At 40.2% G+C, this 266,644-nt stretch overlaps 5 protein-coding genes and 1 long non-coding RNA gene across 11 annotated transcripts; 3 read left to right on the forward strand and 3 right to left on the reverse strand.

Annotated features, from left to right (window-relative positions):
* Positions 1–50,801: 50,801 nt before the first annotated feature.
* On the reverse strand, positions 50,802–62,063 carry TMEM64 (transmembrane protein 64; the record flags this gene model as incomplete). Its single annotated transcript, XM_010405195.4, is given in 6 exon segments — positions 50,802–52,752; positions 55,075–55,230; positions 60,754–61,663; positions 61,665–61,881; positions 61,884–61,919; positions 61,922–62,063. Coding segments are annotated over 6 exon segments (1,656 nt in total), but the record flags the coding sequence as incomplete, so codon positions are not given.
* Positions 62,064–96,777: 34,714 nt separating this feature from the next.
* On the forward strand, positions 96,778–154,587 carry NECAB1 (N-terminal EF-hand calcium binding protein 1). Of its 3 annotated transcripts, XM_010404996.3 has the most exons (13): positions 96,778–96,863; positions 100,141–100,165; positions 109,169–109,277; positions 121,978–122,003; positions 124,331–124,428; positions 136,954–137,090; positions 138,998–139,110; positions 142,448–142,524; positions 146,681–146,734; positions 148,153–148,265; positions 150,103–150,180; positions 151,244–151,335; positions 154,219–154,587. In XM_010404996.3, exons 1-13 carry the CDS (start codon positions 96,822–96,824, stop codon positions 154,245–154,247), a joined length of 993 nt encoding a protein of 330 aa, XP_010403298.1. In that variant the 5' UTR covers positions 96,778–96,821; the 3' UTR covers positions 154,248–154,587. The 3 variants fall into 3 exon arrangements, with proteins under 3 accessions (XP_010403298.1, XP_010403302.1, XP_010403301.1); XM_010405000.3 differs by lacking the exons at positions 100,141–100,165; positions 121,978–122,003 and having other exon boundaries at positions 96,803–96,863; XM_010404999.2 differs by lacking the exons at positions 96,778–96,863; positions 121,978–122,003.
* Positions 154,588–160,279: 5,692 nt separating this feature from the next.
* On the reverse strand, positions 160,280–170,568 carry C2H8orf88 (chromosome 2 C8orf88 homolog). 2 transcript variants are annotated; one of them, XM_039568887.1, is made up of 6 exons: positions 170,487–170,568; positions 168,362–168,467; positions 167,474–167,550; positions 165,767–165,851; positions 162,209–162,315; positions 160,280–160,544 (listed from the first exon to the last, which is right to left on the reverse strand). In XM_039568887.1, exons 2-6 carry the CDS (start codon positions 168,447–168,449, stop codon positions 160,506–160,508), a joined length of 396 nt encoding a protein of 131 aa, XP_039424821.1. In that variant the 5' UTR covers positions 168,450–168,467; positions 170,487–170,568; the 3' UTR covers positions 160,280–160,505. The 2 variants fall into 2 exon arrangements, with proteins under 2 accessions (XP_039424821.1, XP_039424826.1); XM_039568892.1 differs by having other exon boundaries at positions 168,362–168,453; positions 170,487–170,543.
* A 14,684-nt stretch (positions 170,569–185,252) lies between these two features.
* On the reverse strand, positions 185,253–209,352 carry PIP4P2 (phosphatidylinositol-4,5-bisphosphate 4-phosphatase 2). Of its 2 annotated transcripts, none has more exons than XM_039549206.1 (7): positions 209,134–209,352; positions 203,101–203,249; positions 201,585–201,691; positions 199,746–199,869; positions 193,933–193,985; positions 187,954–188,044; positions 185,253–186,854 (listed from the first exon to the last, which is right to left on the reverse strand). In XM_039549206.1, exons 1-7 carry the CDS (start codon positions 209,237–209,239, stop codon positions 186,711–186,713), a joined length of 774 nt encoding a protein of 257 aa, XP_039405140.1. In that variant the 5' UTR covers positions 209,240–209,352; the 3' UTR covers positions 185,253–186,710. The 2 variants fall into 2 exon arrangements, with proteins under 2 accessions (XP_039405140.1, XP_010403297.3); XM_010404995.3 differs by lacking the exon at positions 209,134–209,352 and adding an exon at positions 206,395–206,540.
* A 163-nt stretch (positions 209,353–209,515) lies between these two features.
* Positions 209,516–214,543, forward strand: LOC109145335. Its single transcript, XR_002046666.2, has 3 exons — positions 209,516–209,729; positions 209,976–210,131; positions 212,408–214,543. It is a non-coding gene; the product is annotated as an uncharacterized LOC109145335 (long non-coding RNA).
* A 20,078-nt stretch (positions 214,544–234,621) lies between these two features.
* OTUD6B (OTU deubiquitinase 6B) lies at positions 234,622–244,782 on the forward strand. 2 transcript variants are annotated; one of them, XM_039549665.1, is made up of 7 exons: positions 234,622–234,795; positions 236,895–237,049; positions 238,132–238,227; positions 239,608–239,920; positions 241,389–241,450; positions 242,088–242,194; positions 242,690–244,782. In XM_039549665.1, exons 1-7 carry the CDS (start codon positions 234,705–234,707, stop codon positions 242,772–242,774), a joined length of 909 nt encoding a protein of 302 aa, XP_039405599.1. In that variant the 5' UTR covers positions 234,622–234,704; the 3' UTR covers positions 242,775–244,782. The 2 variants fall into 2 exon arrangements, with proteins under 2 accessions (XP_039405599.1, XP_039405600.1); XM_039549666.1 differs by lacking the exon at positions 234,622–234,795 and adding an exon at positions 234,856–235,019 and having other exon boundaries at positions 242,690–242,861.
* Positions 244,783–266,644: the final 21,862 nt, after the last annotated feature.

Consider the following 266,644-nt stretch of genomic DNA (forward strand, 5'->3'; position numbering starts at 1 on the left):
CAACTTGTTATCACTACTGTCAGCCCTCACAAAAATCTTGACCCTTTTTTCCTATGTCCCCTACCACCCTAAATAGAGTTCAGCTTAGGTGTTCAGTGACATGATAGCTTTGTTCTTTAAGGAAAACCTAAAAGATAAACATCTCTGATCAGCTTGCTAGCATTGTACTTCTAGAGTCTCATGACACGGGACTTTCACATGGTTTTGTTAAATTATGTGACTCAGCATGAATAAAGCAAGCTACAGACACTCCCATTTTGAAGTCCAGAGCTATTTGGAGCATCAACAAGTTCTCACTCACTTTACACCATTTCAAGAAGTCATTGCAATATCTTCCATCCTGGACCCTGTCTCTTTTGAGCAGGGGCATAAACTATATTGAGGCTGAGGAACCAGGGCTATAAAATACTTCTCTTTTTTTAAAGAACCTCTTAGAACCAAGGCAAATTTCACCTAGATTAAAGGTTTAAAATTGCCATAGGGCCAAGGGCACTTCATGGGGCTGGCTGGCAGGACCAAGGGAGGGAACCTTCTAGGGTAGCAGTAGGGGCATCTGGGACACTTCACATCACTCACTGATTCAGTGCAGGGAAACTAATTGAGCTCCAAATGTCTAAGTGTCTGAGTTAGTCACTCTAGGATTGTCCTTATCATCAAACAGGCAGCTTCAGGTGGAAATACAACTGACCTATTCTAGAATTAGAAAATCTGAACTCAGGATATCTCAATTTCTCCCCGAAGGGACCCTAAGACCAACGATGTCAGACTGAGACATCTAACTCCTAGGTATCAAAACAATCTCAGCAGTGCTCTCTACAAGCCCATTTGACATTACCAGCTACACCATTTGGCTTCCAGCTACCCCCTCACCAGTGTGGAGACCTACTGTAAATCCTGCATAACATTTCCAAAGCTGTGTAGGTGTCCTGGGGATGCCAAGGTGTGCAATGGCATTGGGTGGCTCTGTTTGCATTCCCCTTGAGTTAAGTAACACAATCCCCGTTCTAAATTTACAGCTTTTAATTTTAATATATTTTTGCCTTTTCCTATAAATTCATTTAAACTAATATTTTATGCCTTGCAGTTTTTTCTTCTTTAAATCTTGGAGAGGTCACCAAAATAATTTTACATCAATAATAAAATCTAGTTCTATGCAGCTTATGCAGTCCCCATTTTTGTCTGACCATATGAAAACAGAAGTCAAATGTTCATAGACACCTCTTGTTACCATGCAACTATGTCTAAGCTCAATGTTATTCTGTTGCCTGAAGTGCCCCAGAAATGACTTTGTAAGTTATTCCTTCTATTCTGAGAGGATTTTCAACTTTTTTATTATTTGGTTAAGAAACACAGATGCTCATCACACATACGGAATGCTGAAAACTGCCCTTGATGAGATGACCCAAATTGAAGCTCTTCTATCAATCAAACCCAAATCCCTACCTGAAATTTTTCTCAGTCTTTTTTGAAGCATCTTTTTTCCTTTTTTTCTTTATTAATCTCCCACTTGTACCAAACTCAGTTAATTATCTGCCTAACTGACAAAAAAGGTGGAACCTAATATCCTTCTCATGAGCTAACACTTTCCAGGTTTTCTGTTAACTGTGCACTGCTTTTAAAATATTGAGTGGGATATGAATGGGACAAGATCTACAGCAACATGGAAAATTTGGTATGCAGTACACCAATAGTTTACAAATATTTTAGTCCACTCATAAAACAGATGAAATTGCAACATTAACTTGGTACTCCTTTAAAGGTAATAACCTTCTGAGGGCAGGATTTTACAAAGCTAAAAAGTTTTCTGGACATCTGGAACTGCACAAATAGCACCAATGTTTTACACCTCATACACATTCCTGAATTCTGAATAAAGTTATACAGGTGTTTCTACTCACTGAAGAAACGTGCAATAGTGATTTCATAAAGTTGACTTGAGGGTGATTTTGAAACTTCTGCCTCAAATTATTATCAAAGTACAGAAACTGAGTTTGCAATACCACAGCATGGAAGCAATGAAATATAGTGTATGATATATAAAAATATGAAACTTAAATTTAGAATTAATAGACTGGGATATTTGGATGATAATTGGAAACTAGAACCATGCTGCTAGATTCCAACACTGGGGTAAATCAGCATAATTCATTTTATATCATATGGTAAGTATTCTTAAATATTGATTTAAGTCAAGGAGTGAACTTCTTCAGGTGCCAGAATTACCCCAGTGGCTTTATTAAAAACAAATAACTATAAGGACCTGGGATTGTTCAATCTAGAGAAGAATAGGCTCTGGGAAGACCTTATAGCAGACTTACAGTACTTAAAGGGAGCCTACAAGAAGTCTGGACATGGACATTTAATAGGGGCATGTAGTGGCAGGATGAGGGGGAATGGCTTCAAACTGAAGGAGGGTAGGCTCAGAATAGATATTGGGAAGACATTCTTTGCTGTGAGGGTGGTGAGGCACTGGAACACATTGTCCATAGAACCTGTGGATGCACCAAGCCTGTGAATTTTCAAGGCCAGGTTGGATGGGACTTTAAACAACCTGGTATAGTGGAAGTGTCCCTGCAGGACAAGCAGCATGGTGCTCCAGTGGCTGTGGTGACTGCCTGCCTCTGAGCAGGCAGCAGCAGCCCAGGGGCTTCCTTGGGCTTTGCTGGGGGTTAATGAGCAACACTTCAGCTAGCAGCTGAGAGAAAATATGCTGACCAGTAACAATTGTTAACAGACTGGCTTCCTTAAACCACTTTGGCTGCTTATACTCACTTCTTTTATCACAAAATGGGATCCCAGTTCCCAGAAAGGAAACATAAAACTGGAAATGCTTGCCTTCTCTTTGTGCCTTCCAATGTGACATTAAAACTCATCAACATTGGGAACTGGAATTACAGTAACATGGAAAACAAAGTTCTATCTATATACAGAGTCTGTTCTGTGTAGATTCAATAAGGCAAACATAGGAACACAAGTGTTCCTGTGAGCAGCATATATTGCTTTCCAATCCAGACACAGGCAGCTTTCAGTGGAAGTTTCAATGGAAACTGCCTAAATGTATGTAAGTCTTTGAGAAATACCTTCAATTCACAGTAGAAATTCTGATGTCTGTAATGAATCCAGCCCAGGAACTGCTATGATCTGCCCAATTAATATTGTTCATATCCCTAATAATCCTTCAATTTCTAAATTTCATAGCTTTATGACATTCTCTTTAGGAGGCTGACCTCTTTCAAGCTTTAATTTTGTCCAGAGTGATCTGCTATTTTATTTGATAAGTAGATAAAAACCAGCCACAGAACAACAGGATGAAAATGAAATTACAATTCTTAGTTTAGGAATATGGATCTGACCACTTTTTTATCCCCATAACCTCACAGATTGAAGTTTAAAGATTAAATTGATCTTGAAATATGCACTCTGAAGGACTTTCTTTTGAAGAAATGTTCTTTCAGTTAAAAATATTACAAAGAACATGTATGTCATATATGCATTTTAGCTAAGCTTACATGAGCCTATGTAGCTTAGTTGAACAATAAAATCAACATCCTCAAGGGTACTTAGGCATCTAACTCCACATCTTTGAGCATTTGTAACTCAGCTTTTTAAATATTTAAGTCACTGGCCTATAAATACAATAACTTTCAAAACATGTCAGGTTAAATTTCTATTACTGGTACTTGGTTCATGATAAACATTAAGGAAGGCCCCAAATTTTTTTCCCATGCCTTAGAGAAAATATCTTTCAAAATTATCTCTCTTGTCATAACTTTAGTAGTAGCCTGTATCCTAAAAGAGTACAATCACAGTCTCTAAGCACACTCTGCAGATCTATATTTTCTTTATTGATCTAGATTGGCAACTATTTGTTACTATACCTCTGCAGAATAGCTGGGGTCAGTGTCTCTGAATAATTCCCAGTTCCTCACTGAGCCTGTGGTGTAGCTTCTCTTACAGGCTATTTACTGATGAGTTCTTTCCCCATTATCATCTAAGCATGCACAAGTTTCTTTTCACAAGATACTGGATGCTTGCAATAATTTAAATTTAGCACACTGAAAATTTAAGGTGTTTCTTTGATTGTATAAGCCAGGAATTCCTTCCATTCTGCATATCTATTAGTCACTTGATCACACCTTATCTACTCTCTCATGGTTTATCCATTGAGAACAATGGATGAAAAGGAATTCTTTATCATGTTTTTTTTTGGCAGGGTTCCTCAAAAGTTTACACAGATTCTTAGTTACCAGTATGGTTTTCAAGAACAAAGAAAGGATCAGCTCTTGCTGATACAGATCTGCTTTCCAGCTAATTTCTTACATAATCACCCATTTCAGGCATTGTTATATTAACACTCATTGCAACTAGTTCAAAAGACTATTTCCCTCAGGTATAATATTCACTGTGATATTGCTCTTCAGAAATTTTGCTCACAAGAAGATTCTGAAATGTTATCAAACATTCCTGAAGTAAATATTTCTCAGTTCTCTCAAACTAGATTCATTCTTTTGCGGCTGCTTCCACTGCTACAAGTTTTAAGGGAAATATGTGAGGAAAGAAGGTTTGGTTTGGTTTGTTTATGAAGGGGAAATAATTATGTCTGACAATTGCAAAAAAAACCCAAACTCCCAAAAATGTGCGCATGTTATGTGCACCTGACATTTAAGAACCAGCATGGATCAAGAGACAATGAGAAAAGAAACTCCCTTTTACTAAGTTACTTCTCTTAATGCTAAATGCTGAGAAAATGTTGTTTGCTAGAAAGGGAGGAAAGAAAAGTGGAAACATATATCCTCCAAATATTCCTGTTATCCCCCCACAAGGGCTACTACGTTCAGAGTCTTCTCACAACAACTCATTGTGCTAGTTTGAAAACAAACCAGTGGGAGGCACCAAGTCAGAATAACAATTTAATGGAAATTAAAGAAAAGGGGAAAAAAAGGTAAAAGAAAACACTGTCAAACTGACAGAGTCAAGGTACAACCTGACACCCTGTTAGGCATGGTGGTGGTAGCAGTCTGGTAGAATGGTGGCTGCAGTCCTCTGAAGCAGTGATCCTGTAGTAAAACAGTCTGCTCTTCCTCAGGAAGTCCAGTGGTGGCTGTGTAGCTCCTGTCCTCTGGAAATCCAGTGGGAAGCCCATGTCTCTGGTGTTCAGCCTCAGATTATATCCACGATGGGATGCTTGGTTCCTCCCTCTGGGTGGAGCATCTCACAATGGGGTAATGAGTCATGAGGCAAAGTGTTGATTAGGTTCATTAACAGAAGATGGTCCAGAGGGAGTTATCTCTGAGTCAGGCGGCAGGACAATGATGGGCAATTAACAGAAAGATAGTCTGGGGGGAGGAGGCAAGGAAACACTGCCCCACCTGATTTCAACGGCTGATGGGGATGGTAATAGAATACACTGCAACCCAGGACACTCATTATCACAGATAAGCATTTGGGTCATTCCTGTGATAGGCCGCTTTCTGAAGAATGTCTGAAGGAGGCATGCCACACACCCCAAAAGCAGAGTACTGGGTCTTGCTCCTACCCATCCCACTGACCAGACCAGAGCAGTTGTTATTTCCCTTCTGCTGCTCCTCCCACTATGAAAAGCCATTGCTAAACTAGGACAGAATATTTTCTAGGATGAACTGACCCACATGAATTTGCAAAGGACCCTTTGCCTAACATAGAGAAGGGAAGTCACATTTCTAAACATGTTATCACACCACAGACAATCCTAAGGATCTGAAGAAGGGTATGGAAATAGATTCCAGGAACAATAAGATAGCAGTAAGAGACAATCAGCCTACTTCTGAAATAATTTACATTAAATATGTCAAATTAGGCAATGGCAGCACAGGATGATGGCACGCTTGCAGCCATTTATGACATTTTTTGCCTTTAATAGAAGAAAGAACCTGCAGTGAACCCAGGACCTTGCTTTTAGTTTGAAAGAGAATAGCTATCTTGCTGCTGTTGGGTTAGTTTAGAGCAAGTGAGGCATTGCTCAGCCAAAGATAATAGTTGAATTTAGAGGATATTTCCTACGGACTCTTTTGCACGGAATTCAGAGGACCCAGTACGAAAAAACCCCACATCTAGCACATCCCCCCTGACTTGATGGAAGATTATGTTAATCTTCAATAGTAACATATAACAGATTATCTTTTCCACTGAGATTAAGTGAATCGCCAACTGATAACACCTAGCATCACTAAGCTTTGAAGGGTGACAAAAATTTAGGTTCTGGTCTTCTTTTCTCTTAAACTTCTTGTATCATCATCCATGAGGAGTGCTCCTTCTTGTACACCTACTAGCCTGATGGACTGGCATCTGGATATGACTGCTTCAGGTCTCCTTTTACACTCAGGAAGGTTGCACATGCACCCAAAACCACAAAAAGACCAGAGAACTTTTCCCACTGGTATCTCCTCAGTCTCCCAGTTCACCCTCTCTCTCCCTTACCAAAGGAGTACCAATTATACAGAACCCTCCACTTCCTCCAGCTTTGTCTGTGGGAGTCTGTGGAATCTGCTTTACTGTCTACAAGTTATCCTAGTTACCTACTGTTTTAGTTGCAGTATCCAGGGTTCATGGACTTTCTTTAAGCTGGTGTATCAGAATAAATCAGTCACAGCACAGTTCAGCAGACAGTCAGAAATGTAGCTGCTTGTCTCCTTTTGCTTCTTCTCTCCTTTGCAGTGGGAAAGATTATTATTTGACCTAACCTAGCTTTGGAGGAAGTTCATCTTATGTGCCAAGGAGTAAATATGCATACTGGCTCACTTGTTATCTCTCCAGAACCACAAGTGAAAACATGCTTGCATTTCTCAGTTCTTGGCTTGTGAGTAGGACATACTTTTTCTCAGTCACTACACTTTCACAGGGCTTTTTTTTTTATTTAGAGATAGATTTATTTTTTTTTTTTGCCATTGCATACTAATATTTGGAGCTTTCCTGTCTGCTGTCCTGGCGGCCTCCCTCAGCATTATTTAATCTTTGTTATCATTGCAGAGCAGTGGAGAAGAGAGAAGGTCTATGTGGATGCCAATGCTTTTGATTTTTGAAAGACTGATGCTTTTGCGTCTCATGTAAGAGATATTAAACATGGCTTAGTCAATGAAACTGCACAGTGTACCAGAAAGTTTGTTCACCCTTTCTTTTTCAACTTATTTTACCACGAGAAATACAAGACCTTCAGATACAGTCAGCCCAATAATGAGGAACCTTCTCTGTTAACAAGTACTACTTTACCAACTAAGTTAAAGAAAAGGATAGAACTGGGTTTTTTACAGGAATGTACCAATGAAGAGACAACCTTGACCTACATCCACTACCCCTAAGAAAGGTCAAGAGGATCTGTGAATGATAACTCAATAATCATCTCAAAGTCTTCAGCTGGAAGAGGTGGCCCATGGTTACCCCATTGCTGCTCTGCACCTATAGAGACACAAGGGGTTTTTTTCTACTGCATTTATAGAAAGTAAGCAAAGACTGTGTGCTTCTCCAGTTACAATTTGCACCTGACACAGCATCACATAAACATCTGCCCACTTACTCTGGTTCATCTCAGCTGCAGTGATTTATACTTTACAGTATGGAGCTCAGACTGCTTCATGGTTGCCCCTAGACAACCATGTGTTGGTGTAAGTGTTGCTTTGGAATTGAAGCTAGAAACCAAAGGCTTTTAGTGTGACTTTTAGACTTATCCCCACATCAGCTGATTCTTCAGGCAGTAAACTTCCTTTGCTTCACCAAAATACTTCTGCCAATGAACAGGTCCTCCAGGACAAAGCTTGAAGCTGTCACAATCAGCACAATAGATATAATTTCACTCATTTAGTCTTCTGTTTTAAACTTTATTTTATATTAATTTTATTTTATAATAGCTTGTATTTCTCTAAGCCTCCATAACTTCTACCTTCAGAAGTAGTTCTTGACTCTGCCCTTTCAAAATATGTGGTTCTCTATTACAACTACCCATGATTACCTGACAAAAACTTACAATTATGTGGCACATCACAGCCATATTTTTTCATTAAAGGACTTGAAGAAACAGAGTGTTCAAAAAATTATTCAAGTGAGCCATGATCTTCTCTTGTTTTCAGGGTATGTTTCTAGAAGCAGCAGAAAGGAAGCTCTGAAAACTTTTCCATTAAGAAAAAAAACTGAAACCAAAACAAAAAACACCTCAGTCCTTTCTACATACCTAAAGGCTAATTACTGCAACTGTGATATTAAAGCATTCTCAAAATAATTTCTTTCTGACACACACTCTGCTGACGTACAATAAAAGCTTTTAAAAATATCTCACTTCACCTTTCATACTCATTCACATAGAAACCTCAGCTTTGTTGAGTTTCTAAATGTTAATTCACAGCTCTTCATTCATCATAGCTATAATCTTTTTTTTTATATTAGTAGCTGTTATGTAATTTGCAGTACTTTAAATGTCAGCTTCACTCAGCTATCTGCATACACAGCTGCTGATATTTCTTGAATATCCTTATGAACATGTAGAAAAAAGACTTGTTTAGATTATTCAGAGTGTAGAGGCATACTTCAGTAACTATGACATCCTGAAAGTATAAGAAAAGGAAGACGGTTTTGCTAATGGACACACAAACAAATTCACACAGTTTTATATTGGTTATCTCAAAAACATATACAGATTACAATTAATTTCCAATTTTCCGTATGTTTGTTAGACACTCAGGTACTTCAAGTTTATTCAGAAAAGATAAAAGCAGGAAACTTCAGGAGCAGTATGTACCTGGTTCTGAAATTAGGGTTTCCTTAACATGTCCTTATAAATGGAAGTATCTGTTAATCTGTATCTAATCTCAACTGATTTAGGGGGATGTGTTTATACACTAGCTGTTAGGGGATTTTATAGCAGCAAGATTCAACAGTTTAAAGATGTCCAGAGTTTGTGAGCAGTAAGTATCCATTCTTAGGAAATGGCATTGGTGCCCTGGGGACAAAACATTCACTGGTATTACAATTAGAAACCATTTGAATGAGAGTGCCATACAGAGGTCCATGCACAGCTGGATCCCCATTATTGAAGCCCCAGGTAAGCAAACAAAATGAAAATTGTCTAAAGAAGCCTATGTACAGGAACTGAATCAGTATCACCCACTTATAGCAGAGGGGAAAAAAAAAAGAAAACTCACATGCAATGGGGAGAAGAGTAAAATAAACAGCAGTGTGTCTTCTATTTCCCTTCCTAAAACCTGCCAGACTTCAGGAATTTTGTATGAACTTTTGTACCTTCAACATTTTTAGCCTCTCTCTTCTTTCTCTCCAGATGACTTTCATACTTTGAGTCAAAACATGGGAATCAAACTGAACTTTAGGAACTCAGAGGTAGATATATGGTCTGTGGACTTGAAACTGGAATAATGGAAGGGTCAGGCTCCCTGACTGCCACTCTATGCCCAGGGCCAGACAGTTCATACCTAACTGAATAGCCTGAGGCCAACAGTAACCTCAGTTTCTATGCAGATAGCCCCAAAGTGATCACAATCCTAGATTTGGCAGAGCTGCCAGCCTTTGGAGGAGTGATTCTACAGTACACATACTCTAGAAGGACCTGCCACTTTCACTGTACCAGCCACACTCGGGGGCAGGACCTCTGTTTCCTGACTTTCTTCACCGTAACTGTTCCACATAAGCAGACCCCTTTCATATGGGTGATGCCTGCAGAACTGAAGACCATTACTGAGCAATAATTCACTTCCACAGAAAGTTCTGCCAATCCAGGAAATATTTATTTGGAAGTGAGTATTATATAAACAGATATTTCTGTGTTGACCTGTTTGCATCTTTTATGTGCCATGCCTAACTGATAGACAGAGCACTCCCCTTTCTGTTCCCACCCACAGATGATGTCAAGACCCAACTCTTCTACAACCTCAAACTGCTGCTCCTTAGACAAAGGGCTTTAGGAAGGTTTAGGCCAGATAATTTACTAGTGCTTATGACAGCACTGTCCATATCAGTTTTCATTTGTTTGCCAAGTTGGACACCACTCCACTGAAGCATTATAAAACACGCAAAATCATCCAGTAAAAATGCAGCATGGTCTGAAAAAGGCTCTGATGGAGAGCTTCTTAGGCTGCAGCCTCTACAAAGGCTCACAGACACCCATAACCTTGGACCTCCTCTGATCTTCCATTTGTCCCTCCTCCCATTGTTTTAGCTGAAATGACTCCATGCCTCACTATGCAGTCATCTTTCTATAGTCACATCCTCCAGTTTTGCCTTTTGACAACAGCACCTGTCCTGTCCTTTGAGTGCACTCCAAAGTCTTTCCTGCTACTCTCGCTAATTAAGAGGTTTCTAAATTGGGGTGCTGGAAGGGGGTGGAACTGTCATGGTTTAACTCCAGCGGGCAACTAAGCACCACCCAGCCACTCACTCACTTTCACCCAGTGGGATGGAGGAGAGAATTGGAAGAGTAATAGTGAGGAATGACAGTTTAATAGGTAAATATTTAATAATGACAGTTTAATAGGTAAAACAAAATTCGTGCACACAAGTCAAGCAAAACAAGGAATTCATTCATTGCTTTTCCATCAGCAGGCAGGCATTCAGCCATCTCCAGGAAAGCAGGGTTCCATTACATGTACGTGTGACTTGGCAAGGCAAAATGCTGCTAACTCTGAATGTCCCCTCTTCTTCTTTCCCCAGCTTTTATTTCTGAGCATGACATATGTGGTCTGGGATATCTCTTTGGTCAGTTGGGGTCAGCTGTCCCAGCTGTGCTGTCTCAAGCTCCATGTGCACCCCCAGCCTCCTCACTGGCAGAACAGTGTAAGAAGGAGAAAAGGCCTTGATTCTGTGTAAACACTCATCAACCATAGCTAACACATCCCTGCATGATCAACACTGTTTCCAGTAAAAATCCAAAACATTGCTCCATACAAGCTACTATGGAAACAATAAACTCTGTCCCACTCAAAACCAGCACATTCTCCATCCCTTATTCCATAACATTTACATCATGTGCAGGTCCCACATATCCTCATCCACCACCACTTTCCTTGCCATCCTTTTATACAATATGCAGACATCATTGCCTCAATCTGTGGGCCACCTGCAAAATGTCCACTAATATCCACAAAATGCCCATTGAGTTAATTCAGTCCATGACTTCGGGCTCCACTGTATTATGGGGGCACTCAGGGCAGGAGAGGTGGTGTGTTACATGGAGTTACTGAGCAGCAAAGCAGCTCAGGTCAGGTCACTGCTGCACTTGCACCTTCTTGTAAGACTTGTGATGCATTGCTTCAGGTGGTTCCTGCCACTGCAAATTCTGTAACATGCAACCCAGATGTTTTGAGGTGTTCCAGCCCGGCTTCCTGCACAGGCACTGATGCTTCAAAGTGTGGATAAATCCATGATGCAGCAGGGTGCTTCAAGGTGTGCCTTCCTCAGCATAGACTTATCCTTGTGCCCCAATCCCTTCAGACGTACACCTGCTGTGACACAAATGTAACCACGGCCACAGGTGCTTTGAGATGTACCTGCTCTGGTGTGGCCTCATCCATGACCCCAGATGTAGCCTCTATCCCAGTCACAACCAGCATCAGGAGCCAGAATATTGTAAGCTACATAGGGAAAAAAGCATGAAAACAAACATAGACATACATTAATAATATGCTGCAGCTACAATATTTCATCAATGCTATGTTCACCACTAAAAAGAAAAATTTAATTCTGTTGACTCAAAACCAAAAAAACAAAGAGGAGATTTTCCCACTTCTCTGTTTATAAGCGTTGCCCCCATTACACTGGGATACTGTCCTCTTCCTTCTGTCTTTCTACGACACCAATTTCCCTTAGTCCCAACCAGTCATGGGCAGAACACTCCCAGATCTGTGGCAGTGCAAGTAGCTCCAGCCACTCTGTTTCCGGAGCAGAAGTCCCACAAGCAGCTGCGCGGGTCAGCAACCCAAGTTTAGCATGTAACTGCAGTCATGGTGAGAACCCATAAGTCCTTTGTTCTGCTATTTGCATGTTTTCTCCTGATAGGTTAATGTTTTCCCCGCCCTGTTTATGTATGAAGTTATGTATATTAATTTCCCTTGTTTAATATGTATCAGTTCTAGAAAGTTCTTTGTTCCTCAACGCCCCATTGGATCCTTCCCTAAGTCCCTATCCCATTGGCTGTGATCCCTTTCCCCACCTATTCTATACCCAGTATAAAATCCCTGGACCCTGTTAAAAATTCAGCTCTTTGTCCTTGTCATTTCATGGGACTAAGCCTGCGTGGAACACATACGGAGAGTCCCCTCTCTTTACTTCTTTGCCTGTGTGCCTGCTTAACAGTGGCAGAAGGATACAGCCCCTTTTGGGTGAGAAGCTCTACCCCTTTTTCATTGTGTGTTGGGCACTGAGTGCCGCCTTCCAGAGGGGTTTCAGCATTGACCTCCGGGCTTGTGTCGGCGCACGAGGGGTAAAAACCCCTTCTGCCAGCTCCCAGTAGCTGCAAAACCCCTCACAGATCTATGAGAAATTCTGAGCAAAAAGAGGAACAAGAACTTCACCAATGTTCCTTAACAACAGCAAAGCAGAAATATAAAAGACATTTGCTCCTTTTAAGAGGGCTAGGGCTGCTGTGGAATGTAGGCCAATTAGATGTGCTAATCTGTACTAATGTCTTCTCCAAGTGCTTTATCTGGCGATTCTACCTTGCAAGGATAGTGGGGCCAGAGGGTCTGAACGTGCACTACTACAGTTTCCTGCCGTTACTTTACCTGCCACAGTGTTGGCAGTGTTATTTCTCCTCATTCAGCTTCAATAACAATCACAGATAACTGTACGTGCTTGGGGTGTGGGTTCGGACGGTCGGGACAGATGGAGACGAGAGATCTCTATAGGCAGATCTTGGAACATGCGGTTTATTGCAAAGGGCGTGGGTATAGGGGCACTGCTCAGAGCTGCAGCTGGCAGCTCTGAGCAGGCCCAAGAGAGCAAGAGAGTAAGCGGGTAAGTAACGAGAGAGAGAGAGAGAGAGTGTAAGAGTGTGCGAAGAGTAAGAGAGGAATGGAATGGAATGGTGAAGTCTTGGTTACAATACAATAAATCATCTTCTGTACTGAATATTCTAATTGTCACTAACCAATCTAATACAAGATACAAATCCTATGGCATTTACATACAGCCTATAAGAGTTCTTATATTACCATAGAGTGTTACATCTTAACTTCTGAAAACTACTCTTTGGACCCCTTCTGCTGAGCTAGTAGGGTCTGCTCTGACCCTTGGACCTCCCTGCAAGCAGAGGGTATTGTTCCATCAAGAGGGGATTACTTCAGTGGCCATACCATTGTTTTCCAGTTGTTCAGTAACTAAGACTTGGTATTTCAAAAGTGGCTTTCATTTCGATGTCGCTTATAGTTTTCATATTCCCAAAATCTTTTGTCAGGCAATCATATTTATAAGGCTTTCCTGTTTCATCTTCCCCAACAATAACAAACCAGTTGGATTATCTATTTTATTCTTTGCTGGGTTTGTGGATTTGGGTTTTTTGGGGGTTGTTTGTTTGTGGGGCTTTTTTTTTTTGGTTTGGGTGGGTTTTTTTAGTTGGTTGGTGGTTGTTTCCGTTGTTGTTTTGCGAGTTTTTCTGTTTTGTTGTTTTGTTTTAATCTGACTAGGTTACACTGCCCTACAAAATCTCTAAATTTTTTAGGCACTTAAGTGCTATTCTCTCTTCCTTTAAAATTAGTTTTGGAGGAGCAAAAGGTAATAAGTGATTTTATATTTGCTATATTACAAGTTTTGATTTGGGTTTTTTTGGTTTTGTTTTGGTTTTTTTTTTTTGGTTTTTTTTGAGAAAGGATTATTTTGGCATGTCAAACTGAAAGAGAAATGAAAAATTGCCTGTAAAGGACAGCTGAAGAATTAAAGTTCAACCTGTTAGAAATATATTCTGACACACATTTTCTGGCTGTTAATACTGACTTGATTTAATAACAATACTCTGTGGGGACCTGACAAAACTGTTGATGGAAAGCAGGCAGGGAGGCTGGTGTGACCTGTCTTGCCTTCCAGGCTCCTTAGCTCTAAGGATGGACAGCTTTTTGGTTACCAGCCTTGTTGGGAAGGGAGCAGTCAAAAGTGCTGACGAGCTGTCTGGCTTCTTGGGCTCCTTCTTTGGCCAAGAGTCAGTTCCCTGCTCACAGAAGTTTCCAAAAATGTTGTTTTACGTTAGTTCTCCTAAGGAAAAATGCTAAAACCTTTCTATTCCATATAATATTTATAATTTTCAAGGTGTCGTTCCAAATCAAAATGTAAATAAATTGAAAATAGAAAAGTTCTTTGTGTATCTAAATATACACAGTTCCTCAGACTGGTAATCTAATAAAACTATGGTTCAACCACTGAAGTCTGAAAGACACATTGTTTCCTGTTCACTGTTTGTGATATCTTGGGTGGTTAAATTGGGCCATGCTGCAGGTAGTAAGAATGTAGGGATTGGCTTTTAATGGAGCTGAGACTTCACTTCCTTATGTAGCCAAAACATTATCTTCATAGCATAGCTCCAGCCACACACAGGCCACTGAAGATACCATCTGTGTAAGACTTGCCAGTGATTACCATGCTCAGCCAGTGCCAGTTTTTCTAATGACTTCAGTAAGTGTTGAGGATTTCACAAAAAAGAGGAAAAAAATGGTTAAATGTCTGAAAAGATTTACATGGGAAAAGAAGGAAGCTCAAAATGCATACAGCTTAGCTAAGCAGTGACTCAGAGGGATCTGATTGCTATCCTCAAATATTTCGGAGAGGTTAAACACGTGGGTGGGGAGGAATTACTCAAGATAACACGGGAAAGGAAGCAATATGATTGCAGACAATTTGGATTGAGCTGGAGGCATATCTTGTCAATAGTATGACTGGTTAAACTGTGAAACAATTTGCAAGTGAGACGGTGGTGGTCTCAGTGTTTTGGCCACTTTCTGCCAGATGGGGAATCCACGTGGTGATGAATAATCCTATTGTAGAAGTAGATAGACTTGACAGTTTTTTCATGAGCTGTTTCTATTATGGAGCACCTCTGCTATGAGGAAAGACTGAGACAATTAAGTTTTTTCAGCCTGGAAAAGAGAAGTCTTCAGGGAGACCTAATTGCAGCCTTCCAGTACCTGAAGGGAGCCTGCAAGAAAAATGGAGAGGGACATTTTTACAAGGGCATGTGGTGACAGGACAAGGGGGAATGGTTTCAAACTAAAAGAGATTAGGTTTAGATTAGGCATTGGGAAAAAAAATCTTTACCATGAGGGTGTTGAGGCAATGGAATTGCTTTCCCAGAGAAGCTGTGAACATCCCATCCCTAAAAATAGAATAATAAAATCATAGAACTATAGAATATACTGAGTTGGAAGGCACCCATCAGGATTACCGTATCTAACTCCTGGCCCTGTGCAGGGCACCCCAAGAGTCACACCATGTGCCTGAGAGCATTGTCCAAATGCTTCTTAAACTCTGTCAGGCTTGGTGCTGTGACCACTTTTTCCAGTGGGACCACTGGTGATTTGTTCCAGTGCTCAACCACCCTATGGGTGATAACCCGCCTCCTGATATTCAATCTACACCTCCCCTGACTCAGTTTCATACCATTCCTTTAAGTCCTGTCTCTTGTCACAAGAGAGAAGAGATCAGTGCCTATCCCTCCACTTCCCCTCATGAGGATGGATGTTTAAGACCAGATTGGATGGAGCTCTGAACAACTTGTTCTAGTGAAAGGTGTCCCTGTCCATGGCAGGATGGCTGGAACTAGATGATCCTTAAGGTCCTTTCCAATCTAGGCCATTCTATGATTTAATTTTTTACTCTATGTCATTGTTCTTTTTAAAATCAACCTGTTATTTCACTCCCTCCAATCTAAAATTTCCTTAAGTTTAATAGCACTCTCAAATTGGAACTATGTGTATAACTGTGTATATAAGAAGCATAAACTATGTGTATCTGTTCTTGCTTAAAACTAAGTAACCACCATTATGCCAAACTGATAATATTTAAATAGGCTTACAGAATGGTGTAGTTACACCAGCACTAAAAAATACATATGCACATTTTCATCCTTTTCTGTCCTTGGATAATGACAACATTAATGACTACATTTGTATAGTATTCTTCTGAAAGGAAGAGTAATTTCTGCACAAACTGCTTTCATAGACAACATAAGAAACATATCAGTCATAAGGGTTAGGCAGTGGCTAAAGGCTGAAGAGAGCAATAGCATTAGAAGTCTGCATTTATATGGCTTGGAGAGAAAGATGCCTCCAGATGAAACAGCAACATCATATAGACCAGGACTGAGCACATTTCTTACATCAGTAATGGCTTTTGGGACCAGGAACAGCATCAGTATCTCAGCTTTGCAGGAAAAAATGGGAGATTTTGAATGGCAATATGTGTTCTATTAAGTGTGTACTCCTTAAAGAAAGAAAGGAAAATACTGCCCCATCTTAGGATTTGAAAACGTGTGCTTGAAAATGAATTTCAAATGCTGTAGTGAAGCTGCTTAAAGAGAGTTTTCTAGGGTATGTGGTAATGCACAGTAAAGGAAGCCATGCTAAGACAGAGGCATGATTTCTAACTCAGACAAGATACATGTCCTGATACATTTACATTACCTTAAAGTTATTCTGACTAATGCAAGCAGAAAGAAAAATCACAATTGCACTGGGGTTTCAACTTTGTGAACCAGCATGTTCCATATGCTCTTCTTCAACTACCTACACCTTTTCTAGCCCCTCATCAACCCACATCTAAGCCACAGCAGAACACAGAAATGTCCATGAAGTCAGGGCTAGATTTTAAGAAACTGTAAATTTTACTCATGCACTGTCATGTCTCTCCAAAAGTCTGGTGTCCTTAGTCATCAAAAGCTTTCAAAAGCACCTAGTCAAGTTTGGAAAAAGTTTATAAGACAAAATGTGCTTACAGCTCAGCACTTATGTAAATGTGAGAAAATCAGGGCAAAACCTGTCATTTTTATAATTCATGTTAATTGCAGTTCACACTGTTGGATAAGTGCTTGATATTAAACAACACAACAAAGATAGGTGAGACTAATAGAACAGATTTCCTGGAATAAATAATTCCCCGGCAAGAGAGTGAAGGAGACGTGCTCTGTTCCAGCCTTTTTGTCTCAGCCATCCTGCAGTACAGAGCAACACAAAAGAGGTCACAAAACAGAATGAGGACAGAGAACGAAAAAAGTATTGACCATCCCTGCAAATGTGCAAAAAACACAGGGACTGAGTAGTCAGGGGAGAGACAGAAGAGCAGAAATGAGGTAAAGGTGAAGTACAACTCAGTCAAGTTTCATCTGATTGTGCAGATTGCTAGTGGAAGTGCTAAGTTAGCAGCCACATAAAAGAGAGGGTTACAATAACTGAACTGAGAGGATGAAAAGTGGGACAAAGATTTTAGAAGTAAACTCAGAAAGGTTGTAACTATATTGGCCAAGACTCCAGGCTTCCTACAACATAAAAGGACTTTAGAATCACAGAATGTCTTGGTTGGAAAAGACCTTAAAGATCATCTAGTTCAAACCCCTCTGTCGTGGGCATGGACACTTTGCACTACATCAGGTTGCTCAGCGCCCCATCCAGCCTGGCCTTGAATACTTCCAGGGATGGGACACGACTTCTTTGGGCAGCCTGTTCCAGTGCCTCACCACTCTCACAGTAAAGAATTTCTTTCTAATATCTAATCTAAACCTACCCTCTTTTAAGTTTAAAATCATTCCCCCTTGTCCTTGTAGAAAGTCCCCCCTACAGATTTCTTGTAAACTCCCTGTTGGAACTGGAAGGCTGTTCTAAGGTGTGTCTGGACTCTTCTCAAGGCTGAACAACCCCAGTTCTCTCAGTCTTCTTCAGAGGAAAAGTGCTCCAGCCCTCTGAGCATCTCTGTGGCCTTCCTCTGTACCTGTTCCAACAGATCAATGTCCTTGTTATATTGGGATCCCCAGTGCTGGATGCAGCACTCCAGGTGGGGTCTCACAAAAGCAGAGAGGAGGGGCAGAATCCCCTCCCTCCACCTGCTGGCAACACTGCTTTGGATGCAGCCCAGGATACGGTTGGCTTTTTGGGATATGAGTGCATATTGCCAGGTTGTGTTGACTTCACTTTTTGTAGTATGGGTTAAAAAAGCAAAAGATCTTTCTATTTTGCTAGCCATACTGCTCTCACCCCAGCAGAGCCCTTAAAAATAAACTTCTGAGTGCTGGATCCACCAGCCACTGCATGAAGTTGGCTCCTGATACAGGGAAACTCTTGTTAGGGAAACAATTTACAACCTCATGTTATTGGCAAAAGTGATTTGGAATAGCTTATTTATTTCTTTCAGGCCTTGGCCATGGCTCAGGCTCTCCCTGTGATGTCTTTTCCGCTGCAGCCACAGCACATTGCTGCCCACATCAGGTAGCATCCTCTGAGGATCCAAATGGTGGGGGGGGAACCAGCCATGTCAGGTTGCCCAACAGGCTTGGCTTTCTGGAGGGCTGTGACACAACTGTGCCTGGAGCATCACTTAGATGTAATGCTTTTCATATTTCAACCTTTCAAAAGATCAGGTCCAGTGATGTTGTAGAAATGTGGAGAGGGAAAAGCTGAAGTTTGCCATAGAAAATCACAAACTAACAGGAAAGAGGAGCATCAGCACTGCATCAGATTTTATATCGGCTAAAATCTGCAGTATAACTCCAGGGTGTATTTGGCCCACTGGATAGAAAGTGGTCTACACTCTGACTTTGTATTTCTACCATGTACTTGGATAAAAGGACTCTCTATAGCTTTCTGCCTACTCTTCCCAAGAGAAAGGTGTTTTATTATAACATGCAATGGGATCTGTTCTGTACCTCTTACCAACAAAAGCGAAAGATGACTGTGACCCTCTGAGATTTCACACTTTGCAATCAACCAAATGTGAAAAGGGCTGGAAGCCTTCAGCCATGGAAAGAATAAGGAGAAACCTATCTGACGGATGTCTTTGTTGCATATAGCTTTTCATTTTAGGCTTCCTTTAATCCAATATACCATCCTATAAAATATATCTCCATTCTACTGTCTCTTTTAAGGGAAGTCTCTTGATGATTTTTTGTTCTCTATTTCTGCTCAATTGGATTGTATCATATTTTTGCACTTCAAATTTTCTCTCCTCCTCAGGCTTTCAAGCTCATATCTGCTTTATCTATACCCATCAGTCTCCTTTCTTTTACCTACCCAATGTCTCAAGTTATGTCTTTGAAACAAAGACAGGAATTCAGTCTTTTCAAGTCCTCAGGTCTATAAAAATCTGTACAAATTCACTCCCTAACTCTGGGTGCCTTTTCTGTTATCATTAAATTTGCAAAAGATTTCAAGATGTATAAAAATTAGTTCTAATGGTAAATATTACTGCATATTTTTGGAAGGTCTAAAGCAAAGCAAAATCTGAATGCTAAGAACCCTGAGAAAAATTATAGAATTATCTTTGAGAGCAGCCCTGTCTGGGATATTGTTGGATGAAAGATTAGACTTAAGTTAGTAATGTGTGATTGCAGTCCAGAAAGTAAATCATACCCTGAGCTGCAATCAAAATAAGCAGCGATTTTCCTCCTCTACTTCTCTCTCATGAAAACTTATTCTATGATTCTATGATTCAAAGTAAAGTATCTGCTGATGGTAGAGTGAACATTATTAAATATCTTAAGGAATAGGGTTTCTGCTACTCTTCTTCTTAAACTGGGTAGCTGTCTTGTCTTACAAGGTCTAGCTTAGCTCCTTTCAAGGAGTCTCATGATTTATGGAAGATGTGTGTGAGACTATGTGGACCATTAGTGTATATGTAGAAACAACAGCATAGAATAAAAGCATCTCTACTGTTGTTAAGCTGCATCCACATTTATCAGCTCTGATTTATACAGAACTGTTAGACATTTAAGGATTCCTGGCTGATATCAGTTTCAAATGCCTGGGCCAACTGCTACCTGATTTTCATATAGTTTTCCAGATGAATTCCTATAGTAGTACAAATAAAGTCAGAAAGTGGCCACTCTAGGGCTTCGCCTTCAGTTAGCAGAACCAAAGAGGCAACCAGAAAGCGGATCACAAGTAACAACCCCCCCCCCAAAACATATAAAAAACAAATAAACAAAAACCAAAATTTTCTCAATTCTTACTGACTCTCATATGAAAAATGTATTTTTTTTTCTTATCTGAAGTATAACAGGCATTAACAGTCAAACAGACTCTTTAATTAATGTCCTATAGTAAAGGAGAATAACTTCCAGTTGACCCAACATAAGAACAGCCTTCTTCATGAGCATTTGAGATAAAGCCTTGGTGTTCATGCAAATTACTATCTGAAAAACAAAAATGTTTTATGCATATGTAATAGCATATGGTATATGCAAATAGTAATAACAAACTTCAAATCAAAACCTCAAAACAACTTTACTGTGAAGCTGTTACAGCTTGTTTTGAATACACATAGTTGAAGATTTCCATTAAAAAGCAAGATGCTTCATTCTGCTCCAGCTATTCTGTACACACTGGCTGGTTTTTTTTTTCGTTTGCTTTTCTTCCTTTTGCTAGAGTTAGACCCAAAATCATAACATTTTCATCTCGAAATAAATCTTCAGAAAATGTGTGGGTTTGTTAAAAAGAGTGTCAATGTGACCATGTGGGGAAGGATAATCTGTCTCTGCATAAATATTTGGCATAATACTCCTACATGGTGAAGGCTACTGCAACTGGGCAAAGGGAGATGGAGCAGAGGATATAAGTAAGAACTTCACTCAGAATCTTCCTTTTTTTCCCTTTCAAATTGAATGTGAGCCAAAGCACTCTGAATGTACTGAGATCTGTAGATATTTTCAGGTTACTGAAAGAGCAGAATCAGCAGTGTCAGATGATGAGGGGCAGCTCTTAAATGATTTCCAGTCATCTCAAGTGAGAACATTAGAAGTGTGTGCTTTGGAGCAATCTGACATCACAAGATGTTTCAACACCATTAAGTGTCTGAATTTACCACAATCAAATATTTTTAAGCTTGCTCAAAACTTTTTTCCCTTGCATTGATGAATGTATCTTGTGACATGGAATCCTTCCTCAATAGCTTCAGCCTCTGCAGAGTGACATCTCAGTCCTATACCATTCTCCAAGAATAAATGCAGATGAACAGCTGGGCTCCACTGAAGAACCTGCCACTGGTTTTGAGCCAAAGTATAATTGATTGGTGTTCTTTCTTCACTCTGGGCTGTGATAATAGAGTATCTGGATGATTTTTCTGCCAGATAGATGTGTGAATGGAAGAAAATCAAATAATATAAAGGCTTTCACTAACTCCTTGGACTGTTTCAAGAACCCATTTCTGAAAGTAATTTGCCACTATCTGGATACTCAGAAACATCAAAGACTCTGAATAATAATTTCAGCATTTTTGGAAGCATAAGACAGTTTCAGCAGGAGCAAATAAAAAATACTTCTCACCACTACTCCCAACTCCTCTTCACTGACGAGGAACTCAGGCTCTCTGGTTTCATGTGAAGAAGCAAAGATCCGCTGCAATATAATGAGGCTTCCTGGAAAGAAGGACCTGAAAAAAAAGCCCCAAGAAACAAAAAAACAAACAACACCCCCCAAAATCAAAACCCCAAACAAAGAAACAAAAAACTACCCACAAAAAAGTATTCAGTTATTTCCTCTGAATGTTTTGAAGGGCTTGTGACAAGAACTCCATATATCATGTTCTTAACTGCTTGGTTTTTTTCAATCAAATAGAATGTCAGACCTGGAAGATGTATCTGATTTCAAGACTAACAGAAAAACCCAAACCAAACCAAAAGAAAAAAAAAAAAGGAAAAAAGTAATACCACATGCACCTCAAAATGCAAAATGAAAAATATTTGCCTGTGCAGAACATACTTAAAGGCATTTCAGACTAGTTTCTATGACTACCAACAATGTGCTCCAGGATATTTGCTTTAAAATGTCATCATCCTGCCATCGTGTGCCAGTTTGAGGTACTGCCCACTAAGTCTGTAATTTTGAAATCATTACTCAGTTTTAAAACTTGGACAGTCTATCACTAGAAAGATGCATGTTGCAATATAAAAATCAGGTTTCAAGCACTTGGAATTACTAAATTGCTATTATGCTGAATGAGAATGATTAATACATATATAAAAAGTGATACAATGACTGGTTTTGCTTCTTTTACTTCGGAGCCAATACTCTATATATAAATATAACACAGCTGGGAAACCAACAGTTAAATTGATGACATTGGTAACATTAACATTTTAATTAATTAAAAAGAACAATTTCAGTGTTGGACTTTTCCTCCTTTGTCCCAGTCTCATTCAATTCCAAACTGTGCAGAAAGTGGCTCACCTTGCCCCCCAGAGCTATACTAAGTCAACTGTATCTGCTATGCCACATCTGATTACCCAGTCTTTGAGCAGTACATACAGCACAAGATAGGAAGAGAAGGGAAATCTGCTCTTATTTCTGCTTAGGCCACAGAGCCCAAAATCTCTTTCAGTGTCTGGGTGCATAACCAGCCAGCTCCCAGCTCTGTATCAGAGGTGGGAGACTGGTGTGTGGTGGGCATGCATCAGCCTCTCTCTCCTCTTCCACAGGGAAATATCTGAGCACACACCGTTAAATCCCAGTAAGTAAGCAGAGACACAATGGACTTTTTTCCCCTTTTGTACCGCTGAACAGCCATACCACTTCATTTGTTTGAGGTAACAACCCCTCAGCTTCTATTCTACCTTGAAGCTGAAACATTTCATGCCACATAAAAAAAGAGGTAGCAACCTCTTTTCTCATCTACTCCTTTAGTGCTAGACTATGTAGAGTTTGCATCTCCCTCCTAATTCCCCATACTGACAGAGGCAAGTGTGCTGTGTAAATGCATTTGCCAACAGGAAAGGGAATTCACACAGCACTGATCTGTTCTCCTGAGGGTGCTGGTTTTGACTAAGACAGAGTTAATTTTATTCACAGTAACAACTACAGAGCTGTGTTTTGGGTTTGTGGTGAATAGAGTTGATAATGCAAAGATGTTTTTGTTATTGCTGAGAAGTGCTTACACAGCAAATGGAATTTTCTGCTTCTCACAGTGCCTGGCCAGTGAGGAGGCTGGAGGTGCACCAAGAGTTGGGAGGGGACACAGCTGAGACAGCTGACCCCAACTGACCAAACCTATTTCTCTTTCCAATTCACTGTTATGTGCAATGGAACCCTGCTCTCCTGGAAATTGCTGAGTACACCTGCCTGCCCATGGAAAGTGGTGAATGAATTCCCTGTTTTGCTTTGCTTCTGTGTATGGCTTTTACTTTACCTGTTAGACTGCTTTTATCTCAACCTAGAAGTTTTCTCACTTTTACTCATGGGATTCTTTCCTCCATCCCACCAGGGGAAAGGCAGGGAGCTTAGTTGCCGGTTGGGGTTAAACCACGACACCAAGCCACTAAATATATCACTTTAATGAACAATGTAGATTTAAAAAACCAAAACCAAAACCAAAACAAACAAAAACCCAAAAAACCAACCAACCAAACAAACAAAACCCCACAAAAACCAAACCAAACAAAACAAAAAACCACAAAGCATACAAACAAGCAAACAAAAAAGGCCAAAATCGCTTAGGACCCTTAGGAAAAAGCACTCATAACTTTCATAAAACCTCAAATTCAGAAAGTGTGATTGAAAATAAGTCACAGAAACTCTCCAGCCAGCTGTTACAGATGAAATAAAACATTCCCTAAAAAGTTATTTAAAATCTCCACGAGGAATCTGAACTGTGCCTTCTCTAGCTGAGGCAGGTTATAACTGCTACATATCCATGTATAACCTTGTCCAGTTAAATAAATATCTCATTTATTATAAATGGGGAGCTCTGCAGGCTCCAGAGCAGAGCAACTCAATACTACTCAGCCTGGTAAAATATTTTACATCTGTTGCCATCCTACCATTGTCCACATTTAGGTCCTTTCAGTGGCAGTCAGCCACTGGCAAACTCAGTACAAAGTTTTCTCACCAAAAGCAGTTGTTTCTTCATGTAGTCTTTTACCCTTATTCCCTTTATGATGAGAAATGAGTTACCACTAAGAACAAAGCTGTCAGAAGCAATGAGCACATCTAGCCCTCCCCTTCTCTTCAGCAAACTGATGGATTTTGGTGTCTCTGCTCTGATACTGAAGATCTAATCCTGCAGAGAGTTAGTCACACAGAGTCCCACTGACTGCAGTGGAAGTAACTTCTCCAGGTTTGCAGAACACCATCCTTCTGCTGTGCACATGCTACAGCCATTACTCAGCTGCTCCAGCAGCTGATGAGAAATGAACGTAATTAGACTCCCACAGAAAAAGTGCAATGGATTCACAAGGGTACTAGCTGTACATCTCCACTGTAAGGTCTAACAACTCACTCTTTAAAACCATTTCATCTTAGCCATTTTATCTGTGTATGTTTTACTTCAAGCAAATCTAAATTTGTGAAATGCTCAAAACCAAAGTCTGTTCTAAGGACTGTTCTGTTGGGCCCAAGCTAGCAGGAGCTGGCAGGCCAGTTTAACCCTCTTGTTTAATTTGTAGCAGCAGAGATACCTAAATCTTCTAAACTTGGAACAGCACCAAGCACATTTAATTATCTCAGCACTGCTTCCTGCCACAGGTTATTGCATTTGGATGCTGCAAAATTTCCTCCGCATACTGATGTGTATTTTACACAGGAGCTGTCATCTGTGATGAGCGTTTCCACTGCCTTGTGGCACAGCAGGGCTCTCTTCTACCTTGGGCCTTCGGATTCATTCAATAAAAATAAATAATGATACGGTTTCCTGCATTCACACTGTGTCATAGCATAGAATAATTTGAGACAATAGCAAGGGCATAATAGGATTTTTACAGGACAGAGGAAAAAAAACGACCTGACACTCACATCTGATCCACTCCACAGACCTGTGCTGCTCGCACAGCAAGCCCAGAGCAGGGGAGTGACCACCTCCTCTCTACAGCAGTGTGTTAGGGTCCATTTAGGTAAAAAATCTGTGCTAAACAAAAACAGTTCAATGGGCTGTTACACAGCCAGATAGCTTTGTTCACAGATGTTAATTATACCAATAAATCTGAGTCGTGACTTGATTATAGTGCTGACAGGGTGGGTGGTAAAAAGAGCACTCTCATAGGCTTGAAAAATAGGGCTGGTAGAACTCTCACAGGTAATCTAGACTAATCTCCTCCTCTGCCCAGAGCAGGAAGAGTTACATGAATATAGTTTCAGACATCATCCACTCTACCAGTTGTTTGTTGAGCTTGTTCTCAGAAACTTACTAGTGATGGGAACTATGTATTTTCCCAGAGAAATTTATTTAGTGCTTCCCAGCTCTTACTTCCTTACTTTTTGTTTATTTTGTCTGAAGAATCTCTGCAACCTTGTGTTGTTATCTCTTCCCTGTGTTTTTCTTTGGTATATTACCATTTAATTCATAAAATGTGTAGTGTTGCTCTTTATCTGAAAGAATTTTGTGGGTATGTTTCTACTCTCAGCAATTCAAATCCATTGCATGTGCCAGAATGGCCTTGCTGTTGCAGCACATATCATGTGTTGTTTCCGTTTTGATCTTTAGAACTAGTATTGCCCAAAAGCCTACATTAAGCATTCACATGTGCATTTTCTGATGTGCACCCATGTGTAAAATGTCATGTTACTGAAGATCAGGCATCTGCAAATATTTGTCTGCTTGTGCAAAGTGGGAGGTATGGAATTTCCTCCATAGGTCTGCAAATAAACTTTGCAAGCTGCAGACTGAGTGGGCCTTTACACTTTTTAACATGTCCTATATCCTTCATACCTTGATGTGAAATGCTTTTATGAGCCAAAGAACAGCTCACTTTACCAGTCCTGTGTCTCACAAGGGGTCTGGCACTTACAAGATGTCCTTGTGCACTGTTTGTGCAGAGGCTCCCTAGGTCCAAGCTGAAGCATCAGAGTTTATCTGTTAGCCCAGTCTCTGGCCCTGTATTGGGAGGATTTAACAAACTTCCTTCAAGATATCAGCAGGCCTTGGACTAATGACCCTAACTTGTTCAGCAGAATTCCCTCATCCTCTCTGAAACTTCCAGTCAAACAACTAAAGAGAAAATATTACATATCTGGACACATAGAGCTAACACTGTCCTCAAACAGATCCCAAACTGATGCAGTCAGCACAAGCCACTCACAAACACTCTGGTCTAGAGCCAGTGTTCTGGACTGAACACAGCCTGGCTTTAGGCCAAGGCATGGTAGAATATCCATCCTCAACCCCAGCCTTCTCTGAGAGCATTTAGTACTGCTCACTGTAGGTATTATGGATCAAGAGTGGGGGAAGGAGACTCAGGAAATTCTTTAAAATGAATTCAGGGTAGGAATGGAAGGAGAGGAATCCCTCCTCAAAGAGGTCCTGGAGAACTGTGCTGGGAAGGCACAGCTTCACCAACTGAGCCATGTCATTCTCATGCAGAATCTAAACAGAGGCATCAGAAGGCATCAGGGATACAAACAGCAACATTTCCAAACTTCTCCTTGTCCTCCACCACATACAACAATGCCATTCATTGAGTTGATTGGATTAATTCATAGATGATTAACAGCTGCCTAAATCTGAGGAAGAGTATTATCTGAGCCAGTAGAGGGAAGCAAGCATAATGGGAAGTTTGTAGCTACTGAGTGAAAAAAACAGTTTTGCTGAAGGTGGAAGCTGACTTTTAGTGTACAGGCCTTTTCTAAGAAAATACACACCTGAAAAGACAGTGTAAGGTTTCCACTGCAGCATCCAGGAGCAACATTTATGGTCAAATCTCCAGAGCAAGAACAGCTAATCCTCTGCATCAGTAGATGCTGACCCAGCCTCAAGGCCTGCCTTCAGCACCTACTGCCCAAAATGCAGCAGGGCACTATTACTGAACTTTTCTGACCTCATATCTCTTAGGATACTCCAAAGTATTCAGAATGGTGTAGATTTACATTTCCATGGCATTCAGTAGCCCAGGCCCCGGGACAGTAAAATATCCTGCACAATTCTCAGCATGATAACATACTGCACAATCACGGTGCAACTGGCTGTGAATGATGGGGTGAACTATATTTGGGAAATACATTCTTACAAATAATGTAAGAAAAAAAAAAACAAAAAAAAAAATTCCCAAGTTAGTCTGGAGTCTTTGGAGAGCAATAAAAATGTCTACAGCTTTGACATTTCTCTAAACTTCTTCTAAACAACAGGAAAACTATTTCCTATAGGTATGCTCCATGATTGAGAAAATAGTTTGACGGGAATTTTTGTGTCTATTTTACTGGAAATTTTCAAGTATCTGTCAGGAAACCAGCCTCAGCTCGGTGGCATCAGTGAGCTGCTTCAACCCCCTGCAGTCCAAGCCCTCCTGGTGAGCCTAGCAAGCAACATGAGCACCTTTTCTTTTATCTACACAAGCACGTCCTTACTGCTGGAACTACAAAATACTTCCAAGCTTCAGCCAAATCAAAAACATCCAGATATTTGGATTTTTATCTTGAGTGATAACACAGACAAAAATTCACCTGAACATTCTGAATTTAAGCTGAAATGTGAAGGTTCTATTTCACATGCAATTAGTGCTCTCTGAAATACACATTAGCTTTTTTTTTGCTTTTGGAGGTCACAGATTATCTTTGTTGCAATTTATCCTTTGCTCCAGAGATATGCCATTCTGTGAGATAATACACATAAACTTTATTTAATCAGCTGCACAACTTCCCCTGTAGCTCAAATTCCATAGAGAAAAACAAAACCAAATCAAATCAAAAATCCAAAATAAAACTGCCTTAGTTCTACAGAAGTCAATACTTCCCAGTAAAGTGATCAAGGAACAAAAATCATTTGACTTTTGTGGACAAAAATACCAAATTTTTGATACTGGCATCACACTCTGTTTCTCTGCAACTGCTTGAACAATGGTATCCCTACTCTCTGACCTGCTGTCCAAATCTTACTTGATTTTCTGCTGGCTCTGTGTTGTTTTTCCCTTCTACATTAATAGGAAGTTTAGGGTGTTTGTTTCTGGAATCATATTTAAATGTGGTTTTGTTGGCACTCTTGCTGACTGATACTATTTGTTGTTTCAATCCCACAGTAGTTCATATGGCTTTGGTCTGTGTGGTGGTTTGACCCTGGCTGCATTGCCAGGTGCCCACCAAGCTGCTCTATCACTCCCCTCCTCAGATGGACAGGAAAGAGAAAACATAACAAAAGGTTCATGAGTTGACAAAAGGGCAGGGAGAGATCACTCACCAGTTATCATCATGGGCAGAACAGACTTGACTTAGGGAAATCGGTTGAATTTACTTCTAATGAAGATTAAAATAGGATAATCAAAAGTAAAACAGATCTTTAAAGCACCTACCCCCATCTCTCCCTCTTTCCTGGGCTAAACTTCATTCCTGATTCTCTACCTGCTCCCTGCCAACAGTGCAGGGAGACAGGGAATGGAGTTTACAGTCAGTTCATCACATTTTGTTTGTGCCACTGCTTCCTCCTCAGGGAGAGGACTCCTTCCCCTGCTCCAGCAGGAGGTCCCTCCCACGGGAGACAGTCCTCCACAAACTTCTCCAATGTGAGTCCTTCCTACAGGCTACAGCCCCCATGTGGGTCCCTTTCCACGGGGTGCAGCCCTTCAAGAACATCCTGCTCCAAGCATGGGTCCTGTGGGACCACAAGTCCTGCCAGCAAACCTGCTCCTCATGGGCTCTTCTCTCAAGGGGTCCACAGGTCCTGCCAGGAGCCTGCTCCAGCATGGGTTTCCCACAGGGTCACAGCCACCTTCACAGGCCTCCACCTGCTGTAGCATGGGGTACTCCACAGTCTGCAGGTGCATCTTTGCTCCACTGTGGACCCCCTTGTTTTGAGTACAACCCACATTTGAGACTTAGCACATTGGAAGGCAGAGAGGGAGGGCAATACTTGCACAGTCTGAAATTTGGAGAACCAAAGAGAGTTGTACCAGACGCCCACAAGCTGTAAAGCCAGAAGACTTCTTGGTGACAAAGTGATTACTCCCTGCAGCTATGGACTGTGTTCACTTGAAGCTCAAAAAGAAGAGAAGATGTACATTTGAAGGAATACTATGATATATCATTTTTTATTCATATTCACTGAGACAAGATGAATTTAAAGGGAACTCGGAACTCCCTTTGGAGGCCACAAATCATGGGCAAACAATAAAAACTGCTGAAGTCCTTGGCTTATGTAGGTCAGGTAAAACTACATGGTAAAGCTGGTCTACCATTGCACATACATATCTGCAAGAAACAAGGGAAACCAAGTCTTCTGATTTACTCAGATTTTTTTTTTTTTTTTTTTTTTTTTTGCCTGAAAGACTGGATAATGTACTTACATACAAATAATTCAAAATCAAACCCAGTGAATGAGCCCACTACATTGCACACTTGAATTCACTGTGCAGAACACGCACAGCAGTACGGAGGAAAACAGTCTGGAGCACCACCAGCATCTTACTAACCTTTACTACCCTAGCATCTCTGGTACTTGGACTATAACACAGATAAAGTGCAAAAACTCTCACGTACATTAAAAAAATAAGGATGGAAATTATTGATTTAGGGAAAACACCATTTCCCAGACACTCTACAAGAATTACTGCAAGTGTAGCTTCTCTTGTTGCTGGGATCATTTCTGTTATAGTATTTGACATAAAGAATAATTTATGAGAGTTATAATATGCATACATGAGCTCAGTCGTATAACTCAGCATTCGCTGAGCATTATCCTTTGTTGTGCTAATGGAGTTTTTGGCTTTCTTCTATTTTCATTATCAAGTCACTCAGCTAAGACAGTCACAGCAGTCATTTACAGGGACTGACGAAGTTTACAAAGCAGTACGTGTCATGATGCAAAGGATCCTATCTAGTGACAGCTGCAAGGGGAATTTCTGTAAGCAGAATGCAATCAGTGAATAGAAATATACCCAGCAATTCGAGCAATAACGGTTACAGTTTCTCTGTGATTTACAGTGACCTATTTTATTTCTGATTATACTTGCTTAGAGCAGGAGTTTCAGTGATATGATGGCACTGATGCTGTCACCTGGTTCTTCCCAGCCTCAGGGTGCTCCCAGAGCACTCCTCACACCAGCGCAGAACAAGTCTGCAGATTTCTGTGTCGGTTTGGTGCACATCTCTTCCGTTATCCTTTGTGCCAATAAGCCAGTTTCAACACTAATGGTTCCAGGATAAGCTATGCAAAGGTTTGGTGACCATCATAAGCAGCAGTCTATTTGTGCCTGTCTGAGAGGCGACGACCAGGACATGCTGTCCTGGATGACCAGTGATGCTCAGTACCTCCTGGCTTCTCTCTCCAAAGTTATTTTGCACTAGACCTTCAAACTCTGCCATCAGTGGTTGAGTTTCTTTCTGCCAGCAGGATAATTACTGCACAGTACTTAGACTGCTGCACAGTCCCAGCGGTGCCAAGGGCCCTACAGTCTTTCTGCCAGGTTGATGGATAATGACAATGCAAGTGAGAGGGAGCCTTGCCACTGTCCAGCTTTAGGTAACTCAAAACCTACTACCTGCTCTAGGAGGCCGGTCTTCTCCTGATGTTAATAAAGAGAGGAGCAAACCTTTCCAAAATGCAACCCAGAAGAAGAGCCAAAATTAAATACATAGAAGTGCTTATGTCCCTGCCAGCTGTTCACTTTGTCGAGAAGTCTACAGTATTTTACCTTCACCAGCATCTTTGTCTCTGAGGTAACACCGAGTCATTCTGAGGGAATGCTGGCCTTTTATGGGAGTGAAACAAGGCCCTTGTTCTAGCAAGCCTTGTTATAACAGCATCATGCACTTGCATATTTCCCCCAAAACCAGCCTTGCATCCTTCTGTACAAGTCTCCAGATGTAATGCTTCCACTCATATTCTCCAGTACTCATAACTATAGGTATGTATGTGGGATGAATATTCAACACTGTAATCTTGGCATTCCCCAGACTAGTTTAGGGATGACAAATATAACTTTTGATCATACTCTGTTCATGTGGAAAAGTTAGAATAGCTGCTGCTATTTCAGTTCTGACAGGCATGGAGTTAAATTACCTACAAATAGACACAGCAAGTATAACCCAGAAGGCAGAGAGCCCTGGGAGGTGTGCTGTGCCACCTGCCTCCCCACAGACACAGGGGCTTGCAAGGCGATACCTGGAAGACAAAGCTGCCCTGTGTAGCACTTGCATTAGGGGAAACACCTCCCTCTCACCCCTTTAGAGTTGGAACAAAGGTTTCTGGAGTACCTTCATGCTTTTTGTTTGTTTGTTTTGTTTTACGCATCTTTAAGGACTAAAGAAGTAGAGATGAAAATCTTATCCAAGAAGATTATTTGACCATAAAAAGAACTCAAGGTCAAAATGGGGTGAAATAGATAAACCTTGCTGTAACAATTTTGGAATATGACTCATATGGGTTAAAGAATAGGAAAGCAAAACACATTCATCTTGGCATTTAGAGTTTTATTCTGTTCCTCCAATTTCCTTGACAAATCTCCTGGTCCTACCTCATCAACTGTAAATATGTATCTGCATAACAATAGTAGCTAAATTCCAGCAGCTGGGCAAAGAAGTAAATATTCTTCCACAGAGTCAGCAAGCTCATTTTTAATGGTGTGTGGGATATTTTTTTTCTGAAAAAGTAATTTCTTTTGTTAGCAGAAATATGAAGATAAGGTCTTAGAAATACCTGCACAAACTTACCTTCTCACATCTGCCTTTTTCCATTTTCCTACTAGCTTCTGTCCTGGCAGTCAGAAAAAACATCACAGATTTATACAGCCAGCAGCACTATAGGCAATGCAAAATGAATTGGAATAGAGGAACAGGAGAAAAACCTCACAAAGGAAATAGATAGGACCCTTTGGGGAAAAAAATTAGACAACAGTTTTAGAAAAGAGAAAATAATAAACCAAATAATACCATTCTGTAAGACAGAAAAAGAACAAGGCTTTTTGTAGAATGGAAAGAAAAATTATTTGCTCAAAAATAATTTGAGTCTTGAAGAAATTATTAACCATTAATTGAGAGTTGGTAAGTAAAAATGAAAGAAACCTAGGAAGTCATCTAGCCTATTTCCTTGATTCCCTGGTATTTTAAACTGTCTGAGCTCTTTCAGCACAAGAACCACCTCTGAGATGTAATTCTAAGATTTTCTCTGCTAGAGATGTTCATGCAACACATCGGAACAGAATTAAAGAGATATCCTAAACTAAGCTGAAGGTTTCACCCCAGGTGAGATTTAATTTTGTGTTGCATATGTTCCATCAGGCAGGTCAGAATAAATATAGCAATTAAGCAAAACAATATTTAGTCCAGTTTTACATCCCAATTGTAATATTATTGTTCTGATTACTGTCAGTTTGTATCATCCTACATGGACTGCTAAACAGTGACCTTCAGCTTGTCATTTTTGCAGATCACTGAAAGAGCTTGATTGCAAAGGTAAGAAGAAGTGTTTCTCACTACACAGCTCCCATTTCTCCATATTTCTTTGAGATGACAGCAGGTAACTCAACCTGGAAAAATGAACAGGAATACAATTCATACAGATGTCAACCAGGCATTGCTTCAGCGCATTTCTGTACCGTCAATGTTAAGAGCCGTGCATTGTAAGTGTTCTGCAACTCACTGGACTGTGAAACTACTTGGAAAGCAAACCTTGAAATTTTGCTTATGAAACATTTACACTGATAAATTTAATTTACTATGTCTTTCAGGTAACAAGAAATCTACATTGAAGTTTTGAAACAATGGCAAGTGCAGAGGAAATGACAAAATCAACAAAATAATTCTTATTGACAGCTTCCTATCTGTCCTAATTCTCTGCTCATTTTAGGTCTGTTTTCCCATTTTGTGGAGATTGATATTTAGAAAATAACTTTAAGCTTTAATTCCACAGAATATATCGGCACCACAAACTGTTCTCAAGGATGCAGTTATTCTGTCAGGGAAGATATCAATGGTTGGTTTAAAGTGCTTAAACATTGCTCATATTTATTCATGCAGCACAGAAGAGAATGCAGCAACATAAATACTTGCATAAACATAAATCAGTGGAGACATGATTTTTTTTTAAAAAAAGCAGTCTTAAGAGGCAGGTAGTCTTTTGTTTTACTTGTTTTTTACTCTTTAATCAAATAATGCATTCCGGAGATCTATGTTAGATTCTGATCCTGCAAATACTTGCAATATGTTTAAGGTCAAGCACCTTGTCCCACTGATTAGTAAATTTAGTACTGTGTAGAATGAGATTGCACAATGGGAATACTTCCCAGTGCTCATCTTAGTGTTCTCTCAGGCTTTGATACTGAGATGGGACAAAACCAAGTGCAAGACAGCTCTAAGTCAGCATGTTCCCACTGGAGGTCAAGAAAGAAATGAAATTTTGTTCCTATGAGTAAAAGCTAAATTACTTTAAAAGTACTCTTAAATCATACTCCTATTTTAGACCCCCAAAAGACTTATTACAGAAGATGAGAAAAGAAGCTTTTGGGTCTCCTGTTTCTCTTGATATCTTAAATTGATCCCTATCCCAAAAACCATGGGGAAAATGTATAAGAACCTAAGAACTTCTCTTATAGACTAGAACTGTTTTTACAATTTGCATAATCTGTAGTTTAAAGAAACTGGACCAGACTGATCAGATAAAAAAACATCTGTACTAACACCCTGATTCCAGAGGCACCAAGAGGCAATGAGCTGGAACAATGTTTTTGACTCTGTGACATCCAAGTACCATTCTAAAAAAAATACATGACCTTTAATTAAGAGAAGGCAAATGTGTTTAAATTTACTACATAATGATCCAAAAGTTCTCAGTCTGAAAATCAAAAAACTGAAGATCACTACTCTGAAAATATCCAGGCAAAAATATATCAATAATAGATTCCAAGTTTGACAGAAACAGTGGATCTCTGCACCACTACATGAAAAAAGTTTACGTTTTGACTTAAACCTCACTCCAAAAGTCAAACCAGTGTCCATATATGAAAACCTTTTTCTCCTAACTTGCCTGACTTACATAGATACAAATATATTTGTCACTGAGCTGCCTAATCCCCTGCCTGCTTAAATCTATCATGGTTTTCTCTTGAGCCTCCTTGATTCACACTTCCAAAGGATTATTCTAAAGGTAATAAAAGCAGATGTCATAAGGAAGTTGTCATAAAGAAGATGTTATACTCCCTATCCTTATTTGTTCCCTAGATGATGACCATACATCATGGCATTGAGAAAACTGTGTAACACGAGAATGCCTTGATCCATAGGTAGAGCTAAAAACTCAGTTGAACAAGATTTGTGACAGCTTTTGTCCATGCATTACTGCTAATTCATAGAATACATCATGAGCATTCATGCTATTATTTATGCAGAATATTAAGAAAGATTTTACTGGGTTTTCCTGGGATGGAGTTAATTTTCTTCCTAGCAGCTGACATGGGGCTGTGTTTTGGATTTGTGATAAAAGCAGTGTTGACAGTACACCAATGCTTTGGCTGTGGCTGAGCGGTGCTTACACAGCATTAAGGTTCTTCTGCTTCTCATGCTGCCCCAACAGTGAGTAGGTTGGTGGTGGGCACGAGTTTGAGAGAGGACACCAACAGGACAACTGCCCCTGACTGACCAAAGAGATATCCCATACCATATATGATGTTGTGCATTTGTCTTCCCAAGTCACTGTTAGACATGATGGAGCCCTGCTTTCATGAAGATGGCTGAACATCTGAGGCCCCATGGGAAGTGGGGAAAGAATTCCTTGTTTTGCTTTGCTTTTGTGCATAACTTTGACCTATGCCACTTTGAATCAGAAGTGCTAAAAATGACCTTAAAAAAGAAGCAAACAAACAACAACAAAACAGACCACAAGTAAAACAAAAAAACCCACCACCAACAACAAAACAAACCAAAAAACCCTACTCAAACAAAAAAAACAAACCCAAACCAAACCAAACCAACTTCCTCCCACTCCAAAAAGAACCCCAAAACCAAAAAAACAAACAAAAAACCAAGCCAACAAAAAAACAAACACCAAAAACTAAAACCAACCCAGAGCCAGAAATATTCCCAGTTGAGAGCTGGGAAAGGCTCTCACAATACTATCCAAAATAGTATCCAATGTACAGTTAAGTTTAAAAAAATCCAGGACAAACGTAGACACCACCTTGTTAGTGGAAAGAAAAAGTGGTGTAGTTTGAAAAGAACTAGCAAAACTGACAGTAACAAAAGTTATATGCCTACTGGCAATTATTAAACAGCACCAAGAAAGATTTCCGGGCAGTAGAATTCAATTTTCTGAATGTTTAACCATTAGAGAAGTCACAAGCACTATTTTGACTTGGACCAACTAGCACCTTCACAAACAATTTACAGCCACATCTCAGATGTTAGTTCCTATCATGACGCTGCAGGCAACTTGGATGTAATCATCCTTTTTTTGTAGGTTAAACGAGTCTAACAGTTGGACATGGGGTATTTTGTGCCGGTCCCAGTGTTGGAGAACATTCCCAGCATTCCCAGATATATTTATTTTATGAATACCAACATAGCTAAACATTACAGGTTATGGGTACCTGAAGCTAAAATTATTACAAGAATGTCACCTGCAGAGATTTAAAAGCAGTTGGTAACAGGAGCATACGAACTGATAAGCTGTCCAAGCAATGGAAGAGACCTGAGAGGCTCTACAAAATGTTTTCTCCTGCAAGAACAACTTCCTGGCAAACCATACATTTAGCTACAATATTTATTTTGTCACTGCAGCTAAAAGGCAACAGAATAAGGCTGTATTTATGGAAATAGAAGGGGAAAATTAAAAGTCTCATAATGACCAAAAAAGAAATTTAGCACTTATCACATGGAAGAAAGGCATTACGATCCTCTTGAAAATACTTAGAGAAAATACTTTTTTTATTGTTAAATTATTATTGTATTATTCATACTCTCCTTTTTACATCTGAGAGCTTTTTTTTCATATGTGCTTAATTCCTGGGTAATTTCTATCCTGAGTGACTAGGAAGTCTGTGTGTATGAGAGTGCACAAATTTCCAAGCAATATGTCTGCATTAGCAAAGTTTCAGGACAGCTTGCTGTGTTAGAGCAAATAGACATGGGTCTATTTAGAGTAGACTAGTGAAACATAAACAGCACAATGTCTTTACTTAGAACATCAAAGAGCTCCTGCTTGTGATGATGGCAGAGTCTAACCTTGTCTTTCAGATTGCTGAAGGCTATTGGCAGAAAAGACAGGGTTCGGGAACATAGGTAGAAATTAGGTTGAATCAGTCAGATTAAAGAGGAAACAGGACTGGTTCCATTTCCAGTGGCACATTTACTCTCTGTTGTCAGCAGGTGAGCCCACAAACAAGATCTCATGTCTTTGATGTTGATTAAAAAGTTTACAGATCTCAAAGCTCCAGACAGCAAATGATGGGATTCACTGAATCAGGTGTGAGTTATGTCTAGCACACATCTGGGCCAAGTCACCATAGGATCCTTCCACAGTCCTGCAGAGAGCAGGGAGCTAGGCAAGAACAGCAAGAACAGTTCAGGGACTGCCTCATTACGTTCCGGAGGAGACACCTTTTATAAGATCAGATGAACTGTACTTTAATTTGCACTGCTGGGACTTTGCTGGGAACCAAACCAACCAGACAATTAAAGTTAGGTGAGCTCAACCAGAGTAATGGTTTGGAGGGTCACTGCAGTGCATGCTTACAGAAGGCACACACACAGATGCACACATGAGCCTGGCTGAGCCCAGGGCAACAAGTCAGACCCTAGAACATGCTACGTACTGCCCAGAAACAACATAAGGGTCAGGCACACCCCTTCTTAGCACAGGCTTAGTTTAACCAGTATGAACCTAAAGCCCTCAACCTGCAGCCAGAAAAGTAGACAGGTAGACTGATAATCCTGAGGATTTCAGAGGCACCCTATAGATCAGTGTGGGCACTGGAAGTTGCAGGAACCTCAGGCAGTTTCAGACATTTGGAAGACAAAAATATTTGTGGCTTTCTGAAAGGCATGTGTTTTACATAAGAAATTTCTCACATATAAGCACAAAGACATCCTGTTTCTTCAGGCACTGGAGTTTGCAGTGTATGTACACAACATGCCCAAGTAATACTATAACTGTGGATCTGACCTCCAAAAGTGGTTGCTTCACCTCCATGAAGTCTACAGATATTTGAAACCAACAGGAGCAATTAGTACCATGGCATGTACAGAAAGGTCAGAAAAGGGCCAGAGAGATAATACAGAACTAGGCCTGCAGATAGTACCACATGCACCTTGTGCCACAGAGTGCACACTGTGAGTTTTGACAGCAGGAAATCAGGCAGGCTGGGGCAGTTGTTTGCATCCTTCTAGTCTTCCTGTGACTATTTCAAACAGTAGCACAATGTGAGAGGTGTTAGTACCATCGATATGCATTCTGCTGTACACATGGCTGACACTGTTCCTTACGTGCTTCTTGTGTCACAGCCAAAACTCAAAATACTTTTGTTTGTAAAAAGTTAACAAAACGTAGAACTGTGAAGCTTCATCATCTGAAATACACAGCACTTATTCAATCTGTTTGTGGGTTGTCACACAGGAAGACTGCACAATACTGCAAGGAAAAACAAGCTAGAGAAAGCAGATGCCTTAACAGCTACTAATTAGAATCTAATTACTCTTTCAATTACTTTTACTCAGCACTCTAGGTCCCCAAGCCACTACTGACAGACATCAGCTGTCCATGTGGCATCCTCATCTGGCATAAACCGTATTGAGTGTGAAATCAAACGAGACACTGTTACCCCAGCGCTAGCAGCACGCCTTTCAAACTCCCTGCAGTAGCAAGGCATGCTGAATATTTCATAGCATGCATTTAGAGCTGGCATCTCCTTCTTGAGGCAGTACAAATACCGTATTTCTGCAGGATTGCAGTGCTGCAGAGCTGTAGGCCAGTGATTAAATTCTATGTACAAACACAGACAGCCAAATCATAGTCATGCTGGACTAAAGATGGACTCCCCTATCCTTTTCCATGAGTTTAGACCTCTGCTGTTACAAGCAATTTTGTCACAGATTAACATCTAGCATCAATCCCTTCCTTACTTAAAACCAGAGAAGGTTCCTTGCACACTGAAGGAGTGAAACATAAATACAATCCCTATTCCTCCAGAGAGAGTGTTCTTCTCTATATTCTAAGGAATTGAAAACCACCAAATCCCCATCATCTAGAGATCTCTGTATACCTGTTACTACTTTTTATAATTCTTACAGCACCTGGAGTCCTCCCACAGCTACAGAATCCCTCCAGAGTGGGTCTGTAGATGCTTATGCTGTGAGCAAGAGCACATAAGAAAACAGAAATAATCTCTATTTACAGATGAGGAACAAAAGCTGAGAGACACCTCCCCCAAAACAAAACTCAGATTTCCTGCTTTCAGGACAGCATTTACTCTGGGTCTGCCCTTCTTTGCCCAGAAGGATAGGTCTCCCTCTAGTAAATAAACCCATCTTTGTTTTGTGGGAATGTGAATTTTTGAAGCACCCTGAACAGTAAGACCTTTTAAGACATAAGAGTATCCAAGCGTGGCTTTATCATGAGAGTTTTCGTGGGAGTCTGTCAGAGATTAAATGTTAAAATCTATGTCTTAAACATCTTCATGAAGGACTTTCACTTATTATAGCAAAACTGCATAAAAGCTGCAGAGAAGATCACCACACCCTGAGTAGGCCTTTCGACTGAGGCCCTGAACTATGAAGATAAGACAGTGACTCGGGTCTAGGCTGGGGTAAAGGAATACATGCACAGAGGGCTCAAGCTTAGCACCTTTGGGGTGGAGACTGCAGCCCCAGGGCTACCAGCTGCCAGTGTCAAACAGACCAAAGGGTGGGAGAGAGGCTTTGGGTGTGTGGTGAAAAACCCTCTGGTCCAAGGCGGGTAACACCCACCCTCTGCTGTGCAGAGGAGCCCAGCTGAGGGGCCCCTTCACCCGGGAGAAGCTGCATCCACATGAAGGACAGAGGGGGTGTCATGGCCCATCAAAGACCCCCAAAGGGGTCCCCAGACCCTGCACCAGAGCACTGCAACATGATGCAACAGATCCACAGTGTTGCAAGGGACAGTGTCAAAATTGCCCTCCCCAGGGGAGGCCTGTGGGCATTTCCACCTGGCCCAAACGTATATTAATCCATGGGATTCTATACTCTTCGGTGCGGGACTCTCACCACCAAGAAGACCAGATGGAGGGAAGCCACGAGGTGTCGTTGGGACCCCCGGAAAGGTGCTGTGTTTCCACCTAACCCCTGTCACTCTCTCCCTGTCCCCCCACCACACAACTCTCTTTTTTTTTCTTTCTTTCTTTCTTTCTTTCTTTCTTTCTTTCTTTCTTTCTTTCTTTCTTTCTTTCTTTCTTTCTTTCTTTCTTTCTTTCTTTCTTTCTTTTCTTTCTTTCTTTCTTTCTTTCTTTCTCTTTCTTTCTTTCTTTCTTTCATTCTCTTTCTTTCTTTCTCGTTCTTTCTTTTTCTTTCTTTCTTTCTCTTTCTTTCTTTCTTTCTTTTTCTTTCTTTCTTTCTTTCTTTTGTTTCTCTTTCTCTCTTTCTCTCTTTCTCTTTCTCTGTCTCTCTTTCTCTCTCTCTCTTTCTTCCTCTTTCTTTCTTTCTTTCTTTCTTTCTTTCTTTCTTTCTTTCTCTTTCTTTCTTTCTTTCTCTTTCTTTCTTTCTTTCTTTCTTTCTTTTTCTTTCTTTCTTTTCCTTCCTTCCTTCTTCTTTCTTTCTTTTCCTTCCTTCCTTCTTCTTTCTTTCTTTCTTTTTGCTTTTTCTTTCTTTCTCTCTTTCTTTGTTCCTCTCTTTCTCTCTTTCTTCTCTTTCTCTATTTCTTTTTTTTCTTTCTCTTTCTTTCTCATTGCCTCTTTTACTATTAAATAAAATATATCAAATTTTTAGGCACCAACATCTAACCTCATTTGGTTTTAATCACGTTTTTTGGGTATATTTTGAGCCTTTCTGGGTCTGATCCATTTTATTCACAGAAGCTTAGTTTCCCTTGTTCTTCTGTGTTTAAACCGGTTCATAACAGAGTGGTGGTACCACTCACCTGTGAGTGCAGTGCTACTGCTGTGGCCCACAACTCCCATGGAAGGAAATTTTACTTGTTTTTCATGTATCCTGCTCTACCAGGCAGCACACACATGCTACAAGCTCTTTTGTAGGCAATTTGACCAGGCTTCACTTTGGATCTGGCTTTTTCTCATCAGTTTGTCAGAGCCTTCCTCTTTGTCCCCAGAGGAGAGAGTCTATATTCCAGCAGGACACCTGTGGGCACTCGAGAGGGCTAACTAGGCATTGAGATGTTCAGCCTGAAGGGAGAAGGAACTGAAATACGTGGTGACAAAAAAACAAATAATGCTCCAGAGAGCAGGAAAGTTTTCCCTCAACCACTCCACAGCTGGAGTGGGTCTGCAGGTTCATGCGCCACAAAGTAATGGAAACGGTCCTTTTATGAATACCCCATCACTTCTGTAAAGCCAGCAATACACTTGTTTCCAAATTATAAAGGTTAAGAAGCGACAGGGAGTTGCTCAACCTTCACTCTTTTCAGCTACATCGCTGAATTACTAAAACAGTCCCAAGCTAACTGGCACTCTCCAGAAAAGCTTTCAAGTTGGGTTTGGGAGCTAGTATGGCTGGGGAACTCATCCATTGTGGGTATCTCCACGCTGTCAGAGGAAAAGAGATTTTAGCTGTATGGACATGGACTGTTCATGACACTCTGTCTCAGTGCCAACGAACAGTCCCAGTCACAATTTATTAGTACAGTTGCAGCTTAATTCTCTGCTACCTATGACCTATCAGCCTACTTGCCAAACTGTACAGCTCTTCTTCAGATAGCTGTGGTGGAAATAAATCATTACTGGAAAAGATCAAAGAGCAGAAAATAAAGTTTTGCTGTGATTCCCCTTACTTCTTGTATCTGCTACAGACCACAAGGTCAATAATCATTTGTTTTCCTCCACAAATCCCTGTTTGGGAAGAGGTAGTCAGGGAGACTACAAACTGTGGCCTATAACTCCCCATTCTGAGCACACTAATCAATCTCTCCTGTTAATTAGCCAAACTTGGTTATCAATATGAGGAAGTTCCTAACAAGACACAGAGTTATTTTTTTTAATTCTAAAGAGAGATGATTACTGATGTGCACACAAATAGGTCAAGCTAATATAAAGGATACAGATAGAATATAGAGCAGTTTTCTATCCCAAAGCATCCCCTTTAAAAAAACCCCACTGTCAGTGTTGAATCAGGTAGTTTTCTTGTTCCAGGAAAATGTGCATGTGGCAGCAGACCAGATCTTTGCCTTTTCTCCTGCTGAAAGTGAAAAGCCAGGCAAACAGCATTAAAAAAGCAACACAAACCGCCAGAGGAGAAGCAGCTCCACTAAAGAGATCGGAACAAGTCCTGCTGTCATGGGAGTTTAAAAGATTCCTAATCCTCAGAAATCACTGTCCCTTTCAAAAAAAACCCACCAAGAAACAGATATTGACCTTGTCAATGTGAAGAATCCATTTTGAAAATAGGAAAGGGGGAAAGTGAAAGATGCTCAAAATGAGTGCAGTATGAAAAGCTGCCTGTCTGCTTCCATGCCACCTAAAAACTTCCTTATATTTTCAGTGAACATTTTTCTTTAATTTATTCTGATCTAGACTGCAACATACCGTTCTTCAAGAGGTGGACAGAGGGATTCATTTTCTGCAACCTGCAGTGTAACACCATCTATTTTTATAATTTTGTAAGCAGTTTTCTCCACTGAATACTATTCTGATAGTAAAATGAGTAAAAATATTTAATTTAATGTACCATTTAAGACAAGACTTTTCTTAGGGGGATACTGCACTACTTTATTAAGCCATTGTTCTGTGAAGATGTAGGAACTTACCTTGCTATACAGACCTCTCCGCTGAGTTCAGACCTCAATTATGTTTAATCAAAACATTGAAATTTTCCAGAAATGCTACATGGAATTTCTTCCATGTATTCAAAGGAGAGGATAGATGAAGAAAGAGACAGAGGATTATTTTCTATTATTCTTTTTTATTAATTATTAATATCGACTAAGTATGTGTTGATTTTATTTGCCATCTATGAAGATGATTGTAAAGGGAAACTTTTAAGCAGTTTTCCTGCATTCTATTAGTTTTGTAAGATCTAAAACCCTTGAGCACATGAATACACTTGGAAAATGAGGGGTTTTTTTGGTTAGCCAGAGCAAGGGGAGGATGTCAGATACAGTGGGGGAGTTCTCTCTCATCCCTCCAGTTTGAAATATTTAGCATACTGATTTTTTCATCTAACCATATTCTTAAACCTTTAAGAAAGTTGGAGATTACTTAAGTAAGAGCTAGAGATTTAATGCATCTACATATGAACATACTGATATAACCTTAAATTTATATAAGATTAAATTATACTGAAATTACAAAATACAACTGGTTTTTCTTTTATCTTCTTGAGTGCCCGCATCTTACAATGAGATAATCCATCTAGTTCCAGAGTGGGTGCCATCTGTATTTTAATTTATTATTAAATCTCCAAACTGTTAAGCATACATCAGAGGACACAAATCTAAATATAACAGAGTTCTTGGAATCCATGTGAAGTTAAAATTGTAATAATATTGACACAAGATAATAAACCTTTCTTATTGCTACTAAGTTTTTATTGCAAAATTTCAGCCTTTCCAAATGGCATCTGAAGAATGATCGTGCACGCTGCAGACTTCTGAATTAGCAGCATGGCTTCTTGGTGTTCCTCCCTGCAATGAACTAGTGCAGCATCTCAGAGCGAGTTTCACAAAATTGCTTTCAGGGACCAGACTTTCAGGCTGCTTTTGCAAGGACAAGACTTTGAGGAGTGGTTTTTGACCTGTAATCACACAGACACAGCGTCCCTCAAAACCCGTGTGCAGAATTGTCTTATAGATTAAAATTCCACTGTGGCTGAGGTTCAGATTAAGAAGAAATGTACTCTGAAGTCCAAAATTCCTGTGTGCCTAAGATCACAAAGCTGTGAGCCTATTTAATCTGCAGTCTCATATATATATATATATATATATACAAACACACACACATATATATATATATATATATGAGCAGCCAGTTTCCTGACCTCTTTGTTCCACACCTCCTCTCTCTTCCTGTACATAGTACAAAGAGTACGAGCAAAATGTGTCAGCACTGCTTTCTTCAGGATCATCTCAGACATATGCTGAGTGATCTCTAGAGCAAAGTGAAACCATATATAGCAAGCAGCACTTTTGCTTTGAATTACATTGCAGCTCCAGTTAACAATCTCCACATGATTTAGGTTGAGTAATTGAGGATGATGGTAGGGAGCAGGTCTGGTTCACTGTCCAATGTTTCAATACAGTCAGAGCCTTCACTTGTGATTTATTTTAGGGTACTTCTGAGCTTGTTCTGCAGTCTTCATTTAAATGACAACATCTAGGTAGACTAGGGTTCAGCAAGATTTCAAGAAAAGTATATAAAATTCTAATTATTTTGTTCCGAACTAGAGGGAAGCATGTCTGAGACAATTCAGCAAGTGACAGTACCCCTCCAAGAGGCGTGACACATTTATCACAGTATCTTGGTTCATCACGAGTGAAGATCCCCTAAAGCTGACAAGTTCAGAAATCAGGATTAGGGAATTGCTGCTTTACAGAAGATACCAGGGCACTCGCATTCTCATCCTCTTGTGCCTCTCCAAACACTGGATGGAGTGATACAAATGCAATAGGTCACAAGGCAAAGACACAAATCGCCTCTTAGAAGCACTGGAAAACATCAGAAGTCTTCAGTGGAATTGGGTGCTGAAATACTTTGGAGACCCTTAGTACATCACTTCAAACATCTTTTAGGCACAAAACTGCTTTAGAGAAACTGCTTTCTGGGTATCTAATACTCATTATGCATAACAGGACTTCTTTGAGAAGTTCAGACAAATTATTTCCTTCTCTTGTGGTGGCAGCATTTACTGTTGCCCTGATACTGGTAAATACCCCCTACCATTACAAAATAGGAAAAATAAAATGGTTGCCAGGACAGCATAAATCTGAAAATGACTCCCAGTGATTTCACAGTACTTAAAACATTTATTTGCAAGTGTTTGGACATTTGTCTTAATTGCCATTATTGTAGATACCTCTAGGAAGAAAAACACTCTGCTCTGAATAGCTGATATTCTGGTATCATTTTTACCAATATTACTTTAAGCTGACACTTTGAAAAGAACACTTTAATAATTACCATGGCATTTAAGAGAAAATCTTGGAATCAAATAATATATGATATAGATACTTAATTTAAGCATTTAAATACAAGGATTTAAAAATTTAAGTTTTGGGGACGTCTAAGAAGCTACTGCATGAAATGGCAAAAATGCATATTCAGCAGCAGAATAAAACCAAAATTAGTCTGAGATGTCACTTGGGATTTCATATTCTTCTTTGTTCTCTAGCTGTAACTTAGCCAGGTCAGCATTTGGAGATGCCTTTCTCCTCATCCGTGATCTTCATGCACAAATAACTTTTGCAATATAAATATGCATACTGCATGTATTTCATTGCAACCACAGAGAAACAATAAATCCAAGGAATTGTGCATTTCTTCAACCTGCAGGGCTGAATGTAAGAACATGGCCTTTTGCACTGCTGCTCTCTGCCCAGTCAAATTTCCTCATCACCATACCAACCTCCCAGCACCAGCCTCCCACCAGCATCTCCTGTTCATTCCTCCTGGCCTCTTGCATAACAGAAGTGCCTCTGAGGGAGTTGTAGCCCCCAGCTTCCATTCAACTGCTGTCTTTGACTACCTAATGGGCAGGAAGAGAAAACAGAGCCAGGATCTTCCCAGAGGTGTTCAGTGACAGAAGCAATGGACACAACTGCAACACGTGATATTCCAACCAAGTATGAGAAAAAATTCTTTCACCATAAGGTTGGTCAAAGACTGGACCAGGTCACCCAGGTCTGTGGATCCTCCACCCTTGGACATATTTAAGCCTCAACCAGATATTGCCCTCAGGAGAGCTGATCTAACTGGATATGACCTCAGCAAGGGCTAGGCTAGATGACATCCTTTCCAATCTTCATTATTCTATAATGCAGCAACCTGGAGACAAACTGCTTTTCTGGAGCTTCAGCTGGTCAAAATGATCTCATTTGTTCAAGGCAGAAGTTCCCAACTTGCATATGATAATCCTTAAGTGGGAGAAATAGAGGGGTTTTTTTAGGAGAAAACTCATCTCTTACTTAGGCAAATGTAATCACACATTACACCTGTACAGGGCTTCCATCAGAGGTAACTCATTGTAAATATCATTAGGGACAATGATATCCATTATCAGAAAGCGCAAGGGAATCTCCCAGCTTTCCTTTATCAAGTTCCAAGCTGGTTAGAACTGCTGCTAAAAGGGAAAGATTATATGCTCAGGCTTATGCCATGTTACTGCAGCTACACATTTGGCCAGTTCTGAGACACTGAAGTGGCTCATACACAGCATGGAGCATAGAACACCAGATACTTCTGTGCGACACATAACTCCAAAAACTGAATACTCAAGGACTTTCCCCCAAGAGAATCCATATGATACAAATCTACCCATGCTTCACTACATGGCTACCTTACCTTTACCTTTACTGTTTAACAGAGCAGATACAATGAAGAAAAGTAGATTTGTACCAACACACCTGCCACTTACAAAAGCAAATTTCTGCCTTGTCTCAAGGTTAGTATTCAGTAATCCTTATGAGTCTGCATTTTCTGCATTGTTAATACATTCTTCTGTGACTCCCTTTCCTTTTCCTACTCGGGTTTTAACAAGTAAAAAGGATTTAAAAAAATACATTTAATCCATTCTTTATGGAATGACTCACTGAAAAGGAGAGAATAACATCCTCTAATTATATCTGCCTGGGTTTTTACCTCCTGCTAAGTATAGTAATACTCTTTTCACTAATTGCAACTTTCCCCTTCCTCCTCTAAATTTTCAATTCTCAAAGTGCTTCTTTATGGAAACATTTTTAAACCTCATTACCACAGGACTATTCTCCATTGCAAATGCCAGGGCTCTGAGGAGTCCAGAGTTATTTCTCCAGACCCTGCCATTTTCCTAACTCCAAGCTTGTTTGAAAGAACACTACCATACCCAACTCAAGGAAGCATCCATTGCAAGAAGAGAGAATGTCTGTCATTAGACTGAATGATGTAGGTGGGAAAAAGACAGACAGATTCCTCAGCTGAAAGGAGACAGACACAAAAGAAATCAATGATGGGCCAGCACATGTATACATAGCAGAGTCCTCTATTTGCCTGCAAACCAAACAATAACTATACAACATCTGATAAACTGCTGTGGCTGCCATGGGGGCAGGGGGAAAGAGGCATGCTGAAGTCAGAGAAATACATTTCAACTCACTGCACAAAAATCAACTGTGCTCTGGCTAAAACCTGGAAAAACACACATATATTACAACCAATGCAACCTTCCCACAAAACACAACAAAAAATGCTTGTAAAGCACCAATTTATATGACCTTGGAAATGTGCATGTGCATATGGCTATGGTTTCCAGAGCAGTGAAACCCTAAAATTCAGCATCACATGAGAATAGTTGGAAATCAGTGATTCAGTCCAATGTCAGCTGCAAGGAAATCCCTGCAAGGCTACCACAGCACTGGTCCCTCATAAGCTCACTGACTGGAGAACCTCATCTCAAGCAGGAGTTGCTGAGAGTGGAAGAGATTACTACAGCTAACTAACTAACAGTAAAAACATTTTGTACCTCAATTTACATCCATGGGATAATATATAGAATATTAATTTACTGGTATGAATTTTACCAGTTCTGAAGCTTTCTTGGGTGGCAGTGTTTGGGAGCTTTTAAAATTATCATTTATTTTGGTTTGGTTTTGTCTTTTTTTTTTTTTTTTAAGCTCACAGGAAAGGGAAGCTACTGATAGTGGTTTGGGGAAGAAAGACACAGAGCAACCTCTGGCTTCAGCTCAGCAATCTCTGCTTCCCCAGCTGGTGAAAAAGCAAATGGCAAGTGCACAGCTCTTCCTCCCCCAGCCACCACCTGTGCCAGGCAAAGCAGAGCAAGGCAAAAAGGAAGCCTTTCAGGCAGGCAAGCCATCTGCCATATGCTGCTGCTGCATAAGATATGAAAAGGACAGCAATAAATGTTCCACTTTTGATAACATCTAGCCACTGCTTCTGGTTTGGACTTCTCTAGCTCAAGTTAAAAAAGCAGGCCCTGGAGGCAGAGGTGTGCATCCAGCAGCTCTGCAGAATCTGAGAAACACTCTTTCTTTGAGTGTTTACTCCAGCTGCTTCTGAGGCACTATCCCCCCATAGCTGTAAAAGACATCTGAAATAGTCATAAAAAGTCCAAGTTTAAAGCTTCATGCTGTCGCCATTTCAGCGTTATTTGCTTCCGGTAATACCACCCCCCACCCCTCTCCACCCCCAAAAATCCAAGCAAAAAAACAACCCTCTATCATCTGGGTACTTCATCATCTATTCAAGAAAATTGTTACTCCCTCACAAAAATCAGAGAATTCATTAGTCTATTCCCCTCACCACCTACCATTTCTCACATTAAATGAAGAATATTTGTGCTCTTAAGCAATCAAGTTTCGAAAGCACAGTAAAAATTTGTTATTAGAATAGTTCATCGCCACAGGCCTTTCCATCCTTCCTCCCACCCACCAACCCACAGACTTTAAGGGAAACAGTTGTAGCTCACTGGGAACAGAGGGAAACACCTCACATTCAGCAAAGTGAGCTCACGCACATGCACAAACATCACTTGGTTCACAGATTTGTATCCCAGGTGATCTTACCCTGTTATTGGGACAAACTAAACCATTCTACTTTACAGAAAAGTCAGCAGAAGATTATTTCAGAAGTTAAGAGGTCTAAAAGTCAAAGCATGCTAGAATTCTCTAGAAGAGAAAATGCTGACCTGCCTCTAGCTGAGGCTATCCAGCTGCCCTGCCCTGGAAAGAAGTAGAAGTCAAAGGATTTGGAAATTACAAAACCAAGTCACTTAGGTATATTCGAAGTCCTAGCAGTGTTACAGTTCATTTAACCCCTCAAACTGTGTCTGCTGTGCTCAGGCAATTATTTTTTTCCCTTCGGCTTGAACAACATGCAGCTCTCTAAATTCCTCCTCCTGCAGAGGAGGGATGGGAAGCAATGCACTGCAGTCACCAATGCCAAACTGTGCTGGTCTGGAGATTGTATAATAAAAAAGACTTGTCACGCTGACTGGATGATCCCAGTTTTACATCCTCTTCACCAAAGCCAGGACTTAATTACCTTGACTGACATAAGCTTATGCGTGCTACATCTTGGAAACACTGTCTCCCGAAAGGGATGAAACCCAATATTCATGTCTCAGGATCAGGCAGAACAAACACTACAGCTATCTTGTTAGTTACTTTCGTTCTAAAACGAAGCAAAACCCCCAGTATATTAAGCCTGTTCTGCTAATTTCTTTAGCAATGCATCAGAAGTTCTAAATAATTAGAAGTTAGAGGACTTTTCACTCTCACAACTGCAAATTTGGCCCCACTGATTTTCCAAATGAATCAAGAATATGGAGCCAACCACCTACACATTAGTCACTTGTCCGGCAAGGAGGACTTAAGTTACGCTGATGAACTTAGGACTTCATTAAAACGTGATTTAAAGTTTAGCAATACACCAGGATGATCTATCGTAGTAGGAGGGGGACGGGATTGACAACGCAGACTCAGCTTCTTGCTACTTATCACTAATACATTAATATAAATTAAAAATCAATACAGCAGGGTAGTGGAAGACAAATGCTAATGTCCATGAAGAGAGAATTTGTTAGATTCATCACCACTGTGCTGCCAGGCACATCACTAATTCTCCAGGACTGGAGAGGACAGAGACAAGCTGCTTTGTGCAGCAGAGCCAGAATTTGCATCAGCTCCCCCTCTGCGCTTGATTCCTATGCCCTCATGCCCAAACCATCATCTTAGAGAGACAGGACTTTGAATTATTGTGAGGAAGCCTGTCACAGAGCTACCCAAGTTCTTTACTTCTGTCATTAAGAATGACCAGTGTGAATGGGAACACTTTTATATTTCATCTGATACACCATATCCTTGATTATTTGCAAGATAACCGATGACTCCTGTTATCTCAGTCAGTCAAAATCCACATTGTATCAGCCTCAGGTGGAAAGCTGAAAATGCACGCAGAGAGTCTGGTATGGGATAAAAGCCAAACACCATCTAACAGCAGCTTCTCCATTCATCAAACTTGGCCTCAGCAATGCTTGCTCAAGTTATTGTGCAAAAATCAGTATGAAAAAAGTAACATAAAGCTCTTGGACAAAAATGTTTTTCTCACAGATGCTTAGTCTAAAGTTAAATTTTGACAAATTTACTGCATGGTTGCACTTACCACAAGGAGGAAGGAAAACTGGTGCCATGCAGTTGAGATTCCTTCTATATGACCTGCCTTTTAGGTATCTTTCATATGCAAAATGCAGAAATGTCACTATCATGACAACTCACAAAATATTCTTGAAGGTAACTTGCCACATTGTTTAAACTAGATTCATAGCTTTGTGGGTTTTAACTGCATTAGGTAGGGAGCCTATCTTTAAAAATAACAATCACATCATTTTTAGTTCAGAAATATCAATCCTCTTGCAGCTTAGTAGCATGTTTCTCATAAGCACATGTATGCTTATTCTTCTATCAAAAAGGCAGCTGCAAATACCAAATCTTTAAAGAATTTAATAGAATTAAGCATGTATTGAATTAAACAAAAGTAAAAACCAAGTCTTTTTCCCTTGTCAGTAACTCCCCACCCATGGAATTCATCCTAAAATTCTAACTTGTTTCTCCTTCAATGCAGACAATTATCTTTGTATGCATAAAGATAAGACTCCACTGCACCTTCTTTCCAACTACGTCACAGCAACTTAAACATTTAATACATATTCCTTTAAAGAAATTTGAGTGAATTTATTGTATAAAATTATGATTGGCATGGTACAGAAAAGTTCCTTTTAATGCACGTTTCCCATTAACTTGTACACAAATATTACAAGTATCAAGCAAAATGCAAAAGTCTTAAGAACTAATTCCATACTACAAAAGTGTTCACATAGTGAAGTTACTCTGGTTACAAAATGTCATGGAAATAAAAGCACTTCAAAATACGTATTTGGGAAATGTCTCAAATAATCAACGCAACCTTAAGTTAGTTTAAAAATGCAAAGAGATACCCTCTTCAAAACACTATTGTTCATTTGGCAAGATGGAGCAAAGTTCAGATCAGTTCACTGAAGAACTGTTCTTTCGAAGAAACAAAAAAAACAAAAAAAACCCTTTAGTTAAGAAAGGACTCAATTATACTGTGATGACAAATAACGCCATCAAAGCTTTATCAGGCTCTCTTGCTTTCACACAGAGCTGTCAGAGGCAGAGATGTGTAAATGAACACTTCCAGGTATATACAGATTGACTTTTCAAAAACCAACCAACCAATCAAAACTAAACCCAAAACCAAATGAAATCAAAACCAACCAACCAACCAAAAACCAAACAAAAAAAACCCCAAAACAAACAAAAACCCCCCTTGAAAAACAAAAAAAAAACCCAAGCCCCAAAACAACAGAAAGGAGACAATCTGAGCTTTGTTGTTTTCATTGAACTAGTTCAGCTCTTTAGGTCGCAGGACCCAAGAACATCAATCTGCAAAGGATACGTATTTAAGGAACAAAATGGAACCCCCGCACAAAGGAGCGCGCAGACGTTCGGTTACGTGAGTGCCGCACATCCTCTCAGTAAGGCTGTTAGAGGCTCTCAGATCTCTGCTTCCCAATGGCCTTGAAGACCCACTATTCTCAAGAAGACAAAAATGCCTGGACCCTACAAACAACCTTACAAAAAGGAAGCACAGTCGTACTGTTAGAAAATAACACAAAATTTTGAAGACTGAAAGCATCCTTAAAAACTCACACAAAGTAACTACAAAATAAGCAATACTTTACATTATTTTTGTATCAGATGACTTGCGTGTGTTTGAGCCATTGAACATTGGTATGTATATCTACATGAAACTCACACATACAGAACATCGTGTTCAGGCATTATTGTTGTTTTTCTTTTGGACACACACACAAGTAACTGTCAGGTTATCCAGTCTATTTAAATGCGGTGAAAAACAGTCCACAGCAGGCGTAAAAGGAGCAATATCCAATACAGTGTTGTCTTGCAAAAATGGAGTCAGAATTCCTGAGTCTCAGAGACATTGCTCTCCTCTCCAATACTGGATTATTTCTTTTCCAAGGAGAACTTCTCGTTTTCATTTCTTCACTCTGATGAAATTTGTAATAGATTGTGTCTTTTAAAAAATGTAAAACTAGTATAAAAGATGTGCCAACCAAAGTGAATTTTTAAAGCTCTTAAAAGGGAGAGGGGATTCACTTACAAAATAAAGGCCACCTTCTTGTAAAATTAGTACTGCTAATATCCCATCATTCTGTTTAGAGCAGAGATTTAGCTCCCTGTTCTAGAAGCCTTACCACATGCAGTCATGTGAGCTGAAAAACTTCATCCTTTTAACAATTAAAAATATCATCTATAGGACTAATGTGGAACAGCCCTTTGTTACAATCACCAAGGTGGCAAAACCAATTAAGTGTCATTCAAATAGTCATAGCAATCTAACTTCTGCATTTTCCCTTGTACTTTGCATATTACACAGTGTAACTTAAAATGTAATTTAAGAGCACTTCAGTCCCACAATGTAGGATTTAAGCTTGTGTGAATACATTTGCATGGCTCTGCAACATTTGTAATGGTTTAGAAAAATACATTCAACCAAAACTTTATATAGGGTTCTATTTTTTTTAAATCAAAAATGAAGAAAAAGCCAAATGGTCCCATCATTAGCTAAATAATACACTCCAAGTTCTGGAAGCAATTCCAAAGCAAAAGCACATTCAAGAATAACATATATAGAATTGCATACTTTCTCATTCACCTTTATCAGTAATAAAATTCTACTGTATATAATTATTCAGCCTTATAAATAATGCTAAGCAGAAAAATATTTACCTCTGTGCTACTTTTTTGTTTATAGAAGCATTTTTCAGTTTATAGGAGCAAAGGAAAAAAAAAACTAAAGTGCAGACTACAGGCCATGACAGGCATAATAAATGACCAAAGGTGCAGCCAAATTTGCATTTACATCTTAAGTTACTTTGCCATCTTCCTCATCTTACTAGAAGTCACCCCATGTGCAATTAAAGAGGTTGGTTTGTGCCACAGTACAACCTGTAATCACTTGTAATTTTTTAAAAATCTATTTCAATTGTCCATAGATATTTCTAGGCAATAGCTCAGGTTCACAAAACCTTACTTAGTTATTAACACTTGAAATCACACAATATTGACACCCCCTCCAGAGAATGCCACTGTCCTCTTGTTGCAGTATGTGGTTGAGCCATTGATGCTTGGCTGACTGGCTTTAACAAGTGATGTCTTCATTTCCATCTCACACGCTACAATAGCTGCATTGAGTTCCACTTGAGCCCGGTGAACAACATAAAACGAGAGTCCTATGCTTATGACAATCTGCAAATAAAACAAGAGTGTTGTGGGCTGCATAGGCTGTGGGAATCAATGCAAAGCAACTGACCTGAATGAAACAAGAAGTTGTCAATGCAAAGATTCATGAAGGCATCTGTTGACTCAAGGCTTCACAGGCAAGACACTGGAAGGGAGACGAACTTAGCCAGTGAGGAGCTCTAAACCTACATATCCTAACAATGTAACCAGCATATCAGAACACAGACATTACATGGAACTTAAAATATTTATATAAATTGAAAAGATAACTTTCTTTCTGTTGAAATCCATATACTTGTTAAAAAGCAATCCTTTCAATAAAACACAAGTCAAGGTTTTAGCTGAGATCCTTCTTAGAAGAAAAAAAAAAAAGATAAAATCTTTAAAACAAAAATCAAGATATCTCATAGTAAGAGTCCCTTTGAAAGACTCAAGTTCTTCTGCCTTATTTTAAGAATGTTAACTAGCTGGAATCTGCAGCTTCCTTTCAAAAAGCCAACACAACCTAGAGTTCTGAGCCCAAAACCTGAACTTCGTTACTAACTGGTAGGGCTATGTTTTCTTCAACAAGGAGGACTGCATGGCAGACGGTGCTGGAATATCACTGAGTAAGACAACTGACAAGTATGAGCACAGGACAATTGCAGCTGGAAGGCACCCTGGCAGTCTCTAGCCCAACCAGCTGCTCATAGCAGGGCTGGCTGTAAGATCAAGACAGGTTGCTCAAAACTTTTGTCCAGTCAGGTCTTGAAAATTGTAAAAGAATAGAAATTTCACCACTTCTCTGGGCATTCTGCTCCAGTGCTTGACTACCCTTGTGGTGAAAAAGACGTTCCTCACCAATTTAAGTTACACATTTCAAAAGCTGGCCAAGAGTCACAATGATACTATAGACACTAAGTTTTGAATAGATAGGAAAAATTGTACTCTAGAAGCTTACTCAAATATTTAAATTTGATTTGGTTTAGAAATATTACTACCAGTAACCTGGTAGTTTTTATCTACTTCCTAGATAAATAATATAAAAATATATATATACATAGACAACCATGAAATGTGATGGATTTTCAGAGCTATTTACTAAATCAAAGTCCCATCAAAGCTCAGCCAGGTGAAACACTCGGCAGATGCCTGAGAGACAGTGGGAGAAGGCAAATACTTCCTCCACTAAAGGCTTCCCCTTCAGTTATTCAGTCACATCCCAAGGACTGGTCTCAAGGAGGTTAGTATTCCTTTTACAACATTCAGGTTATCCAGCTACCACTTACCTGAGAAACAGTTATGTTACAATCTATATAATCTGCAAAGGAGAGTCAATGTCAATTCAAAAAAAACCAAAAATATATAAATGGGAGGGAAAAAAGGAAAAGACCACTAAAAACTACTACCCTGGAAATAACATTTCATGACTAAAATAATAGCTGATCAAGAAACCATTGATCTTCTCTTTTACCTATCAAGACTATCTGCCCCACACTTACAAAGGCATTTTCAATACTCATAATCCTGTTTCATGAAAGCTATAAATTATAGGTTCTATTTAAGAGCACACAAATTTCAGGGCAAGGGGGGGAAGGTATGTTTAAAATGGTCCAAGACTTAGTTTTCTATGTTAGCATTGTTAAACATGATTTTTATGACTGTAAAAACTGAGGAACAGAAATTACTGCAGTACCTACTGAAAGTCTGCAAACCATGGTAACTGCTAGTCAAGCACAGCCTGAAGCACTGCCACTGTCAGAGAAGGTTTTAATATATAATATAATTCTGAAATACCCATAACCTCTATGCTCATAATGGTCTCACACCTAAGTCTTACACCCAAGATTATTTGATTAATATGATAAGTTATTTCAAGAGGTAAGGTCATGTAAAGGTATTTGATACACTTCTCATTAATTTACTCACTTGTAAAATTAGGCTATTCTGATTTAGGCATTAGGAAAATGTTACCCTACAGCATTTTTAATCCTGAATACCTATGCAAAATGGGGATGCTGAGTACTAACAGTGAACACTGCACAGGTGCTGGGTCTACATACACATAAGCTTTTGTGTAGGGGTGGTTTGACAAGTCTAAAATTCAGCAGATTACCCTACAAGGTAAGAGAAGAAAACTTACCAAAAACTGTGTCAGAAAAAGAGAACACCGAGTAAGTTCTGCTTTGTGTTATGCTGAGGTGTGAGAGAATTTTCTAACAGCATAAAACAAAATCTAAAGAAATCAGTATACTGCAAACCCATTTTTCTGGGTATCTAGCAGTCAACAGGAATCACAGACAGACAGTACTGTTACCAAGGTCTATGAAAGCAATTATTTTAACTGACCTGTAAACCAAATACAAAATAGCCACTAACACTTTGTTCTGCAATCACATCCTCCATGGTGCGCAAGGTAGTGCCCAAGTATGAGTTCAGGAGCTGAGTAGGAAGCAGCCCAAGTGAAGAAGCCATCAGGTAGTTGGGTAGTGACAAATCTGTAATCTGAGTAAAAAGAATAAGAAATCAAACGCAGCTCCGACACAATCTATGTGTGCAAACAACCAGACTACCACTTCCCACAATCATCCCTGCAAAATCATGAAATATTCTACATTCCTTCACTGAAACTTTGATTCACATATGGGGGAAGAAAATACAACAAATTAGTATGTATCTAGTTTTCATCTGGCCTTAAAAGGTTTAAGGTTTGATTTCATTTCACCTCACGTTACGCAACATCTCTGTGCAAAAGTCATTAACTGACTAAAATGCAATTACACTGCTCACAAAAGATATTTATTTTTACCTGGTGAACAGAGCCCTTGGATTTATGAGAATTTACTTGTGAGAAGAAATTACTTTATCAAATGTGAAGGTCTAATGCAAAAATCTGTTTTTCATTTTACACGTATGGCAAATAATACAAGAGGTAATTGCTCAAAATGTCACTGTATTAAATATGATCCAGGTAAACAGAATGGCAGATACAATTTGTGCTGGGTAAGTTATGAGCTCATTAAGATACACGTTCAGTGTATCAGTGATCCCTATGAGCAATATCCATCTGTAGCTATACATATATATGAGTATTAAGATTGTCTACCAAAGGTATTTTGCAACACACTTCAATTAGGGAACAAAATAGTACACACAGATATAGGTTTTATTCATGTCTCTGGAAAAAACACTAATACTACTTCGGTATTTTCTTCTCTTTGCTGTGAAATTTCTGTTCTGTGTCAATAGGTAGATATATGAGTTTACATGGGAACAAAGTACAGAGTACCAGCTAAATTAGGATCAGCAGCCATTGGGAAATATTAAAGGCAAGTGTCATGAGGTCAAAAGATATTTACACAAGAAGAAAGAAAACAGGAGGAAACTGGGTTAAAAATGAGTATGAAAATGATGATTTTGAAAACAAGCAGTCCAACAAATTTTCCACACAATTCAGCTAATAATAACAGAGATCTAATTAAGAACAGCCCTAACACTGAGAGCCTACATGGAAATTATAGACCTTGCCAGTTTTGTAAAATATTGAATACCAAGGAATAGCAGCAATGTTACTCATTTCATCATCCTATTCTTAAAATAAACTTTAGTTACTGTGAAAGTCAGAGTGCTGAATTCTAAGAGCTCTAAGCACCATCAGTGGAAAGTTTTTGGGAGGAAGGGCAATGGAGCAGCAGAATGCAATGAAGCATAAAGATTAAGAATAATTCACTGGAACAAGATCCAGTAAGCCATTTCCAAACTTCACACTGCATATTATACTTCCCACAGACTGAAATACATACCAGCACCACGAATATTATATTTCCTTCTCTATACAAGATTAATTTAGATTTATAATGAAAAAGGATTGCATAATTATGTCAGAACTTAACATTTGACCAATACTTTCAAAAGACTTTTTTAAACATTGTTGTAATCTGGGCCACGTAATAAGAATGCACAGTCCAAACTTCCCGTATTGCCAGGGGAATGAAGGAGCTGCTATTAAAAAGTTTCTGAAATACTAACGCAGAGGCAAGATTTGCTAAGTAGGACACTATCATTACATCAAATGGAGCTGGGAAACTTCCCAAAGATTCCTTTGACACTCCTGGCACCTCTCTCATTTCTGTAGATGTATTAAGGTCACTTCAGTTGCACACCTGGATGTGTCCTGAAACAACTGCACCTCCTGTGTCATGAGAGAGATTGTTTCCAAATGAAGGGGAGACTGCCAGTGGATACACCGAATTACAGCTTATGCTTCCCACTGCAATGAAAGCTAAGGAGAGGGTGGAAAAGATTTTGAGATGCTCTTTTAACTAAACTGTAGGTTTAGAGCTACAATTGTATCCCTTTCCCCAGAGTGCACAGGAAGTGCACAGCATCCCTGCCTAAGGAACTAGAGAAATTGTCAATAAAACTTACACTTTCCATAATTTTCTTTCTAGGAACTTTACCTGTTCTATGAACCTGCCAGACTGGCATCTGTATGGCCAGGATGCCTAACAGAGTCTACCAGGGCTCTGTTTCTGGTGAAAGCAAAATTAACCCTGAAATCCCAAACCAAGCATGGATACAATTGTGTTATGGGCCACAACAGAAATGCATTTAAACTGTATTTAAATACAATTAGGAACTACCTAATTGCACTGATAACAACAGCCATGAACTCCCGCACTAAGCCTTGGACAGGCTTTGTCCTGTGGAACCTTTGTGTGTTCTTTGCAGCTGACACCTTTGGTTCAGCACTGTCAAAGAATAAATGCATCTGTCAGGACTTTGCTGGGTGCTCCCATGGCTTTAGGGATTGCAGCACAATTTCTCTTCCCTCAATTTACAAAGCCCTGTGTTTCAGATCAGGTAGGCTTAATGACCAACAGCAAAGCTTAACTCTGGTGCACCTTTTTTTTCTCCAAAAAAAAGCCCAAAACAACCCCCCCTGCCCCAAAACCCAACACCTCAAAAAAACCCCAGTAAATAAAAAAAAACAAACCAGCTGTCAACTTTCCAACAAGCAGAGCAAGCAGAGTGCATGTTCTTGGAAAGCAGGTACCATTTCTTCAACTCTGACTTCATTGTATGCATTTCTGAACCCAGAGATGCACACTTGAACGCTCAGATTTTTTAATCAGATTATTTCTTTCACGTAATATTCCTCTTAATGAGGGGGGAAAAGTATGAACTCTCATCTAACCTACATCTGGCACTACAAATAACCAGTTTGCACAAATCTCACTCCAAGAACACACTCGTGGGAAGGAGATGATAACCTGCATACCAGGCCTCCTTACAGACCTGCCTCCAAAACACTCAGGAGTTGCCAAGGTGAGAGAGCTGAGTGTGGGCAAACTCGTCAGTAAGAGCTATCAACCCAGCCCAGCCGCCCAGGCCGCCCTGGCATCAGGAGTGACAATTAAGCAGAACTCACTCAAAAGCAATACAAACATGCTTTCAGTTAGCAAGTGCTAAGTCTTCCAGACAGGCAAGTAAATACATTACTTTGCCCCTCTACTATCAGCAGAACAACCTTTTAAGAAGCAAGATCTTCATGTCAGGTAAGACACTAAGGAATTTGTATGAATTTTCTTCTTGTGCTACTTCAATTAGTATGATTTCCTCACTTATCAAATCCTAAGAACCTCTTCCATCTTTCTCTATATCCCTTACAAGTCAGCCTCCCGAAAACCCTCAGCAGATGGTACATGCCACTGAACAAGTGCTTGTAGAAATCATTTAATCCCAGCCCTGCAGATGACCCTGCTCACATCAAGGTTATGCCTTTCCCTGAAGCTCATGTGTCACTTCCTTCCTTCTCTCTCATTTAAGTATTCTCAGTACCTCCAGTTTACTTAAAAACATCCACACGGAAAGCATTCTTAGACCAAACCACTGGAAAATTAAAGATGTGTACTCTTTCTTAAGTTCACTGTTCTTTAAAAATTAATCCTTTTCAAATTCATTGTTGAAGTTGCTAGCATGGGGAAATGCATTTCAAACCTAAAAAGAGTGTTAAGTTTTCAGGTAAGTCAGATTTCAGGGAAATGACAGCTTGGTCTGTGTAGGTAGAAAACTGTATTTTTTAAGTAACTTAAACTTGACTCAAAGTGAGAAACTGTCTTGAATTCCTAGATTTGTATGCAACACTTTTCAGTGATCTAGTAGCTCACATCAAATGTTCTCAGTGAAAAATTGAGTACGCACTGTGTTTTGACTATGCTGCAAAGCAGTAAATCAGGAGTAATAAATGTAACCACCAAACTAAAATTAGCAAAAAGAATCCAAGTTACTTGGCATAACTCAAGCATCTGGCTTCATCTCATTTCCTATCTACTATTTTAACACTGAAACCATCCACTTGGAAAGAAAATTATTTAGCCTGCAGAACATGAATACAAACCACAGTGATTTACAGCATCATTTTAATATTGAACTGGCCCAAATACTCTGCTGAACAGTGTTTCCAACAGAATGGTTATGCCAGGAAGGAAATAATTTTAACTTGGTAATTCTCTGGTCTGTTCTTCAGATCCAATACTACTCTGTATCATCTGCTGACTACTTCAAGTGACACCCCGGAAGCTGTGAACAACCAGAGTACAACAGCTCTCCCCAGTTCAGGAGGGTCACAGCACAGCAGAAGCTTCATCTGCTACACTGCACCTCGGGCTCCAGGAGGGACTCTGCTCCCAGCTGGGCAGGTCTGAGCCTCTTCAGTCCTGCAGTAACATATGTTAACAAATAAAACAGCAGAGGTTCAGCTGTTCAGTTTCTCATTCTTAACAAGGAAATGGTTAAAGGATCTGCTTAAAAAGAAATTATACGTTGCTACAGCTCTTATGGACAGAGATTACAGCTCTGGAGATGAATGCTCCAGTACACATAGTTTTATATACAGCAATTTAAAATACTTGGTGTGAATGTTACACCCCAAAATTGTATGGATTAAATTTTACTTAAAAGACAAATTTGGTATTCAGTGACCTACTAATTGCAGACAGATGATTCTGTCAAAATTAAGTAAGTGCTTCAGAAGGGTACAGGATCAGGACTGCAGACAGGGAAAGGAAGGTGGGCTATAATAAAGTGGCAGGCCAAAACACTTGTTTAGACAGTCACTTATGTTAAAGAACATACATGTTACTGATAACATTTTAAGTATTTCACAGTCCAGTTTGCTTTGGTTTGACTTCTCCAAGTTAGTAGATACAACTGAGGCTAACACAGCCAAAACCAGATCCTTCAGACAAAGAACTTGGGAAGCAACGAGGGTCCGAAATTGTCAGCAAAACAGCAAAAAGAACACCCTCCATGTTCTTCTTTACTTGTTTCTTTAAGATGATCAAATAGACCAAATGAATGTACCAATCTTCACCCGAAAGTAGAAAGAAAAGCAAGACTAATGCTTTTCCACACTCAAGTTTAAACTAACTCTCAGTGCTACTCTAGTGTACAGTCCCTTTTCAGGTCTGAGGCTACATCATCCTGCTCTGCCCAAAACCTGCAACCTCTCTTGTAGCATGGACTTAACACCCTGTATGGATTTGCCAGATGCATACTACAAACACCAACCACATCGAGAAAGAATTTTAATCTGTCCACTGCTTTCTTTCCAATATGATTACTTATATTAAGTAGTTTAGGAAGATCTGGCAAGACTTCTCAACTCTTGCCAGCTTTTAAAGCGGATCATTTTAAAAGCACAGACATCTCATAACTGTTGAGTTCTCCCCAGATTTTGCTATGCAGCACCTTGGTGATTCTAACACCAGAATACAGTCTTGAAAAACAAGAGAGCAACTCGAACACAATGCCAGTGAGCAAGACATCTCAAAAATCTGCCTGCTGTTCCTGTACATGCACAGAAGAGCACGCGGAGAAGGTTGTTTTTACTGTTCTTAAGAGAGAGAAACCACGGCTTGTTCCCAGGAAAGGAGGCGACCTCCACCAATAACAGCAGCCACTATGCCGAAAGACGTCCTTCCCACACTTCTCTTTCTTGGCCGCACAGCCCAGGCAGGGACTCACCGCGAAGACGGCATTCTGCAGCCCGAAGGGGATCAGCGTCAGCCGCGACAGAACCACCACCTTGAGGCCGCTGCCGCCCTCCACGACACGGACGATGGCACTGAGCGTCCCGCTGCCCTGGATCCTGGTCCGTGCCCAGCGGGCCAGCAGCCGCTTGCAGGCCACGTGGGCGACAAAGGTGCCGACGAGGACGCCGAACACCATCAGCCCCATGCCCAGCACGAAGCCGTAGAGGTAGCCGGCAGCCACGTTGAGCAGGATATAGCCCCAGCCGCAGGGGAAGGACACGACGATGAAGCCCACGGTGAAGAGCAGCACGCCGGCCAGGCTGTCCAGGCTCTCGGCCCAGAGCAGCAGGTCCCGCAGGTACTGGCGCACCAGGGCCAGCGAGGCGAAGCAGACGGCGGCCAGGACGCTCAGGCTGAGGCAGCTCTTGCACCAGCAGGTGCCCAGTAGGCAGCAGGAGCAGCGCCAGCCCCGGGCCTCGGCCAGCCCGTGCCCGCCGCCGCCCGGCTCGGGCAGCTGGCAGAGCAGCAGCTCCGCGGGCGGCAGCCCGTCCTGCTCCGCGCAGGGCCCCAGCAGCAGCCCGCCGGCCCCCGCAGCCTCTGCCGGGACGAAGCCGACGGTGTTCCCGCTGCTGCCGCCTCCCGCCGCCGTCCCGGCGGCTCGGGACAGCCAGCGGCCCAGGTCCTGCCGGGAGCCCTGCACCGCCGCCTGCTTCACGGCCCGGGAGAGGAGCTGCAGCGCCGCGGCCCCCGCACCCCACATCCCCCACCCCGCCGCCCGGCTCCAGGCACCGCCGAGCCGCGCAGCCCCTTCGCTCCCCGCCTCTCCACGCAGCCTGCGGGCAGGGGCGGCCGTTCCCTCATCGCCCCGCCATGGCCCGGCTGCCGAGCCCGGCCGAGGGCCGGGCGGGGCGGGGAAGCGGCGGCGGGAGGGCGGGGAGGAGGGGCCACGCTTCACCGCCGCCCGGCGGGCGGAGGGACCGCGGCGGCCTCCGCGCCGCCTCCCGCCTCGGCCGCGCCGCCGGGGCTGCGGCGTTAGACGGCGGCGGGGCCGCTCTCTCCGTCCCGGCAGTGGCAGCGGCGGCCCTGGCGGAGCGCGAGTCCCGGGGGGCGGCGGCAGCGGGGCGGCGGCAGCACCGGGGCTCCATCTCCCTGCGCGCTGGGCTCCCGCTCCGCTCCGGAAAGCGCCTTCTCGGAAGCAGCGGTGCCGATGTGGCAACCCCGGGAGGGAGGAGGCGAGGCTCCGGCGGCAGCAGCACCCGGCCCCGCTGCGGGGCTCGGCGGCGGCGCCAAGGCTCCGCCTCCTGCCCCGCCCCGGGAGCGCCGCGCCGGCCGGGTGTGCCCCAGCGGGGTCCCGCCGCCCGCCTCGCCCAAGCCTGCCCGTGCTGCGCGCCCCGCTCGGCCCCGGTGCCAGCAGCCCGCATTCCTGGCAGAGCTGTAACCCGCAGGGTTTGGAGGAGCCGTGCTGGAAAGCGGGTTGTTTTCCGTCAGAGGAGCGCGGGGCTCAAGCATCGCTGTCTGTACTGCTACTCTTGCGCTCCCTTGTTATGTCGGCGACTCTCCCTCTCTTACGTGAAGGCTTTGTATCGCGAACACCCCGGCTTTCCGCTGTCCAGGAACGAGCAGCGAGACGAGCCTGTCCCGGCCAGCGGCCGGGGTTTGAGCCGAGGGGCGGCAGCCGATGCGCCCGGGCTGCGCGGTGCCTCCACGTCAGGTCAGCTTGGCTCACATGCCTGAAGGCTCGGACCCACTTTGGGATGGTTTGAGCGTGAATTTTGAGCCATTGCTAGAAAGAAAGAAACAGCCTGGATATGCAGTGAGGGCTCCATTTAGAGGGGTGTTTTCTCGGGAGCCTCGCCGAGGCTCGATAGCTCCGTAGGTCGCTTTTGCTCTGGCGTTACTAATGGCAAGGTGCAGAAAAGGGTTTGTTTTCTTTACAACGCTTAAACATAAAACGTGCTCCAGTGGAGTTATATTCCCCTGCTGGGAAATTTGCAAGCGTATATAAAACAAGAACGCATGTAGGTTGTAAAGGTTAAAGGATGATTGGAAACAAACAAACAAATCTCAAAATGAAGAGCATATCTTTAAGTACTGCAATTACGTACTTGCAAAATACACCATTAGAAAGAATATAATCTGGGCAATCCAAGAAATCAGCTTAAGAAAATGACAGATGTCTTTGAGAGCCAACAGCAGAAAAAAAAATCCTAGGGGACCCTGTACAGGAGGAAAATTGCAGATAAATGTCTCCCGCATAATCTGCTTTATTGGTGTTACCTGTATCTGAATCTGAATTTGAGCATTTGATTTTGTATGTGCTCTTTGCTTACAATGCAAACACAGGCGGGACATACATCCAGAATTATAATAATGTCAAGAAAGCCCTGCATTGTAAAGGATGATGGGCATGCTTGCACATTCAATAAGGCATTTCAGCAAACCAGGGTCAGCTGGAAGTTCAGTAGAAGAACAAGAAGACAAAATGTTAATTTCTGGTTTTATACTAAGAGCACATATGTCTTGATGTGGTTTCAGCTTGTGTATATTTTTGTTCAATGCAGTTACTTTCATAAAACAGGAAATGGGTGGAAATGTCTGACAGAGACTTTACACTTTACAGCCTGTCCATTGCCGTATTAAAGTGTAGAACCTTGTACTCTGAGCTGGAATGAATCTCCAGCTGTCACTCTAAACACGACAGGTTTCTGTATTTATAATCACAGAAAACGTACTTGAAAAGTGACAACAAAAGAGTATGAAGAACACAATGGTCTATCTAAGTGACAGTTTTGATATTACACTCTAACCTATTAAAAAATGTAACTAGTTAGTGGAGATGGTTTTCCAGTCCCTAGCAATATACAGGCTGAAACTCCTTGACCTTATCCATCAGCTGGGCTCCCTAAAATAGCTAATCCTGGCATTCTTCTGTCCCCTGGAGCAATAGCTCAGGAAGGAAAGGCAACAAACACTCAGATTTTGAGTGACACAAAGCATGGTCATAGAGCATCTTTGGATAAACATCCAAGCAAGGCCACAGGAATTCAGCGGGACTTGGGTGGAGCTGGTAGCCACTCCCACACGCACAGCGGATACAGCTACAGAGATGAGAAGCAGTGTCAGCTGGCTCCTGCGAGCCTTCCCAGCACGATCTTACCATCTGAAGGGACAAAAAGCAACCTCACACACCCTTGAAAACGTGCCAGATTGGCACATTGCTAGACAAAATGCCAGACAAAATGGTCTGCCTTTCAGACTTACTAGTCAGTGTATCATAGGATATTCCTGTACCATGGATGATGCAGTTGCAATGATGATATAAGCAAGACAAGATCTGTAAGGAAAAGCAGTTATCTTTCCAATCACTGCACTTAAAAAACTAGGCAAGCTCTTGAGCACACAAGAGCTGGACACATGGACAAACACTTTGTGCTCCAAAAAAGATAGCATTTTTTGTTTGTTTTTTCTTTTCCCCCAGGTAGATTAGTTGATCTAGTGAATAATTTGCAGCAAATGCTGTCTAACCTGTTCTTTTAAAAAGCACAACTGGCCTCATTACTTTTGGAAATTAATTGAAGTAATAGGTATAAAAATTACGCGTTTAGTTCATATGGTTTAAATTCCTGCATTACATCAACTAATAATGCTTGTATAATTCCTCAGACTGATCTAGTTACTTAGATTCTCATTAGCTCATCTATCATGTGAGCTGATTTCTTACCTTTCTTTATGTTTAATTTTGGTATTTCTCAATGAATACATGTAAAACCTGAGCGGCACAGGGTAACAGCTGGAGTACTGTTCTGCTTCAAGAAAAGGTGTTTCTGTAGAAAGATGCTCTCACAATTATGTAGATGGCAGTGGATATTGAAGAATTTTTGACAGGCAGGTGGTTTTTTCCAAGCCTTCAATGTAGGCCAAGGATATTTCCTTGTCCTGGCACAAGCAACTGAGAAATGCCATTTTGTGTTTCGAAACTATGATTCTTCTGTCTCATTTTTTATTTGAAGGACTATTAGCATGCAAACACACCCAACTAAGCCTGTGAGTCATCTTACTGAAATGAAAGACATGACTCATTTAGGTCCATGGAACAGGTCCGCACTGAATAGGGACCCTGAAGATGGGGAGTAGGTTACATTAAGCCACAAATCAGCAACTAAGATAATTCTGAAACTCCTGAAAACTTGCCATAGTTATTTCTGAATTGTTCCTTGGGAGGCAGAAGCAGGACTTTTTTGAGAAAATGGTATTAAGAACCATAACGCCAAGGTACTTCTAAACGTCTGTTAGGTCTTCCAGCATTACTGTGAAGATTCCTTGGTGGGAAGTGCAGTATTGACTAATTTATGTCAGGAGTAGCCATTCTTAGGCCACAGCCGACTCACTGGCAGTGGCCATCTGGCCTGCGGTCTCCCTTGCCACAGATTCCTTTACATCCACTTGAAGGAAGGGGGATGTAAACTGCTCATGCAGGGAATACACTTTTTGCTGTTAAATAGAGTATGAGCTGCAAAGATGTGGGGAAAGGTATTAGCAAGGAGCAAGTCATGATCAGAGAAATTATTCAACCAAGTTAGTTCTGCAAGCCATAGCTTGGGCCTCACTGATTTGGATTATTCTATTTCAAATACATGTGCATTCACAGTTTTGTCAAAATGTGCTGAAGGGAAACAAGCTATCATGTAGCATTATATGACATTTATTGAATTCCCTGTGAAAGGTGATAGTTCTGAAGTTACTGCATCAGGAACAGGAGGTGTAAGAGGACAAATGGCACTATTAGCAACTTGGGATCTTCCAATGTTTTAATTTTTGGACCAATAGCTATCAAGATGTAACAAATTCTGTGTTACTTTCATCAGGAGCTACCTAGTTCAGAAAAGGTCTTTAAATAAAAGTCACAAACATAAAAAATGAAATACCCGTAAACTTCATTTAATGTATCTCTGAAAGAGTTTTTTGGTCTTGGGGTGAGAATCTAGATTGTGTTATTTTGCAGCTTGATTTATTAGGTGTCTACAGAAACTTTGTTGCTTTATATACAATCCCAGCCTCCCAGATAAGTGTCATGTAATCATGTTAAAAACACTGAAGGATTTGATATGCTATCATAAACTCATATAATTCAGAAAATGAATGTGTTTGTTTTCATACATGCTTCTACTTAAGAAATATGGTTTATACAACAATTTTACAAGAAACATTCAAACCAATTTGATTACAGTTCTATGTAAGGCATGAATAAAAATTAAATACAGTAAGCAATGTGCTGAAATATTTACAGGCAAGAGAAAATTCTGAGACATGACTCTGGTATTATTTATTATGTAAATAGTGACACATCTAAAACAAGTCCATTTCAGTAGAATTGAGGATTTTTGATATTCCTTAGAGTGTCCTGGCCCAGAAAGAGGAAATGAGAAACCTTAAACGTCCTTATATGTTAGGCAAAAGTACAGCTGTATATTTGGTATTTATATAGCTGCCTTCACCTGTTGCAGCAATAGAAAACTTAAGCTAATTAATCTTAAAGACTTACATGGAATTCTTCCTTGGAAAACGATACCCTTAGGTTGGCAGAAGAAACTTCTGCCAATTTTTCATTCCCTGAAATGACTGCTTTGTTGCCAAAAAAATGCATTACTCAGGGGCTATTGGTGTAATGCAGAACAGCCTAAAGTTTGGAAGTTGCAGAATTTCTCCTGAGGACTAGACTAACACTGGCAGCCCTAGGAAATGGCAAGCTGTGGAAAAAGTATTAAATTAATTGTGTCCTTCTGAATTGCACAGTGCAACCATTAGATGTGCCTCAAAATGCTAGCTGAATAATTACTTCCTTGTACCAGGACCACAAACTAGGAATCTACATTTTCATGCAACAGAATACTTGAAGCAATTCTTGGGAGCACTAAGATCTAGAAAGTGTGTTTTCAAAATGAATTTTGGCTATCATGAAATAAAATACAGTGAGAAATGCATATCTGAGGAGCAGAAAACTCTCTTGGTGAAGTCATTTATTGAGGCTGTTTAGACCCAGATTCTCCTCCACTTTGAAGAGACTAAAAGAAGAATAGTGGCTAAATATACTCCATGCTCAGAGCACTTTTAATGAGAGAGGTGTAAGTTAATGGAATGCTAGCATATCCTAATGTCATGTTTTCATCAGTTCCCACACATCTGTGTCTTCTTAGCAATATAGTTTGATATTCTTCAGCAAGTTATCATATTTTCTTTGATACATCTGCAACCGCATATGTAAAAGCTGTATCTATCTCTTTCATATATTTACTTTTAAAGTATATTACAGTAAGTTGCAAAGCAGAGAAAAGTAGCCTACATTTTCAGTTTTTCCATGGCAAGGGTACAGTCCTAGCAGGTTTATGGATTGGAGGTCAGTTTCTCCTAATATTTTTGGTTCAATGATTTTGTTAAAATATTTAGCATGAAAGGTTAACCCAAGATCCAAAGAGTTTTTTTTAACAGCACAGTAACATTTACTGAGTTTTACTATTAAGCTTTATTAAGCAGCTTTAAGGTTAGCTTCAGGTCAGCACTGAAGCAGACAATAGAGTTTGTGGGTTGGATAAACAAACGTATTTAAGTTTGAGGGTATAAAGCAGGCCATCAGTTACAGCAGTCTTAGATCAGAGAAAAAAAAGCTTGCGGATTTATTTCTTCACGTTTTCTTGGTTTATAATTGGTTTTTACTCATCAAAGTTTAGCAGTCCTTGTTCATCTTTGTTGTTATTTCTTTATTTGAGAAACCACAATATGGTAAGTGCTGGCAGGCATTGAACATAGCAGCGGTTTATGCATCTGTAGAAGCATAAAGATTGAAAAAAGTCTCAGCTTCCAGAATCAAAGGCAGAGCTCATCTGAGTGTTACCCTGTATCAGGCACTGTTTATATCTGTCTGCATGTTTATAATCCTTGTTGTAGCACATCTACTAAATTATTTATTTTTCATAGTTTCCAGCTAGCCTAACTGATGAGTTACAAACCTCCTCTGAGAGAACATTCACATTTTACATTAAACACAGATGCAAACAGGATTTTAAGCCTAATTTGCCTCCCATTCTGACTCTTATGACCCTAGCCCCAGGCAAAAAAGCATTTTAACTAGAAGCCCCAAAAATCAGAGTTCAGTAGACAGCCTGGCTCTTCTGTACTGTGTAGTTTAAAGGAGAGCTAGATTATGACTGGGCTTGTTAAAGTATCTTCTTAATGGTCTCACCTGCTACGTGCCAAGACTGCAAAGTGGAAATTCCACTTCTTGCCTGCTTTTTCTAAGCACTGGTGTCTGCACCTCTACTCCAGCAGCTGGGACTGGGGACACAATGTAGTTGCAAGAACAGCAATCTATTAAATTTGCAGCAAAGATTTTGCTAAAGTCTTGGAGTGTCCTGTCTTTCTTTTGAAGAATTCAGTAGTCCTCAGCAGGCTTTGCGGGCACTCAGGAACTTATAAGAGGTGCTCAATATCAAGCATCTTGGGAGAGAGACATAGAATACAAATAAATGAATGATCAGACGAGATAGAGAGGGCTGACAGGACTTAAAGAAGGTTAGTGCTGATGGGAAACTACATGAAAAAGGGCTGTGTACTTTTTGGTCCTGTTCCCCCTCTCCTCAAGTCACAAGAGATGCTGTAAACATAGAAATGCCTTCTAGTGCTACCTGAGTGGAGTTACATAGAAGAAAGAATGAGAAACAGGGTAGAGGGACTGGCTCTGTGCATGAAAGAGCCTGCTCCCTCTGGCCCCAAACCTACTCCATCCAGAGCAACCTCCATGCACCCTTTTCTGCACCTGAGGGCAGCTTTTCCATAAAAGGAAGAAGGAGCCTGTGATGCTGGAAGGGACAACCTTGCACACAGTAATTAAGATTAGTGTATTTGTTAAATACAAAGCCCGGGTAGAGAGCAGATGTCTATTAAAGGGCACACAGCTTAGGCAAGTAGAAGTCCAGGTGCATAGTGTTTTGGACTTTTGAAAACAAACATTTCCAAATGGTACCTCTTACCAGGTTCAACAGAGACAAAATAGCTGTGTTTAAAAGTATTTAGATATGTTGAAACTATTTATTGACTTTGAGACTGATTTAAAATGCTCATATATTGATACTCAAAAGCATGTGTTTAAACTAAAGTTATTTAGTAAACCTGGTTCAAATGACATCTTAGATAAAATCTGAAAGAGGTTTCCAAACCTGATCTTTCAAAGACTTAGCAACACACAGGTTTTAGTTATGTAACTAGGTACATTGGTCTGCCCTCTTTGACTGTACTGTGGTCAAAACTGTTCTCTCTACAGCCAATAAATCCCAAAGGAATATTGTAAACAGTTGCACACGACATTATTCAACACACAGAAAAGGTAGACGTGTCACTGGTAGACATTTTCAGGCAAAGATATCCATAAAACCTGAAAGCATACCAAGATTTCCATGGATATGCTCTACAACTTATTTCTTCTTCAGTTCTTTACCTGGATTTAGAGTTTGTTTCTGAAGGTGTTTGGACGTTTGAGCCATCTGTACCATTGCTTCTTAGTCTTTATTATAACAGTTTCAATTTTACCAGTTTTCACTGGGCACAATATTTTTTTCAACTGTCTGGCTCTTGTGTACTTTGCATTCTCAAAACACTATAAGCATTTTGTGTTGGATATATTGCCTCCATCTGTCCCTTGAAGCACTTAAAATTGTCTTTATAAAACATGTATACATTAAATCAAGCATATAGTCCCTTTGAATGAGTCTGTTCTAAAGTGTTTTCCAAGTCATCAGGCAAAACAGGCAGTCTGCAAACTCAGGTGTCGCCTTAGAAAATAAACACATCGGCAGCATATCAAAGATAGCCCAGGAAGATGTTCTCAGCCTCAATATGGAGTCTTTCCCCATTATTGCTCCCAAAATAACAGAAATGATGATGTGAACCATTGTGTTTTGCTGCTTGTTCCCTGATGTGCAGCACTAATTCACAGACCAAGGTGAAGTATTTCAATTTTTTATTGTAGTTTGTACAAAGTAGGGAGATAACCCACAAAAGACTGGCTCCCTGATCATCAAGACTATGCATTTTAACAAACAAAGGCATCAGCACTCTCTAGTTACAGATTACATAACTTTTTTTATTAATTAGTACTCAAATTCCTATTAGTTGTATCCCTTGCTCCTCATGACAATAGTCTGCATGTGCAGTTCTTCCCTTCATTTGAGTCTAGGGTCTGCTTTAAGCAGGTGGTCAATGAGTCGATGATCACAATCTCCCACAGCCAGCATTGCCTTTCCCCCAGTTACTGCTCAGTTCTGCTGACTTCACTCCTGGTGGCTCTCATCCAGACAGCCCATTCATCTTGGCGTTGTCTTCCTTTTTTCTTAAAACAAAATTCGCCAAGCATACAACATTCACAATGCAATAGCTTAATCATAACTGCCTAGCTAGAGCTACTGAGTAACAACTAAAAAACAAATTGCTAAGTTTGATTCATATCTTGAGTGACTCAAATGCTGGGGGACTTGATATAATTTGTAGAAGTCCTGACTTAAGCAGAGAATTTCTTCTTCATTGGAAGAGCACCTTAAAATCTTTGTACAACATTGAACCAGCTATCTTTATAAACCTTTGAACAGAGTTTGCTTTCTCCACAATTCTTGTGATCTGAAGTAAAACAAAAGGGTTTAATACAGGGAATTAGTACCAAACCTGGGATTTAAATCAGTTATTTTCTCCTATTATAAAAATTTCTGGTTTTGTGAGTCCTCTTTTTCTCTTAAAACATGTAAAGAGGATTTTTTTAAGTAAGTTTATGCAACAGGAATAGTTCCCAAAATTTTTCTTCATGTTTTTCACGGTTTTATTAACATATTCTGAAATCACTCTTTCAGTGTTGTTTGTATTCCTTAATGAAACATTTTTGAATATATAGACACCTTATATTGCTGCATGTTTAGGAAACTGTTAGCTTTGTCATCTGTATGGTCCCAGTGATAACATCATCCTTTATTCTCTGTTTCCAATCAATAACAGTGGGAGGTTCACCCCCATTTCCCTTCCTCCTCTGTCTCCTTCCTGGCATTCTGCCTATGGCCATGGGGTAGCAGGCGTATATTATCAAGCAGTTACACCAGTTGCTTCAGGCATGCAGATCTCTTCAAATTAACTTCATGCCCCTCAGCAGCTGTTGCTGCTTTATCACTTTACTGTCAGATGGGCAGCAGGCACCAGTCCTAATCCAGGACCAGCTGAGATGCCATTCCATCCTTACAGCAGCACCACTGTAAATATTCCTTACTGGAAACTGGATAACCTAATCAGCTACCTTTTTTTTTCAACAAAATTTAGTTTAATTCTTCTCTATGGGTTTTATTAATATTTGTCAAATAAGACAGGAATCATTTAATAACAAAGGAAATATTGAAGAGCTATTATGTAGATATGTATGCACAATTTTTAATGAGTTTTGAATGAAACTCCACACCACTCCAGCAAAAATTTGCCTTAATGTGAAGTATTCCTAATTTTCGTCTTTATGCATCAAGACCTTCCAGATTAGTCTGACATCTAACTAGACATACAAAAATATTGAAAAATTTTGCTATTAAATACATACATTTTAAAGTGTAAATTCTACCTCACCCCCTCTACAGTGCACAACAATTTCCATAAAGTAATTATTTGACAAGGAAAAAAAAAGACAAAAATAATTTGGAGTTGACTGGGTGTGATACTTAATAACTTGAGCAAATAGTTACAGTGTGTGATGCTAATGTTATCTTTAAGTACAAAGAGCAACCAAGTACCCCCAATATTTGCATTTTGATGGTAGTCTCAAACACACTATATGCTCTGTAGGAGTTAATATGGCTGGAGTAAGACTCTGGCATGACCGTGGCACCTCTGTGATGAGCTTTTCCATTCCACAATGACTTATTGCAATCATGAGAAAAAGGCTATCGTGCCTTTTTTCTTGACCTGTGAAGTTACAGACTTTTTCTGTATCACATACCTTGATATAAGGTGCCAAAAGAGAACTGCTGGATTCCTGGAGAAGCTTTTATGTCCCCACAAAATCAGATGTTAGGAATTTCTTTCTAGATCTCCTTCAAGGATAGACATGCACACCAGTAATGACAGAGACATAAATTACCTCTAGTCTGAATCCATGGACAAACTGCACCTGCTGTACCTCAGGACCCGTACTGCCTGGAGGAGGACTGACATCAAATGTGCAGAGATCCCAAACTGTGAAGACTCAATTCAATGTAGGTAATTGTCGTGATCTTACCTGGGATAGAGTTAATTTCTTCTCAGAAGCTGTTACAGTGCTGTGTTTTAGATTTGGAATGAGAATGGTGTTGATAACATACTGATGTTTTGGTCCTTGCTAAATTGTGTTTACCTAAGTTAAGGACTTTGATTTTGTAATTGAGTTTTTGGTTTTGGGTTTGGTTTTAATTTGGGGAGGGGGGATTAGTGTTGTTTTGTGGGGGTTTTTTTGGCTTGTTGGGTTGGGTTTATTTGTTTTTTGGTTTTTTTTCCTCATGCGCTGCCAGAGAGGAGGTACGCAAAAGGAAATGGGAAGGAGCATAGCCAGGTGACCCAAACTGGCCAAAGGGATATTCCACACCACAGAGCATTATGCCCAGTATATAAACTGGAAGAGTTACCCAGAAGCGGGGACAGTCGGGGTTTGGGAAGGGGGATCTGGGATCTGTCAGTGAATGGTGAGCAATTGTATTGTGCATCATTTGTTCTTCCCTTTTTATTGTCATTATTATTATCATTTACCATTATTACTGTATTTTACTTTGGGTTTGATTATTAAACTGTTCTTATCGCAACCTGCAAGTTTTACTTTGATTCTCCTCCCCATTCCACTGGACTGGAAGGAGAGAAGGGGCTTTGAGTGAGCAGCTGCATGGTGCTTAATTTCCAGATGGGCTTAAACTATGACAGTAATGTAATTTAATTTACTAATCCAGGGAAAATTGTGTTATGAATACAAACTACTTGTCTGGCTTATGCATGGTTAATATGCTAACGGAGGTTGACAAGTGTAAAGGAGGATCACATCTTTCTTATTTGAATCCATAGCATTAAAAAGTTGTTTAGAGTTTTCATGTTTTTGTGTTTGGTTTGTTTTGCAGTGGCTAATGTTATTTTTCCTGGATTGATTCTTTCTTTCTTTCTTTCTTTCTTTCTTTCTTTCTTTCTTTCTTTCTTTCTTTCTTTCTCTTTCTCTTTCTTTCTTTCTTACTTTCTTTCTTACTTTCTTTCTTTCTTTTTCTTTCTTTCTTTTCTTTCTTTCTTTCTTTTTCTTTCTTTCTTTTCTTTCTTTCTTTCTTTCTTTCTTTCTTTCTTTCTTCTCTTTCTTCTCTTTCTTCTCTTTCTTTCTCTCTTTCTTTCCTTTTCTTTCTCACAGGTAGAAATGTCTCATGAAGAGTCTCATGAAGCAGTTCCTTAAAGAAATAAGAAAAAGGGATGTGAGGTGTTGAGATTCTATTGAAAGCAAAGATCTTGTATCTTGAGTCTCTGTACCACCTTTAGTCTTTTTGATTTCACCCTGTTGTTTCCTAGTTGCCCCTTTCTTTAAAATTAGTCATGCACTTTAAACTTTCAACCCTTCAGATGCTTCATGTTACTTCATTGGTCCACTTGTCCATTTGACCAAAACTTGCTGGTCAGAAGGCAGATTGCATTTCTCAGGCAATACCTTTGGAGATTGCTTCAGAATTGAGACAACTGATGATAAACCTAGTTTATAATGATAAAGTCAATCCCAGTAGCTTCCCAAGAGATATAGGAAGCTTTTTGCAAACTTACCCTTTAGAGACATACCAAATTGAGGAACAATTCATTGCACTGGCATTTGGAATCCACAAAGCATTTATTCTTTAATGCTTTGATTTTTAATTAGTGTTTTACTTATTTAAGTTTGAGCAGCCCTTTCCCATCTTTGTTGTTATTCCTTTATCTCAGAAATTACAAACTGAGTCTATTCAAGGTAATAGAGTTGCTCAGGTAGGATTTTCCTTTGGCAAATCCATGACTACTCCCATATATTTTCTTCTTCATGTTCTCAGAAGACTTTATTTGAACTCTGTACCTTTCAGATAACATACAGAAATTATTTATTCAGAATATATTTTTACTCTGAATACATTTTTCACTCATTTACCTGCTACATATTTTTCACAGTTTATTTTCTGGTACAGTACATCTACCATGATCACAGCATATCACACAAACAGTGCTGGATCCAACTGATCTAGATCTGAGGACTGTGCTGTGTGTGGGGCTTCACACAATGTATCTGAATCCATGTGCACACTGCCAGAGGCTGAAAAAGGATGAACCGGAGGAAGGAGAAGGTTAAGGGCCATGTTTCCTGTCTCCCCTCCCTGTCTCTTGCAGTAAACCCTTCCTGCAGGGTACCGTCCTCTCATTAGGAACTATTTCTGTAAACAGGTAACAAACTGGAGGAGGGAGATTAATAAAATTCTATATAACAAGTACATAGCTGAAGACTTGATCTGATTCAATAGGGCATTACAGTAGCTATAGAAGAAATTATCCTCCTTGTCATCAGAGATTTTCCATGAGCAGAATAGGGAGACAGAAGCAGTCAGGCCTACTTAGCCTTCAGTGTAACAGGAGGCTGCTTCAACAACAGAGGTGATAAGGTGGTTGTAACTCTGTTGCATCCAATTACAAAGTTTCTAATTATGAAGAATTACTTAGGATTTCCACAAGGAGATAATTTTAGAGAGTACTGGACCTCTTCTAACCTGTCACTCTTAAAAGCATTCCAGCTTCTTACATGTGCTGCTCAAGGGAGCTCTTTCTATTTTATTGGTATCCACTACAGAAAAATATGCAACAGCCAAGTCATAACAATGTTGGGGTTTATTGCTTAACATTACAGCAATTTGCTGTTTCTAACCTCCTTGGGAAATTGCAGGGAGGTGAAGATGAGTGGATGAGCTGATTCACTGAGGAGAGGAGAGGAGGAGAGGAGAGGAGAGGAGAGGAGAGGAGAGGAGAGGAGAGGAGAGAGAGGAGAGAGAGGAGAGGAGAGGAGAGGAGAGGAGAGGAGAGGAGAGGAGAGAGAGGAGAGGAGAGGAGAGGAGAGGAGAGGAGAGGAGAGGAGAGGAGAGGAGAGGAAGGAGGAGAGGAGGGAGAGGAGAGAGAAGGAGAGGAAGGAGAGAGAGGAGAGGAGAGGAGAGGAGAGGAGGAGAGGAGAGGAGAGGAGAGAAGGAGAGGAGAGGAGAGGAAGGAGAGGAGAGGAGAGGAGAGGAGAGGAAGAGGAGAGGAGGAGAGAGAGAGGAGGAGAGGAGAGGAGAGAAGGAGAGGAGAGGAGAGGAGAGAGAGGAGAGGAGAGGAGAGGAGAGGAGAGGAGAGGAGAGGAGAGGAGAGGAGAGGAGAGGAGAGGCATGAGCGTCAGGAGAAAGCCACATTGAGGGAAGCCAACCAGCCTGTTTCTAGCAGACCTTTGCTTTTAGAGGAACTCAGGACACGGGTAGACTTTCTGACTCTTCCTCATTGCTGACATATATGGCCAGTACTGCATTAAGTCCTATCCTTTAAGATACAGATTATCACATAAACATGATTCTCCATTTTCATATTTTTTTGAATTAAATTTAAACATACACTGTACTAGCACAGCTAGTGTTGCTACCACAGTGGTTATCTTTTATTTCCTATATTTCTGCAGCAACACAAATCAAAATTAAAAGAATGAACATGACTCTAAGACAGAAGAGCCCCCTATAAAGGAAATAATCTCATCAGGCTTCTGAACTGAACTAAACAGTCCTGTTTAAGTGCAGAGGAGACCAAAATTAGTATGTGCGAGAGAGCCTGCTTATGCAGCCTCAGAAAAGGGGAGCTGCAGCAAAGGGATTATTCCTGGTGCTTACTTCAGGCATCACTTTTCAGCCTATGTAACCAAAAAATAAAATAAAAAAGAAAAAATAAAGAAAATAAGGACTGTATCATCATTTAGGTTTTATTTAAGGAATGAGAAGGGTTAAAAATAAAACAGGAAATTCTTCTTCTCTTTTTTTTTATTTCCTGAGCATTTATTAGGTAGCCAACACAGGCCAGCTCCTGGAAGAACACTTGTTTAACAATTGGACAAAAATCAAAAGATACATTTGAAGGCCATCTCTTTGGCAGCTCTCTTCAGCATGCAGTAAGGCTCCTTTAAAAATGTTACAGGGCAGTGAATCTAAAGATGCCATGTATCTTTTAGAAGAGATTTAAAGTGAAACTAATCTGCTTAGGGCCATCATGACCCCACAATAATGTATATTGTCTGTCCTCATCTCATGTTCAGAATACCAGCATGACAATCAGATTTTCCCAGAAAGCATATTATTAATCTTTGCCCTTTAGGATAAACTGTTGGTTTTAGCTGTATTGTATACAATATGAGCCCAGGATCCTGTCAAATACTCATCCTTTATGGAACTCCTACAGCCCAGCAACGTGGGAGTGGGAGTCTCTTCTGAGACTGAAAAGATGTCCATTGTGATTTCCTTTCGCTCAGGAGAAGGAAAATGCTAATAACTCCAGAGAAAGAAGTGTAAATTGAACAGATTACAGGACCCTGCACTGCAGGACCCGGCAGGGACCAGCTCTGTGCTGGTTTCAGTCATGCTGTTGGATGGATGCACACACTGCAGCAGGTGAGACTCCCTCCCACTTGGCTCTGCGGGTGGAGCTCCATCAGTTCCTGAATTAGGCCACATTCCCTCTTGGGAAAAACGTCAGGAATTAGCAACTCTAATTGCATTATCCAGAGAGATTTTGGCCATGGTGAGCAGACATAGTCATGAGCGAGACCTTGATAAAAACTATCAGTCTTTTGCCCCTCTCCAGATACTTCTTAGAAAGTTTACCCACTCTAAGTAGCTGTAATTTAGCAGAATTATAGCTTTGTATAGGCTGTGTAGCCTTACACAGCCAGCTTTAGGGCCAGGGACTGAAGGGAAAGGCAACAGGAATACTTAGAGCTGGAGAGCCTAAGAGAAAGAGCAGTGCAAATACAGCCATCCAATAAAAGAAGTGCTTGTGTTTATCTAGATTCTCTTGCCATTTATATTTAAAATAATCTGATTAGTTCAGGTTATTCAGCACCTGGAATGTTCCCTTTGCTGCTAGCCAAAAATAAATTATTAAGCTTTATTCTTTGTGCTAGAGAGCATTGGAAAGGGAAGCCACGGAGAAAAAGACAAGAGAGTAGGCTTTTCTCTATCGGGAAATACTCAGAATACTCAGCAATGTGTTTATAATTTCTAAGTACACCTGAAGTCTACAAGAGATCAGAATTTCTGGCCCACAAACATGAGAGACTTCAGGAGCTGCTCAGTCAAAAATGATGGGAAGAACAGGTCTCACAGAAGTGCCAAAAGGTGAGGATGGCTGCACCCTGGTCATATCCTTAGCAAGGGAGAAAATGAATATTTCTGTAATTTTGCCCCTGATTAAGTATGTAGTCCTAAGGGAAATCGAGTGTCTTAATGATGTTTCCCTGCTCACAGAAGATGTTTCCATGCATAGTTCTGTTCATATTCACTGCTATGCTAGCAAATGTGCATCAAATGCCTTTCCACTCATGCTTTTTTTTTCAAAACCTCTGCCAAACCATCCAATCCATGGGTTTTTTCAGTGTTGATGGACAGTTTAAGAGACTATAAACTGTAGTTCCTGCAAGATACACACAAAAGCAAAGTGAAGAGAGGAATAAAAATCTCTTGCCTGCTTTGATGGCGAAATTGTCTGTACAACAAGGAAGTATAAATTCTTTTGTTATTTTCTTTTAAGTTTCTACAGCTGCCAAATTCATCCTCTGCTAAATTTCAGTATTTCAAAAATGCAATGACTAAACTCCAAGGGGTTTTGCTGATGAATTGAAATTCCATCCCTCTAGTTCTGAAGCTAACTTTTCCAAACCAGCATATGCAGCCCTTTTTGTATCTGGGTGTAGAAGTTCTCCCAGTCTCAACCTCAGACTTGTCTTCTGTATGTAATGATCTTTCTTCATGTTCCCTTGTCCAATCAAGAACCACTTTCATCCTTCAAACTAAAGATGGACATGTTAATCAGTACTAGTTAGATTAATATGTATCTTATAGTTAGACAAAGGACTTGTCAGTGGAACCTGGGAAGGAAGGGGGAAGGAAGAAAAGGAAAGGAGAAGAAAGAGTTTATTTATGGAAACCATTTCATAGGCACCAAGGATACCTCTGATTGCTATTTCTGAAGTACAAAACCAAAGCAAAGACTTGCATTTAGACCTATAAGTCTGACTGAAACCAGTGCAGCTGCCAAATCATTCAGCCATCTTAGGAAAATTTCACTAGGCAGTACTCTCTATTATACTGTTGTTTCCTCATGGGAGTTACATTACTCAGGAAAGTGAGCAAAAGGAAAGGGTCACTGAGTTAAGGAGAGAGAAAATCTCCAGTAAGAGGGAGAACTCAGTTCCCACTAATACAATTAACTGATATATAATGATAATGAATAGTTACCATCTTGATAATTAGGTGATTGTCTAAACCTATGGCTGTAGTGTAAATGGAGATGTGCTAACCCAACTGAATTTTGTGCAAGTATCATCAGCAACTAATCATACCCTTCTTCTCTATAGGTTTGCTTGAATTTGCTTATTTTGGAAACAAAGCAGAGCTTTAACCTCATTTGTTAAAACTGTATAGGCAGCAGAACTAGCCAGTGTTTTACTCTGTCCCATGACCTACTAGTAAAGTTCCCAGAATCAGCAGATTGCCAGGTGCAGAAGTTTTGACTGGTGGCAGTATACATGACAGAAGTGACTCGTGGGTTGTAAGATTAATAATGAACCAACTAGCCCTGATGTATGTCCCAGTAATGTCTTCCAGTGGTACATATTTACCATTTTACACCAGCACATTTCTGTGAGGTGTCCTGAAGGTCACCAACATTAAACATAAGACAACACAGTCAGGTTCAGTCATCGTTTACAACACTATGGATCTAGACTGACATCAGTGTTAAGACATCAGCAAGAGAGAGAGAGATCAAGAGCACTTGGTTTTCTTCCAGAAAGACACAGAACAAAAAACATATTACCTTTCCCACAAAATTTTACTTAGGCAGAAGTGATGGAAGTATGTAGGTACTAATTCATAATCCTTGGAATTAATTTCTAAATATTACTATTGTATCCACTGAGACTCTCAAATTACCTTTGTTATAACATCATTCCAATTAGAATTTGTAGGGAAGTTCTGACTCCTTGAAAGTTTTGCTCGTTCTGAATGGGAACAAAATCAACATTTTATAGTTTCTTAAGAGACAGTTTCTAGAGGAGATGCTGTTTCAGGAAATTTGAAATGCATTACCCTAAGATAATTAACTAGTAAAGAGGTTTGAGTTTCAATCATGAAACAATTTATTCTGAAAAGGATCCAAATTAATCACACTGACATTGTTAAAATGCTTTTCAATTATTTTCATCCTAGAATTTCATGAAAAGCAATGCATTTTTCAGATAGTTCAGTTTTTAATGAAGCTTCATTTCCCAAATGAGAAATTTTCCTACAGGAAATTTCTTACCTTTTTAACTTTATCCTTTGTTTTCTATACTCTGTTCATCTGACACAGTTATACAAATGCTGGACAGACACTTGTACCACTACCACTACCACAGTTTCTAGGTGTGAGTCTCTTACTCCATCTTTCAGAACAAAAATGTATTACAAGACAGACATTACAGCTGCATGTATATGGCATTTTATAGATGGAAGATTGTCAAACTGTTAAATATTGATACCAAACTATACTGGTAAATGCTATAAATTTACAGCACACCCCAGCTTTAATCTAGTTTTTCATGTTAGAAGTGAATGCTGGCTAAATGAGGCCCTTCTGCTTTTAAAGAGGTGATCAGAGAGAAATGAGTAGATTAGGAAAAGAAGCTTATCTAAAAAATTAGGAGGGAGGAGTAAGGCCTGAAGTTGAAAAATACATAGACAGCATCTCAATTAACAAGAAAAAGCTTTCCAAAGAATGAATGTACTTGAAGCATGGTAAAAATATTAATGGTTCTCTTGAGGTTAATAGGGAATTAGAGAGAGGATGGAATCGCATTGCAGACCTGTTGTGTAATTTCCCGGCCTGCTCTTGCAATTGAAGTGGATGGAGATTTGCTTCAGCTGGAAGCCCATTTTCACAAACACAAGGAAAAGAACTAAGAAATAATGCTCAGCTTTCAGGACAGGCAGGACACAGCAGGGCCAAAGGGAGTTGAAGCAAAAGATTTGTGGGTGGGAAACTGTCAGAGGTAACCACTGACAAATATTTGTCAGGCTGGTTTTGGTTCATTCTAAAGCAACAAATGTTCTGAAGGACAGGGAAAAAAATTGTAAAACAAATACCAATACAAGAATCAAGGCTTATTGCCAGAGATTACCGACTTTTATTACTGAGCACACCTATGAAAATCTGACCTTTGGCAAGGAGACGTAATTAGGCAGTGTGCACACTACAGGCAGTGTGGCTTTCCCCCTGAAGGACAGCATGAGAAGCAGCAGCAGCTGAAGTGCTCTGGGGTTATAATGGAAAGACCAGCACATTCTGGGCATGTGTCACCTGTGTAGCAAAAAATGCCCTTTGTCCTGGAGAGAAGAAGAGGGTGCATACCCTCTGTGCAGCTCGGGAACCTCAGCAGGTCGGTGAGGCATGTAAGATCTGGCTACAGCCTCTCCAGTAGGTCCTGGGGCTTCTGCAGGTGCACCTTTGCCCTTACTCTAGACAGTCCAGAGCTGGCAGAGGAGTTATTCCCAGGCTGCAACGGGCAGTGGTAATGCTCCTTTACTAAGGGCTGCTTTAGTGTCTTTGAATTGTCTTACACATAACTTGCTTCCTTTTCAAGTGAGATCCACCTGATAAATATTTTTGTTTACCGTTCAGCTGCCTTATGTTCCTCATTGTTGGCAACACAAAGCAAGAAAGGATGGTAAATCTTAGCTGTTAATTAAGGGTATGCTGAGAGTCAAGGACTCTGCCATAAATACACATTTTATTGCCACATGCAAGAAGCAGGGAGCGCAGTGCAGACTGTTTGAGTGTGAGCTACAAAACAGGAAGGGAGAATTTATATGTCATTCACCAGCTATCCTTAAATTCAGCACAGATTTTCCTCTAGTGCATGCCACCTCCCAGGCAAACTCCTGTTTTCCATTTCTGTCTGCTGAGCAGATAGGCAGGACAGCCACAACCAGGATGGACCATCCAATGCTTTGCAAAGTGCAAATCTAGAAGGTTTGTGGGAAGGAAGCTGGCATGGCAATAACATGACTGCAGAGGCAACTGAAGGGAGAGACTCCTGTGGACCAAGACCCTGGGGCTACGAGGATCTTGTCTGTTATAGATAAAAGAGACATCAGCTGGGCTCCTGTGAGTATTTACAAGAATAATAATAGAAGGGGAAAAATACATCTGCTACATATCTTTGTAAACTTTTTTATCTCTACAAAGGTTTCAGACATTAAAACCTCGCTCAGTCAAGAAACTGGAATTGCCTAAGAATAATCATATTGCCAAATCAAAGATCTGAGAAAAGACAAATGGGGAGATTATTAAATCTGCCATATTTGTAATTTTTTATGCATGGTATCCATCACAGGATTTCATCTTATATTCATCAAAATTAAAGCTCCCTCCTTGTAATCGCTTCTGAAAATAAATCACTTTCAACCGGAAAAAATGAAATCAGGAGCTAACAGCTTTGAGCTATTAAAGATGCTGCAGTTAAACACAGAGTGCTATTCAGCAGACAGGAGTGTTCAACAGACTGTGCCAGCTTCTGCAAACACTGCCCATGTCTCTCTCTCTGTAAGCACTTTTCCCGCTTTAATTTGTGGTTTGTAGAAATTGATAGCCCATTAGTAGGTATCTTAAGTCATCGTCCTGTTAATAGCTTCCATGGTTTAATCAAATATACAGCAAACACTACTAACCCTTGTTAATTCCCAAGTTCTTATCCATGAGAAAGGCTTAGTGTGAGCAATGCTCTTTGTGCAGATGGAGTTTGTACATGTTTGCATTTTATTTCTGCCGCGCTCATTTAACCTGTTCACGCCCTTTGAATTGTAGGAATTGAAATACAAAATGGAGGGAAAGAAAATAAGATGAACCTGATGTGGCTGGTAAACGTCTTTCCATGCACCACAGCTTTCTAAAGACTAAACAAAATTGCTGAATGTCATCAGAGGGAAATAGGAGACTAGCTTTGCACAGCTTTAAATTTCTTGTTTTAATGACTTGTTAGGCAAGATTCAGAATTTCTGATGTGTTCCATGTCAGAAACTCAGCGGCAACTTCAAAGCAAATAAAACAAAAAAGTTATGTTATTCAAACCACCTTCATGCTGTTTCATCATATGACAATTTTTATTTTTATTTAAATATGATAAGTTCAAAATGAGTTAAAATTAATATAAGCATCATGTTTATTCTCCAAAATATAAATAAAAGATGTACAAACTCTGTTTTCTAAAAAAGTAACATACATTTTCTGTCCCTTTTACATGTTAAAGTAGAGTATTTGTCAATGTCATCTTAATGTTTTACAACTTTTGTCAAGTCATTATTCACAAACATATTTGATGGTTTACTTGTTTAGTTCTGAGCAAACACTTTTATGTGGGAAGTTGGAAAGATTATTCAAACATTATTATTCTATTCAACTAATTCTGGTTGAGAGCCAGCAGAAGGCACATTTGCTGAAAATATACTGTTCTAGCACTTTAATTCAGAGAGGCTGGAGAAAATACCTAGAGCTTTGGCTAGATAGTATTAGGCCATAATGTGAAAAATAAAATCTAAAATAAAGGAGGAGTATTTGTCTCATGGCAGCTTTTTGTTCAAAGGGGAGACCAGAGCATGCCTGCAGCCTGGGTCATTTAGCTAAAAGGTGAAAACCTTTTGGATTTTGTATTCTTTTTACAGCAAAATTGCACCAGATGAGAAGTGAAAAATAGCAGATCCGTGAAAGTTAAGACAAAAGTCAGCTACTGAAAATAAAAACCTTAGAGCCATGTGCTATTCAGAGACTCCATAGAAGGGCCCACTGCAGGCAGAGCACTTGCCCCTATGGCCGGAGGGCAGCCCGTGGCTGTGCCCAAGCTGCCCAGCTGGGCAGGGGAGAGCCCTAGTTCTAGACCCTCTGCATGAGCTATTCCTGTCCTGACTTCTCCAGAGCAGCAGCATTTCCTAAGGCTGTAGCTTGTGCTGTACCTGATCTGTAGATTAATGGAGTTCAGCAACCTCAGCTGTTAATCTCCCGCTTTTCAGGAACATGATATGTATACTTATTTACACTTGCATTGCCACTCATGAATACATAAGCAACTGTGAAGGGAACAAAAATAAAAATAAAAAATGAGACTCATGGGAACTCTGATTTCTAATTAGAAACACTGCACATCTCTTATAATTTTGGCTCACAGAAGTTAATAGAAAATGAGATCAAAGGCAGCATATGTTTACCAATAGTAGATCATGCCAGACCAAGCTTCTTTGATGTGCTGAGAGATTTGAATAGGAAATGCAGATCTCATCCATCTGAACTTCAGGAAAACATTTAATGTGCTGTCACTTGGGACCATATCTGCTAGATAAATGGTAAAGGAACTCATAAGAGAAATGGAAAAATGCATGAAGTTTGGAACAAGACAGATGACAAACTGATTCTGTTGAAAAGAAAATTGCTATACTGGAAGGAAATTAGTAGTAGAGATTCTTGTGGGTTTGTGGTGGGTTAGTCATCTTCTGTAACAGCACTTACACCGTTCCTTCCCCTTCAACTCCATAGATTCCTGAGGGATTTTCTGACCAGGTGCTCCAGGGCTGCACAGCAAATGAATGCCATACTGCCTTGGACTCTGAGCTGTGTTACCCAGCCCGTGGGAGGGCTGTGTTACCCAGCCAGTGCTGCAGGGCAGTTCCCTTCCTCCTGGGGAAATCCTCCCCTGGCCTGCAACTGTATGCTCCAGGGAGGGCTTCAGTACCTAGCAAGTGCAGGGAAGGGGGTGACTCCTACTTTCCTTGAGCATGGACACTTTCAGAAGAATTTTCAGGGCTGCACTAACACCACAAAACCTTCCGGACTCAAGTCCAATTGACAGCACTGCCAGGTCATCTTTCAACTCATTAAGAAAATAGGTTACTGTGCTGGGCAGAAACAATCAACACAGAGCTTTCATCCCTACTTTAAAATGTTATTTTTAATTGATATTGGCATGATGTGACAAAGCAGAAGGCTGTGGTATCATTCAGGAGGATCTAGGGAACTTTAGGGCATGGAGTCAAAGCAGTGTAATGATCTTTCATCAAATATGTTGTAAGATCCTTCCCCTTGGACTTGCAATGAGATTTGTGTTACAGACTGAGAGTGTATCATCTGGGGAGATGATAAACCAGGGATTTATTTTCAAAGAAACAAAAGCACCTAGAAAGTATTGTCTGAGCTCCTGGAGCAGGTCCAGCGGAGGATGAAGATGATGAGGGGATGGGAGCACCTCACTTAGGAGGAAAGGCCTGTTCAGCCTTGAGAAGAGACGACTGAGAGGGGACCTCATCAATGTCTAACAGTCTCTGAAGGGAGGCTGTCAAGAGGATGGAGCCAGGCTCTTCTCAGTGGTGCCAAGCAATTGGACAAGAAGCAAAAGGCAGAAACTGATGCACAGGAAATTCCACTTGAGTATGAAGAAGAAATTCTTTACTGTGCAGGTGACCTTTCACTGGAATAGATCGTCCAGGGAGGTTGTGAATCTCCCTAATGGAGATATTCAAGAACCATCTGGACACAATCTGGTGCCATGTGCTTGAGCAGGGAGGTTGGACCAGGTGACCTGTTACAGTGGGGATTCTGTAACACGATGTATCAAACAAGGAGACCCGTGGAAAAGAAATATCTATGGACCGATTCTTGATAGAGGTTTCAGAGATGTTTATTTCTCCAGCCGCGTGGCTGGGGTCTGCCGAGGAACTGCTGCAATCACAGGACCTGAGGGTCCTTGCCCGCGCAGGGGAACACAAAACAACCAATGGGAACGAGGCTGAGCAGGGGCAGGGAGACCCCGTGTCTCCCCCCCAGGGCCCCTCTCCCAGGGCTACATGGCAGGGGGGAAGGGACCCCGACATTTCACCCGTTTATTTTTAACAAAAGAGATTTAAAACTTAACATTGAAAACAACTGGATAAACATAACAAGAACAGTTTCAAAACAAAACAAGCCACCCTCCTGAGTCTTTAAATGTCCAAACAGATTCTCTGGAACATCTTAAGGCTGACAGAAGGGAGACAGGACTCTCCGGGCATGCTTTGTGGTGAAACTGATGCAGGAAAGGGTTTAATTTCTTCCCTCCCCCTTTTCATCTCCCCCTCAGCATCGGAGAGGAATTGTAGGGAAAGGGAATTGTATAGGGAAGCCATGGGGTGAAAAATGGATTAGGAATAAACTGGGGGTAATAGGACACAGTGCAAAAGGGAAAGGTGGGACCAGGAAAGGGAGACTGTAGGGGGGGCCTACAATGGAGACTTTGTCTAACATGACTACGATTTTTAGCATATATACTGCCTTTTACAGGAACACCACCAGGCCCAGTGACCTCCGCTGCCTGCAACCCTTTTCTACCTTGTACAATTTTGAATTCCACCACCTCTCCATCTCCCAAGCTTGGGATGCATTTTTCAGGGTTATTCTTTTTAATAGCAGTTCTAAGAACGAATATGTCTTACTGGTTGTCACATCTTGTTGTAAAACCATAATTTTATTTAACATTATACCATTTTACTATTCCTAAAACCTTAGCTACGGTGATCTTTCCCTTTTTCCGAATGGCTGCTGTTTTCTGTCTCGCTCTGCTTTTGCTTTCTCTTTCGCTTTTGCTCTCTCCCGTGTTGGAATTGTCGGGGCTGCTCGTGGCTGCGTGCTCTTCCCGGGATTGCATTCGGGGCCACGTGGGGCCAGGCCGGGCTGCTCAGCTCTCTGCGCTCCACTGCTTCTGCTCTCAGCTGCGCTGCCACTTCTCTCGGCCGGGTGTTCATGGGGCTCTCTCCACCATGCACTGCATAGGGCCGGGCGGGCTCCCACCACGCCTCGCTCTGCTGCCGACGCTGCGGCTCGCGTGGCTCTGCCCCGTGCATGGGAACTGCCTCGCTGCTTCTCGCAGAGCACCCGGTGCACGTGGCTGAGGCTGCACAGTCCCTGAGGCAGGCTTCCCTTCACCAAGACACAGCTGACGTTGCTCAACAGTCTCGGTAATTAAATAATATTCACGAAAATATTCTTCCATCGGCATGTATTTTGACTCAGAAATTAACTGTGTCCAAACAGTGTTCCAAAAGTCTTTGGTAAGAATCAAATCCCAAGAAACATAGAAAAAGTTCTTAAACAACCATGCCAGGAAGTGTTTCAGTTTCTTTTGAGCTTGAATTAAGCTAAAATTTACAAATTGTTGTTCGAGAATCTTTTCAAGTTTAAGATAAATGTCCATATGCAGCTCTGAGAGCCAAGAGTCTTTCCAAGGTTCCTCCATAGTTTAGATATGGAATAGCAAAACAAAAACAAGAAGAGGAATCCAAAGTTTCTAGGGTTTACTCACACATCAGTTGCTATGGGATCGGGGATCATTCTGCTCACAAGTCCACCATTTGTTACAGTGGGGATTCTGTAACATGATGTATCAAACCAGGAGTCCCATGGAAAAGAAATAGATATGGACCGATTCTTGATAGATGTTTCAGAGATGTTTATTTCTCCAGCCGCATGGCTGGGGCTATGCTGAGGAACTGCTCAATCACGGGACCCGAGGGTCCTTGCCCGCACAGGGGAACACAAAACAACCAATGGGGAACGAGGCTGACCAGGGGCAGGGAGACCCCGTGCCTCCCCTCAGAGCCCCTCTCCCAGGGCTACATGGCAGGGGGGAAGGGACCCCGACAGCGACCCACTGTAGTACCTTCCCACCTGACACATTCTGTGATTCTGCACTAATTTTAGAAAAGAGGACGGATATGTAATGACGTTTTCCTTGTGAGCCCTTTCTGAAAGGTGGCATAAAACCCTTGTTCCTTGCTTTGAAAAAGAGGAGCAAATGAGTATCAGTGCACAGAAGCAGACATGATGAGGGAACTAACTGACACCTTCTTTTAATGAGAGAAACGCTAAAAAGTTTAACTTAATTAGCTCAGCAGAATCAAAGCTGAAGGAAGAAACAATTATTCTCTGTAAAGCTATCAAGACAAAACCTCTGGGAAGGAAAAGGACTTTTAGCTGACACAGCAAGACATGAAAATAACCTGGCCATGAATATGTTTGGGCTGGAAAACGGGGGGAAATAACTACCAGGAAGCAGGGTTGTCTCCCAGTAAAGGCAAGAAAAAGCATATGCAATTTTAGGACAGCAGCTACTAAGAATGTGGAAGGACCACCTTGAACACCACCATTCTGCAGCATGAAAAACAAAACGTGTAGTCAAAAGGCATTTCTAGTTTGCAGCTGGACATATAGAAGCCAAAGGGATACCAAACTGCATGGCAGTTAAGTAAAACCACTTCTTCTCTCAATGGGATACACTGCTTTCAAAGCAGTATGTTAATGCTGGGATTAAAAGGGCAGTCCTACATCAGAACAAGCAATTCCTTGGCTCTGGGGTTATAAGTGAACTTGGAATCATACCTATCTGGCCCTTTTTGGATCCATCTGCTCCTGCTCCTAAAAGCAAAGAACAAAAAGAATGGCAAGAAGAGCACCAAGCCCACAATGAGGAACTTCAGCCAACATTCAAATCCACAGGTGAATCTGATTGCAATGGCGGAGGGTTGGTTATAAATTCTCTGTGTTGGAAAAAATGCAGGACCTTAGAGAAAAGCTTACATATAGTTTTTCTATGAATTATTGAAACTCCAGGTAGGAAATGATTGCAATTTGAAGACAAAAAGATCACTGGACATTAACACAATGGCATCCTGACATGCTTTGCTCTCTGTGCCTGCCGAACCAGTAGCCTGCAGACTTGAAGCTTTGCTTTGGGCATGTGTCTGTCTGTGAGACATCCTCTCCTTAACAGAGCAATTGGACCACTGCTTAGGGGGGTGCCACTTGAGCCATCCCCCCTTGGCTGTGGCTGATGACAAGCTGTTGCACTTCTGATTAATTTCCAAAGTAGAAAACATTACAAGCTTTGTGCAGACCACAAGATGGCACAGATGTAGTAGCTATATAGGACGGCATAAGGCAGCCCAGCATGAACAGATTAGAAATAAAAATCAACGTAGAGTATAAAATCAATGTGGCATTGGAGGGGAGTGAAAAATATCTTATTTTGGTGAAAAAACTCTAATTTCTACTTGAAGGACAGTGTTCTCTGAGCCTATAAACAACAACAATGCCGAAATCTTTTATTTACAGTTAACAACTGCTTATATATTTAGAATGAAATAACTGAAAGCAGAAATTACTTTTGAACAAGGTAATCAGTTTTTTCTGAGATCTAACAGAGTCCTGTGATTTTAGATTCTTTTCAGTCAAATGGTACAATCATTATGGAACAGCTTTCTAGTGCATATTTTTTTTAAGCTGGAAAATTCTTTAATTCCAACAAACACTGTCTATCCTACAGACAATTCCATTTGCAACAATTTTCAATCTTTGAAGAGCAAAAGAGTTTGAGAACAATCCCTAATTAGATGTCAGATACCAATGACCTTTTGAAAATAGCCTTTTTATGAACCAACCACAAGGCAATGAATGCACTCCATGATACAATAAAGTTAGTGATATGGATTTATAGGTTTCAGATTCACTGAAAGGATGTCACAAGGGACTGGATGGTGCAGCTATACTGTCTCCAGGATATTTGCTTTTATTATCCCTTAACTACTGAGGACATTATTTGAGGTAAAGAGAAGCAGTCATATATCAAGAACTATGCAGGGAGGAGGAATTTCATTATATCTCTATTATGTATTTTTTAAACAGAAATTAGAAGATTTATATAATTCACCAGTGAGTTTTGCCATTTGTCTTGCAGCTGTTAAGCATCTAGCAAAACAGACTGATATTCCATGATTAATATTTCTAGGAATGTCTGCAATAAAAATATTTACTTTCTATCTACTTATGTGCTGCCATGTTTGTCAATAATTGTCACAGATGTCAGGGATTTGGGGAGGCCACTTAATGGCATAATAATCAAAATATAAACATAAAGTCATCTAAATACTGATATATGTCCACCAGAAATATCTAGATCTAGTCATCTAATCTATATCCAAAAAGAAGGAAAATAATAACTTCATTATTCAGGTCTGTAGAAAATCAAAATTATTCCTGATTAGCATTCAAATGAAAAACTGACTTTTCCAAATTTGCTACACTTCATCTAGGAAAACTGTTCTCTGACTTGGACAGTGAGGAGACTCACAGAACTGTATTTTTTTTAATGAGATCTGAAACTTTAATTAACAATTTTTTATTTGAGTTGACAGCCTTCCTTACGTAAGTAACTAGGAAATGCCTGTGACTATCCTTGCTATGCCTGGGGTAATATTTATAAGGACTATCCTAGTAAGTAAGAATTTAAGTCACTGACATTCACTAATAATCATGGATACAATTTTCAAAGCAGCCTGAGGGATTTGAATACATAATGTTCTTCCTCCTCTAATTCTTTCCATACTTCTCTCATTATCACCCACTGTAGTATAGTACCTGCTTCAGGACTCAATTCTTCAAATGTAGAATGCAGTTTCAGGAAGCCTGTAATCATGGGGGGACTCATTCTTCAGATTAAAATCTTTCCCAGAGAAGGAGTCCACACTTAGAGCTCTGTAGGAAAAAGAAGAAAAGGAAGTGGAAGAGGACAAGGAAATGGAAAAAGGAAAAGAAAAATGAAAAGAAACTGAAAAAGAAATGGGAAAGGGAAAGGGAAAAAAGGAGAGAAGAAATGGTGATTCATTCCCACAGCTCTCATGGTAACTGAAATGAAAAGAGTAAACTTCTTATCTCATACTGTTAGATCCTGTACTCACACCAAGTAGCATTGCTCCAGAGCTCAACAGATTGGCACCAAAGAATACAATCATTCTTTTGCTTTTATTGATATAACTCAGCATGGAAACAGATCAAGAAAATGTATAAACTGTCTGTTTATTTTTTAAATTGAGGGTAATAAAGAGTCTTTAAATTTTCTGAGAGTATACATACCCCATGTAGAAAACTCAATCTTGCAATTCCCATTGATTTTAAAGTGATTTGTACAATCAGTCTCTGAAGGCAAAACCTCTCACAGTAAAATACATAAAATGTCCCTTTGTTTTATTGCATCCTTTGATGATTGTGTTTTGGCTTTTGTAGAGCATACACATCCTAAAATCTTGTTTTCAGTTCCCTGTTTGTGTTGCAGTGAGTGACCATATTCAGAAATCATATGCATATCTGTAGAATTTCGTTTTCCTGTCCCTATCTTTATAGGAAAATGCACTGATGAGCCTTCTCTTCTCCAGGCTGGACAGTCACAGCTCTTTCAGCCTCTCCAGGCCAGCTGGAGGCCAGTCACTAAGTGGTGCAGCACAGGGACCGATACTGGGACCAGTACTGCATAACGTCTTCATTAATGACAAGGATGATGGGACAGGGTGCACTTAGCAAGTTTGCAGATAATTTGTGGATCCAGGGGCTTCTAGGCATACCAGTGCTACTAAGTTCTTTGTCTAGGACCCTACAGAATATGGCCAGGAATTTAAACTGGTTGTCTTCGGGTTGGAGTAGCACTGGGGCATTGAACCAGCCCCCACAGGTCTGGCACCAGGATAACAGCAGCATTAGTGGGATATATCTGTCCAAATCACTTACTGCTAGTCTCAATCTCAAATCCCATCTGTAAGCAGAAGTTCTCTGGGAGTATTTTAGGCAGAATTTCTCCAAAGAAGCACAATGTTCAGAAGCAGGCCAAAACTTTGACATTCGTTCCCAGAAATTATTTTAGTTTCTCGTACAGGGTTGGATAGAAATTTGGATAGAAATTTCTCCAAAGCTATGCTCTGTTTGGATTGAGGCTTTTAGTTCTGTCAATTAGCAGAAATGATTCTTTATTTCAAGTAGGCATCTATTAATTCTTATATTAAATATTGAATTATTAATTGTATTAATTATTGTTAAAATCAATAACAGATAAAATCACATCTGTCCCTCCTTTTTTTTACATTCCTTTGCATTATTCTCCTTAGCCTAGGGCTGGACATGATAACAGCTGGAGAGCAGACAGTGCTTGGCACTGAATTCTCTGGCCATATAAAATTGCTACAGACTTTTTTAAAATAGATGGTGCCCTAATTTGCTCTTTCTGCAAGAATTCAGTTCCCCCCAAAGATCTGCAGAAAGCAAAACAGAGTCTCATCTACAGTTGTAGCAATATGATGAAAACATCAGCCAAAAAGGCCTTGAAGAGCCCTTGGCTTTCCTTGAGGTAAGAAGTACCAGGAGATGTTCCATGAGGCTGTGAGCATTGCCCAACTGGGGAGAGGGTTTTGTCTGCAGATTCTGAGCCATCAACAAGGCTGCAAGAGATGAAATCACTGAATTGGTGTAAGCCAGGAGGTCGTTTCAGACAGCAGAATTTCAACAACTGCCAGGGACTTTCAAACTGAAAAGCAAAGAAAAGAGCTGGAATAATCCCATGAGGTACTGTTTCATGGGAGATGTATATCTGAGAATCAGCCTGGGAAAGGTGGAGAGAAAATTCTTCATTTCACTAACCCATTGGAATAATACAATTTTTCTTTTAAAAAAATTCTCAAATCCAGCTACAGAAATGAGTTTGAGATACTCTTCCCAGTTCCATGATCTTTTTATTGGATTCATGTAATTAAATCCCAGATGAATAGAAAGGACAATGGCCTACACCTAGAAAAATATTTGGCCACCTAAAGCAGAGCCAAGGCGCTGAAGCTTTGCCAAAGTCAAACCCCTGACTCCATGTCACAGGTCTCAGACACTGTCCCAGATTGTACTGTCTATTATATGTGTCTGTGTGCTCATTTCTGGCCCAGGTGTGAGGCACAAGGCCTTTGGCCTTTTTCTTAGTGGCAGTCACAGTAACAAAATATGTTATGTATAGGTTGCCATTGGCAGCAGGGCACATAGTCATGGAAGAAACTGTAGTTATTTACACACTCCAACAAGCCTCAAGCCTTTGAATAAATAAACCAAACTCCTAAAAGTACTCTGTGGCTAATAGCCCCTTCTGAGCCCTTATAGACAGAGCCCTTAATTCCCTTAAGACTGGAATTAACTCTTTGGGGGAGAGTCTTCCCCATCTTCAGCTGTGTGGGAAACTCTTCTCCCAGGTTTGATAAACAGTTGGTGACTAAAGCTTTGCAGTACAAATGATCCCCCCTCTTAGGGGGAACGGAGCAGGGGTATATGGACTGCTCAGGACCATTGCTTGTATCTGAGCCTCACAGGCACTGTGAACTGAAACTCTCTGGGTTTAATCCAAATTAAATATGTGTCATGGTTTAGGAATGGTACTTTGCAGTTTAGTGACCCCTCCGAGACTCTCCAAAACTCCACACCTGCTCCCCTTTCCCCTTCCTGATTCAGTGGGATGACATTGAGAATTGGAGGCCCAAAAGGCAAAAATCACGGGTTAAGAAGTTGTTACTGGAAAAAGAAATAAGAAAAATGAACGGTAACAGCAACAATACTAATGACAGAGGGTATAAGAAAAGAAGTGATTCACATGGGGAAAAAAAACCCCAATAATAGAAAACACCGTGTTTTCTCGGAAGGAATCCCTTCTCCCTGGATGAGTGTCCCTTTCTCCTGCCCCCAGCAATGACATGAGGTGGTTTAGAATAACTTCCGTGCCCTAGCCATGTCCCCCTCCCAGCGACTGCAAAAAATTAACCCTGTCCTGGCCAGAACAAGGACATTATGAAATCATTTTAGCTGTAGACAAACAATAGCAGTTTTCTTCTACCTTTTTTCCTGGGAATGTTGCAAATACAAAGACTAAAAGTACAAAATTTTCACTGTGCTTTCACATTGTTTTGCTTCTGACCCTTATGCTTTGATCTTTTCCTTTATTCTTTTTCTTAGACCTTATAAATAGATATCTGCCTTATCCATCCAGTCTCACAGCAGGCTTTCTCTCAACATGAGCCATAGTCTCTGCTGGATGCCTCTTTACACTCCCTCCTCCTCCTCGGCCAGGGGGTGCAAACCCGGCCTCAATAAAGCACCCTGCTGCCTCCACAAATGGCCAATTGTTTTGAGTCATTAACCACTAACATTTCAGTCTCTCACAACTGCTTTGCACTTATTTTCCTAGTGATTTAGGAAAAATGTCCAACACATGCAGACTGCATTCAGGCTCACCTTGTCAAATTTCCCGCGCTTTCACGTGTCGGAGGAAATCACTTTCAGGGATGGGACTATGCAACTACACGAATTTATTGTTTAAAATAACAAACGCATCAGTCGAGGCATGAGATTTCACAACACCTCTGAGTAATGGCGACTAGTCACAAGATTTAGGGTTACATCGTAATTTATAACTTTCTAATCCAATAGATACTTAAAACAACACTTTGTTTTAGATTAATGACCTATCACCTGTGGCACTTCTCACTGCAATGCAGCCGTGTCTTGACCAATAACTTCTCATGTCATGTACACACAGATGTCTCTCTTATACCATCTACATTCTTAACTTAAACTATATAAAATCACACTACTATAATTTAAAACCCTCCACCAGAACACCCAGTGTACAATTTTACTTATAATTATAGGAACACAACCTTGTAATCCTTTTGCTTAAGATCTATAAATCTCTGTCAATTAAGCCAGACCTAGTCTCTTCCAGGGTTGTAAATCAAAGCCTCCTTTAATTGCAGGAGTTTCTACTCCTCTGTCTCCCACACACCTGCTGTTGTTCATCCCTGTTGTCTACACTGGCTTGCCATTGAACTGCCCTGTGGCTCCAGTATGGCCTGTGTCTTGCTTTCCTTTCCACCACCAAGTGGATATGGGACCAGAGGGAAAGGAGGAGGGCAGGAAAGGCATGGGAGCAGACTCAGGCCTTGTCCCAGGAGGGATCACAATGAGGGTAAAGTGAACTCCCAGAGCTGGGAACCTTGAGGTGATTTTCATCTGATGAACTATACGTAGCCACACACTCTGGTACAGGTGGATGGCCTAATGGTTTTCCAGGAACATCAACATTCCTTTTGGGATTTTTACATCTACCCTTGCTGTCACTGGCACAGTTACCGTATGGTTATAGAGGAGGACTCACTTTTTCATCATCAGAGTCCAATTCCTAGAAACACAAAGCTGTAAAGATACTGGGTCGTCACTTGGGTCAGATTAGTCCATGTGTGAGACACAAAGTGATGGGAAAATAAAGGTGGCCTCTTGCTTCCTCTGTTACTGCTCATATTACAAGCCATGGCCACAAACATACTAAATCTGAATTTTCTCTGTTTTTACTTTATGACCAAGAAAAGTTATGAGGGAGCTACTACAGGGGCAGCATTTGAGTACCCAAACCAGGGGCTGGTTTGGGGTTGGCCTACAGAGCTCCAGACCAGATGCTCAAACCATGACAAAACAACAGGTTTTGAAAGCTTCATGGAGAGGGACTGTATAATGCTAACTCAGCCCTTTGGATACGTACCAGTCAGCTCCTGCAGTGAAGAAAAAAAAAGACCATAAAGCAGATCCATTCCCTTAGCCAAGTGCAAATAGTACTGCTCTTCTGCTGGAAAGGTTATATTGTGGCATAAGCACTACAAAGTGTTTTTCCTGTCAGTTAGAGGCCACACACGTAGAGTGTGGAATCATGGAGTGGTTTAGTAACTTGATTAGACAGCTTGCATTTCCTTGGTAAAAAGGAACTTTTGCTGTTTGTCTATCTCTGCATCGATGGCTCTTGTAGCACATCACAGTCCATTGCACAGTAAGTGGAAGGTAGCTCTTGCTGCCAGCTTTCATTTGTTTTTCCTAGATCAAAGGGCAAAATCATTACACACTGGCTGACCACTTCACTTCACATGAGCCAAGATGCTGGTAAAGTTGCTGATTTCTAAATAAAAGTTTAAAGATTTGACACACGGAAGGAAAAAAGCAGGCTCTTTTAGGTTTTATCCTCAGACACACACAGAACAACTTTTATTTCTTGTGGCAGATGGTGAGCAGCACAGGTCTGTGGCTGCAGAGGGGAGCATGTCACTGAGTGCTGACCTTTGCTAACCTCACCTGGGCGGGTCACAAAGCCATCATCCTCCCATTGAGGCAGAACCTGTACTCCCACACCACAGGGCACTCCTCCCCTCACACACAGCTGCATTCCCCTCTCCTCACATCTTCTTGCTCAGAGACAGAGGGAGATCATTGGATGAATATGGGACCTAGTAAGATTCAGAGCTCTGGTCCTGCTTGTGGTGTTAAAATTGAGATATTACTTCAGGTAGTATTAAAGTGGTATAAAAATCAGTAAGTTTCACATATACTCTACTCACAATTCCTAATATAATAAACGTTCTATGAGACATTTTTGATTCTTATGTTTAATTTTTACCCTAAAAATACCAAGATGGCACAGTTTTTTTTCTTACAATTTTGAAGGAAGATTTCTCTAGCCAAACAAAATATTCTTAGTGAATGTTAAGGCCAATCAAAAGGGAAAGGTACTGGTTCTTCATCAAAAGTCGTTTTATTTTGAGATAGAAATTAGTCAAAAAAGATCAACATGTAAATGATTCATGTTGTTGTTATAAAAGTTAACAAAAATAAGCCCCTCTATAGTCTAAAGAAACTTTTTCTTATTTCCACTCACCCTCCTGGCTCTTGAGACAATCTTTGAAATTTTTTCTTCTTTTGTCTCTCTGTAAAAAAATATATTCCCATAGTTCCATCATAAAAATCAGATTAAATAAAAGCCGTTCAGTATTATTAAAAAGCAAAAATAGCCTGAGATGATCTTTCCATCTCTTTTTCAAGCCATCTTTATGACTTGACATAAAAATTGCTCACCCTGTGAAATGCCTTGTCTTTGCAATTGGGCAATTCTCTCCCCCCTCTCTCAGGTTTCCCTCTGAAATGTGGAAAGGGAGGTGAGAGAAGCAGAACTCCCAAGTCACACCACGGCTGAGGCTTTTCATCCATGAAGGTGTTTTAAAACAAAAACTTCACTCTAATATTTGTTAAGAGGCATAGTATCATACACAGTAGTCAATAAATGTAGTATGTAATATATAACACCATTGTATTATATGATGCATAATTGCAATGCCACCTGCTTGGAGTGTGTGGTGGGAGCACAAAGTAAAAGCCCCTGTTACACCATGTCCGTGCAATAACTTCTTGGCACGGGTCTGAAATAACATGGAGTGGGTTCCCCCCAGAACTGCTTTCCCTCTCCCTCACCCCAAAACCCTTTTCCTCTCCTGCCCTCACCCCGCCGAGCCCGGTCCTGCCCCATCCCACAGCTTGCTCCCTTGCAGGAACACCAGTTCTGCCCTCGATTTTTGGCCGGGCCACTTGGAGGGATATGTTATATTCAAGCATCTTACTCTCCAGCCCGATGGCTTTTGCAGAGCGCAGCTGCCGGCGGTCCCCGCACCGCAGCGTGGAAGCGCAGAGCCGCCCCATCAGCCCTTCGCTCTGGGGTCGTGTGGCTTTCTTGAGAAAGACCTCCCCAAACGTGACCGTGCCGAAGGGGAAGGCAGACAAACCGACGGTGCAAACGTGGCCTGACAGCCTGCGAGACCCAAGTTTCTTTCACGGAGAGAAAGCGAGTGTCGCCACGAGCACGCTTTAGGGATGCAACAGGGTGTGTGTCCCTGCCGCCCCCGCGCAGGGAGCAGCAGCCGCGGCCGCCCCTGCTCCTGCCCTTCCTGGGGCGGGTTCCCGGGGGCAGGCGGGGCGGCTCGGCCCCCGGAGGAGCCCCGGCCCCGGGCAGGCGCTGCGGGCGGTGCTTCAGGCGGGCGGATGGCGGCGGAACCGGGAGCGGGGCTGCGCATCTTCCGCGATGTGAGTACGCGGCACCCCGGCACGGAACGCGTGCTTCCGCACAGGGCACCTGCGAGCGTCCGGGGAGGGGGCACGTGGTTTGTTATGTTTTGCCTTTTTCTCTTGTCTTTTTTTCTCTCCATCCTTCTTTTTTTCCCCTTTTATTTCCTCTTTTCTTCTTCCTTTATTTTTTTTCTTGAGCTGTTATCTCCTCCCTCTGTGGAAGGGGCTGAAGCCCAGTGAGACTGTGGCTCTTTCCCCTTTCCCCGTCCTTATCCCTTCCTTTTCCCCTTTCCCTTTTCCTTTCCCCTTCCCCTTTTGCTTCTAATGGCTGCTTGTTTGAGGGAAGCAGGTTAGTGTTTGGGGGTGGCTAGGAGAAGTTCTGGGTGAAAAGTCACCTTTCCAAATAAGTTGCTTCAAATTGTATCGTTTTAATTGGGATGGGGGAGGGGAGGCGCTTTTCACTGCAATTTCTCACCCTATAAAAGTTGTGGGGTTTTTTCACAAACCGTGCAGGCTCTTCCGATCCCATTAGACCCTGATGAATTTGAGGTGCCCGAGATCAATGTGCAGAGAATCCTGAGCCCCTCGGCCCTTTGAGGGTGAGCCCAGGGATGTGCCTTGATGTGCATCTGGTCATGCAACTCCCCAGGGGTGCTGTGCTGGACTCTCACCAAGGGCTCAGCATCTCGCAGGATGCAGCTGTAAAGTTTTTTTGTCTAAACTTGCACAGCACAGAGCATTTCTTTATTCCAAGGCAAATCCTGGTAAAAGCCAAACTCCCACCCAAAGATTTTCAAAGAATCCCCTGACCTTGGTGAGACCTACAAATCTTGAGACCAGCTCTACTACCAACTCTGATCTGCTTCAGAGCAGCTCCTGTATTGGCATTATTCCACAATATCAGCTGGAAATGGTATATTCTGTGTTAAAGGACTCTTTATCTAGATGTTTTCTCTAATGTACCCACTTTAACTAACCCAACCTGCCCCAAATTATTTCGAGCAACCCTCATCTGCTCATCTCCTGATTGCTCTAGCTTCCATAAGAAATCATTTAAATAAGAATTTTTGTTGAATTCTATTCTATTTCAATTCAAGTGTATACTGAAAATGCAGATTTTTTTTTTTTTTTGTCTCAGAGATACCACTTATAAGAGAAACAGGAGAATTACAGTCATAGATCACAAAAACAGAAGAGAACTCTAAGTTGCCAGGAAAGAGCTAAAAAACATTAAATGGAGCCAACTCCCCAGTTTAACTCAGCACACTGGGTTAGGAAACTGCACATGGTCAGATTATCTGATAAACTGAAAATTTTTTATTTTACTAGAGTAAAAAAAAAAATTCAAAATAAAATTGTTTCATTTTCAGCATTTTCTTAAACCAGCATCAGGTTCATATTTATAGGAACAAACCTGTGAATAGGAGGGAGGGAGGCTGTTTCTGTGTTTCTCCTCTTATATCTGGAGGAAAACCTTAGATTCAAACCATGTCTGCCTGCTTCAAAGCAGGGGACTGGACCCTGGGGCCCTGCCTGCAGTGAGTACGTTCATCTCACAGATATTTTAGATATTTGGGGGTTGTAGGTGTGTGATTACCCCTCAGTGAAGTACCCCCACCTATATAAAAACTTCCCTTTAAATTACCAGGCAGCAAGAGGTTTGTTGTAAGGCTGCACAGAAAGGGCAGGCACTGAGGTCCTGATCCCACTGGGGAATAGAATTTTAGAATAATAAAATGGCTTGGGTTGGACAGGACCTTAAAGATCATCTAGTTCAAACACCCTGCCATGGGCAGGGACACCTTCCACTAGAACATGTTGCTCAGAGCTTCCTCCAACCTGGCCTTGAACACTGCCATCCACAGCCTCCCTGGGCCACCTGTACCAGTGCCTCAGCACCCATACAGTAAAGATTTTTTTCCTAACATCTAATCTAAACCTACTCTCTTTCAGTTTGAAGCCATTCCCCATTGTCCTGTCACTACACGCTCTTACAAATAATCTCTCTCCAGAGAGGGAGACCTAATGAGAGTGATATATGATTGCTAAAGCAACCTCCTCCCTGGTCTTTTGTCAGAGTCCCTCTCAAGTGTCTAAAGGATTTTAATATTTCCTGGTTTGGGGGGTGGTGATGGTGTAATGAATTAAAACAAAGTAATACAAACTTTAAATAATAAATAATAAAAATAATAAATACATAAAATAATTTTAAAATCAAAATTTTAAAACTACTTATGCAGAAACTTTTGCCACTCTTGACCCATATTTATGGGACATTTCAATTTGATTGAAACTCCACTGCCACAGCCCTTCAAAAATCCAATCCTTATACTGAAAATTTGGAGTATGATTTATTTAAATAGGGAGGGAAATTGTCATCTTGTTAAGTATATTTCATGCTTCATGTGCTGTAAACTTGGTCCAATGCAAAGTTCTGCTTAGAGACCATCTGTGAAGTCCTGGATGTGGGTCACAACTCTGTTGGTTCCCTGCCAACCCCACCCTACAGAAAAGTCATGAAGATGCTCCAACAGAGCTTGGCACTTGGATCCATCTTATCTGGTTTCACCCCTAGGAGCAGAGCAGTTGTGGCATGTGCTGGAGAAGCTGTTTAAATGCTACTAACATTTTAATAAACCAGAGAATGTTTCCATTGCTGTCAGATCTCAAAAATATATGTGCCCATTTCGAAACACTTTACTGGATATTCACAGCAGCAATAGAAACTGTATTTGGAAGATTTGCTTTCTTCCCTTTCCTACATTTGTTGCAGCATTGCCTGGATGACTCCCCATTGCTGAAGCAGCCTGTGACACCAAGTCTGATCCCTTCATGCCACCCAGCTCCTCTCCTGACTTACCCTTTGCTTCCTCCACCTACATAAACCACGAGTCTTTCTCACCATCTCAGGTGCTCAGCACATCCTCCCAGCCATCACTCTTGCTCTGCTTCTCTAGGCCCCTTCTCTCAACCCTGAATCCAGTACCATAGAAGCCATACAGTCTCAGGCTTTGGGCCTGAACATCATCCTTATAATCCATAAAAAAATCTAGAAAATAAAGCTGGTTCTTGTTATGGTCTTGGGTTTTAGTGCACACAGCAAAGGAGGAGCTCAAAAAAGCTCTGAGGGAAGGATGGAGACACATTAAGAACTTTAAAATTTTATGCAGCTTTGTGAAAATGTGATGTAAAGCGCAAACTATAAATGTGCACTATAAAGAGCATTGTTTGTTTTTAACCCATACAAGAAAAAATAAAAATTGATTATGTTCTCTCTGTCTCGCTTTTTATTTAGATATTAAGAAGAGCAGACAAGAATGGTAAGATTGCTCTTATGTCTTGTCCCCTCCCTTTGGAAAAAAGAATGCATCATTGATTCAGAATTTTAAGTCATGCTTTAAACATCCTGACAGAAAAACCAGCCATCCCTCATTTAATGTTTTCTGCAGGTTCAGTGCCATGTATTATGTTGTGCTCTGATCCTCCCTTCTTTAAGTACAGATCTTATGCTTTCAAAATTTGACGTGTGTGTTTGATTTGCACTTTGGGTGCCTGTGGGTGTTTTCTTAGTGACACTGACTCAAGAAGGTTTGAAATACTTGTTAGTAGCTCCATCTTACTACTTTTTAAAAACACCTTAGACTACATCCAGAAATCAGACTTGTTTTTGTATTTGTTCAATGTCAATGGGAATAATTAACCCTTGAATTCAACTCATATATTTATAGCACAGAAGTCATAAGTTTTTTATTAACAAGAGAAGCATTGAACAGGGTCAAACACCCAGATCAGACAGGTTTAACCCTGACAAGTGATTCCCAGTCCAGTAAATCCTCAGAAAATAGATATCGTGTGCATTCAATAAAGAGAAGGCAAATGGATACCACTGAGAAAATCAGCGATAATAGCTTACAAGAGAAGAACTCTTGGACAGCAAGTGGTTACTGCACAGTTTGGGGGTGTAACTGAGCACATTGAATAACTGTTTACTGTGGCTAAGAGAGAAATCTCACCTCCACAGTCCACTTCTGGTTGCTACTGCTGCCCCAGCTCACGTGCAGCAACTGGCACTTCCCACAAGACCATGGTAGGCTCCTTCTGAGAGCTCAGCAGCCACAGAATCCATCACTGTGAAAGTGTTCTGTTAGTGTTTTCTTTGTTATCTCACTCAGTCAGCTTGCCAGTGGTTTGTACTGGCAGTGATGGTGCAAGCTGAATTCCAAGGTGGCATGGGGAGGAGAAGGACCTCCCCTTCAGTGGTGCATCTCTAGCTTAGTTAGCTGCCAACCACAGCCAAGCTCTGCTGGCATCCCTCTCAGAGCTTCTCATGGTGTTTGGGATAATGTGTGTATCTGCCCTGAAGACTGATGAGGGTCAGGGTGCAGGGTACCGAGCAGGACTCACCATCCCCCTAGAGTCTAAAAGGGACTCTACAGCTCTGTGTCCCTGCCCTGGACTTTGGGCTCAGGCTGTCCCTGGCCTGGTGGATCCACAGCACTTCAGTGGTTAGGAACACTTCCAGTCCTCATTTGGGTTTTCCCACAGCTCATGACTACACTGCTATGAAAATAGGGGGAACAGCTCACACAATCAGTGACAAACTTGCTTGTTCCAGAACAATCCAAAACCGTATCTGCCCCAGAGACTTTGGTCACTGGTATTCTTACCTGTATATGGTTTCTTTACAACATATTATTGGCAGAAAAGTGGCTAAGTTCAGTCACTTCAGTTCTATTAATTTAAGTCCATGAACTTGAATTATTTCAGCTCTTAGGCCTTAATTGTGTTTGCTCAACCATCAATTGCCTATGGGACTTCTACTTTGCTAATCTAGCACTGCACAGGCTTGTGCCACATTGATAGGGAGATTTGTTTCAAGGCTGTAAAGTTAAGCACATTTTCAGAAAGGTTATTGGATATGTGAACACTTACTGAACATGTTTACACTGTTGTCAACATAGATTATTAGCTTTGGTTAATGACTGGTCTACTTACACTTTCAGTGTCACCTTTCTGTGCTACAGGAAACCAAGTATTGGCTTTCAATAACAAATAGTACACTACTGTCCATGACATAGCCCTGTTAAATTCTCAAATATACTTTTAATAGAACTTTCTCTGCTGTGTTCATTCCTTTTGTGAGATTAAAATACCTTCACAGAAAACGTCATCAAAAACTTTACCAGATTCTTGCTAGACAGCAAGGAAAAATTATATTAAAAAAAATGGATCAAGCAGATAAATAGGAGTATTGTATAAGGTAGCATTTTTACTATGAATTAGTGGACTGTGGGACTTCAGGTAAGCCTTCCACAGCAGCGGAAGACCACTATTCTTGCAAAGGTAATATAAAATGAGAGATCAAAAGAGCCAAGAAAAGCCACTGAACTGCTTGTACTAAAAGATGCTACAATAATTTATGACATCTGCGTTTAATTAAGACAGTTCTTTAGCAAACAGTCATGTGAAAGAAGTCATACAAATGGCTTCTTTCTTTGCCAGCCCAGGTATACAATTTGCCAGCCCACATACATCATTCTCTTACTGTCCTGTTTCTGGAAATATCAGCTGTGCAGAGATTCCATGAGAGGATCTGCTTCATAAACTCTAATTCTTATTTCATGGCTGTGCAGCTCTGCTTTTGGTGGAGCAGATCCATACTCCTCCCATAACTGAAAAGGTCATTTGATTTTTTTAAAGGGAGAACAAGGCATAGGGAAGGATTTTTAAGAACTATATGGTTCATAATATTGAAAAAAACGAAAGAAAATCCTGAGGGGAAAAAAGCAATTTCATAAAGGTGAGATGCTGCACATTGGCATTTTTGGAAAGGAGAAGTTTCAGGTCTGTATGTCAAAATGAAATTTTGGTCAGGTTTATTTGATAAAGCTCCATGTTCTCAAAGGAAAGCATGTGGATTTCACACAGAAGTAATTTGGAAAAGCTCCAGCTAAAAAGAAAAATCATTTGTTTAATTTCTGTTGCTATTTAAAACAAAATGAAATTCATTAAATTCCTCTTGAAAAGTAAAATCTTGTGCCTAGCCTGCAAGGGAGGGAGTGAAGAAAAATGGGAAACTGGAACTGCCAAATGAAGTCTTTCCTAACCAAAAAAAATTGTTACTTCCCTCATCTCACAGGCAACAGTGGTTGCCTCACATATGTGCGAATGCAGCACCTGTATGTGCTTGTCTGCATGAGGTGTATCTTTTATCTCCTGATATGCCAGGAGGGACGTGGGGCACCCCATTAGCCTTGCAGTGGCCTGCAGTCAGGTGAAATGACATCAGTTGTTGGTGAATATCACCCAGGGGCCTCTTCTGACCATGCAGCTGTGACATGTGCCCAGTTAGAATTGCCTCCTGCCAGAATCCCCTCCTCTTAGCACAGAAATGGAATTTCAAATACAAACTGCATTGCAGAAACCCAATCACAAAGAGTCTGACTGTCAAAATGGATGGGAAAAAAAAGTAATAATCTGAGAATGCAGCTGTTGATCTTGCAAGAGTAACAGTCTTCCTTCAGCAGGGTGCCTCAACACCGATGGTTCAACACAGACAAAGACAAGGAGCACCACAATATAACTAGAGAACAGTGCCCTGCCTTTGCTGGCATTATGGTAGGGATCATTTCTCTTCCCATCCCTCTGGGGAAGACCACTGCCTTTGCCTTTTACCAGAGTCTGTCTATCATCTCCAGCTCTGGAAACATGGCATTTGAGACTCCCCTTGGCACTTTTCAGTGTGGAAACATCCATCCAGTCAGACCCGGAGGGAGTGACTCCTAGCCTTGTCCCCCAGGAGGAGGACCTCTCAGCTGTCTCTCTCCTCCACAGAATTCAAACTGGTATTTGATTATGGCCCTGTTCCAAACTTAACAGCTCCTGCCCCCAAGATCTTGGATACCTCTAAGCCCTGAGGAGGGCAACTCTAATATGACAGGTTTAGAAAAGATGGTTTGTATATAGATGCTGTCATTGATTTGCAAATACAAGTCAGCTGTTGTGATAAAGCACTGATTATAACATATGTCTTAAACATTCTTAAAGCTCCTAAGAGAAAGATATTTGAAAACATCATTGGTAATATCTGCTACAGAAGCAGACATTTTCAAAAAAACCTGAAAAGCCTGAACTGTAAGGAACACTGTAAACAGTATGCTGCAGGCAGTCAGGAATGACTGCAAACAAATGAGGGAAAATTTTAAAAACTGACTAAACAAAAGAAGACTAAAGCTCCATAGATTGACAAACCTGACTATCAAACAAGCAGCTGACTTGCAACAGAATCTTATTAATGTCAGAATCACTGCATTTATGTCTGGTTTAATTTTTTTTCTCTGGCATTTCAAACAAGCTCTCAGTGAAATCTTCCCCCCCCCCCCCCCCCCCCGCCACCCCCTCCCCATATATCTTTTTTTAAATGTATTTGAACAAGAATCTGTAAAATGAAAAATAGTCAGATGAGACTAATTTTGCATTCTGTCATATGCCTTCATGTACTACCCCTGATGTCCATGATACAGAGCAGGGACACCAGACTTTTAAATGTAGAATTCTGAAACTGTATAAAATACTGTGAAAATACATCCAGTATGTTGATTACAATAATCTGAGGATTTCAGCCCAGCTCTAAAACCGTGCTAACATTGGCCCAACAAAAAACTGTGGGTCATAAATAAAGGATTCTTTAAAATAAGGCAAGTGCAGCAGTAGCACCCTGTCCCTTTAACTGGTGTCAGTGACCAAAGGGATTGATTCACAGATCATATGCTTTTGAGTGGCCCGACAAGATTTCCACAGAATAACCAAAAAAGCCACTAAACTGCACCTATATGGTCATCAGGAGGAAATCTTGCAATTCCTACTCCAGAGTCAGTTTTGCAGAGATCAGAACAGGTGTTTTCCTATTCATTATTTATTGTCAGTGCCATTGCAGGATAAACACTGACTTTGCAGGCAAGTTTTCTACCATCTGTGTCAGCTCCTGAGTCTGTAGGTGAGCTCTGGAAGGTTGACAGCTGCTTCACTGCAGCAGTCCTCAGACTGTGACTTCTTAGTGGCTCTAGCTTGGATACCAGAGTGCTAGTTCATACCATGCCAGAGGACTAAGGGAATATGCCTCTGAGATGCAGGGAAAGCACCTTGGGAAAGGGAGCTCTTGAATCTTCCCTAAAGAGAGCCATCAGAGTTGGCCTGCAGGCTCTCAAGATTGCCACGTAGTGATTAATTTTTTTTTCCATGAAAGATTCTGGAGTTGTGCCAAAGCAAGGAATGCCAAGTCCCTGATTTCAGCATTTTTTATCTAGGCCAGTATCTCCTAACCTGGGGCTATAACATCCTGACATCTCATGAGGTCTTCATCTAGCCCAGAGACTGCCCCAGAAGCTCCGCTCAGTGGCAGCTGCATCAATGCACGGGCTCTCCCCGCCATAGGGACTGGCCAGACAGGTCACAGCATGACAGGGTGACCTGGCTCTTGGGTGGCCTTCTGGAGAAAAACAGCAATGTGCAGGAATCCCTTGGAGAAGCTCTATGCACTGTGATACCCAGGTCTGAGTGGTCCAAAGTGAGCATGTTTGAGCTGTAGATTTACTGAATGACTTTGCATAACATATTTTCTGAACAGAAGCCAGAGGACAGAAATTCTCTGAACTGTAGCATCCCTGATTTAAGCTCCCAAGTTCCTCAATAAATGGATTAGTAAGGCAAAACCCTTGCAGTGCATCCCATGAACTCTTACCACACTGCTGTTTGCTTCCTGACCATCTGGATCCACTGCAGACACCACCCTGACTCCTGTTGCAGAGCCCAGGCTCTGCCTGGGGTGGGATTCCCCATCCCACCCCCCTGGGTCCTTCAAGCACTGCAGTGCTGGACCCTGTACTCCAGATCCCCAAAAATATTTCTATAGAGATAACATAAACCCTTTCCCTGTTAGCCTTGGAATCACTTGGTTACTCGTGTGAAGCTTTTCCAGCATAACAGATGGAATAATGGCTCAAAATCCTTATTTCTGATTATATCAACATGCAGGACATATCAGAGTCAATAAAAGCTTAGTGCATTTGCCCGCACTCTAAATCTTCACCTATGTCTGTACTTTTTCTGATGCAGCCCCTTACGACTGGGACCTAGAGGATATTATTAGCATGCTTGCTTTGGCACACTGAAATTTGTTATTTTGGCAGATCTTTCTTGATCTGATTCCAGCCTATGTGCCATGTGCCAATAAGTCATGTGGGTTTCATTTTTTTGCATCTGGTTCAGTCCACCTATGTCTGTTGTGATGTGTCTATCCATTTTCTCTGTGTATGTGGCAGTATCTTACAGCACTCAAGTAATCTGATCCAAACCTTTTACAGCAAGGGTGGACTGTCAGTTCCTTCCAAAGGACAAGTCCCACAGCAGGCCCCCAGGAGCTGGTGGGCTGGGAGGAGGACCCACGTTTGCACTGCCTTCCCACTGTCTTTGCTTCAGCCACGCAGGCGGCTGTGGCTCAAGTGAGGCACTTGAAGGCTTTAAGATCTTCAAAGGCAGATGGTTCTCAAAAAGCCATAAAGGGCTGTCACAACACCCATGAGAGATTTAGAAACTGAGCTCCCATCAAGAGTTGTGAGGGCCTGGATGGGTCTGTGTTTTGGCCCTTGGCTTTCCCATGGCTGTGGGCTTGGCTTTCCAAATCACATCCTTCTAAGGTGAAGCTCAGGATGAGCTTTAGCCAAGTGTGGTTTTCTCCTCTGATTGCCATAAACTCTTGCATGTGGCTCTTCCAAGTGCCCTAGGGCTGCCATATGAGCTCCATCTGCTGTGGCTCCTGCTATGAAAAGACTGCTTTTTAACTGCTAAGAATGGCTCACAATCCTAACAGGATTCCCAAAATAGGGGTCAGTGGAAGTTGTCCTCTAGCATTTGCTGGGATCTCTGTGAGACATCCTTCTTCTCTACATCGCTCTGACTTCCTTCACTGGCTGTAGTCTCACCATTTGCCATTGTCTTTGTGCATGCAGACTCCAAGTACATCTGTGCCCTTGTCCATTATTCTCTTGATACCTTTTGAAACCACCTTTCGACTCAGAGAGTGTGGGCTACTTTCCTCTGTCTGATATGCTGTTCTCTACTGAAGTAATCAGCTATCCAAAGCATGTCCTGGAGATTACTAGTGCTTCTGCAGCAGTCTGGCTGGGAGATATCACTTGGGCATTTTTTACACAGAAAAACATCTATTCAATAGACAGGTGAATTTTACTGAAATAAATGTGAGAATGCAATTGTAAACTGAAAGAAGACTCCTGTAAACCACTGTGTGAATCTATTTCTAAATTTGCAAGTGCAACGTGGGGAGATTAATTTTATTGTTTATATTTTTGTCTGCCAGCTGGGAGACAAAGGAGAACAGCGCCTGTTTATGAAGCAACCCTTCTTTTGAAAAATGTCAGAGAAAATAGACAAAAGCAAGCAAGTCTTGCAAAACAGCTTCTTAAATAAAATTGCCAAGGCAGATACAGCTGAAGGCTCATTTCTCTGATGGACGCATAGCTTCAGAGAAGTTTGCCTTTCATGACTCATCCTTCCCCTGTCACTTTGCCAGTGGAAGGATCTCTAATAGAGGTTTCTGCTCAGCTACTCTGTAGCACTTAAGCCAGATGGTGTTTATCTGGGCACTCCAAGGGCCTGAAAGTGTGCCCAGGGCAGTGGTGTAGAGGATACATGACACATCCTTTAAAATTCTATTCTTGACACTTGGGGAAAAAAGAACTGGCTAGGCAAATGTGTCTTCAAGCTAACAGCACCGGGACCACTTGTTCAGTGTTGGGTCTGAGCTTCATCTGAGCACTGAGGAAGCACAAGGGTGGCCACCAGCGGCTGAGCCCTCGCCAGCTGCTGTGGCAAAACAGTTACACTCACACAAAATCAGATAAATGCCTTGGATAATCAGAGGTTTTCTTAGTAAAGGTAACTGTATGAAGTCTGTAAGTACCAAATGGATTCAAAAGTCCTTGTGTCTTGCCAGCAACAAGCTCAGTGATTCGTCACTCAATGTCAATAACATTCAGAATGTTACTGAGAATAAATAGCAATGAACCAAAAGGCAGTGTCTTCTCTTGGATAATAAAAATTTAAAGAAAATAGCTAAAGTACCCAATCTGTTGTTGGATCAGGGATTTTCTGGATTGAGGGAAAGCCAATGATCCTGAAGGACCGAAAAAGACTTGTTTCAGATTTTGTGTCATATTCCAGGCTGTTCTGTGGGTAAACTCATATGTTTATCTCAGGAAAGTTGCCAAAAGTCACTAGTTTCTTTAGTATGTGTATAACTTGCATGCAAGTCACCCTTCCCAGCAAATGATAAAGCTGCAGAGGTGGTTTGATTAAGCAATTGATTGTATCTGTAAGAGGCAAAGGAAGCATAGCTGTGAGAACACACACCTCAGCACACTCAGTATTTGATATTCCTTCTCTGTAACCACAGCCAAATGGCAAATGTATTTAGACCCTCAGCTAGGTAATCATTGCAGTTTTGTGCCATCTTGGTTTCTGGCTCTTGTAGATCTTGACATTTTATTTTGATTGTAATGATTATCATCTCCAGATACAATCTGTCTTTTCATATTAAACATTTCAAATTTGTTTTGTTGAAGCAGACATTTAATTTGTACAATTTTGAAACCTCTTCAAGATATCTGAGCCATATATTCAAATCAAAAAATTATGAAATAGTAACAAATAAAAGAAGAAGGAAACTTCTCAGCTCTACTCTTCAAATCTGCCTGCTGTAGTACAGCATGTAGTCACAGGATTTAGATACTGTGTTTATAATAGATTCTTCACCACTTTGAAATTAAGCCATAATACACTGTAGATTAGTCTGATGCTTAGGACATATTAGTCTTATCCTCTACAGTTGTTTAGTGCCCTATGAGGCATTCAGTACGTTACTGACGGAAGAGAAAGGAACATGTGAACTGAAATCAGTGCTACCCAAAAAAGAGTTATGAAGTGTTAGGCTATAAAAATATTCTTTATGCTTCATGCAAAGGCTCAATCAATTTAGATAAATTATACTTAAATGTACTTAAATATACTTAAATATACTTAAATACACTTAAATATACTTAAATACAATTTAATCTTTCAAATTTCTTCTAAATAACAGGAAAATGTGAATATTTGAATTTTGTTTCCTGATTATCACGCTTGCATTTAAAATGTAAAGTTTCTACATTTAAGCTGAAGACCTAGAGGTTTTTAATACTTTCCTCTGCTACTGCATGAAGTAAACAAGAAAAAACATGAATGACATTAAGGCAATTTCATTGTTTCAGATGATGGAAAACTGTCCTTTGATGAATTCAAAGCTTACTTTGCTGACGGAGTTCTGAGTGGAGAAGAACTGCATGACCTTTTTCACACCATTGATACACACAATACTGAGTAAGTGCCCCCTTCTAACAACTCCAGTGCCTCTCTCTGTATCTGAGAATGGAAAACAGACATCAGGCTGATTTTAGGAAACAAGTTTATGTAGGAAGCTGCTTGAGGGAAGCCAGGCTGTGTCATATGGCTATAAACTGTACAAGTGAAGTGTTTTGAAAGCTCATTGAAATATTTGCATGTTCCAATAAACGTGATTTGGGTACTGAGAACAAGGGGTGGAAATTGGATGCCTTCTGTATTCCCCCACCATGGAAAGAAAAGGAGCTGGGGCCTCCTTCAGGCTTAAAGATGAATTTCTCAATTCTCAATCCCACCGAGTCATACTGAGATGAATACTTGGAGCAGATGTTGAAAAGGAAATAAAATAAATGAAGCAACTATATATAGTAAAGAGCTGAAAAAGCCATCCTCTCTGGTGGCATGGTACTTGTGCTGGGTGCTGTCCCTTGGGATATTCCTGTTATGGTTGGGTTTAACAATGCCACGGGGAAAATAAGCTGACATGATGTTCAGCAAGGAGAAGTGCAGAGTCCTGCTTCTGGGGAGGAACAACCCCAAACTTTTGTGGAAAATGGAATCAAGTTAAATGTAGTTTCATAGTAGAATTCACAAGATTTTAGAGTTTGTGCCAAAATAATGTCCTGAAGTAAGCAGAAGAAATGGTACTTAATCTATTGGACTTGTGGGGAATGAAAAATATTACAGTCTTCATAAGACGATCACAGGATGGGGTGATGGAGATGGGGAGGTGGTGGAGTCACCACCCTGGAGGTATTTGGGGGATTTGGTAGTTTCGGATTAACAGTTGGACTTGATGGTTTTAGAGGTCTTTTCTAGCCCAAAAAATTGCATGATTCTATGGTTCCATGCACTAATATATCCTGGGGCCCACCCAGCTAGAAAGCAGCTTGGCAGAAAAAGATATTGGGTGAACACCAACTTGAACATGAGCTAACAATGTGCCCCAGTCGCCACGAAGGTCAATGAATGGTATGAATGACCCAGAGTAAAAAACCTCATTTGAGCCAGACTCATTTGAACAGCTTTGGACTTCCTCCTATGTACCACATATCTGCATAAGTGGTTTTATTTTACCATAATTCCATTTGGTCTGCAAGCATCCTGAGAAAGGCAGAAATTCTTGATACTAAGCAAGATTTCTAAGAAAAAAGTCAGATGGTCTACATCTATTTTTCCTTTCTTTTTATTTGTAAAGCTTTTTCATTTGTAAAATATTTTGCTTTTTATTATTAGTATTTGTATACCATTTTCTCTTGAACAGAGACTATATAGATCTGAAAAATATGTAGAAAAGTGAAGATAACATGTTTTTCCTCCTGGTAGAAAGGCACACCTGAAAAATTGGTGTAATTGTTGAAGGCTTCTGCTATTAACTGAAAATAGGCAATTAAACTGTCCTAGCAGACATCTGAGAGATCATTCTCACTGTCCAGAAAAAGCCTGGCAAAAACCTGGGCACAAAATGCGCAGAATACATACCAAAGGGTCCAGTTTTCATGTATTTCAAGGAATGGAGCAAGTGGAAAATTAAGACAAGCTACTAAATGACCTTTTTCAACCAGAAGAAAGGGTGTTGATGGATTAGCATTTATTACAGGAGGAGGACCTAGATACAGACAAGAAAATGTACTTGAAACTTGGATTTAAAACAGCAAGAAAAAGCTTTTTGAGTGTTTTTTCATGAAGTCTTTAACTGATAAAATGCTTTAGGGTGACTTCGCAGCTGAAAAGTATTCTACAAGGCTTGATCTTTAGCAGAGGCGAATACATTTTAAAGGCTTTCCCTTAGCCCCTCTGTAAGCTTTTGAGGAACCTGTCAGCAAGATGTCACATGCCAAATATCAGATGGATATAGCAAAGAAAGACAGCTTGGACAGTATAATATGATTTCCTTGTTAGCATAGCTTTCAGAAAAAAATCACATGGAGCAGATATAATGAGGCAAAACCTTTACTCACTGGCATTTCCTGAAAAGGGCAGGTTATGTAAAATGTCTCAAATTAATGAGCTAGCTAAGAAAAATAGCAAAATGTTCATTGAACCTTGGGAAGTGTTTTAATGTAAGCATTAGGAGAATCATGTATGTATCAAACAACCCCCGAACCATCTATTCTGAGATTTTTCACTTCCAAATTATCCGAGGGAATTAATGAAAATTATGCAAGTCAGAAGTAGTTTATGGCTGGTTTTTAGGAGGGGAGGGTGAAGAATTCTGCTCACTTTTGTAGCTAGTAGGAGGAGACTTGCACAGGTTGTCTCTCTTACCCAATTAAAATGTAGACACTGTCAAACTCTGGGCAAATCTTTTATCTTCTCTCTGCTTCACTTCAATATTTACAAATTGCAGACTGTAATTCCCTATCCCAGAAATATTTTGTAAGCATTGAGATTATGCAGTGATTTACACCACACGTAAATGCCTAGGACAGATGTCTAGAGAAGCATGTCATGATGCCTTAGTTCATTTCTTGGAGTATCTCAAGATTTCATAACCAGCTTGTCACAAGAGCAGACTTTGGGTTGTTTCCACCTGCATTAAATCTCTGCCAGCATTCAAAACCTCACTGTCTGTGTGCACAAGTCTTTGTACTTTAAAGCCTGAAGATAAAAAAGGAGATGTGGCCTTGGGGTGATAGCCATGGACCACAAACTCAGGCGATTTGAATTCCCTTCTCAGCTATGCTGCAGCAATCTTTCAATAAAATATTAAAAGCATGAAAGACTTACTCTGGTTAAACACTTTTAAGGGAACTAAATTAAACAGGTATTAAACTCTGCTATTACACAGGCCCTAATGTCAGTCATGTTGAAGAGAGATTTACATTATTAACTTTTAAAAGACCAATCCAAGCTAACGCAACGTGCTTGTCACAAAGCAGACAGGCTGTGGAAGGTTGCTAAAATGAGTAATTACCATTTCCAATGTGATAACAGGGAAAATAACAGAGGGTTTCACTTCCCGGTAATTCAGGTTGTGTCTGCCTGACTATGATCTGCACCCTGGTATTTGAAGCAGTCAGGTGTTCTCTTTTTACGAAGTAAAAGAAGAGTCCATTAGTGCATAATCAGCAGGAAAAACAGATGAGTAAGAATCAGTTACTGCCACATAAAGTTTCCAAAACATAGGTTGAAGAGTTTGTTATGGCAGGATGTATTTAAATGCACAACTTGTCTAGACCCTAAAGAACATGTTATTCGTTCAGGGCAGATCATTGCTTTTACTGAAAATTTGCATTGCTAAGGGTATTTCCTCAGGACATAATTTGGACATATATTTTGCAGTTCATGAAGGTACTTACATGTATACTATTTTTTCATTCTATTTTAAAAAAATCTACATTTCCTTTTTGTATCATTTGAAATATTTATATTAGATATTAATTTTCTCTGTTTCTGAATTTTGAGTTCTTTTACTCAGAGTTTGGATTACAATGCAGGAGACGCCAGGCTTTTCTTTACTGATGTTTGTTATTTCTTATCTTTAGCACAGCTGCACAGGGTGTGCTTTCTAGTTGGCAGGGTGGAAAATGGCCCAAGTTCTAATGTCCAAGGCCATTTAAAGTCCAAATCAAGCAATTATGAAATACCAAGTAATACGTTTTTACTTATAATCCAATAACTAACCTTTCATGATCTGCACTGTGGGTTTTTTTGACCCAATACAAGAACACTCAGATTTGTGAAGAAGAAGGAGAAAAGATGAAGTACAAATCCACACCCAAAATCCTCCATATTGTTACACTTATATATATAATTATATCCCAGAAACCTAAATTCTCTAAACCCAGGGTTCCAACAATTAAATAAATACCACTAAAGACACAGTGTACAAATGGATTGCCTAAATTTTTTAACTTATTTTCCCTTTTCCTTTGGGTACAGCGAGAAACAAATGCATAAGACAACCAAATTAGGTGAAGTAGTGTATCCATGCAAAAAGTAATTTATTTTTCCATCTTTTAGTAGTGCTGTGATGTTTTACCTTTCTCGAAGGTAAGCTTTGATTAGGCCATACAATGAGCATTCCTGACATGTTATTAGTATAAGGTGACTGCTTCAGGGGGGTAGCAGTTAACCATTCTTCTCTAAGTGAAGTTTCCAGTATCATCATTACTTCAGAGTGAAACTGAAAGCCAATTAGGCATTTGACTGCCACTGAGAGTCGCTTCTATTTGTGCTTTCCAGGATCTTGTGAAAAATTTGAGCAATCCTTATTCAAACACATACCATTAAATGGTATAAAGAAGTAGTTGTGGGGGGCCCACACTCAGATGCCCTCACTCTGCCAGTGTAAGGAAAGGCTTTGCGTTGATGCAGCAATAATCAGGTCTGGGCTGTTAGAGCCACATCTCCAGGTTCTTGTTTCCTAGCATACATTTGCTTCTATTGCAAAGCAGTGTGTTGCATTTAAAGACTCTTAAAAAAACCCCAACCAAACAAGGGTAAGCAAGAAATCAAGAGCAGTGACTTAAGCTTCAGCCTGGAGTTTGTACAGTGATTCTCCTCCCCTTATTCATAATAGTTTAAATGTTTTGCAGATAGCCCCAATGTAAACACACTATAAGCATCTGAGAAACATCTTAAGCTCTTTTTAAGTTATCAGGAGGCCAAGGTAGATGCCCACAGTTTCTTGAGTAGGAGCCAGGCCTCCAGAGTTAGAGTTAGACCAACGTATGTGCATGTCTGTGAGCAGGGGAGGGGCAAGGGGAAGAGCTTATCTTTGTGGGCTGATTTGACATGTGTTTGACATGACATCCATGTTATACTTCTGTACTGTCAGTTTGGACCTGGTCAGTACTTGTCCTAACACTTCAAAAACTCTCAAAGCACTCTATTTGAAATCTGAGTTAACCTTTTTGGAGGTTTGTGAGGGTGAAGGAAAGCTAGTGTGGTTCCTCACCCCTCTCTCCTCCCCCAGTCTCAGCTCCAAGCTATACAGTGCTCAGTAAAGCTCTGCAGGGCTGATGGGCACAATGGGAAGGGTGTTGGAGCAAATGCGAGTGCTGCAAAGGCACCAGAAGTCTTTCTTTGTGCTGACAAGGAGAATCATGGAGGACGTGGTCTGCAGGTTGCAGTAATTTTGGAGCTGAAGTAATTTTAGAGCTGAAGACCCACATACTCTGCTGTCTCAGAGCATTCTCTTCATTAACTGATAGCAAAACATCTCGCATGCAAAACAGTGTTGAAGCACAGTTGAGGTAGCTCTGCAGAAATACAGCTGTTTTGTTTACATGTGTTATTGCCTGAATAATTGTAATGAAAGTAGAGAAAGGTATAAGAAGCACAGCTCTTTTTATACATGAAGAGAAATATGCAGGAAAAGTTTGAAATTAGTGGTTTAACAGGTGATGGCTGTTGCAACTCATTTCTTTGGTAAATTGTCTCCTATTTAATTTTAATGTCAGCTCTGATGAGCTCGTGTTTCAGCAGAGCAAGAATCCTTGGCATGGTTAATGGTTTAGTGAATAAGTCTTAGCAAAAGTCATTGCAAATATAATAAACCTCCTTTTTACTCTTATCCTTTACCCTTCCCCCCCCAGTCATGACTTCCATAGAAATTGTTTTAGCATAATGGCATCCTCCGGGAAAAGGTGTCAGAAGATAATGAGAATATTTGGCAAAGTTACAACTAGGAGATATACAGAAGGTCTCAAGGGGATTTAGTCTGCAGCACTGCTGGAGAGTCTGCGATAAATGCTTCACTGATTACTGACTCACAGGAGTCTGTGGGGAATCAGACTTGTTTTTCTCACTTTATTCATTGGCAAAATGAAGTCCTCAGTCAGGACCCTTGTTATAAGGTAGGAGGGGTGCTAGAACTATTGAGGACCTGGGGCACAAGCAACCTCCCAAAGGTAGGGAGATCCCATTCAACCTTTGTGTGTGGCATAAGTTGAACTGAGCACAAGCCAGAGATGAGCTTGGTGAGGAGCTGAGAGCCTCAGCCACCTGCAGCACTGAGCTTGTGCTGGGCATTTGGGAGAGTGTGTCATGCTGCATGCACAGCAGATGTAGGGGTGGGATGTGACACTATGGAGACACATCTACACTTGCAAACGTGTGTGTCAGCAGGGTGTCTAAGGCTCCCTCATGGCCAGGGAAGTCACTGGCACCTAAGACATGATACTGTTCGCATGGGCTTCAGCTCAGTTGCCCAGGCATTAGGCATTTAAGATGCTCACACTTGAAAATCAGCCCAAGGTGGAAAGGAGAAGTAGTTGGGACATGGGTAGTGGAAGAAATGCTAGAGCATTTGAACCAACACTCGATGCCTGTGTTATATCAAATTCCTTCTCAGTCTCCTAGCTGGTCCATTAAGCCCTCTGAGTTCCACTGAAAACACTGGGACTCCTTTGCCTGGCATGGGAGGTTGGACACCCGGCGCACACATGGACATCTACATTTAGGACTCACCCCAAAGCAAATAAACCTTCCTCCCACCTGCCCAGGTCTTCATTAGCAGAGCCCTAGTTCCTCCCATGGATCAAAAGAGAAGTGGTGAGATCATCTGCCCTAGCAGCAAACTCCAAAAGGTGACAGTTGGATGTTGAGAGTAAGAGGCTGGTTAGCAATCCTTGCAGTTGTGAGAACCCTTGAGCCTGGAGCCCAGTACAGTGCACTGAAACTAAAATGAAAGGCATGTTTATATGGACCACAATGCTTCCTTCAAGGTTCTGCTTGTAAACATAATAATAAGTCCTCAGTAGTTTAAGGGTACTCTAAATGTACTAATTATCTCTGCCTTGGATGGTTTCCTTTTGTTTTAGTTGGAAGGCATGTTTCAGTCTCATGCTATTGCTGATCTTTCACAGTTCAATACAAGTACACAGAAAAAACTAATTAACTTCTAAGTACAACAAGAAAAATAAAAAAAATATTAAGAACAATATGAGATACAGACAGGATCTTTAGTTAGGTGAACTGCAGGTGAGTAAATTTTCTTTTTAAAAGGAATTTTTGAATGCAAAAATTGCAAGAGTAAAATAATATATTGGGGTTTGACCATTTTAAAAAAACTGGTTCTTTTAGATAAAATGAGAAGTTCAGCCACATGGTGCAGCATTGGCATCAGAAAGGTGTGCTTGCTAATATTTAAACATGCAATTGCAGCTATTGGCTTTAACTCTCAGATTTTTCAAGACCATAGCTATGGAAATCAGCTTGGAAATGAAGCACAGAGACAAAGGCAAGATACTGGTCAGAGTGAGATGATTACACATTTTAGTATTTCACGACTGATCAAAACGAATTCACAAAGAATGATTTACAAAATCCTGATGCTATCAGATCCTCTGGTCAGACAGACAAGCTGAAAATAGAATTTTTCTTGGAAATTTTCCATATGAGTGGTTCTTTTTAATGGGAAATTCAGCTTTTTGCAGAAAAAAATGACAATCCCTCTCAGCAAAAAGATCAAACGGTAATGACTATTTTCATTTACACTTAACTAAATGGAGCTGATTTAAAGTGCTTCATTTCAGTTCTGCCGTAGATAACGTCAGCTCCCCTGCGGTAAGCTCGTTGCTTAATGGTAGGTGTAGTTTGGAGGTCTAGTCACTTCCATAAGGTGAGTTTCCCAGAGAACCACAAGAGTTTTAGTACCACTCAAAAACCGTCTAGAGAGGTTTTACCATGACATCAGATAGCTCTGAGAGTTCTCAGATGAATCCCATCAGGCCCCACAGATTTGTAGGGATCCAGCTGAAGCAGCAGATCATGCACAATTTCAGGGTCGACCGGGAGTCAAATGTTCTTGCAGCCATGGTCCTCCAGCTCAGGACACTGGGACCTTCTTAGTCCATCATCCATGTTGAAGACAGAGGCAAAGAAAGCCTTAAATACCTCTGCCTTGTCCATGTCCCTGTCTGTGAAGTGCCCATCCTCATCCTGTAACAGGCTGTTGTTATTTCTGTGCTGCCTTTTGCCAATAATACATTTAAAGTACCTTTTAATTTTTCCACACATTTCTGGGCAGCTTCAACTCCAGTTAATCTTTGGCTGCATGAGTTCTCTCCCTACACTGGCAAGCTGCATCTCTCTATTCTTCCCATGTCCCTTGACCTTGCTAACACTAGGCATACATCTTCCTTTTCCGAAAGAAGATGCCTGCTCAGCAAAGCCAACCTTCTCCCTCATTTGCTTGATTTCTGACATTTTGGAATTGCCTGCTCCTGTGCATTTCCAAGGAGTGTAAGAAACCAAAGTAAACATTTTATTTTGTCTAAGAATAAATAATTTAATATCAGGTTTAAAAAAACCCCAACATTTTGTGACAAAACCAGAAATTGAAACATTATTGTCTCCTACGTGGTGAAAACTCTGAAATTTGCTCCCTGTGGCAGAAGAGCCACCATGATGCTGCATCTCATCACCTCATTTGGGTTTATGTCATTCAGACTCTGTGAAAAATCATAGCTCTGCAGCCCTTGTATATTGCTCTACAAATTTTAGCGTACACAACAAGTTTTAATAGAATTATTAAGCCTCTTTTAGAAACACAAAGGCTGTTATAGCTGGGATGATTAAAGTGACTTGTCAGCTATGTAGTCATCACATCCCTGTGAATCACTGCTGAATGCAAAGGACTAGAGAGTTGTTTTTACAGATGAGTTCTTAGTCAGGAAAAAAAACCTTTTAGTCTCTCCTTCAGTCCTGCCACAGGCAGAGCAGTAAGTTGTGATTCTGAAGTTATCATTTAGCCTGGAACTAACTAGATAATTATTTAGTGAAGCAAAATATGGGATATTAAAAGATCTGTAACCCCGCTGCCCAAGTCAGAGCCCAGAGAGCCAAGCTGGCTGCTGCCTTTGAGAGCCTAGAGGGTGCACAGTCTAGGTGGATCTGGGATTGAAGAGCAGCAGTGTCCTTGGGGCAGCAGGAAGTTTGCCTCCCCAGGGACAGAAGCTTTGTCCCACTTCTTCCGCCTCTTCCTCCTCTCCCTGTTCTGTGACAAGAGGCCAACATCTGGGCCTCTTGCAGCACTGCATCCTAGTGGAAGAAGTTTTGCCTCCACTGGTAAGCAACCTTGAACAAACCTAAACAAAAAGGTGTTGTTTGCTGTTGCAAAGGAGCTGTGAGGCAGAAAATCCTTGAAATGGAAGTGCGCACATAGGACTCCTTTGCAAAACAGCCTCTGTACTGTTGGAGCACTTATCTTATTTTGGTGACTTACAGTGAGATGGTACACAGGCTTTCTTGTTGCAAAGAGCTTACAGCTTTTTGGCTGAGATTGTCCATGCATGCCTATTCAGTTACTCTTGCATAGTTTAAGTAACATCTAATTCCTTTTAGTCACAAATTATATGCTTCTACTTAATAGTAGGAGATATTAGCTTCAGACTTCCACCCCTAAAACCAATTTTAGCAAAAAGACATGCAAATGGGACTGAAAAGAGAGTTAGATCAAGCTTCTAAAATAAATCCTTCTCATATCTGAGAATGAAGAAAGATCTGAAGAAGAAAATGTTATCCTTGTCCAGCTGTAAGTCATGGCAATGATTTTCCTAAATTCAGTTAGTTCATAAAGTCTTTCTTATAGTATTGGATTCTTCAATAAAGTAACTGCTTTATATTCCAGATTTCATACTCTGTAAGATCTCATTTCCTCTTCTTATGGTCCAGGGAAAATACATAGATCATCTGCTGGTTCCTTTGCCTAGAGGTGCCTTTTGTACTGTGGAACAGTATGTGCCAGTCAGTGGATGGATCCATGGATCCACAGCAGTGGATGAGTGGAATGGCTTTAACCTTCCCTCCTCCCTGGCTGCCCCCAGCCCACGGCTAACTGTAGTGGGTAGAACAAGAGCACAGCTGCTTTGTAATTCTACATTTTGGACCACTTCCAGAGGTACCACAAATAAGCACTTTTGCCACAGTTCATTCAAGTGAATATGCTTATTTTCCTGTCACTGACCAATGCTTATGATCAACTTTTCAGTGATCAGGACTGCTCAGTGTAATAATCCTTTAAAAATAGCTCATGTTTTTAGGTAGAGAACATTTTAGACAAAGACAGGTAGAAGAACTGCATCTAGCAGTCAGAAAGCAAATTGAGAATTATCACGCTGACATGATGTGAATGCATTTGCCTCACCCTACGCTTTGGTTGCTTATAGTTAGTGGAGGGCTGGTGCCTGGATGTGAGTCATCCAGCAAATATTGTTAATAACATGTTCAGTGTTGCCAGATTATGGGTCTAAGCAGAAGCATCCTTGGCATATGTACCCACTGAAATGGTGAACAGGTGCCTGCTGTAAACCTGAGTACTGAGTTACGGATACAGCCCTCTGGTGTGCACCTCACTCCTGTACCAATAAATTCTTGCCAAACTTCTTTAATTATTTCTGTAGCATCTTGCAGGGAGCTCAGAATTGTTTGTATGCAGCAAAAGAATTCCTAGGTTTATTCACAACTGTGTTTGAAGCCGCATGTCATTATTTCCGGGAGAATGAAATAATCACTGACACAAAATTATAGCTTCCCTGCCTAGAACAGCATCCCCTTCAAACAGGATGCCAAGAACAATGAGACCTCCAAGGGTATTTATAACAGAAGGAAATACTGAGTATGCTGCACAGAAATCCATGTTCTTTATGTCTTTATGTTCTTTATGTCTTTTCTGTGTTTTTTCACAGGCTTGCTGCACAAAATGTTTTGGATAATATTTCTGGTTATTCAGGTGTCCAATTCTAACTGAAAATGAATTCAGCAGCTGAATACTTTTCCATTTTCACTGGTAGTCCATTTTCAGCTGTGTCACTCCTGTCAATAGGACAAACAGCATGCTGAAAACAGGGATGCTGAAAGCCTCTGAGCCCCTCCCTATGTCACTAACATGGTGTTTAGGATGTTGCAAAAGAACAGGGACCAGAAGGGATTGAAATATAAAATTTGAAAAGAGAGCATGAATTTGACTGGTTAACAGTGTGAAAGGCTGTTTTAAACACAGTTATCAAGCTGTGCATTAAATAATGCAGAAATGTATTTTACATTAAGTCATTAGGGCAGATGATGTGAAGGAGCAGAAAATGTAGGGATGATGAAAAAAGAGTAGGCATTATAACAGCAAACTCCTGTCATTTAACCTCATCATATTCTGTCAAGGCTCTTTGACTCAGGCAATTTTCCAGCTTTCAGGGTTTCAGATTGCATTTAAGAGATGAACATCTGGACTGTTCCAAAATTGACTGCTGAACGGCAGAAGTGTTGGTCAGACACACTTGACCATAGATGCCGTAGTGATCTGTGGTAAACAGCCTTAAGGAGCTGCAGACACTTTTTCCCACCACACACTTTGTTTACCTAAGAGTTAAGTTTCACAGCTTCAGCACCAGTTCATACAGACTCTGAATTCCTTTATACCTGCCACCAAGGTCATTGGAAAAGTCAGGTGCAAGTCTCATTTGCAGCCATCTAACTTGGCCTGTTTGAATGCAGGTAAGATCACCTTCAATTAATAAATGTTGTGTGAAAATCTCATTTACATTATCAATTAAAAGTGTTCAGAAGTTCTTATAGCCCTGAGTATGCAAGTCTGTGATACTCCAAGATCCTGCAATTTCTATCAGGTTCTCTCCCTTGTGAAATAAAAGCCAGATGTATGGAAGTTAGCAGTGAAGAAAGCGATTTTAAGATAGTACTGTGTCATCATTTTATTAAAAGGTCAATTAAAAAATCCCTTTAAAAAGATAAGTGAAAAAATACTCAGTGCAATCAGCCGTTCAATATTCACCCCTCAGCAAGATTCAAAGAGGACATTCATGCTTTTAAGTTTCTTTAATAATCTGTTTCTTTTCCTTCTCATAAGAAAGGCAGTATGCTAACTTTCAGTAAAGAGCTGTAGGTCAAATTTTTTCCTCTTTTAACTATTAAGGCCTTACTTATGAGAGAAAATATCACTCCAAAGTTGATCAAGATGAAATCTGCTTCCAGTGAACAGGTTTGACTGAATAGAGTACTTCCCTGCATTTATGAATTTTTATAATGTTGACATGGGAATATGACAGTACATCTATACTTTTCACATCACTAATTTTGCCAAAGTTAGTAGTGGTGAAATGGTCTTACATGGCCAGAAAGTCTTAGGAATTATGTGTGCTGACAGGCTATGTCTGGTTCTATCCTCCTTCTGTGTTCTTTCCCATAGAACACTATGGCACAGCAAAGATTGCAGACAGGAGAAAGTTATTGGGTTTCTTCTTCTTTAGCAAGGAAGGTCAAGATCTCTGAGCCTTGCTGTCCAGCATGACAGCCACAGAAGAGGAATACAGGCAGAAAGGTGGAGAAAAAAACCCCAAACCAAACATTTCTGGTGTTTAGATGGATTCCTGCCAGAACTGGGGCCAAATGTGTAAGGCCTGAGGAACAGTGACTGCATCATGATGCACAAAGGCTGAATTTCAAAGTGGGTTTGCAGTGAGTAGGAAGGTGCCAGTGGCAACGTGACCAGGAAGGGAGGCTGCACCTGCAGCCAGCTTTGGAAAGGCTGCAGCCTTCTGCCCCAAGGCAGCATAGCAAGGCCAGCAAGAGCCAGGCACTTGCATCTCCTGCTGCAGCCCAGGCAGGGGGGCTTCATATCCCAGTCAGGCTAATATTTGAGTTGCACTATTTACCAATGCAACAACAACAAAAAAACCATTACTAACCTCACTAACCTTCTATACTCTTATCTTTCCAGCAATCTTGACACAGAAGAGCTCTGTGGTAAGTTCTTTTTTGGGAAAGAACATAATCTATGCCTGCAGCAGCCCTGTACAAATAAACATGCCATGTGATTATTTTTTTCTGTTTAATCTTTGTAGCTCAAACAGAAAATAATTTCCACTCAGAGAACTCCTGGGAAAATGCAGATGGCTCATAATCTTTTCAGACTCTGTCATCCCCTATGTGCAGAATTTATTTCAAAAATATTTTTCCTAGTCAGTATTTCACACTCTCTGAGATTCAAGATCTGTTCTGACATAAAGATAGATAGATAGATAGATAGATAGATAGATGCTTGTATTTTATTTCCCTTTTGTGTGAGATATTTTTTCTAGTTAGTTTCTCCCTTTAACGCTTGTCATATACCCCACTAAAAGAAAATTCATTACTTTCCTCCTACTTGAGCCAGGGAGAACAGCAAGTTTGACAAGTTCTATGATCCTTTGTCACAATAAAACTCCTGCAAGGCCTAGATTTTGGCCCAATTACCTATTTCTGGACCTCATTCCAGGCTGTGAGTCATTTCCCCAACACCCTGTTTGCTCTCCAGCTTATCTTACAGCACCTAATTTAGGAGTGCTTCTTGCACCAGAAAACAATTTACAAAGAAAGGTTTCTGCAGGTTCTCACAAAAATGTCAGAAAAAAAAATCCTACTTGTCAGCACCAGCCAGTTTCTGAGGGAAAGATGGTAGACTGATAAGTTTTCCAGTGGTCAAGACTGTTGAAGAACTTTAAAAGCTGAAAATACCGTCAAGTTGAATACCTGCTCAATTTCTCACCCACAGGGTGACATGGCCAAGAACCCACTAAAATACACCTCACCCTGTGGCTTATAAATATATGACAAGAGACTCATCTGAAGTGAACTGGGCTGTGACAACTTCTGCTGGTTGAGCATCTGGCCAAAATTGTATAAACCTGGCTGAGGAAGAGAGGTGGTTTTGTTCCACAAGGGATTTACTGCAGTTGATGTTGCACTGGAGGCATACAGGCTTGCTGGGCTGAGGGGGGTGTCCATCTGTTTACTGACTCTGTTTACTGCCTGTTTTGATTGAATACAGGCTGTTTCAAGTGCCTTTTAAATCTTTTAAATGTTGCCACTAGGGTGTTTCTCATCTGTGAATCTGATACTGAGTCTACTCAACGTATGTTTAAGCTTGTGATTATACAGCTCTTTCTGAGTTATATCAGTTCATCTCAGAAATTAAGCTACAAACCATCCAGGGTACTAATTCACAATACGTTTTAATTCTAAATAATTTCATTCAACCTCTCAGCAATATCAGGTCAAGTTGCAGTGTTCCTGGTAACTTACATTTTCATGATTCCCCTGAGAAGCTCATGCTGACCTTTTAAAAGCCCCAAAGTGTTGCTATTCATTATTTCAGAAAGCTCCTATGTAATCTTGTTCTTCCTGTCTGCCGTTTAGATGTTGATTTTCGTGCTCTTCCAGGTGATCTGATGTCTAAATGCCTTGTTTAACACAGTGTCTAAGCTTTACCATAATTTTATTTAGTTATTTTTCACACTTTTTCCTTCCTGTGCTTCCCTCTACTGTACTTCACCACATCAACCAAATGGGAACTCGGGTCATGATTTCCCAGGTTTGCTTCCTCCTCTTGCTGTAATCCCTTGGCCTTTACATCAGTTCTTTCTGTTAAAAAGTCCTCTGCTTTGAGAAGCTACACAAGGACATCCTGCAATTTGTTATCACCACTATTTTCATTAAAATTTCATTTGCATGCATCATATTTGTTGAAAATATCACAGCTCCTGGGACTAGAAGCTTGTCTGGCCAACTCATGGTCTCTTCATTTTTCAGAAACAACTGGCCTCAACCAACCCCACCTCACAACAGCCCCCACTTGCTATTATCTCCTCTAAGGGCTTTACCAGAATTATTAATTTTCATATCAATATAATCAAATTCACCACACACGTATGAAAACTTCATTTCCTGATTATAATTGTAGACTATTAGACTGAAAATTTAGTTTACAAAGAAGATGTAGATATTTTGGAAATAAGTTTGCATCAGCTGTCAAATTGATATTTCACATTTTTTGTGAATTTGGCAGCTCATTTATTGAAAGAAAATGTTTTGAAATACTGATTTTGGTATTTTAAGTATGCCAGGAATTATTTTGCGGAGAAAGAATACAAAATTTAAAAAGAAAATGATCCTTTTCATTGTAACTCCTTTTCATTTTGTATTTAGATACCTAATAATGCCGTAACTTAGTTCAGACTTGATAAAGCTGATATTTGATGAAATATTGATTTTCAGGTCATTTGTAGGTGATGTGGGGTTTTGTCTTCTTTTAGATTATTTTTCAAAGCACCTAGGAGAATATGAAAATGTTCTAGCTGTCTTGGAAGACTTAAACATAACCATACTGAAGGCAATGGACAAAACAAAAAAAGTAAGTAAAAACTGTGAAATTTTCTTTACATTGTATATTTTGTTTGTTTGGAGTATTTCCAGTAGTTTTCTTATCTGAATTTACTAATTCATATTTAAGTTCTTCCAAATATACATGTTTGTAGCAAAATCCAGTAAGAAAAAGCTTGTCAAAATGATTGTATATGAAATCTTTAAAGACCTATCTGCAAACTATTACAGTTTGGATATAGCCAAATTTGTCTTTGTGAATGGTCTGAAGAATGTTCTTTGCATTGTTGTACAAAGAGGGTTCTACGTCCCCTGCCAAGTCTGGGTAAGTATTAGCACCAACATTTGGAAATAGACCAAATTTGAAAAATTAATGTTGTGGGTTGAGTGAAACCTCCTGACCAAAGAAGAAGATTTCATTTCCCATTGAGGCATTTTAAACAAAAGCAGTGGTCACACAGCCTGCCAAGAGGAAGGGTTGGGGCTGTTTTCCACCAGCACAGCTAGGGGACCTTTACCTGGAGGGAAAGAAGATCAGTTTCTCCATCACATATCTGACTGGGAATGTGGCCATGCTGCAGGACATGCTAGGCAGCTGATTCACCTGGCTCTCCATTCATTGTGGTCATAGCTGCTCCTGTGGTCAGACCACACCCCAGCTACCTGTCTGACTAAAAGTGTATCAATACATTGGGTGATTCGCTCCTCTTCCTTGGGTGAACAGTTAAATATCCTGTGCAAGGTGGAACAGCTTCAAAAGGTGAGGGAAAGCACAAACCAGGGAAGCGAACCCAGATCCTCCAAACCCAGCCACAGATCCACACCAGGCTAGTCATCAAGCACAGAAATTTCAGCCAAAATTATTCTGTGAGATCCCGTGGGGTCAAAAAACCCTGGGTGGTTTTTTCAGTTGATCAATGGAGAGATCAATGTGGAGAAAGCTGTGCTTCTTTAGTGAAGCTGTTATCTTTGGTATTTGTGTGTTTGCAGGAGTAAAGCACTCATACATCTTACATAAACTGCCAAAATAAAAACTCAAAAGTGTAGCTTATTTATTTAGAGCTTGAGCCAGGAAGCTGAATGTCTCTTCATTAATGCTGTGCATCTTCCACTCCTAATGAAGTGAATGGGCACCGACTCACTGTCTTCTTGAGCTGGATATTAAAAAGCAACAGATTGGTTAATTTTAGCTATGCATAATTTTAAAAAATAGCCATGTGTATAAAATACTGCTGGTAAAGGGCAGGTCATCTCATAACAACTGGAAGTAAATAAACCTCATAACAACTGGAAGTAAATAAAAGACAGCATTTAAGAATTACTTCAGAAGTTAATTACAAGGAGGAGTCCCAGCAGACTAATGAGATTATAAAATGTGTATTCTGGCCTGCCACAATTTCTTTGAATTTTGTTTTCTTAACTGAAGATTCAAGCCTAAAGGGTTTTCTGTCTTTCAGGGATACTTCAGCTGACTATTTGTTAGAGATGGCAGAAATAGAGCAAGGCTAACACTGGAAAAACTCTTTTAATTCCATTTGGTAGAAACTGTGTGTGAACACAGTCAAACAAAAAAATGTGTAATCAAATATTCTAAAATAGAGATTTCTGCCAAGGATATGCTCAACCACTACATCTTTGTATGGAAACTAAATTTTCAATTCAAAATTTGGATTATGTTCAACAGGAATTCAGTTCTCAGGAAATAGATAGGTTATGTGAACTCACTACCTGATAAATCATTGGAGTGTAAATCTTAAAATTTCTATGTTAAATAGTTCAAGTTTACTGAAGTTCTTGTCTAAAATCTGGGCTGCAGCCATCTAAAATCAGAGCTGGAGGTGCAGCAAAAGTTAGTTAGCACATTGAGATAGCATAGATAACTGATGTTCATCACCAGTGACACACAAGATGTGAGGCAGCTCCAAGCTCGAGTTGACTCATGCAGACAGGTGCTCAGAAACGGTTGGTCTGGTTTTAAATGGCCATTGACATGCATCCCAGGCAAGACTTGGGTTTCCTCTCCTAGTGCAGCATAAAACTTTGTCACCATTCTGCCACTGCAGCCACTGAGTCCCTTGAACAGTCACTGAGTAGTAACAGCATTTATTACTCTCTTCTAAGTGATGACCTAGTTGGAAAATTCACATATAGGAAAAGGGTCTGGAATTGAAGACCTACACTGTGAGACCCACCAGGAAATGGTGTATCTGCAGTGGCTGAGTCAGTTTCCAATGACCTGGACCACATTTCCAAGGACTAAATTGTCCTATTAAAAACCAAGAGTAGACTGCTGAGATTGAATCTGAACTCCACCCTGCAAAGCATGGGACTGATTACAGTCCCAGTCCTCAGAGTTGCCATGAGATTTCCATCCCCTCTGACTTTATGGATTGAAGAAAACTTGGCACCTCTATCAGTCTCTGCTAAACCTTTCCAGAGTGTGTGCCGCTTCAGATGGAGAGATCGTTCATTCTTAAATATTTAGTGGGGAAAGGAGCAACTTGGTACTTTATTGATTTATTGACATTAGAATCAGACAAAAAACCACCACTCAGTCCTTCCTATAGAAACTTCCTATCAGTTAAGGCTGCCCATACTCAGTAGTACTTTGCTCAAAAGGCAGCTGCAGAACTGGAGGCCTAGAAAAATTCTTCAGGTCCAGTTTCCAAGGAAACCCTTGAGAAGGAAGATGTGTCAGTCTTCAATGAAAAGCATGGATTGGTATGTCTGAAAAATATAAATCCCTAATCTAATCCCAGGATGCAATCCTTCAGGAATAGGCTACTTCAGCATGGGTCCGCTTCAGGGTCATAAGTCCTGCCAGCAAACCTGCTCCAGCATGGGCTGCTCTCTCCAGGGGGCCACAGGTCTGCCCTGTGCAGACTTCCCACAGGATCACAGCATCCTTTGGGCATCCCCCTGCTCTGGTGTGAGTCTCCTCTAGGGGCTGCAGGTGAATCTCTGCTCCATTGTGGACCTCCATGGACTGCAGGGGCACAGCTGCCTCACCATGCTCTGCACCAGGGGTTTCAGGGGAATTCAGCTCCAGTGCCTGGAGCACCCTTGCCCCTCCTTCTGCACTGACCCTGGTGTCTGCATAGTTCTTTCTCTCACATATTCACACTCCTCTCTTCTCTGGCTGCAATTCACTTCTCTGCAGTAACTTTTTCCCGCTTCTTATATCTGTTATCCCAGAGGCAATACCAGCAGCCCTGATGGGCTCAGCCTTGGTCAGTGGCAGGTCCGACTTGGAACTGGCTGGCATTGTCTCTATCAATCATGGGGGAAGCTTCTGGCAGCTCCTCACAGAAAACATCCCTGTAGTCACTCCCTTCCCCCCTCCCCAAACCTTGCCAAACAAACTGAATACAATATCCCACCAAGAGCGACTGGAACTTGGCTTGGCTACGGACTCCTGGATATCAATCAAGATCAACCAAATTGTCCCCATCACTGCGAATGATTTCCATATGTAGATATTTTTCTCCAACAGATTAGCAGGAGCCTTGCCCCTGCAAGGCAATTTCAGCATGATTTCTCTGTACTTCATTGCCCTCTGTAGTTTGAAAGAGCTGTCAGCACAGCTTTCTTGAATTGAGGTTTTCTCCAGTCTTCCAGTCCTCTGCTATCTGAAAGTAAAACCATCATCATCTGTGGCAGAAAACGTTCCAGTGTGTTAGCAGGTTCAAGAAGCTTTGAGTTCCTTTCACTGGTCTGGGGCCAGATCCCTCCCACCAAAGCAAATTAAACAGCACCTGGGAAGAAAGACAGGAAGCCCTCGGGAGCGTAGGAACTGTTCATGCTCCATTGCTTGATGGGAGGGTGCTCAGCTAAAAATGCAGAGAAATGGATTTCTGCAGGAACATCTTTCAGCAGGGAAAAGACTGAGTTGTATTTGCAAGCAGTATATTTCAATACAAACCCCATCTAACCACAAGATGGTAGGGGAGCTACAGTCTTTCTGGTTTTGTACTGCTCCCTGTATTTTATCCTTACAGCAGGAAGCAAAAACCCCTGAGGAGTTTTAGAGGGATTTGTGGCATTTGATATTTGATCATTTCTCCCCTTAGGCTGGAGAGTCTGCCTGAGTTGCTTATACTGGAGTGGTGAGGACAGATTGATCTGTGGTGCCCCTTGGTTTTCTTGCACTTGCCAAGTTAATATTTTCTGGATCAAAGTACTATCTGGATAGTTCTGTTTATTGCATTTCTTCTTCATCTTACATACAGGAAGCATTAAAAATTAAACACTCAGCAAAACTTTACAAATGCATTCTTTAGGCCTTTTTTTCTGACATTTTTATAAAGAATATTTAGTTAAATACTTAATCTTTTTTATTACCCACATGAACATAACACGTTCAGCAAGCTGCATTTTTATTACATTCTCTAGCTTGCAGTCACATATAAATACAATTAAGAAATATTTTGCAACCCACAGCTCTGAAAATAAAATCTGTCACTGAGTAATAATGTAGACAGGCAAAAATAGACCATTTGTTTAATGTGCTCAACAGCTCAGTTCTATTGCCTTGTGAATATTGAAAATCAGAAATTTAGAGATTAAAGAACATGTCTTCCCTAAGTTACCAAGCTGTAAGATTGTTGTTGTTTGTCAGCTATTTGGTAAGAACAAGTTTTGCTCTATCATTTTGATTTCTGGTATTGCTATAGTTTGTTGCAAATGCAACCTTCTGCTGGTGGTGAGCTATTCTGTACTCAATAACCTCAATAACCTCTCATTTAATCACCAAAAATCTGATTTCCATATGAAATTAAAATGGCAATATAAAAGTATTCAGGGATTTAAACAGTTATCTAAAGATATTTTAGAAGATCTGGGATAGTCAAGAATGTCCGAGGTGTCTCCACAGGCCTGACAAATAGCACTCAGGACTCTAGGAGAGCCAGGGGCAAGATGGGACCTCCTCCTGGGGCAGCAGCTGGAAAGCAGGTGGGTCTCCATAGGGCACCAACTCCAGTTTAGATACTTGAATAGCTCTGAGGTCTCTGAAGGGCTTTTTTCCCAGAGGAACTGTCTCTCTGGGGAAGAGCTAGCTGGTGATGCTTACCTTGATCCGACAGTATCTTTTATCACTCATCACACCCATTTGAAGTTCAGTTTTTCATTGGCTGAAGAGAACCCCCCTCTCTTCCTGACTCCTGCCTTCAATTTCAGTGTTGGTAAAAGTCTAACCACAGCCGGCTGGTGGCCAAGTGACTGTGCCAGGGGGATTTCAGGATGGGACACACTTCCTGCTCCATGATTTCAGTGCCTGTTGGCTTTAGCCTAACCTACTAGTCTGTTGTGGAATTGACAATGGTCTTGACATAGAGAGTATCAGCTCTTAACTTACTGGAGCAACGACTGGAATTGAGACTGTTTGCAGTGGCACAATGGCAAAGTGGTGGGGACTGGGAATCATTGAGAGTAACTGTGGTAGAGCTGCTTCCTCAGGAGAGCAGCACTAAGTGCCCTTGCACTTCTTTTCCTTGCAAGTGCAGGGTCTGTTTAGCACTCACACTCACTCAGCCTGTGAGCTGTCTCAAAAGTTCCTTAAGGCCACCACAGCTGTTGTAAATGTGATCCAGTCTCCAGCAACAAAAAGCTTCATATCTGAGCTGCTACTTAGATTATATTGGTTATACTTATTGGATAGTGTATTCTCATTTCAAAAGGAAATAGTGCTATAGATTCTAAGAAAAGAAACCAAACAAACCTGAAACTGGTTTTTACAGTTAACAGTGCTAATAAAAGTGAAACTTTGATCCAGTAAGAGTGTAGCTTGACCTGATATAAAGTTGTATCTGAAGTGCAAATCCAGTGACTACAATGCAGCAACAATCTCCTGGATAGACTTGGGCAGGACTTTTGAACAGCCAATGGAAAACATTTCTTTCTTCCACAGATGAAAGCCAGAAAGTGCTTTGGCTACAGCAGTTAACACACACTTTTTCAAAGTGATGACCTCTGAGTGCACACTACTCCTGTAAATACTGAGGTACAGTTCTTCTTTTGGAGACAAAAGCACTGCAGGCTTCCATGGAAAGAAATGGCAGACAACGCAGGAAAAGAGGGATGGGACACTGCAAATTTTCTCCTTTTCAGACTCCGTAGAAGTCTGATTGTTTGCTTTGGAGGGACTTTCTTCCCTCCTTTGCAGCTCTTTTATGAAAGACACCTAATGATCTATCTGTGACAGCAGGGGACCAGACTCAGTGAACTAGCAAAATGCATTTGAGCAGTAGTTATCAAAACTGGTTTATTTAAGACAGGTTTCCACCCAGGATTTACATACACAAAACAGAAACATTAATTTTAGGATGACAACAAGACAATTTTTCAGTGGAGCTACTAAGTTCTTGAAAAGCCTCCAAGTATTTTGGGGGAAAAAAAACCCTAACTGCTTTTTACACGTTGTTTGCAAAAACATAGAAAGGGAGGTGTGTGGTGTGCAACAGCAAGATGCTGGATTCAGTGACCAACACAGTATGGCTAATTATCTGCTTCTGTGAAATAATTAATCTTTCTGCTTTGCTCAAAAAACCCCAAAGCTAAGCAAAGTCAGTGCAGCCTTATTATTACTTGAAAATTTCTTGAATAGTCTAAAAATAGGAGCCAGTAAAGTAAAAGAGAAGATTATAGGAGCTGAGAGAGTAACACAAGGCTTGAAATTTAGTTACTGATGGTGCATTTATGGTAATTATGTAAATCACTGAACTCTTGAGGGTTGATACCTATTATAAACCAGAATACTTAGATTTTTTTTTTTAATTGCGTATTTGAGTAACAGTAACAGTAGCATTTATGTAAATTATATCTCAAAACAAATTAACTGGGAAGAAAGGTAAGGATATGTTGACAATAATGTTCCACAACTAACATTCTGTTTGATCAAAAATGAAGTTTCAAATTGTTTTTTGTTTTCACAAAAACTGTGTTAAATTAGCTGGCACCTATTTTTACGTGCGGTCAGAATTTATTAACATTTTTCACAGAATCTAGTCTTGTTCTCTATGAAATCACACTTTTTACAAGTGCACCTTTCACAGAATTAATGCAATGAATAGCTGCTGCACAAGAATAACAAGTATTTCTCAGTTTATCCTGAGTACTAATTTTCATGCACTGGCTTTGAAAATAGTTCATTTGTTCCTTTAGATTTATCGCTAATTTTTTTTTTCATGTCAATCAAAAATCACAGAATCATTAAGGTTTAGAATCAATCAAATTGGAAAAAATCCTTAAATTCATCAAGTCCAACCATTAACCTCCTGACACTGCCAAATCCACTACTAAACCATGTCCCCAGGTGCCACATCTACATATCTTTTAAATACCTCCAAGGATGATGACTCCACCACTTCCCTGAGAAGCCTGTTCCAGTCAGTAACTGAATTGACTGTCTCTCAGCTGAAGAGAGGAATGCTGGTGATAATGCTAAATATATCACCAGTTCCACCAGTTCTGCTACAAGGCAGAGAGGAACCTACAAATAAAAGCTATTTTCATCTGGGGACATTCTTAAATTATGTTTTGGAATTTTTATTTTCATTTAATTTTAAGATTGTGACTATTAGTGCAAGTCAAAACAAACTAAGATAAATTCAAAAAGCTGCAAGCAATTAATTCTGAGCAGTCATGCAAGGACTTTCCAGAGATTCACACTTTTCCTCTTCTAGCTCCTTATCAGAGTAATGAAAACTCTTGGGAACTTCTTTGATCTTTTTTGTGGAATATTTATACCTATTGGGTCAGGAAGAGACAATGCTTAAATTTTTGCCAGTAGCAGAGAAGATGTGTTTAGTCAGAAATAAAGATAAAACAAAATGAAAACCCCCTTAATTTAGTATTCATACCTCTAAATAGAAATTACTTCCCAGCAGAAAAATAAACATTTAACTAGCCATTCTCCTCTTGATACCTATCAAAACCACCAGCAGCTTTGATGTTTTATATGTATTGTTGCAACCTTCTCCCTGGAGCAATGGCATTACACATTTCCCTGCTACCTGCTAAAATCAAACACATCCAAAACAGTTTATTGTCTCTAAGCTATGTGATGCACCTAATAGCAGTTAAATAGGAGTTATTTTTTATCCATGCATGGATTCTGTGCATACTATTATTGCAATGCCAGTGTATTACTCCTTCAGTGGTCCCAGTACAGGAGAGTGATAGACTGTTCTGACACTATTACAAATGTGTGATGGTATTCTTTCTAATCAGCCATGGCTGCCTATTTTATTTCATTGCTGTTACATCAGCACTGCAGACGGTTAGTAGAAATTGTCACTGTTCCAATTCTCTAGGTAGAATTTAAACACATAATTTATGCTAAATGTAATACTTGGATAAAACTGTAAAACTTGTTCCATATTGGAAGTTGAATCTAATAATTGGGCACATCCTGCCTTTGATCGCTCTTAAGGTGAGGATTTTGTAAAGGTTAAATTTGTGTGGAGTCAGTACACTGAGCATGTCTCCATATGGCTTCTGGTGAAATTATGATTTTATTCTGATGCTGTTTTGATTTCTTCCAAAGTCTAAAGAATTAGATCTTAAGGATTTCATTTTAGTGAAGTTATTCTGACTAATTTTATATCCTCAATTTAAAGTTGTAACACAGGGCATTGTCCCACTAATTTGGGATCTGAACATACAGGGCAGGAGACATTCCATGATAAAGGGAAATTTAAATCGATTATTCCTTACTGAGTTCTACTCAGTGATAAATGTTTTTCAGTTGACTTGAAGGTATTTTCTGTAAAAAGAAGCATAAATATTTTTATGAAATTATGTTTAATATGACATATAAATAGGAAACAGAAAATTGCTAAGTAATACATCAGTAAGAAGTGTCCCACTCCTTCTGCATCTCAAGGAGCTGCTATTCTGATAAATGGAGCAGCATGGTCAAGTCACCCAGGGAAGAGGGATGAGGCTGGCACCAGAGACTGAGAGGATCAAGAGTTGCTGAACCTGTGGTAACCTTGTGATGGAGACTGCACTAGGAGATTCCTAAACCCTGCCTCCTCTGCCTTTATTAAAGGAGAACCTCTTCTGCACTTTTTAAGATAGCCTTTAGACACCTTTAAAGACCACAGTGACCTTTTCCACAGTGAAATCACTAATTATGTGTATTTTCAGTTATATTAAATGAAATGCAAATCTTTGCTGCTCACAAAGGTCACAGTTGCCTCTTGATGAGGAAGATGTGGAAAATTACCCTCATTTATTCACAATCAGTAAAACTAACAAGCAGAACAATATGTTAACACAGACTTATTTCATCTGGACTGCCCAAACTGTGGTGCAGTGTAATGTGTACGCTAATGAACAGTAACTTACAGCTGATGAAATTCAAGAAATGGGCCATTCTTCTAGTTTATGTACAGACACCATCCATTACTGATTGATGGCATGATACACTGACAATACAAATGCTGGGCATGCCAGTCAAGCTGATTCTGTCATAATATAAACTTAATAAATTGATACAGGAGTGTTTTACCAGTGTGCCTTTAGTAAAATGCAAAATAAGGTACTTTTCGAAGGAAATACCATGGTGAAACAATACCAAAGCATGGCTACTAATTCCTCAGTGCTGAGAGCTGGGCTTGAGGTATAAATTGAATTGTAATGCACAATCTTTTTTCCTCCATGACTTAAATTATAATTATTCAGATCATTTGTATATGCTGAATACCTTCTTCCATGATCTTTGAAGAACTTTAGAAGGACAGGTAGGATTAGTTATCTTTCACTAGGCAGGAGTTGAAGCTGCTCAACATTGCTGTGAGCTCAGAATTGCTGGACTCAGCAATTTTTTAAAGGAAAGAGTAATAATTCTTAATTATTTGCTCAACTACGTGCATTAAGAGAGTTAAGTAATTGCACATAGAATAGTTGTAAGCACTAATATTTGGGTAAAATATCCATAAGGAAAGATCTCTGATAACTCTAGACTCCCACAGATTATGTTAGCATCCTGCCTACCTTTCCCATCTTTACAAAAGTAGCTCTGTATATTCTGATAATGTAACTCCAAGACATATCTAAATATCACAAGGATCTTTTCTGTAGAGAAGCCTTTAAATATAGAAGTTATGGGACAGAAATATAAAGAAAAAAAGACTAAATCCCAGTGCAATGCACAAACTTGGAGTAGTTCTAATGAAAAAATCTTACTTTCAGATGCAGGAAAGCTTTTCTAGGTAACTTCTTTTCTGAAGGAGTTGGACAGCAGCAGCCTCAGACAGCAGCAAGTATTACACATAAAGCTAATGTTTATATGATCCCCCTATCTGTGAGAGCCCACCTGAAGAGTTTTCAAAATGAAACAATGTTGATGTACATTTAAGTTGTAATTCAGCATGCCTGTATCAGATTTACCATGTGTATCAGCAGGAAGCTATATGGAGATATCTGCAATATTTTCTTTCTGGATGCTCAGAATTTTAAAACACAATTCAAAAACTTACAAGAAATGGTCAGTTCTGCAATGATTTGTTTACTTATTTCCAAGAGCAATGTCAAAATCTGAAAAAAAAATGAAAATATACCATGATTTTTTACTGAAGGGTTTCATTTACCTGTCCATGCTGCACAGATTCATACATGTTGTTCTAACATGCTAGAGAATAAAAATTTTTGGTAGTGAAATGATCTCTGTCAGGTCCACTGAAGTTTTAAATAAATTACACTGGAGACAGTTTAGAAGAAGAATAAAAAATCAGCTTTCCTGTTGACAAAAAGATTAAATAATCATAAAAAGGTTGCCATAAACATTATTTATAGACTGGTGTGAGTCCCTCAGGTACGCAGACAATCTCTCATGAGCATCTATTTTTAAATTGTATCAATGAAAAATTTTTTGTTGGAAAGTGACTCACAGCTGATTAATCTGAAGATAGAAGAAGTAAATGTAGAAGACACGAAGCTTCTGGCTACGTAAGTAACTTCTGATGATTCATGAGTGGTTTAACACCTGAAATTTCTGTAGCAGAAGTCTTCTAACAAGACTCAATAACATATATTGTGAAAAGATTCCGCTTATTTAAGAGCAAAATGCTTTTAAAGCTATTATCTGACAATCTTTCATTTTACATTCAAATTTCGAAACATCTTGTATTTGTGGTCTGATTGCAAACACATACATGGAGAAATTCTAAGAGAAGTCTAGAAATCAGAAAGGTATTTCAGCAGCAATTCACATTGGAAAGAACATGGAAGAGCTTAAAAATGCCAAAACTACTCACATGGGTTCTCAGATAGTGTAGGAGGCAATGCCATTGAAGTGACAGGTCTTTTTTAAAGCTTGGACATAGGGGACTATCATCCCTCTTCAGGTGTGGAGATTAAAGAAATCTTTCATTGAAGGCACCTTATATTTATGAAACTATTTCAGATGGAATTGTACCCAAACGTTTTCAAGATCAGCTGAGTGAGGAGCCAACAAATTCATTGTTTAAGAGATGTAAATCTGTTTTCTTTCTCTGTTCCTGATGTGACCTCAACACAGTAAGCAGAGGCTCTAGGGGTCTGCTCTATCCTCCCTATTACATTTATTAATGAGAAGACAAGAAAGAAGGTGTTTATATTATTGTAAAGGTCACCCCCTCACAAAGCATTACCTACTGCAGAACCACTGAATCACAGAATCACATAATGGGTGTGGAAGGGACCACAGTGGGTTTTTTGCAGATCTGGCCTTGCCAGAAACATCAAATTTGACTCCAGCCATGGAAATATGATTTATTTGGCCAGGGAGACAACAGGCATAAAAATTTATTCCTGAAATTATCTACACAAAAAAAGCATAAATATTTTTGGATACATACAATACATTGGGAATGTCATTATTCAAAGAACCACTACAGATTGCTAAGTATAGGTGCAAACTTTTATAATAACCAAACTTCTAGCTCAAATAACATTTAGATGCATTTCATGAAATTGTGAAATAGACAGAAATATGGTTTCAAAAATAATTGAACAAATTAAAGGAACAAAAATCAGTAAGAGATCAGTAAGACTGTTAAATTCAGAAGGCAACCTCTCTTGCACAAACATCCCTCCAGCCAACTGCTAGTGGGGTTTTTCAGGGAAGTATCCTGAGCATGTGCCCTGCTCAAAGACTATTCCCATAATCACTGTCTGAGACAGGCCAGTGGGCTTGATAAACATCTTTTCACAAGAGTGCATCTGAATTAAAACTTTAAATTCAATTCTGCAGCTGTCAATCTTATTTTGGCTTTTCCACACTTCAGAAGTAATGTGGTGCTGCCATCAACTGGACTTAAAGATGTAAAGAAAAGGGTCTTTTTGAGTAGAAACTGTGTTGTGTCAGTGTGTACTTGGGAGTTGTGTCTACACCTGGAAATTCAGAGGTCTTTTTGTCCATAAACAAAGGTTTCTTGTGTGGTTTACATGTGTAAACATGGAGACATCCAACCTGCTTCCTTTCTGAACGAAGTCTGAGCCTTCCCTTGCGTATTTCTAACCTAGTAAGCAAAGCCTGACATTTTGGGGTTTTTTTTCATGTAATTCTTAGGACTATCAGGAAGCTTCCAATTTGGAGCAGTTTGTGACTCGCTTTCTTTTGAAGGAGACACTGAACCAGTTGCAATCCCTCCAGAGCTCCCTGGAATGTGCCATGGAAACCACAGAGGAGCAGACCCGGCAGGAGAGGTGAGCAAACCCCTCTTCAGATGCAGGGAAGGGAGTGAGGAGTGAGGTCACTGAGAACCTCCAAGACCACTTTACATTTCACCCAGAAATCTGATATAGGGAATAACAGGAGAAATAAGGCTACACTTTTTATTCCATATAGGAACCCACTAATAGGAATTTTCCTGAAATTTAATGCATATGATCCTGTGGTGGGCTGTATGTAGGACAATCATTTTGGTACACACTAGGCTCTGCTGACTTCCTTTTAAATCCCTGGAGAGTTTAATATCAAATGTAGAAACCAGACCACTGCAATATAAAGAGCTCTGAAATTACTATAATGACTGTCTGTTTTGTTTGGTTTTTCCAGCTTTATGGTTTTGTTTTCATTCCTGGTTGCACAATGGTCTTCATGTTAAAAGAAGAAATAGCCAGGCTTTTATTTGTCACAGCTTCTTCCTAGAATATTGGGCCATAGTCTTGGTTAACAGCTAGCTCTATAAACTCTCAGTCACCTGGGTAGCCTTTATCCATCCAAGGGGTTTAGCTGAATTTAGTACAATGATCTCAGTGATGAGGATTTGTAGATTCAAGGATCAAAATATTTTTGAAAAGTAACTTGTCTATATGTATTTTTTTTCCTCAGTATGCTATTGTTAAAGATTATAGGGTAAGCAAAATACAAACTGTTGTGTTTCATGGACAAAGAAGATCTTAAGACCTTTCTGTTGGAAATGCCATTTTCTTGTTTTTCTGTTGGAAATGTCATTTTCTTGTTTGTTTTGCTGTTGGGTTTGAGATCTCTGAAGTACAGGAGTAATACCCTGTGGTTTTGTGCCAGCACCTTGACTGTAGGAATCAAGCAGGTTTTGAAAGTCTGAGGGTGCACCGACCATGCACAGTATTTTTGTACCTCTTGACAGTTCCTTTGCAGTCATGCTACGAAACTCCTGTGAATGAAGAAACTGTGAATGAAGAATGGTTACTTAGGTCGGATCACAACCATATCATGGACACTGATCTTGAGATTTGTCTCCCTAAAAGATTTACGTTTTTGCCAGCTTAAGCCTCTTCTTTTTTTCTATTAACTTCTTTAATGACCTAACCAAATGTTCTGGTTTGGTCAAATTTAGAAATATATCCTCTGAGAGAAGGCACAACCACCGCCCACCCCCCTTACCCCCCCACCAGGTTTGGGAAAAATAAATTTTCCTCGAAGGAAATTGAAAGATATAAAAACTATTTATTTAACAAACACACGGGAAAAGAATAATAATGCTAAATAATAAAATCTCTCTCTGTGGAGAAAAAGCCTGGGAAAGTGTTAGAGTCCTCCCTTTGGTCTCCTCAGAGCTGGGGCTTGGCCCAGAGCCCGGCCCTCTGTACCCAGTGGAAAGTTCTCCTGATGTGCTCTGATATTGAAGCAGTCCTGTAGAAAAGGGAGAAAATCCGAAATTCCCATGAAGGAAAAAAGTTCAACTCTCAGTCTGTCTCTGGAGAAAAAGAAACTGAAAAACTGCCCAAAATCTGACTGGAAAAAAAAACCTGCAAGCTGGGTGCTTCCTCACTCCCCTGCTGCATCTGGAAAAAAAAGTCGCTATCTCTGTGTGACCTTGAACAAGCTGCAAACTGCTTTGAATAAGTTTTGCTCAGTTTTTCCTTCCTCCTCTCAGGCTCAGTTTAAAGGCATAGAAAGGCACCAGAATTAATTTCTGGGCATAGGGCAGCGATATGGGATACACATCATAAAGTCACCCCAAGACACCAAATAAGAGTGAAAATCCAGAAAATAATTCAGTGCTCTCAATAGGTATTTCTTTTTTATTGAATTCAAAAGGGAACATAGAAGCACATTTTTTGAGAACAGAGAGAGAAGAGCTCTCCTACATATTTTTCCTTAAGAAGTCTCCTGTGTTTCTGTGCAGAAAAGATCCAACAAAACCAGAAGTGCTCTCAATTCAGTGGCCAGGAAAACGCTTAGCTCGAAGGCTTCAGAGGAACAACAGCCTGTCATCAAATAATCCTCATTCTAGCACAGGTATGGTATTTCACATTTTAAAGATATTTAAAATGTGCTTACACTCATGCACAGAAAAAGATGCACATGTCTTACTCACAAAAATTTAATTTTAACATCTAACTAAATCAGATACTTTACTGGCAGAAGACAATTTCAATTTAATACAGAAGATGTTAACTCAAAACTGAGGAAACTGAGGAAAATCAATGCATACCCATAGATCTGAAATTATAAAATATAAAAACATAATTGTAGGCCAAACTGTGTATTTTGTATTGGTCCAACACTTTTTAGGCAATCTTTATTGCCTGCAGATTTGAATGAAAAGGTGAAGGCTATAACTTATATACAACCCTGAGTCTCTGCCATGACTCACATCCCAGCTGAGGGGAATAAATAAGAAACAGAAAGAGAAAATACAAAACCTGAAAGAAAAGAATATTTCATTTAAGATAACACAAAAAAAGTCTGAAGCAGAATTGTGCTTTGGAAAATGATAGAAAATTATTTGCTTTGGTAAATGGGATTCTTTGGAAGGAGTGACATTAAGCATGAGGCTGCAGTGAAGACATCTCCATGCTTAGTGCTGTGTCCCAGAATCAAGGCATGAAGATGACTGAAATAACAAAACGTGATGGGTCTAGCTTACTTCTTGACTAGTCACTTCTTGCAGCCACGTGCTGACCTCTTCCTTTTAAACCCTCTCCTGAGGACCTTTCTGTCACTCACATTCATGACTCACTCCCTTTCATTCACCAAATGATGCTGCTCATTGAGAGCAGTGATGCAGGATGATGGTCAGTCTCTTGTGAGTTGATGTTGTTCCTAACAAGGAAGGTCACAGAGCCTTGTAGCTGCACTCCTAATTCAGAAGGAACCCAAGCAAATGCAAGCTCTACCAAATCCATTCACTGCATTGGTGTAATCTCAAAGAGCTAACATTTACTTCCACAGCTCTACTAATAGCTGACAGCTGTCCACTTTCCTGCACAAGATTTGTGTTTGTCTTGGCACTTGGTCTTCCTGCTTACCCCCTGCTGCCCACATACATAGTAACACTGTGGTGTGTGTATGCACTCGAGGCTCAGGCCAGCATTTCTTCAGCCTGTGTACTTGTTCAGGTATAACCACACCCTGCCTCCTCTAGAGATCACAGCTGTGGAATGTTCTCAGCATTAGGATTTCTTTGTTTGGTCAAAACACATGCAAGTGCCACAAGAACTCTCAGCTGGAAAATGAGCAGGTTAATGAATGTGCATAACAAGAGCATTTATTGAAAAATCTCCAGTTTCTGATAAACAACCCTTCTCTCTCCTTTGAGCTATCACTTATGTACACATTTACATGGTGGGTGATGTCAGGAACTGCTTTATTAGTGCACGTTTTTTTCCTAGAGTATTGTGCTTTTCATTTGGCAGACAATTTTCAGGACACTTTAGCAAAGCAAAACTTTCCAGAGACTTTAGAGGGACTCACAGAATCACAGAACATCCTGAGTTGGAAGGCACTCATAAGGATCATCAAAGTCCAGCTCCTGGCCCTGTACAGCACCGTTCCCAAGACTTACACCATGTGCCTGAGAGCATTGTCCAAATGCTTCTTGAAATCCTGGTGCTGTGACCACTTCCCTGGGGAGCCTGTTTCAGTGCCCAACCACCCTCCAGGTGAAGAATTTTTTCCTAATATCCAACTTAATCCTCCCCTGACACAGCTTGATGCCATTCCCTTGGGTCCTGTCACTCGTCACTCTCACTGGAGAGAAGAGACGAATTCCTGTCCCTCCTCTTCCCCTTGATGCCTTAAGAGGCCTCCTAGACACAGAGACTAGACAGGAGTAAGGGAATAAAAGTAGGTATTTATTTGAAAGGCCTTCAAAGGTACCCCCTGGGGGCCAGAGGCTATTGCCAAGATAGATAACAGGTCAGGAGTTCTTCACACTTTTATAGGTTTGGTTCATTTGCATATCAGGGTTAATTCTCCAATTAAAGCTTTAGTTTAATGATGTAATTCCCCTCAGCTTGCCCCCCTTTAGAGGCTCTTTGGTTTATACTTTTTGGGCCTAGGACGGTCTGGGTGTCCTTGAAGAGCAGGACCAGAGAGGCTTTATTATGTCTACCTAGCATGAGAGAGCAGAAGTTAACAGGCTACAGGAAACTTCAGAATTACACACTAAGAAGTACAGGATTTGAAAAATATAAAAGTTAAAACCTAAGGCATCACCCTCACGAGGAAGTTGCAGACTACAATGAGGTCTCCCCTCAGTTTCCTCTTCTCCAGGCTGAACAAACCAAGTGACCTCAGCCACTCCTCATACGGCTTCCCCTCAAGGCCCTTCACCATCTTCATAGCCCAGATGCTTGTGCCTTTCTAGTGATGTCTTATCCTTGGTCCTAAAATTAAGAGCCAGACGTGGTTAAGGGATAAAGGGTTTTTACCTTGGGATTTAATAAGAATCCTTATGGTGCAACAATTCATCAAGATGGAATGCACACACACGGTGGATTGCGTGTACAATTTTATAGACCTTGTGAATTAGCATATATAACAGAGATGCCCCCCAGTGAGAGGCTTGAATGGAGTGACATCTCACTATGCTAAATTATTCCCCCCCAGATGGGCCTAATTCTAGTTTACAGGATATCTTCTAGAGGGGCCTTAGTTTCTTAAGATAGCGTAAGGCTTTCCAGCCTCCAACTGTGAGGCCTTTAGGATGTTTGGTCTTCTGCTCTAGAAGAATACCGGGACTATGCTAAGATGTCAGACCTAAAGAATTACAAGTATGCATGCTAAGGGTACTGAGAATACATAAAAGGTATATAAAAAGAAAAGGCAAAAAATCATCATGGCATCACTGGAACACGATCTTCTAGCTCCACCCTTGCTATATGACATCAGATCAGGTTGGATGGGGCCTGAGCAATCTGATCTAGTGGAAGGTTCCCTGCCCATGGCAGGGGAGTTGAAACTAGATAATCTTTATGGTCCCTTCCAACCCAAACCATTCTAAGATTCTATGATCTGGTCACTACACAGGCAGGAATATACCTGCAGTAGAGATGAAGATTTTTCTTCGGTTATCAGTATGATTTCAAAAGCACTGGCATTAATCTAGAATGTAGTTTTCATTCTGTATGAATTTCTATTGTATCTTAAACAGAAGGAAAATCATTCATAGAGTCAGATCATGCTTTCCTTTAGTTTCACCTAAATGAACATTGAACTAGTTGCAGCACAATCTTTGAGAAGCAAAATAAATTGCATGCTAAACCTTTTTTTAATATAAAATACAGGATTACACTATGGATGAGCAATTTAGTAACATTTTATAAATGTTTATCATTTATCTTTTCCAAAGGTTGGATTGAGGAAGACAGCCAGTGGGTGATCCAGATAAACAGACTCCAGAAGCTAATTGATAGACTGGAAAAGAAGGTGTGTGGGCTTTTTCACGTGTTTCTTCTTTCACTTTCAGTAAAGCAATCCTTAAAACACAAATGTTTTCAATGCCCCAGCTGCAACATTACCTAAGAGAGCTAACACTCATTAAATTACTACATTTTTCTTCCACCTTCCTTTTTCCTATTCATGACATGGCTTTTCCATGCTTCCTTTCCCTCTCCCATCACCACAGATTAAACTTTTCATAAAGACATGAAGAGTTGCATTGTTCTATGACTGGAGGATGTTAATGTATTTAATTATGCTTGTTCAGGGGAACATGCTACAACCTTCCCCTTTTAGCATCTGATATTTTCCTCTTCCTCTCCAAACATTCCCGTGAAAGCTTGACAGAAAGTTTTGTTTCCTCCTTTCCCATCAGAGAATACTCATTTATAAAGATTAAACCACTTTCCTTGTCAGTACAGTTCAATCAAAATCTGATGCAAATCCTGCCTGGGAGCTGGCTGTACCACCTCCCAGAACCCAGAAACCACCCGTGGTTTCCACACCAAAGCAGAGCCCTCCAGGAGTCTGACATATGACCCATCTGATGCAACAATGCCAGGGCTTCCCAGTACTTGTAAAATCCTGAGCCACATCTGTCAGTACAGAAAATATCTATTCCTCTTAATTGTTATTGAGACCTGATTGCTACCCTGGTGTTCAAAAGTTGTCTTATAATCTGTGTGTGATGACTTCGTTTTTTTTGGAGAAGAAAGAACAGGAGGGGAAAAAGCAAGGTTATAAATTCCTGGGCTGTTCTCTGCATTAAGTTTCCCTATTGAAGGACAGACAGACAATTTCAGGTAGGCGCTAAGGGAGTGGCTGAATTCAGTGGATTTTGTGACCCAGGGTATTTCTTCCTCCTTGTCTACTAGAGGTGAGGTTTTAGGCTGAAGTGCTCTCAGACTCAGGAGTAGCTCCCATCCCAGTGCAGCTGATGTTGTTCCTCCCCACAGGTCAGTGCTCACCAGCAGCGAGACTGTACCTGTACTCCAAAGACACTGGCATGGGTCTCTTCACCAGCACTCACAGGGACATGAAACAGCCTGATCCCGTTCTTTCTTTCTAGCTGATTGGGATATTCCCCCATGAATATTATCATCTAGTATTTGTGGCTGGACCCATACCCTTTACCCAGGCACTGGCTCAAACCTTGGCTCATGGCAGAAAAATGTCTTCTGTTACTCCACCACTAGTCCAGCTTGAGTTCAGTAGCAAGTTACACATATAGAAAATAGTCAAGTAAGGGATTTAACAAAAAAAAACCAAACCAATAAATGGTGGTGACTTGGCACAGCGGTCAGCAAGAGAAGCATACTGACCTTTCCCTGCTGTTGCTCCCTCCCAAATGAAAAAACTGCCCTTAATTACTTTTCCCGTTTGGTCTCAGTTTGGTATTTCTGTTATCTCAGCTTTATTACTGATTAGCTGCGTATGGTCACGTGACCCCAGCACGATTGGCTTTGCTCCAAAAGGAGCCCAGTATTCCCTTAGGTTATCCCTGCAGCCTGACAGTCTCTTGCATCTCACTTCTCCTTCACCAGCTGTGAAATTCAGCCATTCCTTGTGGCACTGTCCATGACTTCTGTCAGCTTCTTACTCTGTTCCTTGCCATGCTCTGCAGCTCTTCATGCTCTGCTCGGTCCAGCAAGCTCTGGCCAGGGAATACCCATGAGCCTCTATCCACCTGCTTCCTCCCAGAGGTCATTTCTTCATGGGAAAGGCAATTACACAGCAGTTGCCACATTAATGACATTTTAGTAGCAGATTGATTTTTTCTAAATAGATATAAATTGGATTTTGAAATGTCAAAGTCTATCACAAATGATTAGTCTGGCTTTACTCCCCACCCTGCTTTGGAAACAGCAGCTCACTGTCCTGCCACAGTTGCCACCTGACATGGACTGATGTCAAAAGAAAACATTTAAAAGAATGTTACTTAAAAAAGAAATATACCTGGCATACAGCAATAATGCAGTGTAAATGTTACAGAAAGCAGCCAAACATTTTGTGGTAAATAAACTAACAACAAGGATGTTATAAAATGATCAAATCTTCTACAGATAAACAACAGAGAACCTCAGCCTGAAAAGTGCCAAAGGGATACAGTGGCAGGGCATATACCTCCCATAATTACCTCCTTGTCAATATAAAACTTGATTAATAAACCATAGCAATTAGATAAGTCCAATTTTTCCAGTAGGCAACCTATTTATATCCACCTTTGCCTAACTTTGCAGCTGCTTGATTTTGTATCTCACAGCCACATCTGACTGTGAGAGGCATTAAATACCAGCTGCCTTTCAGCAGCTACGAACAGCCCCTCTTTCTGACTTTGCCCTGAAACAGATTAGAAAGGATTGCATAATCATGCTAAAGGGAAATTTCCAGAATCCACCCCTTCTCAGCTGAGGTGGGGTAGGATTGCAGAGGCATTTTAAAGCCCCAGCTCTGAGCTGCATAAGTTTTTATTTCCAGGCTGCACGGTACTGGGCTGGCAGCACTTCTGTTCTGCACACCAGGCTACTTCCATCAGGCTCAAAAGCCAAGCCACCCAGTGCAGGAGCCCTCTTTCCTCACAGATGGGGACCATGTGCCAGTGCTCACATGCTCCAAGGCCACACAGGCTGGCTGTGCAGACTCACCCCATCTGTGCAGGCACGCTCTGCCTAATGACATAACACTACTGAAGAACTACTAGAGATTATTTTTAACTCCTAGAGGGGGCTAGCAAGTTATGAGTCAGTGTTCCTACTGGAATACTACCTGGTGAAGGGTAGGTTTAGCGTTGTCTAAGTCTTCTGCTGTGTTCTGTCAAAGGGAAATTTGACCATGAATCAGTCCTGTAATTTGTCTATTTTCACTCAAATTCTAAATTTACATATACTGGCAAAGAAAAGAATTATTCTCTTGTTACCTGTAGAGAAACTTTGCAGTACAACTTGAGTCATTACTTTCCTCTCTTTTTCCGTATGTTTCCCAAGAAAAAAATAGCAGGGAAAGTATAGAACTACAGGAATACACATTTTTCCCTCAGTTTTTTTATCTGAAGTGTCTGCACTGACCATAAAGCTGGCTGCCTTTCCCTTCATACACACCTTTCATGCCTTTCTATCCACATTCTGCAGAAGATGTACAACTACACAGCAGTTTCTGAATACTTCACTCCTGCCTTGCTCTGCCACCTGCTGCTGGTGGAGGTCCTCTGTTCATTTGAACTCTACCTGCACATCTCTTGCTGGCTTTTCAGCGAGTACAGCATCTGTGCTGGCAGAACAGCTGCTACCTGAGGTTAATCAATCCCTACCCATGCTGGGAGCGGAAGAAAATTTTTCTCTTTGCTACACAAGAGCTGTGTTCAGTGAGAAGCGAAGCACCACTAACAAAGAGTGTGTTTTGCTTCAGCTGCTTGTTGCAAATCAATCTGCTTTTCTTTTCAGGCATATGGGTGTTTTTCAGAATATCATAATGACACTGGGTTAGGAAGTACTGCATGTGCCTGGAGAGTAAAGAATAATTTTTTGCGCTCTGCTGGTTGGTGTTTGAGTGAATCACTGATTCCTGATGTGCACATCCAGTTTGTGTACCAGGTGTACTCACAGACACATCTCTTTGCTGCTGCCCAGCCTGTCCTCACAGCAAGGGCAGCAGTTCAGAAACCTGACTTGGACCATCATGCACATCTCTTTCAGTGCTAGAAAACAGCCCCCTGCAACCATAGAGTCCCTGTAGGGGAATTTCTTCTGTGTAAAGTTTTATGATTGCACAATAGTGGCTGATAGCTCATTTCAAATTACCCTTCTTGCTCTCCACAGTCTGTGTGACAATTTGAGAGGATGTCTGTCTTTTCTCAATTAAATCCAACATACATTTGGGAACAAGCAGATTTGTTAAAATGAAAAATCACCTGCCAAGCACTATAAATAAAACTTTACAAGTCAGCCTGGGCTGGAATTAACCACTGAGGCATGCAAGATCTTGTAAGCAACATTTCTGTTTGACTTAGAACTAATAAAGAAGGGATTTAACTTCTTGAGGTAGAGCAGAATCTAGTTATTGGAATAGTTTGTTAAAAATGTAAGAGCAGAACACAGCTGTAGTATTGACTCCTACAATTTCTATTTTCTTTTTAATTGCCTCACAGGATCTAAAGCTTGAGCCACTTGAAGAGGAAGTTTTGGAAGAAAATGCAAGATCTGTAAGTACTTTTCAAGATAATGATTTTGACATTGGATTTGAAACACTAGGCATTGAGACCGCACCTGGTCTCTTCTGTTAAAAAATAATTTTAAAAATCTTTATCCTCACTTTTTCCAGTAATCACAGTTAGCAGAATACACTGTGCAAAAGGCAACAGAACAAAACTTAGAATATGTGGGCAAAACTTTTATACTAATTTTTTGCATTGCTTTCAAAGGATAGAGTGAGCCAAAACTTTAACACACGTAAGGAGAAAAATGTGTCATTAATAAGATTTATCCAATGTTTATGGGGTGGTGGCTTCTCTGCTCCAAATGCTGCATGCATACTTTAAACCCTTGTTTTACAGCCTCCTTCCCTCCAAAAACTGCTGTAGGAAATCTTATGAGGAAAAATGAAAGAGTATCTAGTGCTAACCAGTAATCAACATTACAACCTACAAAACCAAAACTGTGACCAGAAATAAACTTACTGTTAAACAAGTTTATGTCCCAAGACTGATACACTAGCATTCCTAAATTCACGGCTTTGAACCTAAAAAATGCAAATCAAATGCAAGTGAAAAGATTATTTCATAACAGGAGTTGCATTAGATTTTTTTAAAATGAGATTATGCATTATTGCTACACAGACTGCTTATAATCCATGATATAACAGTATTCATAATCAAAGCAGAAACAAGTCAAAAACCTGTATAAGACATTAAGTTGTACTCATTAAGAAGAACATAGTGTTCCTTTAAATATTCCATTAGTGAAGTTGACAAGCTTCAGTAGATGAATCAATAAATTAACTATTTGAAAGAGCTAAATGATAATTATATTAATTCAGGATAAATAGGTCTTCTGTACTACTGACTGTTTCCATAGTCCTGTTTAAAAAGACTTTTCATTTCCTGCAGAATTGTGGAGGGAAGACCCCCTCTCTATCCATCACTTAACATGGGCTATCTTAGGCCTCTCACTCACCTGAGGTTCAGGGCTCTAAAAGGTAAAAAACTATGAAAGCACCTCAATTAAAGCAACAATGCATCCAGTGCAGATTGTGGGGATATGCTCTTATCCCAAACCTCACACCTGCTGGCATACATTCATCCAAGAAAACTCACTGACTTTATTACTGAACATCTTAAAGATCAGCCTTTGTTTTGCCCTCTTCTGAAAAGACTCTCATCCCGAGTTTGGACAACTCTTCTTCTCTGAAGTGGACACTCATGCCTAGACATAAAAACCATGCTTTCTAACAATGCATTTCTAATTCTCCACTCCAGACAGGGACTTCAAACTTCAAGGGAACTTTTGTGCGTTTTCTTTGATGATTGTGGTTTGTATTGTTTCATGATAGACTTTTCTAAGTTTAAAGTACAAGGAATTCAGAGGAAGATATGGCAGTAATAGTGTAATGGTTTTGTATCAGCACATAATGATCGTTCAGCATCAAATGTCTGTGATAGAAGAAAAAGTGGAGGAATTCCGTCTTGCCCTGAAGCAGTATGTGGAATCTGCTTCTGCTCAAGGTGGCTGCTTGCAGTAAGTACAATGTTATTGTCCCTGGGCTGAAGGAAGGAATGCAGTCTTTTTTCTTTAATAAGATAATAATAATAATTCTTGGATTATTTATGAAGAGAACCTATAACTCCTTTCTTGGTGGGTTATGTGTGTGTGTAAGAGCTTTTCAAAGACAGCTAGAACTAGAAAGAGATGTCAGAATGTGCAGATTTTAGGTACTATCACAAAATGACAGTACAGGCTATCCCAAAGATGCTAAACAATCTTTTCAGGCTTGTTAGCTCTGCAGGTCATCAAGTCATGACTTCTGGAAGCTCCTAGGCTGAGACTCTTTGTTGGAAAACTCATTTGCCATCCTTCATTTGTGCTCACCTGGCAATGGAGCAACTTATCAACTTGTTTGCCAGTTGTCTGCTTGGAAGCTTTCAGAATCTTCCCTTTAGGCTGTCATTGTAGCATTTTAATTCATAAGAAAGAATTGGAAAAATTAAAAAGCAAATTTGTCAATGAAACTGTGTTTCTACTTTGCTCCTTTTAGAATTAAATAAAACATTAGAGCTGGGTTAAGAATAAATTTTAGCGGCTTACCACTGTACTTAATTTCTGAATTTAACATAGTGGAGAGATCTACTATCATACATCCTACAGACCATTATGAAAAACATATTTGTGTAATGATATTGCAAATATCATTGATATTTGTAATGATTTTGCATAATACTGCATCTTTCTTTATATTCAAGGGCTTCAAAGACTGCCTATCACATCTCTAATTTATGAGTCTTGTTACTATGAGATTATCACATTTAGGATTTTATCAGTAGTGTTCACATAGACCAGAAAAATTAAGTTAAGCTGGAAGAAGAGTGATCTTTCTGCAGTGGTAAAGGCAGACTGATGAGGAAAATAAAATTTTCTTGTTGGCCAAGAGATGGGAAAAAAACCCCATGAGAAGCCCTCCCAGCCCCCTCCCAGAAATGAACATCCAGCAAAACACTGTAGTGACTGCAGACTTGTCAGGGAAGAGAGATTACATGACTTCAGAATGCAACTCAACAAATGGTGGCACAAAGTTCCTTTCTCGCCCAAGTTTACAGGCGTTTGGTAAGTCTGTAATGCCACCTAACGGATGGGTTTTGCTGTAGCTATAATTGACAGTGACTTGTTTATTCCAACAGCTTTTGGTATTTTTGCTATTTTACCGTGCACTTTCACATACAGCAGGAGAAAACCAATAAATCATAAAACATTCCTGACCACATTATGAAGCATAAGCTGAGACCAGTTTTCAAGCACATCCTTAGTGAGATCAGCAATCTCACATGTGGGCACACTGACAAATCTGTATATATACTTTCTGTGCCATTTATTGAAACACCAATTTGAGTACCCAAGTGCATAAGTGCCCTACATGCTATAAAGCTTTTATGCTCAGGATAATAAGCAGGATGATTCTGTGTAGAGGATCAAGAGATATTCTGTGGGTCATTTTTCACCCTTGAGAAACTGTTCCTTGAATAACTTATGAAAAGTAACTAGTACCCAAAATATTATTTTAAAGGTGTATCTGCAGCAGATATCAGCCTATCTGGCAATACTAACTAATAAAAATAAATACACAAGGATTTATTTTCTAAAAGCTCACATAATTTGCAGTATATGATCACTATGATAATATAACTTTGTTAAGTTTATTACTTGGGTTGTTTTTTGGGTTTGGTTTTGTTGTTTTGTTCTGTGGGGTTTTTTTTCAAAAATCACTGCATTTATTCCTAATCATAAGCAGTTAGGAATAAAATGTATATGTCAAATAACTTTATTGCGTTTCATTAAATTAGTTCTACTGTGAAATTTTTAGTGTTTCCATACAGAAGTTTCCAACTAATTTCCGCTTCATTGTTTATGAGTTCTGGGAAAACAGCAATGCCTGGAATAGGTAAGTTTTGGTGGCATTTTCAGGGTTTTGGTGGCGAGTATTTTTTTTGGGGTTGTTTTTTGTTTTTTTTTTTTTTTTTGGTAATACATAAAGTTTTGAAGTTTAGAAATCAATTGTGTAGAAAGACTGAGTACAAATTACTTTAAATACTGCTAACTGATCTTTTGATAAATATATCACAATTAATACTTCAGAACAATACTTCAGTTGCTAAAGACTTGAATATACTGAAACATAAATAAAAATGCCAGAAAGAAAAAGGTGATTCAAAACAGAAAAAGTCTGAAAGTGAGTAGATAAAGATATAGCATCAGACAGATGTTAGTTCATCGCCGACAGAAAACCAGGAAGACAGCAATATTAACAGAGCTTCACAGTAAAGAAGAAAAAGAGACCCAATTATTGAAACAGGAGATGTGCCACCCCACAGCACACTTCAGCATGCAAGTAGTTATGGGGAACTCTCCCAAAACTTCCCAATCCACATCACAGGAACTCATCTGACAGACTCCCAGTGTCTCTTTTTGGGCCCAAAATAGAAGTTATAGTGACTAAATATCCTACCAGATGAATTTTAGTCTCTGGCAGGCAGATGACTAAGAAATTGAGACAAAAAGATAATCTACATTTAGTTAAAAAAAACTCAGACAAACCAACCCTATGATCCTAAATCTGTAGACAGAACTCGTTCTTAGGGAGATGGACAAGTCTCTTGAAGCTTTGTTGCTTTCCTTTCAAACCAAAGCCCAGTTTTACTGGGTTTCCTATCACAAAGACTCAAGAACACTGGTAACACACGTCAGCATCGTACTGGGTCACAACCAAGAGATGAGCATCAGAGTGACAGCGAGCTGCACAGAGAAAAACTGTGTTTAATATAACATGCAAGAACTTCATAGCTTATCTGGTCTCCTCTCCCACAATAACGTAGGTTTTGAAGCACAGAATCTCTGTTACAGCATTAACTGTAATTAATTAACTTAGCAGTAACTTCTAATGCTCGTTTAAAAAATTGAGCTCCTTTAAAAAACCTGTTACATTTTTATTTTTTACAATTATTTAGCCACCTTCAAATGAATTACAGCAAGGCATTCCAAAGAAGTAATGTGGATTTCTTGGAAGCTCCAGAGCTCATCACAACAATGCTAGTCCCTGGTAAATATCAACTTTTCACATTTTTTTGTTTGTTCCTTATGAAAGGTTTTATTATATTAGTGTGTTCCATATGCAAGACCATTGCATAATACCACCCTTAGTCAGATCTGCTTTGGTAAAGTATAGAGGAGAAAGGGACTCAAAATGTTTTTATTTTAACTACAGAAATATAAAATGCATCAGCAAGGAGAAGACCCACAGTGCTTTATTTTACATACTGTGAAGTTACACTAACATACACTATTTGAGAAAATATCTAGAATAAACAATACTATTTGTGAATGGTAAAATAGACCCTGTTTAAGCTTTTCAAGGAAAAAAAATGCTTTCTGATTAAGACTTCAACTTATTCCTACTTACATTGACTGAAGGGAGCCTTAATTACCAATAACTGATATTTACTAACCAACTTGTTGTACATACTTCCTGCTATGTTAAAAAAAGCAAGGTGGTAAAGATTCAGATTATTATTCCTAATACAAACCAATGAGCATGTAACATCTTTCTCCCAGAAAAAAGAGTTAAAAGGCACAGTGCAGGATGAAGCAAAGAAAGCATCAGTCCCATATTTACAGAGAGAGGAGAGCAATTTTGGTGGTTTTTTTTATTTTAAGGAACACAAATCTATTACAATGAAGCCCTAATTTCCTGTATGTCTGGGTACAGACTATATTTAAAATAATAAAACCCCACTTAGTAGAAAAATAAATGTAGTCCTGTACCCAGGGTTTCTCCTTAAAAGAAACTGGCCAAGACATCTTCAGACCTCATGAGGCTGATCTGGACACAAAATTACATGCCAGGGATCCCTGCAGAATCAGAAGATTGCAGTTAATGAACCAAGAATCTCTGTAAATCTTGTATCTTACTGGGATATTGCTGGATTTAAGACAAACTTGACTGTAGCAAACAATGAAGCCTTTCCCCAAAATTCTTTGTGTCCAAGAGACTGCACATGATCCACCAGTGTTCCAGGGTAGTTTTCTCACGGGTAAAGTACAATTAACATAAAATAAAATGTAAACGTAACTTTTAAATGCCTAAATATGGAAGTGTCTGAAATTGGATTCCAGCTACACATTAAAGCATTTACTCTGCCTGCTAAGAAAGATTTCAGTCTGCAGCACTCTATCTGGCAGACAGTTGCCATAGAAACAGCATTTCTCACTGTGTACTTCTTGCTGGGGTGGGGGGACCAATGGGAATTAATGCACTCACAGCTCTTCGTACAATTTTATACATTACCTGTAATTTAGAAATCTGTGCACTGATTTGAACTCTGTTTCATGGAAATATGATTTGTATAGATCATCCCACAACTGATCTATATAAATCATCTATGTCTTTGAAAGACAGTAAATGTTCTTGAAGTATAAAATGATGGCTGCAATACACTGCAGTACACTTTAGAAAAGAATTTTAGACACCGTAAAGTGACACCACTGTAAAATCAGAAGAAAAAACCCCCAAACCTGTCTGCAATTAGAACACAAGATAGGCTCTATTTTAAGAGCAAATTTACCTTGGATGAGAAACTTCCAAACTTCCTCTACACATCTGGGTAGCTAAGAACTGAATCAATTGCAAATTGTAATCTGAATCTGATTCGATCAAAGTTTACAACCCAAAAGTCTTTACCAATTAAGTAAAATTAATAAGGATACACTTATGTGGCCAAGAATGATTCAGGAAGACAAGTTTTCAAGACTGTTTGGTCCAGTATTATCCTAAAGAGAATTAATTTCCCGTCGGTTAATAAGAACCACAACCTATTACAACCACTCATACACCTGTTAACTCACCCAGTTGCTTCAGCCAATCTACCAGGGTGGCACGAATCACTCAGTTCACCTTCAGTGAATATCTCATTTTTACACAAGATCTGGACTTGAGGACTCCTGAGAACCTTTGAGCGAAGAAAACATAAGCTAAGGGGAAACCATTGAACAATTATAACACTATAACCCATGAGAAATAAATAGTTAAATTTGCATTTTTGGGGGCTGAAATTCATTAATCCACTGATGTTTCAGAGACTACTAGGCTCATAGCCTGAATTCAGGTAAGACTCTTGAGTATTTTCTCATCACGTTTCTTCATGAATAACAATTTACATTAAAATAGCATTAATGGCAGCATTTAGGGATACATACACAAGAAACAAGTTCTGTAATGAATTTCTGTAGTGTGAAACCTATGGAGCCGAGAGCACCTATCTCCCATCTCTGGCATCTCAGATCCAGTCACAATTCCTTTCCTTCCTTCCCATCTCTCTCCATAAATCTTGTGGCTTCTCTCTGCATAAGGCTCCATTTCAAAAGGCCAAAGGCGAACAAACACAAATTGGTTTCACCCCAGCACTGTCTATAATCTGGTGATTACAGAACTTTTTATGGGAATGACATTTTACAAGTTCATCAATTCTCTTACTTTCGAGGACAAAATGCTATTAATTCCTAGAGCTGTGTTAAAAAACCACCAGATCAGAATAATGTCACAAGGAAAGCAAGTCATTAAAGGTAACACAACCAGGGAACATAGTGCTCAGCTTAAAAACTGACACAGCAGCACAGGATTGAGGATTTATGTGGTTTGCACTTGGGTATCTGGGTGCTTAATTCTATGCAACCGCACCTATGACACGTTAATGCTTCTTTTGATGTTATCAAAAGGAGATATAATGCTTGTGATAAAGCCACCTTCCCACCACTTATACTCATCTCTCCCTGTATTCTGAGCACTTTTTCTCACCAGTATTTGCTGCATATATTAAACTAATCTTTCTTTATATATGTTGTAGGTATTTTATTTAGGATTTTTACCAGAGGTCAAAGAAGAAATGCCCTTTATGTTAACAAATAAATAAATTCTGCTCTCTTTCAGCATCGTGGTGGGTCCTCAATAACGACTAGAAGCTGTGGTTCCAAGTAATGTTAATGTATTGTCTTTTGTTACACTATCATTCATATTGCAGTGTACAGGTGCATTTATGATGTGATAATGTTCGTTATTATGGATGGGATCTTTTCCACTCGATCCATTTTAAAATCTGGAAAACTGCATATTCATTACCTTCTCCTCTTGTGACTAGTTCAGTGAAATGAAGCATTCTAAAAACTGAAATAAGACAACATGATAAACTATTTATTTTGTATATACAGTCCAAACTGTCACAGAAAAGTATGTCTTGAATGTATGACTAAATATTTGTGAAAAGTTTTATTATTGCATTAATAAATAATCATTACTTAATGCTGCTGTGGTCTCCTTTTACAAAACTAGTATGAATCTGAACACACATTTTCATACATGTCTGCAGAGAAGCTAAGTCCTTAATGAAAAGAATAAACATAGGGACAACTCTTTGTGCTAATACAGAACTTTGCCCAGGATATTTTCTGCTCAAAACAAGACAAGGCAGTACTATCTTCTCTTAATGGACTCTAGCCTTTACCCTCACAAGAGGAAACATATCTGCCTATCTGTTGTCATTATAGATCCCCAGACTTGACATTTCACAACCTCTATGGCCTGACCACTCAGAAAATACTTTCTTTACATCTCTGGCAGGTTCCTGTAGAGAAACTGCTGTTACAGCATAAATAGCCATAAACCTTGAGCTTGTTTGGAGGTTCTAGCAGGGGAGCAGGGCTACTGTATACCCTTGACTGATGAACAACACCATCTCTGTGGGGGAGATCACCCTCTTCTACCAGTGTGCAGCTTTGGTAGGGACGTGCATGGTGCCTTGAGGGAGGAAGGGGACACCCACCTAGCCAGCCAGGTCAGCTCAATCAATCTGGCCATTATAGGGTGACAGATGTTGTGGCCAGACTGCCCTCATGTCCAGGGGCCTGCGGGTCCTGGTCCATGGCAAGATGAATATGAGTCAGCAGTGCCCTGGCAGCCAGGAGGGCCAACCATGTCCTGGGGTACATCAGGCACAGCATCGCCAGCTGGGCAAGGGAGGGGATTGTCCTGCTCTGCTCTGCACTGGGGCAGCCTCACCTCAAGTGCTGGGGACAGTTTGGGGCACAACAATATAAAAGAGATATAAAGCTATTAGAGAGTGTCCCAAAGGAGGGCCATGAGGATGATGAAGGGCCTACAGGGGAAGCTGTACAAGGAGTGGCTGAGGTGACTTGGTCTGTTCAGCCTGGAGGAGACTGAGGGGAGACCTCATTGCAGTCTGCAACTTCCTCATGAGGGTTAGAGGAGATGCAGACGCTGATCTCTTCTGTCTGGTGACAAGACCCAAGGGAATGGCATCAAGCTGTATGAGGGGAGATTGAGGTTAGGCATTAAGAAAAGGTTCTTCACCTGGAGGGTGGTTGAACACTGGAACAGGGAAATGGTCATAGCACCAGCCTGACAGAGTTCAAGCAGTGTTTGGACAATGGTCTCAGGCACATGGTGTTAGTCTTAGCATATCCTGTGCAGGGCCAGGAGTTGGACATTGATGACCTTTGTGGGTCCCTTCTAACTCAGGATATCCTATGATTCTGTAGACCTGGAAGTAGCAATACTTGCTTCCCCAAAAAGTCATGATGCTCCCCCCGGCATCTGAGGTGTGTACTCCAGCCCAAGAATGGGCAAGCAACCACTGTAACCTCACACCTTCATAGCAGGTTGACAAGCTCTACATGCTACATGACCACTCTCTCCATTCACTTATGTAGTGGTTTGGTCCAAAATACTCATTACTGTTTATCTGCTGTGAGATAAGAATTAGGAGAAATGCAAAGCAGGCACCAAACTTGAAAGAATATAAAGAAGTTTATTAATAGACCTAAAAGAAGAAAAAAAAAATTATACCACCTTCAGAACTCTCCTCCTCCCCCCACCTTCCTCCCTTCTCCCACTGACAATGTGAAAAGACAACCCTTAAGATGTTCAGTCTGTTTACCACTTCCATAATAACCTTGTTCAGTCCATTTAGAAAGAGAAGTCTCTTCTTGCTCATGCTATGAAAACATTATCACAACGAGACAGCCGCCCACTTCCAAATATTGTTCAGTCCATTCAGGAAGAGGAGTCTCTCTGCCTGTGTGTGAGTCCTTTCCCCCGACTTGCAGCTTTTCCCACAACTGCTTTCGAGGGTCCACTCTTGAAGTTTTTTGGGGTACAATTTTAAGGTTGAGCCGTTCAGAAACAAAAACAGAGGCCCTTCTCCTTCCCTGGGAGCAAAGGGTCTTCATCATCTTCATCTTTAGGACTATCTCTGGGAGCATCTCTAGGAACTGAGGTTTTCTCCTTTCCCGTTTGGAGCAAAAGTCCTCATCTGGTCCATCTCTCCCTGTCCAAACTTCTCATGAAATTACAGCTGCGTCAGCATCTGCCTATCTCAACGCAGGTGCTTCTGCTCACGAGTTGAACACTCCACCCCCCATATCTTCATGAAATTACAACAGGATACTCTGATATATCATAGCTTCACAACAGAATTTCAGCTTTAAGCATCTCCTCTCTCTCTTCCCTCAGGTTTTCAGCTCTTCACAGCAATAAAAAGGGTTAATCTCACCTCGGCCTTGCAGCTTTGCAGCTGGAATGTTGAATTTTTCTTATCGCAGTGGAGAGGGGGGAGAGCCGAGCCGCTCCGGCTGCCCACGGCAAGGCAGTGGGGGGGGGTTCCATGGCTGGAACAGGTCCATGGCTTCAGGATGGCCGTGGCCCGGCCCGGCCTGGCCCAAGCAGGGCCTGGCCGGGCCCGCTGGCCCCCACACGGGCCCTGCAGCCACCTGTCCCAGCGCCGGAAACGAGAGAGAGCCTGGAGGGGGAGTTTGCCTATTCTTAAATGTGGATCACAGAGGTGATCACAACTTTAAGTGGCTTAGAGAATTGTCCATATTCAAACTGGCCAGCTGATAGGTTCTATCAGTTCCCAGAGGAAACTGTAAGCACCCCTTAGCAAGGACGTCCCTTCCGGGACTATGCTTGCTAACCTATGACAACTTAGCAGTCTAAGGTTACAAACAGTACCCAAAAGTAACTTAAAAGTCATGTTCAATGAAACACCTTCTTGTAGTATTATTTCTAGTATTATGTCTTCTCAAAAAAATTACCATATGTAATTGAAAGGGGGCAGTTTAGACTACAAACAAGCAGAATTCACTGCAGTTAAGGTCCTGTATTCCAGAAATCATGACAAGATCTGAATTCAAGATTAAGAAAGGCATCACATTTATGTTCCTGCATGCAACCAAGGCAATTCGGCTCTTATTTATCAGTAGAGTCCTGAGGCAAGTTAGTTGCCTAAACAAAGGCACCTAGCACATGAGATACTGTAGAGGACACCAACTGGTCTCCAGCTCCCGGCTGAGGATGACATGTGTTACAGGTAGTTTGTCATTTATGCCAGGCCCATGCAGCATGTGGACTGGAATTCCAGATGAGCCCCGGATGAGACAGGTGCCTACCTTTAAGCAACTGAATCAAGCCCTTTGCCAATAAAGTTCATGAGGCCTCACTTCTCCACACAAATGTGGATGTCAGAGAGGGATACATGCCCATCTTAATTTATGTGCCCACATTAGAGACAAATCTCACGTTTATATCTCTCACAGTAACTCAGTGAAAGTGAATGCTTTTAATACTGAAGTCCACGGCTTTCCTGTATTGACATGATCCAGCTACCAATCTGTCCATTTTTAAAAGGACACTGAAATTACCCTCACAAATGACATCAGTATAAGTTTAAAGGTTTCTTTTCTTTATCAAAGTAAATCTACTTATACTCCTGAACAACTGGCTGCTGTTTTTCCTATGCCAAGATGTCAGTCTAGTGTAAAGCATGAGGGTTTTTTGTCACTACTGACCTACCAACAAAGGAAATCCAGCGACATGTGACAAGATTCAGGGAAAATCCTTAAGCGAAAAATGACACACTCACTAAGGTTTGTAACACTTTTCCTTTTCACAAAAAAAAAAAAAATTCTTAAAATAACCTGCTTTAGAACTTCATGTCAATTAGGTGCTGGAAGGGTGAAAAAAGTTGTAGCAGGTCATATGTCCTTATAAGAGTTACTAATCTTTGTATATTTACCAGTTTACTGGTTTATTTATAAACGCTTTTATGAATCATACACAAAAAGAAGTTTGAGAAGTTTCACTTAGGAGTTTTGAGAGCTACACACAGAAACTGTCTTGGACACATACTGGGAAAAAAGATCCATATGACCCACTCTAAGAAACTCCCACTGATTAAAACCTAACTAACGAAAAGATTTATTTGCATCATTCAGGAAAAGAAACCTAGCGCCTATCAAATGCAACTTGACAGATGTTTGCATCACTGCAAACATGTCATTTAGCACATTCCCATTTAGCTTTCATTACCATTTGTGACAGAGGGTAAAAATTGCCCGCAGTACCCAAATTATATTATTATAGGTCTAAATACACATTTAAAAGCTAATTATATTCATACAAAATACTTATTATTGATGCCTGTCAACTGACAGATGGTTGCAGGAAATGAACATGTCTTGGTTTGAAAGACAGGTGTCTGCTAAGGAAGGCAGGAGCCCCCCTTGGAATGGCAGATGCAACCCCCTTCCCTCCGAGTTATAATTTTGAAATCAAGGGGCTTTTAGGCAAAGACGTGGGAAAATAGGAATAACAGTTCTTTACTATTATATATCTATATGTGTATAACCAGTCAAACAAACAACAATAACTATGGCAGTAACAGCAAACACAAACCCAGTCCCAGCCTTCTCGGCTGTCGGGCCCTTTCCCCTCGGGTGCAGTTCCGCTCGCAGCCGGCAGGGGCGCTGGCGGCTCCTGGTGAGCAGGGCAGGTGCGATGGTTCCCCCGCGGCTGCAGGGGGCGCTCCGGAGCGAGCTCGGGGAGCACGCGGCACCGGTGCCCCGGGATCCCAGGAAGGGATGGGACAAAGGCTTCACAAACCCCTGGGCAGCCGATCCCGGTGTCCAGCCGGACCGTCTGGAACAGCAGGCTGGAACAGCAGGGACGAGCACAAATCCTGGGTGGCAGACGAGATGTATCCACACGGGGAACCCTCGGAGGCCTGGGCAGGCAAGTCGAGCAGGGCTACAACGCAGCAAAGGCTCAAAGCAACGGCGGGGGCAGGGCGGCCACAGCCCAGCTCCCAGCGGGGCGGGGAAGATGGGCTGGGGATCTCAGGGTTTCTCTGGCAGAAGGAAAAGCAGCCGAAGAAAGCAGCCTCCCTCTCTGTCCAAATGCCGGAGACCACTGCTCACACACCCAGGTGAAACAAAGAGTAGCCAGCTCTTTTGTTTTTCTTAAGTACCCAGCCATTTGTCCCCCTAGCAACATGTATGGGCAAAATTCCTTTAACAAAAAAAAACCCAGAAGAGCTCCTAAAACCCCAACAGAACCACTACTTTCCACTTCCCTATTGGATACCATACTCATTTAAGGGAAAAAGAGAATTAACTGCGCATTGGTACACCCATTTACCTGTATAAGACATATGATTGAAATCTGTCTTGTTCCTCAGTTTTTTCCCATTACTTTCACTTTTCACATTCAAGAACACAAGACAATTATTTACAAAGAACTTTAAGGAATGCAATGCATAGGCAGGTCTCCTGTTTTGATCCGTGATGAGAAAAGATTTCTCATGTTAGTGGAACTATTACTAACAAGAGACTTCATACCTTTAAAGAAGGTATGTGTATCCACAAAACATTAAGGAATATCTTGTGTCAAGATGAAGATTTCAAATTAAGAAGAAACAAGTCAAGTTTTGCCAAAAAAACCTCAAAAACTAGAAGAGTAGATACCCTAAGACATCTGTCATTTGACACAGCCAGTATTTGTTGTTCCATCTTTACTTCTAATGAAGGGAGTTGAGAAAAAGCAAGAAGTCCCAGTCAAGTATTTTTTTAGAATTTATGGTCAGGCAAAATATATGGCTACATAACACAAATAATTCAATGACAAAAATCTGCCACACCAATATGTGAAATTTATTTATTTTCACGTCAATCATATTACCATTTCAGGCTTTACAAATGAAAGGTTTGTCTCTTAAAGCATTTAGGCAATTACAGCAAGAAACAGGCATTTTCATAGGTTTCCCAGGGTCGTCCTTCCATCTGCAGGCACCCAAGTACCCAAATCTTGAAGACCTACATCAAATGTAGCTCTCTCATTGATGGATTTCTGATCTTCCAAACAACATGTCACTTCTTGCAGATGTCAATGAAAGGTTTATTCTTCACCTGTAAGAGAAACCAAACCTCAAATTACTTCAGTTATAACAGAGCACCTAAAGTTTTCATTTGGGTCTGCTTGCAACTCTTTTCTACTCCATGTACATTTCACAATTTGTTTTGGGATTTTTTTAATGGCAAACAGTGCTATTTTCATTAATCATAGAGACTTAATCTAAAATTTTCCTAGAAGACTGTGTCAACACAGTAACTGTTCAAATGCTGAGCTATGTATTGGTAGCCCTGATCCCCACATCTAAAAAAAAACCCCCAGTATCCTTCAGGACAAATGCAGTCCACAGTCCACCAACTGTAACAACTGCATCTGCCTTGTACAAGTCCCTCTAGGAAGTTTTCTTCATCTGAAAATACAACTTTTACTCATAAATGGGCACATAGTTCAGCAGCGGCTTCAAATATTCAGAACTTGGAAAGTCTTAAGATAGGCATGAACTGTCTGAATACTCAATTCAGCGGCAAACTGTTGAAAACCACCTGCTCCAAAATACAATACTGTAGGATTGTCTGTTTGTCATTAGAAATTTATTCGCAGGCCACCTTCTGCCACTTTTAAGCATCATTCATTTAATTTACACATGCATCTCATCAATCCCTCTGGTTTCTGTGCAGTAAAATGGATGATGAGATGAGTCAACACACTGGAATTTTGGCTGAATTAGCCAAAATTCAGCAGGGATTTCTGCAGGGACCCTCCTTTTTCCTAGGAATGTAAACATGTGAAAGCATACAGATTATCAAAATCTGTCCCCCTTAGAAACACAGGTGGTGGGAGAGGGGGGTAAATTAGGAAATTAAGGAGCTGAAACTTCCCAATCTGAAAGCAGGTTTTCAAATAAATAAAGCTTTCATCTTGAGGACAAATAGACATAAAATGTCAGAACCAGGGAAAGCTGATTATGGTCACGTACTACTTAATTTTTGTTTTTTCGAAGGACAGAAATTCTAAAAGCTTAAAAATGCCTCCAAATGTGGCCAACACAGTAATCATGTGGACATACTTTTCCATAAGAGGAATCCTATTTCTAGCAGAACTATATCCCCATGGTCTCAAAAGCAACCTAGTATGTAGCCTAACTTAATAAGATAATGTTTACACGGAAGATTTTCCCACACTTGGGGTTTGGAATGTGATCCAGTAGATGTTTTCTCCTAGCATGTGAAATATTTGAGGATTATTTCATCACAAACATTAAGGTAGTAAACATGGATATCCTTCACATTCATCATTCATTTCTATTAATTTCTCCCCAAAATCAAAGATAATGATATTACAAACTGCATTGAGCTCATTAATGGCTTTGTAGTGGACACTGATGCATGGACAACTAAAACACTGGATTAAGACTTTTACCAAGATGTAAATGTATCAAGATTGTTCTCTTTTATTTTGAAAACATGGAAAGATAACTGATATTTTTCCTGAAAACAAATTAAAACCCCTTTCCCTTTAAGTGGTACTAACCAGGGTAAGATGTCAAATACCAAGTGGAGAAGTTACATACAGAAGTTGTGCTGAACTGCACAATCTGTTCTTTGAAATTTTTACCAAGTTGGCAGGCTAGTTTGAAGGAAAATGTTCCCTCTCAAGTGGCTTATCAAAACCTCCATGGATGATTTTATAACTTCACTTAATACAAAAAAATTGTACTTACTGGTTTTTCAAGTACGATTGGATGATCAGGAAGAAACTCTGGCTTCTTCTGAGAGAGAGAAACATTTGAAAGCTTCAGAAGGAAATCTCTGCTGTATTGGATTCTTTCTGTGAATATACAAAATCACTAAGTTCAACATCTTGTTTAAGGGATTAAGATTGGGAATTCAGAAAAATTATTTGGTTACTTATAGAATAGTAGAAATGCTACATGTGGTATATAAAAATCAGTTTTAAAAACAGGAGTAATTTAAGTCTTATCTTGCATCAGGAAAATTTGAAGTAAATTACAGAGCATTTCACTTTGTTTCAAACCGACACAGTAAATCAAGAGAAAAGAAGAAAAAAAGTGAATCCAACCTTACACAAGACAGACTCCCATATCTTGTTCTAATTAACAGAAACACCACAAACTAGTCTTGAAACCCACAAGAAAATCTGTTTATAACTCACTCCAAAGTGGCATGTATTTCTAGGGGAGAGATAACAAAAACCATGTGTCTCTTTTCTTGGAGGTAATAAGTTAAATGTCTTTTAACACCTAAAAGTAATTACGAGATCTGCTGCATGTAAAATGGCAAACATACTAATAGCAGTGAAATAGTTATGAGGGGTTATGCTGAACCAACAAGAGCCAGGGCTTTTGCTCAGAACATGCAGGCTTCTCATTCAAGTTCACAGCACTATCTCTACTGTGGCATAGCTTTGGATACAGTATCTCTAGCAATGCCTGTATTTTAAAGTATTTAAAATATTGATATTCTCAAACAAGAGCAGAAACAAGAAGAAAGGAATTAGGCAAAGAAAGAACAAACTTCATCTCTGGTCCTTGATGACAAAGAAGTTTATTCCTTTAGGAATTACAGGCTTCCTGCAAGATTGTTACAGTCACCTGATGGACAACAGTTTTTGTTTCTCAGACTGTAGGATGTTGACAAGAAAGAAGCTGATGTCAACTATGACACTAATTTTTTCCTGCCTTTGAACACAAACGACTGCAGTAACTGGTGAACCTATGGCAGGGCTTGTGGGTAACTTTGAAAAGAACAAAGAATATGAGCATACTTGAAAACTTAATGGCTTGTTTTTTCCTCCCCTTGATTAAAAACCTATGGAGATGATGACTTCTGTAAGGCCTTTGACACGGTCCCCCACAAAAGCCTTCTCTCCAAATTGGAGAGATATGGATTAGATGTTCATTGGATGAGGAACGGGTTGGACAGTTGCATCTGATCTCATGTTGGAACAAGTCCAGAGGAGAGTCCCTAAGTTGATCACAGGGTTGGAACACTACTCCTATGAAGACAGGCTTAGATAGTTGGGGTTGTTCAGCCTGGAGAAGAAAAGGCTCTTGGGAGACTTTTGGGTAGCCTTCCAGTACTTAGTGGTGGCCTACAAGAAGGCTAGAGAGGGATTTTTCAGAGGCATGTAGTGATGGGAAAAGGGGGAATGGCCTTAAGCTGAGGGACAGTAGGCTTAGGTTAGATATGAAGAAAAAATTCTTTACTATGAGGATGCTGAGGCACTGGAAAAAGCTGCACAGAGAAGCTATGGATGCCCCCTCCCTGGGAGTGTTCATCATCATGCTGGGTGGGGCTTTGAGTAACATGGTCTAGTGGCAGGTATCCCCATGGCAGGGGGTTAGAACGTGATGACCTTTTAATCCTCTACTACCCAAACCATCCTAAGATCCAAAGAGTAGTGGTCGTGTCTGGATGTAGATAAGTGAGTGATGAGTCGTGTCCCTCAGCATTTCATATTTGGACCAGTACTGTTGAATATCTTTATCAATGACAGACAGTAGGATCAACGGCACCCTCAGCAAATTTACAGATGACACCAACCTGAGTGGTGCAGTTGACACACCTGAAGGACAGGATGCCATCCAGAGACACCTGGAAAAGCTCAAGAAGTGGGGCCATGGGAACCCCATGCTGCACTTAAGAACTGCTGAGACAGATAACTGAAAGCACAGTATGACTGAAGAGATATCAAATGGAAATTATTATCTAGAGCTTTAAGTACAGCTGAACATAAAGAGAGTTCTAGAAGAATTTTTACCATGCAAGGAAAAAAAAGAAAACAAAAGACTTATTTATAAGCAGTAGCTGAATAGAAGGACCTCTAAAGTTGTGTTACGGTGAAGGAAAAGATTACAACAATCAGCAAACCAACAAAAGCCCTTTGAAAACAAATGTGAGAAAAAGTTTGACATTGTGGAGAATTGTGGAGTAGACTCAGGGAGGCATCACAGAGAAATTAACCACTGAAAAAGATCCAAAGTGATGGCTTATACAAGAGATGAGGATCTGATGAGAAGCCATTTAAGGTCTTGTAGAAGAAAACAATCTCTACCCACCACACGCAGAAACAATAAGAAAGTATCAGAAAGCCACCACCAAACACATAGAACTTGACATGTCTGACATCTAACGAGATCCAAAGAACAGAACTCTATTATATTTATCAAGATAAAGAAGAAATGAACCTGAACCTGAACCTGAAAGGGAATACATAAAAGACTTATTTTCAAGTCAGTAACACATGACAGAACAGAACTACCGCTCAAGAACCTGAGAGATGGCAACCTCAGACTGACAAAAATACAAAAAACTCAATAAAACTTAGTAGAATTCTTTCAATTTTTGAGTACTAAGAGCAACAGAACAAAGCACATCTTCAGAGACTACTTAAGGATTGGAGATTACAGATGGATGCCACAGACAAAAGATGGAAGACACAGACAAAAGAAATTGTCTCAATAACCTGCGTCACTGATGCAGTTTCTGGGACATGTTTAAGAATGAAGAATCAGGTAGGAAGCAGGGCAGAGAAGTACCGTGAGAATTCGTTTGAAATCTGAGATTATCCCTTAATGAAAAAAAAAAGGAGTAAAAGTTGGACTTGGTTAAACTAGCAATACTCTATGAGTACAGTGGCAGTCAGTACAAAGAAAAAAGCATAAGGAGCAAACCTTAAGGACAGTACTGACACAAAAATAAACCAGGATTAATCATAAAAAAAATTAATTCATATCTAACCACCCAAATACTGTTATTTCAGAACCACCATAGAAGAGCAGGACAAGGAAGCCAGAATGCTGAGCTCTTAACCTGATTACATTCAATAGTCTGTATGCCACAACTAAGCCCTGCAGCAGGCTAAGGGACGCAACTCAAATCTGTACTTCTACACACAAAGGCATCTATACAAACCCAGGATTTTGTGTGAAAAATTTTTTATGTTTGGGGTCTTTTTTTTGGGGGGGGTTGGTTGGGTTTTTTTGTTTGTTTTGTTGGGTTTCTTTGGGTTTTTTTAAGACAGTTACATCCCTATATGCAAGCAATTCTACCAGTGGAAATTTTCCACCTCAGTTATAGTCAACTTTTACATCTTCTCTAGAGTGTTATGTGAAAACCAGAAAAATTTCATATTGCTCTGCAAACTCAATGCACTGGCTGATAAGAAAAAATAAAATACATCCCACATCGCTTCGAAGTTCAGGTGTCCTCCATCTAGAAAGTACAAACCTGACACAGCTCCCCATGCAATATTTTACCTTTTTTTGCTCCTGATTCATGTTGTTTTGGTTGACAGAGCATCACAGTTTGAGTTAAGATCTTCACTTCTGTCATTTCAGATGACTACAATAGGAAGGAAAGTTATGAAGCTAATCACCTTTAAGTGTATTAAAAAAAGGATACATGTTTCTTAGTTAAAAGTAACAGTTGTAGCACAGTTTAATTTGAACCTGTAGAATGTTACTCTTGATTACATACAGTAAAGGAATAGTTCAATAAAACAATACAGGTGAACATATTTGAGAGACATTTTTTACACAGAATTTTACAGTGCTATTGCTAGTTTTTAGAAAGAACACAGTTATCCCCTTCTTTTCCATTATCCCACCTAGAACACAGCCATAAGCTGCTACATTCAGGAATACCAAAAGCAGGAAGGACTCTCCTTAAGACCAAAGGATGGACTTGGATTCTCCCACTTAGCGAAAACATTTGCTTCATAAGCATCAAGACCCAATATCCAGAGTATAATGCCAAGTTTTTTCCAGCTGCCAAAACCTTGAAGAGTGTTTTGGAAAGTCGGAAAGCAGTTTATCCCCATCAGTTTGTCTTAGCTCTGAAAAAGCTCTACAGGTTTAGTTGAGGTATCTTAACATCACTCTGAGTCAGATGGGAAGGGGGCAAGAACTGAAAACTGCTCATCAAGCAGGGGTGGATAGGGCACTACTCAGATGGCATTTGGGGTACCCATGAAACAGTTCATGGTCAAAAGTATTATTAAAAAGTCTTTTCCGTATACTATGTTAAAGAAAAAGTTTTAAAAAATATAAAAAATACAGCTATACCTCAAACAAATGCAATATGCAGCTACATGTAGCTAAATACTGATGAAACTGAGTATTACAACACTGATGACGAGAGGCTTATTTAAAAGGAAGTAGTTTGTTCTTCTGAGTAATTACTGCTCAAGAGACAAGTGTAAGTGTTAATTTCCCTATGATGGATCAAAGATAGGCTCCCAGGAACTTGAGTTGTTTTGGTTTTTTTTTAAAGTCAAAGGCATCTTGCAGAAGCTTAACACAATAAAGAAGGACTACAGGATTACTAAAACTCTTAAAAAAAAAAAAAAAGTAAAAATTTAGGAGCCAGCATTTGTTCTAACAAAACCTCTATCAACGCTCTGAAAAAACATTCAAATCCGAATCAACAGAAAATCAAGCTCAGGCTATGCAACATGAAGCATTCCAATTAGAAGACTTCATTTTCCAGCAAACAGCTACAACCAATTTCAAGTCTGAAGGACATATCCATACCATGTACAAACCCAAGCACTTCTAGCAATAAAGTTTTATGTTTGCTGTCTGAAATGAATTTGTGCATGTGGTAGCAACAAAAGAATCCTGATGTTATTATTTACACATAATAAGCAAAGACAGAATAAATGCATTCTAAGTTTAAAAGAGCTGACTTAAATTCAGTGAAGACTAAAGAAATGCCACATAGACTTTCGTAAGAATCGTAAATTCCTAAGCTGCATTTTTCAGCTATTAGTGAATGCAAATACCAGGGAAAGGCATTCCTGAAACTCCCTGAAACTCATCACTCTTTTCAACAGTTCTGACACTGCTGGTTTAAAACATTCAGAGTCATGGACACTCCCTAGCTGGAAATAGTTTTAATTAGGTTACATAGCAGATCAGCTGACCTCCAATTTATAAATAATTATATATTCACTCAATACTCACCCAGTTAACCTTACTCTGCAAACATACTTCAGTGCTGCTGGGTAATTCAGTCCGAATGTTTAATGCAATGGGTGATGCTGGTGAACATAAAACATTAAGAAAAAAATAATTTCAATAGACTCCACAGTATTATTTTGTGATACTTGCCCCAAGAACATCCCTTGGTGCACAGAGATTTTATGGGCATTTATTCACAACTTAAAAGCTCTACATCACCACATGACCCCTTTTCCATTTTTCCATAAATTTTATACAAAGTAAAAACTTATGATGTCACTTAGCTTCAGTCCACATCAGCACAGCTGATGATTCTCTGGTCACCAGAAATTTCTAACTTAACCATAAGAACAACTATAATACTGCAATATCTAGGATTTTAATCAATAGGGATTTAAAATTAAAACCAAAATATTCACACCTGACATAAATACTGAATGATTTTTTTTATAAAAGTTTTTTGGGTTTTTTGTTTTGAACTTGTATGAAAGCTAGATAAGAACAATGCAGTGTAGTGTACTGTACTTGCAATAAAACCTAAATAATCTATTTGTTAAATTATGTATATTTTATGTTTTCAATAGAGTTAACTACCCCAAGAAACCCAAATTTAACAGAGAAGCCTGATCCAGCTTTCTGAAGCCAGATTTCAGATGCCAAGCTAGAAGAGCAGTACCCAAGAGTTCTGCACAAACCTAATATAGTTTAAATTCAGATTTTATCACAGAGATGATGTACTAAGTTCAACACACAGCAAGATATTTATCCACTGTAGTATAACAAAGTAACTTCAAAACAAAACAAAACAAAACAAGACACGCATCCTTGTTACTTCCCTAAAAATAACCCAAACTTTGGTAAAGTGAATTGCACCTTAGCCATGCTACTCACCTTGTTTAGAAGACAGTTGATGCACAGGTCGTGCTGGCTGAAGGGATTTACCAATAAACTTTTTTGCTTCTGTAACATTTTGAAACATCGCACTTCAAAAAAGCAGCTGAAATCATTAGCATTCAGTTTCACATATGGATGTTAAGCAGGAACAATCTACCTACTCCCTGTTAGTTGCATTTGACAAGGCAATATTATGTCTGGGCAGGAAAAAGCAGAAAGGTCTGATGCATACTTTTTTTTTAGATGATTGAATATGCTGGATAAAATTTGCATGAAGACAGAATCAGACACCTCTCTCATTTTTTCCTTCCAATTGAGCTACCCTAGCTTCTTCTCAAGATTTTTTCCCTGTATGTCTATGTATATATTTGGAGAAAGGAGATGGGGACGTGACGAAAACAAGGGGGTTTCTAACATTTTGGTTCAATGGGTTTTTATTTAATTAACATCAGCATACCCCTTATCAGTCTGTTGTCTGCACAGGAGTTCCTTACATATCTACATAAACTTACAGGACTGTTTTTTAATACCTACTTTAGTTAAATTTAAACATTTTTGTATCTTCCCACTCAGTTTAGCCACTATAGAAGCAACAAAAACTGCTAAGGTCGTGCTGTGCTGGAAAATCTCACACTTTAAGTAAGCAATCAGTTTGAAAATGTTGATTTGTAATATTTGTATCTTAATGTATCCCCTTCCATTCCCATCTCTTTTGTAAACTGGGAGATTTTATGATTTGAAGGAATTTCAGCTTCTTTCATAGAAAAAGAATACCAGAAAGAACAACCAACACAATAAAAATTATACTGATTTTTTTTTCTCTAAGAAAGTTTACAAGAAAATAATTGTTATAGCAAAAAAATTCAAGAAATAATCATGACTGTAAGAGTTACAATTACATTGTCCATTTTCAGCATGAAACAGGAAAAGAGAAGCTAGGCTATTAGACCCAGTATCACACCTCACTTTAGTTGGCCTTTGTGTCATAGTAAGAAAACTTACAATCATCTGAGAATTTACTACACTATAATTTTTTGAACACTTGGTCAAGTAACAATTTTCCAACATACGAAGTCTGAGCCCACTCAGGTCTAGAAACCAACTGTTTAATGGTCTGAATTAGAACAACTTAACTAAGCTAGGAAAAAAAAATCTGGTTTGATTCTTTGATTTTCCTACCCGCTTATCTTAAAAAAAGGAAGACTTCAAAGCTGTAGTCAAAAGCAGCAATGAAAATTCCTGTAGCTGAATTAAGTAAGACTACAGATGTGGATGACGTATTTCATTTTACCCAGATTAGGAATGCTTGTATAAATCACACATCCTAGATACTGAATATCCACAGAAAGCAATGCAGTAATAATACATATTTGCATCAGAAGAGTGAAAAAAAACGCCAACAAACAGTCAAGTTTTCTTTCATGCCCTGACTAGAAATGATATGCATGCTTTTTAAAGGCTGGCTAGCTTCCAGAATGCAGCACACCTGTATTTTTTTGTACTGTTCTGACAATAAAAACAAGTTGTGTGGTGACAGCAAAACAACACATTTTGCCCCTCTTCCCTCGCCCTCCCTCAGGAAGAGCTAGAAAAGATCTCAACAAGTTGTCTAGCCCAACCTCCTCAATTAATAGAGTATTCTTTCTGATCAGTATCAAGGAAAGTGGAGAAAGATTAGTTTTAATACCTAAGAAATAAACTGCTTCCATGAGAGACTACTGCAGTAGGGGAATTCCCCCTTACAAGGCCACACTTCTTCTTTGGGGTCATTCCCGTGGGAGACCTGCCCAGCAGAACGGAAGCTTTCTGGCTCCAGCTAACAGGCCTAGCAGCAGTTCTGTAGCTTTCGTGTCTTAACAAGCTGGACATTGACAGCAACCATCTTACGAGAGCCCATCTGAAGTGTTTGGAAGGCTTTTTCCTAAATGTGTGAAGGGGATTTGATGCTATTTTCGTGAAAAATCCCCACGAGTAACGGGAAACTGACCGGCCTCTCGCCCGAAATAGCCCCGCACTCGGAACCCCACAGCCCCCAGGGAACAAAACCTCCCTCCGCTGCCCTGCCCCTCGCCCTCTCCACAGCCTCCGTGCCCTCCTTTGGGCCGGGGGATGCCCAGCCCACCTCCAGCCGCCGGCAGCGCCCCTGCCCCGCGATCCCGCTGCCCGTGGGTCCCGGTCCGTCCCTCAGCGCCGGTCGGGCGGGGCGGTCTTCGCGCGGCGGCTCGGCCGCGGCCGCGTGCCGGGCGGGGCCGTTCAACGTCGCGCCGCGGGCCGGGCACGGCCGGGCGGCTCCGCGGGGCTGCCCCGCCGCTTCCCGCCGCTTCCCGCGGTCCCTTGGGATTCAGGGAAGCGGTGCACGCCTGAGAGGTGCCCTACGAGGCCCTGCCAAGGAGCAGGAGAGGCGAGATGAGGTGCTGCGGCCCAGCTCCCTCTCGGGTTAGACCTGAGAGGGACTGGAAACAGATGAAGATGGTGTCCTCTGTCCCACAAGGGGAGTCATGTTCCGTCAGGGCCTTACAGTGGAAACTGGGAGAAATAAGCGACTTTTGAACACAACTGTGAGGCCTCTACAGCTAACCTCATCCAGAAAGAAAAGGGCAATCCACAGGCCTTGGAAAGCTGTCAGTGAATTGGAAAACTGCCCTTGCCAATCTGCCCCATGGCACCAGGCAGGAGGGACCAGAGAACAGCCTCTGGCTTCTCAGTTACAGAAGTGATGGCATCCTTCATGGTTTGGAAATACAAATTTTTTCTCATTTTTTCTCACAACATGTAATCAACAAAAACAATGGGCATGCCCTGCTAACTCCCAGAGGAGCAGACTAAAGTTCCCTCATGTTAGTTTGCTGGACTTCACCTTACTTAAAAGTATACAACATTAATTAAAAGTCCTTAAGTTTTTGTTGATTTTTTTTTAACATATATATTTCATATCACCTACTAAGAACTCCAGAGGTTCAGAATAGGAAGGTAACACTAAGTACATAATTACATAAATCTCAAGTACTGAATTATTAATATCCACTGTTAGGATTTATACTCCTGGCTAGATGATAAAGACTGTTTTATTTTTTCCATCATGCAGCTTGGCTCTTCTTTGCTGCAGTCTCTGATTTTTATTAACTTAGGTATTTAGAGAAGAATACTGTCCCAGAAATAGCAGCTATTATATACAGATGTCACCCTCCTACAGTCTTCTCTCCTAACTCATCATGTTCCACTTGGTTTCCTGAACTGTTCACGCATGATGCGCTATCAACCTTCTCTTTGCAGGCACTGATGCAGCACATCTGCATACTCACTAACCCATTTGCTGCTGTTTAAGGTCTGATTTAAAGTAATTTCTCCCACGTGAATTAGTTTATACTCAGACATGTCCTGTTTCTTCTGACCCACCATCTATTCTCACGAGATTGTCATGTGAAACAGTTGCTCTCCTATTCTTACCAACCATTCCCTTAGCTACATCACAACTAATTATCAATTATTAATATGTAAGTGCACATAAATATTAAATGTCTCTGGCTGTTACTCCAGAACTGTTACTGATGGGAAAGTCAATGGGGCAACTAAGATAAGGGTATGGTTTTTCATGGAGCTGTTGTGCTTTTTGAAAGAAGTGTGCCAGGTGCAAACCAGATTCACACAAGATCAACACTACCCTTCTTGACATATTTAAATGGTATCACATACAGATGTAGAAGTACATGTTCTTCCAGTATTCTTACAGATTTAAATATGCTAAGGATGAACTAAACAGTAAAACCCTCACTTGTGTTTTCACAGGTGCTGTAAACTGGGCTGCTGCTTTTGATCTGTAAGGCAAGGAGAAGGGGCAAGAACAGAAATAGGGCAAAAAAAAAGAGAGTGTGCCAGGTATTTTGAAAGCTTGTTGCTTCTGGGCCTGCTGGGAAGATGGGAATATTTGGGCTGGTAATGGCTGTTTTCCAAGGCGCTGACCATCCCAGCAGGAACAGTTATCACCTCACACGCTGCTGCCCATGAGTTGGCAATGCCAGCATAGCACGAGGCCACTGTCCAGTGCCTGGCGTAAGGAGCGCTGGACTGCAGCCATTTCACAGATCCCAGCAACCTGCTCTCCTAAGCAACTTCGCCTGTGCCTACAGAGAATTGTGCTCCTGACTGGAAAATGAAAACATAAAGCAGAAAAAACAGTTCACTTATCAATTGTCTCCCAGTTTTCTGGTGCTGGCAATTACACTGCTGGAAATTTCTACTTCATTTGGTGGGTATTGTTTATGTTCTTACATTAAATGATGATAATCTAGTGTTCTCTCAAATACCTGATATATACAATAATTAATTTGAAGGGCCAATGACAGGTCTAGCCAAGAGAGATTTACTATATGTTGCCAAATATAAATATTAAAGGATTTTGTAGCTGTGTGAACAAAATGCTTATATGTAGGAAAAAAAACATCCCAAAACCGACTGGTTTTTCTATTGGGTGAACTAATCAGGGAAATTATTTCTTTTTAACATACTGATTGTGCTCCACAAGGCTGTAGATTGCAGGAAGTGACACAGTCGCACTTGCTCCCTGTACTAGATACGATTCAGGAAAGCAGAAGACATTTAATAAAGACAGTATCAACATTGCACGTGTAAAAATGAGCAATTGCACATCTAAATGAGCGTGTAATTGTAATTGCACGTGCTTTTAGTTTTGTAATGGATGGCACTTAACAGCAAAGTAATGACTTTGTGCTGAAATGAAGGGACTTTTGGGTCAGCCTGAGGGCAGACTTGTAGCTGCAAGTTTAAAAAGCCATTTTCAGTGTAATTTGATATTCAGTTGTGCAGCCAAATGTAAGCTGTCTGTTTGCATATATAATTGTGGTTTATTTAGCAGTACTTTTTTGGGAGACACTTTTTTTTTTCTTAAAGCCACATTCAAAGTAATTTAATCACAAAGCAATTTTAAAAAAAAAGGCATTATTTCCAATGTCGTGTCCCTTATTAAGTCAGTCAACAGAAAAAACACCGTAAATGTACATGTAAATATATTGTGCACACACAGAATGTTATAGTTTTATTTTTGTGACGTGGCTACTTTCAGCTGAACAAGTAACTTGCCCTGGGGGGGCAGCCTAGGGAAAGAACATAAAAGCTCTTTCACCTGCTGACTGTTCCTGAAATTGTGCTACTTAATATATTGAGGTTCATTTTTCAATAGAGTTAAGAATTCAGAATATTAATCATGAGTATTAATCTTGTTCTTTCTGACTACAGAAATTGTTGAATTAGAAGTGGGAAGCTATTGCTGTATTTAGTGCTTACCATCTGTAACCAGAGGAATGTTTATGATCAGCATATAATACTATATAAAATAATACATCAAATATATTTTCTCCACATACAAAAATTCTTTCAAGTCTGTCAACTGTCACACTTCTCAAATTAGGATTTTGTATTTTCCTTTAAAATTAATTTTCTGGTAACATTAATTGTAACAGATTCTCAATATTTTTCTTTAAATTTCTGATTTATTTAAATGTGGAGAAAAAAATCTCAACAACATGGATCAAAAGCACTGTGTAAGTATGAAAAAATCCCTAAATGACAGATAAAATTATTTTATAAATAAAATGTATATCAAAACTAAACATTCATTATTTTGGGGGAGGTCTGCCTTGTTCATCTCTATCGCTGAGGGATGGCAGTACTGAATTGCAGAGGTTAATTACTGCACCTGAACTGAAGGTGCATTCCGGAGGCACTGAATATTCTCAGTAAGTGCAGACACTGAACATCAGCATTTCAAGTGACCTTATTTTGCAGGCTCTGAAACAACAGCTGCATATCCTGCTTCTTGACAGGGATCCCAGAAGCCACAGGCAGGAGGATTAAAAGGCAGAAAGGCCCATGAAACCTGTGGGCTCTGCTGTGTAGAGTCCAGAGTAGCAGGGCAGCAGGGTGTGTGCTTACTGCCTGGTCCAGCACTGGCACTGCACATTTCTCAGTGTTGCTCTTTTGTTTTGATACACAAAATGATGTCTCTGTTGAAGAATTAGCCTGTGGGGAGCACAGCTCAGATGCAGAGCTTGAGTTTGCTACATGATTCATTGGATACTGGAAGAAGATGCCATGGGACAGTTGATGCCTAAAGACTGAAAACTGATAGACTGCAGCTAATAGCTTGATGAACTAACTTTGTATCTAAAGGAGGGTATCAGAAAGTATAAAGGTATCTGCTGTTTGCTTTTTTTTTTTTTTTTTTTACATTAAAAAAAGCATAAGGTAAAGAAGTTAGGAAAGATTTGTGGTTCTGCTTAGAATCAATCAATAAAAATTCATCTATCATTATTTGTGACAAACTCATAATCTGTACACACACACTTAGTAGTAGATAGATTAAACAACAAAACAAAAGATAAAAAAAACCCCCACACATACAGTTCTCTTGTGTGGTTTTAGATATTCACAAGGAAAGAGACTCACACATTTAATAAGTAATAACAGTCCCGTAAGAGTTCATTTTGCTTTGGGAGAACTGAAATTCTCAAATCAAGGCTTAATAGATTTAATGAAAGTTTGCACTTCTTTTTTTCTGGGCCAGAATTTCACCTGTTATTTGTATAGATTCCTTTACTCTGAATTCTTACATCTGATGCATCTATCATACATGAATTACAAGACCTTTATATATGCTGGAGTTAGTTTCTGAATCTGAAAAAAAAACTTCAAGAGAAATCAGTTCATGCTTCAATGCAATGAAGAATTCTGCCTTCCAGTATTTCAGTCATGAGAGTTGGGTTTAGTTCTTAGGCTGATTGAGATTGTTGTCATAGCTTTTAATACCATGAGTATATATAGAGTTGTATTACTAAGACACTGCTACCTTTAGACTCAGACTCAATCAGCATGATTCAGCAAATGGCACCAAAACCTGTACTGATAAATAAAGATGCAGTAGAATGTGGACAGAATAGTCAGGACCAAGAGCATTAACAGCCATAAAAAAGAGATCAAAGTTTGGAATGTGAGATAAGAAAACATGTATCAACTGTGCAAAAGAATAGTGATTATAAAAAATACACACATTAAAACTATGCATTCATGCTTCTTTGGATTGAGATAATTGTTTGTGTCATAGCTGTGACACGGTCATCCAAATTGTTGACAATTTTAGTTTACATGCCAAATAGGAAATATAATTTTAAGCTAATACAGCTGTAGTGTGTTCAGATGTATATATATGCATGAGATTAAGAATGACCTAATTGAAAATCAATCCTTCGTAAATTAATCCATTTTTATGCACCCTGGGAAATAAGATTTGCTTTTCACCTTGAAATATATTGTAAAATTACTAAATGCATATTGCTAACTATTGGAATGGAATAATTATGACCTTATTTAGCTTTTGCTAGATGTGAGGTATGGCTGATTTATAAGGAATCAGAATAAAGTTCCTTACTTATATTGGTATTTAAATTTTTATTTATTTACATGAGAGAGATTAATATTTCTATAGCTTTTAAGTTAGTACCTGTCTTACATCAATTCACTGTTCTTCTAGGTAGTGAATACCTAGTAGGTTGCAAAGATGAACTAAGAAGATAGCAATCAGTGTAACTTTAGTGCCTATTTGATCTTTCTGCATTACAAAATACATCATCTCCATTTCAGAAGAGGCAGGGGATAAGCCTTAGTCTTGTCCTAAAACAGTTTGGAGCATACACCTACCCCCTGTACAGAGATAATCTGGCTGCTGTGTGTGCTGCCGAAGACAGTGAGAATGTAAGAAAGAACAAAATTCTGTGCTTCACTTCACTGTGTGGAACTGATCTCTTGCCATGTGAGCTAGCATGAGAGGACCAAGATAGTGCATTGAAGCAATCTGAGAAATAGCAGTTCAGAGGAGCGCAGAACAAAGGCAGCAAGTTTTGTCTGTCTGCTTAGCAGCTGCTTTTTCTCTGCCAGAAACAGCAGTTTCATAGACTTAGGGAAGTAACTCCTGCCTGTGCAGAGACTCCTTGTGATAGAAACTAATTGCCAGAAGCAGGAGAGCTGTGGCAGGAGAACACTTGCACTGGGGTGCACTAAGGGAAAATGAATGCATTGTATGCCTTGGCTTGGCATTGCCTACTGCGGATCATCCTGCTAAAAGAAGCCAGAAACTGTACAGTTTATGCTCCAATTCACCCATTGTTTACTTACTCTCAGCTATCTAAGCTTGCCACTTCATTGTGGCAGTGGACCCATCAAATTTTGGCTGGTTTGTATCTCAGGTTGTTCTGGCCAGGAAGGCTTTTTCTCACCCAAATGCTCTTGATCAGTTACTGTGTGTCTCATAAAGGCAGGGAAAAAGCAAAGGTCATCAAACAGCAAATGAAAAGAAGTAACAGCAGCAAGTCAGAAACGAAAGAATTGTTGCTGTCATTAACCAAACATAGGAATAATTAAAAAACCCCAAGCACCCAAACAAAAATACACACAAAAAAGCAAAAATAATACCTAAAAATTCTATTTTGGAACTGAACCCCTATAACTACACCAGGAATAAACATTAATTTGATTTTCTGAATATGCAAAAGTTTTTTTTTTCTTGTAAGAATTGAGAAAAGTAATTCACGGCTTGTAAAATGAACAGTTGAAGTGTTTGATGTTTGTGAGAAAAAGTACACATCATGGCCCCCTAAATGCCAAAAAACTAAAGGCTTTAACCTTCATCTTACTAAAAATAAAAAAGAAACATCAAAAAATCAGATCAAGTTCTCCTTTCCTTGTAGGAAATACTGTTTGTTGGTTTGTCTCTGAGCATAAGGTTGCAGAGACATTTCGCCCCATAAGGCAGGTACAGGTGTTCCTTTGTTTTAATTAATAAATCTTACTTTCTGGGGCTTTACAAATATTACATTAATAATATGTCTTGGTCTGGATTAAATTTATACCAGTACATCATATTTATCTATTTTTTATACCACAGCTTTTACTAGAAGTTTTTTTAGAATGTATTTTTATGGAGCTTTAATCTGGATTTAGTGTTTATCATATGAGTGTAGTGAAAGAAATGTGCAAAAAAATTGTCTGTTTATATAAACTGTGTAATAAAAAGACATTTTCCCTCAAAGTTTGTAAATATAAAAAAATATTTTTAAACAAGTATTTAACTTTTCATGCTTTTAACTGCCACTGCCAATCAAACTCAGCATTTATGAAAAAACTGTACTTTTCTGGAGTAATCTTTTAAATAACATATTAATTGCAGTTTAATCAACAAATTTAACCCATTTTGAGATTTATTTAGTTTTTAATCCAAAGGTTTTAATTAAGCACAAGAGCATTGAGGAAGTTGAGATTTTGAGGGAGTCTTCTCAGTCATTCTTCAGACAAGTCTATCACTAGGATACCAGTTTCAACGAGGAATCATCATGTGAGCTGCTGTGACCCTCTCCACCTGTCCCACCTTCTCCACCCAGGAAGGTTAAACAGGGCTGTCAGTATCCCACTGAACACTAGGCATGTGCTGCCCTGGATCAGGAATTTGTTCACTGTTACCTCACCCCTGGAAAGTGACTTCAGGGACTCCACAGTGGTATCCATCACTTTATCAGCAATACCATTTTTAGCAGGAGAAGTAATCTGAACTTGATGTCCTGAATCCAAGCAAGGTTAGCATTGTTGAAACTACATTATATAGTTGTACTAAACAGAAAATGTTCTATCACTCTAGTCAGAGTGTCAGAAAAAGAAATTGTTATATTCATTGAAGCATATATTCCTCATCAATTTAGAAAATATTGTAAACTTAAAGAATGACAGAGATTCCATAAATAATAATGGAATAGGAAACTTAGGGTTCAGTCTGCTCACATAAATATCTCATTAAATCAACTCATGCCAAGGGTTTCCTTCAAGCCAAGATTAGGATCTCCTGTTACTTGAAAATTCCATTCAAGTTTTCCAGCTCAGCCAGCCTGTGTGCTTACAGGTGTGAGACCAAAAGCAGTTAATCCTAGTAGGGAAGTAAATTAAATTTCACAAATAAAAACATAGGAATTGTAAAATTTCTCATTATCTTCTTTCTCTGCCTACTCTCAGAAATCAAATCAGTATTACCAACACTTAATGCTGTATTAAAATACATGAGCTGCCGTGGGCATAACAACATTCTGCATTGTGTGATGGTACTGCTGTCCTGCTCCTGTCACTGTAGTAAGGGCTGGCTGCTGTGACAGCCAGGCTGCCTCTCTCCAGTAGGGAAGGGCAGTGTCCCACCCCAGCAGTGCCTCGCCGCCTGTGTGTGACAAACACTGCTGTCCCCATGTGCAGCCACGCATCACAGTGAGCTCTCCACACTCTTGCCCTTCTCTGTCTTCTTAATGCTAAAGCATGGGAAAAATCAATAGTTTTCAAGCTTTCACTTTGGATTTCAAAAAAATAAATAATTTTTGTTTTCAATTCAATTGCACTAGTTTTTTTAAACTAAATTGAAACAGAAGGGCTGCAGAGTGGTTGTGTTCTGTATTAATGACAGTTTAAAATCACTATGTTTAACAGATTTCATTTTCTGCTTTCTACTTTAAAAGAAAGATGAAGAAGAAAGGTTTATTCTCACTAATTATTACTTTGTTAAACTGGAAAAAAGCATTCTTGTTAAGCTTTCTGCTACAGATTTAATATCAGATCTAGATAGTATCTTATTGATACTATCTAGAAGGCTGATATGATACTATCTAGAAATGGCCATTTCTGCCTTTGTAAAATAAATTATGTTTGTACATCAGGGGTCTTATTATCAATAATAGCTGCTACATTATGTTTTCCAGATTTGGAAAGAAAAACACATATTTAAGGTTGTGTCTTCTTTTCACTGTTAACACAAACAAAAGGTGTTATTTGCTGCAAGCCTCCCAGTCCATGGAGTCCATTCCCTCTGATACTGGTGACAGGACATTTTAAACAAAACTGGATGAGGACTAGAAATGCGGATTTGAATGATTTTTCAGGAAACCTACAGCCTCTGTCCAGTTCAGCAATATGCAAATGAGACTACTGTAGTGTTTTTCTAATCAGCATAAAATCTGTGAATTTGGGGCCAATTTGGTTTTCCTGTTAACACTGTATAAGACAGTAGATGCTTACAGTGACAAGTGTCCCATCACCTTTTTGGGGATTGTAAAGAAAGCTGACTGCAAACCAGCTTAGAAAGAGATTAATGCATAACAATGATGAGAAACTTTTGTGTGTGTGCGCATCTGTATGAGAGCTGCATCTCTGGGGAAAAACTAAGCCATTTTGTAGCAGGCTCTGATTTGGTTTTTTGACCTTTTTTTTTGTACTGTGCATGCATTTTAACCATTCCTCTTAGCTCCTTTAGCTCCCTAGTGTCCAGTTTAGACAATCTAAATTTAGCATTAAATACAGCAGCTTTGTGACATTTACTCATTTATTTAAAAACCTACAAAAAATAAGATCGCCCTTGTAGTTCTTGTTTTAGTCCACATGGGGTGATTTAACCCACATATGGTTTATGTGGGCTCCCCCTTTTCCTGGAACACAGAGGCTCTCTCTGGATGCTGTCAAGCTCATGACATTTCTGCCAGAGTCCCTCAGTCACACAGGACAGTGCTGATGGAGGGAACTTGTGGGGAAGTGTGCTCTTAACCACAAAGAGGAATAATGTCTTAATCACAAAAAGGAATGCTTTGCTCTACAGGTCGTCCAGCTTCCATGATCTGATACAAGGTAGGCTGAAGCAGGCAGCATTGGTGTCAAAGAGGAAGACCAGAAGACCAGCTCATAACCCAGGTTCTCTCCATCCTCACCCTATTGCTGCCAAGTCAGGTGGATAATGATCCATAGACAATGGAGTACTGAAAGCATCTTCACAAGGGTGCTGCAATCCTTCATGGACTAGATACTGTGCCAAAAGGCATACCATGCCACACACACACAGACAAACGTAGCAGTCTGCATAAAGGTTGGTTTAAGCAGAATTTAGTGTCATTAATAAATTATTAGGTGTTTCCTAATAGTGTTTTCCTCTGTGTGATTCCATAGTGTGATTTCCTCTGTTTCAATTCCTTGGTTTGATTCTCATGGATTGTGTTTCCTGCTTCAGTTTTGTTATCACTCACTATTCCCCTCTATGCTCCTTCTTCATCCTGACACTCCCTGTTACTTTATTTTCCTCCTTCATGTTGCCCAATTGCCAACAAAATAGCCTGCAATACTGGGGGAGGTGGTCCTTTCTTCTTTCAGATATGATAGAAGGAGGAATTACAGGAAAGTCATGTGTATTTCCTGTACCTCCAGAATAAAGGCACCAATTTAACCAGTTCAGAGGAAACAGATATACAGTACAAAACAGATATTCTGAAGTTTTTAGCTGACTACTTCTAACAAATGTCTACTGAGAGCACACATTTTTCCTAAGTCTTGTAACTCAGCCATATTTCAGATCACTTTGCAGGGGAGTTAAAAACAGCAGCTTGATCCTACCAAACTGCTCCAAAGCAGAGTGCAGGGATAGCTGAAATTGTATAGAGCTATATGGTTTTATATAAGCATAAACAGTTTTTCTCTGTTCTCATTCCTGGCAGAACAGTACTATTTGAACTGGAACTGCACAGAAAATACACATGAGACTTTTGGGATGGAAAATTTTGATCTAAAAGATTAATATCTAGCATTATAAGCATCAAAGAGACAACTAAAGCTCAGAGAATGGAAATATTAGGCAAGTTAAATATTTTTTAAAGCATGCTTTCTAGTTCATTGACCTGTCCATCAAAATAACAATAGTGTGCATTTATGTTGAAAGGAATGCAAAGTATTGTTTTCTTACTCCTAAATAAGAAAGGTGCACAAACTACAAACAGCACTAGACTTTTTTAGCCCTTTTCCACACTGATTAGAGACAAGTATTTTTGATGGGGGAGAAAAACCCAAAACCCAGCGAATGCCAGTTTGTCAGACAGATTTCTGAAGGAAGACTCCTTGGGTGACTACATTTTCACTGAAGAAGAACTGAAGCCAGAGAACTCTTGTGAAAATTTTTTGTGTCTGCTGGTTCATCTGGCTGGTGGCTGTTTGGGGTTCCTTGCCATACAACCTGCTCAGGGCATAGGCTCCAAGCTTGTAGAGCTTCTTGGGAGATGTGTTACACCTTTTAAATTACTGGTGAACAGAAATTTTGTATTAAAGATTCATATCTTGAAGACACTCTATGTTTTATCTCTCTGATATAGTTAGAAATTATGTTCAGTATGTTGTAAAAGCACTCCTTAAATAGGCAAGGATTTGGTATACTTCATAAGTTTAACTTGAGAAACTGGCAGATACAACACACAGTGGTATCAGTTACAGATATAAAATTTAAAAATATGCAAAGAAAAATATGAGAATCACATTACAAAATTAAAGAAGACCCAATATACTTCAATAACGCTACACAGACAAGCCATATTAAAATAAAATTCTCTACCTATTTCCTATCTAGGCAACTTTGCTAATTTTTTAACAAATTGAAAGCAAGACAAGAAAGATATTATACATGCGTAAGAGACTTCATTAATGGACAATGAAGATTTAAAGATTGCTTTGGAAATACTAAAAATTGACTCTGATCCTTCTATGAGGGTAAAGTGCTGTATGTTATTCAGCCTGTCAGCAAATCCTTACACAATTTAACTCAAATCAGTCCTGAAATTCCGTCAGCCAAATCATTTTCCCGAGGAAATATTGCAAAAAAAAATAAGCAGCATGCCCTCAGAGGTGTTTTCTAACCTCAGTCTCTTATTCCCTTCCAATTGTTTGGGGTGGTTTTAGACATTAAGTAATGCACATAAATCTAAGTAAGCTGGAACTATAACCATGTCATTACAAGTTCATATAAATTCATGCCAAAGAGCTACTTGCTCATTATTTACTTTGAAATTGTTGTTTCTCCATTACATGATATGCTGTAATTGGATAAAATGCTAATATGCAACTGTCCATATGACCCTATGCATCTCATCAAGCTTTATTGTTTAGCCAAGTGTTCCTTGACCCACTCATTTTACTAAGTCATTGCAATGACATACATCTTGTCATCTAGATTAATTTCCAGTCCATAGTCCTATCTGTTACTTTTGTTCACAAGATTTAGCTGAACACACTTCTTTCAAATGAACTCTTAAGAAGAACCATAAAACCCAGGTTTTAAACAGGTTATACAGGTCCAGATCCAAAGTCTGTTACAGTCACGTCCTTTTTTTTTTTTTTTTCCCCCCAAAACCAGACAACATTAATGCCTATAACTGAATATAAAAGCAGAGAAAGTGGTACAAGGATACCTTCCTGGTAGACTCCCCCAGATTCCAGTGAAGTGTAACATGATGAGCTGCTAGCTAATCAGGCTAACAAGTAGCTTTATTGTTCTAAAATAGAAGCCCTTTTGTGGTTAAAGTTGTAGTAAACTGAGCCTAGATATTCTTTTCTTGTTGGCTTAAATATCCATAACAAAAATCTTGCAAATAACTTAAATCGGATTAAGTTCCTCTCTCCCCTCTCTTTCATGACCTCCATCCAGCCTTTTGCTCCTTCACATTCATGCAATCTGCTGCAGGTCACCAGTACCCATAAAATCACGGAAAGAAATCTGAATTAAGGAGGCACTTTCAAAGTTATTTTCAAGCAGGGTATTGTCCTGCAGTGATGTGTGTACAGTGCAGTTGCTCACACTCCTTCAGTATAACTCTGCTGCTGAGTCCTGGGATAGGCACAGTTGGAAGGTTGAGGAAGGGGGACAATTTAATCTGGCTACTGAGACAAACATGGTTTGTAACACCCCTGTAAAGCAACTAATTTTTAGTATGAAGGGGGATTTAATATAACAAGAGCCCAGCTTTCAAATACTACACATTATACTAAATATTACAGATAGAATTTTCTATTCCAAGTAATTTAGTGATACTCATTTCTCCAACACTGATCTATTTTTCCACAACAGATTTTTTGAAAGGTAAAGCTCAGTCCCTGGTACTGTTAATCCAAATGACACATAAGGAATTAAGTAGGAAAACAGGATGAATCAAATTAATGCAGTCACCCAACTTGCTTTCAGTTTTTAACAGCTGGAATTATAATAGATAAACAGCATACTAACTTGACAAACATTAAGTATTTCCAAAAAGCTGGTATGCATGGCTTGCCACATCTTCCCAGTTTGATAATCAGTATATTTGAATAATTTTACTGATGTGTTTCTCAAGCTTGCTTAGAAGGACATTTCAAAGATATTTTTGGAGTGCATACTTCATTCAGTATGGAATTTTTGCTGTTGGAAAAGGCAGTGGGATAGATCTAACATGGCAAATAGTCTTGCTGCTTTTCACCTATTTATTATTCAAGTCCTTAAAGTTAGTTACAAAGATTTTCTAGCACTTCATCTGAAGCTGCTGCTCCAGCATTCCCTCTGTTTATAAAAGCATACACTGAAAGACAACATCCATTTCTCAGCAATAACCACTAATGACTCTACAGCTGCTCCAGCATCTTCTCCAAGCACTTCATGCTGAATTTCTTATCAGGCTGATTTGAAAGATCTAGCTTCTTTCAACATGCTGCTTGTGACTAAGATCTTCTGATAACCTAATATTCAGAAACACTACCCTCTTGGCCCCATAAGACAACATATCAACAAATAAAATCAGTAAATGACTTCTTCATCAGTAGGTTTACACTTAAAAAATTAAACACAGTTTAAGGTCTGAAGTGTTTCCTAGTCAAGGACACACAGTTTGCATAAAAGCTCTTTGGTGGAATGGAGTGGAAGGAGAGCAGGGAAGGGGGGAACTAAAACCTCAAAGTGCAAAGGTCCTTAATCGTGAATTTGAATAACTCCTTCCCATACCGAACACAAAAATAATACCTTAAGGAAAAAGGGCCATGAAAGTCACCAAAAACAATGGGTGATTATAAAACCTGAAAGTTGTTCTAGTGGTCCATATGCACAGGACAGGATTTTTTTTTTTAAAAGTTAAAGTTCAGAGAAGTTTATTGGATTGATATGGAGTTCAGAAGAGAGTATGTCGACTGTCTGCAAACAAGCCTGCTTCATAAATGGCCCCATCCATTTGAGTCTCTTGTAAAGACCCATCAGATTCTACCATTCAATTTCTTAGCTGGGGAAAAGATCACAATTCTATGTACCCAGCAATGGTTGAAATGTAGTAACATTTTACAGAAATAACTACCGTGTTTTACTTTGCAAAAGGAAGTAGTAGCAAACATTGTGCTAGTACTCTGTTCCAGAAGAAATAAGTTACTTTGTCCATGTATCATCCTTTCTGCTGGACACGATTGAGATGAAAAAGGAGAAACACAAGACAGGAAATAAAGTACACTTTAATGCAGGGGAGAAAAGTACTAATTCCTTTGATTCATTAAAATAACATTATACCCAGCCCCCTCCCACTGACACCCTCACTAAAGTTACAAAAGCAGTGGATGATTTTCTGTACAGCCCCAGCCTACTTCATTTCACAATGTGGAGCGCAGGCAATACTTTGAAACACAAAGTAGCAGAAAGAGTATTCATAGGTTCAAATGAAAAGTGAGTACAGCAAATTCCAACAGTGAAGGAATGTAAAAAGCACTAGGAAAAGAAGGGAGTATATTAATCCATCAATAAGCCATTGACTAAAGAATATATAATCCCAACAGTGATTTCATCCCTTATTTACTTCCTCATTCTTCCTAAAACATCAAGCTAATAGCAACTTATTATTGCCCTCTTATATTCCTGAGGCTGCCATTTGGTAGAAATGCAGAGCTCACCTTTGGTGTACAATACCTTTGTGGTTGCTGTATCATACTAGGAAATTCATCCACTTATGCTTTTTTTTTTTTTACATATAAATAACAAAATATATTTAAGTTTGAATAATAATCTTTATTTCTTTATTAGTTTATTTGTAAAAGGTACATTGTAATCCTGAGCTACTGCTTTTATACATTTAGCATCATACAAAGACAGATCATTTACAGTTTGATCATTTACATTTATTGTGCTCCAAAATCCTTATCCGAATATCATTTTGACTTAGCAGGAACATAGATAATTTAAATTACATGTATCCCTGAAACATCCATATTAATTTACCCATCTGACCCCAATATCTAAATTACTACAGTTGTCTAAATCACTCAGGACATTCCTTCTGAATTTAGCAAAAACTTGTTTAAAATTATAAAGATGGGCAGTGCAAGAACTGGTCCCTCAATCCTTTGTGAATACATCATTAGAAAAAACTTTCTGTTTCCGTATTCTCTTGGCAAGTCAGTGCTAAATTGACAAGATGTACTTTGATGGAATGGTCCAAGTAATAGTTGACTCATTTCCTTATTACAGCAGTTAATGAGAATTTACAGTGTCTCCCTTTGCAGTGACCAGTGTCATAACTCTCCCAAGCAGGGAAAATCTGATGCCATCAGAGGAAAGTAAGAGGCAACCCATCACCATCTTATTGTCATCTACATGACACTGAAGTATTACAAACCAAGTCATATGAAATGCTTCCCTTAGACCCTGTAAAGGAACTTGTAAGAATAACCAGAGTTAAGTTCCATAATCCGAGCATGGCTTTTAGGATTTGCCAGTTTAAAAAAAAAAAAAAAACCGAAACAACAAAAAAACAGAACAAACCAAAACCTCAGTCCCAGGATCCTTGAGGAGAAAGCATTTATCCTAACTGAAATCCAATCCTGGATAAATGGAAATTTAACTAGACTATCAAAATAGCATCTCTCTACCTGAAAATCTCCAAGCATACAGTGTTTACAAATGTCTCTCTAGCAACAGTGTCAGTCTTTTAAACACGCACGACTTTCATTTCCTGAATAAGGTCACTATGATCTTAGGCAAAAGATGCAGTAAAGCAGTTCAAGCAAAATGCTTATTGCTTAGGTTTTAAAGCAAGCCACTTGAATATAGTTTTAGTTAAAATGTTAAGTACAAATGTGAAGCTACTGTAGAAACACTTATAAACACTCTTGCTTTTGAATTCTTACGATCATCTAGAAAAATGGCAGACAGATTTTAACATGACAAAGGAAATGTAAAACTTAATACTGTCTGTTGAAATAAAATTCAACGCCTATAAAGACAGAGTTATGAACATGTAAACACAGCTTTAGTATTCAGAGCTAGGGAATCTAGCAGCAAAACAAACTATTTGCATATTATGTAGTGCAATGAACATTTGTTCTTAGAGACCCCCAGTCTTTAAACTACTTTGAACAGAATGGAATCCTTACAGGAAAGGTTTAAAAGTGTCCAAGATGTAATATCCAGAACTACTAGATGTTCATCTATAATCTAACAATTTCTCTATGCAAAACTGTGCTCTGGATAGCTGACTTTAATGGCTCCCCAGTAGCAGGCTCGAATGAGGCAGATTAAACCTAAGAGATAAGCAACAGCCCAAGAAACATATGTTGCGTGAAATCGCCTGGCGAAATCTTGTGTACCGACCTAAAAAGAGAAAAGAGTAGTGTCAAACATACAGCACTATCTGTTTTTCAAGGAAGAACAAGTTATATTAAGGAGAAGCATTTCAGCACCTTTTCAACTCTGATAAGGGTAAATTGGGTATTTTATTGGCTTAATTTTACATAACCACAGGATAATTGAGCTTGAAAGGGAGATCAGGAGACCTTCTAGTGCCAACTCCCCCGTCAAAGCAGGGTCAACTCTAGGGTGGATTTTAACCCAGTTAGACCCCAAGTAACTCCAAGGATGGAGGCTACACAAGCCTCTGGACAAGCCTCATGGAGAAATGTTTTCAAATAATTTTCAAATTCAGTAAGGTCATTAAAAAAAGGAAAATAAATCTGTCTCTCACTGTTTTTATTTCTGGCTGGATTTTTCTATTAGAGAACCTGGAAAATCCTTCATAACTCATTTAGGCTCACACATAAACAATTATTCAAGTTAAAATGCAAGTTAGAGGCATAATGAGAATTACACCTATGAATTCACTGGACGTATTTCCTTGCATGAACTTTTCTGGGATTCCCAGGTAGAAAGTTGGCTCTAGTAACCCATATGAGATACTGGTAAGCCAGATAGCCTTCCACATAACAGAGTAACTACAAGGTGAGCCTTTTAATTTGTAAATAGCTTATTAACTGGTTTTACTCCTTACAGCTTGTACAAATTACAAAGACACACATATTTTAGCACTTGGAATCCCATTCACTGCAGTGGAACTTATATTTCTGGCTATACAGCAACATGTATTTCTGGAAACCTGGAAGTTTTGAGAGCTCTAGCAAGAGCAAGATGTTCCAGTATTTCTACAGTGAAGTGAACCATTTTTCATAAAACTGCAGTTTTTAGAGATGAAGAGTCAAATTTAACATCAGAAAGAAGAGATTCTCGAAGTGTCAGAATACCTTTTTTTTTACAAAAAAAATTACATTTTTCTGGCTAACTCAGATGATTAAAACCACATCAATTTAGGAAGTTGTACGCAAATGCTGGGGAAAGAATAGCTGGTCAACTAAGAGAGCTCCTTTGAACATGGACACCCCTGCACACAGTTGCAAGTTTATCATGGGACATCACTCACAGTTAATCCAACACCAATGAAGATGCATATCATTCCAATTGTGATATATGCACAGCAGCGCCTCCGTGGCAGCGCACTTCCAACAGAAGAACTGTTAGAAAATAAATGGTATTGTAAATTAAAAACAAACAAAAAATTCCAAACCAAACAGATAACAAACACCACAAAAACCACCCCTACCATCAACAGTAACTATTTTAAAGGGGAACTATCAGTGATTATCTAGTACCTAAAAATCTAGGTGCTTACAAGAAAGAGAATGGTGCCACACCCACAGTTTGAGTGCCTACCTTCTGTACCCACAGTGCACCCCAGTAATTGTCTTGGATAGCCTTTGGATGGCAAAGCTCAAGTTTGCTTTTCAGCTTCCATGTTGGTTGAAAAACAAGCTTTTGACTTTTAGTACATCAGCATATGGCTTCAATACTTCACCGCATCTAAGAAACTGAAAATAACTTCTACCACCCCTACATGTCATTAATAACAACCTTCACTATCCATTTCCGGGATATTCAGTACTGTTCAGTGGCTAAACTGCTCTGAAGATAAATACAAATCATTTTAGTCACAGACATGTAATTTTTTTCCATGTTCAACATCTCCAAATACTGAAATTCTTCATGCCGTTAAGTCAGTATTAGCAACTTGAAGAACATGACAAGTTCTTCTTACTTTCCAATTTTTTTCTGAGTTCTACTACAATTTACATGAGCTGCACAAATCACTTCTGACAACCAAGGTAAATAAATCCCCTGGAAGTTCTGTCACTCATCATCTAGGCTATGAACTCCAGGACAGACAGCTCTGTCTCTACCTGCTGCATCAAGCTATTACAATGCTTCACTCAAACAGAATATAAAATGCAAATAAAACATTACATTATTTACTACAGGTTAGGAAAATTATTCCAGAAGCTCAGCATTGTTTAGCAAATACATCTTCAGTCACACATTTGCAATCACATACAGCTTACTAATGAAGGAAATAGGAACATGATTTAAGTCCACTGAAACACAGTTAAAAGGACTAGAGAGGCAGAAGTGCTTTTATAAAACATGTATTACCTATCTTAGAGGTGCTTTGAAGCATGCTATCATTAGTTAAGTACTTCAGAGCTTTCTGGGAGATCAATGCACCTTTGGAAATAGTGTAATGCTTTCACTCTGTGTTTAAGGATGCAAGAGAAAGTTGTTTTCATCTCAAGATAGTTCAACATATTCAAGATAAATGCATAATAGAAGAAAGTATGGCTAAATTATTGAAGTAGTACATGTGTCATATGACTGACCAAATTTCTGGCTCCAGTTAATTAACCACATAGCAAGGCCTCATATGCTTAGCATGTGACTAAAATTTTCTAAGCATTTGTCTTAGAAAGCCTTCAAATAGATTGCTTTAAGCAGCTTTACTTCAACATTATTTCTTTACAAGGAATTTCTAAAGTGTTCCAAGAAAAAAAAAAGAAAAAAAAAACAACAAACAAACACCACCACAGTCCTCAAGCTAACACACAGAGCTTCATCTTTCAAGGCAAGAGTTGAATAAAGTGACTACTCACAAGCCATTTTCAGAGGAGCTGGAAAAGTCCCCAAAACAGTACTGCTCATTAGCTTCCATGGGGAAATAACTTCCTTAGCAAAACCTCACAATACACAGTGAAATGGGACACTGGAGGGTGCTTGGGGTATGATTAGGGTAGGAGAATTCCCACTCGGGCAAATAATGGTATCTTACCCTCTCACACCTCCACACACTCCCTCAAAAGCCACTCTACAGCCATTCCAGAAAAGGGATATGTTGTTCAATTCCAAGTTACATGAGTTAAAAATAATAAAACCAAATAGTAGTTTTACAAAAGGGGAAAAAGGGAAGAGACTGAGCTTGCCAGAGTGACCTTAGGTTACTCCTCTGCAGGATTTCATGGCTATGTACTCAAAGTTAATTCTATTACAGAGCTGGATACCCATAAGATAAGCTGGTAAAAGTGTCGTGTTCAATACACCTAAAACATACATGATATTTACTGTGCTGTGTATTGCACGCAGAGACAAAGCTCATTCTGGGAAAGAGACTTTCAGTTTCAGATCTGACTTACAGTTTTGTTTTTGTAATCATAACATTGCAGGTGCTATGTGTATTTTCCATCCATATTTCTCTCAAGCTGTGTCTCCTCCTATCCAGTAAAAAAGGCTGGGGGAGAAACCATCCACTCAAATACCACAAAATGGAAATGTTAAGAATGTCTCAATTTAGCTGCCTTTCTCTTTCCACAGAAAGCAATGATTAAATAAAGATATTAAAGTTTATACAGCCACATAACAGACCTAGGAGTTCCAATAAATCATAATTCATTTTTCCATCACCTCCCAACAGTGATACTAGCCACCGGCCCACTCTAGATAGTGAAGCTTCCCTCTACCCACCCCAAATTACAAATAAAAACCCCAAACTAACTTAGAATAAAGAAAGCTGAAACTCTACCCCAAAAACCTACCGTGACAACTTTGACAAGCACATCTGGCAATATTAAAAATGGGATCAAAAGAACTTTTTCATATCACAGAAGCAACCAATTAGTTCCATTGTGGGAATATGAGGGAACTCTCTACAGAGCTATCTAGAAAGCAGCAGTTCCTTCTTCCTGAGCTGCTGCTGAGGAAGCAAAGGCACCTGCCAGACCTTTGGGCAGCAGCAGCAGATATAAAAGATGCCACATCCAATAAAGCATCAGATAGTAATTAGAAGAGGGGAAAATCGCCACACGGGACAAAGGCTACAAAAGAAGAAGGACAGGAAGGAATGCTGGGTCTCTTGTGCTCCAAATAATAGGAATTATGACCAGGATTTCAGACGTGCTTTTAAGAAGGTTTTTAAGAGGAAAATTAAAATGCTAATATTTTGAAGCTGAATAGCAGTGTTGAAATTAGCCTCCAAAGTATTGATGGGGTTCCAACATCTCTCTCTTTCCTAAAAGTCCTTTATGGGGCAAAGGTGTTATAAATTCATTCAGGTTCATAGTTTTAGAAGACCTTAAAAAGTAAAAGAGATAGGTTCTAAAAGAAAAAAATATGTATTTTTGACATTCTGAAATAATAACTTGTACCATTCAATTCTCTTTCTAGTAACTGAATTCATGATCCTGAATTTTCTAGATGATTTAATATACATCTTGAGAAAGAGAACAGCAAACAAAAAACCACTTCCTGCTTCTTCTCCACCATTAAATGAGAAAAATACTGGAAGCTTTCTCTAAATCTCTCACTCTTGGAAAACAAGCTGAAAAACATCTGGTATTTCAAAATACAGAAGAACACTAAATCAGCAAAAAGAGACAGTTTCTCCCCCATTCCCAGGTGTCACTAAAAAATAAAACTGTATCATGACAATTCCCTCATTAGCTACATTTGGTTTCCCAATGCAGTGGATAACATGCAAGGAAGGGCCTGTGTCAGGCAGAGCCACTACGCATCAGTTAGGCGTCTGCAAACAATTTACCTATACAGACAGGACAGGTTTATAGGCCACTTCCAAAGAGATTTGGTCATTTACCAAATAAGGACTTAATTCTCTACATCTCTACATCTACAATTAATTTCCTACATTTCCCAAGTTATTTTGCAAGACAAAACAAGTGTGTCACAAAACAAAGTTGTATCAAAATGGTAGCACATAGATGGGATTAAAAACAAACAAGATCCTATTTCCCCCTACATTCAGATATGAGAGGTTTAAGTACCATGAGGCATGATGGCTTTATTTCTCCCTGAACACCGTTTCATTATTAACCTTTTCATGTAATAACTTCTGATCTCTCCTGCAGTTTTAGAAGGCATTTTTAATATAAAGATCTAGTACCCATCAACCAAATGGAAGGTCGTAAACAATTTGCAGAGATTCACTGCACTTTTAAAAACATTTGAAACAAAATGATGAAAAATACTTGAGAATCTCCAAGTCTCCGCCGATGTCTCCTTGAAAAGCTTGCTGTTGCAGTGATTCAAGGTGCCCTTTGCCTTAATCTACACTATCCTTTTTTCAGTGACAATCATCAACTGAACCAACAGAAGGAATGAACAGTTCTACATTTGGCTACTCAGCTACTCATGAAAGAAGTTTTGCATTAATAAGATGAAACCCTACATTCCCTTCTAACTACTTGGCTATGATGACCTCTGACAAAGTCCTGATAGAAAGCAGGTCACCACAGTTATTTATTCCATCATCATGACTCAAAGTTCTGTCTCACCTGTGCTGTGCCCTAAATCCATGTATTAGAAATGTCTATGCTGCTGGAAGTGCAGAACTCCCAGCCATCACATATCAAGTGTGGGAAAGCACCAAGCAACTCATTCAAAGCTAAATTACAATATTCCACAGTTTGCATCCTCAGCCCAAGGACAGACTTGCCCACTTGTTAAAATTTGTTTTGCCTTCTGCAATACAGCTGCCATGCAAGCTGTAATTATCACAAATTGCACTGCAGAGAGGCTCCCACTTTCCTACATACAGATAGCATGCTTTGCACTCTATGGAAGAAAATACCATGAAAACCTTTAAGTTCGGCTGGAATTTAAATCAGAAGCAACATTAATCAACAGAAGACAGACCAAAAGATCACATGCTGTGACTTTTGACTGTTGCTTGGAGCATGGTTTATTTTGCTGCTGCTATTGTTGGGGTTGATTTCTTTTGTTTGGTTTTTACTGTTTGTTTTGGTGTTTAAGGTTAAACAACAAACTAAGGAAAGTCAAGAGAAAAGCCAAGGTCAGCTAACAAGGCTGACATAAAATGTAAAACACAGTTGCAATTAGCTTTAAACCAAACAGCAAAACTCCAACCCCTCCCCAAGGACTGAACGGACTTAATGTGCCAATACAAACACCCCTGCAAAGCAGCATCTCCTCAAGACTGAGTTTATTTACCCTAAGGAAATTAGCACATATCCACAACTCCACACCGGGTTGGTTACACCGCTGAGGTTAAACACAGCACTAAACTGACTTCTCTATCAAATACGCCAACAAAAAGACTTCAACCAGTGTTGAAGGCCAGGCCACGCCCACACCTACAGTACATTTATCCTAAGCCTTCTGCTTCCTAAGGGACCTACTAGTTTTCCTACAACATGCAACACAGCTGAGGTTCTCCATTCCCAGTGGAAAACACATTTGCGCCTTCAACTGGAAGTCACACTTGACTGCCAAAGGAAGACAAATATTTAAATAAATCAGCAGGACATGAAAGTCTCTGAAGTAGTATTTATGTCTTATTTCACATCCTGTGGCTGAGATTCCATACAAATTTAAAGTATGTTAGTAGTGCAACAATTCAAATTAAGAATTCCTGAGCTCAGATAAGAGAGGTCAAACAAATACGCAAAAGGAGAAAAAAAACCAACCAAAACCAAAAAGACTCTTATAGATCTTGTATTCTAATTTTTCTTGTTCTTGTTGAAGTAATAACAAATGAATAGACCAGTTATTCCACAGTAATTCATAAACATTAAACAAGCTAATGCATTAAGATGCTTAATACAAGTTAGTTGTTGAGTTTATAGTATCAGTAAACCCTCTTCCAAATTAAGACAAGATTACTTCCTTTCCTCCTTTTACAATAAAACAATTCAAGTTCTACCTTTAAAGATGACATCTGATTACTGCTGTATGAAGAGGTAAAATTTCAAGGACATAAAATGTTAATTTTAGCAACCCATTCTTGTCTATAGTTAGCTACTTATATTTGCCGCTGTCAATTCAATCAGAGCATTTTCATAAATGCAGGTTGGATTTGTCAGAGTTATTGATTTCTACACAAAGAATGGAGAATTCACGTGCACACAAGATCTGCTTTAGCCTTGAACTTCAGATAAACATGAAAAAACAATCAGCACAGCCAATGCATTTTACTCCAAAGACCTTTACAGAAGAAACACTGGCTGCTTCACAGTAATTTGTATAACCTTGCCTTCAGAGAACTTACATTTTTTTGCAGTGCGGGCATTTTGCTAGTGTGTTAAACCTCAGTTCCATCCACTGTAAAAAGAAAAAAAGAAAAAGGTTGAAAAAACTGACCTGAGAAAACGGTTGTGCACTTAATGTCAAATGTCACTATGAAAATATTTTGCTTCTCAGACTTTGACTTGTTTCTTGTTTTATTCTAGAAATAGGATGCCCTTTCATCAGTGGAAACATCAGATTAGTATTCCCATGTGAACATTTCCCATGACTTGCCTTAGTATTATAGAATTTTCTTGATGTAATGTGGTTGCATCCACAGGCATAGTATGGGCAACATTATAATATTAATAGGTTTTCTTATCTTACTTAAAGACTATGAATATACCCTGAATCAAAATAAGTGTATTTTCTTTGGCACAATTACAGATAGAAGTATTTTCCAATCTTTTCCCAACCCTTGCATCATTTATGAAAACTAAGTTATGGGTGCACAGAAAGATTAGTTAAAGAATATTTTAGAAAGCAGGTATCACGTATTATATCAAGGAAATAGCACTATTGGCTACTTTACACAACTGCTCAAAAGGTGATATGTAAAATTGTCCATGGTCACCACCTTCCATGCTCAGACTAAAACCTATGTGGGAAATAGCCTTAGTGAAAGCAATGCCTGGAACTAACTCAACCAGGGGATACACAGTGATATACTCACTTAAAAACAACAGGTTCTGTTAAATTTCATTCTGTGATAACCTTAGTATTAAACAAGCATTTTAAACACGCTTGTCTTGATCAAATGAATAAGGTTATTTTTCTTCTCCTTGTAAGCAGTTATTTTGTAACTGCAGCTCTCTTCTGTTGCCTTTCTCAACCGGAGGTTAGTTGGAAGTTTTTTTGGTGAACTACAGTTTTTGTCTCCTCTCCCTTCTGGATTTATGCAGAAGTCACACTGCAAGTTAGCAGCAGGGGAAGAAGCCACAGTGCAGATCACCAATGCCTCCATTAGGACCTGTCTTATCTCCATGAGAAATCTGAAAGCTGGCCTGCTGAAGTGAACAGTGTTATAACTGCTACAACCACAAATCAAAATCAGAGCCCATCCTTGCATGGAAGGAAAGCAGCACCAACCTACAGCAAGCACCACTTAAAAGCTGAGAAGAAAGTTATGATTTTATGAGTAAAGAAACGTGTCTTCTCATGCCTTGTCAGTATGAAGAGATTTTGCTGTGAGCAAGGTTTCAAACCGTGGTATTCATAGAGCATTTTCCTACCTCTTGAACATCTCCCTCAGTTTTATTTACTTGGGGATAAATGTCCACTAAAAAGAAATCCATCTTTTTTTTCCTTGTTCTGAAATATCCATTTACACATTTACAGAACAGCTATGTAACTGGTATTATTTGCTTACAAAACTTGACCAAACTGATTTAGCAGAGTTTTATTTTATTCCTTAATAAAACTTCTGTAATACTCCCCATCCAAGCAAAGCATTTTAAGAGCATTAATTCTACTTCCACATTCCTGGCAGAGGAGCAAGTTAAGTATTTTTCTGCATCCCTTTCAAAAACCTACTCAATTTCCCTTAGTTCTACACAGTGAAAGTGGGATAAGATGCAGTTGTCAGTACTGGGGATGGAGAGAGGCCTCACCAGAGCAGTTATTTCAGCTTTTTAAACTGCAGTTCCAGAAATAAAAGGGAGTCTAATTCCAGGATCTATATTTTATCTATTTGTAATTCAACTTCACTTCCATACACCAGTTTCACTTCTATATCACAGTGTAGGCAACTGCATTTCTTCAGTTACTCATTAACAATCTTTCCAGGGTTTTAAAATTTCTAATAATTAGACTAAATTATTAATGGCTACTCAAAGGTATTTGGGCTGTAAATACTGATGGAAAAAAGAGGCAGCAATAGTCTGTTTTCATTGAGAGTTACATGGAAATAACAGAAGCAGTAACTGTTATGATGCCTTTTACACAGACCAGATGTGTAGAAAAAGAGCAAAATTGTGACAAGACATTCAAACTACACTAATTCAAATCATATTAGCATGGTGAGGAAAGGTTATGTGCATGTACACTCTAAATCATGCTTAAGCTGGCATTTTTAACCCACATTCCAAAGTGCTTTAAAGTACCCAATATTGACTCATGTTGTTAAGAAGTTACAGTTACATGAAATTTAGCTCTCTGCTGAGAATACAATGATTTTTTAAATTGAAGCAATAATACAGCCCAAATTCCTGGTTAGATATACTGAAACACAGGTGAACAGATGAGGAATCCAGAGCTCTTCAGTGTTTCAACTGTGGACAAAAGTAGACATCCATCAAAGGAATTACTAGAAGAACAGTCAAATATTTTCCTTCCGAGACTAAAATAGTTCTCAGTGCATTCAACACAAGACAGTGAAAAAAAAAAACCAACCAAAAAAAAGACATATGCACATAAATACATACACAGTCCCACATACAGCTGCTTCTGCAAAACAAGCTTCCCCTCCACTCCCCTCTGGTCTTTTGGGAAAGCAAAATACTTCTGCAAACTAAAACATGTCTCAGTTTTCTGAAAAAAATGGGTTTTCTATTCAATTATTTCATAAGAAGTAATTTTTGTATTTGATTAGTTAAAAAAAAAAAAAAATTGACAAAGCACAAGTGACAAGGCACAGTGCTCAGCCTACAGCCTGTGGCTTTCATAGCTTGCTCCTAGCTTCTAGTCCTTGAGGTCCCTCTGAAAACAGGAGAGTAGCAAAAAGATGGCAGAGAGGGGGAGGACACAGGGACAGCCCTCCCTTGTCCCCCATTTCCAAAGGCAACTCAGCCTCTGACAGCCACAGACCACTGCAGGCAGAGGCCCCTCAGGGAGGGACAGCAGGGAATGACCTGCTGCTGGCAGAAACCGTAACTTCACAGCCCAAGTCCAAAAGCTCTCAAAACAGCCCAAACCAGATCAAACTCATATTTAGCAATACAGTTAAACCCTCCTCCTGCCCTCCTTTTCTATTCTACCCCTTTTTCCACTTGTCAAGTCCAAATCTGCCAGAAACAGTAGAAACCTTAACACAGAAAGAACTTCTACCAGGTTACCAAGGGAAAAAAAAAAATCTGATAGTTTGGCTACAATTTTACATCAGTACTAAGCCATTTTTCCAGCTAAGACAGAGAAACTTTAAGGCACTCCATAGCAAGGAGCATGCTTTTCATAATTTGTGAAAAACATCCCCCCACATGCAGAGGCAAGCAAAGCACAGCCCCCACAGTTATGTTTTCAAATGGAAAAAAAAACCAAGCCAAAACAAACCCAACTTGGAAAGGTGGTGAACAAGCTGATACTCTTAAAAGAACACAGAACATGACAATTTGACTTTTCCATCCCAGGGATTCTAGCTTTGCTTATTTTTTTTATTTTTTTAACTGCCGAGTAAAGTAAAAGGGATAGCCTACTGAGTTGCTGAGAGATGCATCCAGCACTACGTATTTTCTTCACACAAGGAGATATCGAAAGGCAGAAATACTTACTCAGAAACTGAGTTTCCAGGCTGGCTAAAATGCTTTTTTGTTGCTTCTCTGCTCATTCTCAAATCCAAGCAATTTCCTGATTTTTCTTAACTAAAAATTTTATTTTCAGAATCTCAGACCTAATTACAGAAAAAGTGGAAGCAAAAGATTGGTGGGAAAGCTGTGTAACATGAGGAAAAAAGAGTTTGTTTCTTGATAACTCAGCATAAAAAAATAGCAAGCTTCCAATTTCTAATAGTTCAGAGAGTTTCTTATGAAGGGACAAATTGGTCTTATCCTGGCAGATAGGACTACGAAGTTCTAAACGTTGCAGTTCCCTAAAGCAACCAGAAGATATGAAGTCACATGCACAAATCCCAAACTAGAAAACTTAGCCTTTTAAGGCATAATCTAGTAGTTATGGGCAAAATCAGCCTTTATGGATTTGGTTTTACTCCCTTATGTTCACCTGAAGTAGTTCATAGCTTAAACTACAAAGTTAATTTGGACTGTACTTATACAAATAAATAGAGGATAAAGACAAGTAAAACTCCCATGCTTGTGAAAGTCCCTAAAGATCAGCCAAAAAAAAGGCAAACAGAAAACCCGCTTCAGCTATCATCAGTTTCAGACTACTGTTCTTCAGCAAGGGTTTTAAGAAATAATATATTTTTTAATATATAAGCAGAATTAGTAGATAGAATGTTTCTTGAGCATCTCTCTAACTGCTTTCCTGTTAGCACACTACTTGTAAATTCATCATCATAGTTTCTCTTCGGAAAAAATAAAGAAGAAAGAAGCGTAAGGGCCATCTCCTGCTCCCTGCACTCATCACCTACTACAACAGTTAAGACATCACAGCACACCTGTCCTGGATTCAGCTGGGAGTACTAATTTTCTTCTTAATATCTGGTACAGTGCTCTGTTTTGGATTCAGTAACAATGTTGGTAACAAGCTAAGGTTTTAGTTGTTGCTAAGTAGTGTTTACCCTGAGTCAAGGACTTTTCAGTTTCCCATGCTCTGCCAGCAAAGAGCTGCACAAGAAGCTGAGAGAGAGCACTGCCAAGACAGCTCAGCTGAGCTGGCCAAAGGGATATTCTATACCATACCAGAGAACATTATGTTTGGTACACAAACTGGGGGGAGTTGGCTGGGAGATGCTGATTGCCGGCTGGGCCAGCAGGTAGTGAGCAACTGTATTGAGCACCACTTGTTTCTCATGGGTTTTATTCCTCTCTCTCTGTTTTCATTACTATTATTATTGTTATTATCACCATTAGCAGTATTTTTCTTTTTGTTTCAGTCACTAAATTGTTTTTATCTCAATGCAGAAGTTGTACCTTTTTTCCAGTTCTCCCCACCGCCGGGGCAGGGGGACTGGGTGGTGTTTGCAGTGAGCAAGCAGCTGCGTGGTACTGAGGTGCTGGCTGGGGTTAAGCCATGAAAGCACCTCACTGATCCATAAACCTGAAGACTTGAAGGCACAAGCCTATTTCATTACAGAGCCTATCACAAGCGAATCCTTCTCTCTCTGCTGGTACAAGCCAACATGGAGTGGCATCCCCTAAGCTTCCTTTTTCCTTGCACAACATGCACTTGAGTATTCTCTGATCTTTATGAGTCTTATAATCCTTTGTTTCAGGAATGTGCCACCTCTCTTGTGACTGTTACCTTTAACTGTACCCCTTACCTAGCCATTTCCTGCAACTCACAAACCTGACAGATTCAAGCACAGCTGGATGATGAAGCCAAAGCTAGCTTACTTGTGTACTGCAATCAAAATTCAAGTGTGGCAGCACCTTGCCCATTTAGAAGGCTACAGTGAGTTCAACAGCAGAAGAGTATTCGTGCATCCTTCCACTTCAAAAATGGGATAAACTGTCGCTCTCGCATTTAAACCAAAATCCCCAGTTCTCCAACAACCTACAGATATGCCAATGGCAAGTGCCATAACCAACAGCTTTCAGGGGCTCATACAGCAATGACAGAACTGCTCTCTTGGCCCCTGCAGAACACAGCCACCACTACAAGCTGCAACAGAACCTGGAAGCCCAGCTTCCTTTTCCAGCACTGTCCACTCTCACATCACTAACCAGTAAGACAGACTTTGGGCTTTATCTATCCATGCACAGAAAGACTGTTAAAGGTTTTCTTGAAACACATATAAAGATAACGAAATGCAGCCATACATCCATAACAATGAGTACAGAAGAAGTTTTGGTTCCTCAATAATGCCAGACAGTGAGGCAATATACTCTTAAAACTGCTTACAACAAACAGCTTGAGGGATAGCACGGTGAGGCAAGAAGGAGAATCTGATGCTTTACTTACAAGGAATGTATTTCCACAGTGCCCACACACCACTCTAGTTCCATCTGGTTGAACCGGCAAGGCAGGTTGAGCTGGCTGCTCTTCTGGAATCAGCATTACTGGACCAAGAGTAATGATGCGTCTACTGTGTTGAGAACATTAGATACACATGTAATTAAGCTACCAAAAGAGAAGGACGATGCGTTTAAGCAATTAGCTCAGTCACTACCAAATATTCTTACACTTTTAAACTATAATCTACTTGTTGAACAGCTGATGCACCCAGTTTTGGTCTCTCTCCAAAGTGTTTTCAGTTTTAAAAATATTCTCTTTCCCTCTAAGATCAGCCATACAAGCCTAAACCCTGTAGAGATCAAAGACTTGCAAGCATGTGACAGACAAATGAAAACTTAATACCCAGGCTGAGCAAGCCCAAGAACTGAAATGTACACACCCATGTGAAACATGTAGAAAGAGTAAGGATCTTCCATAACCTAGTTCTCCTTCCCACACTACTAACAACCACATCAATATAAGAGGCATATCCACATTTTGCACAGTAAAGATTCCTTTCAAATTGAGTAAACTAAAAAAGAAAACCACCCTAGGTTGACTAAACGCAATCAATTTACTTTAAAAGTTTCTAAGTATTTGCTTTTATGTTCAATGGGTTTCCAATTTAATGATACAATTTGTGAGTCCAAAATGACAGTACCCAAATTAACCAACTAGAAACAGAATGAGGATGAGACTTCTTAGAACAAAAAAAGTGAAGGGGAAAATTAAAGCAACATTTAATTTTTAATCTCTCTCCACCTACAACCAAAATTTTATTCTGAATGGCTTTCCTTCGATCCAGAGTCTTCCATTCAGGGCATGCTCCCAACTCTCTCCTTCAAAGTACACCAATTTTGTTCAGTTTCTAGCAAGACAAATACATAGACTATCTTAGGGAAACAGCTTGGATGTATGCTTTTGAGATTATTTTAATAAAATTAAGGAGCTTCTGATTTAGTTTAGTTACCAGCCATGTAATACTATAACTGAACTATCCCATGAACATTTTTGCACTCTGAGAAAATGTTTTGAATGTTTTGAAGACCTCCCCAACAGAGCATCAGTGAAAGAGAGTAATTGCCACAAGTCTCAAACTATGTTGCAAAACCAGAGCAGCCAACAGACTGGTGATTTGGGCACTTGGTGGGGTAGAGCTCCCACTCACACATCTGCAGGCTCAGCCTTCCTCTCCACTTCTCTTAGAGCTGCACCACTTACAATCAAACTCCTCCTACCTCTGGAGTCTTTAACACCTTAAGCCCAATGATAAGAACAACCACTATGGCAATCACAATTGCTTCTTTTATAAGCAGTGTGTACATTAAAGTTGAGAGGAGAATGAAAACTCAGCATAACTAAGAAGGAGAACAGGACTGAAGCCAACCTACTGCTCCGTTTCCCATTTTGCTCTGAATCCCTACTCTGAACTTAGCAAAGTGAGTATCCTGTGTGTTTACAATAACTAAATCTCCAAGAAATTATGAATGTTAAGTCACAGAAACAAGAAGTGGATTTTCTTCTGTTGTTCTTTACATTAGTTTTGACTTACAAAGTAGCTAAAATGGGACACACACATCTGAGACTAAAAGAAGAAACTTTTTCCTCTTTAAAGTTAATCTTAAAAAAAAATATTCAAAATGGACATTGGCAATACCTGTGTCTGTAGCAGTTCAGTAATGCTCTGTAAGAGTCCATGTAAAGAGACCAAGGCTTGAACTTCTTTTAGTTTTAAATACTCAACACAAAGACAACAGTTGCTTTAAAGAAAACTATCTCAAGGCACTGAGAGTATTTTATTCTTACCAGTTTGGTCTTGGACAGCCTATTTTCCGAGATGTATCCTTACAGATAAGGAGACAGTTACATTGACATCTAACATACTTCTTCCCTGAAGGAGGGTTTTTGATTGGCTAAACAAAAGAAAAAACAAAGAACCACAACCACCAGAGAACACACATCAGAAGTCATAGCAATTCACTTTTTTCCACATAACAGGATGACAAAGCAGAACAACTTCAGTGAAAAGTTCTTGCTAACAGAGAAATACACTTCCTCTTACAGAGGAAACTTCAGAGTCAACAGAAAAAACTTCTAGTTTTGTTTCTTAAGAAGTGAAAATTTCCTTATTAAAACAATCAAATTCTGCAAACTCACAGAAAAAAACATTTGTATTTTAGCAATGACAATTCAAGGCTCCAGTTCAGTTATTTTTTTAAATGTGAGCTTAAATAGTGATATATTAAAAAAAAAAAAAAAAAAAAAAAAAAAAACCCAAACCACAACCACCCAAAACCAGTCAAAACACCAAACAACCTTTCTTGCCTGGTACAATGGCTTTATTCAACAGTGAAAGGATCACAGTCTGTTTCTTGGTCACTAAGAGAATATGTAGGCATCACTGAACTGCAATCTTATTTTAAACTGTACTGAAATTATCTTTCTCCAATCTGGGAGTCATGTTTCAATGTCCCTTTCATACAGCAAATCAAAAGGTGCACAATGCTTTGTTTGGCTTGAAACATTATATATGGGACAGGAAAGGGACTATCACTGGCAGGTTCTCTACTCTCACTTTTAAGTGGAAAAAAAATTTCCTGCAGTTTCAAGGTTTCTTGTTTTCTGGACATAATTTACAGTTCTTTTCATATAATAAATATATAATAAATCCATATAATAAATCTAATCCAGTGTTTTTCATACAAATGCTTGCAGTAGCTGTGGAGCACTGCAGTATCACATCCCAAAACTAAAACTGACAGGAGGAGGAAAAAAAAAAATAGAAGCAGGAGGCCAAAGAGTGAAGACTTCCGTTAAGAGGAAAACAAACAAATAGGTCTGTGTTCACTGGAAAAGAACCTAGGACTTAAACATTTCAAAGTTGTTTTATTGTGGTCTGTTACAAGCTAACCAAGTGACTGAATAGTAGTTCAGGAGAAAGGCATTCATCCAGGCAGAGGTGCAGGTTAGTTACTTTGCTTCTCCCACTCTCAGAATAACTCAATTCTGCATTTCTCTTCATCCCATCAAAACCAATTTCATCCTTCTTTACAGAAGAGTAATTACTGAAATGACATCTTTGCTTTTGGTCCTCCTTGGAAGGAAACATCCTGCACAGCCAGCTGGACTGCGTGAACATTTATTCTAACTGCTTATGACCATCCTTGTGCCAATATGCCTCGAGCTTGCATGCCAGCCACACTGGCAGTCAGCTGGGCTGACTGTCCTTTTCCCTAGGGATAGCAGGAAGGGACCCGCCCTGTCCAGCTGAGGACATGCATTCTACCCCCACAAAAAGAAAAATGCTAAAAATCCATTTTACCGTAGCTTCATTGCAGACCGTGCACTTAACCACATGTTGGTGCAGCTTGCCATCCAAATTGATCAGTGACTGGCACACACGGCAGTTTATCACAGGAACACCGCTGGCATCTGGGCTTGCAATGGCAGTGTACGGAGGAGGAAGCTCTGCTGCAAGAGACAAGGAAATCTCAGCTGAAAAACCAGAGAATCCTAAAACACTTCCAGCAAATATCATCTCTAGCAGTCACAGCCTCAAAAAAGGAAAAAACCCACACACCCCAAAATTCAGTGTTTATACTAAACACAGAACAAACCTAAGTTTGCTTGCCCCTTCTCCACAACTTCTGTGTAGCCAAGCATCACCCACAGCTGTAGCTAAAGCAAACCAGCAACATAAACACACAGTAAATCACCCCAGAAATGTGGATCCAACAACACTTATCTGTGTAGCTTTATTTTCACATCAACTTTTTGCAGTCTTTAGAGAATACACAGAGAAAAAACACTAAAAACCCCCAAACCTACTACAGATTAGTAGCAACCAGAGACTGGCTTTTGAAGAAAAAGACCCCAGAAAATAAAACAAGACACAGGTAGGCAGAGTCATAAACAGTGTTCACAAATATCTAAAAAGACTGAAATACAAACAAGTGTTTATTGTATCTTAGCAAATACTACAGGTAAAAACACAGAAAAGTTCTGTTAAGAAAACAGGTGTTGGATAGGAAGCGGCATGAAATGCTTCCTTTTTGAGTACAACAACAGCAAATTTATGCTGCCTTGAGAAAAAAACCCAAAGTCTCCAAGTTTCTGCTTTTAAGGGTTTCAGATATCAGGAGCCAAAGTACCAATGCACAAGAAGGTATTTAGCTACTTTGGAGAGGCTAACACAAGGAAGGCTTTAGTGGCCTCAGGCCTCCATGGAAGAGCAGATTTCAGGCTCCAGCTTTGTCAGTCTTGAGCCCACAAAAAAACAGGGAGCAAACACTGAAGGTCCTCTGAGGCTTAAGAAGCCATGGAATGAAAATCAACACAGTGATCTCTCACAAGCTTATCACCACAATTCTTTGGCATATAATAGCACTGACTTTTATTTCATCAAGAAGTTCAGGGCTTTTCAGGTAAGCAAATAAAGAACAGGCATATTCAGTAGTTCATATTTACCCTTTTAAATACTAGTAGTTTGAAATGCTCTGCAGCCTTGGGCTTCAATAAGTTTTTTAAAAATTACATCCAAGCAGCTAACAAACTCTTCAGAGAAGCAGTGAGAGATCAGCCTACTCCCCGTTTACCAACAGCATTGAGCAGAGCAGTATCTGCTGGAGGGTGGTGAGGGAAATCACAGGCTGTTATCAAAGCTGACAAGCCCGAGTATTAAATTTAAGCCTGTAAGAAAGCACTCATCCACTCCTTCACTCTGTCTTGAAGTGAATGTCATAAGCTGGAGGGATACAAGAAACCCTGTCTGCCCTTCAGATCCAAAAGTCATCACACACCTTTGAAGCAGCATTGCTGTCCAGCGTGCTCTATCTCTCTTTGCTACTTGGTCTACATATGACCCAGACCTGTGCTTGATTTTTAACTCACAGAGGGAGCAGGAAAAAGATGAATACCTTGAGAGTCTCAGAATCACATCCAATATACTTGAATTATTTCAGATCAGAAACAAAATTAACTTATATGCAGCAATGCAGTTCTGAATTCATGACACAAACTGATGCTCCATTTCTTGAGCAAGTCAACTTCACACGTCAGCTCTGATACACTGGTTACAGTTTCAAAGCAAATTATCAGGTAGCAGTACTGTTATTTCTTCTGAGGAAATACATTCTGAAAAAATGCAGCATCCAGAAAAAAAAAATTAAGTAACAGTATTTTGCAGTACTGTGATACCCTATTTTAAGTAAGGCTGCCACATGTAGGACATGGGACATTACAAGACATTAAAAAACAAATGCACACAAGACAAAATCCCAACCCACACATTTTGGTAGAAACAAGCTCAAGCCTACTAGAGCACTCCAGAAACCAGGTTAGAGACTTGGATGATGGGGACAGCAGTGTCTTAACCACAATGGCAAAGTCAAGGCTGCTGCAAGGGGGTTTTGGCAGTCAGCAGGCTGCTTAACTGCTCCTGCAGTGAGCAGCTGACGCTTTCTGGCTAGGGGAACAGGCAGCCAGAAAACAAAAGGCATGTTCAAAAGGCTAAATACCAAACTCTCTGTCAAGACACCTCGACAGTTCGCTCCCAGCTTGAAGGTTGCTTTTCTGAAAAGCAACAATTGTTTTACAAAAGTTCTTGACTTTGTCCTCTCCATATAAAGTGTGACTTCCTCAATTCTGTGAGCTGGGAACAGGGTAGCTGTACTAAGGCAAACAGTATCTTTAAGGGTACCAGAAAGTGAAGAAACACACAGCCGCCAGCATTTCAGCTTTCCACGATCCTGGAACACTTCAAAAATTGACAACCATACCTTCTAGACATTTATAATTTTCTATACCCTATTTCCAAGTGATAACTCCTAGGAGTTTGAAAGCTGGTTAACTGAGGTGCGTGAGCCCCTACACACAGTGCCAGCCACTTCTCCAGCCTCATACTGGAGCTGCTTGGCTTCCAGGTAAGCAGCCTCGCTGTTCCTGTCCTGCTGGCTCAGCAAATATCAGATAGCAAGCGAATAATGGCTGCTTTTCAGAGCCTTGCTGCAGCAAATAACATTTGCTATGGAGCAGAAAAGCATGAGGTATCTTGGCACTGCAACCTTCATGCTTAAAGAAAACATGCATTTTGAAGAGCTCCAAAAAACAAACCAGCAAAAGCCACCAAAATTAAATGTAAAGAAGAGTATATTGGGGGAGGGTGAGGGATGGGGGATGACGAAAAGGAAAATAAAGACATTGTGTCAGAGTTAGCTGGTCATTACCCCTTAATAAAAAGGTTTCAAAGCACATTAGCATACCTTTTTTTTAGTGTGACTATTTTTTTTTTTTTTTTGGACAGCTTGAATTTCAGGCTAACTATAATATCTAAAACCAGTTCATAAAGGTCTGTCATGTTGGACATGACTGGGTGGTAGGCAAGCTTCACATACACACCAGGAGACATTTAATGAGATACTGAATTCTCTTCTGCTGACACACCAGTGTACAGCTGTATTATCAATTTTTCTTAAAAAAACAACAACAAAAAAATCCAAACCAAAAAAAAACCCCACAAAAACAACAATGGGAAAAAACCCAACAAAACAACAACAAAAAAACCAAACCAAAAAAACCTAACAGCAATTAGTTCAGCAAGATTAGCAAAGTGCCCTACCATGCAGTACATCTGACTTCCTCCTCACCCCCACAGGATAGCGATGCAATGGCAGATATCCCATTTGCAACCTGAGAAATTCCTTGTGGTGCTTGTGCACTTTCCTCCCTTGGTAGTTGAAGGGTGGAAACCACAGAGAACCACTTGCAGCCTGCCTGGGTCAAACAGAAATGAGTTTGTTTTATTTGATTAAAAAAAAAATCCTTTATCATTACCTGGGAGGGGGTGGGTAAGGGAAAACGTTAAATGATTGATGTCAGAGATAAGTTGTTAAGAACTAAGAATGCCCGGATAAAGCCAAAAAAAATCTAAAAGAAACAAACAAAAAAAGCACTGACTAATCACCTTACTACAGGGAACAGAACTGATAGTCCCACCCCTTGTGTTCTGAAAAGTTTGTTACATACTGTGGCCTGCATCCACACTGAAAACATTTTTTCTTGCTTGCTTCCATCATCAAGAACAAACACTGAGCCATTACCAGGATTCAACCATCCACCAGTTAACACAGGAAAGGATCAGCTGGGTCTCAGCTGCAGCTCAAGGGAAGAGAAGGCTACCTTCAAACTATGGTCTCTCTAACCTAAAGTTCAGGGTGACATATTGGGCACAGTAGATAATTACAGGGATAAACCTATTAATGTACATTCAGGTGGTAGTTTTGACACAAAGAGCTTCCTCCTTCCTCTGCCACTCCACGCTATCCAGGTGATGTTAATCAAGGAAGCTCTGCAGAAGGAGTTTGCTTTGGAAACAAACCAAATTTTTCCACAAGAATGCTTCTTCCCTCAAAGTCTAGCCTTGTGCTAGGGAGAGAGATAAAGACTGCCAGTTAGCTAAAAAGGATGTTTAGCTTCCACAGATCCTTTCACTAAGGAAAGCTGACGGAGCAAGGGAAGTAGAGCTACTGGGCCTACGTCACAGCTCTGGAAAATTCTGATCAGAGTAGTTCTGAAGTGCTACCTAGTATGTTTGCTCATGGACCCATCAAACAAGAGATATTCAACATTTAAGAAAGCTCTGTGTTGGTTCCTCCTCACTTTTGAGAGCAAGCCATTTATCTCAAGCACCACACCCCATCGTAAGTGCCCAACCAGTTATCACAAGTAACAGATGCCCATTGAAGACACAGGAGGACAATGAGCTACCAACTGAAATGGGCATTTAGAGTCCAGCTTGTTTCCAGGTCATGAGTTTTATCCTGGGTTCAAACAAGAGTCACTAATCTAATGCATTTTCATTATTTTTAAATTTATAAAGGCTTAAAAAAAAGTACAAGAAAGAAAAAGATTGAAATGTATGCAAAAGTAATGGTTACAGTATAAGGATCACTAAGAATAAAAACATCAAACACCAGAATGTAAGCTAAGGTGGGTATATGGATTTATTTTTTTTTTAACTTAGGGGATGATGCCAATACTGTACAAATTGATTGCAAATAAGCCCCAAATAAAAACTAAAGCCTCCAACCTCTGCTATTTTTTAGGCCAATATTCCTTTGTCCAGTTCAAATCAAAGTAAACAATCAACACAAACTACAGGCCTAACCGAAATACATTTTCACATCAAGACAAAAAGGACTAGCTTTCCACGAGTTCAAATATTATTCAGAACAGACAGATGCTCACTCATTCGAGTTACATGCATGTCATGAATCTATACAGTTAATAGAAATTATTAAGAAAGGACCAACACACTGGAGCTATTGAGATAAGAACTGTAATCTCACATTTTAAAGGGTACTGCTGGCAAAGCTACTCTAATCTTATTTAGTCTTCATTCCTTCAGCTTTCTCCACACCTCAGTTTCTCCTCTAAAACGGTTAACTGAAAAAAAACCAAGGGAAAAAAAACCCTACTAATGTACTTTGATAACATCCTAATTTATATTTTCTAAGTAATTTTTTTTCACCTACTTATTAAATCAGTGAGTATTGATCAACAAGATGATTTTTCCTAAATCTGTGCAAGAAAGATAATACCATATAATTATGCCAAGACTACAGATTTGTAACCGCAGTATCGGACTTGCTTTAAAAATAAAGCCAAAACCAGCTATGGCCTTGAAACGCGTTTGCAAGGACATCCTGGTGGTTTTGGACTTCAGCTACCACATTGCACTGAGTCCCTTCGTTATTTCAATGCGACTGCCAGGACAGGCGCTGACCACACCTGGGCACCTCTGGGCAGTGACGCTGCGATGGCCACCGGCGATGGCGACCTGCGCGCTGGGCTCCGCTGAGCTCCTGCGCTGTGCCCCTCCCGCAGCTGCCTGTGCCCATCTGAGCTGCTCTCCGCTCCGGATCTTCCACTTAATCCTGCTCCTAATTAATGGGGAAACCCAAGTCCAACAATTACCATGCAAGCTGCGGCATGCGAGCGAGTTATAATAAGCAGACCGGTTCGGGCTTGTTCTGCCCCTGCAAACAATTATTTTAATTTCTTCTATTTTTCCTCCTGAGCCGCTCAGGCCGGAGCGCGGCGGGGAGCACGGCCTGCACCCGGCACGGAGCGGCGTTACCTGTTGTTCCCCACCGGCGCGGGGCGAGGCGGGGGCTCCCCCGCCGGCGGCCTCCGGCCCGGCCCCGCCGCCCCCGGCCGAGGCGGGGGGAGCCGCGCATCGCCGCCCCCGGGCGGAGGCGCCGCGTCCCCCGCCAGCCACAGCCACAGCGCCAGGGCCACCCCCCCGCCCCGCCGGCCCCCTGCCCGGCACGGCGCCGGGGGCCGGCAGCCGCCTTACCTCGGGGACTGCTGTCCGGCAGGTAGGGCGGCGCGGTCGGGGTGACACTGCCGGAGCCGGGCGCGGAGAGCAGCGGGGAGCGCTCGTCCACCCCCTCGGCGGCCATGGCTGCGGCGCGGAGGGCCCTGCCCGCTGCCGGGCGCGGGGCTGGGAGGCGGCCGGGCCGGCGGCGCCGGGGAAGGGGAAGGAGCGCAGAGGAAGGGGCTGGGAATGAATGAGAGCGGGGCGGGAAGGAGGGACGGCGGGGCGGGCACTGGGCCGGCCGGCCCCCCGGCACGGGGTAATGAGCGGGGCAGGCCGGGGGCGGTGTCTGGAAGAGAAACGTACCAACCTCCTTCTGTAAATAAATTTTTCCAAAATAAAAAAAAGTGCATTTGTTGAGTTGTGTGGGGTTTTTTTCTGGTTTTATTTGTTTGCTTGTTTTGGTAAGGTCTTTTTAAGCTCTGTGTTTGGATATTGACATCAGTACCGGGGAAGTGCTATAGTCGATTTAGCTGGAACCAGGCCCCTTTTCAAGAACTCTGGGGATGCAGACGGACTGAGGCGGGACTCACCGAGGTGTGATAGCGGTGGGAACCTTCAAGGGCGCTCTAAAGGTGAGGAGATAAATATACTCGTTATCAAATCTGCTACTCAACGGGGAAGTCTGTCCCTGGTGCCACCGAGCTCTCTCAGGACGGAAGGACTAAATTTCCTTTTGCTAGACAGCCCACTCAGGCACCATCTGGAAGCCTCTGGCAAAGAGCGAAAATAGCCTTCCCTAATTAATTTATCAGACCATATTGAGATAAAACTGATGTTTGTCCCCCCTGTCTCGTGTCCTTCTGCTGTCCGTCGGTCAGACTGCCAGGCTGCAGTAATAGCAGAAGCGCTTCGTACACAAGTGGACACGACTGCCCGGCGGCACCAGCACCCATACGATGCGATTAACCAGAACCAAACCACTCCCTGAAACGACTTGCATGGAAGGCAGATGTTGTTATAAGAACTGGGTAAAGGTGAGATCATGGCCTGAGAGTTCACACGCTGGTCATATCCCTTCTCTAATAATATAATTTATAAAATAAAACAGGATTTCTTGCATCGTTCTGAAAATAATCTGCAGGACCTTTTTTCATATTTGAATCTAGGAAATCAAACTGTTCTACAGAAACAGATTATTGTATTTGAGAGCCTATGAGAAACAATCAAAACATTAAATTAAATGAAGGCTGATGTGGTTTATTCTTTTGAAGATTTCAAAAATTATTACTTTAATAACTGTAATATGGAATTAATCAACTACTCATTTGGTGCAAAATTGTGTTTTTGAACATTATTATCCTGCAGAAATAAACTCTGAATATGAGTGAGCTCTGATATAAGGGATAGCGTGCTACAAGGCAGTTGGTAGTGTTATGCCAGCTGTCTTCATCATGCAAGAAATGCAGTAATACTATAGCAAACTTTTATTGGAAAATGGGGTAACTAACCTGCAAGATGTCTTTTTAGTATAAATTATATTGAGCTTTCAGTGTTCAGTCAGCTTCAAAATACTTAACAGGTTTTTATTTTTGTGAGGATTTCTAAGGCTCAAGGTGTTTTGTGCCCCAAACTCCTTCTTGATAAGGTACTGTGAGGCCAACCTTGGCAGGTCAAAAGTAGCTTGTAAATACTACCAGTAAGGTTGTATCTTCAGCACATAATTTTGCTATCACATGCCCAGTTTTTAACAAGTACAGAGATACAGGCTTTCTTTTGGAGTCCTATTGTAGGAACTGGCAGCTGCAACCAGATTTCTTTACTATTTTTCTTGTCTGGGAAAAGACAGAAAAGATTTCATACATTGGTAAAGCTGCCAACTAGGCAGCACTGAGTTCCACCAATGCCTGGTCCATCCTGCTGCAACTACAGCAACTCATCTGTGTGGGACCTCCTTCTCCACTGAACTGCTCTTCTGTGCCTCTGAAGAAGACTTGTAAACCTCAGTTTCACTCCCAGGGACCTGCAGGGAAAGCTATGTCACAACTCAGTCTGACTGCTCAAGCCTGCACAAACAGCTGAGAATTATTGTTATTAAGCATCCCAGCATGCTGACCTATTCTTGGAAATATGACTGTCATCTAAATAAGTACCTATTTGGGATAAAAAAATAAGCATTTCTCTAGCTCCTTGACTTGACTTTTCAGTGTTCTTTAAACCCTAGTCACTTGAGCTGCTATAGTCTAAATAGCAGCAATTAGGGAATAGTTCAGTCATCTGCCTCTGTTTTTCAGTACTTCACACCCATGTATTTAAAGGTAGCCGAAGGTCTACACGACTTTCCAACCAAACATTGCAGCCTGACGTGTAGATCCGCTAGCATTGTCTGCAGTATCCATGGGAAGCTGGATGGTACCTAAATGTGTACCAAGAAACCAGGGGATGCACTCAGCTGGTGACAAGCCTTCCTTGGATGTTACCCGAGCTCTAAAGGAAAAAATCAAACATCAGATAATGCCAGGCTGCAGACAGTTTAGGCAGTAAGAACTTACTGCTTTCTTCCTGCTCCTCTTCCTCTAGACACTACTGCCTTATAAGAGATGTTTAATTCAACTGCTGTGCAGTTTGGTGGGTAGGATGCTCTGCTCTGAGCAGCCCTGCTTGTGCCTGAGCTACCCAGAAGACACGTCACGACTTGAGTTCAGTGTTGTAGCACAAGTTCAGGTGCTTTTCTGCGTATGTTGCCTCTGGGCTCCTTCAATTGGCAAGTCACAGCACACCCTGTGCACGCCTCAGCCTTCGCTGTGGTACTTGGTTGTGCTGCCAAGGCATCTCAGGGGTTCCCAGCACTGAAGGCTGAATGATACAGACTATGAATCCAAGCACGTGCCTCCATGGGAAATGCCTCCTACTGAAAACATGCTACTATGCAGCTTTGAAAGTGACACAGGCAAATGAACTGTACCTCTGAGAACAACCTTACAGAAGGTTCTCAAGGTGTCTTCACCGGTGTCACAGAACGGAATCACACATTCTCCTCTCTGTCCTGCCTCAGTCTTGTTGTTTTGTATAAACTTCTGTATAATGAATAATAAATGTGGGCTGAGCAAGGCCCTCATAACACTGGTTATTGACAAGGCTTACATTTAGCAGAGAGATAAAATGAACAGGGTACAACATATTTTCTTCCTCTATTTTTATTAATGTTCCATGCTTAGAGTGACCTTTTGAAGATCTTGGTAATGCTCTTGTTTAATTTTTCTTCATTCTAAAGTTATCACTCTCATTGGTTTGTTTTTTTTATTTTCCCTAGATAAAAGAATCTTAACTTTTGCATGAGACCAACCAGTGAAAATGTTGAAGATCATTGTCAAGTGCAAAAGTATTTGTGTATCAATATTATAAACAACTACAACTCTTTGTTAATCTTACCTGTTTAATAAGTAGTAAGTGTAAAAAAAAAAAATCTCAGGGAGTCTGTTTGTATTGTGCAGATTTTTTCAAGTACCATTGTAATTGTCGGTGTGACATTTGAGAACAAATAACCTCCAATAAGAATTTTTTATCTGTCTATTATTTTTAGTTTCACAATAATGCTTAGAGTCTGCAAGCCTAAACCTACTGTGGTATGACAGGGAAATACACTGATCACTTAAAAGACAAAAAAGATACAAATAAAAATTCAGCCATCATATGGGTTATGCAAATTCTCATAGCTTCTCACTCACAGTGTAAGAATTGGATATGGTCAAGGAACTGTTTGCTAAACCAATTTTCTTCCTCATTGCAAGTAAATTGAATAAAAATAGAAGGAAAAGAGCTTATTCTTACATTTTCCCAGATTCATTACACTAGAAGAGGCAAAGTAAGCTAATACAAGACCTCGCTTATGTTTTAAAACTGTTATATAGAGAGGTGCAGATGAGCAGCATATACAATGCACACACACAAATTCTTTCAAGATTTTCACTTGCAAAGCTATCCTGTGCTGCAAGATCAAGTCTATGACAAGATAAAATTTCATACTGTAGATAGTCTGAGAAATGTAATTACATTACTGGGTATAGCATGAGATGCAGGATATAATAATCCTGTACCAGTTATGAAAATAAGTAACTATAGATTGGAATATGTGGTTTCAGGTAATGCAACACAAACTAATATAAGAATATAATACAGCGTCCAGAACAGTATTTGAGAGCATATTTTGAAAGATAGGCAAGGCTTTTGAAAACACTTCTCAGTTCTGTCCTTTGTACCATGCCACAACCTAGCACAGACTTCCAGCTCCAGGTAGGCTTGGGACTTGGCGTTGATATGCACAACCCTGTGATAAGCTCTGGAACAGTTAGTATTGTGAAATGTTTAACTTTCTTTTCTTTTTTTTCTTTTAACGAATGTGTCTGTAATTTATTCACATGCAAAAGTATACAAGCACCATGAAAATGGGAACACAGCATACAATTCCATACACATTTTTAATTGGGAAAGGGATTTTTTCTCTGCAGAAATTAGACAGTAGATCTACAGAGCACAGGAATTAAATATGAACCTGTTATCTGCAGAAGAATTTTACCTTTAGCTCCATCAACACTGCTCATCCCATTACAGTTGTGTGATAAGTCACCCTCCCACTGGCAAAACACAGACAAGGAACATTATGTTATTCAGTGATGACTTAGGAGGCTGACAGCACCTAATGCTGCAGAAAGTGGTTGTTCCTCCAACCCACTCCTTCCCACCTGCAGGGCTACAGAGGCAGGAGAACAGCACACCAGAGCTGCAGGAAGGGTCATGCTCGCTGCACTGACAGTCTCTCCTGTCAACACGCTCTGTTCCCAAAAGCAACGGGTAGCATTTGGCCAGTGACTAGACAAGTCTATTTTCAGTAACTTTTTATGCCATATATTCTATTCCTGTCACTACAGAACACTCATGCAAATGTATGTAGGGCTGCTGCTGTTACAAAGCTGCAATTTCCTGGGCTGCATTAATTTTACTACAGTAGATTATGACAGACAGAAATTATAATGGTAAAGAAGTCTTCATTTACAGAAAGGGAGACGTCTTTTGTTATTTGTAACTGGAATTGCCATTCTTGTAAAGTGTATTCATGTTATCTTTTCTTGATTGCACATCTGTCACTTATTTTACAGTATTGGTGCTATTTCCAGTTAACCTTAATTTTAGAATAATGGAGGAATTTTCAGTCTCAATTAAGAAGCAGTTCACACTGGAAAATATAATCCTTATTGGCAGGAAAATGGTTTATGGGTTTTAAATTCCTTCACAGTCCAGCTCCATCTCTCTGTGTTACCATAACCGTTAAGCACTTTCTTGGTCATCTTGAAGACACCAGCTGCTTTCAAAAACCTTTATTTAATATATTAATCTCCTCTTAATCACATTACATATACTCAAGATTCCTTCGTTATTTGTCAGAGGTTGCTACCCCATAAGTATTATATTATTATTAAATATCTGTATCACATCTAAATATCTAGATCCCTTTCTTCTGTAAAATCGTTTAATTTGTTTACTAATGTCAGTCAAATGGTATTTGAAGAAACTTTTAATTCCTTTTTTCTACTTTCTTTTCTAGTATTGAATGGATTAATATTACAGAGATAATTAGGTAGTTTTAAATTTGTTAGACACTTCTAAATGTTGGCATCATATACAATTTTAATTTGATCTCTGATTTTTAGTTCTGAGGGGCAGTTTGAGGGGAACAAGGAAAATCTTGTCCTACACTTTCATTTGAGCACTTTTTTCGGATTCAAGTGCAGTTAATTTTTAGCCAGAAACACCTCTGAGTCTTTGGTCATGAAACCAAACAATATCAGTGTCATTCCATACCTGGGTAAGATACTCTGAAGAAAAGCAGGTAAAGATCTAAAGTAACTTTTGATTTGAGGAAGAACAGAGCTGCTGTACCCTCCTGGCACCCGGTGGACACTAAGTATAAAGAAGGAAGCTTCAATTTGAAGTCAAGGTTACAGCAGCTTTTGATCATGAGCTATCCCGTGACACATATCACAAGAACTGCAGCATCTTGGTCAAACTCCAGTTTGGATAATTAAGCATCTGACTTGAATTCCCTTTGCCATTTCAGTCTCAATGAGCAGCCTTCTTCAATTTCAACCAGAACTTATTTCATGCAACATGTTCATTAAAGTGTAGCTCCATTTCAGGAATGGATGAAGTGATTAACATACAGTTCATGATTTTTCCAGGACAATAAGAAAGAGTAACAAGGCCTGTCACTCTAGTTATTTTATGGGAGTACCAATCTCTATTTCAGATAAGCAGCATCCTTGATGATAATGCTTAGTAGATTTATGACAACACTGTAAATGATCCTGCAAAGACTGTTCCACACAGATATGGATGGTGTGGATTGAAGTGGCACAGTGCTCCTTTTTAAACTTAGCTGCATTTGTTAACATAGTACAATAGAGTGTTCGGAGGAGGGACACAAAGATGGTGAGGGGGCAAGAGGGGAAGCTGTATGAGGAGAAGCTGAGGTCACTTGGTCTGTTCAGCCTGGAGAAGAGGAGGCTGCGGGAAGACCTCGTTGCAGTCTGCAACTTCCTCATGAGGGGAAGAGGAGAGGCAGCCACTGATCTCTTCTCTCTGGTGACCAGTGACAGGACCCAAGGGAACAGCATCAACATGTGTCATGGAAGATTTAGGTTATTATTACCGCAGGCCTGGGCCCTAGGGTATATCACTGTGTCCCGCAGCCATAGGGAGGAGGAGGGAAGATCCAGCAGGCAGGAATTGTGCAGCAAGATTGATTTATTTAATTATTTTACAAACTCTTTTATACTTTTTTCTTCGTAGTCTAATTGGACAAAGGATCAGCCACCCCTTGGGGTGATTGGCTAAAATCCTAAAACATTCATTTTCAAAATATTTTTCTACTATACCATAAACAAGACTTTTCAAGGTTGCAGGTGGTTTGGTTGTTTACAGAACTGCTACCTCTTCTGTGAGAGAGAAAAGTCTCTCACAGACTTGGAAAATAGCAAGAAAATCCTTGCTAGCAGCATTTTTGTATCTACCGGTTATATATTAGGAAACAATTCTTCACCCAGAGGGTGGTTGGGCACTGGAACAGGCTCCCCATGGAAGTGGTCACAGCACCAAGCCTGACAGAGTTCAAGAAGCATTTAGACAATGCTCTTAGGCATATGGTGTGATTTTTGGTGCTGTCCTGTGCAGGTCCAGGAGCTGGATTTCAGTGATCCCTGTGGGTCCCTTCTAACTCAGCATATCCTGTGATTCTATGATTCTATTAAAGGTAATCAAGAGCAGCCATACTGAACCAATGATCCTTTGAATCACCAGCACTTTGGAAGTAAACATTTGAAATCAGACTGGGGGAGTGAAAATCCTGGTGATGGCCTGTCTCCAAGGTAAGGTTTTCTGCTGGGAGCTGCCAAGAAAGATGTTGCTGCAGAAAGAATGTGCAGTGTTTATGGTCCTCTGCAGAAAGGACAACAAACATGACACAAGGAGTAAATGACAAAGATGACAATCACAATCAAACATCCAATTTTCAGGAGGTCTTTGACCCATTTAGCAAGTTGCCAATCACCAAACAGAGCATTGAACCAATCGGACTCACTCTCTTCTCTTAACTTTGAAACACTTATTTGTAGTTCTTTGATATTAGCAAACACCGATTTAGAGTGGTCAGAAAGATTCACACAGCACATGCTATCAAATTCTTCAGAACCATGTCCATGTGCCAACAGCAAAAAGTCAATGGCTGCTCAATTTTGCAGGGTGGTGTGTGTAATAGAATCGACATCAGTTAACAATCCTGACAAAGCAAGCAAAGTGGTATTAGTCTGTTTAGCAAGCTAGCAACATAGCTTGTTTAACAATCCTAATGCTTTTCCAGCAGCTATTCCTGGGACAAAACCACATTTTTCTAAATTCCAGAAATCAAGAGTGTCATGGCAGTCTCTTGCAAAAGAATGCAAGGACCGTTTGTCACGAGTTGCATGCGTGTGCTTTACAAGCATAGTTAAATTTGGGGCAAGCATAGTCAGGTGGCCAATAGCACATGGTCCACCAACAGCGCGTGAGGGCATTGCAGGCCACGCATGATCTCCACAAATTAAGAACACTCCTTGAGGTAGTTTACATGGAGTGTGGTCTGAAGCAGCTTGGTAGTATGTAACACCATTTTGATTTAAAATCGCACGAAGCTGAAGCATTTCGAAATACAGGATTTGTGGGTGACACATCTTGAGTACTTGGACAAGGGTTCTCCCAGCACCAAGCTCATGTGTAATTAAAAAAGACACATGCTGGCACACTTATTGACCCCATAATATCTATTTGTTGTGGCTCAAGGGCAACAGGGAATGCATCATCCAATGCATCAATGTCCTGAAGACACTTTTTCATGGTACTACAACAGCAGTTTTGGGAGCACGGCTACTGGCAAAAAGCAGAAACTGCTTTTGCAGAGTACGTGCACTCTGATGGAAAAAGTTGTGTGATTCTTTGGCTTGTGCTATTTTATCAGGTTGAGGTGCCATCAATGCAAGGTTAGCTAACTTATCAGCTCAGGCATTACCCTCCACTATAAATCCTGGCAAAGTGGTGTGACTTCTTATGTGTAAAATGTAATAGGGATGGATTCGGTTCTGAATCACACACAAGGTTTTCAGTAACAAAAAAAGAGCAGCATTATTAACTTCCTTTAAAAATGAGCAATCAAGGTGCTATGTAATGTCTGCAACATAAGCAGAATCAGTAACAAGGTTCAATGGTACATGAGAAAAATGCTGGAATGCCATGGTCACGGCTCTTAATCCAACAAGCTGGACAGAGCCTGACTCGTGGCCTTCCAGCATCTGCCACCCAGACTTGTCCTTCCAGGTGACAATGGCCTTTCCCATTTTGCCTGATCCATCAGTAAATACAGTAAGTCCTTGCAATGGCACACGACTGTTCTTTGGCCATAATGACAAACTAGCTGATATTGCCAATTGCAGCAATTTGTGACTGGGCAGATGGTAAGCAGTCTGCCCTAAAAAGTTTTGCAATGCACTCTGTAAAGGAGCACTGTTTGCAAAACACCATTCAAAATACTCTTGTTGAACGGGAATATGATTTTTGCAGGGTGTTTGGCCATCAATGCAGGCATCTTTGCCGGCATTTGATAATCAGCTGGGCAATTAGTTCAAACAGCGTAGGTGCCATTTTCGTAGGCTGGTGAGGCAAAAAGACCCATTCCAAAACGTGCAAGGGATCAGGCCACTGTTTGTTCCGCTGTCCAATGATACCCGTAGGATGGAGATCTGGAATGACAATAAAAACAATGACATCAATGGAAGGATCCACTCGATATACTTGATGGGTGGAAACAGCATGTTGAACCTCGTCTAATGCTTGTCGCGCTTCAGTAGTAAAGGTTCGTGGCAAATTTAAATCTGGGTCTCCTTTCAATGTATCAAACAATGCAGACAGTTGTGCTATGGTCAGCCCTAAATAAGGGCGTAACCAATTGATGGTACCTAACAATTTCTGAGCATCATTCAGAGTCTTAATTGAATTTTGTAATTGCATATCTTGGTGTTGTATGGTTCGTTCAAGAATCTTGACTCCTAAATATTTCCAAGGAGGTGTCACTGCACCTTCTCTGGGGCCACTTGCAACCTGTATGACTGCAATCAAGTAAGCAAGTGAGGTTGTATCCTCAGCAGTTCCTCCTTGGCCAACGTTGCTACCAATATCATCCATACAGGGATAGCAGTATGCACCAGGAAACTGTTCACGAACAATAGACAAGGCTTGTACCACATACCATTGACAAATGGTCAGGCTCTTTTTCATACCTTGAGGCAACACCTTCCACTGATATCGTTTCACAGGTTCAGCATTATTATTTGAGGGCACTGTGAAAGCAAACTTCAGTACATCTCTATGATGTAAACGAATGGTGAAAAAAACAGTCCTTCAAATCAATTACCAAAATGTGCCACCCTGTAGGTATCATTGTGGGCGAAGGCATCCCAGGTTGTAACGCACCCATACTCTCCATTACAACATTAATTCGACGGAGGTCATGGAGCAATCTCCATCTCTGTGATCTCTTTTTGATTGCAAAGACAGGTGTATTCCAGGGACTTGTAAATGTTCAATCTATCCCTGCTGTAATTGTTCTTGAACCAATTAGTGAAGGGCAACTGGTTTTCCCAGATAAGCCATTCTGTGAGACACTGCAAAGGCAGCATAGGGTATTGTGAGCCCTTCCGCAGAGTGGCCCCCATCAAAAATCCATGCCAATTCTCACCCCCCAGGCTGCCAACGCATCCCTTCCCCAGAGATTCAAAGGTGCTGCCGTAACATAAGGTCTAATTGTGGCTTCTAATTGCCCTTCCTTTTTTTGATCAACACAGGTTGCTTACTTAAATAACTTTGAACTGTTCCCCCCAACCCTGCAACGGCTGACCCTACAGATGTTAAAGGCCACGTAGGAGGCCACACAGAGAAGGAAATGATAGACACATCAGCACCAGTATCAATCAAACCTTGGAGCCGATATGTGATGGCCTGGCTTCAGGCAGAGTCAAGGTACAGGTCATGTGTGGCCTTCCTCCAGAAATATCTTTGGCCCAAAAGACCTGTGGCACGCCAGTGGATCCAAAACCTCCATCTCCATGAATCCATTGATTTGTTCTCGGAACACATGACTTAAAAGGTACAAGTTGAGCAATGCTAATCTTTTCTGGAATAGTAACAGGGGGGTAGGAGTGGAAACCATAGCACAAATTTGGCCTGTATAATCGGCATCAATAATTCCAGGGTGCACAAATATTCCCTGTAAAGTGGCACTAGATCTCCCCACAAGCAATGCACTCAGTCCCTGGCCCAAAGGCCCACATGTGTCCAAGGGAACTTTGTACACTCAGTAAGAGTCCAAAGTTATTGTTGTTGCAATGGAAACATCCATGCCGGCTGCTACCTTGGTGCTCCCACTAAGTTGGTCGAATAAGCCTGTGTTGGTAACATTCCCTGGGGAAGTGCTTGTGTCTGCACACCCTTCCCCTTGGCACTCCTTTTCCCCTTTCCCAACTCTTTCAGAGGCTGACCATTGGCATGATACTTAGATCTGCACTGTTTTGCATAATGACCAGGCTTTCCACATCGGTTACATGAAAAAACCCCAGTACTTCCAACCCCTTTTGCTTTTGTCCTGCCTGTCTCTGCAGTCAGCCTTTAAGTGTCCCTGCTGCCCACATGTAAAACATTTCTGGGGTGGCTGCAAAATGGTGGCCAAAATGGACATTTTGTGTTCCACTGATCCAACTTTAGAACATGCTGTGACCATATCAGCTAGGGCAGGACCCCCCATAGCAGTTCAATAATTTTCCTACAATCTTCATTTGCATTGTCTTTGGCCAACTGTTTGCAGAGTTGTTGTAAATTTTCATCCTCCACTTGTTTCTCAAGTGCTGCAGCAACCTTTTCCACAAATTGCAAAAAAAGGTTCCTTCACTCCTTGCCATATTGTAACATATCGTGGTTCTGGGGGTGATAGCTCCATTGTTTTTATCAGTGCTGTCATGACAATTTGCTGACACTGCTCCAACACAAGAGGATCCCACTGAGCCTGCATCCGAGGGTTAGCAAACATCTGAGAGCCCATTGAAGCATACACTCCTACAGCATGTCGTGGATCTTGCTGGGGAAGTCCCATATTTTCCAATGCAGCCCTCTCAGCAAGCTGCCTCCAGGTGTTTTGAAAAACATTAAACTGGACCGGTTGAAATATCACTTGGGCCAAGAGAGAAACATTATAAGGTGCAAGGAGATTAGTATTAATAACCCAAATCACTTGCATTACCTCTGAAGAATTGATTCCATACTTAGCCACCTTCGCTTGTAAATCTTGCACAACCTTCCATGCAATGACATGGTGGTCATCATTCTGGCCTGAATTCAGGACTGCCTTGAAAACCAGGTATACCATCTGTTCACCCATCCCTCCGGCTGCCCCTCCAACAGTTAATTCATCACCAGATCTAGGCATTCCTATTTTCTCAATCAAATCCCAGTCCCCAACCTCCACAGCCTTTTGTCTCACATGATCCCAAAACTGAAGAGGCTGTCTGGGTTGTACAGTCACCTGACAAGGGGGTAATGTCCAAGGTTGTCCTGGTTTCGATCTATTCAAGGGGCAGCAGCTACAACGTGTCTGTCCCTGCTGACATTCATCTGTTGCAACCACAACAGATTTCTCTGCATCACTCTTGCTCTCAGTGCTACAAGGCAACAGGGGGTAAAGTCCCTTTCCCAGCAGCTCATGATCATCACCCATGTCCAGAGGAGACGGGGGTGGTGGAGCAGAGGGCACAACCAGAGGCTCACCCTTGCGATCTTTCAGCGAAAGCTCAGCCAGCTGCTCAGCTGGGGAGGGGTACGTGGGTTTAACACAGTCTCTCGGAGACAGGTACAAGGAGGACCTACCGGGATTCTTTTTTACTACTGCTTTAACAACTTTGGGTGTACTGATCAGCCCACCAGAGCAGCCACCCAAGGTCTCCCCCACCTCCACTTCACCCATTGGCATGTCCCCCTCTGTGTCAGCCACCAGCTCAGCAACTTCTGCCAACTCCCACTCCTGTTGGTCCTGTTCGTTTTTCCACTCCTTCAAAGTTTCATACAGCAGCCACCAGGTGGGAGCCAAGCCCGTGGCATTTGTATCTCCTTTGGAGATCACATCCCAAAGTTTCTCCCCCACTGCCTTCCATGCAGTCACACTAAATGCTACACTGGCATCCACAGGGAAGTCCTGAGATCATGTCCACAGCAATACTCTTTGAAGGGCAAAGTCTGTGGTTTTAACACCCTTCCACTTTAGAAGCAACTTCCAAGTTGACACTACAGTCTTTTCCTCATTCGATAAATTATTTCCCATCTTAAATAGTTCTCAGTGGCTCACCTCAACACAGTGCCTAAATCAGGTCCAGACCAATAGCAGAACTCCTCTGCTCTCTTGCTACACTGGGCTCCGTCTCTGCGGCATGTTGCCCTGCCATCTCCCATGGTAATATCATGGCGGGGTCACCAGATTTCGTCATTGAGACAGACATGACACACACGAACAACTCCAGGCAAAAAAGCTCTTTATTCCAAATAGCCAGTATCATTTATACAGTTTTGTATGTTTATCATTCATGTTACTTTTCCATTGGTTGCTTAACTACTACAATAGATTGACTGGGTATTATTTAACTACAACGTACTATTATTGGTTACCTATAGCATAAGCATTCTAGGCATTCAGAAAAACACCAGGGGCAGCCTTGTTGCTGTTCTCTCTGTTGTTTAGGTTTCTTGCTTCTGTTGACACTAAGCTTCTCAGGGTACAAATAGATTGTGCTAAGATAGATGTTGGAATCAGACAGGCTTGCTGACCTTCTACTAATTCCCACACATGGAGTTGAAAAAGGTGCAATGAAATGAGTGTATTTCATGCCATTGCAATATCTTTATAAGTAGGTCTCCTAATGAAGAGCAAACAAATACGGAGTCTTCACATTGTTAGCACATAATGCTTGAATTAGGATTCCTGTGATCTTTTTAGCTGGGGAAAAGAAATGAGACTTAGTTGCTCCACTGTATCTCTGCAAATTCTATTTTGATATTTTGATGTGCATCAGCTCTGTGAGCCAATGACAATTTTTTTTTGTGATCTTGCTATCAGGTTACTCACTTAAGTTATAATATTTTACTCTCTCCTTGTAGAGCTGGAAGATCTTGCATTGTGCTCCTATTTAATGTGCATATAGCAGTTTGGATAGATTCCACTTCCCTTATTTCCTGCAGGCAGCTGTTACAATTCCAGCTCTGCCTTCCTTCCACAACCCCTGCCAGATGACCTGCTGTACCATTTGAGGTCCCTAGTACGCTATCTATTATAGATCACAAATAGCTTCTGTAAGAAATGTATCACATCTATGTTCTTTGATACATCCTCGTCATTTAACAGTGATCTAAATCCCTGGGTACATTACTGTAACAGATGACAGAGCAAGAATGAATACAATTCTCCAACATATTTGGAGGTTATTGGAAATTGAAGAGTTGGGAGTACAAAGGCACTGGTTTAGGATTTCCAAGGAAATGGAAAATTCAGTTCTACCACAGATTCAAGCTCTAAAAGCAGCTTTCTTTCCTCCTTAAAAAAAAACCAGCCAAACCAAAAAACAACCTAAACCAAACAACAACCAAAGAAATTGACTCAGAAGGAATAATACCATTTGTTTCTGTAAGCATCACTTGCTTGTAAGTATGGAAAATTATTTTTGTGAAATGCTTAATAAGATGAATGGAAATACACATCAGCTTTGGGGTTTTGTTGCTTTGGATTTTGTCGCTGCGGGGATTACTGCAACAAGTGTATTGCAAACCAGGAGTCCCATGGAAAGCGAAGTTTATATGGACAGATTCGTGGTAGATGTTTCAGAGATGTTTATTTCTCCAGCCGCATGGCCGGGGCTCAGCTCAGGAACTCTGCAGTCACGGGACCCGAGGGTCCTTGGCATTATCAGGGAACCCAAACCAACCAATGGGGAACAAGGCTGACCAGGGGCAGGGAGACCCCGTGTCTCCTCCCCAGGGCCCCTCTCCCAGGGCTCCATGGCAGGGGAGGGACCCCAACAGGATTTGGAGAAACTTGGATTATCTCTTTTCTCCTAAATGATACACTGCAAAGGTATAGAAAGCCCTGTCTGGTTGCTTACTAATATGTTCTATCAATCTGGAGATAAAAATTCATGAAGCAGTTTGAGAGAAGGATAGAATGATGGCTGATGTTAAGTACCACCACTGGTTTGAAACATTAGAAGTAGTGCTTTTGTACCTACAGCCCTGTAGTTATAATATACTGCTCATTCTTTCTCCATTTACCAAGGGTTGTATCCTTTACATGTTCTGCACCTTTTCAAATAATTCAATTTTCTCATTTCAAATCGATTGTTGTCTTACTCCATCTCATCCCTCTCCACAATTCAATTGTAAATCACTCCATGTGAGGAAAGTCTGTTGTCAAACTCAACTACTTAATCAGCTCTTTGTTTGTAAATGCTGGAGTTAGTGTGACAGTTTTCTTTGGAGTGTATGCAGCAATATCTCTGCATGTCAATCAGAATATTTGTGGTGCCCACTCACTTTGGGATTACACTGCAGAATTCTGGAGTTTGTCCATCTGTTTTGTTAATCACTTTTAACCATTTCATTGCTCCAGTACTCATATTTACAACTCCAAGTCCTTACCCTGCTTTACCTCTTGCTTTGTCCTCCTCTCTAGTTTGTTGCTCAGCTTATCCCAATTTTCTCTTTCAGCATTACTTCTTGCAAAAGATACCTCCTAACTCCACCTATCTATGATAGGGATCAATGATCCTTTGCCTCCTTCTCTGACTACTCCTAATCCCATTTTTCATCCCCCTATTTCAGAATTCATAGGATCACAGAATATTTCGGATTGGAAAGGATGTTTAGAAGTCATATAGTCCAACCCCCTGCAATAAGAAGGGACACGGTCCACTAGATCGGGTTGCTCAGAGCCTTGTCCAACCTGACCTTGAATGTTTCCAGGGATGGGCCATCTACCACCTCTCTTGCAACTTGTTTCAGTGTTTTACCACCCTCAAATTCCTGTCCCTTTGTCAAACACGCCTTCTCCAATTACCTCTTCCATTCTCTCTATTGGGTCCAGACATTCCTTCCTCTTGTCAAAGCCATGATATCTCTCTCCAACCATCACTTCTACAGTTCCTTTCAGAGCTCTCTCCTTTCAGAGTCTTCCCTTTCCTTTCCCTGTGCCAGGAGTACGAGACTGCTGTTCTGAATCTTCTGGCTGTCTTTTCTTTGTCCTTAGGGCACTCAGGCAGATTCCTTTCTTCCCCTCCACCCCCCACCCCGGGAACCCAGCAGATGAGAGCACCAGAGGTGTGCTCCAGTACCCAGCCCTATGGAGAGTACTGGCAGCCCAGGGTTGGGATCAGAGGATGGACCTAGATTGGTACTTCATCCCTGGCCAGCAGTTTGTCTGACACAGACAAATAGTTTTGGTTGAGTTCTGACAGTGATGGAAAGAATTATGTATGCTAGAAATGATGGAGAGAATTCTGTATGCTGCAAAGTTATACAAAGATATAACTATTTTATTGATATAAGAATTCATAGTGCACAAATCACAGTGCAAATACTTAGTCATATAATTGTCTTTATGTACAAGTAAAATGCAATTTTAGCTGGAATGCTTACTATTGAATGCTACTTTAAGAGTCTCAGAAATTGTAGTAACTGTAATGTCCCATTACACATTTTAGCAGTTTAAGGAGTACCTAGGGTTCCTTTTGTCTTTTTTTCATTATCATGAGATGTGGGAAGATTACCTGGCAAAAAAAAATGTCTGCATAACATGTGACACTCTCTTTCCTTGTTTTACAACAATAAGATGAGCTATAGTTGGCAACTCCACAGTGTAGAAAGTAAATAAAGAGCATAGTGAAAAAAAAAGAGCATAGTGAAAATGACAGCAGCTTCAAGGGGTTTAGCAGAGCCTGGATTATTGGCCAAAATTCTTTCCAGGACTACACCAGCAAAATGTGATGACATCCAGTGCTAACCCTGTGAAACCTGACTGACAGTGTCTGCTGAATGCATTAAGGAATTGTACTTACATACTGAAAATCCCAAATGTCCAATTTTAAATATTTTTCCTTCTGAAAAGCAGTGTGAAGAGCTGCAGCTGGGCTTTTTCTTTCTGCTTATTGTTTCTGAGCATCTAGAATGCATTCAAGTCACCTCCTGTCAAACAAAGATCACGTATAAGTCATATAGCCAAGAAAACTGCTTAAAATTCAGACTTGTGGGTTTTTATGAAATCTCACCATTCTAGCTTGCTAAAAACTTAAGAAAGCAAAACACTGCAAAGCTCACAATACATCTGCTGAGGTTGGCGAAAATGTGCTAGCACTAACAGACACATTTCTCAATAGCAATCTTCACAGAAACCAAGGACATGTCCAGCTAACAGCCACAGTTTCTCTGTATCCCAGCATTAGTAAGCCAGCTGTGAGTGAGTGACCCTGAATCTATTTGCATTAACAGAAACCTAAGATTTTTTTATACCTTCTGATTTTACAAATAGAAAAGATAAATATAAGTCTTTGTAAGCTCAAAAATATCAAACCCAGAAATAAGCCCCACTATTTTAACTGATAAATTACTCATCGCAGATTTTGCTAAGTTACTTTATATGCATCGGGTCCTGACTCTTGTCAGATTTGTCTTGAAAAATTACTGGAAAACTTTCACAGATGAGGGATCTCAGCTGCAGATGTTCTGCTGTGAAAATCTGATAGCACTGTTTCCGGCAAACATAAACAAACAATAGGAAAATCTCAGCTAGTTCATTTACTGATATAAGTGAACTTTCAAACAGTATGTAGTGCATATACCATGCTAGGAGGTTTTAGGAGCCTAACAGCACTTGCCATATTGAGCTTTATGTTCTGTGGAGGCTTCACTGAAAGGCCATGTATACTCCTTCATTCATGTAGAATAATTACAAATCTTACTGCCAGCCAATTTTAGGGCCTAAAGAAAAGGAGAGTTTAACTACTTTTGCTTCAGTGTCTGGGCTCAAGTGGCCCAGATTCACTGATTATATAGCACATAAATCAGAAAACTCTCAACAAAACCTTAGTGAAACAACAGAGCCATTTCAACAGAGTTTCATGTATAGCTATAACCAGCCTATAATGCACTTTAATGCTCTTCAGGAAACATGTTGTAGATAATAGAGGGGAATGAGATACACACTGTCATAAAAGCAGTAAGATAGCTTCTTTGCTTGACCAATGTTCTATAACATTTAGCTGAGTAAGATTTTGATAGTCTTTACTGCTGTCATGAAAACTGACTGCCAAATAGCTTATTGGCTTTGCAATTGAAGAAATAAAATCAAGACTTTTGGAGAGTGTGGTGATGGGATGTTCTTATTGTGTTTTTATATGTTCTTTGTATGCTCTTTATACCCCAATGGTTCATCCCTACCTTCCCTACTTCCATTCCCAGTTGGTTTGTCCCAGATCCAAGCCGCTCCCCCGGTGTTCTGTATATGGTTGTTCTCTGCCCCTTGTTCTAGTCGGTTCCCCATCAATCACCTAAACCCCTCCCATTATTCCCAAAAGTTCAGTGTCTATCACCTAAGCCCTCCCTGTTTATCCTTATATGGGCCTTGTCAATCCCCTGAGATCCTGCCCCTTCTGACACCTCCCCTCTGGAAATCCCCTAGACCTCCACGCCCCATTGGGGCATGTGATCCCTTTCCCTCCACCCCTCAAGGCTATTGGCCTATGTGAATCTCTATCCATGTCCATATCCCTCCCCTAAAGATCCCTATTGGTCCCCTGTTAAGCCATCCTCATTGTAATGCCTCCCCTTATAAGGTGTTGCCCAAAACTGCTCTGGGCTTGTCCTCTGTGGATACCCTCCAATAAAGTTGGATTACCGCCGGTGGCAAGCCTCCTCGCTACTTTTTATCTCTCCCTTTCTCGAGGGCTGCTTACTGCTACAGTGCCTGGAGCCTGTGCTCCCCTAGGTAGGGCAGAGGCTTCAGAGGAGCGGCTTTAAAGCTCCGTGCCTCCAGCTGCTCCCCACTCCTGCCGCACACTGCTGGAGATAGTCTGGGCAGTGGACACTGCGACAGGAGAGTGACAGAAGTACCAGGGGTCCTACCTCAGCTTACTTATCAATGAACAAACTATCTTCCTGATGTTCAGATGTTACTAAATACTGTGACACCACTGGGAGAACATTACTAGAAAGGATGTCAAAGTGCAGTACTTTAAATAGCCATGCATGCTTTCCTCCCCAGAAGAGAAATACGAAAGAAAGCGGACACAGCAGCTGGTTAATTCACTGTCCAAGTCAGCTGATATCACAGGTGTGAAGTTACTGACTTCAGTGACTAACTTGACAATATTCAGTAGCATTGCAGAAGTACCCCTTAATTCTGAAAGTTTCAATTTTGTCAGTGTGCAAGACAGACAGTGCTTAGTACAGAGCATCTTACAGCTATCACTGATTTCAATGGGAGGCTTGAGTTCCTACAGAACAGATTAATGAAGTAATAAATTTTAATACCAGAAAGGGCCATTATGGTAATCCAGTCAGACTGCTTTGAATTCTGAAAGTCAGTAAATGCTGCTTGCATGAAGCCTATAACTTAGGTCTGAGCTAACACATATCCATAGGAAGTATTTCAGTCTTGATTTAAAGACTTTTGTGACAGCAAACCTATCAGATCCTAGAGAAAGTGCTTCACAGTTGGTTACCTCATATTTCAGTTCTCTGGTTTTTTCCTTTCAATTTCTAACTATTCTGTTTCAATATGACCTTATCTGTTAAGCCACCCTTTCTACTCAGGAACTAGACAACCTGAGCTTACATGCAGGAAGGCTCAAGCTAGGTTCTGTAAGACTATCAAAGAGGAAAACCAGAATTTGTGTGTGGGGGGAAATGCTGATGAGCTGGCAGTCAAGAGGCCCCTGAGCAACCAGGGATCCTGGTGCAAGCAGGCAGGGAGCAGGCAGGGAACAGGGGCCCTGGAGCAGGGGCAGGAACAGGCAGGGAGGGAAGGTGGCACACATGCTGCCCTGGCAGTCCCACAGAGACATCTTGACTGCAGGTCCCTATGATGGCAGTTTCCCCAAATTCAGAATTTTTTTCCTTTTATAAGAGGATTTCTGATCAGCCAGTAGCCTTTGGTCTCCACTCCCTAGGCCATACTCACACTTGGTGATACCAGAGAGTGTAATTTTCTCAAGTCTCAGCAAATGCCTCCTCTTGCTGCTTGGTTGATCCTCTAGCTCAGCTATTGCTTCCCTTTGATAGGCTCAAAGCAGTCATCTTCATAACTTGTGATGTGTTTTTTTCAAGCAGTAATTTGATATCAGTTACTTTATAATGTCGGGTTGTCTGTTTTCAGTATTTTCAAGGCCTTTGTTGTTGTCCCACATTAAACTCCAGTTCATAACAGCCGTCTTGGCACAAAGCTCCAGTTCCCAGGACAGGCTCTCACCACAGGCTGATAACAAGCGCCACAGCCCAGAACTGGGGCATTGAGCCTGTGGCCTACTGCTAACAATGGAAGTGCTCTTCTTAATAGCTTTCATTTATTCCAGGTTTCATGGCAGCAGAGGAAACTCATCGTTAGCTGGCTGGGCAGCATGACCTGCCCAGCATTCATGGCACTGCTGTTCTCAAACATGTACTCCCTCATACTTGGTGTGCACTAAAATCTCCACTCCTGCGTAAATTTGAGTTCAGCTATACCAAGTGTTGTTCAAATGAGGCTAGCTTTAATCAAGCTACCTTCATCAATTCAGCACTTCCCATTTGGTGACTTGAGGTACTTATTTGGTTGTTGGTATTTATTCTATATTCTTTTGGATTCCTGCTAAAGATATAGCAGAAGCCTGGACTAAAAACAGTCCAGGGACTTCACTGGATCCCTTTGACTGGGGATAGTTCTGCTGGAGGAAAGGAACATCTGCTACTTTTTTTCCTGAAAGATTTAAGGCTGTAGTCCCCTAAAACACTGGAGAGCTCAGCCTGCTTGAAGGACAGAGTGTGTCATATGCCTGAACATCTAATTCCAGTGTCTCGTATGGTAAAAAGAGGATTTTTTTTACTTTGCTGTAATTTCTAATGCTCTGAAAAAAATCCCAGAAATGTAGAAGGTTGTATGTTAAGGAAACTCTCCCATCTGACCATTCTGATGGCAATCTGGGAGTCCCACTTGCACCGCTCCTGGTTTTGACTGCTGGGACAGAAGCCCCTTTGCAGCAAGTAACTCCAGCGACCTCACAGGTGCCCTGTTTGACTCCCTGCACACCCCAGACTCAGACCTAAGTTTCCCTCATCAGCTTGACCCGAGGTTTCCCACAGCAGAGTCCCAGACGTCCTTTAAGTAATTTAAGGATGGTGCAGCGACTTACAGAACTGGGTGCCTCTGGGGAGGGACTCCCAACAAAGAGATCCCTGGGGGTTTATACCCTCACAGTCTGTGCACCCATGCTTCAAGCACCTCTTGTTCCAATGGTGGGTTTGGGTCTGGGGGTCTTCTCATTGTTCACTGGGTCCTGCAGAGTCTCTGGGTGACTGACCATCCCTGCCTGCCTGGTGTTGCAGGTCCACATGCCCTCTGTCAGGGAAAAGGTCAGTGCTCCTTCACGGCTCGTTGCTTGTGGTTCCAGCCATCCAGGGCACAGTGAGCATGTCACACACCAAGCAATCTGAACTGGGTGTACTCCTCAACAGTCCTCCTGCTAATGTACAGAAAGAAAAAAGACTAAACTGTCGAGGCATTTAACCACTGCCTTTACATACAACATTATTACAAGAAACAAACATAACAAAATGAAAAGCTAACAAGATTGCCACAGGGCAGAGTACAAGTTCATAGATTCCCGTGCACAAATACTCAAATGAGTACAAATACAAAATCACCTAGGATTCTCAGAAGTCTTTTACTTTTCAACTGATTGATCGCCCACTCTTCATTTGATGTAAGAACAGTGTATCCGGTCCTCCTTACCTAAAACTTAAACAACAAAACTTTAAACAGCAAAATAAGGACACAGTAGGAAACTCATTTTGGTGCTTATTGGAGCCCTGAGTTCTGAGGCTTTCAGCCTTTCAGTGCTGACAGGCAGTGATCCTCAGAAGCACACTGCATTTGACCTGAAGCCTTGGGAAAGGCTTCCTAAATTGTGTGATAACACTGAGGTTGTTGCTGTGTAATTAAAAGTTATATCACTGGGTGGATGTACTAGTTTGAAAGCAAACTAGTGGGAGACACCAAGTCAGAATAACAATTTAATAGGGAAAAAAAAAAAGGAAGAAAAAAAAAGCCCAAAAATAAAGGCAGAAAACACTGGGTTAAACTGACAGAGTCAGGATACAGCCAGACACCCTGTTAATCAGGGTGGTGGTAGCAGTCTGGTAGAATGGCAGCTGCAGTCCTCTGAAGCAGTGATACTGTAGAAAAAGGGTGTGCTCTTGCTCTGAAGTCCAGTGGTGGCTGTGTAGCTCCTGTCCTTTGGAAATCCAGTGGAAAAGGTCCTCACTGGTGCTCAGAATCTCAGACTATATCCATGATGGGATGCTTGGTTCCTCCCTCTGGGTGGAGCATCTCACAATGGGGTAATGAGTCATGAGGCCAAGTGTTGATTAGGCTCATTAACAGGAGATAGTCCAGAGGGAGTTATGTCTGAGTCATGCAGCAGGACAATGATGGGCCATTAACAGCAAGATAGTCTGGGGGGAGGAGGCAAGGAAACACTGCCCCACCTGATTTCAACACCTCATGAGGATGGTAATAGAATACACTGCAACCCAGGACAGTGGAATATGTAGAAGTGTAGAAAAATTAGGTTTATGGGATATATGTAACAATATGGAGGATTTTGGGTGTGGGTTAGTTCTTCTTCCTTTCTCCTTCTTCCTCACAAATCTAGGGGTTCTGTTATTGGTCCAAAAAACTGGCAGTGCAGCTCATAAATGGTTAGTTATTGGATTATAAATAAAAACAAGTTACTTGGTTGGGTAATTTAGACCTTAAAAAGCCTTGGAAGTTAGAACTCATGGACATTTTCTACCTTGTTAACTTGGAGGCACACTCTGTGCAGCTGTGCTATAGATAAGATATAATAAAACCTAAGTCAAAAAATAACTCTCAGTCTCCTGCATTTTAATTCAAACTCTGGGTAAAAGAACTCACGAAACAGAAGCAAAGAAGAAAAGAAAAGGTAAAAAGAGAAAATAAAAAAATGGGAAATTAATAGGTGCTAACTTGGATTTTCTAGAGAATACCTTAATTAAAACTTCATCTGCAGGCTATATATTGTATACCTGTATTTCAGATGGCATGTGCTGATACCATTGAGCATACTCTTTTCTGCTCTTATATGTTCTTTTTACATCTCTAAAACATACTGTGTCAACAGTACAGTTTGAAGGCAAACAAAGGTTGACTTCCTTCATCTATTGGGATGCTGAAAAATCCAGCTGTTAAATTATTTACAATAAAATATCCATCTTTAAGTGGTATTTGCAAAAGTATAGTCAAGGGGCCTGGCACCACTGGGTGAGGGGTCAATGCATGTTGGTTAATTGTCCACAGATCCTGCACAAGTACTCAGGGTCTTCATCTAACCTATTCTGGTTTACAGGCAATATAGGCAGACACACATACTTTAAAATTCCTTTGTCTAAGTATTAGTCTATCTGGTTTTGGATACTTTTTCCCAGCTTCCAGGGGAATAGGGTACTGTCTCACAGAGGGTAGCACGTCTGCCATGGTTTTAATGCATACAGGCTGTGCAGGAACCAACAGTCCCCCACCTGTAGTGGTCTTACCCCAGAACTCTGATAATACAGCTTTCAATATTTCTAGTATCTTCTGTTCACTTTTGAAGCTCTCAGTAATCACCCTCAGTGCCATTATTAAATCCATTCCTTCTGGTGACAAATGCAGTTCTGCATCTAAGGCCTGTAGAAGGTCTCTCCCTAACAAGCACACTGGGTAGTCTTCTACTAATACAAATAAATCTTCCCTGTATACTCTTATTTCCTATCATTGCTAATACAGGTTTACTCACATTTTTCCCTGCCCAGTGCCTCAATGTATGAATACTTTGTGGTTACTAACCCTCTTGGGGCAAAGTTTAAGTGGGATAATGTGGCTCCTGTATCTACCAGAAATCCAACAATGAGACCCACTCCCCACATACTATATGTCTCTGTTGACCAGGTGTTCTCCACAAATTGTATGTTTCTACTTGTATTGTTCCTTCATATTCAGTAGAATTGCTGGCCTCTAGTCATTGTGACTATCTATCCTTGCACAATTACTCCCCCACTTGGTTGGAAAGGCCATTCCCTTTGCCTGTGTCCCAAATTTCCACAATAATAACACTACATTTCCACATTCCTTCTCTGTCTCTTTCTGCTTTCTGGTTTAGGTCTGCTAAGTGTTATTTGGTCTTCCTCTCTTTCATTTTCTTCCCTGGACATTTCCTGTCAAGGCAACAGCCATCAGATTTCTCCAATTTCCCTTTTCTCCTCTACTTGCTCTGCCCTCTGGTTTTTTTTCCCCCATCGTACACAAATAATGCATACATAGATACAGGGTGTGGACACATACATGCCATAGACAAACTGATACAAAGCACATATATGTTAGTCAAACCAAATCCAACATGGATTTGTCCCTACTCTGGATTTGCAGAATACTTACAAGGCCACCCTAGTACTTTCCAGCGCTACGCTATTTTCCTAGCTAAAAGCCAATTGTCCCTCTCCTCTTTTCCTAGCTGGTCTGTGATGTCTTTTATTCTAACAAGATGGAAATAGCATGTGGAAGTAAATGAAAATTACATTTTCAGGCATGGACATATGAATCTGAAAATTATTTACATTTCAACATAATTTTAAAGGGGATCAAAAAAAATAGTGGTTTTATACAGCAAGAGAGTTTGATATATCATGTTATGATTCTGTTTTAAAGTCGTGTCCTTTCTTTACATTTGAGACTGTACTTCATAGAATCTCAGAATCATCTAGGTTGGGACAGATGTTTATGATGTCCAACTGTTAACCCAGCAGTGCCAAGTCCATCACGAAATCATGTCTCTCAGAAACATATTTACTGTTTTTTAAATACCTCCAGGGATGTATTCTTGTAGACATTCTGTTCATAAAAATGTAAAACTAGTAACAGCAATGACCTTAACTGTTAAGGACAAACGCACTGTTCCATTACCACTTTTTGCTCAGTTCAAGTAATTTTATGCCCCATTAAAATACTAACTTTTATAGGTTATATTTTGCCCGTATCAACTGAATGTTCCACAAAATAGCATTGGCGCCTGCACTGAACAGAAAAGTATCTCACTACACAATTTGTAGTTCACACTTTGAGGTGCTGATTTGACCCCAAACACGAAGCCTGGCTTTTTACTGTAATAAAAATATTTCACCTTTTGAGGAGTAAGCACCGCAACTTTAAAAATCGTGAGCCTTTCTGGTGTTTCTGAGCTTCATGAGAAAAACTGGCACACGCAGCACACTGTATTTTGCACAGAAATGAACAGGTTAAATAATTCTTTTTTTCTTAATGTGATAAATTACGTAAAACCCCTAACCGTTTCCTTTCTCACCTCCCTGCTTAACAGGATCTTCCTCGAGCTAAACGTATGGCTTTTTCCTAGTGCAGACTTGTCCACAGAAGTCCTTTACCAGGACATTACGGCAGGAGCGAGTAGCCCCGCAGACACCAGCGAACAGAAGCGCTCACAGCCCCAGAACAAATCAAGCGCTTCCTTTCCGTACCACGGCCCTAGCCCAGGGTCCCGCGACCTGGCACGGGCCCGGGCCGCTCCTGCCCCTCACGCCGCGGCTGAGGCGGTGCCAGGCGGGGCGGCGCTGGCGGAAGCGCGGCGAGCTCCCGCCTCCCGCCGGGGTCGGGGGTTAGCCGCGCCCGCCGGCTCCGGGCGCCCATGGAGGGCTTGGGGGACGAAGAGTCGGGGCCCGAGGGTCCTCTGCAGCAGCTGGTGAAGCGGCAGCGCAAGGAGAAGCGGGAGCTCCAGGGTGAGGGGCGCCACGGCCCGGCGCAGGGCGGGCGGGGAGAAGGCTGGGGAGCGACACGCGGGGCCGGCTGGACTCGGCGTCCCCTCTCCGCCTTCCCTCGCAGGAAGCCCCGCTCGGCAGCGCGAGTAGCTCGGAGGGGCGGGAGGGCCGGCGGCGGCTGTGAGAAGGAGGGAGCAGCCCTGGCAGTGCCCTCGCAGGGGGACGAGGACGGCGGTAGCGAAATGGTGCGTGCGGGCAGCGGTGCGGCAGCCGGGCTGTGCTGCCGGCAGCAGTGCCCGTCGTGCGGGCGGCCTGCGGAGCTCGCCTTGCCGTGGCCTTGGGAGCCGCGCGGGAGCTGTGATTTAACGCTGGGCCATTGGCGTGATGGTCGCGTTTTGTTACTTTGGTTTTAAGTTAAAAGGTGTGTTTTTAAAAGGCATTTTAGATTGAAAAGCCTGCATAGGGGCTCCTGCTGCCCAGCCCGTTATGTTTCTTTATTCAAAATGCAGTTGACCTGGACCGAATTTTCATGTCCTGTCCAGCTATAATAAAGTATCTGTAGTAAAATACCTGTGTGGTCTTAAAGTGCTTAATAGGAGCTTAAAACACTTTACGCTATTTGACCTACCCTATTATATATTAATATAATGAAGTAGGTCTGATAGATGGATTCTGTTGAGTTTCATAGTTACTATAACATTTTTGTTAAGCTTTTATCATTGCTAGTATATTGATACGGCCTTTTCCTTGTTTGACTTTTTTGGCATGTAATGAAATAGGCCCATCTGCAACTTTTTATCAGAGGGTTAAAGAAGAAAGGAGTCAGGTTGCATACTGTCATTAAATCTATAGGAACTTACTGTTTTGAGATGCCTTTTCCCCAGTCAGATTTGGTTGAAATTGAAGAGGGATGGGAATCAAGCATTGTCTAGGTGGCTGGGGCACATGGCTCCGTACACACCCCTCTTTCCACCACTCATACTCTCTGCTGTGTATTTGTATGTGCCTTTTATGTTCTGGATTCCCTTCTCCTCTATTATGTTAATTTTAATGAACAAAGCTGCTTTTCTGTCATACTCAGCTTATTCATCTTTGAGGCTGAATGCTTAACATAAATCTTTCAGTATGAGCATTCTTCTTGCCTCCCTTTGAAAAGTTTCATTATCATTGCCATCATCTTCAGCTCAATTGTGTCAGTCAAGGGGGAAGGACAGGAAAACAGCACAGGTGATGAATAGCAAGCAGGGTGTTAAATAATTGCTGCTGTAACTCCAAAACAGTGAGTACAGAAGTGACAGAGGTAGCGGGAGTGTTCCTTTAAGAACACAAGAGAAGAAGACTCTGGGGGAATCTGGTTGTAGTTTCCACTGTGTAATGGATGGAGCCAGACTCATCAAAGGACACAGAATGGACTAGAGTGTAACAAGAAAAATCCTCATGGGAAGAGTAAGGGAAAATATTTTCATAGCAAGAATCATTAAATACTGGTAAAAAAGTTTCCCAGAAAGATTGCAGAATGCCCATCCCTGGAGACTGCACAGTCATCTGAATAAGTTTCATCTGAATTAACATAACCTGGTACAGCTTTGAATTCAGCCACACTTCGAGCAGGAGGTAGAACTAAGTAACCTCTGGACACTGTTTCTAACCAAACTATTCTGTGATTTTAGAAATGAAGCATTGACTTACAGCATAGAAATACTTACGAACTTTAATCAAGTTAAGATTTTTTGGTTTATTTGGTTTTGAATACCCATTTTGCTTTTAGAAACTTTGTCTTAAGGAGGGGTAAACTCAGTTTATAATTTTAATCTGCTGCTTGTCTGATTAAAATATTGCACATCTTTCCTGTGAGATTTGAGATTCTGATGCTCACATAATCTTTTCAAAGGCAACAGGCCAAGGTCTGCTGCATGGATGAAGTTCATATGTATTTCTAAGGAAAAATATAGCCACTTCAAAATGTGAGGATTAGAACTGGCAGTCTCATAGCTAACTATTATACTGATTTGTTGATGTTTGTAAATTAGTTTTTCTGTGTGACTTCTAGTCATCTTCTGCAATGACCATAGAGTATCTATATTTTAAAATAACGTTTTATTACACTGCTCGTCTAACAGCAAAAATTCAAGGCATGAAAAATGCTGTTCCCAAGAATGATAAGAAGAGACGAAAACAGCTGGCAGATGAAGTTGCCAAACTAGAGGCAGAACTTGAACAGAAGCACAAGGAAGAATTAAAGCAGCTGAAGGAAGCTTCACCTGAACAGAATAAGGTAGGCGCCCTAACTTCAGCTGAAGTTGTACAGGTACAGTTTGTGTTAGGGCTTTTTTAACTTTAAAAAATTATAATGAAATAACACTTCAAAGTAGTTATCCTTTTCTTCACAATATTAGTAACTCTTTTCAACTTAGGAAAGGTTTAGCTGTTACAGTAAATGGGCAGTGCTAGAAGGCGCATGTAACAGTGGGGCATTTTTGCTGTTGAGCACAGTTGAGAGAGCTTAAAGAATTGCTGTAAAAGGTGTTTCAAAAGCAGGTTTAATAAAAATTTACAAAAGCATGACAAAATTTGATGGCAAGACTTACTTTGTTACTGAATCCATGGATGAGGCATACAAGCAAAATTGTTACAAAAATGCCAAGCTGTAACAGAAATTAAATGTAGAGTAGGGGGAAAGGTATAACACCCCAAGTAGTATTTGGTGTTGCCTTTAAGGCTACATGAGTAACTCAGTTATGTTAGAGAGTTATTTGTTTAAGTTACTGTTATATTGCCACTCTGGTTATCTTATATAGACTATTCAAGTATTCATGACCTTCAGCAGGTGTTTGATTCATCCAGTTTGTTTTGTCTTGTGATTTTGTCAATGTAAGTGATTTTTTTATATAGCTCGTATGGTTACTGGGTTAGGTTTGTAATTTTTCTTGAGAAGTTTCAACTCTCTCTCTTTTTCAACTGGTGGTTATGCTTTGATATAGAGGGTGGACCCTTCTGCTTTAATTTCACAGAACTTGATAATGGCTGTTTGGATACCTCAGTGGCTGGCATGGTGGGGAAAGCTTTTCCTTTCAGTCAGTAAGCAGTGTTCACACTCCAGTGTGTAAGAGAACGTAGAGCTTAAATTTGAGATGCACAGTTCATAACTCTGTTGGGAGTACAGAAAAGTAATGAAATTCAAGGCAGTAGTTTGGGATGGGAAGTGCTTTGATGGGTTCTGTGCTGTACATGGATCATTGTGGTTAAACTTCATAAAAATATCCTGGAAGAGAACTTTAAATTGTTTCAGAAGATGCATGTCTTAGTTATTGTTTATACTAATAAGAACATTTAACTTTTTTTTTTTTTCCTTTTTAGACAGATTCCATAGCTGATGGGGTTGCAAATTTAGAGCTTGAAGGAGTAGAGCAGCAGATTCAGCATCCTCGAATATCAAAAGCACAGAAGAGGCGGGTATGACTTCACATTAAACATTTACAAATAACTGAATGACATTATTACTTAACTGTAATAGCCAAAGCTAAACAATTTTACAGGGGACATTACCTGGCTAATTCTGTATTGATGCTGTACCTACTGCGTGCCTTGAAAATCTGTTAAACTGCTGCCTAGAAATATATAAGGATTTTATAAATAGTTGTACTTACCTATCCTCAGCCATGAACTGGGGATCAGAATAGGTCAGGAAATGGGAGCCATAAAAAAAGAAATTATGTAAAGCAAATGATTTTTGAAAGACTTTCACTAGAAATACTATTAAAGAAGTAAAGTAATTGAATTAAAATACTATGTGGAAAATACGCAACTAGTAGAACTTTACACATTTAACAAAAGAACATCAATACTGAAGAAATTAATTTAAAATATTGAGTTGTTAAGAAACGCTACCTAGTGTCCTGTCTGTTAGGTTTAGATCTGGTTAAACATCAGATGTTGTGATGGATTAACATTATCATTGTACCTTCATGAATATTGGCTCAGGGCCAGAGGAACTCTGCTTTACTGCCTATTTTATCCCCTGTTACATGGTCACTACAAACATGTTAAAAGGATGTTCATAATTCATGGCACCATGTCTAGGCAAACCAGGAACTCTGGTCTAGTTTTCCTATATTCTGATTGCCTAAACCAGTCTGGTCTTGATTTGTGATGAATTTTAAGTATGAAAGTGGAAAGATCATTCTCTGTACTGCTTCCTTTTTTACTTGCTTATTTACTTTGGCTCTTGCTCCCTTGTTAACTTCAGCACGAACTTACGAAACATTCTATGAAAGTAATTTTTTTTGTGTTATTACATCCCTTCTAATATTCTCTACATGCATTCTTGTCCATCCTTTAGGTTGGGAGCAGTCTTTTATGATGTAGAACACATATCCTGAGGGAGTTTCAGTTTCATGGCATGAACTCCATTATGCAATCATGTGCTTAAGTGGTAGATCCCACACTTCTTACAAAAGAGCAGTATTTTCTGATGTTTAATTAGAATTCCCATACTTGAGTGTTGAAATAGGTGATCCTGGAGAAAGGACAATGATTAATAGCCTTTGTATGAGTGTTGTAAAGTGTTATTTTGCATGTTGATATAATTAAGATTTCTCTTGCCATAGTTTTGGGTGTGGTGTCAGAGGCAGTTAGGATATATTGGTCACTTAGCATTTGCTAAAGTTTGGGTTTGGGAGGACTCTAATTGGTATTTATTCAGGCAAATATTTCATAGGTAAGAATGTATTGAGAAAACACTGAAAGAGTTAGAAGCAAGCACTAAGCCAAGAACTGTACGGGCATATTCTAAATTTAACATTTGATGTAATTTTTGTGTGTTTTTAATCTAAGGAGAAAAAAGCTGCTTTGGAGAAAGAAAGAGAAGAAAGAATAGCTGAAGCTGAGATACAAAATTTAACAGGTGCTAGACATCTTGAAAGTCAGAAACTTGCCTCCCTATTGGCAGCAAGGCACTTGGAGATTAAACAAATCCCTTCAGATGGCCATTGCATGTACAGAGCTATTGAAGACCAGCTCAAGGATCACCAAAATTCCTGGACTGTTGCAACTCTGAGGAACCAAACAGCACAGTATATGCAAAGTCACTTCGATGACTTCCTGCCTTTTCTGACAAACCCTAATACTGGAGACATGTATAGCAGAGGTAAGACTTGTAGCATATGAGATTTTAAGAACTATTTTAAGTGTTCCTGATAAATCACTGATAAGTCTCAGTTACATCTGAATTGGGACTTTTAAGGTGTTTGTAACATTGTTACTTTATTGGTCTGCTATGAAACTTGGTACACTTAGATCTCTGTAATTAATATATATATTTTTAAATTAATCTAGGAAACATTATTCCCCATTTTAAAAAAACAGAACTTGCTGGTTACTAGATGATGTGTACTCATTCTGGGGATATGATTTGTTATTATAAACAGCTTGTCTACCAGGCTGGGGTGATTTTTTTGTCAAGTCTTATATTGGTGTTTTCAATGTACACAGGAAAGCTGTTAAAAATGGGTGTGAAACAAGCAAATCTATTTTATAATAATTTGAATAGATGCATTTTCTTATTCTACCTTCTTTTTTCACTGCAAGGTATTTTGGAACAGTTTTTTACAAATAGACTAAACTAAAAAATATAAAGTGTTTTAGTGTGGAGCAACAGTGTAGGTTGAGTAAATGTAGTTAAACAGAGTTTATGTGCCTCTTACTTAAGCAATACTTGATTAATTCATTATGTCTGGAACACCACAAAAATGACAGCATAGATTTCCTTAACTTAGTGCTACATTTGTTTAATAGGCATTGCTGTGGATTTCATGTGGTCACTGGGTGCTGTCTTTCCCATGCTGACAGATTGTTATCACAGGATAAATGTGTCCCAGGAGAATACTCAATGAAATTCTGCACAGCAGCAGGGAATTGCGGTTTTCAGTTATAAGGGAAATGTATGAAAAGTCATTCTGAGCAGCGTTCAGAAAATCTGGATTCTTCTTTCTCAAAATTTGTTTGTAAGGTTCAAAAGCTTGAGGGTTTGTAATTTACAAATTTTAAACTTGGGTTCTGTAGAACATGATCTGAAAAGATTTTATTTGGTTATTTACAAAGAAACTATTGGTAATAAATACTTTAGGATGCTAAAAACAAGGCAGCTAATTAGGAAATTTAAAGAAAACCCAGCCAACTGTTCAACTGCATTCAACTGCAAGATTTTTAAAACATACCTGACACCTGGCTAATATAAGAACTAGATATAATATTCACTGTCACATTCTTTACTGAAGTTTCTGAACATCCTCTGAACAGAAAGAAAACTGTATGCAATTTCGTGTTTGTTGTTACCTGCCGTTCTCTGAATAAAAAATTTAAAGTATTAACTGTACTTCTTTTTATACTCTTCTTTTATCCCTCTCCTCAGTCTGAAATTTTCTTTTTAAAACAGAATGAGTTCGGGTTTTTTTTGACATCTGTTTTTCTCTCCTTTTCTTAGTGAACATATATATTTTCCTTTAAAATGTGTTTGTACTTTTCTGGCTCTAGTTCTTCATTGCACAGTCAGTGTTTTTCCTCAGTTGCTTGTTCTCAAAGACAAGTACTAAAAGTTGTCTTTTCTTTCCCTGCAGAGGAATTTGAGAAATACTGTGATGATATAGCCAATACAGCTGCATGGGGTGGTCAGCTGGAAGTAAGTATCGTATTGATAATTTTTATTTGTGAAATTCTGAACTGGGTGAATATACCTTAAAAAAGGGCTTCTTTAGAAAGAATACCTGAAGGCATAAGGGAACATAGTCATAAATAGCTTATTAAGTACTTCTTCCTGTGGTTATAAGTTGTTTTCCCAAAGTAGTAGCTTTTCTGATAGTGCACCACTGTTCTGATGTATTTGACAACATGCAAGTTAGTGAATTAATTTGGTTTAAATATAATTAGAAAGACTGACACTATGAGTGGGGGAAGACTTAGATAGTAGCAAAGATGCCTAGAGCAGAGTATTGTTAGGGTTTTATCATGTAAGCAAGAACTTGAGCTTCAAAAAATACATACTTATTTTAGTTTGTCTTATTTTTCTTGAAAGAACAGTTAGGAAATTAATGAAAGTAGCCCAATGTTGTATCCTCTAAACAATGATTAGTTTAAGACAATCTGTTTTCAAGTAAAGTTTTAGAAGTTAAAATAATTTTTCTTATTTTAATAAAGCTTATTTTCTGAAAATATTTCTAGTGTTATGCTTGAACTGTCTGCTAAAATTAAATGCCTAGTTTTCCTGTCTCCAGCCTACATTGTATTTAATCCTATTACTAATTATTTTTGCCTTAAAGCTAAGGGCTTTGTCACACATTTTACAAACACCTATTGAAGTAGTGCAAATGGATTCTCCTCCCATTATTGTTGGTGAAGAATATTCAGGCAAACCAATAACACTTGTGTAAGTATGTCATTTTATCACTTAAATTTAGTGCACTTATTTCTGTAACAGAGGGCTCAGCTTTGATTCTCACCTGCTCTTTTACTCTCTGTTACGTATCTGGTGTTGAAACAATGCTTGAATAATGGTTGTGCAGGTCAGAAATTGTTTGTGATTGACACACTGTGGAGAAATTGTAATTAGACAATGTCTGATGTGTATCAGTCACTGATTTAGAGAATGCTGCAAGGTCATTTTACTTGTTAAATAATTACAAAATAATAATGACAATGAGACAAGATGGAGGAAACTTTTTTCCCTGTTCAGAGTATATGTCAAACTGTGCCTGGAAGTCACCAGAATTAAAAACTGTCTTTAATATTCTTCTGTGTAATGTTCCTATATATTTTGTTGTTAAAACTTGGCTTTGTTTAAATTGTCTTCCAGTGCTGTTACTGTTTGGCATGATGTATACTTCTTGTTAAACTGAACGCTATTTTTGTAACTTTTTTTTAGGTATATGAGGCATGCCTATGGATTAGGAGAACATTACAATTCTGTAAAAGTTCTAACAGACACTGCTACAGAAAACAGCAGCTAGCATACAAAAGTTGTGCATTCACATGGATAATGGTTGCATTGTGATGTGTTGGACTCCAGGAAATTCCCAGTAAGACTGGAAAGTAAATGGAATGGATTATAGAGTAAAAAAAAAAACCAAACCTGCAAGGTTTGACTGTAAATCAGAAATAGGTCTTGATTTAAAACCAAACCAAACCAAAACCACACAACAATATTTTGAACTTGTTGGTATTAATTATGTTTAGAAGATCTTCTGTAGAATGGTGGCTGTATAGATCAGGTTTTTTTTAATAGAGCTTCCTCCCATGCTGCAGGGAAAATACCAAGTGGTAAAAATTTGTTTTGATTAGTCTGCATTTCTGCTGAAAAATTAAGGTTAGTGAAGGTTCCTGTTCCATGATTTCTGTCAGATTTTCATGATAATGGAAGAGTTCAAGCATTTGAAATAGCTGATTGTATTTTGGTTGATGGAATATCCTCTACATAGTCCTATCAGGATCTAGTTTTAACAGTGTAGTATTGATCCCCTTCTTTATTTGGGCAGAGAAGATCTGGAGGCAAATCCAGCAGCAGAATGTCTTGCTTGGCTGAAGGAATTGCACCATCTTTTTAAGACTCTCATGTAAGATTTTTACCAAGGTTTGATGTAGGTTTTTTTTTTTTTGCAGTTGACAGTAGGAATTCGACTATTGTGCAGGAAGATCATTGTTATTTATGAGTGTACATTATAATGTCAGTGCAAGTTAACCTCACTGTTCATTCTCCATAGTCTTTCAGCTGTACATTTTTGTGAATCAATCATCTTACAGAGCTCCTCAATGTCCTCACTTCAGGTAGTAAAACTCACCTGAACTCATAATTTATGGATCTGCTGATCTAAGCACTTTGTCATCTAAAGTGTGATGTTTTATAATGCTGAAAACAGCTGGTTGCACACAGCTGAAGAAATAACTACTTTGGGTTTTGTCAGTAACTAAAGGTGATCTGGAAAAGAATTGTTTATTAATTGCTTCTTACGATGCATGGAGACTTGAAAGGTTTTAATATGGTTTGACATTTTACATTAGAAATGTAGATTGTTGTCTGTAAATGTGACTTAAAAATTAGGAGCATACTGAAACCAAAGTTGTAATGCAAATGTTTTTTAACAAGAGAAGTGATTTTTAAATTTTTTTTTAAAGCCTTAGTCAATAAAATAATTGTCTGTATTTTACTGCTGCTGAGTTGGTTTGGAGAAAAGTGGTTCATGAAAAGATTAAACACCTTTGCCCTGGTTTGAGGATTATGACCTAACAGTACATATCTTGTACTTCAGTAAAGCTAGCTTGCAGACTGACATTCCTGGAACTTAGAAAAATCTGCTCTTACTTAAGAGGGAGAGAAGTGATCACTTTATGGGGCAGATTATGTCTGATTTAAAGTACTTTGAGAGAGAGAGGAGGTGAAAAAAAAAAATCAGATAATTACAGCAGGGTTTTTTCAACAAGCAGTTCTTTGGGCTGGTTCCTGCCAGGAAAACAAAGTATTAACCAGATCAGGAGTTTTTACATTCTTAATTATCTGTTACAGTATAACAAATATAGCTGGTTTATACACAAAATCAGCTGGCTTCCTGTAAAATTTGGTTTACTACCTTCATTATATAAAATGATGGTTTTAATTTCAAACAAAAAATAGGCTACCACAGCATGGAAAAAAATGTTTCTAGTCATAATACCATTACAGATTTCACTAAAAAGAATAAGAATAATAAATATTCTTCTCTGCATTGCTTAGAATTGATATATAAAATGCACATGCTGAATTTTATAAATCCGCAGTTCTTTGGTTTATTTGGATTTCAGTTTTGTTTGATTAACAGAGAGAAAAGATGCTGGAATCGGGGAATGTCTGTACCAACAGTTTGTCATGTTGAAGATGTTTACAGTTTGTATAAAGTTAAATAATTTAATACAGCGAGTGAAAGATCCCTGCTCATTCTGTATGGGACTTGCCAAAAAGTAATAAATTGGTTTATTTGTGGCAAATCTTGTTGTGGTCAATTTTATTTTGTAGTCAAATAGTTCCCTTATTTCCTAGTATGAATAAGCTTATCCATTTAATTTTTAGGATCCTACTGTAATATGAATTCTCAAAAGCTGACTGTATTCAGGCAGACAAAGCTTTAGTCTATATGAAATCAAGTTGTTTCTGAACAAAATTTATCCTCAGCATTTTAGCAGTTAAACTTGAGCTCTTCTGAAAAGCTGTATTTGAAAATACTGTTGAACTTTGCCATGCATAAAAATGATGAAGTGGAACTGAGAGGGCGTCTTTTCACAATTAAGCATTTAACTTCTTTGTCAGATTACACGTTTCTCTGCAGAGTGACACTATTTACTTTGAGTTCGTATGTATTTCAGTAGCTTTCCTTGCTTGTGTCTGTAATTCAGTTTCTTCAGTTGCTGTTTCTTTTAAGGACTGTCAGGTATTCTTTTGAAAGATTAATTGAGATTAGTTGCCAGTAGGAATGCTCACATAAACAGGAGGGAAGCTGTCTAGTGGTCTGAAATAAATTGTGTACAATGTTCTGAAAGGGAAGAACGTATTTGTTGTTGAAAACAGTGGTCACATGTGGCGTTCACTTACTCTGCACTGGTCTCTGCTCTCCTGTCCAGTTGCGTGGGCTGCAGGCAGCCCCAGAAAGGGTGTGAGAGGTGGGTGGCAGCCAGAGAGACTGCAGACCTGTAATAATTGATTTAAATAGTAAATTAATTCATTTAATAATTTATTCTTTAAATACTAAATTAGTTCAAGGACCTTTTAAAAGAAGGAAATTATATAAAATGCAATGAAGCAGTGATGTCCCTTGTGTGCATTTGTACAATTCTCATAACTTCTATTTATGTATATTAAAATATTGCACCAAAGCTAAAACCAGAGCTTTTTTTTATGTTGAGGGTGGCAGAGCACTGGAACAGGCTGCCCAGAGAGGTCGTGGAGTCTCTCTCTCTGGAGACATTCAAAACCCACCTGTTCTGGGTGACCCTGCCTTGGCAGGGCGGTTGGACTGGATGATTTCCAGAAGTCCCTTCCAACCCTTATCTGTGATTCTGTAAAACACAGTGAAGAGGGAATTTGTTTCACAACCGCTTGCTTTGAGGGCAAAATTGTCAATAGGAGCACTTTTTGCCTCCTCTCCATGGTCTGTTCTTCTCCCTTTTTTAACAGGCAGTTCAACAGGGGCTGTGATAGGTTCCAGGAAAAAAAAAAACAGTGCTGAAATTTTCGGTGCATGCAGAACACATCCCCTCTGCTCCTACTGTAACTCAAGGAGAAAGATGTGCTGGCAGCAGTGTGACTGGGTACATCTGCTGCTTGTGGGATGGTGGCTCCCCCTCTGCTGTGTTATGCTTGAGTGTAACATAGTTATGAATTACAACAGTGGGAATGACTGGAGCTAAATGCACGGGTGGCCTTAGGGTTGAATGGGGTCAGGAGGGGCACTCCGTCTGGCAGTTTGGGCTGTGGATTTTACCCAGTTCCTCCTTCAGCAGCTTATGAATTCGGTGATGTGACAGTGACCAAGTGAAGGCAGGCAGTGTCCCTTTTGTGGGAAATACGCGTAGTCACAGTGCACACAAAGGGAGGTGTGTTCAGGGGAGTCCTGCTCAGACACTGCAGAGGTGTGCTGGGTCAGTGGCATCTGCAGAGGTGCAGCAGCCTTCCTGCAAAGGAGCCAATGATGAATGTCTCAGAGATGGCCTGAAAGCTTTGGTGAGAGTGGACATCAGAATGTCCCATCTGCATCATCTGGGTACTTTGGGCTGTCATCTGTCATAGGCCATGGAATTGTTGCAAGTACAACTTTCTATTTTTAGTCCTTGAAACACAGCCTTCCCTCCTCTGTCTCCCAGCAGATCTCCTGGGATGTAATAATGAATGACAAGCAGCCCGTGTTTATTACTTAATATGTAAGAAGATAAGCAAACTTAAAAATAGGATCTGAAATAACAGAAGGCATTTTCTGTACTTTCCTTGGCTCCAGTGAGAATGCTAACCCACCAATTCCTTTGTTTTGAGCAACTAATAAAAGGAACACATGGGTTATGATTGATCACTAGGGCCGGGTGATAATGTACTTTTGAATACAACTAAAATCCTTAGCAATTGCCTCTGTATGTTAGAAACAGTTATATCATAAAAAGAATTATTCACACACACAAAAATATTTGGTAAAATTCTGAATAAACTGATGTAGTCTCTGTGTTGAAGATTAAATAAAGACCTCAAGGTGTTAATTGAAAGGCTTTATACTCTTTACAAGTTAGAAAAATCGGAGTGCATAAACTTATCATAGTAAGCAGATTAAAAAGTATTCCTAGGAGCTATATTTTCTGCAGAGGCTCCTTGAACTTCATCATGATATATGAAGGAGTTAGACATGTTAAGAGTCTGACAGTGCTGTTTGTCCTGAAATAAAAATCTTTCAGATGTGAGTGGTGCTGTTTTATTTTTTATTGCTGTATTTTTTTCTTCTTTTGAAGGCTAGTGTTATGAAAACACTTGAGCATGATCTCTTATTTGAAATTATTATGTAAATCATGAAGATGCACTGTTAGAATTTGTCTTGGTTTGAAAGACAGGTGTCTGCTAAGGAAGGCAGGAGCCTCCCTTGGAATGGCAGAGGCGACCTCCCTTCCCTCCGAGTTATTATAATTTTGAAATCAAGGGGCTTTTAGGCAAAGATGTGGGAAATAGGAATAACAGTTCTTTACTATTATATATCTATATGTGTATAACCAGTCAAACAAACAACAATAACTATGGCAGTAACAGCAAACAATCACAAACCCAGTCCCAGCCTTCTCGGCTGTCGGGCCCTTTCCCCTCGGGTGCAGTTCCGCTCGCAGCCGGCAGGGGCGCTGGCGGCTCCCGGTGAGCAGGGCAGGTGCGATGGTTCCCCCGCGGCTGCAGGGGGCGCTCCGGAGCGAGCTCGGGGAGCACGCGGCACCGGTGCCCCGGGATCCCGGGAAGGGATGGGACAAAGGCTTCACAAACCCCTGGGCAGCCGATCCCGGTGTCCGGCCGGACCCTTGGGAACGGCAGGCTGGAATGGCAGGGACAAGCACAAAGCCTGGGTGGCAGACGAGATGTATCCAAATTGCGGAGCTGCGGTGGGAACCCCCGCAGGTCTGGGCAGGCAGGGTGAGCATGGCTACAACGCAGCGAAGGCTCGAAGCAACGGTGGGGCAGGACGGCCACGGCCCAGCTCCCAGCGGGGCAGGGAAGGCAGGCTTGGGATCCCGGGGTTTCTCTGGCAGAAGGAAAAGCAGCCAAAGAAAGCAGCCTCCCTCTCTGTCCAAAGCCGGGACTGACTGTCCACATACCCAGGTGAAACAAAAGAGTAGCCAGATGCACCCCACCCCAATGGCAGGTCTTTTGTTTTTCTTAAGTATCCAGCAATTTTTCCCCCATGCAACATGTATGGGGAAAATTCTTGTAACAGAAAAAAACCTAGGAGAACTCCTAAAACCCCAACACAATTGCATTCTGGAAGGTATTTGAATATTCTTTTGAGAAAGCTAAGGATGTGGAGATTTTAAACTAATAGTTCTTCTACAATAAGGCTCCATTGAGTGGGGAAAGAGTGAGGGACAAAAGATAGCACATCTAATGAAGAACCATTTTTCTTTTAGCTGTTTGCAGAATGCTGGAGCCCAAAAAAGCCATAAACAGAATAGGGAAAGTATTTGTGAACTGTGGATGCCTACATGAAATGCACGAAATTATTCAGTGCTGAGGAATATTCCAGGTGCTGGTGGCTGGGCGTGCTGAATGTTGTGCCCTGGCTGGGGGGGAAGTGACCGGAGCCCCAGGCAAACAGCTGTGAGTGCCCTTCTACACTTCAGTGTTTTGAACAGCTGCTCCATATTAACCAGCAGCCTCCACCATTCAGGGTTTGGTGAGATCCCTGAGAGTGTTCTGCAGGTTCATTGGCAGCCTACATTGCATCTTCTTCACTGGTTGGTGGAACTGCAGATGGCGTCAATGGATTTTAAAAACTTGATTTTAATCTCTGGTATATTTATCAGTATTGGAAACACTGTTCTCAATGTTGCTGATTCCATTGTAATGCTTGCTGTTTGCTTGGCCTGCTGCTTGCGTGTGTTACCCATCTGCTTCTGAACGTTTTATCACATCTTTTGCAAACAGCTGAAGACTTAGAGTCGACTTGGAGATCTTTGAGAAAAACTACAGGGGACAAGGAGCTAGAGAATGTAATGGAAGAATGTTTTAAATCCAAGTTGAAAAACTGCTGTTCAGTAAAAAACAGTGACGAGAGTGTTAAGCAAAATTATTCTGCTGTTCTTCCAAACCTTTACATTTTAGATTGTACATTTTAGTTGTGACAATCAAGTAAAAATTTTGTTTTAAATAGAGAAGAAGCTGCACACCCCTGATAGAACCTGCAAAACCTGAGTACATGCTGTCATTTCTAAGAGGTCCTTAGCTTTCCCCATCTTAACAAGTGATATTCTCCCTCTTGTGGAAGGACACATTACAAAAACTATAAGGGTCTTTTTCTAGGAAGACCATTTGGGAATTCTGTTATTTTTCATAAAACATTTTTGATGCTGTCATAATCATCCACATAACCACTAGGTCCTCCTTGTGCCTGGCTGACAGCTGTCTGTCAACTACTCTTGTCACAGACATCATATGGATACAGACTCTTTAGAAAGGACAGGCTGGGAAGGTGAGGAGGAGAGGGTTGGCTTAGTTCTTGTCTGTGGGACAGGTGATGGGTCTGTTCATAGCTTATGGGTCAGGATCAGAGGGGTGCCCTAATTGGGCTTGTTGTTACACACAGCAAACATATTTCATATTTTTATTAAGTTTACTTACAGTGTGAGTGTTTTGCACTCTTTGAGCTCCCTGGCCAACTCCAGAGCCTTAATCTAAAAATAAGGCAAAGCAGACTTAATTTGAAAACTTTTGCTCAGTAAATACATTTGATTATGAAATCTCCAGTAAATCCTGTCTATACAGTATATATGTCTACACTGTCTCCAGTAAATACAGTCTGAAATGTTGCATGTTTCCTCTGCAAGACTTCTTTATGCATTTGAAGAAGAACACACAAGACAGGTTGTTTGTACATATGAAAGCAAGTCCCAGTAGAGGATTTCTGGTAGTCTCACTTACTTCTCACAGTGTATGTATGCATCACAACGATACATGTACCATCAAAGTTTGTATGATGCACAAACTAAGGTTCCCTTCCCAGGGTGGCCTTTCCAAAACTCATAAAAAATGTTACATGAGTATTAAAATAGTCTTTATAAATTTCAAATGCATTGGTATGCAACAGTTTGCAGTCAGAAGACATAAAAAAAAATCATTTTACTTAGCCCCATCCCTGGCAGTGTTCAAGGCCAGGCTGGATGGAGCTCTGAGCAACCTGGTCTGGTCCATGGCAGGGGGGTTGGAACATAGTGATCTTTAAGGTCCCTTCCAACCCAAACCATTCTATGATTCTATGATCATTTCAAGGACTGAAATCAAATATGCATTTTAATAAGGGTGGAAAAGAATCCAATCCTGTACTGTGTACTGTAAAAATAGATGAGAACTACTGACTATTATAGTAGGATCTGAGTAAACAGACCAAGAAGAGAATGAACTGGTAAAGGAATAAATCTTATATTTTATTTATTAAAGCACTGTACATGTTAATTATATATAGTTAAGGACAAACTCTCAGTAAATCTTAATTGAAGAGCCCTAAAAATTATAAAAGTAACTTAACTTCTAATTTTGCATATAGTATATCTCAGAAACATTTCCTTTTGAAGTATTGAAGTGAGGGAATAGATAACCCATAGCTATACTGAGTAACTCAAATTATATTTTAAATTTTGAAACTAAGATTCTCATGTTGCTCTCATGCGCATGGAAATACAAAAATATATAGACATATAAAACATATTTACATATTTGGTATTTTCTTCAGTTCATTTTCTAAAGTAATGCAATAGGCAAATTTCTGATGTCAGGACTGAATGTATCACTGGCACACAATGCACATGACATTCTGTTCATTCAGTTAATGACTTCAAGGATAGTTTAACCAAGTATCACTGGCACACAATGCGCATCACATTCTGTTCATTCAATTAATGGCTTCAAGGATAGTTTAACCAAGTGTTTGAAGAACTGTACACCAAGATTAAAGATATGTATTGAATAAGTTTTACTCTTTATCTCTTAAATATAGTAACCTGTTTTTGTAATAGCATAAATCAAAAAGCAAGGTGGTGGATGTGAGGTGGGAATATGGGTCTCGAAGCTGGGAAAAAAGTTCTTGAGGGTTATCAGTGGCCTCAATAACACATTTTAAAACTGAGCAAGTACCTTCCAACAGTTGGCTTACAAAATATCAAAATTTAATCACACTCTTCTAAATGCAGTGTAAAGTGAGTAAACATGAAGCATGATTTTCATAGAATACTTTAGTTTTAAAGGGATCTCTGGTGGTCCTCCAGACTGGCATCCAGCTCAAAGCAGTGCAGCTTTCAGATAGAGCAAATTATTCTGTCTTTTGTTTTATGAGCATTATCTTGTGTGTGGAAAAAGGGGAGGGAATGCAACTGAGAACTCTGTAGACACAGTCAGAAGAGAAATGCATGTTCTGTGTGTTTGCTTCAGGTTGCAGGTCCCTTGTCTATGTATCCATACCAGTCAAAGGGACCACTCTGCTCTGAAATTTTTTATCTGAAGAATTCCCCAGTCTGAGTTGAGTTTTCCAGCTTCTTCAGTGAAGAGGTCATAGTGAGGGAGCTGTTTGCTTGGGGTTTTCTGATCACTGTGATTGATAGAGCCAGCTGACAGACTGGAACAGCTTTAAAGGTATTTCTGCTTATTCAGCCTATTTACAATACTGGTGTGTTGTATTCAGTAGAATTAACTCACCTGATGCTTATTCCTTTAGACAAGTCTTTCATTCCATCCTTATTATTAACTCTGCCTTGTCATACAAGTTATCATGCTTAGTGCTTTTCAGATAAATCATTTTATTGGAAAATAGCTGAAGAGTTGCAGAGGCTGTAATCTCCTTCTGCTGGGGACTGTGTGAGTTACTGAAGAATTGGATATCAGTTGTTGCTTGAGACTCCTGGAGCTCTCAGCTGTGTACCCTGGTGGTTGTGACCACATTCCTGGCAAAGAAATCTGCTTACCATGTTTGGGCAGATGGGGAGCAACTCACCCTTCATTTTCTGTTTGAATTTCAGTTTGTCATTTTTTGTTTGCAATTTTCCATTTCCAAGGATCTTTTCATGATCACACCTCCCACCAGTTTAGCAGCAGCTGCACATCTCATTAAAGCAGTTTCTATTTCTTGCACCTCTTAAATGAAGGTGTTACAAGACTAGACTGGACTGGACATTACTAATGAACTTTGTCACACAGTATTAGCTATCTCTCTCAGCAGATGCCTTGAACTCTTATAATTCTCCCTGAGCCTTTCTACATCAAGGAATGCCAGTCCCAATGAGCATGGAGTGTTTCTGACACACTTGGTTATGTGGCATCAAATACTTTGCTAGCTGGACATAAACTACACAAGTTATTACATAGAAATTGCTCATTTCATAGGCCTTTCACTGCTTTTGAAAAGACTTCTCTGTCTCAGAGTAGGTAATGATTTCTTTGCATGTGCAATTCTTGCTGTGACTGCCAGTAAGAGTTCCACCCATACCATGTTTTTTTTTCAAAATCTGAACTTCATCCATGAGTATCTGGTCTCCGGCCAGGGAGTTAATATTAAATAGTTTGCTGCAGAAACTCTCTGTTATAACTCATAGAGTATGCAATGAAAAGAGTGACTTGGAAATGGAATGTCCTAAATTCTTTGGCCATCTCCCTCAGCCATCCAGTCCTCAAGACACATTTGCAGTTTTATTTACTTTCTGAAGCTCTGATAGCCCTAATTTTTCCCAAGATCCTCTTAAAGTTATAGAGTTTTGGGAGTAAAAGATTTGTGTGTTGGATAATGAACTTTCAACCCCACATGAAATGATGTAATGCAGTTAAAAACTACTCTTGAAAGAGAGTGAGGTGGATATGCCTCATTCCAAATGTGGGTGACTTAAAGGGTCCCATTATGGAAAAATAAATGAAGCTTCATACTCGTAATTACTTAGCTGACATGTTTAGCTGAGCAGCAATAAAACATACATCATCTAAATATATATTGTTAATCTTGGCAATGATTTATACCATGCAAGCTGAAATTACCTCACCCAGTTAGACAGAATTAAGTCAGTGAAAAGCAGCTAAGGATAATTAAGCTAGACAAAGTGGCAAATAGGTTTTTCACTGCTTAATATATGCTATTATAAATTATTTAAATACTAAAAGAAAACATGAAATTCCTTTATTTTAACCGTAATTGGTCCTGCTGTGGATGTGTTAAAACAAAAAAGATACTTCAGATATTTAATAACAGTAAATAAACATGGTTTTATTTCATTTGGAGAACTGTATTAGAATGTGCAGATTTTAGGCTAAGAAATATCTGCAGCCTTGACATTCTTCTGATAAATCATGAATGCAAAGCAACAAACAAACAGAAGACAACAAAGAGAACTTTGCTGTTTGGGGGGGTGTGTCTGAATACACTTCTTTCTGTACTGCTTGTGAGAGAACATTTTTGTTTAGGTGTGTTTCTTGCAGTCTTTTCTAATCTGAGAGAAGTCAGCCTGGTTTTTATTTTAATAAAAGGAGAATGAAAACAACTGGATAAACATAACAAGAACAGTTTCAAGACAAAACAAGCCACCCTCCTGAGTCTTTAAATGTCCAAACAGATTCTGTGGAACATCTTAGGGCTGACACAAGGGAGACAGAACTCTCCGGGCATGCTTTGTGGGGAAACTGATGCAGGAGAGGGTTTAATTTCTTCCCTCCCCCTTTTCATCCCCCCATCCGCATCGGAGATGAATTGTAGGGAAAGGTATAGGGAAGCCATGGGGTGAAAAATGGATTAGGAATAAACTGGGGATGGGGTAAATTTAGGAAAGGGTTCATATTGGGTATAGGGTAAAAGGGGGAAGTAGGCTGTGAGTAGGGAAATTGCTGGGATGGATATTGTTTATAATTTTGTGCATAACGGCTGCCTTTGACGGGAATACCCCCAGGCCCAGTAACATTTGCTGCTTGTAAACCCTTCTTTCCTTGCACTATATCAAACTGTACAACTTCCCCATCTCCTACACTTTGCAGGTAATTTTTAGGGTTATTCCTTTTAATGGCAGTTCTATGGATGAATAGACCTCCCCCTGTATCATCTCGTGTTATAAATCCATAGTTGTTTTTCACATTGTACCATTTCACAGTTTCTGTGACTTTCGTGGCTACAACTTCTCCTATCACGTGCTTGCGTGTTTGTCGTGGCTGCTGGTCCCGCGTGGCCACCGCCTCGCCGACTCCGACGTCTCAGCCGGGCCCCCGCGTTGCGGCTGCTCCGCGCTCTCTGAGCAGCGCTGCTCCGGCGCGTGTCTGGGCTCTGCGCGGCCCCGCGTTGCCATCGCCGCTGGCTCCGTGCCCTGTGAGTGGTTCCACTCCGCCAACTCCACGCTGCTTTGGGTGCGGCCCCGTTCCAGCTCGGCGCTGCGCTGCGCGGCTTCTCGTGTCGCTGTGGAAACCGCCGCTTCTCCCTCCGCAGGGCTCTCCGAGCCGTGTGCTCAGAGCGGCCTGCCACGCCGATGCCCGGTTCCTGGCTGCTCGTGGCCCACGGCACCGCGGCGCCTGCGGCATCGCTCCCTCACTCGCGGCCGCGTGGCCGGGGACCCCGAGACAGGGATGGGGTCCGCGATAAGGCGCGCGCTCCCGAGGGGGCTGGGCGCATCCAGCACAGGCACCTCCGCCGGCACGGCTGCAGTCATGTGCTCCCGGGATGGCGGCCGCGCGTTCTTGGCCATGGGATAAGTATGATCCTCTGCTCTAGGGGTAATGGGACCATATAAATGCTCCTCAAGAGCTTCACTGATTACAAGGGATGCATGGAGAGCTTCTGTCGCTAGTCCATGTTCTGTTTGATCCCTTACCTTATCCCAGATCTCGTCCCAAAAACACCCATGACTAGTTCCAGGAGGTTCAATATCAAAAAGTAAGTCTCAAGAAATATAGAAGAAACTTTTGAAAAGCCAGTTAAAATAATGTTCTAGATCTCCTGGTTCCAATACTTTCTTGTTTTGTTGTTCAAGGATTCCTTTAACTTCTAGATACATTTTTTTCTGTGGCTCAGAGAGCCACATTTCCCACGATTCTTCCATAGTCCAGAGAGAATATCCAAACCAAGATGAGAAGAGAGAGATCTAGAGTGGTTTTTACTCACGAATTTTCTGTCCTTAGGGATCGGTGTCTTGCCCGCATTCCTCCACCATTTGCTACAGCGGGGATTACTGTAACACGCATATATCAAACCAGGAGTCCCGTGGAAAGGAACTAGATATGGCCAGATTCTTGGTAGATGTTTCAGAGATGTTTATTTCTCCAGCTGCATGGCCGGGGCTCTGCCGAGGAGCTGTCACAGTCACGGGACCCGAGGGTCCTTGCCCGCGCAGGGGAACACAAACCAACCAATGGGGAACGAGGCTGACCAGGGGCAGGGAAACCTCGTGCCTCCCCTCAGGGCCCCTCTGCCAGGGCTACATGGCAGGGGGAGGAGACCCCAACACCTGGTGATGACAGGAACTGGGAAACTTTATAATAAGAGAAAATAAAGTTGTGTATTCATCTACCTTTTCTAGTTAAGATGATTATTCTTTAGATAAAATATACAGAATTTATATTTATTGGGGTATTTGCAAGCACTTTAGCATAAAAGGAGATAATTATATTTCATTGCCTAACAATACCCTTATTTTCAGTTTGGCCGTCAGGGCAGTTTTTGTAGCATCATTGTGCAAGACGGGCTTGTAAGGTGTTGTAACCGCTGGACTCTGCCTAACAGGCTGCTGCTCCCTGAGAGCTCAGCGAGGGTTTCCTAGGGCCATGCGATTGATCGCATCCCGGAGTCTATTTCGGACAGCCCTGCAATCTGGCTCTGGCAGCCAGCAGCATTACAATGCAGTGGTGGTAAAGAAGGTAGAGAAGGGTCTCTCATGAGGGTTTGAGATGGCTTTAATTACACCTTATCCCTGCGATGTTCAGAGCTAGAGAGACAGCGCGGTCTGGATGCGGGATGGTTTTGTCAGGGGCCCAGGGGCAGTCCCTGGGTGGGGTTGGGGTACAGGAACAAATAGGGAGAAACCGAGGGAGCGACCAGGGCTAGGGAGGGAACAGGGGGAACATGTGAAATAGGAAAAGCTATGGATTAACAGATCCCCACAGTAAGGTTCATATACTTTTTTAAGTACTCCATAATGAAAATCAGATGACCAATTTCACTAAAAAATAGTAGTTCAAACCTAAAAGAAAATCCATATGTTTTTAAATCTTTTGCCATTGTTGTTTGTCATTTTGTAACATCTTGGAGCAATATCTCAGTCCAAGATTTCAAACAGAACGTGGTTGGCTCTTTAGTCATGGCTTTGCAGTCTCTTAAGGCCACCGGCACTTATGCTCTGTATGCCAGTGAGCACAGGAAAACACAAATGTCTTCCAAGCAAAGGCCTGACTTAATAAGCTGTTTCAGGTTACTCCTAACTTTTGTTTATGACTGAGTTGTAAAGGATATGCTCCTATGCAAGCCTAATTTTTATGAGGTGTTGTGAATTAAATTTCTATGTATGTTCAGTGGAACACAGGTGCATCTTTGTGCTTGTTATACAGGCCACCAATTTGCTGTGGCAGATAAGGTCATAGAGGTTAAATGTTTTGTCTGCGATATGATGAATTGTACAACAGGAAAGAGAATTGCATTACACAAAGATGTGGGATCTCTAGGAAGCATTTGGATGCTCAGTACTGAGAAACAGGAAATCCTGAACCTGGTTCAGCCTCAGTGTAAATATCTATGTAAGTAAATTAATTTGAAAGTGGACAAAGTATTTGGATTTTAAAACTGTTATTTTTCCAGTTCTGGATGATCTTAGATAAGAGGATTTACAGTATATTCATTGTAGGACTGAATATTTGATTGGTTTCTTATACAGCTGCTTAACTAAAGGCTTTATTCTGGTTTATAATTTATAGTTTTACAACGCATTTTAAAGACATCAAATACAAATGTATTTTGGGTCCCAATGTAGGCAATGGAAAGGAAGATTGAAGATGGTCAACACCTGGAAAAACCAAATCTCTTAAGAGCCATTTGAACATGGAACTACTCCCAGACAACAGTAACATCTGGATTTCACAACTTAAGCAACTTTCCAGATGGATGTTGCTTATGTTCCTATTTCTATAGACACAGTTGACATTGTGAAAAAAGAGTGAGAAGTTTGAGGATCTGTTTACAGCATCTGTATAGTACTTACCTTGTTCTTACTAGCAAGTCATCCATTTCATGGAGCTTGAGAGTCATGGAATTGTCATGGTTGGAAGGGATCTCCTGAGATCGTCTAGCATAACCCCCTGCTCAGGAAATTTAAATCTCTTGGCATGTGTCCTGGTTTTGGCCCAGCGCAGTGGGAATGGGCAAGACTGTAATGTTACTTGATACCAATTTATGTCATTGCCAGGGGTGGGGGAAAGGGATTCTCTCTTGTTTCCAAGATAAAGGACATTCTTTTCCAGTGGGAAAAAGCATGGTATGGTGGGGAAGAGTCAGATGGCATTTGTCATGGTTTTCTGTGTAAATCGTTTGTCTTATACCTTTTGTTATTAATATTGTTGCTGTTACTGTTCATTGTCTTATCTCATTGTTATTTCCAGTAAAATGTTCTTATCTTAACCCGTGATTTTCACCTTTTGTGCCTCCAGTTCCCAACTCCATCCCTGGAGTAGAAAGGGGGAAGGGAAGGAGGGAAGGGTGAGCAATCAAGTGGTGTCTGGTTTGGGAGAGTCCTGGTGGGGGCACTGAACTGGGGAGTACCATGCCGAAACCACAACAGTATGTTAGCTATGGATAGAAGCCACATTTGGTTTCTGAAAGATGTTAAACTGAATGTTGAATAGAGAGTAATATTAACAGTGTCTTGAATTTTGAAGCGAGACGTTAATCTGCTGGATGCATCACACGGCGGGACCTCGCCGAGGAAAGCAGGGAGAAGGCTGCTGCACCCACTGCCAGGCTTTCTGCTGGACCCTGCTTGGTGTGCATGCCTTGAAGAAACAACTTCTATCCTTCATGTGCTCCTCTCATTTTAGAGTTTCTGAACCAAACTGAGGGCAGTTTGTCCAGCTCAGGAGGGCAACGTTTGTACAGAATGGAAGTGAAGGTGTGTTAAAAGCATTTAAGAGTGCAGCATGAGGATTTTTAGGGGTTTGTGGGTATGGAAAAACTTCTGGGATAGCACTGAAAGACTGAGTACGCAGAAAAAGGCAGAATTCATGTAACCTTATCCATACTGACTTTTGGCTCTGGTTTTTGAAGTGAAACCTCCTCCAAACGTTGCTCAGTTTGCAGCCCAAAAGATGCAGGGAGTAAGCGAAAACTGAAATCGAATGGACATTGAAGGATCTGATGCACAAGTTCATGTTCTGACCCTCAGTTACTTATCAGTGTGGATATTTTCCATGAAGTCCAATCCCAGTTAGAATATTATTTATACTGCAGCATAAAAAATAAATTAACAATATATTAATTTCTTCTCCCTAAATTAAAAATAATCTAACTTGGTTTTTTGATTTTGGAAAATGTGTATTTTCTTCAGCAACATTACTATCCGTTCCTTCCTCAGGGTTGCATATGACATGACAGATAACAATGGTCCTGTCCTAAAGATCTCTACATTTAAATATTAATCTTGAAGACAGAATTTGAGTGTAAATTGTGCCTCTGGAAGCCTTTGTGCCTTCAAAACCATTTAGAAAGAACCAACACTGTACAGAACATCTGACAGAAAAAGGATTCATCAGAACCTGGCATATAGATTTGTGGAAAGTAATTTTGAAACATTGGTGTTACACTGGTGTTCCTTCAGAAAAAAAGTGCAGCACTTCTAATTTTCAGAAGAAAATGAAAGTAAGCTGAAATGTACACCGGCTAGTATAGAGACAATGCTGTGCTCCCACCCAGTGTAACCAGGAATTGGATGCTGTTGCTGTGCAGTAGAGCAAGCAGGGAATGCACGCACTAGATCAATCAGATTGCTCTCTTTGGTATTGTTTACAATAATTGTTAATTAGTTTCCTAGGATAGTACCTCATTTGTGGTCAAAATAAAATGTACACCAGATGGAGAGAAAATTAATTCCAAAGTAGTAATCTATTCATATACATAATTATTCCTTGTAACTCTGTAATGGTGGTGGTTTTGGCTGTTTAAACTCCAGCAACAGATAGATCAAGCAGATGACATTGCTTAAACATTATTCAGGGTTTTATTAGGTAAACCATAAACAATTGATACATGATTGCTTTTTGACTGGCTTCTTTCATGTGTTTTAATCTGAAATTGTGATTAACATTTTTTCGCTTAGAGACTTTGAGTTAAAATTTTAAAGTTGCAGAAAATGTTTGGATGTGCTTAAAGTGTTATTTCTAATGTTTCAGCATTTTTGCTATAGGTCCTACCTTTCTTTAGTTTTGAAATTGGCTTTTAAAATGTGATGTATGGATGTCTTGATTTAGAAACAAATACATGCTTAAAAATGAAGATAAAATACTAGGTTTGAACTGTTTGGAGGGTTTTATGTTGGTTTCTGTTCTGGAACAACTTTGAAGAATCTCTTATACCTCATAGAAAATAGTTGAGAAAGCATGAATTACTTTATCTTTAGAAATGCTATATTTATATCCTGCCCTGTGGATTATTTCATTTGGAATCAAGATTATTGTTACTTTCTTTTAGGCTAAGAATCTGATCATTCATGTCATTTCTCCCTCCCCTGAAGTTAGAGGGGTTTGTTATTTCTCATCCTTTTGAAACAATCATATTTTTACCAAGACAAAACTGATTCAGGAAACATATTCCTAAACATGTAGTTAGTAAGTAATTTCAGTGGGAATCTCAATGTGCTTGAATTTAAGGAGGTGCCTAGCAAGCTTCTTCAACTGATCCAAATTTACTTATTTTGAAATAATTCTAGTATGTCTACTGCTTCTGTAGTAGACAACTTTAAGGATAAGTAAGTCAAAGTTCCATAAACAGGTGAGGATTTTTTTTCCTATGTGGATACTTTTTTGTGTTTAGAATAAAGGATTGCTGGAATGCAAACATTTCTAGAGACTCTTGGCTCTGTGATGCAGCCTATGGGGACTTTGGGCTTGATCTTTTTGCTTTGAACATTAAAACTGGCTAAGAGATGAACTTCTTTTATACTGCTGTGCAAACTGTGAGGGGTGTTTTGACAATGCTGTAAATGCTCTGTCACCTTCCTGAATCGAAACATTTCAGTAAGAGGGTGTTTAAAGAACACTTAATTCTATTTTGGTTGCTACGTAGAGTAAAAATGACATACTAAATTCATATCCCTATCCCGTTAAGAAGACATTAAGTAAGCTGTGATAGGTGCCCAAATATATGGAGGTGACAAAACCAACAAAACCACAGCTGATCAGGGGATTTTATTTGTACTTTCCCTTTAAAGGTCTTAGAAATCATCATTTTATATGCAATCAACTAGTACTACCAAATACAAGAAGATCAGGCTATTTTCATAGCTGTCTAGTCTATGATATAACATTAAACATGATATAAAAGCCAATTATTTAAAATGTGTAAAGAGATCCTATGAAGGTTTTATTTTTTACATTCAACTAATTTATATAATGTATATAATACTTTTCCATTGGGTATGTGATAAATCAAAATCCATCTATGTCAAGGAGAAAAGCATATTACTGAAGTTTATACAATGCTGTCATGTGGAGGGCTGTGAGCCCTTGGCACAGGAACCCTCTGCACTCCCTTGGACGAGAGAGGCTTGAGGGCAAAAAGACTTTCCCCAGAGATAAGCAACCTTCCTTGGGTCATGGTGACAAAGTGAACCACCCCCAGCGTGCCTGGTTTCTATATGGTAATAGCCTTTACCCAGCCGGCTAGTTGGTTTCTACCCCACCCCCTGCCTTTCCCATAAAAAGCCCCCTGTTTCTGCCCTTCAGTAGGGAGCCTTGTCCCTGGCCTCCCCTTCACAGGGGCTGCTGGACAATAAAAGCTGCCTCTGTGGAGCTGCCAAACGAGGCTCCTGTCTCTCTGTCCCTGAGTTTGCCTTGGGTGATTTCACAAAGAGCTGAACCACAAAAGCTGGAATCACCTGTAGCTGAGAAGTTGCTACCCTTGCTGGAATCACCTGCTGCCCAGGGAGGCTGGCCACCGCCCCTGGAAGAGTTGTTCTTTGCGGGATGCTCTCTCTAGGAAGGTCGCAGCACACCGGGTTGTCCACCCCGGCTCTCTGAAAATGATACTGGCACAGAGCAAATATTCACATGAGCACTGGCACAATGTCTTGTCTGTGTAGGAAGACATCCACGCATACAGGTTAAGCATTTAGAAACCTTGGGAAAATAAATGCAAGTCGATAATTCTGTGGAACATTAAAAATTATCTGTATATTATGTACAAAATTGTTCTGTCCACATTTTATTGTTAGAGGTACACATTCTAACTCACACTGAAATACTTATTCTGTTTTCTTTTTCAAAAGCAGTTTCATTACAGCATGAAGTTTCACAGTGTTTCCTGTTTGATATTACATGGGGATTGGTTTAAGTTGTCCAACTTTTTAAATAACACAGTTTACAAATACATGTACAAATGAATAAGGCAACATCAAAGAGGTAGATTTTAATTATACAGGCAGATACAATAGGTCTTTGACGGCAGACAGGGGCCTCATTCATCAGCCACTGGGAACTAAGATGACTTGAGGCAGCAGAAGGTCAAAGAAGAGCTAGAAAATGGAGTCATGATGCAGCGAAGTGGGTGCCATCTCTAACAGCTGCCCAAACCTTTGGGCTCCGGTGTAGGCTCTCATTACTCCTTTGTAGTTTTTCCAGTTTGTGTAAAGGATAGTCATGAGACATTTCATGAGACATTATCTTCTCATGAGCTGCTGAGTAACATTTGCTTCTTCCATTTATGGATGGACAGAGAGTATCTGAAATGGAAGAGAGGATCTTGCACAGAGCTCCTCTGTGCATGGAGACCAAAATGATCATTGTATGTGACAAATTGGTGTCAGTACAGGCAGGTGAAATTAGTCTTGTTTCTCTTCCAAAATGCATAAGTAAGCATGCCAGATTTCTTTGAAGTCTGCAAAGGTCTGAAACGTCTCTCAGAGTTAATCAAAGTTTCTCCCTCTCATTCTGGTAACTAAGTTTTCTGTAGCAATTGTCCTAAGATGTGTTTCAAAGCAAGTTGGTTTTCTTTAAACTGCTGTATCTTGGAGGAAGTTTGCCCTCTCTCCAGTGAAGTCCTCTTGCAATTTCAGCTGTGGCAAATTTAACTCCAAGTAATTATAGTTTGAAACAACAAATTTGTGTTATATATACCTTATTTTACACACTGTTCTGTCCAATGTCTAACTTACAAACATTGCACATTTCTGAATGAATGATTCGTTTGAAGGAAGTAATTCTAAACTGGGAAAGTGTGAAACTGATCTGTGATTAAGAAACCCCCAGTGAATAATTGCATCAGTGCATTTGAGCACAAGGGGACAGGTTTTAACAGGGTGGAAGGAAAATATCTGTATGGAATATGGGAGTCAGAACAAAGAAGTCTTGCATAAGAGGAGGAGACTTATTTGTAAACCAGTGTAAGAGGAGACAAAGGCAACACAAGAGCTAAAAAGTCCAAATTTTAGAAGTAGCAATGGAAGGAAATATGAGGGGGAAAGAAAAAAAAAAGGGTTTTGTCATTTGCAAAGATCAGGAACCAAACAAAAGCAACTGCTAAGCACCTGACTCAGCAAACTATCCAGCCATATGCTCAAGTGCATTTTTACTTAACAAAGCACTGCACAGTCAATTAAGCAATCACTGGGGTCAGGAGGAATCTTTCCAAAACAGCTATGAGAATTTAATCCCTTAGATTTTATTCCTTTAGCAACATGTAGGTTTTGTGTTCCCATTGTTTATGGGATTACACAAAATGAGCCTGAGACAATGATAAAGATTTTTATAGTTTCTATGCAAAATTTTAAATGTATGTATAATGAAAAGCACTGTCTTCCTGATTACTTTTGAAAAAGTATTTGAAGAAGTTGCATCAATCACTGGGTTTATGTTTTGGAAATACACCTTAAAAATACAGGGTTTGAAGTATGTAGGAGAGAAAATTGGCATGGAATTACCCCAGTTGTCTATACTCCCTCTCCATGACAAGGAAGAATGGTAACTTCATAAGGTTGGGAGCTATCTAGGACAAATATTGATTATTTGGGAAAATGTAAAGTTCTGCAACAGTTGTTCAGTAGGAGTGGTGCATTTCTCTCACCCTGATGAGCATCCCTGCTCCCTCAGACAGACCAGAATGGTGTATGCCAGCCATCTTTATCAGCTCTCCTCCACCCTCTAGCTGGTGCCACGTTCATATTGCTAGGAAAAACAAGACATACTACGTTGTGTGATGCAGATAATTGCCTTAGAGACCCAGGAAAGGCATCATGTTCAAAACCTTGAGATGTTTACTGAGACTATCTAACTTACCATTATCTATTGTTATATTGTCTAATTTAAGTAACAGCTGATAATTAAGAAACTACAAAACTACGGCCTTTTCTTCATCAGTGAGGTCATTAGCAATCACATCAGAAGAGAAAGAGAGTATATCTTAATTAGCATTAAGAGGCAGAACTGTAAAGACAGAATGCATTGTTCAAGGTCACCTAGAAGAGATTTTTTTTCTGTAAACATAGATCAGTAACGATTAGGACAAATTGTCCAAATCATAGAGTCCAGAACATACAAGCATGATCATACATTACTTTTTTATATAATCAATTGTATAAAATAGTACACAGTTGCATAAAAGGGACAAGTAGCAGCATTTGGTTGGGTTTTTCTTCTCAATTATTCCATAATTTTATGCAAATTAAAATGGACTGTGGTTTGGGACTTGGGGAATATGGATCTGTGTAGTGGGCATTTTGAATAAAATATATAGACTCATCTAGATGGTGTGTATGAAAGAGCAATCTCTTTTTTTTTTTCTTTTTTTCTTTTTTTTCTTTTTTTTTTTTTAGTACATTTTAATGGATTCTTAAGCACCTGGCATGTGAGTCATGGTGTTCTCATTTACCCAGCACCAGTGTATCAGTGGGTGGTTTTTGTTCCTACACTTCAGAAGAAATTGCTGAAGGAGTAGCAACAGTCCTGATTTCAGGGCACTTGGCAAGTATACTGGGAGATTTAGTTTGGATTATTTCTATACTTTTGGAATTTGGAATTATTACATTTTTATAACCTATGGATGCACGTATGAGGAAGTTTAAAATACATGCTTTCAAACTTAAGTATTTTGTTTGTGTCTAGTCTCTAAGTCCCAGGCAAGGATGAGAACTTTTATTGAAGTAAGCAAGATAGTTCAGTGCAGCTGTTTGTTGCAAGACTTTTCTGAGGTTACTGTCTTGTAGTAGTAAAGTCATCTAGAAAATGAATGTTCTTATGTCTCTATATATCTTTCATGCTTATTTCTGGGGCTAGTAAAAGTTGATGTTACAATTTGGATTATTGTTAGTACGGATCTTTTTGTCTACTCTTTAATTTAACAGCAATGGATTTCCTGTATACTTGCTGATGATTATTAAGTCAGTCTTGGCAAACAACAGCTTTGGGGAGAAAAATCATTTAAGTCTTTTTGGTCTCAAGTTTGAAGAGTAAGCCCTTTTTTTATTCAGTATCCACTATGCATTCTTCATGTGAAAGTTTCTGTTAAGTGTGCAGACTACAAGGTAGTGGTCTCATAAAACATCTTTTCAGATATTTTAAATTACCATGAGGAAAGAAAGGACTGTGTGGATATGTTAATGCTTTTAGATTATCTATTTGTAAGAACTGTTTTAGCTTTCCCACAGGCTGCATGGAATTTGCTCGGCTGTGATCCTGGAATTCTGTCAGTTTGGTGTCTCTGAGGGCAGGAAGATATTAGCTACTTAAATACTAAATTTTAATTATTACACTTCATAGGCTTTCCTTTTTGAATGGCTGTACTTTCTGTCGTGTGTTGTAAAATCTATTACCGCTGTGATTTATATTATGACAGCCTACAGATCTGGATTAATATGCTGCTTTATAAATACACTGTTAACTTAGTTTCCTCAGTGAGGTAATTAAGTATCTGTTTCAGCTGGATGAAATTAAGCTAATGAGTGAAGTATATGGACACTCTAATATTGCAGGTTTTTCTGATTAACGCCTTCACTGACTGATGTGTCTCTCTAAAATACTTAACAGCACCACAGTTTGTTGTAAGAGAGTAGAAATGAGGCACTTAGAGGTTTTTGCACTGGGAGAAAAGAGTGTGATAAGATATCTTACCACAGGATGCAAAAGAAGGGAAGGGTCTGGAGGCAAGGTATTGCTGATTATTCAGATAGTGACATCCTCTCTCTTTAGAGTGTCAGAACTTACTGTTGAACAAAGGTTATGTATTTTCGGGTAATCTGTGATTTTGTATTCATTCCAGTGCCATAAGATGACGTAACCCTCAACAGAGAGGAGTGCAGTGAGGGGGTTAAGCACAAGAACAGTTTGTCCCTCCTGAGCAAGGTCCTGAGCAACTTGATCTGGCTTTGAAGTTATCCATTCTTTGAGGAAGTGTTTGGATGAGATGGCCTTCAGGTGTCCCTCCCCTCTTAAATTATTCTATGCTTCTAAGGATATCTGGAGATAAAGTCCTTCAGGAATGCTTGTTTCATTATACTAGTTCCCAAAGAGTTCTCTCATGAGACAAACCATAACAAATCAGCACCTAATGTTCCGTGGTTGATAACATTGTGTTCACTCAAGTAAATGGTAACTTGTTGGGTTGCACTTCTTGAACATAGTAACATTTTAGGCCTATCTGCTGTTTGTCTAACTTACAAGACTGTTGCACTGGAGTTCCAGGGAAAATAGAGCCCTGTCATGGGAGGTGTCAAGGAAACTTCCCCCTGACCATCCAGGAGCCACTCAAGCAGTCACAGTCCCACCATCTGAGCTGGGACTGAGACCTCTTCACAGAGGAAGGCCCCAGCGATCTGATGGGTGCCCTGCATGACTCCCTACACGCACACTCAGACAAGGTTTTCTTACTGGCTCAACCCCAGGTTTCCCATATCAGAATCTTAGACCTCTGGATCTTTAAAATAGTTTAATCATGGTGCAACAACAGAATAACAGCTTGTGCCAAGAAGTGGAGCCTGAATAAAGGACTACCTGCGGCTATTTTACCCTTACCTTAGGTGTGCAATAGTCTGGGATCTTCCTGTCAGTGCATTGGCTCCTGCTGTGTCTCTCAGTGTCAGGTCACCTGGCTGGTGTCACAGGTCCCCTGCCCTTTGCAGTTCATGGCCTCTTGCCACCCAGAGCTCAGCTGGCACTGCACCCCGAGCTACCTGCACTGACTATTCTTCAACAGGATCTCAGGTCTGGCCCTCCCAGCTGCCTCTGTGCCTCAGTGTCCCACAGCCTCTGGTGGGCCAGGTCTCAGCACCATCGCTTACAGATTAGGTCGCAGACATTAGGATGGATATTCTTCAAGATGTGCTTAAATGCTCAGTACCCACTGATTTGAAATGAAAGGATAGCTGGAGTGAGCAGAGACTTTGAATCTCATTCTCTGGAGGTCGAGGCTAGAACTGAAATCAGTGA

Source organism: Corvus cornix, chromosome 2, assembly GCF_000738735.6.
Source record: "Corvus cornix cornix isolate S_Up_H32 chromosome 2, ASM73873v5, whole genome shotgun sequence".
NCBI classification, from domain to species: Eukaryota; Metazoa; Chordata; class Aves; order Passeriformes; family Corvidae; genus Corvus; species Corvus cornix.

Bases quoted from the DNA above. Each gene is read 5' to 3' on its own strand.
- C2H8orf88 (XM_039568887.1), bottom strand. From the start codon at position 168,449: ATGTTTCAAAATGTTACAGAAGCAAAAAAGTTTATTGGTAAATCCCTT. The intron at 167,551-168,361 runs GTGAGTAGCATG...TATGTTCACCAG, and splicing joins TCAACTGTCTTCTAAACAAG to CATCACCCATTGCATTAAAC. The intron at 162,316-165,766 runs GTAAAATATTGC...GTATATTCACAG, and splicing joins TGAATCAGGAGCAAAAAAAG to AAAGAATCCAATACAGCAGA.
- PIP4P2 (XM_039549206.1), bottom strand. From the start codon at position 209,239: ATGGCCGCCGAGGGGGTGGACGAGCGCTCCCCGCTGCTCTCCGCGCCC. The intron at 193,986-199,745 runs GTAAGTAAAGCA...TTCTTTTTACAG, and splicing joins ACTGTGGAAATACATTCCTT to TGGATGGAACTGAGGTTTAA. The intron at 186,855-187,953 runs GTGAGTGATGTC...TTCTCTTTTTAG, and splicing joins TCATTGGTGTTGGATTAACT to GTCGGTACACAAGATTTCGC.
- NECAB1 (XM_010404996.3), top strand. From the start codon at position 96,822: ATGGCGGCGGAACCGGGAGCGGGGCTGCGCATCTTCCGCGAT. The intron at 109,278-121,977 runs GTAAGTGCCCCC...TTATCTTTCCAG, and splicing joins ATTGATACACACAATACTGA to CAATCTTGACACAGAAGAGC. The intron at 148,266-150,102 runs GTAAGTACAATG...TGAAATTTTTAG, and splicing joins GCTCAAGGTGGCTGCTTGCA to TGTTTCCATACAGAAGTTTC.
- OTUD6B (XM_039549665.1), top strand. From the start codon at position 234,705: ATGGAGGGCTTGGGGGACGAAGAGTCGGGGCCCGAGGGTCCTCTGCAG. The intron at 238,228-239,607 runs GTATGACTTCAC...TTTTAATCTAAG, and splicing joins CAAAAGCACAGAAGAGGCGG to GAGAAAAAAGCTGCTTTGGA. The intron at 239,921-241,388 runs GTAAGACTTGTA...CTTTCCCTGCAG, and splicing joins TGGAGACATGTATAGCAGAG to AGGAATTTGAGAAATACTGT.